We start from the raw sequence: 266202 nt of genomic DNA on the forward strand, positions 1-266202 counted from the left end.
TTCCCATTTATTGTAATGTCTGAAATATAGAAGAGCTTTAGATAAAACCTTAAGAAGATTCGAGTCAAGGTCATCAATGCGGACGAACCCTATCTTTCATACCTGTACTTGAAGAATTCCACCAACGAATTACCGATATCATCTTACTGCTCTCTTCAATAAGTTGCTCCAATTCAGTTTTACAACATATAATACTTTTAAGTGAATTATCATTCGGCTCCTGAATTGTTAGTGCCTCTTCACATGTTTTGATTACTTGCAAATGTGATTTCATGTCAAAAGATGTTTGGAAAAGCAACTTCGCTAGAAAACAGTGGTACTCAATAGATTTTGGTTCGAGTTCAACTGCTTTTTTAGCTTCATCAACACTAATAGCAATACTGCTTTCATTATCTAAATTTGATTGTAAAGCGATCTCACCAAACAAACGATGAAGATAGGCAGTCTTTAAACCTTTCACAGGATTTTGTAATTAGATTAGGGATGTCCATTCTCAACCAAACCCGAAACCGAAAAAAAAAACCGACCGAACTCTCGCCTGAGCCCGACAAAACCCGAACCCGAACCCGGACCCGAAATATATAGGGTTGGGTTTGGTCACACTATCTAAACCCGGACCGACCCGAACCCGACCGATAATTTGGCCCTAAACCCGTTAAAAGGGTTAAAAAGCCCAAACCATATCCGGATCGAACCCAAACCCAAAACCAATTATATAGGGGTAAAATGTCCGACCAAAACCAACCCGAACCGGACCATAATTCCCAACAACTATATTTTCATTTATTATCTATTTATCTTCAACAAACTTTTTAGTCTTTTGCTTTCATTATTATTTACTTTTGGTCTTCAAGACAAATTACCTTTATTTGTACCACTTACTACTCTTCTCTCTTCTCTCCAACAACTCCCCAAGAACAAGACAACCCAATCACACGTTCATGATGAAGAGATTGGTGGGTTTGATGGTCTTTGCTAAGTTTGCATTCACTCGAAAAATTTTGGGAAAGACTCCTCCTCAAATATCTCTTTCTAAATGTGGTCACAAAGATCGAAAGAAATCCATTGTCGGATTCACACCACCACAAGAAACTGAAACTCCCAAAAGCCATCAATCTTATTGTCAAATCAATGAGTCGATTCACACCACCACAAGAAGTCGAAACTCCCAAAAACCATCAATCTTATTGAGTTATTGTCTTGAATTGCTTGCTTTGCTTGGTCTATTTTATCTTCTTTTGCTTTTCAAAAATCAAAATCCATTGTTTTTGAATCTTTGATGATGTTGGGTGGCTTTACGATGTTAAAGTTAAACAGGATCAAATCCAATAAAAGAAGATGGCTTTTGATTAATTAGATGAAAAAGAGGTTTTTCTTGAGATCTTGAGATCTAATAACTGAAAATGACGTTCCCGATGAAGAGATTTAATATTCTTTTTATTTCATATATTTGGTTTTACCATACGAAACCCGAACCGAACCCCGAACCCGAATTACCGAAATATAAATATAGTTAGGGTAGGGTTTGGTCACATGTATCCAACAAATACCGAACCCGACCCGACCCATAAAAAGAATAGGGCCGGGCCCGGTAACCCGATACCCGTTCAAAACCCGAAAAATCGGGTTCGGGCCGGGTCGGGTACCCGTTTGGACATCCCTAAATTAGATTGAAAGCTTTTATGTAGTTACCTTTCCTTGAAGCCGCATTGGCTTTAGCTGCTTCCTTAGAAATCATCTCCACTTTTTCGTTGACACCCATTAAAACAGATGATCTTGAAGAAATAAGAAAGATTTGAGGAGACGGCGAATTTCTTGATCTTTAGAAGTGAGGTTTAGAACGTGACGATGAAGTTTTCGAGAAAATGGTTCTTTCTTGCAATTCTTGAAAAGAAATAGGGAATTTATTTTTATAACCGACTACAATTCCAAACAGAATTGATTAGTTAGCTAATTGCATGGAAGATGTAAGTAGTGACAGTCTAGGGGTGTGCATGGTACCCAATTACCCGAACCGGAACCATTTATAGTAGGTCTGGGTCCTAAAATGTTAGACCTATTTAAAGTGGGTCTTCAAGAACCGACCCGATAAAGAACTGAAATCATTAGAACCGAATAGTAAAAAACCGATGGATACCGAACCGAACCGGAACCGATTAGTTTGATTTTGATATATAAAATTTAGTATTATATTACACCTAAATAAAGACTAACCCAAACATTATTATTACTAGCCAAATGCATGTGCTCTGACGTTGGGTAGAAATAAATCGCTTCAAGAGTATGTAAAAAGATCACTTATTAGCACAAAAATGTGAAACGTGAATTCCTTTTCTGTCAGTTTAAACAAATGAACATCGGAGAATATGAATAAGTCCATGGAAGTACTAAAGATGGAGATGGACGATATGGATAGGTAGTAGGCACATTAATTTGAGACATACATAGGCGTGTATCTTGTCTTCAAACTGCAAGAGCCAACAAAGTTGTAGCCGTAATCAGCTTGCCAAATCTCTAAAATGTGATTAGTGTCTGTAATTTCAAGATTTCTCAAATTTCTTGAATCAGCATAACATTTTAAATTTAAAATCCAAATCTATTACTAAAACTAACATTAGATACTTCGATCATAGTTAACATAGGACAATAGTGCCTTCTATTCTTTTGACATTTCTAAACAAATCGGTCTATGCAAATCCATTTGGTACTGCTTAATAGAAAGTACAAACAAAGTGGGACATTATTGTTTGGTCATGATCTAATACATTGAAGAATCACTTTGTCGTGCATGGAGTCATGGACACATCCAAAATTAGTTTAAGACAATATTCTCATTAGAGAAATAAGATTTCATTAATAAAAGGAGAAAGATACAAAGTCGAATTGGAGCTCACTGGGATGGTAATTCCCATAAAAATATGATACACAGTCGTGTACATACAAACAGAAAGACCAATACAAATTTAAGAGTTTTGCTTGTTATTCTTATTATTAAGCAACTCATTAAGCAAGTAGTTAATGAGCAATGTCGCATTCTAGGCTATTTCCAGCTAACAAATCAGTTAGATACTTAGATTTTGCATTCCAATTAACTTTCGCATGCTGAAATATGAAATCGATCATTTTGCATATGTTTTGCACGCGATCACTAATATATTTCATCAGCAATGTATTTCCCTCATTTTTTTTCACATTAGTTTCATTCTTTTTCTTCCACCCAATCGCCACCTTAAACCCCTAAATCCCCAAGTCTAGTTTGAGAGAGAAAATGGGATTGGAGTGTTAAATTACACTGTGGAGTACAAAGTGAGGTTAATTTAAGGTGTTTTGGGTGTCTTGTTAATTTTTTAGGGTTTTGAGGTGGTGGTACAATGGTATGGTGGTTAGGAAGAAGACCACCAAGAAGATGAAGGCGCTAATTAATATGTGTCATTGATTTAGTCAAATCTTAATGGTCCCTATGATGTCACATGTAATTTAGGTTTTAACTTGTGTTTGTTTTAATTTTTGGTTTTTTTTGTCCACGTTGGCAGAAAATATATTGGTGAAGAATTTAAGTGTACAATACATAGGCTGTCCAAATAATTTGACGGCATTCCTTTTGAAACTTGATTGTATTTTTGGAAGATTTTTGGAACAAAATGAAAGTATGTTTCATTTTTAGGTCGTTAACTCTAATAATATTGGAATATTTCATTTTTAGAGCCTTGAAAGATCACTGGTAGATAGACTGATTTGATCAAATCGAAACAAAAAACACCCAATAATAAGGCAATAAAGGGCAGTCTTACAATTTCTTGTCATCCCTTTAGCCTATGGGCATTTTGTGGTTGATGAATTAAGTGTGCTTGTTACTAAGAATGCTTCGTGAGTTCGTGGAGATTTATGGTGCTACAGTGCTTGTATACCCTTTAGTCCTTTAAATTTTTTTTCTTAAAGAGTCTTTAATTTGCTAATTTTGTAATATACAAAATTTCGACCAACCATATTATAGACTTATAGTTCCACTCCACTCTTTTTTTTTCCACTAACATCCATTTCTATTACTGCCATATAAAAGGTTTACAGTTATAGTCTTTGCAACATTTAGGCAGAGCATTCATGTCTCAATACTTGGGAACTGGATTAACTATCAATTTAACCTATGAACTTGGCAAAATATTCCACTTTGCCCCATGAACTTTTTTTAGAGCGAAATAAACCTAATACTTGTCATGAAATTCTACTTTGCCTATGCCAGTAGATTTCGGTCCACGGAATGATGACGTGGTTAATTTATTTCATACGTGTTAACAGAAACAAGTGATTGTGCAAAATGAAACACATCACCGCGTCACTTACGTATCATGTGAGTCTCCAACGGTCTTCTCCTTCTGTAATAAAAGAAAACTAGGGACGTCTTCTTCATTCTCCAAGGCTCATTTTTTTTTTTCTCTTAAATTTCCGTAAGTTTCTCTTCAATCTCTATCATTTCTTTTAGTTGTTTTAAGTCAAATATGTCTCAACAGTCAATCAATTCGTGTGGTACTTGTGAGTGTGGAGAACTAGTGTCTCTTAAAACTTCATGGACTTCTATAATCTTTCAACGTCAATGTTCACTTCAAGACCCTAACTTATATAAAACCCCTAATTTGTTCACAAACCCTAAAGTTATAAATTTCGATTACACTTACTTGATTCTCCTACAATGCAAAGTCGAAGCACAATTTTGATCTTTCAATTTCAGTGCAATCTTCCTTTCTCGTTTTCCCTTTTTTTATGGAATGGGTACCTTTTTTTATGTTTCCCTCTCGTTTGTTATTTTTTGGATCTTTTTTTTTTTTCCATGTATGGGTTGTTTCTGTTTTGTGGGAGAAGAGAGAAGAGACTCACGTGATAGGCTGAGATGATGTGGTGATGTGTTTCATTTTGCACAATCACTTGTTTATGTTGTTTTTTGATTATTTGATAAAAATACACGTATGAAATAAATTGGCCACATCATCATTCCGTGGACCGAAATCTACCGGTATAGGCAAAGTGGAATTTCATGGCAAGTATTAGGTTTATTTCACTCTAAAAAAAGTTCATGGGGGCAAAGTGGAATATTTTGCCAAGTTCATAGGTTAAATCGATAGTTAATCCCTTGGGAACTTAAGTCTTTAGAACTTGGGAAAACAAAATGTAATGTTTAAAAACAAAATTGATATTTAACTTACTTTGATTTTGGATATGTCAATTCAACGATTTGGTTGAGTTTTTTGGAGACGAAATAGCTTAGTGCACGTAATATATGGAACATAACTCTTAAAACAATCTACATAAGTGATTGTGGGGAGCTTAAAGTGGCCAAGTCTTTGCTTTCTCTTAGTCTGCCTTGATTGTTCATTTTTGAGATCCATGGGGTATATATGTTCATAATTTGAATGTTTTACTTCATCTACTAATATGTTTTGTTATCCCTTGTTAATTACATAGTCAAAGTGGTAAACACACTTCATGCTATTTCATTTTCTGAAGTGGTATAAACACTCTCCCTAGATCAGATTTCATGTATTTTGATTATGCGTATACACTCGCCTCTAGGTCAGAGCTCACGTATTCTTTACAAAGAGCACCAATCAGAACAGCCAAACTATCGTCATCTCAACTATTGAAAAGCCCACTGATCACGTTGCGAACATCATTCAGTACATTAAAATTAAGAATTCTGTAGCGCAACCAGCGTGGATATATAGGAAGCTTCCTGGTAAAAACTTGAGAATGCCATTTCCTTGAAGACGATGAGCATTGTACACCACCTTAATTAACGTTACAAAAGATGTACACTTCTGGTTGTTGGTTGCTGAGTCTTTGTTGACCTGTTACTGGATCCAAAATTCCAAATGTATAATGCTATCATTTCTAACATTATTTCAGGCAGGTGACTCATTTTTGTTTAACACGAAAATAAATTATCACCACAGAAACTGACCCAAAGGCGATCACATAAAATTAGAAGATCTTATATAAACTCATCATAATTTATGTCCGGAGTGTCAAATACATTGCAAAAAAGGATGGACACTCTCCATTCTGTTAAGACTTCTATGTCATGAACAGTTGCGTTCCAGTTAGGCCGTCATCCAAAACAACCAAGACTGAGGCGGTTTTTCCAGTCTCTGAATATCTGCAAAGGGATCTTGTTGGCCACTCGGATGGAAGAGAATTTTATACATCTTCTTTATTAAGAACTGGAAGTTTATCTTCAACTTTAACTCCAGTAAACATCTCATATATCTGCAAGTAAACCACTGCTTGCTTAAAACCACAGTACTGAACGTATGGACATCAGGACATATAATGTGTATGTCTACAGGAAAGAATAGCAGTCTATGTTACCCCTACCAAACTTGTACAAAAGAAACAAAATTTATATGCGCAGACCTTGACTACAGCAGAGTCATCCAATCGACCCCATCCAGCAGCAGAACCCGCTCAGTGGAAAACATCATTAAGTTATTTCACAAATGGTGTACCACTATGGCACAAAGAGCAAACTTTCACAACTGGTTTACATGTTTCCTATTGTTAACGATGCAGTGAAACAAGATTGCACTATTTTACACTATTTCACCTGAAATGTACTGTTGGAGAGCAACAGTAGCTAAAGTTACTGGAATTTTACGAGATGAGCACTCTTGGGAAACAATGCCCTGTAAAGAGTTATAGCCATCAATAATAGTTCCCAAATAAAAAGGGGTGATGTGGGAGAGCGAAGTAGATGCTATTGCATACCAAATCCTTCAGCCAGATATCAATTGCTGAGTATGGTGTGTAGTCACTCTCTAACATATGAGGCACACGATTTCCAAACATCCTGAAACAAATTGATGAGCCTTGATTTTTAATATAGAAATCTAAAGACAGAAGTTTCAAGTTGGCCTTTAATACCTTAAAATGAATAACTTGCGCAATTTAAAAAATCCTAAATCATTAGAAGTTCTTTAGAAAATCAAATAAATAAGAAAAAACAAAAAACAAAACCTAATCATATTATTATAAACTCGTTTAATTTGCCCTTGTAATTAGCTCATGCCTTTATAATTACCCTTGTAATAAACTCATGCCTTGACTGATCTCAATTAGAAGGTATACCATATATGCTTGAAAAAGGTCAATAACAACAAAAGTAGCACAATGAGAGTCAAAAAGATATCGACTTTCTGTATGTAGTCGATGGATGGTCAAAATGATGTGAATCTATGGAGGACCCAACAGCACCTTGACTAATCTCCTTTATGTCCCAGCGGTGATGGTAGTGTGTTTCTTCTTCCTACAATTTGTCATTTCTCAAGTTTCATAATGGGTGTGTGGGTGTGTGCAAACAGAGCATTTGGAGCAACTGTAAGGTCTTTAACACATACCATGACATTCCTTCACAATTCATGATGATTTCAAACAACATTCTCATGTTAAGTCCCAATCGAGCCCCAAATGCCATTGCCTCAGCTGCTGAGGCTATGTGAATTCCAGCAAGCAGTTGATTGACCATCTTTACAGAACTGTAACAGGCACTTACAAAAGTTGGCAAAACATGTTGAAATAAACTGAAACATGGGATGAGCATCAACAATGTTATGAATATATTGGAAAGGCTTGGGCCTATTCCTCTAGTCTAATTAAACCTTTCACTGAAAAGCAGGATGTCAGTAGAACAGATGCTGTCATTGAATATGGTAAGAGTGCACTACTGCACTTGTAAAAGGTAATTTTTATTAAGTGTAGATCTGCAACCTAAAAATGTAGATGATTACATGAGAGCATGAATGTTTTCATACTAAAATCAGATCATCAGACTTACCCTGTAATCTTAGCGCGAGCTGACTAACAAATCCAACGGTGACAGTTGATGACAGGATTACGGTTGCTCCAGCTGGAAGGGCTACAAAACAATGAATAGAACATAAGTGTAGGAAAAATGCACAAGTAGTGATGCATAACATTTTACTTGTAAGTACCTGATAAGGCCCCAAGATTTCCATATAATACACTTTCAGCCTGTGTTTCGTTCGTAACCATGATAATAAGCACTTCAACATCTGGAATCAAGAAAATATATGCATCGAGTAAGTCCCACTTATATTACAGATAGAGTATGAAGAATGCTGATAACAATCCATGATCTCCATATAAAAACATTTGGCGTTACGAGTTGTCGTCACACACCCTGTTGATACCTCTTCATGAAGGCCAAGGGTTAGGGGTTTAGGAGAGGATGATCTCCTCATTAATCAGAGTCGAAAGCAAGGTTTACAAAAGGGGTTTATAATAACATATCCCTGCATATGCATATATACAAAACATACATGTTGGTGGGAACATCTAGATATTTAATTTGGTACTCCGTCGATTTCTCTCCAATGATCGATCCATAATGGAAACCGAATGAGCACCTTTATTACATCAAGACTAAATGAATAACCTTTAAATGTATACTTAGTTTGATCAAGACTAAATGAGCACCTTAAAATGCCCAATTAGTTTGATCATTTGTTCATATGGTAGAAATTTGCATTAACCATACACTATATCAATTCGACCTTCTTTATGTTTTGAAAAGCTATACCTTTGGTTACCTCCGCAGGAGAGTTCCCAACCAAACCACCTGCATTCTCAAATCAAGAGAGAGTTGGCTTATACACCTACAATACAACAACATCGATAAAATATCACATTTGACATGGTTTCTACAGTAGGGAAGGGCACTAGGGAAGGCTATCAGAAACTGAGATTATAGGGATCTGTTAGAAAAAAACCATGATGGAACATTTTAATACTGATACCAAGAGTGAAATATATGCAGAGTAAGCTGACAGATATACCATTATGTGATTTACAGTAGCTCTTCTGTAAGGATTAAAGAATAGTGTAGTGTAGTGTGCTTCAAATAATAATGGCTTTTCATGCAGAGCAACGGTATAGCTGTGCCACATATATATCTCCTAAATCACAAACTGAACCGACAAATACAGAAGGCATTCGTGTAACTAAAATAAGTCTTACGTCGTAACCGGAAACGCAGAACTTTGATTTCACCAGATGAGTTGCCATGCCAAATCCCATTGCTCCAAGACCAATAAAACCAATTCGTTTCACAGAATTTGATGGAGCAGAAACTACATCTCCCAATTCCTCGGGATTGTAGCTTTCTTTATTACTTGCATCTATAATATTTACACCTAATATTGTCTCTGATATCTGTTAAATCAGTACAGCGAGAAGAACAAAATGAAAGTGGGATAAGTAATCAGAACCATGTCTTGGAAGTTCCTTGAGAACTGACACAAATATTCTATTAGAGAAAAGTAAGTATCAAAACCTTGACAAAAGTAGTGTCGTAATCGTCTCCACTTTTACGTGAACATCCTGAAAAATGAGTGGCTCAAACGAATAAGAAACAGATCAATCCTATGTTTAAGAATCTTCTACACATTGCATTCACTTTGATAGGTATAACGTGATCGATTGGTACCATAAAGTAATTGTTGATGAGCAACCGCCAAAAGTGGTAGAGGAAATGTGAGTAATTTAGCCATATCCAAAACAGACCTCTACAAAAAATAATAAAGTGCATTAGAAACACTTAAAAAACTATCATTTGAAAGACAAACTAGACCATGGTCCTTTAAGTGATGCAAGACCTATGGCTTTGATGTTTTGAGTAAGAAATGAAAATTCATTGGATAAGAGACAACATGTAAGGTGCGACAAGTATAACACAGTAGAGCCCCAGCTGTGGTGAATAACATATATTTGATGTTTTGAGTAAAAACGAATTAAATTCATTGCATAAGGAGACAACACATGTACAAACATAACATAGAAGAGTCTGAATAAACAGCAGAAGCACACAAAATATAATTGCTTTCAGTTAGTAGAGAAGCAACAAAAACTAATTAGATGCCATGGTAAACTCGGGAAAATTAGAATGATGATCATACCAAATTCCGGACAATTGTATCCATGGAATAATGTTTAGAATGATCACCCTTCAGTAATTTGGGAACATGATTCTTGAAAACCCTGCATTCAAATAAGAGATATAAATCTATTAGTTAAATGGAAGACAACAAACTGAGGACAGAGTCCTAGTCTAACCAAAAAATTGCACTACATGAAAAAAAAAATGAATATATGCCAGCAAACGTTTAAAGTTCTTCAGGAAGTTTACAGATTGAGCTCATAGTTACCATATTGTTCAAAATCAAGTATGCAGGTTACAAGAGAATTGGTACTTAATACTCATGCTTAGTCACCTAAGAAGACTGTCACTCAGTGCTCCTCCGGAGTCCTCCCAATAGTAGACTAATTTATGGCTGGAGTAGATTAAGTTACGGATGAATCAAAATCAAGGTCTTCTTGGTAAGGTCAACTTGCAACTTTCGATGAGTGTGGTTTCTTTGGTTTAAACTTTAAGGTCTATTAGCTATCATTACTTTCTAAATTTATTATACAATCTTGTCAATTTGTTCTCAGGAAATTGGAAGCAAAAGTAATAGGTACTATTAAGAAAATCTAGAGACCAAAATCACTTCTCATCCCGGAACTATGAGGAGGCAGTAAGGTTGAGGTAATCACCAAGAACTTCCAGCACAATTGGAAAGTATGTCATGAATTATCCAAGGATCAATCCCTGCTTGAACAGCAAGCATAATAGCCTCCATTGAAGCAACAAGATGAGTGCCCTCAAGCAGCTCATTTACCATTTTAACTTTGCTGCAATAGAAACATAAATAGGAGTTGGTAATACAGAGAGTAGGTAAAAAACTTCTTGTAACTACAAGTACCAGCAATACTCTGTTTGATTACAACATGCCTCCTACAAAACTTAATGGCTCTTGATCCTTGAGGATACCATGCAAGAACTTCTCAAAAAGTTACATACCATCTTTTAATTCCTTCCATACATTTTATTCTCTTATTTATCAGTAAATATAGACTCTACTACAAGTACATTATAAAATTATGAAACCAACAAGAAAACACACCTTCCCGCACCAACTCCACCCTCCAAAATGTAAAGCCGTTCACACATTGCTGTATCCAGAACCCAGTAGTTAGATTGGAAATATAATATGGAAGGAAAAAAGGCATAAAAATATTTATATCTTCCTATCCACAACATAGAGTTTTCATATACTAATATTAGCATAATTTTACCAGAGAGAAACGGCTGTGCCTTTGTAATTGCCTCTGAACTTCCAGAAGAAATGATCTAGAGATAAGAAAAAGGAATCAGCACCCAACCTGTCTATACAAACTAGGAGAAAGAAATGGAACGATGGGCCCAATGTGGCTCTACTTAAACTATATATATCAAATACTGTTATATAAAGGGTCAAGGCGTCACCATTATTTTCCCTTGCAAACTCTCGGATGTTCCTTTAGAAACATGCGCATCTACTAAAAAAGTTGTCTTAGCATCCTCTGCAAAGACGTAAGACTACAGTTCAATAATCAAAGGTTAAAACCCACTTAACTATAAAAAGATCGAGTTGATGGAGAGGCATAATCATGTTACAATACGATTTTCCATTTATCTTAATACAGATATATAATTTTCACTGATCAATTGAAAAAAAAAAAACACTTAAGGTGAGGTATAGTACCTACAGTTCATGTCTATGCTTTCCTTTTTTTTCATTTAGTCATTTATTATCTCACAACAATATAGTACTAACAATTTGTTCAACAATTCTTTTCCTTGGCTTGTGATGATTGTAATAAGGACCTATATTTTAAATTGAGTTGTGAAACAAACTCAGGCCATCAGACAATTTTCTTTGGTGGATCACCACATCACTACTTGTCATATAGAAGTTGCTGGAATTCTGTAAAATTATAAAATTGTGAGCCTAACATTTCACTACTAACCTTAAAAACTTAAGGTCTCTACTAATAATAAATGAATGCACAAACCAAAGAAAGGACCAATACTAAAATAAACAAAAACATAAACAGAACCATTAATGCATATCAGATAATTGAAAAAAAGGGATGAGAAATTTAATTGCCTGCAAGGCAGTTTTCTAGTTTCTGAATATCTTTTGGTGACGTTGTGGAACGGAGGATGACAACAACATCATCGTGAAAGCCTACAAAATGAAGTCCAAAATGATTGGGATATGGATAAAGCTACAAATAGGCGTATAATTCTTTACAAACTAATGTACAATTCATATGAACCTTTCAGAGCACCCTCCTCTCCGTAAAGAACATTGTTTACATGGTCGAAAGTAGGTATCAAGAAAGTTATAGCTGTAGCATCTGCATCCAAAGGGGAATAACATCAAAGATATGAATAAGTTAACTTAAGATCTCAAACACAACGAACCACATTTTTCTTCTAGGGAAGAACAAGTTATAACTTGTCAAAGTGTGGAGGGATACAAAAGTGAAAATGTACAGCATTTCACATATAAGGAAATTCCCATATGATAAAACTATAGAAATGAAACATGATCATCAAAGAAATCAAGGAAACATATAAGTTTAGTTTGAAACAAAATTCCAAAACCCAAAAAAATCTAGACGAATAAAGACTAGAGTACCAAGTACCAACCTGTGCATGCATCCCTGGGGCTGGACACTTTAGCTCCACCTAACTTGACAAACTTATCAATTATAGGACCAGATACCTGCAAATGGAGTAATACGAACAAACATATCAGGTAGACATACAAAAACTTAAATCTGCAAGTATAGACCGAAGTTGGTCGTCTGTATATATGCCTCAAATTGTGCATGTGTCAGTGTCACACCGTGTACGTAAAGTTCTTCAGCATAGGACATGTAGCAATCTAGCATAATGTCCAACAGCATTAAGTTTCATGGAAATGCTAGTATGCATGTCAAAGTAAATTGTTAGAAAAATGGATTTGTACAAATCCATTGAGATATGAATGAGTTATTTGTATCCCAAATTATCCGACTTGAGATAAAATGGGTTTCTCTTGAAACAGTAGGTAAAGTTAGAAAAATCTTTTCGAAATAGTGCACTTTGGTTCAAACATTGCACATTATGCGCCCCGAAAATGTGCGACCTTTTCGAAATGTCGAAACAAATATCATCCGTGTGTGACATTTTGAAATAGGTATTGGTTCGAAATAATGTTTTATGCGCATTTTGAAACATGTGACTTTTCAAAAATTGCTTAAACAAAAAAAGCACCACACCTATAAATAGTGGATAAATTTGGAGAAAAGACATCAAAATCTTATCTTTCTCTTCTCCCTCCTCGTTCTTAGTAAAATACTAAAGTCTATAGAAAAAGTGCTTGATACAAGAAATCCGTTCTATCTTGGGAGACAGTTTCCCATCAACCTTAAAACACCGTGAGGGGGTAAATTTGTCTTAAGGACATAGTGAATCTTCACTAGGCTCGGATTTAATAATTGGTAAAGGTTTGTTCATGATATATTTGTTATATCAATTTGATTTTCTTGTTTACTTAACAATAAGTATATTTTTGGAATAAGTTTCCTACATAAACTACCCACATTTCACTTCTCCATCGATCCAAGTGTGTTAGAATTTGTGACACGCAACTAAACAAACACACATATAGAAACATCAAAATGTAAGTAGAAAGCAAACCTCAAAAGCTTGAACACTAAAGCCAGAAAGAATTAAGGAAGCAGCTAGTTCCAAACTAAGTTCATCCAGTCCAACGAAACCAACAGTTCCAGTAGACGCCATATTTTTGTTTCTAAGCTACAAACGGACAAGTTTTGTGTCTGAGTAATCATTGTGTCTAATATATATAATTGAAGTTGAGCGGGAGGAGACAGTTTTGGGTAAGCTTTGCTGTCACCTTGTCCTACACATGCAGCTATATTACTCCCCACCAACTTAGTTTTCCCACAACCAACCTACTTAGTTTTTACACAACAAGGACACTTTTAATTTAAAGTAAGGCCTGCATTTTTCTAGAGATACAAGTTGAAGTTTTGTTTGTTAATAAAAAAAGAGACAAAGAAAACCCAATGCTTTGTAAGATAGTTAAGAAAATTCTCTAATAGTTCGTAGTGATGCAAATGGATAGTGATATATGTTTTTTGTTAGGAATATACAACTTAATTGTACTTACTCTTTACCAATTACCAAACTATACAAACCTTTTGTCTTGTAAGTGTCTTGTACTTCTTAATTAAATCTGCACTTTCCTTTTTCCCCCAGAAGGTTGATGGGAAACTATCTCCCAAGATAGAACGGATTTCCTTATATATAAAAGACTTTTCTATGACTTCAAATAACACAACATGTTTGGAATAAAAAGAAAAGATCGAACTCACGAAAATTCATCCACTATTTATAAACCCTTTTCGAAACAACACAAATGACTTTAAGAACTCTTTTCAAAAGTCACATGTTTCGAAAGGGCACACCATTTCGATAAATAATCCAAGCTTTCAACCAGCCTATTTCGAAGTTGTTTGTTCAAACCAAACAAGACATTTCGAAAGTCGATGCATATGGAAAAGGTTTTTCTCACATTACGTCGCTTGAAAAAACCCATTTCATCTTATGGGAGACAAACTACTTTCATATTTAAATGGATTTGAGCAAATCATCTTTCTAACATTTTTTTGCTAAAAAGGATAGTGATGTATGTAGATATTGCCATTGGCTAATGAAGGTCATTATTGCAGTCGATATGGTAACCTCAATCAGTTGTAGTGCAATAATGAAGGTCATTATTGCAGTCGATATGGTAACCTCAATCAGTCGATATGTAGATACACCACAACATATATTTTTATGAGTATGAAGCCAGACAACTTAATTAAGCTATGCAATTAACAAGGGATATTAACAAGCTATACATTTGACTAAGTACGAATTTGTGTTTTGAACAGTTTATATAGTGTCTTGAACAACTTTTTTAATTTATACTTATTAACTTTTTAATTTATGTTTATATATGACACTATATAAGTTGTGCAAGATATTATATAATCTAAACAAAATGCTATATAACAAGTCGGTAAATAGACTTCCGTTTAAGAGCCGGGCTATATATATATATATATTCATAATGTCTGATAGCATCTAATATCCGTAAGACTGCAAGTGAAATCGTCTACAAAAATATTCACAAGAAATCATAGAATTTAACCAAAATTTATTAAGCACAAGAGATGATCACAGTAGTCCAATAAAACTTATGTTCTGATGATGTGGACCCCTTGATTTTGAATTTTTGATACATACCCTCATTGCGTTTCGTCATTTTTGTACGACATCCACTCTAATATTTAATTCGCAATGTCTAAACATTTGTATCAGGAAAACTTGATATTCAATAGAACAATGTTATTACTTATTAGACAATCATCACTCAATGGAAGTTCAAACAATGTGAAAATGTCAAAGGATTTATTATCAACAGCTCTGACAATACAGCAGTTTTTTCCAGAACTTTACAAGAGTATCTAATATCGGTGTATGTATACCAAACTATAGAAGATTCAAAATCTGCCATCTTCCTGTTGTGTTTGAGAAAAAAACTATCATTTCTATTTCCCTTAACCTGATATTCACAAGGAACAACCAAGAGCAGAACATGGCCACAATGCTTCACATCCTGTGACCAAACTACAGGAGGCTTGTGCTTCCAAACGGATTAGTACTAGGATTTTGATAAGCATGAGTTGAATGAAATGGTCTAAAATCCATGTCACCGAAGGGATTGGATGAACCTACAGTCACATGTTGGTGTTGGTGTTGTTGCTGTTGATAGTTTGGTTGATATTGACCATATACATTCATCTGGTAATGAGGCATGGCCACCGTTTGAACAGCTGCAGGTGGAGCAAAATTCATTGACGAAGCAAATGGATCTTGGACATCAAATGGATTTGGGACTGGTGTTCCATACACAGGCTGTCGGGCTGCTCTGTATGCTGCTTCGTCATATAAGCTGCTTAGAGTGAGCATGTCCAATCCACCACCCTGCCATAGGAGGGAAACCATTGTTAGTTTTACTTTTCTATTTCTTCTTTTAAGTGTGTTCATGCGTTTAAACTCTAAACAAAGAGCCTCTTGGAATGTCAACCAACCAATTGTCTTTCATGGACTGAAGAAATGTCACTGCTTGGTGTGGTGACCAAAGCAAGCTCCCATCCAGAAGGATCCACAGGTTTTGGAAGAACAGACGCAGACTCGTAACCTGCAAAATCACATATTTTTTGTTCAGCAAAGAAACAAATTAATGAAGTAAAGCAGAAGAACACGCCAACACTGAATGGTTATTATGACCAAGTACTAACCAGATGAAACTATGGTTAGAGCCAAAGCATTGCTTTCCTCTATTGAAGATGCATCAGTAATCGTAGTATCTTCGAATCCCTAAACAAGAAAAATTATGAATTGGAAATGTGGAAGAAATTCCAATAATAAAACATTGCTCAAAACAAAGTTATTACCAGAAGATCTTCAGTTTCAAGTTTTTTAGGAGCAGAAACTTCATTATTGAAAGTAAGATCATGGCTAGAAGGTAAAGGATCTTGTTCACCGACAGATGGTTCAGGAGAAGGAACTTCTGGATGGTATGTCAAAAGAAGCCTCTCAGGAAAATCCTGTTTCAGAATGTACAGTTGTTACTAACTACTAATGCTTTCTATGATATTCTCTTTCTGGCTACACTGTGACTTTTCTAGAAAATGACTCTTGTAGACAAAGAAAAATTGTAAGGAATAAGAGTGAAATAGTATACAAGGTAAATGAAAATATTGGTTCAGACAAGTCTAGCTGTCTAGATCAATAATATTCACAAAGACCAGGAATGCTCATTCAACCAGACCATGATGATAAAATAAAATTCTCATACTGACCAGTGCCACCGCCGAAACTGAAATAACGCTGGGTGCCTCTTTTATGTATTCATCCATAGTTGCAAGAAAAGACTGAGGCGGCTGAATGAGGACATAGTTGAGAAGGACAAAGTTACAAAAGAAAGCAAATTAAATGTCCAATTTGACATATCAAATTATGCGACATTACACATTCAATGTTAAATTAATATTCTCTGAAAAATTACCTCTCTCAATACTGGAAATTGAAAATTTCTAGCAAGTTCCAACCCTCTGCAAACTTCGTAAAAATCAGAAAGACTCCCGGCCTGCAATTTGGAACCTAAGATTTTTCAGTGAACCCTCATAACACAAGAAAAAGGACAAAATCAAAGTAATTAAGAAAGGATCCTCTTTCGACCTCAAAACCATTATGCTTCAGCCTCTATAAATATAGTTGCCTCTTACAACAAAAATTCTCAAAGTTACCTGTTGCCCAGCTCGTTTATAGATTTCAAAGGCTTTCATAGCTTCATGTCTTGGCATCTCAAAAAACTGCAAAAAAATGAGCCAGGTAATCCCTATAACAAATGAAGAGCTTACACAGAGCTTTTCTTCATGCACAAAACTCTTCCATGGAGAAAAAATAAATAAATGAAAAAAAAAACAAAGGTTATACCTTGTCAATAAGATTAATGATTCCATCATTAATAGCGCAATAAACTCTAAAGCTCTCTTTCAGTACCTATAAAATGGTATAGAGCGGTCAACAGATGCAATTAGATTATAAGAAGAAAATAATTGTTAACAAAGGATTTATTTTTTTACATTTCTTACTATTAGATAGTGACCATAAATCTCATTAGAGGTTCCAAAAGATTCAAACGGAACTTCAATAGGAACTTCTCTTGGTGCAGTGACATGATGATCTAGTGGCCACCGAAGCCACAAAGGACTATCTAAATGGATTCGTTTCTGCCATAAGCCCCAAGCGCATCATAGGAACTACAAATAGGCGCTATTTCTTTTATTTTCAGCTAGAAATAATTTTTTTTTAAGTCCTTTCCTTTTGTTTTCTCCTCAGATTCTTCCCCCAGGGGATTACAAATAAAATTATTAGAATTTTTTGACATGTAAATAGTCCATATATGAAAATCAATTCCCCTCCCCGATGTGTATGGAAAAATGAAATTTAATTTGATGGCCCCAATGTTAGGACCAAGTCAAGAGGATGCCTCCTCCAAAGAAACCGGTAAAGATCCTAATAACTTTGAAGCCACTAAAGATTCTATCAAAGTATTAACCTAACTCTCATAATCAAAATAGTAAGTCATGACTCAAATTACAGAAGAACCACCAAAATGTTTGCTAATTACTAAATTACAAATCAGAGCATGAAAAGAGAAAACAACTAATACCTTGTAATTACATCTTGTCAGCAAGTTGGATACTTTCTAAAATGCATCTCTCATAAATAAAGCATCAAAAGTTAAAACTAGAAACTAACTTGATCCTTATAAAAAAAAATAAACTAACTTAACGGATTTCACTTTCTGTAATTATTATTCACATTTAGGACAGCATATCAGAAGACATGATTTTGTGTGTGTGTGTGTGTGTGTGTTTTGGGGGGGGGAGGGGTTGTTGCAGGGGTTCTGTGTGCTTCAATTCCCCATGTTTAAGCCAAAAATTGAACTTCTAGTGATATCTATATTTTATTATGAGAAGTTGAAAACTTGCTCGCATATGATTATTTCTCACAGTAGGAAACCTCCATTCCTCTAATAAAAAACTTGACTTCTTCTTGATAATAAAATGTGGGGTAGACGTGAAAAGCAGACATACCAGAGCCAGAGCATATTGTACGACATAATTCCTTACAGCTGCTCCTTCTGGCTGTAAAATATGAAAAGAGTAAAATATAAATTGAAGGAATACCAGTGGTTGCCTGTTTATTAGAATCTATGTTACGAAGAAAACGATCCGTGTTTTCCTCCAACGCTATCAAACAATGGGACAAAGTAACACCTTATACCCAAATATTAGCATGCTGAGAAAAATATACTAACTCTTAACGGATATGTAATTATATGGACAGTAAAATCATTAAACCTAAACTAAAAACAAAATGAAGTTCCTCTGAAGGCACAAAAAAGCTTAACACTAACAAAATCTTAGAAGATAAGTGTCTTTTGTCGCTGATACAATTCTTGCTCAAAAGGAATCAAAGTCTGAAAATGACAGTCGTGAATTTTGTAAAAATACCTGACATCCAATAAGACGATACAACAGCTGCTGCAAAGCCGGTAACTGTTCCAACAACCGTTCACTTTCCAGATCTCTAGTTCTGTTGTAGCCCTGACAAGAGAAGCACAATTAAAAATAAGATAAAGTAAACGAAAATGAAGGGATGACATTTAGAAAAACCTGGATTCTAAACATCTGGTCAGCTGTCAACTAAGAATAGTAATTACTTCACCCAAAAAAAAAAAGAAAAAAGACAGTACGGTGTGGTTGTTAATCAAATATAGGTACCGTTTCTAGCCCCTGGCCGGGTCTTGGACGCTCAGATTCGATATCATACTTCAGGGTCCTAAAGCACTCTAGTCGTTCCTCAAGGAATTGTGCGTATGTTCGAACCCATGCAGAACAATCCCAGGCTGGAAAAGGAATAAGCCAATCTCATAGTTAATTCCACTGAAAGAAGAATTGGTAATATCATGTTTAAAGGAGAAGAGAGGGAATAACTACCTATAGGACTGGAATCATCCTTGAAATTGGATAACTGAATAATTCGTCTTCTCTGTGAAAAATTCAAAAGCTCTTCCCGAAAAGTTGGATCTCCTTCTCTCAAGGTCCTATGGATAACTATGAGAGTCTTTAGTGCCACCTATAGCAAACCAAATGAGAAGTAAACAATCACACAAACATATATACGCATCTCTGAACAAAAGCCAAAAGGGAAAAAAACATAGAAAATGTAAACAGATGACATAATGGAGAAAAGCACGGTAGGGCTAGCGGGTGAGTGCCATCAGCCGAGGGTCAATGGAAAGCCACATAATGAGATAGTTGTGCATTGAAGAGTTCACTAATTCACATAAATAGGTCAGCAAGGAAAGAAGTGTGGAAAGGGAATACTGCCACACCATGAACATCGCCAATCAAAGCAACTAAAGACCCTATGCTTCTCGGCTTGTAAATGCTTAGCTAGTGTACTATAGAACTAGTATGAAAATAAGAATCTTCTAATTCAAATATGTTCCCTCCAACTATGGTCTGGCAGCAACTACTCATTTAATCATTAAATTGCTTGCCTTCTTAAAACTTAGATTCTACAGTAGTTTTTTGTTAGTGAAAAACAGGACAATTCATTTCTATTCATAAAACAAGAGAAAAAGCATACCGTCCAATTATGAGTTTTCGCTAACCGCCTCCCTAAAGCATGTATACAATATGCAACATCCGCTCTAGGCATCATAACAGAAGTTGCAGCAAATATTTCTACCAACCAAAAAACAAAACAAAATACTTCAATAAGATTTCAACACACATTCCAATTAAAAAACAGGATACAAAGAAACTCACTTCTTAAATGTCTCTCTTTGGGTGGGCACTCAACATGATTGGTTGCTTTGACAATGGCCACATCAACTTCCTTTAAAAAAAGATGAGATTTTTATCATTATATCACAAAAAACAAACTTGTCCAACTGAATTTGAAGTATAAATGAATTACACATACCTTGAAATCACTGTTGAGATTGGCTAGACCAACTTTAGTTGTGTCTTTAAGTGCACCATATGCTTTTCTCCATGTTTTCACTGTGCCCATATCCAAAGATGACGTCTTCTTTCTTCTTCTTCTTCTTCTTCTTCTTCTTCTTCTTCTCGACTGAAGTTGCAGAGAGATTACTCTCTGTTTCTTCTCCGTTGAAACTTGAAAATTGCCTTGCTCTCTTTTTGCAACTATAAACTAACAAGAAACTGAATTTTTTACTACGGTTACTGTAAAACAATAATGAGAAATGTAGGGTGGCGGAAATAAATAACGTAATCGTTGAGGGTTACTTAGTTAATATGATTAAATGAGCTACTTTATATATTATTTTGAAAGTTGGAAGCACGTCCAACTAACTAAATGAACAATGTGCACATAAAATATTGAGTATAAATAAATATAACATGGAGAATATATAGTTGTTTTAATTATATCCTATTCTAATTATAACATGGAATGAGTATAAATAAATATAACATGGAGAATATATAGTTGTTTTAAGTATATCTTTTATACTTACCATTGCACCTTTTAAGATTTCAAACCGATCACACACATTTACATGTTGTATCACGATTTATTATAAAAGGTGAGTTATACTAATAGCAAAAGTAAAAGAATACAAAACCAAATAAACAACAGAAATACATCAGAAGTAATGGGAAAAGTTGGGTCTCAAATTTTGTAGTTTACAACAATAAAACAAGACATTTTAAGGTAATCTAGCCTCTTCAAAAATGGTGGCGGTGAGTTGTCGGGGTAACAAAGACTAAATAAAAATATTCATAAAAAAATTAACATTCCACCTTTGTCTTTTTGATTAAGTTTGATCAATATTGCTTTGTACATGTTGTATCACGATTTATTATAAATACATCCTCTTTGCTAAAAGGTGAGTAATACTAATAGCAAAAGTAAATGAATACAAGACCAAATAAACAAAAAATACAACAGAAATAATGGAGAAAGTTGGGTCTCAAATTATGTAGTTTGCAATAATAAAACAAGACATCTCAAGGTAATCTATCATCTTCAAAAATGGTGGTTTGTACTCCCACAATTACCTATAGCGGCCGGGTAATTAATCAACAAAAGACTAAATAAAAATATTGGAAAAAATTATGTACAATCTTCTAGATTGAGCTAACCAATATTGTTTATGGACTTCAGGGCTGGTTCCAATGACAATTGCCATAGTCAGGAAGATATCAACTTCACTTCTCTGTATTTCCATATTCAAATAATCAAAAAATGTATAAGTCTTAACCATACAAATCATATACAATTTTGAAAATCTAATTATTTTTCTATAACTTTTCTTTGTCATTCTTTTTGCACTAGAGAAAACATTTTGTTTGATAATAAAATAAAATATTTTCAGCCAAACCATTATTTCTACCTAGCCGGCAACAGTGAACACAAGTACTCAAATGTACTCAAATTTGAGAGAGCCAAAAGAATAAATATACAAGAGTGTAGGGATGGTCAAAGTAAATAATAAGAAACACATAAAAACTAAAATATGAGAGGGTGGCTAAAAAGAATATTCAAATATCAAAAAACCAAAGCCGCCAATTTTGCCCAAAACTAATCACAAATGGTTTTAACTGTTAACAGATTTTCGAATCCCAACTAACTCTATATTTGTTATTGTTAATGGTGGTTGCATTGTTTCAACGAACACTACAACAATCATCAAGATGGATTCTTGAAAACAAGTTGCTTCAAAAACACCCACGTTTACTCTTCCTTGAACAATGCAAATCACTAAACCAACTTAACCAGATTCTTTCCTACATCATTGTTTCAGGTTTACATCGAAATGCTTTCGTTATGAGCCGTGTTCTCAATGCATGTCTCTTTGGTTTAGACAATGCAGTAGATGGTAAGCTCAAAAGAGCTTATGGAACTATTATGTTTACTCAAATTCCTAAGCCCAATGTCTTTACTTGGAATACAATGATTAGAGCTTTTGCTATTTCTACTGACTTTGTTTTTGCATTGCATTATTATAGAGAAATGATTCGTCGTGGCGTTTTGCCTGATAAGTATACTTACCCTTTCTTGTTACAGGCTTGTGAGGGTGTTTTGGATGTGGGTATTGTGGAACAAGTTCATGGTCATGTGGTGAAGTTTGGGTATGATTCAAATTTGTTTGTTCAGAATTCTTTTATTCATTTGTATTGTGTTTTGGGTCTGTTTTTATGGGAGGAAATTATTTGAGGAAATTATTGAAAGGGATGTTGTGTCGTGGACGACTTTAATATCGGGTCTAGTTAGTCAGGGATTTTATGCTGAAGGTCTCTTGGTTTTTAATGAAATGATGGTTGATGAGTATTGTGTGAGGCCTAATGCTGTGACAATGATGGAGGTAATGTTAGCTTGTGCAAACTTGGGGTCCTTGGATCATGCAAGAGGATTTCATGCTTTTTTAGAGAAAATGGGGTGGACTGAAGCAGAGGTTTCTATTAGAAATTCACTTATAGATGCATATTCCAAATGCGGTAGCATTGGATGCGCAAGCGGAATATTTCATGAAACGCAATGTTCTCTGAAGGATGCATATTCTTGGACTGCAGTGATTGCAGGCTTAGCCATGAATGGATGTGGTACGGAGGCAGTCAAATGGTTCTATCAGATGAAGCTGGTTGCGGGAGTAGTTCCAGATGCTGTTACATTCATTGCAGTTCTATCTGCCTGTGCCCATGCAGGTCTTCTTGATGAAGGGGTGAAGATATTTGAGTCAATGGAAGTCGAATATGGAATTGTACCAGAGATTCAGCATTATGGATGCATGGTCGACCTTTTTGGTAGAGTCGGGTTTCTCGAGCGTGCTTACAGTTTTGTGGAAATAATGCCTATGGAACCCAATTTGGCTACGCTAGGATCCTTACTTAGTGCTTGTAGAGTTCATAATAATGTGGAATTGGGGGAAGTTGTTCTGGAAAAAATCAACTCATTTTGCAGTTATGGTGGGGGTGCTTCTGTGCTTCTGTCGAATATGTATGCAAGTGGAAGACAATGGCGTGAGGTAGTTGATGTCAGAGAAGGGATGAAAGAAGGTAACAGTAAGAGGAGGAAGCCTCCTGGACGAAGTTGGATAGAAGTGAAAGGTGTTGTACATGAGTTTTTAGCTGGAGATAAATCACATCCTCGTGCTATGGAGTTGTTTATGGTTCTCGAAGGATTAAGGACATTATAATTCTGACAATGCTAGAGAAACTCACATTCCATATTCATAAGCATGTCTGCATGGACCAGTTCGTGAAACAGATAGAATCTTTAGAGTTGCGGATTTGTTTCAGGCTTATCCCCCAGAACGAAATAGATCATGCCACAGGAATCGGGCCAAGGAATCCAAACAAACATGGCAAATTGATGTACTGCTTCATCAGCCAAACTCTTCATATGGTTTGAGTTCCTTAAATATCATTAAAGCGTAAGGACATTACTATTGAAGTAATGATGTGTAAATGCACTGATGCAGCAAGGGAATGATGTAGTTATATGATTTTGTATTTTATGCAATTGCATTTTAAAATTAGTAAAGCTTCAAAGGTGAGTTCAACTCTCAGCAACACTTGTTGAGCTTATTCCAACAAGTCATACAATTCTCATGAAGTGAATGTTTTTTCCGAGTTATTTATTCATTGCGAACTTTGGTTGAAAGAGTACTGCTTGTTAAGCCAGTTATCAACTTCATATTGATGAGGATGCTGACTACTCTGTCGCAGACTACCCGGAAACGAATTTATGTGGAACTTGGCGCAGCAACAGTGTGTTTGCGTGCATCATCAATGTCACACATGATACACCCACCCAATTGTGGAGTCTAGAACTTTAAATAAACCATGTATTGTGGAGGAACTAGGTGTGAGCTGTGTCTTCTATCACGTCTACGTTGCAATAGATTTTAATGACTTTATGTTTAATGGTAGCTTCGTCAAGCTGCTTGTATTCTAATTTGAGTTTGAGGTTTAGTTCATGAAACTGTAATCCCTCCTGATCTAAAATGAAAACTGTCATTCAAAATACACGCAGCTGGCTCACCATGGATTGACCTAAATGCATTCACAAGTCACAAGTCACAAGTCACAAGTAATGTGCCATTGCATAATGTATTTCCCGTGTTTCATGTAACTTGCAAACAGTGGAGCCGTTTTGGAAGAAGACAAACAACAGTATAAAAACACATATACGCCCTTGGGAAGAAAATAAAAATGTTTTCATTGGATTATTTACAATAATATTTTACATGGGAGGCTTTTATAAGCAAGTTAATTGAACCAAAGGTAGTTCTCATGCTTTCCCCGCTGAACCGAACAGGTGCATCTTCTCGGCTACCACAGCTTTCATGGCCTCCTTTGCAGCTGACATCACATGGACAAGATCCTTTTTAGGTTTACCAAGGGATTCCATGTACGCCTTCCGAACCTCTGTATTTACATTGAACTTTCTAATCCCAAGCTGTATGCACTCCTGATGAAAATCATAGATTCCGTTAGAGATAAAGTAAAGCTTCAAAATAGGATTGTAAACTAGGTACACAACCATTGTCATACATGATACTGAAAGCAAGAATGGACCTGACTCCTTACAGTTGGAACCAGGTTTGGATGACGAAGATGATGGTTAGGTCACATGCCTACTCCAAAAAATAAAATTTTAATTTTATACCTCTACTCCTGATAAAGATTCTTTAATTAAGTAACAACATGTAACTTCATCCCAGATAGGTTTCACATATTTTCTGAGGGTATGCTTAGGTTGGAACTTGGAAGTTGGAACATACGAAAATTCAGGAACTTTTACACTTGCTCCAATTGTGTTCAGCGTTTCTGAAATCTAAAAAAACCGAGTCATTTTATACCTCTACTTGTGATAAAGATTATCTAATTAGTATAAAAGGCGTACCTCAATACTACAGGCTTTACATATTTTATGATGGTTACGTTGGAGAGTATTTTGCAACTGATTCGATTGTATTTAGTGTTTAGCATTGCAACATTATGATATGGAAACTGTTGGCAACTCTCCTGTTAAAGTGATACTTCTGACAATGATGAAAAGTGTTCCACTCTGCGGAAACAGAAGTTCTGTAGATTTAGAGACATACCTGTATAATTTCCTTGGGCAATCCTGAGGCTCCATGAAGAACCAAAATCACACCGTTTTCTGAACTCATATCACGGAGGTCCTGGGTGTAGATTAAAATGGAGTATCAGTGGGCTAATTTGGTGTTTAAATGATTGAATGTAACAAAATGCTGTTATATTATTCGAAATATTTTGCCACTTTTTCAGCATACTGGTACCAAAATCTGACAAACTTTACCATGGCGTGGAAACCCGTCTTACTGTTAGTTTATCGGGAAATATCAGAAACATCGTTATAATCCAGGGATATATAAAATAACATAAGATATCACGAGATAGAAACATTGGCAGGAAGCAAGGAATTGGGCATTCCTTTCCTTTTCCTCCAAAACCCCACTTTAGCGACCCATAGACCAATATATCAAAAATGCGATATTGCACTATGGAACGAGATATTATCTTTACAGTAATAGCTATAGAAAGTCAAAAACAAAAGGTAACTTGCACTCAAACAAAAAAATCATCATTTCTCACTAAGGTCAGAATCATAAGCATGTTAATTAGAATGAAGGTCCAAGACAGAGAATATTGTCCTTAGGCGAATGGCTTGGAGAGTAAATCTAAGATGCATGTCAGGGAGGGAGTGCAGTTTGCACTCCGAAACAACTCATCCAATGATTTTGAGCCAGCAGTAATTTCCTTATTTGAGACCTGGTTTTCTAGAATTGTTTGGAAGAGAGTATTAGCTGATTCTGAAATCCACCACAATATGATCTAAATTCCATATCCGGATTAAACATTTTTTAACTTTTTTTTTTCATTTTTATGTGATGTGAGTCGTGAGTCGGGGAGGGGGTAGCCCATAACCGTATGGGGATATTAGTGTATGATGCAACCTTAAACTGATCATTTTCAATTTTCAAAAAAAAAATTATAATAATAAAAATACAGTAGCAACATAGCTGAAATAATTTCCCACATGTTTTTACTATAGATTTTGACAAAGATTGTCCATCCAAAATATTCACTCAGATACTACAGGTGAGAAATAAGTAGGGACTTTGATTCCTGTTTTGCAGTGTAGATGAACTGAATTTCGTGTATCCATAGTCCAAAGAAACTAACCTTAAGCAAATCAAGTCTGAGATTGGGGCCACTTGCTGGGTATGTCCCATGTACATTTCCAATACACACAGCTAAAGCATCAATTCCTGTCTCATTAATAAACTCTCGGGCCTGAAAATCAAATAGAATGGGTAGCTACGATGTTAATAAAATGGAAACATATGAAGTTTTTTACTATCTACTGAGCTTCACCTGAGTCACATCCGTTAGCCTTGCTTCATATTCTTGAACAGTCAAGTCATCTTCAGTTCCTGATAGTCTCCCTAGTTCAGCTTCCACCAACATCATTTTCGAATGTGCCACATGTGATACATATTTTGTGTATGCGATGTTTTCCTTGAAAGGAAGATGTGAACCATCCACCATTACTGAATCAAATCCCTGCCATGGGGTTTAAATCAAAAGTACCAATTTAATTTAGAAACCCATAGCACATTGAGACAAAAGATACTGTTACTGTCAACAACTACAACAAAATTTTCCATCCAGATGTCTTGGATCAGCAGATAGAATCCTGTTTCTCACTTCAGTTCTGGCTAGTCGATGTTTTGATTTGTTTAAAAAATACTAAATTACGTAACACAGTCCTCCGATTTATTAATGTTATGCTGAAAATTGAATATTAGATGAAGAAAAGGCCATGAAAGTAGTGAATAGTCATTCTTACATACCATTTCAAGAGCTTCCATTAGCTCCTGCTTCGAATTTCCATGATCAAAGTGAACCGTGATTGGTACCTGTTACACATGTTGATCATGCTCTCAGTTTACGCTTCAAAAGGGAAGGGGAAAGAGAGAGAGAGACATAAGAGAGAGAGAGACTGAAAAGACTGAGATTTAGCAGATGCTACAGACTTATTAAAATCTTGCTATTATACTGAAAAGACTGTGCATTTAGCAGATGCTACAGACTTATAAATAGAAATTGCCTTAAAAAATATAAAAAGACTTGATTAACAGAAAGAAGGAAAAATAATAATTTCCCTTCAAATTCATAAGAGTACTTCTTGATGTGTATGTTGCAAGTCTAGAAGGTTGTTTGCTAAATACCAAATAGACATTCTCATACTAATTCTCTTGTAGAGTCACTATCATCTATATGTTACAAGTACTAGGTAGTACCGAGACACATCCAAGGTATCAAGAACTGCACAACTAATATCATTGACTTTCTACAAATCGAGCTAGGGATTAGTCAAGAAAAAAAACAGTTTTTGAAACACTGTTTACAAAATTACACGCAAGAGTGATTATGACAACTGTCATATTCATGTCATAAATAGACTAATTATCAATCTATTAGTAAATTAGCTACTTACATTAGCCTGTTCAGCAGCAGAAATACAGCATGCTACCAAAGGAGTTCCTGCGAGCTTTAAGGCACTGGGATGGATCTGCAAATAGTATACAAGCTGCTTACAATCCTCAACAATGCAAGATAAATTAATTATGAAAAAGAGAATTGCATAACATACTTCTGAAATAAAAGGAAAATTTTCTCCATATACACATAGCACATTAGCACCAAGGGCTACAGGTCCAAAACATTCAATGTAACTAGGGATCTCCATAAACAGTGATCGCCTAAGCTTCAATACGAAAATAAGAGAGTCTGTCCTACTTATTGAATATAATAGCATCCTACATGAAAGTTCTCAAATCTCAAGTCATCACTTCCATAGTTCCATTGTCATTATACTCAAAGCAAACATAAGGCTAATTATAGCTTCTACCTCTGCTACCATTCTTGATGTAGAAAAGCAAACGAAAAAGTAATAACATTACTAGATAGATAGTGAAAATTACTCAGTGAGTGAAATCACTCAAAGTTCAGCTAGAAATCACTCATCCTTCTACTCTATAAATATTTAAAACAACCCTACTTGAATTATCAGTTGGGATCATGGATTGGGCTAAGCAAGAGCAATTATGGTGGGGTGAGGAATGAATGTTTTCAGCGTTTGTTTTCTCAATAGAGTATTCTGAAATAGAAATGCATGGTCTCGACTGGAAAACACAATCTGCAACAGAAGCAAATCATTATTACCTGCAAAATGGCAGGACTTCTTTCTTCCTCTGCTGCAGCAACTACAGCTTCTACTCCTTCCAAATTATAGACATTAAATGCACCAACAGCATATCCACCCGTTTCGGCATTCTTGTAATTCATATGAATAGCATTGTCAATTTTTGGAAAACATCAGATGCACTATTAGCAAGAGATTGAGGTTCTTACAAGAAGGAGATCTTTTGTTGAAGCAAATCTGACTGGACAAGACCAATTTTTCACAACTTCTGCTACTGCAGAGCTGTCACCAACATTTCCTATAGGCAAGAAAGTGAAGAAATGCATCATGAGCTAGTTTAAGTTTGCATCAGTAAAACCAAATCAGAAATAATAATCACCTGGAAAGACGATATATGGAACACCTGGATGTCTACTTTCAGGACCTAGTTGCCACAACGGTACCCCAGCCAAGGCTTGTCCAACTACCTTGGCACGGCGTGCTTCTAAAGCTTTTGTAGCAAGATCTGATGATGTGATTCCACCCTGAAAATATGATCCTACATTAGGAAATTAAATTTTTGCACTAGCTATGAAAGGATGTTGTTACTAACTGAATCAACTCACCAAAAAGTAATGAAAATGGATATGCAATGTCTTGCACAAACAAGTAAATAAAACCACATGATTTTTGGTTTGTTTTTTTACTTATTTTGAGGCTGGGGGGAGGGGGTGTATGATTTCTGTATCCTCTCTTTTTTCATTTTCTTCTTCTGGGTTCTGGGGTCAACATCAAGTAACCTTGGTTACTTGAATTGGGTATTGATGTAATGGCTGTAGGCTGGAGCTGCTACCATCAACATAATAATAATAAAATAAACTAAACCAAAAAGTACTGTTTACTCAGGAACGGAAGAACAACAAAACATAGTTAGCCTTAGTGAAATTGCAGTATATTTTTTATTTTCATGTTAAAAAGAGCTTGAACTGTGAATATATTAAAAATACCTTTGCAAGGATATAACGTGGTCGTGTCTTTATCCTTCTAACAATGTCCACCAGTGCAGAACTGACTTTGAAATTAATTTCTAGACTCTCAGAAGGGGCTGTATAAACAAAGAAAAATCATCAAAGTCAGATATGTGTTAAAAACTAGAAATCTGTAAAAGAAAATTAGTCACCATATCTCCATTCTATACATAATAAACTTGCCATCTCCATTTACAAAAGAAAATTTTGTTATTTATTTGACAAACATCTATAACTAATATAAGGCACAAGCGCCATAGATTAAAAGAGTAATTAGGTTATAGATGTTCTAAATATAAACCCTTGTTCTAATAGGTCTGCATTTTCACTACCCAATGTCCATAAGAAAAGGTGTGGCATACAAGTTCCCCCTTTGACTACATGGAAATACTATCAGCTGAGATGGAAGAAAATTTTACTAGTTCTCTTAATCTTAATCTGTTCTTTCTCATGCTAAAGCAATGGAAAGTCTGGAAGTGGTCGCTGAAGATCCTATGCAGTTATTTGTTGGAACCATATAATTTATAGGACAGTAGTCATTTTAGGTAATAATAACATGATAAGAAAATATCTGATGTATAAGATAAAAGGAAGTAAAAGGAGACAAACAGCTTCCTGTGATGAGCCCCCGACTGGTCACTATTAGAGTATCTTTACGAGCTTTCAGAGCAGCATCAGCCATTTCTGCAGTTTGTCTGATTTCATCTTCTCTTTCTTCCAACGACCTCATGGCAAGTTTATCAACAGATATCTGTTAAGAAGAAAAAGGTAGAAATGGCAAGTTTGTCAACAAGGAACTAGGGATGAGACAAGAAATGGAAGGAAAAAAGAAAAGAAAAGAGGTCAATTGCAACAATTTATCATCAGTTAATTAAAAGATCTCTTCAACAGCATTTGATTCCAAAAACAGAGAGAAAGTTACAGAGTGGCTGTCACCTCAATGCTTTTCAAGTTGTGGCCAACTTGTGTTTTAAGCTCCTCAACCTGTATATAGTGAGATATGCATATAAACTTATCTCAGAATCCCAGAAAAGGGGAACAGACTTGAGAAATGATAGCATCAGAAATTACAGCCAGACCTGTTTTGTGGTTTTTGGGACATATGATCCTACAACTATAAGGCCACCTGTTCTTTCTGTAAGCACTCCTAGATCTTTCGGTAAAATGGGAGCCTTTGGCCTTATTCCGACTCGAGCAGAAACAAAGCTAGCAGCAGTGCGGCATAAGAAACGCTTCCCTTGCAGTTCCGCCTGGCAATCAATGATAGGCTTATACAATGGACAACGTAGCATGCTATCAAGAACTTTGAAAGAATTAAAAACTTAGTAACATCTCTTGCCTGGATCATTCCTGCTGCAAATACAGCCATGTCTCTTTCACTGGCTGCATTAACAATACATGTTGACCCCTGGAGACCACAAAAGAGGCCAAAACAACAGATGAGACGGATTTCTATTTTCTAGTCAATAACTCTATACTAAAACGAAAAATTAATCCATGAAAAGAGAAGATGAGAACATAGAGGAAAACGAAAATTTGTGTATTCATTAGTATCAATGAGTTGGATGCCTTTAAAATTATAATAAAAGTAGCAGCTAATGCCTTCTGCATATGTCACAAGCTGGTTACAGTTTAGATCTTTAGCCTTGGCCACAGGCATAACAAGAATGCTGCAGCAGGTTGTCCTAGTGAGGGACCAAAAAGTCCCCAAATGTTCTGATGTATTTACCAAACAATGTGACAATGTGAATTGTATACAGATAAATTGAGCAACTATATGTGAGCATGGCAGGTGCCACCTAACTTAGTTGGTAAATCCTTTGGGTGATAATACCAGAGGTCTGGGGTTTGATCCTGTAATGACCCTACTACTACCATACCACATGTTGATATTGTCCCAACTTACGTCACCCAAAGGCCCAGGTCCAAAGCCTGCCCATCCTTGGGTTTAGGGTTTAACTTGACACAATTTAGTGGTAGTCAATCCAATATAACCAGGATCCAAGATGGTTTCCTATCTGATATGGGACTAAACCCAATCCAGTGTATCACAAAACCCCGCCAGCATTACCGAGTTACCGATCTCAATTTAAAGCGGGCTTGCCAATCCAAAATAAATAAATAAATATATTTTAAATGAACAAGGTAAGTGTAGTATTGTAATTTTTTTCAAATAGTCATTTCTAAATCCAATTTTTTTTAGCTTAAATATCTCCAATCTCACTAAACTATATACATGTATTGCCATATGTAGACGTAAATTAGACACCTGAACATTTGTGTATTAGAATGCTGCTGCCTGCTAGCGTATAGAAACATGTATTTTCTTTAAATAACAGACAAATTAGAAGTATTTGGTCTACCTTCTGCAAGCTACAAAGATATTTACTGACCGCAACTGGTCCTCCTTTTCTCAAAAGCTGGATAGATATGGATGCTACACTGCTGGATACCACTTGACCTTTTGTTTTCTCTTCGATCCACTATTCACCGAAGTTAAGAGATACTGTTAAAAGGATCTTCTCTATGCTTGAAAGATGCAAGTTTTAAGTACAGGCCATACCTCGCGGAGGTTCGAAGAAGAATACCCAAAAGCAGCATCTTTGGCAAACTCAGTCTCCCCCGCTGGAACAAGTCTGCCCATAACCAAAAACCATCAGTAATGTCTAGTAGTTAGGACACCCATAGAGGAAATTATCAGTCTCAAAGTATGTTCCGTTAAGGTGAATAATCGAGATGTCTCAACTAAACAGGTGTGAGACACCCTGATGTAATTGAGAAACAAAACCAAACGTTATGTTACTCTCAAGACCAAGAAGAAAGCAAAGTTTCAAATGGTGCAAGGAAAACAAAGATCAACAGCATTCGAACACAAAAGATACCTATCGCCATCTGCAACATAATGCACATCTCCAATGGTGTAGCGTCCTCCTTGAAGAAAGAAAGGGCATATAATCCAGGCATCCATTTCACCTAGTATTGAAACAGCTGCATTTGCTTCCTAGAAAAATCACGCACAACATGATTTGAGTCATGAGACACGAAAAGCTACTATTGTGAGAACAAAACATAATACTATGAGTAAGAGAAATATAATCTTACCTCTGGAAAGTGACCACGAAGTGTAGAGTCACCTCTCAGAACAACCGTGTAGCCAATGCTATCAGCTGACTTGGCTGCAATATCTATATTTCGGCAGATATCTTTTGTTAATTCAATAGCCTGTAAGAGATTACCGAGAGGTCGTAGTTTATCATAAGTGTAAAAACCTGGCTTGGCCTTTATAAAATAGGCTAAAATGCTCAAAGAAAGTAGATAGGAGGAGAAGTAGTCAAAATTTAAAGAAGTAATAGCAATAATAATTAAATAATAAAACATGTTAAAGTACGTTTACCTTCTCAGAACTCAAAGACCGAGAATTAGTCAATATAAAAAAACAAGAAGGCCTTCTGCTGAATTGTTCAGTAAGCGACTCAACAGTCCTTTACAGAAAACATAAAATGATTAGTAAGTTAGTAACGGTATGAAATGCTCTAAGCAGAATTACAAAGTTAGTAACGTAATGATTAGTAAGCTGGTAACGTAAATTAGGCCAGGGACATATTTATTTTACTTCTATCTTTTTTTGAGTTCCCAAACAATGAAAAATAGAGTACTCTAGAATCTAAAAGACTTCACATCCATAATCATAATTCACAAGGATCACCACAGAAACTCACCATCTCTCTGCCAAAGCAATCCCATAAACGTAAAAGATCTTATATAAACTTGTCGTAATTTATTTCAGAGTGTCAAATAAATTGCAAAAAGGATAGATATACCTATGCACACTCACCATTCTGTTAAAACGTCTATGTCATGAACAGTTTGAGTTCCAGTTGGGTCGTCATCCAAAACAACCAAGACTTTAGAAGCAGTTTTTTCTAGTCTCTGAATATCTTCAATGGGATCTGTTGGCCACTCGGATGGAAGAGATTTTAATACATCTTCTTTCTTAAGAACGGGAAGTTTTCCTTCAACTTTAACCCCCGTAAACATCTCATATATCTGCAAGTGAACCACTGCTTGCTTAAACCACAGTATGTGTGGACATATTATGTGTATGTCTACAGGAAAGAATAGCGGTCTGTGCAACCCCAGCAAACTTGTACAAAAGTAACAAAATTTATATGCTCAGACCTTGACTACAGCAGAGTCATCCAATCGACCCCATCCAGCAGCAGAACCTGCTCAATGGAAAACATCATTAAATTATTCCACATACGGAGTGGCATTATGGCATAAAGGGCAAGATTCTACATTTAGTTTATATGTTTCCTAGTGTTCACAATGCAGTGATACAAGATTGCACTATCTTATGCAATTTCACCTGAAAGGAACTGTTGGTGAGCAACAGTAGAAATATGTAGTGGAATTCTACGAGATGAGCACTCATGGGAAACAATGCCCTGTAAACAATTATAACCATCAATAATGGTTCCCGAATAGAAGGGGGTGAGGTGGGAGAGCGAAGTAGATGCTATTACGTACCAAATCCTTCACAAAGATATCTAGTGCTGAGTATGGTGTGTAGTCATTCTCTAACATATGAGGCACTCGATTTCCAAACATCCTGCAAAACAAATTGATAAGCATTGATGTTAATATACTAATATAGAAATCTAAAGATACAAGTTTCAAGTAGGCATTTAATACTTTAAAATGAATAAGTCGCGCAATTTCAGAAGTCCTAAATCATTAGAAGTTCTTAAGAAAAGATAAATAAATAAATAACTAATAATAATAATAATAAAGAAAAAACAAACAAACTAAACCTAATAATATGATTATAAACTGGGTAACCCTTGTAATTAACACATCTTTGACTGATTTTGGTTAGAAGGAATACTATATACTTGAAAAATGTCAATCATGACAAAACTGGCACATTGAGAGCCAAAAAGATATTGAATTTTTGTATGTAGTCAATGGATGGGCAAAAGAATGTTAATATGTAGGACCATACACCACCATCACTAATCTCCTTTACGGCCAAGCGGTGATGATAGTGTGTTTCTACAATTTGTCACTTCTCAAAGTTTCATAATGGGTGTGTGCTAACAGAACATTTGTAGCAACTATAAGGTCTTTAGCACATACCATGACATTCCTTCACTATTCATGATGATTTCAAACAGCATTCTCGTGTTAAGGCCCAATCGAGCCCCAAATGCCATTGCCTCAGCTGATGAGGCTATGTGAACTCCAGCAAGCAGTTGATTGACCATCTTAACACAACTGTAACAGGCACTTACAAAAGTTGGTATAACAAATTGAAATAAACTGAATCATGCAAATAATGAAGATGAACAATGTTATGAAGCGTCATATCTCGTATGCACAATGTGTCATCGCACACAATGTCAACATAATGCAGATCGCTTGAAGTAATAACAACAATTTTGTGTGTGTGTGTGTGTGTGTGTGTGTGTGTGTGTGTGTGTGTGTGTGTGTGTGTGTGTGTGTGTTGGGGTGTCGTAGTAGTAGTGAAATACCTTCCAGCTCCACAACCTCCTTTGATGATATAGAGTTTCTCACTTAGAGCTATTAACAAGAAATAGGAAGCATCAGGTATAGGAACATCGACTTTCCAAATCCAAGAAAAAACAGATCAACAACAACTGAAATAAAACTGGGTTCCTAGGCTCATTACCGGAAAGAACAGAACCAGTACGCTTAAGAGCTTCATCTGTACCCGAAGCCATTATCTAAAAGTGAACAAGGTAAAAGTATAAAGTATTAATATACCTTAGTCAATCAGGAAAAATCGGTGCAAAGAAATTCAGATACAACTGAACTGACAATAAAACAAGACTGCGTGAAAAGAGTATATAATATGATTCACACCGTAAGTTCTCCTGTTGAGGCCCTTGCAACACCACCAGAGACAGGAGCATCAACCAACATAAAATTCTTCTTTTCATCTATGACATTTAAGAACGGACTATTATATGAAGCATTGAGAACTTTAGACAGATACTCACCCAGAAGGTAACATGTAAAATGTATTAGAGCTTTATCTATTACATGTGTAACTATGATCCCATTCCAGAAATGAAAAGAATAAGAAGAAAATAATAAGAAAAAGAATAAAAGAACATGAAATAAAGAGTTAATGTATATGCCTTGATTTCTTAGCCTACCATATGAGATATAACAAATGTGCGTTCAAAAAATATGATAAATAGAAGTACCCGAGTCTTTCTTGCCTTGGGTTTGGGAAATCATTGCATACACAGAAGATGCAATTTTTGGAGAACCTGCTTGTGGTTGCTACTCTTCAAAGATTGGATTTGAATTTATATCTTAACCTATTGGAAGAGTTATTCTCTTTTCAATTTTCTTTAATTGGACTCTGACCTGGACATACAAGTCTATATATTTCAGCTCAAGGGAGATTGTTAACAATTTAGCAGGTTCACATGATACACTTAGAACTGAGAAGTGGATCCACATGGTTCAAGTATTACAGTTTGTAGGCTTTGACCATTTTAGATTTATGTCGGACATTTGATATGTAATGTATATCTCTCAAGTTATATATTAAAGAGGCTTGGCCTATTTCTCCAGTCAAACTACAACTTTAATTGAAAAGCAGGATGATATTGAACAGATGCTGTCATTAAATATGGTAAGAGTGCACTTGTAAAAGGTTAGCTTTATTAAGTGTACATCATGCAACCTAAAAATGTGGATGAGAGAGTGAATATTTGCATAGTAAAATCAGACCATCAGACTTACCCTGTAATCTTAGCTCGAGCTGACTGACAAATCCAGGGGAGACAGTTGATGACAGGATTACGGTTGCTCCAGTGGGAAGGGCTACAAAGTAATGAATTGAACATCAGTTTACTAGTTTAGGTAACATGTCACAAGTAGTGATGCATAACATTTACTCATAAGTACCTGATAAGGCCCCAAGATTTCCATATAAAACACTTTCAGCCTGAGTTTCATTAGTGACCATTATAATAAGCACTTCAACATCTGGAATCATGCAAATATATGCATCAAGTAAGTCCAACTTATATGATAGAGAGAAAGTATGAAGAATGCTGATAACAATCCATAATCTCCATATAAAAATAATTGACATAAAGAGTTGTCACACACCCTTTTGATACCCCTTCATGAAGGCCAAGGGTAAAGGGTTGGGTTTATGAGAGGATTATCTCCTCAGTAATTAGAGCTGGGCAAGTTTTATGGAAAGGGGATTTATAATAACATATCCCTGCATACGGACATATATACAATACATACAAGTTGGTGGGAACATCTTGAATTGTGAAGTAAATTTTAGATATTTTATTTGGAACTCCGCCAGTTTCTCTCAAATGAATGATCCATAGTCAAAACTGAATTAGCGCCTCCATCACATCAAAACTAGATGAATAACCTTTAAAAGTGTATTGAAAGGTGAGCATCTTTCCTCTTATAAAGCACATAAGACATTTTTCCACTGCCATTTATCAAATACGAGAAAGACCCTCCAAGGAAATATCTACTCCATTTTTCATAACTAGCAGGTCAGTGGTCAACAATAACAGCTGATATGAGAATGCCTTCAAAGACATAATTTCACGAGTGATCCATGTAAAGAAGATGTGCACAAGCACATGCATTCATTTTTGTAGAAATAAAATGCACAACTAGTTTGATCATTTGTGCATATGGTAGAAGTTTGCATTAACCATACACTGTGTGGTTGACTTTCTTTATGTTTTGAAAAGTTATACCTTTGGCTACCTCCGCAGGAGAGTTCCCAACCAAGCCACCCGCATTCTCAAATCGAGAGAGAGTTGGCTTATAAACCTACAATACAACGGCATCGATAATAGATCAGGCTTGACACGGTTTCTACAGTACATCACGTAGAGCACCAGAAAGTCATTAACGTATGATAAGTATTGTAATTAGTTATCCTAAATGACAAAAGGACAAATTGCAATACGTAGTTTGTATTTAAAAGGAGAGACTGATGAAGAAAGATGTGCAATATTTCCCTCCAACATTCCGGGCTTTTGGACATCCCAACTAGGTTGCACACTTGCACACCCTTATCCCACTTACCATATGCACTTCCACCTATAAGACATCAAAACAAGGTTGTTGCCCCTTAGAGCACTAATCATTTACCCTTCAATGCCACATGTCATAAACCATTGAATCTTTTGGGTTTTTTTTCACATTGCATCTTCTCAAAAACAGTTTTATGACAGATTATGGATTCTTTAAACTATGACCTCCATCAATTATATTATTATAAGAGCTCAATATGCTAGCAAAAGGATTTATGTAAAACTATAACTGTAGGCAATCGATGTCTCAAATGCAAAATATTTAGAAGGTTTTGATTTTCTAACTATGAAATTCTGATCTTATAAAGTGAGCTTCTCTGTGGAAATTCTTTTGACTAACTGTTTCTTCCGAAAATAGGAGATCAGAAAGGGTGAGAAAATAGGCGGTAGATGAGCAATAACTGAGAATTGAAGGACAGGATATTAGCAATTGAGATTATACTATTATAGGGATCTGTTAGAAAGAATGGAAAGAAACCATGATGGAATATGTTTCTGCTGATACATATGTAGACTAAGCTGACAGATATAACATTATATGATTTACACGAGCTCTTCTGTGAGGATTAAAGAAAATTGCAGTGTAGTGTGTTTCAAATGATAATAGCTTTTCATGCAGAGCAACGCTATAACTGTGCCACGTATATATCTCACAAAATGAACAGACAAATACAGAAGGCATTCATGTAACTGCAAAGAAGTCTTACATCGTAACCGGAAACGCAGAACTTTGATTTCACCAGATGAGTTGCCATGCCGAATCCCATTGCTCCAAGACCAATGAAACCAATTCGCTTCACAGAATTTGATGCAGCAGAAACTTCATCCGCCAATTTCTCAGGATTGTAGCTTTCTTTGGTACTTGCATCTATAATATTTATTCCTAATATTGCCTCTGAAATCTGTTAAATTGGTACAGAGAGAAGAACAAAATGATAGTGGGATAAGTAATCAGAACCATGCCGTAGAAGTTCCTTGAGAACTGACACAAAGATTCTATAAGAGAAAATTCAGTATTAAAACCTTGACAAAAGTAGTGTCGTAATCGTCTCCGCTTTTATGTGAACAGCCTGGAAAAGAAGTGACTCAAACGAATAAGAAACAGGTCAATCCTATGTTTAAGAATCTTCTACACATTGCATTCACTTTGATAGGTATAAAGTGATCTGGTTGGTACCATAAAGTAGTTGTTGATGAGCAACCGCCAAAAGTGGTAGAGGAAATGTGAGTAATTTAGCCATATCCAAAACAGACCTCTACAAAATAATAAGGCATGCATTAGAAACACTTAAAAAGTTAAAAACTATCATTTTAGAAACAAACTAGACCATCATCCTTTAAGTGGTGAAGAACTATGGCCTTGATGTTTCGAGTAGGAAATCACAATTCATTGCATAAGGAGACCACATGTAAGGTGCGACAAGTATAACATAGCAGAGCCCTAACTTTGATGTATAACATAGCTTTGATGTTTTGAGTAAGAAATGGAAAATTCGTTGCATAAGGAGACAACACATGTAAGGTGCGACAAGTATACATAGCAGAGCCCAAACTTTGATGTATAACATAGCTTTGATGTTTTGAGTAAGAAACGGAAAATTTGTTGCATAAGGAGGCAACACACGTAAGGTGGACAAACATAACATAGAAGAGCTAGAATAAAAAGCAGAAGCACACCAGGCATAATTGTTTTCAGCTAGTAGAAAAGCAACAAACAAATGATTAGATACCATGGGAAACTCGGGAAAATTAGAATGATGATCATACCAAATTCTGGACAAAAGTATCCATGGAGTAATGTTTAGAATGATCACCCTTCAGTAATTTGGGAACATGATTCTTGAAAACCCTGCATTTAAATTTGAGCTATTACTTTATTAGGTAAATGGAAGACAACAAACTGAGGAAAGAGTTCTGGTCTGACCAAAAAATTGCACTGCATGGAAAAAACAAAAGACAAAATGTATCTGCCAGCAAACACTTCTAGTTCTTCAGGAGGTTGACAGTTTGAGCTCATAGTTACCATATTGTTCAAAATCAAGTATGCAGGTTACAAGAGAATTAGTACTTAATACTCATGCTTAGCCAATTGCACAACATGAATTGGGAGAAGAGTGACGCAAGAAGACTGTAACTCAGTGCTCCTCCCAAGAGTAGACTAACTTATAGCTGGAGTAGATTAACTTACGGCTGAAATAAATCAATGTCCTCTTGGTAAGGCCAACTTGCTTGGGTTTAAGGTCTATGAGCTATCATTACTTTCTACATTTATTTATACAGTCTTGTCAATTTGTTCTCGGGAAATTGGAAGTAAAAGTAATGGGCATGATTAAAAAAAGCCAGAGATCAATATCACTTCTCATCCAGGAGTTATGAGCAATAAAGTTAAGGTAATCACCATGAACTTCCAGCAGCATTGGAAATTATGTCATATATTATCCAAGGATCAATCCCTGCTTGAACGCCAAGCATCATAGCCTCCATTGATGCAACAAGATGAATTCCCTCAAGCAGCTCAATTACCATTTTGACTTTGCTGCAAGAGAAACATAAATAGAATTTGGTAATATTGTAATAGAGATAGTAGGTCAAAAACTTCTTGTAACTACATGTACCATTGTAATGATTTACTTCAAATATTCAAAAGACATAGCCAACTAAAAGACAACAATACTCTGTTTGATTAAACATGTCTCTACAAAACTTAATGCTCTTGAGGTTATCATGCAACAATTTCTCAAAAAGGTATATACCGTTTTTTAATTCCCTCCTTACATTCTATAAATTTCTTATAAATACAGACACTACTACAAGGATATAATAAAATTATGAAACCAACAAGAAAACGCACCTTCCCGCACCAACTCCACCCTCCAAAATGTAAAGCTGTTCACACATTGCTGTATCCAAAACCCAATATTTAGATTGAAATTTACATATGGAAGGAAAAAGGAGTAAAAATTATTATCTCTTCCTATCCACAACCATAGAGTTGTCATATAGTAATCTTAGCATAATTTTACCAGAGAGAAAAGGCCGTGCCTTTGTAATTGCCTCTGAACTTCCAGAAGAAGCGATCTAGAGACGAGAAGAAGGAATCAGCACCCAACCTAAATATACAAGCTAGGAGAAAGAAATGGAACGATTGGCCCAATGTGGCTCTACTTAAATTATATCAAGTACTGTTATATAAAGGTTGACCTCACCATTATTTTCCCTTGCAAAGTATCAGATGTTCCTTTAGAAACATGCGCATCTACTAAAAAGGTTGTCTTAGCATCCTCTGCAAAGACATAAAGACTAGTTCAATTTTCAAAGGTTAACAACTACTTAACTATAAAAAGATCAAGTTATTGGAGAAGCTGAGAAGCATAACCATGTACATCTATCTACTATTAAAAACAAATCAGGATATCTCATTTAATCATTTAATCATGTACAATCATCGCTGTCATGATTGTACATGGACTTGACTTTTTTTCATTTAATCATTTATTGTTTCACAACGATATAATACAAATAATTTGTTCAACAATTTCCTTGGCCTGTGATGATTGTAATAAGGACCTATATTTTGAGTTGAGTTGTGAAACAAATTCAGGCCATTCGACTTTGGTGGGCCACCACATTGCTATTTGTTATACAGATGTTGCTGGAATTCTGGAAAAGTATAAAATTGTGAGCTTGACCTATCACTACTAACATTAAAAAGTTCAAGTCACTACTAATAATAAGTGAATGCACTAAAACCAAAGAAATGACCAATAATAAGATAAACACAAATAAAACGATTAATATATATCAGATTATTAAGAAAAAAGGGATAAGAAACTTAGTTACCTGCAAGGTGGTTTTCTAGTTTCTGAATATCTTTTGGTGACGTTGTGGAACGGAGGATGACGACGACATCATCATGAAAGCCTACAAAATGAAGTCGAAAATGAATGTGAATATCAATATAAAGTTACAAATAGCTGTATAGTTCTTCACAAAGTAATGTACGACTCATACAAACCTTTCAGTGCACCCTCCTCTCCATAAAGTACATTGTTTATCTGGTTGGAAGTAGGTATCAAAATAGTTATAGCTGTAGCATCTGGATCCAAAGGAGAACAACATAAAAAATGAGTAAACCTAAGAACTCAAACATAACAAACGACATGTTTCTTCTGGGGAAGAATAAGTTATAAACTTGTTAGTGTGGAAGGAATGAAGGATACAAAAGTGAAAATGCATAGCATTTCACATAGTAAAATTTCATTGTTTTACTATGCTTAAATATAAGGAAGTTCCAATATGATAGGACCATGATCAGCAAAGAATCTAGCAAACAGATAAGTTTAATTTGAATTCCTACTAATCACTTCCTGATTGTAAAACACCTTCTAGCACTTTTTTTTAAGACATGAAGAAACTACTTATTTAGACATATAGTATGAGCATTAAATGTAACGTGAAACAACGTAATCAGATAGGATTTATAGACACTTTACTATATCCCAGTTCATAAATAAATTGTGATTCCTTGTAATAATAATATTTCAAAAACTCAAAAAATATAGATTAAGAAAGTCTAAGGTTACCAACCTGTCCCTGCATCCTTAGGGCTGGAAACTTTAGTTCCACCTAACTCCACAAACTTTTCAATTAGAGAACCAGATACCTGCAAATGCAGTAATATGAACAAACCTATCAAAGTATTTTCCAAACCATATCTAGAAAATGGTAATTAAGAACACCACAAATCTGCAAGTACAGGCCAAAGTCAGTTGTCTATGTATATGTGTGAAATTGTGCATGTGTCAGTGTCATACCGTGTATCCAGTCTCTCGTCATATTACATAAAGTTATTCAGCATACAACATGTAACATAATTGAGTATCATGTAAATGTGTATCGGGTCTCTCGTCATATTACATAAAGATATTCAGCATACACCATGTAACATAATTGAGTATCATGTAAATGCTGGCATGCATGTCAAAGCAAACTACCTACATTTCATTTCCTAAATACCTCTATCAATTACACTGTCCAAGTGTGTGAGAATTTGCAAGTTCAAAACCCCCATGCATTCAATCAATCAAGTATGTAATAGTGTAGCTTTGACTTTTGATCAAAATAACTCTTACATACAAAACAAATAATCACCACACAATAAAAAAAAGTAGCTAGCTCATTTTAAGTACGTGTGATCAAACAAACAAACAAACAAACAGAAACATCAAATTGTAAGCAGAAAGCAAACCTCAAAAGCTTGGACATGAAAGCCATAACGAATTAAGGAAGCAGCTAGTTCCAAACTAAGTTCATCTAGTCCAACGAAGCCAACAGTTCCAGTACAGGTCATTTTTTTCAATCTTCTCTAATAATATGAAAACGAGTTCATGTGATCTAATATTAATATGAAGTTGCTGTCACCTTGTTTTGTTAGAGGGAAAAAAATGTTTATACGCAACTCATTTTTTAAGAGTTGTACCGTGCTATTAATTGGAATTTTAGTGCCGTGTGCGTTGATGATTGGTTGGTTGACTTGAATTTTAGTGTAGGTTGCACTTGTACAGCTTTATAAATTGGGTTGCCTTGCAAGCATTTTATGTCTGCTAATTGTTTTAGATAGGTACTGACAAGGCCGTGACTCATTCGTATTCTTTTCGTGAGTAAATCGATTTATTTTATTCAAGTGTCACATTTTAACTAGAATTACTGCATAGCAGTGTGGGTAGGGCTGGAAATGGAGCGGGTTCGAGTTGGATCAGACTATATCCATGTCCAGATCCATTTTTCAAAAAAAAATTTAAATCCGGATCCATGTTTACCCGAATGGATCCAAAATGGCATACCATATTTCAAACCATTTCTATAAATGGATATTTTGTGATCCGACTATATTTTGTATATATAACAATTTTATTTAATATTTACCCATTATATTTCAAATAAATATAAATAATGTTTGGAAGATATATTAACAAAATTTTATCCACGATATTTGGATCGATATTTTAAATATATTTGAATCCGAATTTGCATGAAATAATCCATATCCCACCCATTTTATATTCGACTCATTATTAAGGTTCAATATCGATAAATGGGTTTGGATCGGGTATTTTTTACAAAACCCGCACCATTTCCAGCCCTAAGGGGGGCCAGACAGACAGGACAAGACTCATTTTAGGCCCTTAAAAAAAAACCAACTCAAGAACGTTCGCATACGCTCACTTGATTAATCTTTTTAGTGATCACTACTGCCGTAAATGGATCCTTTGTTCTAGTTGTTGAGGAATACTCTTTCAATTCTGATGTTACTACATGTGAATATGTTATTACATTTCCATTTTCAGCAAAACAGAGAAAACTGAAAGGACAAAAAATGAATATCTGATTGTTGTGAAAGCTGCCAAGGACTAGCATTTGAAACTGCAAGTTGAAATGATTACATTAAAGGTTTCCTATAAGTTGATCAAAATCCAACCTCTAGTTTCTTTCTACTGCAGCTGTGATCAATGGGACAATTCTGTTGTCAGTGTTATCTCTGTTGAAAAATTCATTTGTCAGTGCAGCTATGGTCATTCCTACATTTGAACATGTACATGTTGAGATATGATTTTTCCTTTGCCTTACAGCACAAGTTTGATTTTTCCTTTGCCTTACAGCACAAGTTTGATGAACTTGTGGATTATGCCTTTACGAACTCCCTCACTAGCTTCAAGAAAGCAGACGAGTGATCTCTGAGTAATACATCAGGAGAGTCATACTCCACAATTTTTCCTGCAAAGTATACAAATCACAAAAGGAAAGAGTCAGAAAAAAAATAGAAAAACAGAAAGTAGAGGCCTCTAGGAAGTATATATCAAGCATCTGCGTTGATTGCGTGCGTGCAATTAGCTACTGGAAGTGTAATATTTTAATTAACATGACTACTAGTTCACTGTACTGTTCAAGTGTATTGTGCCTCTCTAGTGGAGTTGTGCTTTCTGTCTGCACTTTGAATATCAAGATTCTAGGTAGTCCTTTTATTTTTATTTTATTTTTTTGATTTTTAAGGAACATGGAAGTTCCTCGGTTTTTTCGCTTAATTTTTTTTCCCATACCTTCTTCATTTTTTTTTTCTCAGTAAGCAAAAATTTGTATTGATAAAGGTGGTTGTGGGGGGGGAGGAGGAGGAGAGTACATGAGGAGTTACTTACCTTCTTCAAGCAACAACACAAGGTCATTATCAATCACTGTTGGTATTCGATGGGCCACAGTTATAACGGTGCAGCTACGGGTTGCTTCTCTTATAGCCTTCTGTATTTGATTATCTGTTGCAGTATCAACCGAAGCCGTAGCCTCATCCAACACCAAAATTTTTCTCTCACTCAGCAACACTCTTGCCAAGCAAATCAACTGCCTTTGTCCCACACTCCAATTTTCTCCATCAGTAGCAACTGCAGAAATTTCCACTTGTTAGAACATGGACAGTAAATGTGCATAACATAAACCATTGCTGTGGCACTATATAGTTCAATCATAATTTCTTAATTAATATTATAAGTACCTGGTGCATCAAGAAGCCTCTCATCTTGTCTTACAATCTCCCGAAGATTACATTTATTAAGTACCTGAGGTTTCACACTACATGGCGTTAGTTGAAAAGTTTTTTATACCAAAGACAAAGATAAGTATTGTATAAAAAAAAATAAGTATTGTATGATGTTACCTCCCATATTTCTGTATCTCTACGTTCTTTTAGAGGATCAAGATTAGTTCTCATGGTTCCTTCAAATAAAGTTGGGTTCTGAGTAATTATACTCAGTCTAGCCCTCAAATCCTGCAAACCCAGTTTACCAATGTCTACTCCGTCGATCAGGATTTTTCCATTTGAGGGTTCCACTACCCTGAAAAGAGTTTGGATGAGGGTGGATTTACCACTTCCTGTTCTTCCAACAACTCCTACCTTTTTTGTTCCTGGGAATGTGCAAGTGATTCCCTTGAGAATCATGGGGAGCGAAGGGCTGTATTGGACATGGAGATTGTCAATATCAATTGTTCCACTCATCGGCCAATCTGGATCTGGTGTACATCCTACGATAGTTAGTGGAGCTTCACTTTGAATGCTTGAAAATTGAAGAATCCTCTCTACTGAGATCATCTTGTTATCAACATTGCAGATGTTCCATATCACCCAACCTTGTAGAACATTTAGGCTCAGACCATAGGTGGCTATAAGTCCTGCCATGCCTGGAGTTACATTCCAAAATCATGTTAGCTCATTGCCATGTTATTCTCTAATTTTTTAAGAGGATAGATACCATATATATGCGCCAGAATTAACTCCACACACACAACAAGATCATAAACATGCTCCACGCCCTAAGGGCCCATTACGCAGCACTGAGATAGTGATATCCACCCTTAGATTGGTTCCCCAGGGCAACAGATTTATCTCCCTTTGCTTAAAATTCTTACTTTTCTTACTTTTCTTATTGTGTGATAAAAAAAGGGCTATATATATAGGCTGGAGATGTATTCTTTGCTTGAATTTGTAATTACCGTTTTGAGCATTGCAGGCTGTCCAGGGTGTAAATTAGTAAGACTTTATTAGTTACTATTAGCTTATTTAACGAGTGTAAAGGATGTTAAATGAGAGTATAGAGGAGCTTACTAGGGTCAATAGCTTCCCTTGGTAGGGTTACCAAGATAAGAAGCGCAGATAGGAAAACAAGGTTGAAGAGGAAGTTGATTCGAACAGAAAGCCATTCCATTGTTGCAGAGCTGTAAAATGTCAGGCGAGAGTAATCATCTATCAACATTTGAATCTTTGCAAAGAATGGAGCTTCTTGATTAAAGCAGCGAATTGTTGCAGCCCCAGCAATCGACTCTGAGAAGTGGTGAACAATTGGAGATTTACTAGTTCCTGCCATCCTGGCTAGTTCTCTGGCTGCGGTTATGTAGTAAGCCTACAAAATATTTCGACATGTTGAAAGTTTAGTCTACCAGATAGTTCCAATAGATTTAAACCTCTTAAGAGGGGCATCAGATACTATTCATGACTAGTACACAAGACAGCCGTGAGTTTCCCAAATATATTTAAAACGTTTTAAAACCCGAGATTACATTCTGTGTTTTAAAACCGGGTTTTTCCTGTATGTGGTTTAAAAACGTAGTGTTTGGTCTATTCAAAGAAAATGCTAAAAAGTGGAAAGTCAGTTTTCCTTATTGAGACCTTTAGATTACCAATTAATTAAAAATTTTAAAGATTAACGGATATTATGCTAGAATGGCAAATAGTGAATATTAGGGAATATTTTTGCCATGGCAATGTAAGACATAAGAAAATCATGATTATCTTAATAGTTTTTACCGTTTCTTTTCACGTACAAAAGCAAACCCGTTTTACCAAACCCGTCCAGCCAGTCTGTAGGAAAAAAGTATCTGTATCCACTGTGCTCTGATCTGTGGAAGACTGGGAAAAACAGTGGAAAAGGAAATGGGACATTATTTTTCATAAAACAGGTTTCTAAGAAATGGGATTTTTCCACAGAAGAAAAAAGGAATAAATAAATAACTTACCCTGTTAAGTATTTGACTTGTGGGTGTGGAATCGAAAAATAAAACAGGTGCTCGGAAAACAGAGTTGATCATGCCAAGGAAGAGCGTCTGAGCAGTCTCAATGGAAATGGTTGCAAGCAAAACAGCCCTTCCCAAGACAAATATGGAGCTCCCACCAGATAAAAGGACAAACACTCCTATGAGCTTTTTCTGACTTACTACACTTTCCTCCTTGGTCGCCGAAGCAATCCAATAGTTGCTTCCTATCTGTAGCAATTGGAAAAGTACTTGACAGAGAAGAATAACAGGTATAAGTGATCCTTTATATGCTGAAGACACAAAGGTTGAATAAACTTGCCACTTCACTCTGCCAGTTTCTGTTACTTCCTCTTTATTGTTATCTAATATCAGATTCGCCCATTTTTCTTCTGTGTGATCAGTTGGATTGATCGAATTGGTTCCACAGGTAAACGATAAGTTATCTTCGTGTGGAGTAACTTGGCTTAGGGATTGTCTGTGGGCAGTCATTTGTCTGACCAGCTCACCATAGGGGTCTGCAATCAGATCTTCATACTTTCCTGACTGAACAATGCTCCCATCTTTTATTACCTGGGATCAGGGGATAGGCAAAAAAAAAAATGTGACTTAATGTCAGTGTAAAGGGTGCTGCAATTTCTCTTAAAGTCATGCCGGTACGACAGCATCTATTACATATTGTTAGTATTGGCGCCATTGTGTGCCACTCAAAATTGAGGCAAGTTATAGAAATATATGGTATCTAATTAATGCTAATGACATACCAAAACGAGGTCTGAAGCATCCAAGAACTCCAATTGATGAGTGACGTAAATGACGGTCTTTTGCTCCAAAAACTGCATTACACATTCCTGCAAAAAGACTCGCCTGTTACTAGAGAGTTTTTTTTTACCGGGGTGGGGGGTCTCAAGATGCTTGAACATACTAACTACTCCAGTTTTTCTGTATAAAAAGAGTATATATAAATGCAAAGAGATCTGAGCTAATATATCTTTTTTACCTGAAAAAGATGTGCTTTAGTATGTGCATCAACAGCACTGAAAGGATCATCTAGCAAATACACATCTGAATCACTATAGATGGCCCTTGCAAGCTGAATCCTCTGCTGCTGTCCCCCACTTAGATTGGTCCCCCTCTCTCCAACCACGCTCAAGTCTCCATTAGCCCACATGTCAATATCCCTATTCAATGCACATGCTTTCAGAACATCCTTGTAATAACGTTTCTTCATTTCGTTACCAAACAAAACATTCTCTCTAACAGTACCTGCCTGGATCCATGCACTTTGTGGGACGTAAGCTTTAGAACCATACACCTTAACCCCCATCCCAGAAATCAACGGAATCTCACCTAGGATGCTACACAGAAAGCTTGATTTACCTGACCCAACCATTCCGCATACTGCAATCTTGCTGCCTTTCATGATTTTCAAGTCCTTTGCAATTTTGATTGTGGGCTTATTTCCCTTAGCATTACCTGTTTCCCACGAGAATTCTCCACTTGCGATCTCTATGGATACACTCGATGTGTTGGGAGCATAATCTAGAGTTAAGTACTCTTGATTTTCTTCTCTTATGAAATCGTTGATCCTGTCAACTGAGACTTTCGTTTGTGCAATGGCCGAAATTAACTCTGGGAGATTATACAAGGGCTCTTGTAGTATCCGAAAAGTCGCTAGAGCTGACAAAACAGTCCCAGATGTTAATGGTGTTTTCACTAAAACGCAGACACCAAAAGTTACGACTGATACTAATGTTGGTGAAATCCAAAAGAGAACCACAAGAGCTGCACGCAAATAGAGATACCTCTTCAGCCAACTTCTCTCAGTCTGTCTAAGCTCTAATATCTTTTTCAAGAAAGTTGTCTCCCAAGAATGCAGCTTCAAGACTCGCATGCTCTTGAGAGTCTCTGAAGTAGCTTTCATTCTGGAATCCTTAGCTTCCATGATCTTAGACTCAAGCTTTTCTTGTATCCTGGCAAGTGGGCTGTTGCTCACCATCACCAATACAGTGGCAAGCAGTGCAGCTATAGAAGGAGCGCAGCCGAGGCTCCTGTACAAGATGAGCAGAGCTAGGGAGACCTGGACTGGTAGCAACCAAATCCCATGAACATGCGAGCTGAAGTCTTTGATCCTCTCGACATCCACATTAATAAAATTCACAATTTTACCAGTGCTTGAACCATAATTCTTCATTTTAAGGGCCTTGCTGTAAATTAAAACCATAACAGCTGCTCGAGCTCTAAAACCAATTCGTTGAGCCCCAAAGTACCATTGCCTCTGTGACAAAGAGTCAACTAACTGAGCAAAAAAGAAGTAGAATGCAAGAGTAAATCCATATCTGTGGCTTGAACCATCCTGTTTTCTTGACAAGAAATCGACAAAGCTTGTGATTAAGAATGGTCCCATATAGGAAGCAAATGTGTTTATACCTGAAAAATTCATGACAATATGTAAGCACTAAGCATTTACAAATAAGGACGCAAACACAGATAAACTAGGTGAATGGAAGTGCTAGAGAACAGATTGAATATGAAGTTGCACCTGCAAAAACTGCATTCATGGCGAGGGGTCTCCATAGAGCACCAAATAAAGCTTTTGGCAAAGAGCAGGCTTTTGGTTTCTGCTTTGCAAGTGATTCTTGCAACAAGGAGAACGAATTTTCTGCTGTTTCAGGTTTAGGAACTGGAGGAATATGAGATAACTCAAGTTTTCGAGCTCGACAATGTTCAAACAGCGGGTTAAGCCACCGGAAGATAAGTTGGCTCCAAATTCCAGCACTGGAATATTCATCAACAACTTCTTCAGCATCTTCATCCTCCTTATGAAGCAATGGTTGTTCAATATCTTGGACTTCTTGGGTAAAGTTAAAACAAAGAGCACCATAACAGAGAAGTATATACAGGGGAACCAAAGCAAACTCGGAGAAATTAGCCATTAGAACATAATTCACAAACCGTTTCGACTTCAAAGCGGCAAGAAGATAAATAGAGACAGTCACTGTACTGATAATGCTTGAGAAGAGCCACCAGAAAATAAGAACCAAAGGCCACTTCCTCTGTCCTTTACTAACTCTTCTCTTGAAGTACAATGCAAACACCAAAACCAATATCCACGTCACTGCATTAAAACCAGAATCCAATGAGATGGCTTTGAGTTTCCAAAACTCATAACAGCAAAACCACAAGTACGAAACACATATTAGAAAGTTAGAAACAACAGTTATCTTTGTAAAAACTTCAGATTTTTTGTCTTCGGCACTATTTGATTGTTTGAACACATCATCCTCTGCATATCTCCTTTCTCTTATGACTTCTACCAATGCCCATAACAGAAATAGTGAGAAACCTACTATATCTACAACCATGAAAGAGATCTCCATTATGGTGTAAACTTGAAAACTCAATTGTGAGAGTAGAGTTTAAACTGTAGAGAAATTGTCAAGACAATGCAAAAACATGATAAATCTTAAATACTTCAGACCTGCCAGAGCAGATTTAATAAAACATATGACAAAACAACACTACCGTGTCCTTCGTGATACTGATGTTTTAAACCATATATATGTTATTGTCATGCACGTGGTGCATGCATTTGAAATTTGAGACTCCAAATAGAAAAACGCCCTCAGAGGCTCAAACAATGGATGTAACTATGTAAGGACTAAAATAACAAATTCTTCTTTGCAAATCTGTCAACTAAGGTTTTAGGTAATTGTTAATTTTGATCAACAAAAAATCTATTTAGACTCCCTTAATAACTCCTAGGGACTCCATATCTAAATTATATTTCTGTTTCCAAAAAAAAAAAAACAAATATAGGAACAAATAAAAAACTAATAACTTACCCAATTAAATAACTAAAACCCAAAATAGTAACAAATAAATAGCAAAAAACTTAATTATATTTCCACAAACAAATCAAACAAAAAAACCCTTAAAGCCCAAAAAAAAAGTTAGGGCGCCCTAAAAAATTCACCTTCCTCATTCTCAATCCTCTATTTTTTTCTTCTCACAAAATTTCACTTTGTATCCCTTTTGCTTTACTTAATTTAGAATGGTTCTCTATCTATTGACTTGAACAAATGGTTCATATGTATAGTTGTATATATAAATGTAAAAAAATATGATGATTTGTTTCGTACTTTGGTGCCCAATTCAATTTTTTTTTTTTTTGTGTTAAGGTTTATTCTTTTTTTATTTTATTTTCTTTAATTTATTTGTTTGATTTGTAGGTGGAAATATAGATAAGTTTTTTTATTTATTTGTTACTAGTTTTTTGTATTAGCTATTTAATTAGGTAGGTTATTTATAATTAATTTGTTTCTATGTTTGTTTTTTGTATTTTGGAAAGGGAGAGTAGGATTTGATGTGTAGGAAATGGAGTCCCAAGAGAGTTATAGAGGGAGTCTAATTAGAACTGCTCTTTGATCAACGTGGGATCATTAGTTTAGAGAAAAAATTCACTCCTAGGCGGGCTTAGGAGCGAAAAGTCTCCTAAACACCCATCCACCCCACATATCCACCATCTCTTTTAACTAGTGATTAACTCTAGTTAATTAAAATATAAACAAATATTTATTTATTTCTCTCTCCAAATCATTCTATATTTTTTTTCCACAAATCTTTCATTTCTTTGTGTTTCATAAAATAAAAAGAAAATAAATTATTAACTAAAATTAAAATTTAACAATTTGAAAATAAATTTTTAATTTTGTGTTGCAGATTTTTCAAGGGATTCTCTTTCATTCAATTATATTGCGAATTTCTCAATTTTATTTTGTATTTGCAATTATTGTCAATATTTTAGGTTGTAATAAAGCAGCAATTTGTAATTACATTTACGTTTCTTTAAAAATTATGATAAAATTTATTTAAGAGTTTTTTTCATAAATGTTAGTGTAGGTTTCAATTTATTATATAAGATTTATTATTATTATTATTATATAAAAAATATAATGATTTGGAGAGAGAATAAAATAAATATTTAATTAAGTTTTTTTTATTGTAAAACCCTCATGGATAACCAAATGGGAGGTTCCAGAGCATGTCTATTACAAGTTTTGTTAAGCTCTTATATAGTGATACTGTGTGTGAAGACTGTAAGTAATTCATGTTTGTAACCCCCCCCACCCCAATCAAAACAAAATTTTGCTTACTGGGAAAAAAAATAGTTTGTTTTGTTGGTATAAGGTTCATGTATTTGAGTCTTTATTAGGAGTAATTACAATTCTAGTTTATTGTGTCTTGACCATTAGAGTTTGTGATTTCTACAAACTATTTAAAGGGTTGTGATGTAAAGAGGAAGCCAGTTTTTGATTGAATGAAAATTGACTATCTTTTTCTGTGAGTGTTTTGTGCCTTGTTTATTTTTGTGAGCAATTATTAAACAAGTGAAGAGAGGACCACATTTGGATTCTCTATGTGTAATTGAATTTTTTTTGTTTTGTTCATAAAATGTGTTCCTGGAGGTATGACTATATCAGCACTGTTATTCCATCCATTTATGGTTTATGATACAAAATAACAAACAACTCTAGACAAAACAAACTTTAGTTCTTTTTCCTTCTTGTTTTTTTCTTGCTTTCTCATAGTCATTCCCCATCTCTGGAGTCAATTCCCTAAAAGGTGTGTAGTAGCCATATTTATGACTAGTGACAACACATGTATAAGATGTCCAACGTATAGTATAACATTTGCATGAAATGGAGAGCATAGGAGCTTAACCCAAAATGGGTAAATAGAGACAAGTAGTGGTAACTTTGGAACCATGAGATGAGAAAGAAAAATCAAGGGCTAGAAAAAGACCAAAGGAAGAGTATAAAGCCCATAAGAAATCAAAGACCATGCATTAATATTGAACGGTGGAAAATGCTCCTAGTGAAACACGTCATCACCCTTTTTTTCTCAAATGTTGACACGTCAGTTTTTTGGGGCAAAAACAATCATTGACAAAAAAAAAAAAATAAAAAAATAAAAAAAAAAAAATAAAAAAAAATAAATCCACGCTCTCTTTCCCTCTTTTCAATTGTTCGCCATCTTAACCCAAAAAAAAACAACAAAATCGACTTTAACAAACAAAAAAAAACTCAACTCAACTTCATGAGCAAAACCTCCTCATTCTAGCTTCCTCATCAAATATTCGTCGGCAACAAATTCATTGAATTCGTCATAAAAAAAAGTGTATAAAAAACCCCCTCTCTCTTCAAATACTAACATTGTCAGTTCAAAGAATATCCTAACATCTTGGAGATTCATTACGTGTTATTGGTGTGGAATAAATTCTTGCATCCAACACTTGCTTCTAATGTATGAAAGATTGCTCATAAATCATAATTGTGTGAAAGATGTTGCTATCGTGCTATTTTTTAGTATGTTAATTTGAAAACTTCTCTAAAAATTTAAAAATTTGTTAATTTTCAAGAAAAATGATATCGTGCTGCCATTTAGAAGGATAAGAAGCGTGTGTTGGTGGTTTTAACTCTCAACAGCAACTACATACCTTTTTTTTCTCTCTGTGAATCTGTGATGGTGGTATTCAATACACGTGTTTACTTATTGATTGGAGTTTAACATGGGGGTTATTTTCAAGGTTAATAGCAGTTGTTTTTAGCATAGAGCTTTTTAGTCAAAATGGTCATTGTGCTCGAGGAAAACAATACTCTTTCCCGAAATATCATCTTTTGTTATTTTTGTAGCCCCTTAAGTTCAATAAAATCATTAATCCAGATTCCACCACAAAATTAAGTCGAATTCTATGGAACCAATCGACTACGATACTTACCTAGATGTGATTATCGTTGGTCAATGTCTGATGCCTGGATCAAACGTCGACCTCTATATGGTGCTTCATGGAATAATTATTTTGGATGTGTGTGCCTGTCTCGTACTCTTGTATACTGGATCCTTGGAGAGGCATGTGGCATTCTCCCAAGTCCCATCCCTTGCAGATTTTATATGATTACACATACCCAATCATCACGAAAGAATTTGGCCCTACAACTTGAGGAGAGCAAAGAAAAAACATTCAACATATATACATATCCTAGGTTCTTAGAAAGAACAGTAGGCATTTCACAACAATTTCATCCCTCTCAAATATTTTCTTGGGTTAACTAGTATTACCCTCCCACTAAATGAGTTAAATGAGTACCCCCCCTCATATACACAAAAAAAATACATGGTAAACCCAATTTCACTTTTGTTTTGTGTGTATTGTATTGGGAGGGAGGGAGACCCTAATTTCCTATCTAGTGGGGAGGGGGGAAATCCTAATTTGCTCATCTTGGGGGTACTAGTTATCCCTAATTTCTTTAACTATCAAAAACTTGGTCCATGTCCTATGCCCAACATCATTCCATTATATGCAGTCTCAAACTCTCAATTATGGATCTTCTCGCTCAAACATGCCATGACATGGTCCAATAGCGCAATACATGTGTGTTAGGCAAGTAGCTATGTGGTACTGTAATACACAGTACAAAATATTACGATATATTGCAATAAATATTGAGATTTCAGCAAATGATACATAAATATTGCAATATGTTTAGAGATATATAAAACTGCAAATATCAATGATATTTACGATATTTGTGATATTTTAATTTTTGAGATATATAACGATATTTGGTGATATTTTTTGTAGGTAATAATTTTATTTAATATTTATTATTATATTTCAAATAAATATAAATGATATATCGTAATATATCAAAAAATATCCACAATATTCATGATATTTATTGATATTTTAGATATATCCATAATATTTGCATATGAAACAATGTAAAATATCACCAAAGAGAAAGATATATCTACGATACATATCAAAAATTGAGTATCGATGAATACCCACATCCCGATATTTTGTATTATGCTATACTTAACCCAAGTCAAAACCCTCTTTAATTATGTTGACCAAAATCCCAAAGTAACAAATCTCTACACTATATGATAGCCGGGTTTTGAGGAACCCACTCTCAGTAGGCAAATTGAAATCTCCCTCACAAAAATTAGAAATCCCCATTTATTAATAATTTAGAAGAACCTCCCTAATGTAACTTAAATTATATAATTATTTTCCATTTTTCTCCCTAAATTTAGAATAAACCCTCTTTTATTAATAATTTAGAAAAACAAACTTTCTAATGTCACTTAAATAACATAATTATTCATTATATTAAATTAGATGTGCCTCCTTTATGTAATTACAATTAGAATCCAAAAAAACCATGCTAATTATCGATCTCGAATAACGGGTTTCAAGACTTCAAGAAAAAAAAAAAAAAAAAAAAAAAACTCGATACGTATTACGGTTTGCATACTTGTTTTACAACTGATTACTAAGAAAAAACAACTGATTACTAAGAAACGTGTATTGGCTTTTACACCTGTGTTCAATTTCTATATTACAACAGCAACAAGTCTCACCAAGCAATATCCAATGATCCAAGTAATCAAAATCAGTACCCACAATTTAATTCACATTGGGTGGCCTCTATAGCAAACATGTGCCGCTAGTGCTACTTTCCAAAGAACAGGATAGAAACATGTCTCACATGAGACATGAAGATGCACTCCGTATATTGGCTTTTACACCTGTGTTCAATTTCTATATTACAACAGCAACAAGTCTCACCAAGCAACATCGAATGATCCAAGTAATCAAAATCAGTAACCACAATTTAATTCACATTGGATAGCCTCTATAGCAAACATGTGCCGCCAGTGCTACTTTCCAAAGAACAGGATAGAAACATGTCTCACATGAGACATGAAGATGCACTCTGTCACTGACTTGGGCCCGTGGTGACTGGTGACACTGATGGTGTGTAATAAAAACTAAAAAGCACAATAAAGATTTTGGGGCAAGTAGGAAGACCGTTTTCTAGATCATTTACTTTGATCATTCAGAAACCAATGTCAAAAGGGTGATTAAACGCACAAGATGGATTCTTACCCAAGATCCACAAAAAGCACTTGTACGTGTACCCAGCATTGCGCTCCTACGAACTCATGGTGTACCAGATTCAAATATTTCAAAACTGTTACTGTTAAGTGGTTGCTCATTTTTGAGGACTGACTCGTTTATTAAGAATGTCAAGGAAACTAAGAAAAGGGGGTTCGACCCTTCAAAAGTTGTATTTGTTATGGCAGTTCATGTATTGTCATGCTTAAGCAAATCATCATGGGAAGCAAAGTGTGGCATCTATTATCTATAAGAGGTGGGGTTGGTCTGAGAAGGAGATAATCACCGTGTAAAGGAGTGTTTTGGTTTTCTTTAGTGTTTTTTGAAGGAAGAGGGAAGAGGGTTGAGATTTTCTGGAGGGACCGAGTTCGCTTATGAGCGAGCTGCCTACGTATCCTCTTTTTGGTTTTTCCTTTTCGGGGAGAGAGGAATCAGGCCCGACGTAGTTCCATTAGGTGGTATTTATAGGCTTGAGGAAATGTCAATCCTAGGGGACACGTGTGTCTCTTGCACACGTGTATGGTGGAGATCGTGAATGAGTGTTGGGCTGGTTATATTATAAGTCGTGTGATGATTGGGAGTTGACGCGGTCGCCCCTATTTCTCGGTGGTGGGAAGTACAAGTAAGATTTTGGTAATGATTACTCCTGGTGGTGACCTTATTCGAGGCGTTCTGTCTCTGGCCATGTGTTCGTACCGAGACATCTTTGTTAGTACCACCTACTTGAAAGGAGCTACTCACAGATCGATCCTGGAGGTCGATGTCTTGGGCTCACTTATGCTGCGCACATGCGTGTTGTCGAGGGAGCTGCTCACAGGTCGGTCTTGGAGGTAGTTCGTTTATGCTCCACGCGTGTATGATAACTTTATGAGGATATCACTCCCCTACACACCGCATTCAGACTACAACCTACTTGTATGGGGTTATCGGGTCGCCTACAAGCATTTTATGTCTGCTAATTGTTTTAGATAGGTACTGACAAGGCCGTGACTCATTCGTATTGTTTTCGTGAGTAAATCGATTTATTTTATTCACTAGATGTCACATTTTAATTAATGGTTAACTTATTTTTTAAACGAATGGTAAAAGTATCCAATTCTTATGTTTGCCGATTTTTAGCATTTTTTCCCAATTTTTATGATGATGGATAGTTTTCTATACATGGATTTTTAGCAATTATTGTTGAATTTGTACGAATTTTACATGCAGAAAGATTGGTGTGTTTTCCGCCAATTTACTATTATATTCATAGGAGAAAAAATGCAAAATAACCATTACACAGTCCACTATGATTAGTTGATGCAGCTCGAGACAATTTTTTTTTTTTTTTTTTAGTTTCAGTAGATTGCAATATGAAATAATAGGAGATAATTATATATTGGAGATGATATTCTAGTTAAAGGAGAAAAAAAGTAGTTTAAACACAGGGGTATATTGGATTTATTTGAAATCTACCCTCATAAAATATCTCGTTTTTAATATCGATTCCTTCTCTATTACAATTTACATACATATATTTTATTTTGTCGTTGTGATCTAGTAGGGAAAAAATAGTCGTTAATTATTATCCTTACTATATAGAAAAATGTAGGGGTCGAGTAACAGTAACTTTGGTGTACGTCCTAGGGGTAAAATTGTAATTTAATATTTTTTTAATATTTTTTGTTTTTTGAAAGGGTAAAACGATAGTTTTATTTTTTTAAATGTTTTTAAAACCGGTTTTCAAAACTGGTGGGCCATTATATTTGTGGAAAATTGGACAAATAGGGCTATAATGGTAAATTTACTATTAAATTAGTATTTTTGGTCAATTGGTGGGACCTTCCATATTAATAAAATGCAACACGTGTGTTTTACACGTGCACGCTAGTATCTTTATATGTAGATAGATAGGTAGGAGTACAATCCCCAACATTAACTATTTACAAATTTTCCAACTAACCAATACTCTAACATTTATATCATTTGTGTTAATCAAACTAACCAATACTCTAACATTTATATCATTTGTGTTAATCTTTTTAAAAGCGGAGTCGAAGTAAAAACACTAACACTGAAATCATGTCTTTTGGGATCCCACATTAGACTATCTCATACTTAAAACCGTGCAAACTCTCTCTCTCTCGTAAGATAAATAAACTCTCTTTCAACTTTAATCGATAATTAAAATTAAAGCCCACGGTTTATGCTTATTGTAACATATTTGAAAACATTGCAAATATGTATCGAGCTAAAGTTTTTTATTCGTTTTTTTTGTTGTTGTGATCCCACATAGTGTAAATAAACAAATAATATCTCATACTCTCTTTCTCTTTAGTGAGATAAATAAACTCTCTTTCGTATCTCACAAGTTAATGTGTAATGTATTCTACTTTTAAATTAGAGTGATAAATATATTTTGAAAACATTGCAAACATGTGTGGAACTAGTGTTTTTTATTTGTTTTTATTGTTGGAATCCCACATGGTATAAATCTCATACTCTCTTTCTCTTTAGTGAGATAAATAAACTCTCTTTCGTATCTCACAAGTTGATGTGTAATGTATTCTACTTTTAGATTAGAGTGATAAATATATTTTGAAAACATTACAAACATGTGTGGAACTAGTGTTTTTTATTTGTTTTTATTGTTGGAATCCCACATGGTATAAATCTTTTACTAGTTTAAAAATCTTGACCCTGAGTTACAGTCCCGCACAGTACTATAATATTTGTTTATTTTGTGATTTGTGACTCTTGGTCACACTTTTTAAGACTGTTTTGCCCATGTTATTTTCCTATATTTACGATATTACCCTCATTATCTTAATCATTTGATTTGTGGATAAAAACAACATGTGTGTTAGCACATGCAATATACTAGTACATATATATATTAATTTCATATTCTGACACTTTCAACAGTTTCCTACTTTTCTTACAACATTTTCTATTATACGGTCTTACTGGAGTTATTGCCATACAAGAAATTGGTCCACGGACCATTTTCGGGTGAAAATAATCTGTAATGGCAAATAGCCCTGGTTTGAAATAAGTATTTTCCGATTTTATCTTTTTTGTCGTTTTGGTATGAATAGCGATTGTTCATATTCGTGTTATTGTATGAACAATCATAAACAATAATTGTTCATACTCTAATATGTGTTCTTAATGATTATTTATTATGTTGATGTATCTTTTACTAATTTAAAAATCCTGACCCTGAGCTACAGTCCCGCAACAGTACTATAATATTTGTTTATTATGTGATTTGTGACTCTTGGTCACACTTTTTAAGATTATTTTGCCCATGTTTTTTTCCTATATTTATGATATTGCTCTAATTGTCTTAATCATTTGATTTGTGGATAAAAACAACACGTGGTCTCAGCACATGCATCATACTAATAAACAAATAATATCTCATACTACCTCTCTGGCTCTCTCTCTTTATAGTGAGATAGAATCTAAACATGTCAATTTATATGAACCAGTATAAAATATTATGCATGAGTTTATTTTGCATGCATGACGTGGGTTATATGAACCATAGTAATATTTTATAGAATTTTATCTACTCATAAACCTCTGTTTAAGCTAATCATCAACTGATACCGAGTAGGAAGAAAAACAGAGTCACAGTTTGAGTTGAACTCATAAACCTCTGTTTAAGCTAATCATCAACTCATACCGAGTAGGATGAAAACAGAGTCACAGTTTGAGTTGAACTCATAAACCTCTCAGGACTCAAGTTCGTACATGCTTATAAATAAGAAACCACACAGTGAAGTATGACATTCTAAAACCATGGTAAAATTCTGTTCAATAAGAAATCTCTCGTTCGTGTTGTTATTCTTCACTTCTCTTTTATTATCTCACATCTTCACAGTTTCTTATCCTACATACCCTGGATACCAACCCATCCGATTACCAGCTATAGTGACTGGACCAGGGAGTTTTGCTTTTGATTGTAATAGAGAAGGTCCGTATGTCGGCGTCTCTGATGGTTGGATTTTTAAATGGCAAGGACGTGGTTGGAGCAAGTTTGTATACACTGCCCCATATAGGTACGACTACATTATGGTTATCATTGATTTTCCATGCATTACTTCATATTAATATGTTATTTGAACTCTCGGCTTAAGAACAAGTCACAAAAAGCAAGTTTTTGAAACTTCGTCCTAAGTTGGAAACACCAATTATCTTTTTCTTTCCCAGCTATAAATTTCGCCTGTCTGAAACCCACTCCAGCAACTTCTTGATTGTGACGTCTACTGAGTTAAATTTGTTCTGGAAACTGTCAAAATCAAAGTTGGAGTCACTTGAGTGCATTGCTTGCAAAGGAGACTGCTCTGATTCACTTACTCGTGGTGGTCAGTCATTCTTTTCATATCTCTGGAATCTTCTTTATGAGTAATTATGGGTAGTTTTTTCATTGATGTACTGTTTACTTTATTTGGGATTTTTATACAATGTATAATTATGTGTAACCATTGTTAAATTGATTTTTGACATTTATATCAAAAGAGAGATAAAAAGAAAAAAATAAATAGAAAAATAAAGACAAAAAAAAACATATAGGTGAAAAACCTTTAAAGGTGACAGGGATTTTTTTTTTCATCCAACGTTTTGAAATAATAAAGAATACTAGTTCTATAAGAGGGATTACTTCATCCATGAAATAGGATGTATGTGTTGTAATAGTACATCAACAATCAATAAATGTTGGAAGTTTAGTAAGTGACTATATAATTTTCTAAGCTAAGCTTCACATGTCACCTTGATGGATACAAAAAGAAGGAAAGAAAAACCACTTTTATGCTACTGCTTTGAATGCTCTTTCTTAATAGCACTGGAGGTCAAATGGGAGATGTATTTGAGTTATGCATTATGCGTTATAAGCATGATTAATATCTTTTATCCAGCTTAAAGAAATGATTATTTTCCAAACAAAAATTTTTATTCTAGGACATACGAAATATTAGTGTGTAAATTATGATATTCTTTTATTTGATTTGGCCTTACCCATATATGCAGGAGGGTATTTATCCCACTCTGGCTCTTTCATGCAATTGTTGCACGAGGCAGATTCTCTTTACCGGCTCCATCGTTATCTCATGATCGCAATGTAAAGTAAATTGCCTATTCTATCCGGGAAACTCTCTCTCTCTCTCCCCAATTATCTATTGATGTTTTGGTTAATTTTACACTAATTATAGCTGTATAGATTGAAGTAGTTTTACATATAATAGCAGCATTAACATTGTTGTTGCTGTAGCTATTGACAGTTGATTGATGGTATGCCTATCAATCCTGAACAATCTTATTAGCACTTTTTTGGACTAAGAAAGCCCTTGGTTTGAGTTTAACATTATATATATATATATTTTGCTATATCCGTTTAATCAAGTTAAACTCAAAAAGTTTCAAATTGATTCTACTTTTGTACATTAATGCATGTTGAACAATTTTTTAAATATGATTTTCTCAATTTTCTTATTCTTTTATATATATTCGTAATAGATTAAAGTAATAGATTTTTAAATAGATTAAAGTAATAGATTTAAAAAACATTACAAACGGCATGTCAAACTAGTGTTTTTTATCACTCTCTCTCTCCCTAGTGAAATTAACTCTCTTTCAACTCTATCTATACTTGTTAATTTTTAACCTTAAACAGAACAAGGAAGGGCCTGGATACTGAACGAGAATCAGTTTTCCAATGTGGCCCATCGTTGAAGAATAATAAAAGCCCAACTTCAAATAAAAGCCCATTGGATAACCGTCTTTCTTTAACTGAATTGACTTAATTCCCAAAATACAAGATTGTCAAAATTATTTCTCTCCACTCCTCAAAAAATAATTATTGCATAAAAAAATACAAGATTGGAAAAGATTGCATCAAGTTTCCGATTTTCCGTTAATTATTGTTTGAGGTTAGTTCAATATAGTTGCATCCAATTTATGATTTTCCGTTAATTGGTTAGTTCAATGCATTTGCAGCAAATTTTCGATTTCTCATTAATTATTTTTTGAGGTTTGTTCAATGCAGTTGTATCAAATTTATGATTTTCCGTTAATTATTCATTCATTGAGGTTATATTAGTTCAGTGCAGTTGCATCCATTTTTCGATGTTTCGTTAATTAGTATTTAGATTAGTTCATTGCATTTGCATCCAGTTTCCGATTTCTCATTAATAACTCTTTGAGATTAGTTCAATACATCTGCATCTAGTTTATGATTTCTGACTATTTATGCTTTGAGGTTATTTCAATGTATTTGCATATAGTTTTTTATTTTTCGCCAATTATTCTATGAGGTTAGTTCAATAAAGTTGTATTCGGTTTTTGATTTTTAGTTAATTATTTTTTGAGGTTAGTTCAATGCATTTGCATCCAGTTTTCGATTTCTCATTAATTATTATTTGAGGTTTGTTTGATGCATTTTTGAAAAATAAAGGGAAATCTAATTTCAAGGATGCATGTTTGAACGTATTGTCGGCTTCTAATTTCCCGTTAAATATTTCAAGGATGCATGTTTCCCTTTAAATATTTTTGCATCCTTGAAAAATATTTAAAGGGAAATCTAATTTCAAGGATGCATGTTTGAATCGCATCGATTTCCTTTTAATTCTAATTTCCGTGTGTAATTTTTCTTATCGATCCATTAGTTTAAAACACGACATAAAAAATAAATTATGCTTGATTTACTATATGAGATCATCAAAAATTATTCATTTCTAAAAAATTTAAAGGGAAATTTTCAAGAATGCATGTTTGAACGTCTGTGCGGCTTCTAATTTCCGAGTTTTAATGTTTATTTTGAGTTTAGTTTATCGTATTATGCATAAAATTTCCGATTTCCCGTTAATTACTCTTTGAGCTCAGTTAAATGTGTTTGAATCCAGTTTTCGATTTCCTTTTAATTATCTAATATGGTGTGTAATACCAATTTTCTACTGATCCATCTGTAGCGTCCTTAATTGCAAACACGACATAAAAATAAATTATGCTTGATTTACTATATGAGATCATCAAAAATTATTCAGTTCTCGATTTTCTATATTTCAAGGATTCGTGTTGGAATTGAAAAATATTTAAAGGGAAATATAATTTCAAGAATGCATGTTTGAGCGCAATTTCCTTTATTATTATCCGACTTCTAATTTCCGTTAATTATTATCCGACATTAGTTTAATTATTCGATTTTCTTGTAGATTTCGATTTCTACTTAATTACTTTTTGAGTTTAGTTTATCGTATATGCATAAAATTTCCGATTTCCCGTTAATTACTCTTTGAGCTCAGTTAAATGTGTTTGAATCCAGTTTTCGATTTCCTTTTAATTATCTAATGTGGTGTGTAATACCAATTTTCTAAAACCGATCCATTTACATCAGAAATCATAAAATTATTTCCCGGGTTTTTATAATTGCAAACACACGTATAACATAAAATAAATTATCTTTTTTTTGAGTTTAGTTTATCGTTTACTATATGAGATCATCAAAAATTATTCAGTTCTCGATTTTCTGTTAATTATTATTTAAATTATACCTGACTCACTATGTGGGATCTTCGAAGATTACCCTACATAGAGCCACCTATATATAATGAAAGAAATCAAATAGGTTAGAAACAAAACCACAAGATTTACACTCTTGAATTAGTGCTACTGATAGTGTTGTTTAAAATCTAAAAAAGTATCTAAGCATATGGTATTGGAACCGCCACTGTGACAGAGAGTCCTACTCAGTCAGCTGTTTGTCTTTCTATATAATGGAGCTGCGTGGCACCTCCCAATACTGGGCTTGACCCATTTTGATTCCAAGTTGACTTAGAACTTCCAACACTTTAAAGTTTTCGATTCCAACACGAATTAGAAGCCGACCTGTACGTTCTAATTCCTATCATGTCCTTTTCTAATTCTAACTCGGAAACAACTCATTACGGAAATAAACTAAAATATACGACCTCAATCAGTAATTTGACACCCACCAAGACCCACAACCCTCACCTATAAATATTCACCCTCACCGAGACAACCGAGACAGCCATTGGATCTCCATATATACACCAAGGCTGAAGAAAATATCTCTGCCGCAGATCTACATCATCTGAGATCGAGGTATTTTTTTTTTTTTGGAAATCCATCACCAACGGAACTTTAAACCATGTCTAGACGAGGTAAAACTCTTATTCATTGTTTTTTTTTTTTTTTGGTAAGCCTGTTTTAAATGAGATCAGTAACTCTTTGATGCTGGCGGGATTCGAGCCCCAGACCTCTGGTATCATCACCCGCCCCAGACCTCTGGTATCACCACCCAAAAATTTTACCGACTTTGCTAGTCGGTACCTGCCATTCATTGTTTAGGGTAAGAAAAACTCGAAAAAACTGGCAATTTGGTACCTATTATAACAGCACAACACTATCATTCAATATATAACATATATAACCTTCTATTGTCCTATATACAATAGGATATAGGTTAGCTCGTCATATAAACCTTTCTTTAGCCATCTAAACACTCATTAGCTCTTTTCTTTCTTTCTTAAACATGTCTTCATCATAGCATCGATCTCGAATGTACGACCAGATCGTTATTATTCTATTCCACGTCCCAATGGGTGTGACTGGGTGATTCCAAGGGGATTTCGCTTTTGCCCGACCGAAGCTGAATTAGTGGGGCACTACCTTGCTCTAAAAAGTTGTGGTTCAGATACTTCTTGTGAGATAATCAACGAGATGGATGTGTATAGTTACAATCCAGATGAACTTCCTATAGGTAAGTCAATCAAAATTTTTTTGTTTTTTTTTTTTTTTTTTCTGGTATAGCATGCAGTTATATGTTCGATGTAGGTGTAATTGTTAAACATGCACATAGAAGTCACATGAATTTTGTAATTCTTCTATATGTTGTGGTTTTTTGTTGGCTAGGTAAGCTCCAAAATTTGTATTAAAACTTTATACAATATACTAGCATGTATGCATACGCATAGGCTCTTTTGAAACTTGTGCAAGAATATGCAAATTTCAATCGTTTGAATTGGGGAAAAAATACCCGTTTTAGTTGATATCCCGTTTTAATTTTATAACAATTATTTTAATTGAGCTTTAAAACCCCGTTTTTAATTGGGGAAAAGACCGTTTTAGTTGGAGAAGGATTCCAATTTTAATTAGAAAAAATATTTCCGTTTTAAATAAAAGTGTTTGAATTTTCCTTTTTAATATGGAGAGGAATTTCAGTTTTAATAGGATGTAAACACGGCACACTTGTATTATTAACGATTGGTTTACAAATGAGAACCCCCGTTATAAATATAAGTCAATTATTGTCACGCATTAAGCTACATAATTGGTATTGACAACAATTTTCCGGCTATAAACCGTATATAAGGAAAAAGGAAAGCATCATTAGAGCATCTCTAGGTGGTAGTATAACCTGTCAAATTCTTCATATTTGAAGAAAAAATTCAGAATTTCTCGGAATTCCATCTCTAGGTGGTCTCATTCATGGTCGCATAACCTGTTTGTTCGCATTCTTGTTCGCAAATCTGGAGGTTTGGATCACGGATCTTGAGGCGACAATAAGAAATGTCGCTACGCCCGATTTTAATGTCGCCCCAAATTTTTTTTTTGACTTTGACCCGGCCCGACGCCCGGTGAAATCTTGTAATCGGCGCCACTACTAATGTCACACAAGTTATTTTTTTTTACTTTTTCAATTTGGTGCGACAGTGGAAATGTCGCGTGAGTTTTTGAACTTGGGGCTTACGGTGGTAATGTCGTCGCGCGGCGGTGATCGGGCCCAGCAAGATTTAATGTCATGCGAGGGTCATCTCCAATGAATTTTGCGACCACGAATTTGCGACCACCTAGAGTTAGTCGAAATTTACTACCAGATTCTATGGTCGCATTCTTCAAATTTGAAGAGTATGCTACCACCACCTACAGATGCTCTTACAATCCCTTGAAAGCAGCTCCCACGCCTGCTTGGCCTGGGTTACCTATAGAAGCCCCATCGGTATTGATCTTCACAATGTTTGATGCCGGACGTAACCATCTGCACTTTGTACGTGTACATAATTGATATATCAGTTGGTGCCAATATTATTGATTCAATAGTATCAGAAAGTTTAAAAAAAAAAAAAGTGAATGTAAAAACAAGAGAATTATTATATGCATGATCTAGTTTGTGCATATATAGTAAGATGAATTGGCAATTCCTAACCGGTGAACTTTGAACTATTTAACTTTCAGATGAACATTTTAGTATTTAGTGGCCCTGTGATGCTTTTTACATGAATTGACTCTGTGGCTTATTGATAATATCTTTTTTCAGATGAATTTGTGCATGGCACGAGGAAGGAAGCATTCTTTTTCACTAAAATTCGTAGTAATAGTACTCGCTCTTCAAGTAAAGGCTTTTGGAAGGCCTGTGATGAAGAGAAGCAAATAGTACATAACAATGAAATTATTGGCTACAAGAAGATATTGGTTTTTTTCTGGGAAAACGGACAAAAATCTGATTACGGGATGCAAGAGTATAGTCTAAGCAGCGATGATTTCAACCTAGCAAACAATGTATGTACTCCTTGGCCAACTTGTTTCTTTTGTTATATTTGTAATTGATGCATTTCATACTATATTGTGTTCAGATTTTTTTTTTGGATAGTGAAGAAAATTTTATATTTTCTTATTCTCTCATGGTGCCAGATTGAGCATCTTGTATTGTGCAGAGTTGAAGTCGAGTAGCAAGCAGGAATTGTGGCTCAATATAAGGCCCACACACTAATTTATACAAATAATGTATATGTTTTTATTTCCCAGTTATTTAGGTGGAACAATTTGTTGAGGATTCTAGCTCAGATTTCAATGTAATTTTTGTCTGTGCAAATACAAGGTCGTGACCCAAGAAAGAAATAAAGGTACCCAAGAAATAATGATGGAGTTTTTTTATGATGTTGGTTGGTGTTCTTTGTAATTTCATATAAAATTAAGCAAGTAATGAAATACAAAAAAGAAATAGCCGAAACAAAAGATGGATAATATTGATTTGGCAAATAAAAGTAAAAATATATAACGCAAAGATAAAAAAAAAAAATACCGTGCAAAATGCAATGGCTCTCAAATCAACTCTGTACAATGTGTATACAATGAAAAGCACCGTTAGGCTCCACTCACAAAATGCTAAGAGAAGGGCATAGACAACAAATCAACATAATTTCTAATTGTTACTATACATTTACCCTATCAGGTTTTTGCACTCAAAGTTGCAATGTTATACTATTATGCTCTTTAAAACAATGTAGCACAATTGTGTACTATATTGAACCGCAACGGTTTCTGAATATATATTCAGAGAAATTGGTGTGGAAATAGAAGTTTGAAGAAACGTATGTATGTGTAATATCTAATTTCGATTGATTGTAGTGGTAAATATTTGTTAAGTAAAGGAGGAACGACTAAATAATAAAAAAAATAGAGATTTATATTGGTTATGAGCTTGCTATTTTTTTTCAAAGAGTTTATATTCAAGATTTACAAAAAGAATAGGAAAGTCAAATTCCCCCATGTTGATTTTTGCTTATTGTTGGATTATTGTGTTGGTCCTAAATAGAAAAAGTCAATGGCTGTCTCGAGGGAGAAAAAGTTCTTTTAGAGTTAATACTTTGGTTCTTGGTTATTTGTGTTGTTTTTTTCATGAGGAAGAGTGAGAGAATAACCATAACCCTGATGCATTCCTAGTATGGATATAGGATTGATTTTCTACAGCACAACCCTGATACTACTGATTTGAAGTGATTTGTCTTAATGATTAGTTGAATCTTCTACCATGTCAGCACATCTTCTTATCAAGCATCATATCCATGACGTTCTCTATGCACCATTTGTGGTTCTTCAAATTGAGGAACATTTTTGTGCCGTAGTACGTGATGTTTTCGGCCTTGTTGTGTTTGCCCTAGTACGTGATGCTAGTGGCCCATTGTGTGTCCGAGGCAAGTATGCCTGAGGCTATTTGTGTGTTGTTGGATGCTAGAGTTTGTGGTTCGTTGTAATTATCGTTGTTCGTTGTTGCTTGAAGCTTGGAGATGGTAGTTGATGGTGTGGGAAAGTTTTCTAGTAAGGGGGAGTGTTGGAAGCTATTGTGTTTGATTCTTCCCCTTGGTTAATATTTGATTGATTGGATGCTTCCCCCTTTGGAGCTACAATTATGTGGATTAGATGCAGCTCAGCCATTTTTCATCATGTTGGTCAAGCTTTTACGTTAAGCATTACCTTGGTTCTCAAGCCACCTCTAGTAGCATTTGTTGGTGGAGCTACCAAGGCCTAAGTGCCCGGAGCCTTTATTGTTGGGGCCGAGCTATTGAGGAACTGCACTACAAAGCTCTTTTATTGCTAATAAGCTGCAATTTTTGCATAAATCTCTCCATTTCTACATATTCGGTGCATGTGCATGTGTATTATGGTCTTTTTACTGGATATAAGTGTGTTGTTACTAGTATACTTTTGCAAAGTTTCTATTATGAATTTATGAGTAATCTTTATGGTCTGTGGCATTCGCTTGATCATTTATCGAACCTTGCTGCATATGATTGAAAACTCACGGCTTTAGCCTTTATCACCATTTATCTTTACCTTTACATTGCAGGAAACTGGTTATTTCGAAGAAGAAAGAGCTCTCAGCCCGTGGTTGTAATTTGTAAATAGGGTCCATTTGCTACATGGTGGTATACTTGGTTGCAGACCATTGGTGTACAACAGGTAAAACACTTGCATGCACTGGCTTCATATGTTCTGTATCAGATTGGTGGCTTTCATCTCCGTAATCTAATTCCGTAACATAAACAAATTATTATTTCTTAGGATGCATGACGAAATGATCTTTCTCTAGGTAATGATATCAGTAAATCTATGCTAGTCGCATGTAATGTTTGTAATCTGAATCTGAATATATGCTAGTTTTGCGTAATGCAGCAATGTATATTATTATTATTATTAGCAATGTATAGAGTTATATCAGTAAATCTATGCTAGTTGCATATGATGTATGCATTTTCCGACCCTGCATCTATGCTAATGAAGCCATGCTGACCTTCAAGCTCTGCTATTTCCTACAATGCCTACAGTCCTGACCTTTTGAATCTTTTCTAGTTAGCAAGTTGAGAAAGCTTATGAAGTGCCTGCATATGCTGAGTTGATATTATCATTTTCGTAATTCGTGATTATCAAAAATCCAGTCACCGTCACCGTTCACGTTTTTTCTTTTTCGTATCAATGAATAGATCTTTATTGCCCTTTCAGATATTTTCCTTTTCGATTAATTTTTCTGATGGGCTGATGTGTAGTCTTGCTATGAAAAATCTGTTCATTTATTGTAGGTATAACCCCAAATGGCCAAATCCCTTAATTTTCTATATATCGACTCTCTTATCTACTGTCATAAGCTTCATCTTTTGATATCCATCACTTAATGATTTTGTTTAAAGCTCAAGTACTGAAATATATGTGATCGTCCGTATGTATGTAGTTGGATATTGCAGGTTGATCAGATTGGGTTGATTGCTTGTAGAGACTAACATTGAATGGAGGCTTTCATGTTTGGAGACACTATCAAGACTTATATATGTTTTAATATTTTCATTTTTTTGGCTGTGTTTGGTTAAATGAAAAATAAAAACTAATTTGACTTTTTTGAGGAATGTGGGAACCACTGGATCAAACCCCACTTTTGAATCTAGCGAAGATGGAATAACTTTTCTTGATGGTTGTTAATATTTTCATTTTATGTTTCTATATTTCTTATTTCTAAGGGTATTGTCAGATACAGTAGTTGTTGAATGTAAATATCTGTTGCCAAATCTTTGGACTGATGGGTGTGTAACCCACAAAAGCACTTTCGCAGCATTTCCCATAACAAAAGTGAAACAAATATAATTGTTACATCAATAGGTCTCTTCCGTAAACATTTCTAAGATGTTCCGGGCTTTTGTAACTTCGGCTTTAGAACACTTCAAAAAGTTTAGAGCGTCTTTAAAAGGAGAGCTACCAAAATTTTAAACCAAATCAAATACCAAACCAAAAAAACACTAAGTAACTTTAGGAGTAACATCAAAATTTCACCAAACAACTACGCGGTTTTGGTAAAACCGTTCCATATAGTCCACGCGGTTTTGCCAAAACCGTGCCAGCTAACACCGCTTCGTTTTCCAAAACCGCGGCCACGCCATGTATCACACACAAAACTTTTTTATTTTTTTTCCATTTCTTAATTTTGTGAAAAACCGCCATATAAACCCAATTAAAAGCCCAAGCCCACGCGGTGTTGGAAAAACGCGTGAGTGATTTGATACAACATCAAACCTGGAACCAAATATTGGCCGATTTGGTGTTTGATTTTGTGTTTTTTATTTTCCAATTTTCATCATAAATCCAATTAGCTCTCAAAGCCCATGTTGAAAAAAACACCAAAATTATTAGAAACGAATTTAGTGTTTGGTTTTTTAGTGTTTTCATCAATATCACTCCAAAATATGCTCCTCAAAACAGAACAAGAAAGGGCCTGGATACTGAGCAAGAATCAGTTTTCGAATGTGGCCTATCATTGAAGAATAAAAAAAGCCCAAATTCAAATAAAAGCCCATTGGATAACCGTTTTTCTTTAACTTAATTGACTTAATTCCCAAAAAAACAAGATTGTCAAAATTATTTCTCTCCACTCCTCAAAAAATAACAATCACAAAAAAAAAACCTAGAAAAACCCCTCTCTCTCTCTCTCTCTCTTCTCAATTTTTTTCATATTCAAGAAGAAGAATAAGGAAGAAGCTGATTTCACTCTTCTTCATTCATTAATCAGGTAACTTTTATTCTCTTTCCTCTTTTCTCGAAATCAATTATTATTAGATTTGTCAAATTAGGGTTTCGATTATTACATTGAGTTTAGGGTGAAATAGATTCTAAAGAATGCAACTTTATTCAATAACTTGCTAATTTATGTTTATTACCAAGAATTGCTTTGAAGAAACCAAGTGGTAGTTTACTTTTGATTGAAAGAAAAGAAATAATCAAAGTTAATATTTTTATACCGGTTTCATGTTAGTTACCAGGTGTATTGTTTTTTTTGGGGGTGAATAGTAGTTGCTAATTGCTGTTTGGGACGCTAGTTGAATTACTTTTGTAGCCAATGTTTGACTTTTGAGTGAAAAGTAGCGGGATGATTACATGCTGCTTGTAAAATCCGTACTATTATATGATAGATTCCGACTGTGATAAAAGCTGGTTGTAAACTGAATTTTGAATGATTTTTGTGGTAATAATTAAGGCTAAATCTATGGTGCGCCATTACATCTCGGCCACTCATACCAAGGGGTGCGTGTGTATTTAATGGCAAAAGATTGATCCAAAGGCCCATATTACCTGCGCACCATACGACCTGCGCACTGAAGACATGCTCAATAATTAATAAGAGCATTATAAAGCTAATATTCAGCATAAGCATATCAAGTTTTATTTGACCCGCGAGAGCCAATCATTGACTTAGAACTTAAAGTACCGCTTTAAATGTCGTTTGGGTTTTAACACGTGGTGTACATGTGTATGCACAAGGGCAAATTATGTTTCCATTACTGCTACTTGTTAAGTCTCTTAGTGTTATTTTTTGGAGATAAGTATGAGATGCCCTGTGAAGTTATTCGTATTTCATTGTGTTTGTTTTCTTAATGCAGTTTGCATCTTCTTCAATAAATGGCAAACCCCTTGGACATGCCGCTTGATGATATTATAAAAAGTGACAAGGGACGAGGACGTGGAGGGACCCGGCAAGGGCAAGGGCAAAGGCGAGGGCGAGGGCGAGGAGGGGTTTCGAACTTTAGAAGTGCTGGACCTAAAGGGAATCTTAGAGTAAATGCTCGGCCATCTGCTCATACCATTGCCAAGGCAAGCTCCAAACAACACTGTTGTTTTTTGCTATATATCCAAGCATCTTCTCTTCTTTACATACTGGAATCACAGTGGAGAGGATTTGACTTTTGCATGGAGAAGCTCAAACTGAAGTTCCCATCAATGAGCTAGTACTCTTTTTATAGAGAAGCTTAAACTGAAGTTCCCATCAATTAGTAATTGCCCTGTTTACATTTCGGTATTCACAGATAGGCCTTAATTAGTGGGTTCTTTAATCATGGGAGTAGTTGTTTTCTTTATACATGTGGACTTGGTCAGTGCGTGCTGATCATTTCTTATGCTGATTCATGGAGTTTCCATCAGAGGAGCTTCCCTGGTTCAGTACGGTAGCTGGAACTTTCACTAGTGGCACTGCTTAACGCCAGCTTCTGGTCTAATTGGTGGTGTTCTCTTCCTCTCTACTATTTTGTCTTAAATAAAATTCTGAGTTGTGAGAGAAGCAAGGTTGTTAGGGTGAATGTGAACCTAAGGAGCCAAAGGCCTATATTGCTTGTGGCGAGAGGAGAGGGTGCACTTCCGATTGAAGGTAGGGTCAATAATTGATAACAATGTACTAAAATCATCTTTGGTATAACAAAGGATGTCTGACTAGAAGGGAGGGACTTGATCAATTATTAAAGTGATCTACATACCAGTCACTCAGTATTAAACTATATATTAACAGAACTTATTGTTTTCCTTGGCAATCTAAGGACAAAAATAGAAAAGGTAGGAACACGAAGAATAAGAAAAGAACTATATCACATGGACACACCATATCTTAAAAATAATGTGTGACGGTACGTGTTCGTGTAATCTACGACGGTTACGCGTTCACACGTGCGTGTCGGACATGACCCAAACACATTGTATGTGATATACCCCAGTTTTTTATATTTCCAGTGTCAGACACTTCTATCTGTGTTGGATATTAACACCCTTATTCGTGTCAATGTTACTTGGTAAAAGACCAAAATAAAAAACTAGAAGAATTTGTTGACTTTATGGGTTTTCTTTTCTTTTCTTTTCTTTTTCTATATGCATGTAATGGAGGATATCTCATCCTTATGTACCTATCTTTAATTATATTAATAAAGTTATACTTTACCGATCAAAAAAAAAAAAAAAAAATTGTTGGTTTGTGTCTATGGGTTTCACCATGCAAAACATATCAAAAAGGAAAAAAATAGCCCTAAATAATAAATTTAATGCGCTAAAATAACCATTGCTCGTGTCATTTCTTGGCTCTGGCGAACCTAAATTGCTTGCCTAGGCTCACCTTAGTGAAGGTGCTTTCCCTTGCTGTTACACACTATGGTCTAACCTCTCGCCTCAGGCAATTGCCTTAGCTCACTTCACTATGCTGGAGAAAAGTCTAATATCTGTGGTGTATTTGTGTATGTCGTATTCTGGTCTCTTAATCTTCCCTTCACTATATTTTTTTTGGTGGTTTTAAAAATTGTAATAGGAGCTGCGTGTTAGTCCCTTTAGTTTTCATTGTTTTGGAATTGTGAGAGAAGTTCAATCTGTCGATTCCTTTTCATATTTTCTAGGATGAAGAGCAACAAGCAAGTTTCTATGATTTTACTGTTTGGACATATACATATGGCTTTTCCTACAATGATAATGTGACAACATTCTACCTTTAAAATCTGATTGTTATTTGGGTATGTTAAGCAGACTTTCAGCAGGAACAAAACTGTTCCATGGCAGCGAGGTTTGCTTGAAGATAGCTTGATTGCTGCTGGGTATTCTGGTACTGAAACTGGCGCGAAGTTATATGTTTCTAACTTGCATTCTGGAGTCACAAATGAAGATATCAAGGTGCACTAGTACCCATACTTTCCCAGTTTAGTTCATTCTTTATTTTACATTTTTATATTAACAAGCGTGATACTTTTCATGCCATTAGGAACTCTTTTCTCTGATTGGAGAGCTTAAGCGCTACACAGTTCACTATGACAGAAATGGCCGTTCAAGTGTAAGTACTTGATGCTCTGATGTAAATCCATTTTTAATCTTTGTGTATGACCTCTCTTGTATGTTTGTTTAATTATTTGTTGAAATATTTTACTTTTTCAATAAAATCAAAGCATTTTACTGTCCTACAGATCAAAATGTTAATTGTAAAAGAATGTTATGTTGGTATCGAGTCTTAGTTGCACTGTTCTGTTATATTGTGTATAATGCATTATTTGGTCTAGGATCTTTGTGTTTTTATCTTAATTTACCTGAGCTAACAAATATGTTTCAAGTCTTTCAACCTTCCACTTTGTTATTTTTCCAGCAATAAAGTTCATGTAATAATCTGACTGCTTGTTTCATTTCCTGGTAGTTTTAGCTTTTTTCTCAATACATTTTGATTTTATTTGTTTTATCTTTTTTTGAATATTTGCACGATCCTTGTTTTTCAGGGTTCAGCTGAGGTAATTTTTACCAGAAGAGCTGATGCTTTAGCAGCTATGAAGCGATATAATAATGTCCAACTGGATGGGAAGCCTATGAATATAGAAATTATTGGTACTAGCGTAGCAACACCTGTTTCGGCACGTGTGAACGTGGTTGGAGGAGCAAATGGAAGAGGAATGAGGACAGTTTTCATGCCGTAAGTGAAGTCTTTCTACCCTCTACCGTTGTTTTTGTTTTTAGTGGTATCTGCATGTAAATTTTGCTATGTATCTCTTTACCAAGATTGTATAGGTAGTTAAGGAAGTGCTTATTGTTGACTGATAATGGAGCCAAAAGAGGGCTATAAAATATCGTCTTTGTAGACAGTAATTTAGTATTTAGAGGATTAGTACAAACTTGGGTAAAAATAGTATAATATGAAATCTAAGTCTTCGAATTCTAAGATTACTGTTAGAGGAAGCTTAAGCAAATGTTAAATACAGCCAATGTATGATACACTGAAGAAGCTTGTTATTGCAACAATTGTAAATTACTGGGTATTTAACATAGTCTTAGCAAAATAACCTGGATTTTTGCTGTCCCTAGTTTTTGACAAAGAAATTGCTAACATGGGAACAGGGTACCAGATTTTTGTTTGTAGAATATTTTGTTGCAAATAAAAATATTTATTTCTATATCTATTTTGATGTATCCAATAATTTATATTAATCAAATATGCTATCCTATGGTTGTGCATCCTGACAAGCTCTCTGGTTACTGTCCTAAGTTTTAAGATGTCAGTGCAAATTATATAAAAGAAAAGGAACCAAACGAAAATTATCAGCTTGAAGAAAATCTTGGCATATAGTTGTTAGTTGTTACTAACTGGATCCTTTGCTTGATTTGTGAATTTATGCAGGCCAGGATCAGGTCGAGCAAGAACGTCAGCACCAGTCAATCGTGGTTCTAGGTAAGTTATTTCATATGATTGAAAATTGAGTTTCATCATTATACTGTTTTCACCATTATACTATTGGTACCTTCTTTAACTCTTGAACTTCGGCACCAGTCAAAAATATTGTTGTTGTCCTTCACTATATGAACATTTATAGTGTGTCACTTTTATATGGGTTATCTGTTCTGAGGACACAGTGAGGATATCGACATGTCGTATTAGTATAGTCTTTCTTGTAATATATACTTAAGTTAATATAGTGAGATGCTGTGCATGTGGCAAAGACAAACTTCTAGTTAATTATATATATTTTTAAATGCCATAGCTTTTAGTAGGAGGCACTTAAAGCTGAGTGAAGTGTTGTCTGCAGAGCCATGTTGAGTAAGAAACGTGTAGTGAAGTGCAGTGCATATGATTGTTTGACTGAGGTTATTCCATTGGAGTCAGGGTTAGTTATTAGGGACAACTATGTTTAATTTGCTTCCAATAGTTCGACAATGTTGAATACTTGAATGAACCTGGAGTCGAATAGGAGCTGTCGAGTTGTAGGTACGTTTTATTGGATGGGGTTACTTTTATGTGCTGTGTTTTTCTAATTGAGGTTACTAGCATAGGTTTATGTAATCGCGCTAACATTTGATTTTATGTTAGCTTCTGAGAGCATCTTTAGGAGTGATATCAACCTAACACCAACAATTTGGTGTTTTTTCAACTTCAGGAGAGCTACATGTTGATGAAAACACCAAAAAAACACCAAACCAAACACTAAATCGGCCAATATTTGGTTCCAGGTTTGATGTTGTATCAAATCACTCACGCGGTTTTCCCAACACCGCGTGGGCTTGGGCTTCTAATTGGGCTTATATGGCGCGGTTTTCACGCCAGAGATTGGGAAAGAAAAAAAAGAAAAAAGTTTATGTGCGATACATGACGCAGTTTTCTCAAAACCGTGTAGGCTTGGGCCTGTCAGTTGGGCTTTAGTGGCGCGGTTTTGGGAAAACTGCGTGGGCTATATGGCGCGGTTTTGCCAAAACCGCGTAGTTGCTTGGTGAAAATTTGATGTTGCTCCTAAAGTTGCTTGGTGTTTTTTTGGTTTGGTGTTTTTTTGGTTCAAAATTTTGGTGTTTTTTTGGTAGCTCTCCTAATGATGCTCTGATACACCAAAAAAAATGTATTAGCTTCTGAAATTATTTTAAACAGTAACTTTCATTGAGTCCATTTGTCAACTGAAGTAGCCCAACTTATTCATTGTATCATACATATTACACCTATAACTCGAATGTGAAACCAGACAAATGTAAACCTATGTTACATGGACACCATATATATTATAAATTATATGTGTTGGACAGGACACAGATATTGTTTGGGATATACCTCAATTTTTGGTAGTTCGCTTTGTTCAGACACTTTGTTCAAACACTTTGAATCTGTGTCAATGTAACTTATATGTAAACCAGTAGGAACCCCACAGCATGCTAGAGCTATGGGACTAGTTATTTATTAAATAGTTCAACCTAAGCTCTACTGAAAGAGTGCTAACACTTACCGTGGCCAAACTGTGCTAGTGTTGGACTGGGTTCAGCCAACATGAAAGGGCTTTCAAGGCACAAGATTCAAATGAACGAATGTACTTTGTGTGACCGACCTGTTATGAAATTACTATATGATGTCAACCTTACCTGCTTAGATCAGGAGGAATCCTACTGTGAAAGACTAAAGCACAACAATCTATTTTTTATAACGAGAACCCCTCTTGAGGTTGTGTGGAAAATATTTGGAGTTGGTAGGTATTAACTTGAGGGATCTTTGTTTGTTTATGTTATGGATGCTTTTCTTTGCCTGCTTAGTTTTCAAACTGACAGACTGATTTATCATTTTTTTAGGGGGATGCGTGGTGGTTTCCAGCGTGGACGTGGGCGTGGGCGTGGACGTGGTGGATTTCGGGGCCACCGCGGTCATGGGAAGAAGGAACCCATAGAAAAATCTGCAGATGAGCTGAACAAGGAACTGGATAACTATCACGCTGAGGCCATGAATATATCCTAATGTGTTGGTATATGGAGAATGAGCTGATCAAAAGTGGCGTTGGAACAGTGTTGCAAATATCTTAGAATCTTCGTCAATTTTTCTTGGGTAGTAAACTCAGCTCCAAATTAGCTCCTTGATGCAGATGGTTTATCTGTTTTCTGAAGTTTAGATTGACAATGCTATCTGTGTGTTATCGTAGCATCATTGATTTCAAAAGCGTGTTTTCATCCATTATTCTTTGCTGTCATATCTGGATGCAATATATTGCAATTTGGGCAGTCACCGTTTGTGAAGCTATAAGGCATAATCGGAATGAATTAATCCCCATCTCCCGATTCAACTGCTGGTGCCTGATGCTGCTGAGATTCATTTATGCAGTGTTTAGTCATTCGTGAGAGTAGAGGAAATTTTGTTTTTTTTATGTGACAAACAGGATTGGCTTTCCAACAAAGGAGATGAAAATGCATTCTAAACACCAGGGATGACATGTCCTACTTCTTCAAACTCACTTGCAAGTAAATACTGCCATTCATATCCCTCCCCCCCCATCTGATCTGTGAAACATAAGCATTCATGGTCGTCAATGACAAAATTCTGTTAATTTTATTTATTTTCCCTCATAAGATATGCATTTTGGAAAGTTTATAATTGCTTGCCAAATAAAGCACCGCAACACCATAAATTGTTTCATTCACTTTATTAATTCCTGCCATATTTGCATGCGGTGATGTGATGTTGATCTTACTTGTAAGGAAGTAAGGCCATGAGCAATGTGAATCAAAAATAACAGCATGTAAAGAGAGTCTTTGACCACCCACTGCCATAACTCACTCCGTACCACCGTAGAAAACCGAACACACAACTACTACTCCCAACGGTCACATACCCCAAAATCCGGTTCATCTTTCTAAACCGGTCAAGCATGCTTGGCCTTCTTTGTACACGTGTAACAGTCCAATTGGACCCTGTAACTAGAGAATCCAATGTTCACTTTTCATATTTAACAACCATTATAAGTACGCCTTTGGTCTCTAACCACTTCACCCAGAGCTAGGCCATTTCTCTCCCACCAAAAAATGGCGCGCAATGCCCACTTCTTCTTCTTGTTTCTTCTCTTCTTAGTATCCTCAGTCCATGCCCACAACTATGAAGATGCATTGCAGAAAAGCATACTCTTCTTCGAAGGCCAACGTTCCGGTAAACTCCCTCCAAACCAACGCCTCAAATGGCGTTGTGACTCCGCACTAAAAGATGGCTTTTCCACTGCTGGGGTAAACTACATTTCTCACAGTTTTGATCCTGTGTCTGTACTCTGTACCAGTAGTAAGTAACTAATAAGTAGTAGTTTGGCCATGTTTTTTACAGGTGGATTTAACAGGAGGGTATTATGATGCTGGGGACAATGTGAAGTTTGGCTTCCCAATGGCATTTACAACAACAATGTTATCATGGAGCATTATTGATTTTGGGAAAACTATGGGTGGAGAGTTGAAAAATGCCGTTGGTGCTGTTAAGTGGGCAACTGATTATCTATTAAAAGTAACGGCGGTACCAGAAACAGTTTATGTTCAGGTGGGAGATGCATTTTCAGATCATAACTGTTGGGAAAGGCCAGAAGACATGGACACATTGAGAACGGTCTATAAAGTTGATAGGGTCCACCCTGGTTCCGACGTGGCCGGTGAGACTGCTGCAGCTTTAGCTGCTGCTTCTATTGTGTTCAGATCACGTGACCCCCATTACTCTTCTCTCCTCCTTGATAGGGCCGTTAGAGTACGTTACTGTTTTCTCTGCTTTCACAATTCACATACATTCTCTCTTTATTAAAGCAATATCTCATGAGAAGTTGTCAATTGTCTTTGTGTGTAGGTATTTGAGTTTGCTGACAAGTATCGTGGTGCTTACAGTAGTAGTCTGAGATCTGCAGTTTGCCCATTCTATTGTGACTTCAATGGTTATCAGGTGTGATAAGTTGATTAGCTAAATGTAGAATGTTGAATTAATTTCCGTTGACTTGTTGTTTTGGTACTTGATATTTCATAATTTAGTGCACTTTGACTCATGGTGTGTAATGATGATGATGTTACATGCCTAGAATCTATGCATTTCAATTAGAGAAAAATGTAATAATTTGATGAATGTATGCAGGATGAGTTACTTTGGGGAGCAGCATGGTTGCATAAAGCGTCAAGGAGGCGGGAATATAGGGAGTACATTGTGAGAAACGAAAATGTGTTGGGTGCTTGGGATACCATTAATGAATTTGGTTGGGATAACAAGCATGCTGGTATTAACGTTCTCATTTCCAAGGTAACATGATTTAATTTTGTTCAAGTACATTTCATGTGATACCCAATCTAAGTTTACCGACTGTAAAGAGAATATATGGTTTGGGATTATTGGTTTGTGCTTACTCTGTTACTCTGTTGTTTCTGTCCCTTTTTGGGACTGGAGACATTTCTGACCGTTACTTTGACAAAAGCACCTTTGCTATGGTCTTTATCAACGGTCTCATAGTACGTATTACTGCTCTGATGGTCAGGAAAATAAAACTGCTTTCACAGAATGATTTTGAGCTGTTTTGTAGTGAAAAAGTAGAGAAAAGGTTAAAATTTAACAGTCTCATACGGAGAAGTTAGGCCCCATAATAAAAACTGATCATTTTATTCTACATACATTGGAATTAGAAGTACATCAGTACATCATATTCAGTTTATATACACAAAATGTTTACTTTTACCATATTTTCCTCCCCAGTTACCCAGGAGGTGAGAGAGGGAGCACAATAGATGGTCAATAACACTGAAGAGTGCATGCATTTTTGGAAAAAGTGGGGGAGCCTTTTTTATCATTAGACATTGAAATCAATTTCTGACACTAATCTTATGTGGCAAAGTCCCTCGACTAATTTATTTCGTTAGTCTCTTGAAGTCTAATTCTCGCTATTGTGTTTGTATATGTTCAGTCTTTTAGAGTGATAGAAGCTAAATTTTTGTTTTTTATACTGTGCTCTTACACTCAAAAGTTTAAGAAATAGCCAAATAGGATATGATAGAGGCTACAATCTTGATCTTCTGTTGCACTTGAAATTAAGTAGGAACCCAATGGCAATTAGTGCAAGTTCTTAGTTGATGGAAAATGGACATGTGAAAATGTGAAATAATGACTTTTTTTACTTTTGATACACCTGCTCAAAGTCTCAAACTGGTAGGTCCAAAAGAGGTGGGGAATCTGCATGTGAAACAAGGCAGATAGGAGTATAGGCTATAGGACAACTAGTTCCATTTTGGCCATTCTTCGACTTTTCAGTGATTTCTTCCAATCACATGGTCTCCTCACGAGGTATAGAGACTCATGTAATCAATCAAATGAACTTTCTATCTATTGATTCTATTCACAAGAAGACACGAGTTGCCTACGGTTAAGGTGCTATACAGATTGCAGCATGTGATCACCACCACCAGTCCATTGGATTCCTCTTTTGTTGTTTGCTCAAATTTCAAACTCCAAATCATTCGGATAAATAAATTTAGATTATCCGTACTTGTGTCCCTAGTTCAGTTGGTTATACAGTACCTGTAACAATCTACAAGGCGACAATATGACAAAAGTACTTAGACAAAACAACGAGTACAGACTACAGAGACCAAGTCAGTTTTTTTACTTTATTATATTGTGCACCTTTGAACACACACTCCGTGTGTTTAAAAGACTAAAACACGCTGCAATGTATAGCTGTAGTATTTCAGTTGTGAGTTGTGATCGAGCTGCATGCTACACACTACTTAAAATGAGTTTTTGGTTTTAAATTAGAGTTTAAATTAAGAAAACTGAAATCAGTCTTTTGGCTAGTGGTGTAGTACGTGGTGTAGTACGTGGTGTATCAGTGGCTCAGTGTACGTATGTATGTAAATGAGTTCTCTTAAAATTTCTCCAACGGAAACTTTTAAAGGAAAAAGATAACAACAAAAACAAATACACCTGAGAAAAATGTGTGTGTCAAGAAAATTATATCTTTGAATCCTATTGACTTGGTTTGTGTGTTTCCGTTCGACGTGGTCATTAGTTGCTGAAATCATAGGTATGATCATATCTGAAAATGCTTCGATCTGTCCTACAGGAAGTATTGATGGGAAAGGCAGATTATCTAAAAAAATTCAAGCAAAATGCAGATAGCTTTATTTGTTCTATCCTCCCAGGAACATCTCATCCTCAAATTCAATATTCTCCAGGTACAAATGATTCTTATCTAACTGACTTTAGCTCATTTATTTCTCATCAACTTTTATCCGTTCTTTGCATGACAACCTTACCATTTTCTCTATCTTTTCCGGGGGAAAAGGCGGACTCATTTTCAAAGCTGGAGGAAGTAACATGCAGCATGTGACCTCCCTTTCGTTCCTGCTACTGGCATACTCTAATTATCTAAGTCATGCCAACAAGGCAGTGCCATGTGGTGGGGGTAGATCTGTCACATCATCTCAGCTCAAGCGCTTGGCTAAACGTCAGGTATGAAAAAAGCCCACAGTCCCACTGTAATTCCACTAAGTTTCGATCCATTCTAGACAATGTGAACAAACACACGTTGAGAGGACTACGCTATGATATCAATTTCTGGACTTTTTGTTACCCTACACTAAAAGAGAAGTGATTGTTACACTTGTTGTGCGCACCAGGTGGACTACATTCTTGGGGATAATCCATTGCAGATGTCTTATATGGTGGGATATGGTGCACGATACCCATTACGCATACACCACAGGGGGAGTTCACTTCCTTCAGTAAGGATCCATCCAGACCGAATCGCTTGCAAAGCTGGATCTCGTTACTATCTCAGCCCAAACCCAAATCCTAATCTTCTTGTTGGAGCTGTTGTTGGTGGACCTACTAATACTTCAGATGCCTTCCCAGACTCGAGGCCTACTTTTCAGCAGTCTGAGCCCACTACGTACATAAATGCGCCATTGGTGGGTCTTCTGGGGTACTTCTCAGTCCATCCTGCTTCATAAATCATAACCAACTGTAAAAGCAATTGAGTGGTGCACAAGAGTTAGCACTCAGGCACTCACCATGCTTGTTATTATCGTACTAGGAATATTGTAGTTGTAATCAATGAAGATAGAAAATCTGCAGTAGTAAATGTACTGTCTGTTGTTGTCTACCACATCACATAATATAAGCAATATATTCCAAGAGCATTCTATATGATGTTTTACAATTTGAGTATTGCTTGGTGCCTTGTACTAAACAACTCAAGATTTGCATGAGAACTCTTACCGCAATTCTTACCGAGATCGTGTAAATTTGGACTAGTAGAAATTGAATAGAGATAATAGAGATACTTGCGGTCTTGCCTAAGATACTTCAAGACTTCAAGTTAGCTAAGGTATCTTAATACATCGGAACTTGCAAACTAGTTCCATATAGAAGCAAATTTTGAAAAAGTAGAAAGTAAAAAGGTGGTTTCGAGGGATGTGGTGGTTTTGTTAGGTGATCTTCTCATGTTACTACCCAAATTTTGATCAAACAGTATCCAAATACAATCCAAACATTTCTTGCTATTCAAAGTTTGAAAGATTTGATTTGGCATTTATCTTACAAGTTACAACTCTCGAGTGGATTTTGAAATAATCACTCTACCCCTCAAAGCTCTTTGTATATCAAAATTAATCTCACAACCAAAATCTGATACAATTTTCAGTATTTGAATGCTTTTACAAATATTTGCACCATACATCAAGAACTAGGTAGTAACTCTGCTTGCCATTTTTTAGTGCAAAGGAGCGCAACTTACCAGGAAATTATGATCAGTGTATTATCTGGGTTAGTGTGTTTTAGGCGCAAACAATAGAAGGAAGGTGTAGGTTTCCATCTTATTAGAACGTGATTTATAGGGTGTAGGAACTACAAAATCCAATTAATGTTAGAATAGACAAATGCATTTCAATTTCTGTAGGAAGGCATTATGACACTGGAAACAATAAATGTACTTTGGGAATATATATCTAAAGAAAGTTTGGTTACTATGACACTGCTCTCCGACGTACAGAAAGAAAGAGCCAATATATGTATAACTTAAATCAAACATTTTCATTCCCATGTCGGGACTTGTCCTTCAGGAGTACTTGTTTTAATCCTATTCGGCAATCCATTATACATCTTAAGATGTCGTTCTAAGCTCTAAGCTGGAAACTTTATATATGTCCTGGGAATGGTGGAACTTCAGGACTGAACTCTAGTGCTGCTTGGGCTGAGATGAATGTGCCAGTGTGCCACTTACATGATCAAGTCATCCAGAGCAGGAGTGCTAAATGGTAGTTTGAAACCCCCGAAAGCAATCAAGAGAAACAACAGCCATATTGGTAAGATTCCCAAGCAAATTGACATCAAAATGTCATGCCCTGCATAGAATTAACACAAAATGTGAAGATGTGAGTGAAATGCCGATTGGCACCAATTAACAACGACATTCAGAACGCAATAAGAGAACATGGTGAGTTGTATTTAGACAAGCCAAAAATTATATCAGCAATCACATAGTCAATTCCTCATCGAATAATTACTCACACTGTTTCAAATAAAGTGATTCTTAACATGCACGGTAGCATTGAGATGCCGGGTTTGAAGCTTTAGTTCGTTACAGACTTATAGTACGAAACTGGATGTTGCTGAGCGTGTTTATATATGCATATTGATGAATGGATTAGACTTAAGGAAGTATTGTACCAGCGGAAGGAGTAGGGCCTTTAGTGGCATCAAGAATCCATTCTCCAGTTTCCCGAAGCTTTTTCTCTACTTTGCTTTCTGGATAGTTTGCCGGGGTGGACGATATCATGTCAAAGAGTGTCTGCTTCTCTCCAGCCCCACTGATACATTACATTGAAGAGTCAAGATAAATACATTATACCAGCAAGTAGAGTGAGAAGATAACATGGGGAATAAAATTTATGTGGTGGTAATGATGGCATGCCTGGGATCATTATCGCGGAATATGCCAGCACCAATTGCTCTTTCCATCTCAGTAACTGAAGGTTGTTTCTTTGGAATGGTGTTGGACTTATGAGTAGCATTTCTTATCTTGTTCACACCCCTTGGCTTGTTCTCTTGGTTATGGATAGTAGGAGGAAGACTAGATGAGCTGTTTTTGGGTACTAAAGAGGCGAAAACGAGAGCGTTGGTAGTGGCGGTACAGCTTAAACCAAGGCTGCTCACCATGATTTGCTACTGCTTTCTTGCCTACTACAATTTCAAGTCATCCAAAACTTTCTGCTTGAACGTCATCCACTCAAGAAAATATCATAAATTTTATCTGTTCTGATATAGTTGTAAAACTGACCCCAGAGTAAAACTTGCTGACTATTATTGGTCCTTGACTCCTTGTATAAACAACTGTATATGGGATTAGTTATCAAGCACAAGCATAAAGTAAGAATTTTAGTAAGAAAAAACTACATAAACTGATTCCAGTATGAAAACTTTCCTATCTTTGATCCTGATTTTAGGTTCCATATCGCTGGGAATAATGGTACTAGTGGATTTTGAACCCAAGTCTGTGGTTAGAGCCTAGAGGTAACAACTTTCAATTTTAACCAACTAAGCAACTTGGCATTTTCAACCATGTAGGCATCTAGACATCTAGTTTTGTCACTTTAAAATACTTTGATGATCAATTCCAAGGAGAACACCTGCAAGCTAAGTAGTACAGGCAAGTCACTCTGAGCATGCAACTCAAATGTATCAATTTGCTAGTGCATTTTCAACATATATGCCGTCACTCCGAATTTCTAATTCCAATGAGTAGAATAAATATACTTGTGAAGTAACCTTCACTACATACTAGTTTCTCGTCAATTTAGTAGGCAGAATTTGAGAGTTTGTTATAGACTTTTAGTACAGAGCCAATCATGCAACAGGCCTAATAGCAAAACGATGACAAGATATAGACAAAGGGAGAACAATAATAAAAAGAAAATACGTTATTTACGTCATTTAACTGCGACTAGGATTAGAAGCATTTTTTAGTCTATGTCGTATAGTAGAGATATTTCAGGTACTCATATTTTGACCTGCATATTATATCATATATGTTAAGTATTAAGAATGTTTATGCACTGGTAAGAGTCAGGGGCGGCCCTGAGTTCTTAAGGGCCCTATCCGAGCACTTAATGTGAGGCATCCCTACCTTTTGAGATCCTACAAAAAACCTATATAGAGTTGATTAAAATGAGGTGAATTGATAGGTTGGAGAAGAAGAAAGTGTTATTGTGCAGTACGCTTTCTGTCTTGTGAGTAAACTAGTGGTTTTCTTAGTAGACACTGTAAAAACATAAAACGTGTAGTAATAGTCGTCACTGAATTCAGGGCCCTAGTTATAAGCAAAAAATTTGGGGCCCCAGCTGCCCGCCTCTCTCGGCTACCCTCAGAGCCGCCCCTGGTAAGAGTTAGTCATCATTGTTCAAGATCTACACGGTCGATGGCATTGTTAACTCTATCCATAGCCTTCTTTGCCTGAACAAGAAGATAGTAGCATTTTAGATTTTACTCATTTGCCAGTAAAATTGAATTACTGATGAACTAAGGACAGTCAAACTGTTTTCTCACTTCTTGTTCCCAGTCAGTGCGTATGGTTAAGATTAGAAGAAAGAAGGATTGTACAAAAAGTGCACATGTAATTCCTAACCAGAGTCCCTGTTAACAAAATTTAGGTGCAGAATATTCTGGTAAATGCAAAAGGAAGAATGTATAGACCAAGAAAGAATTGAAATAATAAACGATACTCACCTTTCCTCCAAAATGGAAGACAAATGCTAAAACAATACCAGAAGGAATGCCAGCGAGGTAATAGGCGCCTAGATTGACTACAGCACCAACCTTCTGCCGGCCACTCCCTCTAACGGCGCCTACATATTAAGAGATGTCCCCTGGTAAATTCATTGATCTTTGTGAATTTAGTTGAGCATGTTATTTGAGGTATAAGTTTCCTTCTGGAGTATATGCTTTTTGCTAAAGGAATTTATAGTGGCCTGAAAGACGAGACTGAATTTCATCCAATAAGTGGATGAGATTCATAAGTGGAAGGTGAAGTGACAAAAACCTGAAAGAACAGACTGGATGCCATCAAGTAAGTAGGATGCTGCGATCAATGGCACCATAATTGCAACGTATTCCACTACCCTCTCCTCATTGCTATAACATTTGCCCCACACTCGACGCACCAGAATCATGACTGAACCTAACGAAATGCCTTCAATTACAAACATGGCTACTGCTACGCACACAGCTAACTTGGCAGCTCGTGGATGCCCAGCTCCCAATTCATTTGAAACTCTTGTGCTATAAAAGGAAAAACAAGTACGATTGGATCAATAAGTATAATTGAGAGAGAGGGCAGGAGGGTAGCACAAATCCATTCAGATGAACTAACCTCACTGTGCCACTCAGTCCTGCGGGGATCGTATAGATTATTGCACACGTATTAACGCTGTTCAGAGCAAACATATTAATAATGGTAAATAAAAGTACAAGATCGTATAGGAACTCTGTTAGTGGCTTTTAGTATGGACTATTTGTTAGAACATAGTGATATGAATTCGGTGAAAAACTTAACAGGGGAATATAATATAGGAAAAATTGAAAAGCTAATTTTTTTAATATGTTAACCTGATTGACAACACTGATGTTTCTAGTTTTGCATTAGGGAGAAAGCCCGATATTAGAACCATCAGCTCGAACGACCAGAGTTCCAAGCTGTTCCAAGTCACAATACAACAGATAACAATAATAGGTGATTTTCCTAAATCTGATAGTAGTAGAATACCAACTTGCATAGAAAGGTGGATGCAGCCTTACCACATCATAACAGCAGAAGGAACAGCAAGCCTAAAAAAGTGTAGTACATCATGAAATGCAGCTCTTGAGAAACCTGTCCAAGTATTCTTGCAAGATGGGGAGAAATTGACATAGAGTACCAACATAATAGCATTGACCCAATAGGAGGTAACATTTGCCAATGCTGCACCTTTAATGCCAAGGCCACATTTGAAAATAAGAATCCAACAGATAGGAAGATGTAGTAATGTTGTAATTCCCGCACTTATCATCATTGGGAATACATTATTTTGAGCTTGCAGAAATCTGATATGACACTGAAGAATGGAATAGGCAAAAATGATGGGGATCATGAAACGAGCATACTGTCCCGCTTCTGCCGCTATATCTGGATCTTGACCCACGGCTGCAAGAATGTAACCTGTGTTTGCCCACACAAATGCGAGCGGAATGCTGACAAGTAAGAGAACAAACATAGCTCTTTGCATATGAACACCGAGCATATGATACTGTTTAGCTCCATAGGACTGACCACATAAGGTGTCCAATGCGCTTGCCATTCCAGCCTATCCAATGCCAGGATAAACAACGGGATTTGGAACTTCATGGAGCATATAAATAATAAATGCTCATAAAGATAATTAGGAAATATTTATGTAGTACAAACTACATTGATTTGGTATTATTACACATGAAAACCAATATGTACACAGGTCTTTCCAATTAAGGTTTGGAAGAGATTTACCCCTCCCCTAATTGGTATGATGGTCTAGCCACACCAAAATTGTGTAGTTACTGCTGGACCGAAAAATCTAACATCTACATCCTACTTTCGCAATAGATAGGTTCATTCTAAAGGAATAGATTAGGATGTTTTATTGTTGCTAATAAGTTCCTATGGTACCAGATGATTTATTTATTTATAAACGATGAATCTTATCTCAGGGGCGGAGCCAGGATTATATGTTCCCCAAGTTGTAGTACTAATCATGAACAAAATACTTGTGAGATGTTTTATTTTTAGGGCTATACATGCAGTATACCATTCAATAGCTTTCCTTTCCTTAGTTAAGTGAGTAAACAAACGCCATCCTAAGTGCTTATGGCCATGATGGGAGAGTTACGAATCGGAGAGAGGGAAGAAAAGTGGAAGCAACAAAGTGGGTGCAACTTGGGGCGGGTTAGCCCAAGCCAATGGACTAAAACCCGATTTTTGTTGGTCCTGGGCTAACATGTCATATCCGTGGTCCAGGTTTGGTTTTGTAAAATCAAAACCTGACTTGGTTTTGGGTTGGTCTCGGGTTAGAATATCAAAAAACTGAAAAACCCGAGCTTGTGTGCATATATGTACGTATATCTTTCAATCTTTCTATTATTGTAAAAATAAGTTGAGATTCTCTATTTTAGAGAGAATAATGTAATCATCAAGGTTAGTTTCTCTTTCAAACAATCAAATCTCTTTGATTTCATTAAAGATTTTAATTTTGATGTTTTTTATCTCCTAATTCTAAAAAATATCCCTAAAAACTTGACCAACTCAATATAATCCGACCCAACCCGAATTGTTCCATAGTTAAAGACCGATTAGGGCTTGGTCCTTTCGAAAACATTTGAAACTCGATAAATTAAAAACCCGAAAGATCCATTAAAATTTCGACCCTCCGACATTTTGAATTTTGAATTTTTTCGAATTTCGATATATATCCACCGAATATTGAACCCCTTTTTTCGAATATATCGAGTTTCGATATGAATTTATATCTATATAATCCATATATATCGGGCTTTGTTAATATTGAAAATTTAAAATATCCGACCCGATATACAGGGCTTGATCCCGATATTTTAGGTTGAAACATTTGAAAAAACGAATATCCGATATATCCGATATATCTCGGTTTTTTAGTACACTGATATATTAACCGATATCGAAATTTTGGGCCTTGGATGCAACACTTACTTCTTGGGCCATTAGTCAGAAACTCAAAAGAATTAAGAATAAGATGGTCCATAATCAAATACTACCTTGGGCTTACTGATATTATTCTCAAGATCAACTTTAGACTGATTTGGGCTTAGCTAAATGTTCATACTGGGCTTACAGCTTACTAGTATTTTATTTTCCCAAGATCTACCCTGGGCTTAACTCAAGACAGCAGTAGTTCCTAAGCTAGCAATGGAACAGAGTCCATCCAAAGAATCGAACAAAGTAAAATACACTTAATTCAATAGTTGGACGCAATGTTTTTCTATGAAAAAATAGCCACAATGATGAACTACAAACGTAAAAATCCAAATCTAGAAAAAAGAAATAAGATGAACATACCAACAAACTGAAGCCAGTGACAGAAGCAATGGAAGTAGCCATGGATGCACCAGAAAGAGCTAGCTCTCCAAGATGTCCCACAAACATAACAGATATCACCTGCAATGAGAATAGCAATAGATTCACTGCTATAAGAGGTCCTGCTAACCATAATTGCTTCTTCACCTCTGCAACAATATTTGCTCTAAGAAGACTCTTTTTGTATCCAAGAGAGTTTTCTTGAGTTTTCACAAGAAGAGGAGTTTCAAGACACGGGTTTGTCTCTTCAGTATCCATTTTTTCCCTGCCAATATAAGAGAAATATTGAGATTACTTAATATAGGGAAGAACGAAATATGCATTATGTAATATTGTAGTGGAACTTTCTAACATTTCTTCAGTAGGCCCTCCCCAACACACTCACTCTGTTACGTACACCAATTGTTCTGCTAAGTAGTACAAGCAAATCCAAATTTCATGTTGTCGGCACTCATCAGTACTGCTTTAGGATCTTCCAATTTGACTGGCAAGTGGCAACAGTTATAAAAATTCCATCATTGTCCCTGATCACAGCGTCAAACATGTCGACCATTCATGCTTCATTTCTGATATTATGCACGCAACAGGTATTAAGGTTGTTGCCACAGTGCTTTGAGTTGATACATTATTATATGACTTGTGACGCAAGGAATTAGCTTTTATGAAGAGCAAGAAATACCAATGGCATTTCCCTTGATTTTGCTTTTGATAGCTTACTTGAGAATAATGGTACTAGTGGATTGAAGCCAAGTCTGTGGTTAGAGGCAACAACTTTCAAGTATAACCAACTAAGCAACTTGGCCCTTTCAACCATGTAGGCATCTAGTTTTGTCACTGTGAACTACTTCGAAGTAGATGTGCCCCTTGATCAATTTCAAGGAGAACCTGCAAATAGTACAAGCTAAGCAAGTTACTATGAGTGCAATAACTTCATTATCTCGTAGCCTTTGGATGTTGCAACTGGTGGGTATCCTTCAACTTAATAGATCGAGAATTGTTGGTTTGACTGAGGGAGGACCTTATTCCATTCCTAGTGGAATACTAATTATTGGGAGTCATCCATAACTATCCCTACTAGTTTCTACATCGATATAGTACGCAGAATTTGATGGTTTGTTTCAGTACAGAACCACTCATGCTCATGCAACAAGCCAAACAGCAAAACGTACGTTAATCAGATAAAAATAAAGGGATTTCATACAACTGAGATTTCTCAAAATGCAGTTGATTTGTCTTCCTCAGGTACTCATATTTTGAACTGTATATATATGTCAACTAACAATGTTCATGCACTAATAAGAGTTTGTCATCATTGTTCTAGATCTACACGGACGATGGCATTGTAAACTCTATCCACAGCCTTCTTTGCCTGAACAAGAAAGATCATAGCATATTAGATTTCACTCATTTGCATGTAAAATTGAATTACTATTTGAACTAGAGACAGTAAAATTGTTTTCTCACTTCTTGTTCCCAGTCAGTACGTATGGTTATGATTAAAAGAAAGAAGGATTGTACAAAAAGCGCAAATGTAATTCCTAACCAGAGTCCCTGTTAACAGAGTACAATAAGATGCATATTAAGGACTGAATGCCATTCCATATTCTGGTACATGTACAGGGACGAATATATAGACATGAAAGAATGAGAAAAAGTAAATGATACTCACCTTTCCTCCAACATGGAAGACAAATGCTAAAACAATACTAGAAGGAATACCAGCAAGGTAATAGGCTCCAAGATTGACTACAGCACCAATCTTCTGCCGACCACATCCTCTAATGGTGCCTAATATTTAAAGATGTCCACTAGTTAAGTTTTTGATCTTTGTGGATTTAGTTGAGCATGTTATTTTGAGGTATAAGTTTTCCTTCTAAAGTAGACGTTTTTTACAAAAGAAATCTATAATGGCCTGAAAGACAAGATCAGTGAATTTCATCCAATAAGTGGAAGAGATTCATAAGTGGAAGGTGAAGTGGCACAAACCTGAAAGAACAGCCTGGATACCGTCAAGTAAGTAGGATGCTGCAATCAATGGCACCATAACTGCAACATATTCCACTACCCTCTCCACATTGCTATAACATTTGCCCCACTCTCGACGCACTAGAATCATGACTGAACCTAATGAAATGCCTACAATTACAAACATGGCTACTCCTACGCACACAGCTAACTTGGCAGCTCGTGGATGCCCAGCTCCCAATTCATTTGAAACTCTTGTGCTATAAAAGGAAAAACAAGTAAGATTGGATCAACATTGTATAATTGAGAGAGGGGCAGGGGTAGCACAAATCTATTCAGCTTAACTAACCTTACTGTGCCACTCAGTCCTTTTGGGATCATAAAGATCACCGCACACGTGTTAAGGCTGTTCAAAAGCAAACCTATTAATAATGGTAAATAAAGTACAAACTCTTATAGGAACTCTGTTAGCTTAGTAGCTTAAGTCGCTAACGGGTATTTTTAATATGGCTGATTTATTAGAATATACTGATATGAATACGGATTAAAACGACCCTGTTATCATCATTTGAGGGGGGGAAATATAGGAAATTAAAATTGGGAAAGTTATTTGTTTTTATATGTTAACCTGATTGACAACACTGATGTTTCTAGTCTTGGATTAGGGAGAAGACCAGATAGAAGAACCATCAGCTCGAACGACCAGATTTCCAAGCTGTTCCAAGTCACAATACAACATACAACAGTAGGTGATTTGACTAAATCTGAAAGTAATATAATACCAACTTGTATATACAGGTAGATGCTGCATTCTTACCAGACCATAACAGCAGAAGGAACAGCAAGCCTAAAAAGTGTAGTACATCATGAAATGCAGCTCTTGAGAAACCTGTCCAAGTATTCTTGCAAGATGGGGAGAAATTGACATAAAGTGCCAACATAATAGCATTTACCCAATAGGAGGTAGCATTTGCCAATGCCGCACCTTTGTTGCCAAGGCCAGATTTGAAAACAAGAATCCAACAGAGAGGAAGATGTAATAATGTTGTAATTCCAGCACTTATCATCATTGGGAATACATTATTTTGAGTTTGCAGAAATATGATATGACACTGAAGAATGGAATAGGCAAAAATGCTGGGGATCATGAAACGAGCATACTGTCCCGCTTCTGCCGCTATATCTGGATCTTGACCCACCACTGTAAGAATGTAACCTGTGTTGGCCCACACAAATGCGAGCGGAATGCTAACAAGTAAGAGAACAAACATAGCTCTTTGCATATGAACACCGAGCATATGATACTGTTTAGCTCCATAGGACTGACCACATAAGGTGTCCAATGCACTTGCCATTCCAACCTATCCAACAAAAGGATAAACAGAATAAGAGTTATAATCACTGCAAAGGACTTCAACAACGGTATTTGGAACTTCATGGAGCATTTAAAAAATAAAGGCTCAAAGATCATTAGGAAATATATCCTTAGTACAAACTACATTGATATGGCAATACACATGAAAACCAATATGTACACTGGTCTTTCCAATCTCCCCTAATTGGTATAATTGTATAGCCACACCAAAATTGTGTAATTACTGCTGGATCATTAATAGCTAACATCTACATCCTATTTTACCACATTATTGTTTATTTAGAGTAATGGCAACCGTTCGCGATAGATAGATGGGTTGATTCTAAAGGACATTCTAAAGGAACTGCTGTCTCGAGGAAGTTCCTACGGTAACAAATGAGTTACAAATGATGAATCTTATCTCTGCTCAAGACAGCAGTAGTTCCTAAGCAATGGAACAGAGTCCCAGGGCCGGCTCTGAGGTTTGGGTGGCCCTAGGCAAGCCTCCTTAAAATGGGCCCTTTTGCTTAGGAAACCAAAAAAAAAAAAGAGCTTACGGTAACTTTGTTTCTTTTGTTTCACTAAGGCAAAGTCCAATGGTGCATCACCCTCTATCTCCATTCTACCAAAAAACAGTGTTTTGAGGATGGGGAGTCAATTGTGGTGTTCAATGGTTCGGACCATTCTACGCCACTTCAACCAGCGCGGAATTAACAAAAAAAAATGTATTCCACGCCACTTCAAATGGCACGGTATGAAATTGAAAAATGTACTCCACGCCACTTCAAGTGGCACCGTTTGGGTTTTTACAAACCACGCCATTTCAACTTCATGGAAATACACTCAGATTCCTCAATATTACTCTTATATGGAGAATATTATGGAGATAAGAGGTAAAAACCACCACTTCCACTTTTGAAATGGGGAGCCATTGCACCCAAAATTCTAAAGGACTTGCGATACAGCTTAGGGGTGACTTCTCTCGGATTTAACCTCCTTCGAATTTTTCAAAAAAATTTCGAACCTAAATATCTATATCCATTTTTTTTCGATTCAAAATATATTTCCATTTGGAATAACTCGATAAGAATACTTGTAAAAAAGATCCACCACCAATGTTCATTGTAGGGGAGAAAACCATCCATTTTTTTAAGGAAAACCCATTTTCATTCAAACAAGGATCCAAGAAAAATAACATGCACCCAGCCTAAAGGACTTGCAGTATTTGTTGTTTAAATCTTTTTAGGTGAACCAAAATAATGGATTATGGTCTTGGACCAAACTTTAAAAAATAATAATAATAATATGGACATGAGTAGTGAGTAAATATAGTCCATTTTTGTTTTTTTTTTTAAGTAAAAACTAGAAAATGAATGAACCTAAATATATAGCAAATAAATTGGCAATAATATCGGGGCCCTCGGATTTTAGAATTATATCCAAATCCGATCCAATTTTTTTTCGGAATTTTCGGAAATCGGAAAATCGGCCCATAAAAACTACACCCAAAGCCAAACCAATTTCGGGTCGGATTTCGGAAAAATCGGAAATTCGGCAAAAAGAGACACCCCTAGTTGAGCTTATGAACCAAATGGGCCTAACCAAACTTTAAAAAAATAATAATAATAATATGGACATGAGTAGTGAGTATATAGTCCATTAGGGCCCTAAATATATAGCAATAAGTGGGGGCCCTATGTGGCCTACCCCTCAGAGCCGGCCCCGGGAGTCCATCCAAAGAAACAAACAAAGTAAATACACTTAATTCTATAGATTGACACAAAGTTTTTTTTTCTGAAAAAATAGCCAAAATGATGAACTACAAACCTAAAAAATGCAAATCTAGAAAAGAGAAATAGGACGAAACTTAACATACCAACAAACTGAAACCAGTGACAGAAGCAAAAGAAGTAGCCATGGAAGCACCAGAAAGAGCCAACTCTCCAAGATGTCCCACAAACATAACAGATATCACCTGCAATGCGTATAGCGACAGATTCACTGTTATAAGAGGTCCTGCTAACCATAATTGCTTCTTCACCTCTGCAACAATAATTGCTCTATGAAGACTCTTTGTGAATCCAAGAGAGTTTTCTTGAGTATTCCCAAGTAGAGGAATTTCAAGACTATCCATTTGTTTTCAATATGACAAGGATATTGTTAAATATCACTGGTGTGTTGAGATTCCCTGATAAAAAGGGAAAAGAAAATGGAGAATGCAATATGTAATATGGAAGATAAATTTTGGTTCTTTCCATTGGCGCATTGATTCATGCATCCTTAATTAAGGATTGAACACAACAGTTCTTCAGTAGGCCATCCCCAGCAGTCCAAATATAGTTAAATACAAAACATACACTAGCAAACAATTGAAAAAAAATTCAAAAAGATTGGTTAGATTGGTTAGTGAAGTGTACTGCTTTTGACCTTAACGAGGCTCTTCCAATTTGGTTGGCAGCAGCCACAAAAACTCCATCATTGCCCCTGATTAAGGGTGGAATTTGAGCCGAGGGCTCGGAGCTCGGCTTGGGCTTGGCTCGTTTAAGCAGCCACAAAACTCCATCATTGAGCCCCTGATCAAATAAAAAAGCTCGTGTAACAAATTAGCATCCATTCTTTAGTTCAAATAGCATATTTATGACTCCAAAATAACCGAATGCTAGAGCTCTCGGCTTGAAAACTCGTTTAAGGTGATGACTTCGTTTAACTATATGAGCCCGAGCTCAAGGGGATTTAAACTCCCTAGCGAGCCGAGCGAGATCAAAGAAGCTCGGCTTGTTTAGCCTCGAATTCCACCCTTACCCCTGATCACAGCGTATCCATTCTTCACTTCTGATGACTCCATAATACTAGGAGAATAAATATCTTGCAATGCTAGGAGAATTTTCGAAGTATTGGTTACAAAAAAGGTGTGAATTTTTAATAAGAACCTTAATGTGAACTTGAGTAGATCAGTAGAAGGATTAAAAGAACGGATGTTCGAGTGTGAATCTACTGTAATCAGCCAAGTACCAGTAGACCCAACGCACCTTGAATAACAGTTTATCTATGGCGTTCTGAGTTCTGACTAGACCATTGACACTTATTCAGTGCCCTCTTTCAGCTGAAACTCAGAACACTAGATGCTATTAGAGACGAAGGCAACCAAGTAGTCCATCTCAGCTAACGAGGATGTTCTTCATATTGACATTGACAATGAACATTTGCATGTGTTTTTACAATTCAAGTATATTCTAATCCATGATCCTTAAAATTCATAACTTTCACATTGAGCTCAAAGCCTGCTTCTTTTAATTTCTATACAACGAAAGGATCAATAGATAGATGGATGAAGGCGCTATTCATTGCTCAAAGAGAACAACTTATTCTCTAAGAAAAGTACTCCTCTTTCACTTCTTGAGATTACTTGTTTGGACACTGAACACCATTCGACACATTCTCGTATATATGTACATCAAGATCTAAACAACCCCTTAATATGTTTCCATATCGTCGTCGTTGCTTTCTGTGACATCTATCTCTCCTGCATCCTTTTTATTCATTGTGAACCTCCAACTGTCCCCCTCTGCTATTTCCCATTGTTTCTTCAGCTCATTGATAGCCTTGGTTGCCGCAGCTGCAATGGCTGGGTTGCTGTCTTGTGCTAGTCTCTGTCCAAAGAACCAGTACGTGCGTAAAAAAGAAGAAGAGGGTAGCTTGGCACTTCTATAGAATTTAAATCCGAGAGATCACTTACCTGTAAGGCTCCCATGCCTGCATTTCCAAGTGTCCACATGGATGGAGCTGCTGTCAATGCATTGGCTAGTGCTTGCCTACAAAAGCAGAAAAACCAAGAAGACAATATGAACCTAGGATGAGGTGCAGCGGTTTTCGCATTAGCTACTTTCAACATAATTAGATGGGTTGAGTTAACTAGTATTACCACCACCCCCCTAGATGAGCCAATACTCGTTAACCCTAACTAGATTGATGAAAGGACCATAAATCTACGTTGGGATATCAAGCCAAACTCATCAAGTAGGTATACCTGAGACATCAAAATCAGGTGTTGCCGTACATTAGGGAGTAGAGTAAACAAATTACTATATTTATCCAGATTAGAATTTGAACAAGAACTAGACTCACATCCCATGCTCCAAAGATCACACAACTGTATGGATTACTGAATTCACTAAGATTGGTATTGTTGGCAATTTTGTAGTAAGGTAAAGTAACTTTACTGATGTCGAAGCGTGTAAACTTCTATGATCATCTCAATAGGGCTCCTAATTCACTGTTGTCACCATGATTCCAGCTCCTCCTATTCTTGTTTTGTTTTGAACTTACGGGCTAAAATTCACTATTGTAATCTCATAGATTTTAAACTGGAGCACTTTCGTGTTTTATCAGAGTTGCTATTTGCTAAGCTTGTAAACAATTTCATATGTGACGTACAACATTATCAAGAGTATAAGAGGGAATTAGGAGAAAACTTTACCTTGTGCTTACGTTAGGAGAGCTTGAGCATTCCGCTAATAGTGATACACTACTTTTACCATCCATTGCATCAAGATCTATAAGAGCTGCAACAACCAATTCGAGCTGGCCGCAGATATTAAAAATACATCAATTAGCACAATCATACTTAAATATACATATAGCCACGGTACATTAAAAACTAAGATCATGCATAAATAATCAAACCTCTTCAGGATCAGTGTAGTCGATTCCATCAGCTTCAGATAGCGCAGATGCCATACTCCAGTAAACCTCCTGTGCACTCACCATTTACAACAAATTAAAACGAAATTGGTGAACTCAAAAGCAAATTAAAAAGAAGATAAATGTTGATGCCACCATAAGTTTATACCTGAATGGCAGTAATACGATCAGTAGAGACCCCTCCAGATAGAAAATCAACAGTCTTTCCATTCTTTTCAAGCATGATGCTCAGCACATCACTAGCAGATAGAGATCCTTGTTTCCTACGCAAGGGACTGCATGTAAATAAATACAAGCCAATTGAATAAAATGAACAAGGAAGCAATACAAAATATTTAGGATGGGCGTGGAAATTTAGCACTTACAGATCATACATCTTGCTGACCATTATGTCGTCGATGTTCTTCACAAACTGAAAGACCAGAAAACAATTGGATCTTCAATAACAATTTCATAAAAGGCAAACACATTTGAAGATAGAAAAGAGAACGTTAAATCTGAAAATCAATCTTTAAGAGGGAAGAACAAATTGATAATCTGGTGGATTCAAATATGCCTACAAAGAATAACTCTTGTGCAGAGCTTGAGTGTCAATTGGTGATGGACCCTAGCAATGCACATCTCCTACAAGATCTCCATGATTTAAATATTTATTGCAGTAGTTTCAAAGCCACAAATATAGAATATTGACAAGGATTTGCTGATCTCCAGTTCAGTTAAGCATATTGGTGTTAGTTTTTTTTTTTCTTGAATCAGTTTTTTCTTTTATTTAATCAAATGGTAGAGGTCTATTGAATTTCGACAAGGATTTGTCGTCCAAGCTCAGTTAAACATATATCTTAGGCATATGTGGAATTAGGTTTTTCCTTCTTCAATCAGCATTTTCATTTATAAAAATGGGGAAAAAAAACAATAAGCCAGTCATACTAGTTGTTGTATAGTAGGTTGTGCAATTGAATTCGAGCACTAAAGCGTTTAGACCTTACAAAATTCAGAGAAACTCCCCCCAACCCCCCTTACTAGTCCATAATCCCACATTGCAGTACAATGGTGCAAGTACTACGCATTCCACAGTTTCCCAGAGCAAAATAATTATCCTTGTGACTTACTAGATCAAATGATTATTATTGGAAAAACTTCATCTACACAAAGAGCATATAACCACGGAGATCCAAGAAGAGAACATTTAAATAACAAGTTATAGTACCTCCAAAGCCATACAGGCGTCTTCCATGGCACGCCTTTTAGCCAAAAGGTCAGCTCTCCTCAAGTCAGCCTGTAAAAACAGAGAAATCCTTAGAAAGGTTCCGCTGCATAACAATTTAAAAGAAGTATTTAGTATTTTAATTTTCCTAATATCATAAGCTATTTTACTTCTTAGTGTCTACAACTGATAATAGAAGAACGAAATAAACCTCTTGGACTCTTGGTACAATATTGCAAGGAAGAACAATTTCAAAACAAACCCACTTGTATCAGCTGAACCAACTAATGACCTGGTTCAGGTTTGCAATTATAGATTTGCAGGGGAAGGTAATTACACTAATAAATCTTACAATTGCATCTTTACTATGTCCCCAAAAAATAAATCGTGTTGAGTTGGTATTCCATCAACCACAGCCACAGGTAAGGGTGGAATTCGAGCTAAACGAGCCGAGCTTTACCATGCTCAAGCTCAGCTCGTTAATTACATGAGTTTTCAATTGAGCTCTAGCTCGGCTCATATAGTTAAACGAGCAAGCTTCTAGCCGAGCTTCATCAAGCTCATTTGTTACACGAGCTTTAATACTAATCTTTTAATTACAGTACGCAACCATGGGAGACTTCAGGTGCCAAAGTTAAACGAGCTAATCTTTTAATTACAAATATACTATTTGAGTTAAACGAGCTCGGCTCAAATTCCACCCTTCCACAGGACTATGAGAGGATATTTATATAAAAAGGTAACAAAAAATTCACCCCTACCAATCAACACAAAAGACAACATTGTAACAATAGTAACAAAATAAAAATTAAAAAATTAAAAACAAAAAAATAGGATTTAATGATACCAGATGATCAAAACTTAAAAAAAGAAAAAAAATATATAACACCTCTAAGGCTCCATCATTCCAATGCTTGTCTGCTGCCCTTCTTAATTTGGTCTGTGCTTTGTCTTTGAGGATCTAGCAGTGGATGTGGAGCATTGATACTTCAGTCATTCTCATACCAACATAGTAGTCTAATAAAAATAATTCTAGGATGAGCTAGAAGTGCATACTGTGGCTATGTGGTGTAGGCGCTCAGCTTTTTTCTTCACACCATGGTCAATCTTCTCAGTGTCCTCTCTTGCCCTAGCTGAAAGCATTAAAATGTTAGAAATGAAGGAAAAGAAGTAAGAGCATGATATACAGCTTACCATCAAGCTTAAGAAACTCTGAACCAAGAACTGCAACATCTTGGCATGCACGATCATTCAACTTCATTATACCACTAAATCATATTTGAAAACAGGGTGATCAGCTAATCTGGCTACAAAATCCATTTGAGAGGAGCAGGGCAACTACTTACATGTAATATGTGTACATCCATGAAAAAACAAACATGATCCATGGAAAGAAAAATTACCGAGAAAGCAAGACAAGGTCATTGCGTGCCCTTTCATTTACATACTTCGCATCATTATGAACAAATCTGCAGATATAAGCTAAACCATGACTTGAGTAAGTAGAACTGTGTCCAAATAAATCTTTAACCTCTTCATGTCGTATTTGAGCTCTGGCACAAGACGAGAATGTCAATAAATATGAAACATGATCTTACCGCTTAGCTTTCGTACAAACTTTGATGCATGTAAGAAAACAAATACACCTACTCTGAAAGATGAGATGGTACTGAGATATGATACTACATTCATATGCATAAGTTGTGAGAGAGGCAGAGATCTCATGGATAACCAGATGAGCAATCCACTTTTTCTGGTTGCAAGCAAACTCATATTATTATCAAACTTCAAGGAGAAATTATGCTTCATTTGGAAAATAGATTTAGACACATGGAATAGAGTTTCATGTTAGCTTAATGTAGGCATTGCTCAGTAGTTTCATGTCATGCTCAGATAAATAAAAGATACGCTTACGCAAGTGCTTCAAAGCAGAAATGCAGGAGAAAAATATTGCACTGGAGGGGATCTAAGACGACAACTTTGTATCGCTGCGCGGTATTGAAAAAAAAAATACTAGCCAGTCACTTAACTGCAGGAGGTTGCGGGTTCAAAACCTCATCTGGGGAGTTTTTGTTTATGTGTATATTTGGGCACTTCATGGCTAGTGATGATACAACCCTGGTTTCTCTAGAGCCAGTAATGGGATGAGACTACCTAGGTGGCAATTACATGTCAAGTTTCACTGTCGTAGTTGCATGGATTGTAAACAACAACTTCTATATATAGCGAGGTTTTCTAAACACGTAAGTAAATAACTCTACCTTGTACACAATGGTGTATTGTTACCTAGATACATCAGAACAATCGTCTGAATGTCGAACTTTTTCTTCAGTATTAGGTGTTCCTGTAGAGTGGCAGAGAAAAGAATTTTCCCGAGTAGATGGCTTCCCAGATATCCACCTTGAACCATCAGAAGAAAAATTCAGCTTCGCTGTTAAGAGGTGGTCATAACTTGGTCTTCGCAACTCAATCTTTTGAGCAATAGCATGTGATCCAGTATACTGTAATGACTTGGGAAAAGAGTTAATGACTCGACATGATTCAGTGATATTGGTACTGTTAGTCCCCATTGGCAATCCAGTCGAATTGCTTGTAGAAAGTGAGCAAGAACTCTGTCAATCAGTTGGGTATTATATAATGCTAAGAAGAGCTTAGCATAAATTCCCCTTAGCTAACATAATCCTGAAAAAACAGAACCAGGGCATCAGGGAGTGTTGTATAAAATTTATAGCAGGTAAAATTATCTACCAGAAACAAGCATGATACAATCTTAATAGATTGTATATAGATTTGGGTTAATTCGAGGAAAACCCGAGACCTCCGTATGGTTCTATTGAGGGAACCAATGCCTCCAAGATAAACACAGTGTGTCAATCACAATAATAATCAGTCTACTCTTTGCTATTCCATGAAACAATTTAAATAGGAGCACAACACCATATACTCCACTACACCACTACATGAACCACTACAAAGAAAATGCCTACAAAATAGGAAACCAACAGAACCGATAAATGTCTAAAACAGGACTAAAACCACTTTCCTACGTGCATAACAAAACAACTCATACAACATTCTTTCATAGTTGCATGTATCATGGTTACAGTAGCAGAAAAGTTCTCATTCTATTATCATTGTTAATAACCCATTAGAAAGTCTAGTACACCAAACACATCTAGTCACCTGTATAATGATGATGAATGAGTAAATCATATTAACTAAACTATCCACAACTAAATAATTATTTTCATCACTCTAAATCAAGACTACCCCTCAAAATAAAATCTAAACTAATCAAGAAAAACTGGGAGTACTTACTTGGTGAAGCCTGTACTACACTTAGATTGTCAAATGAGATAGAGAAATGAGAGTGAACAGTTGTAGTTGGTAGCTTAAGTACTGAATGAAAGAGAGAGGGGACCATGCACAGTGAGGACGAATTTACATCCACAACTTCAACCTTTGGACCTCTTGTTGCCAACAGCAGCATTCTACACCTTGTAACAAAACAAACCAATGGAATAATCATGGATAAATACAATTTTCAATCTGAGGTCAATACTTACCAAGGGACCCAATTCCCCATACTACACTACACTCTTCATATGGCCCACTACGCCATTGATCTTTATGAGATAACATCTTCGATGGAGCATGTAACCTTATTAGGAGACTAACTAGGTACTCCTAACCATAGATGCATGCATGTAGTCCTGGAATCTACTTTTCAATCTATAAGCCCTCTTCGAGTCAACTATAAAGCCAACCAGGGTTGAAACATGCACGATGTGCTCTATGTCAATTCATACGACACTTGTCGATCAATCGATACCTTGAAAAGTAGTCGAAATTTCTTAGTTGAGTAATTTGAGCCACTAATAAGCATATGAATAATGTTAAGAGAAAGTCCTCCACTCCTCCTAAGTCCTACTACTTTACCAATAACCAATAACCAATAACCAATAACCAATCATTTTTAATTGATTAGTGGGTTGTTGTGAGGTGGAAAATGAAAATTTTGGACTGCTAATTATAATTCACCAAACCTATTAATGAAAACGTTGCCAATCTAGTTATGAATTTTTTTTGTGCAGAAAAATGTTTAGGCCCATCAGTAAGATGGTTAGTATATATGTAACTATGTATAAGTAAACATAAAAAACCAGTCATATACAGTTATACACTAATCATACAGTAATACACACAGCAGCCACACAATCATCCAGGCTCTATGGATAAAGTAATGAGTGAATGGTCCACTAATAACTATTTGCCATGTATATTTTTCAGGCTTTCAAGATGGCAAAATATATAATGCATAATCTTTGTATGGCAAGAAATCACTTGTGAAAACATAGATGATAAAACTAAACTCAAAAGATAAGGTACCATTAGATATAGAACTCCAACAATATGAACAGCTCAATGAGCTACCAATCTGCCAGGGCCTTGCCAACCACATTCCAAATCAATTGCAGCAAGCATCATTCTATTTTCCTAGCATCAAAAAACACACACCAACATAATGTCCAGTCTGGTGAAGCTCAGAGTCCATTAGTATTTAAAAAATCACCGCTCGTCCGCATCAATTTAAAGACTAAGAACTTCTTATGGCCCCAGAAGGCATCCAGTTTAGCGATTGAAGTTGGAGCTATATTAGCTGCTGTAAGATTCTAATGACTACACTCATACAGCTATTCTGTTTTATGTACATAAATTTACAATGAAGTTTATGGTCTAGTGAATAATAATTTACAGGTTGAGCAACCAGCATTCGCAGTGACCGGAGTAAACAACCAAGAAGATTTCACATGGACGCTTATACAACTAGGAATTATTGCATTCTGGTACTTCTTAATCATGCCGGTGAGTTAGTTACAAACAAGATTTGAGTTTGTTGCAACTGATGAAATGAATGAGCATGCAATTGACACCATGTGTATTTTTTGTACATGAATTCAAGCCAATTATCCTAAATTGGCTTAGGCTCAGATGGTTCAAAAGGATGCTCTTAGAGATGTATTTGCAGTTCATGTTTGTGTTCTTGTTCTTTCCTGGGTGAGTAACTCTCTTTGCTACCAAACTTTCTTTACAAATTTGATAAAAAAAATTTGTGATATGAAATTTAATATTGACGGAAGAAAACACTCAGCCTGTTTTAGAGGTGTAGTCTAACTTAATTAATTATCATTCACACTCTTCAACACCTTTAGAATGTAATGGCTTCATTCTTTCATTAATTATCATTTCGTGAATTCTAACTACTTTAAAGTTTAAACCCTAGCAGATTAATTTATGAGTTTTTGGAGCTGCGGCTCAATTAACTCATTGTCAATTCGTTTTTAGTCAAATACTGACTACTAGATCACAAAAAGATGTCCTGGATCCTCCGTAATAATAAATTATTATTCCGTTCCTGCATAGTAAACGTTTATTTAGTGTCATGAACAGTTTATATAGTGTGTTGAACAATTTTTTCATTTACGTTTATTATATGGTTGTGGACAAAACACTAAATAAGTTGTTCAAAACACTATATAACATGTCCGTAAACGGATAATCCGTTTAAAAGAATTTCTATAGAATCATTGCTCATAATAATTTCACTTTTTCTCCTCTCCATCTACAGAATATTATTATGGGCACCATTTGTCAACTTCAGGCGACTACCTCGTGATCCTACCATGAAATATCCATGGTCAACTCCTCAAGATCCTTCATTAACTGACTCGCAATCACGTTGACACCAGTTGAAGGCGCCAGGCAATAAGTCTTTCCTTGTGTCAAATTGTACAATATGTAAAATTTACCAGTTCGTAAATCATAGTTACAAAATTATTGGCACTACTTTTACATACCCATGTACTCACCACATGCAGCAGTCAATGGATTGCACTATTGCAGTGTCATAATATTTGTACAAGTCTTGTCGTATCCGTTGAATCGGAGATTCGGAGCATAGCTGATGCACAAACAAAATTGGCTTATCTTCTGTTGGAACGTGAATGCAAAAACTACAAGATAATGTAGTTTAATACTTTAATCATAGAACTCTACAACTCTATGGATCTGGGTATATAAATCAGTATTGAGACCGGTTCCTCTATAACCGGGTACAGAGATCTCTCTACCACACACACATTTCCTATCTCAGCGCACACACAGATATCGAGACACATATTTCGAACTCAGATCAATGGTGAGATAATACTGTTACAGAGATGATCTCTGTACCCGGTTGTAGAGATCTCGAGTCCATCAGAATTCACACTTCATAGGCACATTCATAGCTGCTGTTGACTAATCTATCAATATTCTAGTAGCTACGGAAAAATATTAAAAAAAAATGTCCTCAGATATGCTCAAGTCTGAAAGGCACAACTTCTAATGGTGATCCTGAACACCTGCAGGACAAGCAAAAACTGCAATGGGTTTCCTCTAGAGCTCCTTTAAGAACAAAATTGCAAAACTTAACGTTTCACTGCTTCACTGCTTAAGCATCAAATTACTGATCATGAATTTTGGGATATACTGCCAAATCTGCCATCATGCCCTCGAGGCATTTGCATGGAGCGAAATTTTTATATGCTATGCCAATAGAAATCCTTTATTAAGAAAATCAGATATAAAAAGATAACATATAAAAACCCTTTTGGGTCGAACCACAGATCCATTCCTACATAAAGTTATAATTGTTCTTATATGGTGATATTCCATGTAATACATTATGAACTATAAAAAGAAAACACTGAAGCTAAAGCATATAAAGAGAACATAAAAAGCATCGGTTCTTGTGATGTACTACAAAAACAAGACAACTCATCAACCCTCTATTGGTCACAACAAACTTTCACTGTTTACGACGGCTACCTCCTAAATCCCATTTTCCTAACCTGACAGGAATCAGCAAGGTCAACATAAATACCTCATACTCTGCCCACTCAATTTGAGCTGATATGCTTAATTTACCTACGCCGAACATAGTAAAAAAACCATACTGCTGGTCCACCCATTGACTACCAACTATCATCTCAAGGAAGCTCAGAAGGATCCGGAGGAGCTGAACAGTACAGCCAGTTTGTTCCAGTCCAAAGACTCCATGTTCGAAGACATGACATAAGTACCAACAGCCACAGCAACAACCCCAAACAACACGCTTTTCATGCATCCATTGCTACGAGATAAACGTCCCAAGAGAACCTTACAGTACTTGTCTGCAGCACGGAAAGATGCTTGATGACCATTATCTTCTCCTTTAGATAAGTGGCTTTCGTTCTGGAAAATCAAGATCTAGAGGTGTTAGATCATCAGCTCGATTTAGATATGCTGCATTTTTCATCTATTTGAGCACTTCACATTAAGAATTTGTTTACCTTCTGCCTAAAGCTCTTAATAGTCTCCCTCAGAGGATCAAGGGACCCACTTTTCGCACTGAGGTCCTTCCATTCCTCAGATAGCTTTTTCAGAAGAGAAACACTTGCTTCCACATTCTCAAGGTAGATCTTGTCCTGTTTACATCCAAACCAAAAACCTTGTGATATGCTCAAAATGAGCCGATAACATCTTAGATGCATTCAAACATACACACATACCACATAAGGATAAACTGTTTCTTCACTGTTCAATCAATAAAAGGATAGCATTACGTACCCACTGCTTGTAACAATCAGGGTTCTGAGTCAGACACCAGATGCTAATTGAAGTTGCTTCCTTAGATAGGTCAGGCACACCTGCAACAGAGCAACAAATTTCAAGTTCAAATACACAACCTGAGCTAATATGCTATCAAAGAAATAAAACCACAACGCAGGACAGTCACTTCATTCTTGCACTTACCTTCGCCCGCTGCCTTGACTGCAAAACTGAAAATCTGCAGCGTAACTTGCTTCATTGCTTTGCTTCCAGGAGAACCAGCAAGTGCCAACTCTTTTAATATTGGATACGCTGCCTCAAACCTCTCAGTTGCCTGCACATTAGCCAAATTCAATAGAATGCCTAACACAAACCTGCATCTACAACTGCAAGTCTATAAATAATCTGAAGATTGTTCTAATGAAACTGACCTTGATTCGAGCAGAAGAAGCAGGGAATGTAGCTCGCATCAACAGCTCAAGAGCTGAAGGCGGCACGAGGCGCTCGCCCTTTCTGACAGCACCATTCAACAAGATTGAACGAGCTTTTGGGGCAGACAAAATTCTAAAACCAGAAGAGATAAATTTTCAGATTTAAAGAAAAACTTATAAATGTGCTTTCAGCCAAATGTTTCATTTGTACCCACCTCTCCAATAATTGCAAAATTAAGTCCCTGGACTGTGTATTACAAGATCTTCCGCTCACCACCGGGAAGAGGTTATGTACCCATGAGTACATACCTACAGCTAGGTCTCCCTGAGAGGCCTACCAATTCCAGAATTCATGTTTGGCATAAAAATCATATAATTGATACAAAAGCAGAACAAATCCCATGGTTACAACAAATTATGCACTCTCACCTGAGCAATCACCCAAAGAATAACTGGAAGCTTATCTTGTCCTTGATATTTCGGATCTTCCCTTAATGTTGGCAGAAGATTGATCAAGACATCAGGTTTGCGTCGCAAAACCATTGCCAAAACCACAAATATAGCAACCTGCAGAGTCAACAGTAAGCAATACAAGTTTTTAAAATGTAAGAAAAAGCTGGGATAATGCAATACATTCGTAAGGGAGATGACATCTTCCAAACAGTGATCCTTATATAGGCACCCAAAAGCAATATATCTAACCAACAAGCTGGCATGACAAAAATCTATGATTGATTCTTCTCAAGATGAAGTCTCGTGCACATGGGGTCGAAGAGGTGATTGTATGACAGCCATAGACAAATGGACAAATATGATCCTGAGCTATCACTAAGTATTTAAGGACCCCCTGCATACCACAACTGATTTCTTAAGTGTGAGGAGATATATTTAACGTGAAAGTTCCAGAGAGTTGTCAAGCTAAAGTCTTCAGAAAGGCCTATTTCAGGTAAGAATATGATCAGAGTGGATGATTCGGTCCAAGATTCAAAACGAATCAAAATAAGATTTTACCTTATACTCCCCCTTACCAGAAATTGATAAATACTCACAAAATAATAAAATTTAGATTTTAGTAACTATGACAGTGTCCATTTCATACTTTGTAGGTGTAATAATCATAAATCATTCATAAAGGGTATTCACTTGTCACTGTTGTCAGCTAATAAAATATGCGGCACACACGTGTTCATTTCCTAAGAAGCTAGCTCTGTAAGGGAGGAACACAATTTCCTCTATTTGTAGTCATTAACAAAGCGCTTCGGATGATTGTAAGGTAGCCGTAAAGAAAAGGTCGCATTAATGGTTTTAACATTGATAGGTGTAAGGATGGTATATCTTTGGTTAGTCTGCGCATGATATCAAGAGCGGGAGGTCAAACCAAATAAAGAAGATATTGGTCTACATTTCCTGATAGCTGATGTATCTTTGTATTTAATATAATAATAATTAACGTGTGTTCGTCTTTATCACATATTCTTATGTAGTATGTACCTATTCTTATTTTACAAGCAAGATTGTTTTATTTACATTTAATACGATGGATATAGATTTGATTGAGCCCAAAACTCAACAAGGAAAATGAAATCAGTATACAGATACTTCATAATTCTCTTATTTATTATTTCGGATAGGGCAACAAATTGTTTAGGAATAACTTCAGTGCATCTCATAATGGTAAAAAAAAAAATCAACATTGAAAATCATGCACCACTGATTCACTGTAGTGCAAATATTGTCAATAACTGAAAACAAAAGGGCAATTAATGTACACAGCTGTAATTAGCGATGACGAATTGATGATGATGATGAGAAGTGTAATTAATATACAGAACTACAGAAGTAACTAAGATACCATTTCCAAACAATAAAACTAGTTACCTGAGCCTTCGAATGACCCTGTTGAACCACCTTTTTGGAGCCCTTAGTAGCTACTTGTTGACTTGCTAAGTCAGCAACAATGGTATCCAATGACCATAAAACGAATGAACCAAGTGCCTCAGAAGACCGCTTATTGATCCAGTCAGATGATGTCTTTAACACATCTTCAGGTACATCATTCAAAGGAACCTATAAAGCCAATTACAAAAACATCAGTTTCTATACTACAACACGACATGCAAAAGTTGTCTAACAAACAAATTAGCTGAAATACACAGATAGAGTCATTCTGTAGCAACAAAAAAACGACAGATAATCATGATAGATGGCTCTGTTGGAATTATAGAAGTGACAACTTAAAACCACAACTAGTAAATAAGTTAGACTTACTAAGAACTTTCACATTAGTTAATAGTAAGCAATGATACTCGAAATTCACACCTATATGCATGCTATGATCTTTAAGTATAATAATGGTTCACGACATACATAACAGAATGGTTACAACTTTGTGAGCAATGTCTGAGGAAAGCTACAAAGACCGGCATTAGACACATTAAATAACACAAATTACAAATTCAACGTAGGGATATGACTGGTTTCAAACAAAATCTATAATACCAGAGTCCAGACCAACTTCAAGTAACAGTGTTTTATCATAGTAATAAAAAATTGTGCCAAATTCCAACTAAATACAGGATAAGGGTTCACACCAAAGTATATACAGAATGCAAATCAAATACCGCTTTTATGATCCAATCCTAAACAGGTCAACGCTAAAGATGCTAATTATAAGAATCATAATTATTAACTTTCTATAGGAGCAGATTTTACTGCTTTGAGGCAATCGGTCAATGCTTTACATGAACTTTGGACCATAAAGTTCAATAGTAAAGCCCTTACAACGCAATGTGATAACCCAACATGAGTTAGGTGTGAGCTGCCATCTGTACAAAGGTTTGTTACTTTTTCTGATAGTTTTGTGACATTCGTAAAGGCGATAAACGATGCTCATCAATAGTGTGTTAACTAGCCTCACCCATTAATCATCTTTTACGCACTTTTATGCATCCGTGGACATATCCAAATTGTTGCAAGTCACGTTTAATAAAAGTAACATGATGATGAGCACCAAATCTATCCATTAATTAACAGACATATATCCATCCGAATATCATTACGAGGCATTAAGTTGTGAACAGCCAATTGTGGCAAATGCCGATAAATTACAATCAATTTTCAGGTGAAACCATGAATCTTACAATTAATCTATGCCAGTTTGAAAGATCATTCTATATTATAGGTTCTCTATTTCCATATAAAACATCAAGTACAATGGCGTGAATTTCAAGGAAAAGTATTAATTGCTTCCAAAATTAAAGCATTACCAACATTTCCATCAAATCGGAACGAAAGAAAAACATGCATGCCCACCAATTCCAAATCACAACAATGTTAATTCAAATAATAAAACTCACATCAGCCAATTTCGCAACTGGGGATTCCTTAAACATTTTAGTCCAAGGAAATTCAGCATTCTTAACAGCAGAAAAAGCCCGGCCGAAATAATCAGCAAATCTCATCAGCTGAATATCCTGCTGCGATTCATAAGATGCCTAACCAAAAATAGAATACGAATCAGAGAATATTCAAACACCAAAATTGACCAATAAAGAACAAAACTTTACTCACAGAAACATCAATTAGAAACGCAGAAAGATCCAAAGCATCAATTTTCAAAGCAGCTTCAGCAACAGTTACTTTAATCTTCTTAACTTTCGGTTTCTTAACTTTCTTTTCCTCCACAACAGCCACGTTTTCTTCCTCATAATCACTATCGAAATCACCATCATCCTCATTTCTCAATTTCGATTTCGGATATTCCAATTCCAATTCCGCCAAAGCTTTCTTCTGGGCCTCGATATTCCGACGGCGTCTCTCTTCTGCATGTTGTTCCACGGAACTGAAAACATTAGATTTATTACCATTGGTCTGGATTTTCTCGAGATCAGTGTTGGAATCAGGTTTGGTTGATGGTGTTTTCTTATGACGCTTTGGGTAAACCACCTTCTGCCAACCGTGATCAGCGTTGCTCATGGCGATGGCTTGTTGTTCTCCTTCAAATAATAATTGTTCGTCCATTTCTTTCCTCGAGATTAGTGTTGACAAATTTTTTCTGGTTTTTGGTTTTCGGGAGTTTTGAGGATGGGGAAATTTTTTAGAAGTGAAGGAAGTGGGTTTTCTCAGGGAGGAGTATTTATAGTGGTGGGAATGGAGTCAGGTGGGTAGTATATTACGAGAATGCCCATTACAAATAGGGATTTGGATTTGTGGATTTGTTAATTAAGACTAAATATAGAAGGGAATTAATCATGGATATAATTGAATGACTAAGTTTAGCTTATTTTTTTAGAGATTTTATGGTAATAGAATATTTTTTTTTTATAGCCATAAAAATATTTTTCAACTTACTGTGTAGAGGATTTTAAAATACCGATTATGTAACGACGGATTATTTAAAAAAAAAATAATGCGCCGTCTATCTATGTCGTTTTATAGTTATGGAATTGGAATCGAACTTTGTTGAACACAAGATGCGAGCTTATATCTTAAATAGGGATTAAACTATATCACGATATTTGCAATTGCTATATCCAATCAATTCTCGTTAACAGTCAAATAATCGTTAAAATACCGATTATGTAACGACGGATTATTAAAAAAAAAAAATTAATGCGCCGTCTATCTATGTCGTGTGGAATCAAACTTATATCTTAAATAGGGATTAAACTATATCACGATATTTGCAATCCTCATTAACAGTCATATATTTCACCGGATTTTGATGGTAAGGATTGATTGACAATCCATAATTGAATCTTCTATAGTTTGAAATACATACACCGATGTTGTTCCTTGAATCTTCTAGGCACAGACCATTAGCAAACACCGTATCACTTATCTGGGAGAAAGATTTATAGCAAGGGAGCAGATCCACGAATCTACTTTGGTTGTTGTTTAGTTGTCTGTTTAAGAAGGTGAGGGAGCTTATTAGCCACTACAAATATCACGGATAAATCATACTAGAGAATATTATTTACCGAAATGGAGACTTGAGAAGTCCATTCATATCTCATACGTATATTGTGAGATTGTGGGCAATGAACAACTTGATTATGTTGCGTTCGAAACCATGTTTGGGACAATATGTCAAACGGTTGATTATGTTGATCTGCAAACGAAAATATCACCGTTGCCGGCCTCCTCGTAGTTAGGAAATAAGTATTTAGATTGGCAAGTGGACTTGAGAGGGCAATCCATGCGGATCAATGCTTCGGGAGGACCTAATACAAAGACAACGAAATTTCAACAGGAATTGACACACAGACCGGTTGCAACATTGAACCATTATTGGTTCAAAAGCAATAGTGATATAGTGGATTAGATATATTTAATTTCAACCCCCCCGACTGTTATAATTTGAATGCTACAACTGCAATTTCTGCACCGATTGCAACTTTTGCAAATTGTGAGTTTCTTGCATACCCTCACGTGAACCCATAAAATCCAATTTGTTCACAAGTGGATTGCATGGATTGTATTGAGTTTTCTCATACAGGGGTATTTATAGTGGTGGGAATTGAGTCAGGTCTTGTATTACGAGAATGCCATTACAAATTAAATAGGGATTTGGATTCATGGATTTGTTAATTAAGGCTAAATATAGAAGGGAATTAATCATGGATATAATGGAATTATTGAGTTTAGTATATTTTGTAGAGATTTTATGATAATAGATTTTTTTTTTTAGCCATCAAAATATTTTTCAACTTACTATCTAGGAGGATTTTGAAATACCGATTGCGTAACGATGAATCATTAAAAAAAAAAATTAATGCTCCGTCTATCTATGTCATTTTCTAGTTATGGAGTTGGAATCGAACTTTGTTGAACACAACATGCGTCTAACGAGAGCTTATATCTTAAATAGGGATTAAACTATACCACGATATTTGCAATTGCTATATCTAATCAATCCCATTTAACAATCATATTTTCACCGGATTTTGATGGTAAGGATTGACTGACAATCCATAATTGGTTTGATTCAAATAGGTTTGTAGACCGGGAAGTATGGATGCCAATGGATTGGTTTGGATTAAAAAAACTTCGCTTGAGCCATGAGATGATCAAAGATTTGTAATAAGAGTACAACCCTACAACATTTTTGCCTAGATAATAGATAACGATCTAGGTCATCTTCAAAACAAAACTTTATTCGGAGTGTGATTTCGTTAAAGTTTTTCATAGCTTCGTCTAAAACACCCATGTCCACATTGCCACTCTATCAACCTCTACCAATTAATGAGACAATGATTTTTCCATAATCCACTCTAAATATAACATACACTTATAATTATGCAAAAAAAGGTCAAATCAACACTACACTACATTAGATTATCGGAAAAAAAAAAAAAAAAAAAAAAAAAAAAAAAAAACTAACTGTACACTACATCTAAACCTAAACACCATATCAAAACCTAAGAAAATACTAAGAAAAAAATAGTATCCCTAAATAAAAATTAGGAAGGTCCTTTATAGGACAACGTTTGAAGATCAATATTTTTCTTAGGATCACTAAAAATTTGGAATGCTCAAGCCTCCAATGTGTAAAAAAAATTCCACGCCTTTAAGCCTCTTCGAAAATCGTCGTCCTTGTCTTTTATGTGGTTCAAAGTTGGCAGCACTGTTACTTTAACATGAATTTTCAAGAAATCGTTTATTCTTGTTGCATAGTAGCATTGCCATGGTTGAATTTCGAGCCAATGATTATATTATCCTATTCGAACTGGAACCAAAAAATTTAAAAAATTAAATTTCTATGTGAAAAAAAATACTAATAGATAAAACTTGTTTTTAAGTTGTTTACTTACTCACAAATGTTCTTGTATTCGTTACATGTAGGTAGCCTAGCTAAGCCTCAAGTTCAATATAATTCTATTAGTAGGCATCTTGGATATACAAACTCCATCTATATTCTTTCTACACATTATCTAAAAAGAATAAACAAGGAAATAAAAGAAAATAAAAAAGTAGTATTGAAAATAGTGTAAAACGTTGTAAGAAGATGGATTGTTGATAGAAATCCTTGGTGGATCACTGTGTAAATAGGGGATTACACATTTACCCTTTAAAATAGGCTTCACATTGATGTCACAAAGATTATGATAGACTTGCGAAGCGACGACCCCTATAATATGATAACAAGCCTACGAGTATACACTCAACATCGTGTATCCAAATTCCAGATACATTAGATAGCAAATTGAATGGCTGAATTAACTTTGATGACAACAAAACAACCTTATTCCACAATCACAAAGCCCAAAAGCCCAAAACTTTATTCTCTCTCTCAAAACACATAAAACAAAACAAAAATAACGCACACCAACACCAGCAACTCCAAAATCAAGACCAAGACAGATGTCATGAATATCGTGTAGTATCAAAATCAAACGACTCATTAAGCATTATTCCTTGGGTGCTTTGTAACCAATTTTGTATTCCAAATCAACAGCCGCCTTCGCAAGGTTTGACATAATGTGCTGTAAAAGACATGTGTTAGTAAAATAGTACTCCTTATTGTGTAATTGATAAGAAGGCTAAAATTATAAGTTTAAGTTTTGGAAGAACCTGATTATAGATATTTCATATTTGCTAGGAAGTAGGAACTACTCCCCACCAGCAAAAAGACTAAAGTATCTCTCCGTCCTCTGTATAAACTCCTCCTAAGGAGTACAAAATGACCATTTGTTAATAATTAATAATATATATAGTGTGTGCTCAAGTGTATGCATAACATTGTTATTTGAGATTGAATGAAGTGGCAAAAGGTTCTCATCAACTGTGCATTTTTGGCAAAAAAAATGATCTACATATGTAGTCTCTATCCCAACTCTCAGTGCTATAACATAAATCCAGCTATTAATTATGACTGCCTTGTCTTATAAGCTAAGTATGATTACCTTATTACCAAAGCTCTGGGAAATAATGTACGTTCCTAGTATATATCAATTCAAAACCTTAATTACTATTTCCTTCAATCTGTCCCGAACTAAATCAAGAGAGTGATAATTAATCATACCTTCCATTCAATTAAATCATAGCAACTCGATACATCAACAAGTTTTTCAGTGTATAGCGAAAGAAGTGCATATGTTGCTGCCTGCAAAAACATAACATTTTTCTTAGCATCTTTTTGTTGATTATAAACTTTTGAAGACACAAGTGAGACTTACATTTGGTATTTTTGAGGTTGGTTGCAAGGAACTAGCAACTTTCTCTTTGTACTCCATCAGCTCAAACACCTAAAAACATGAATTATCAATTAGGACAGTAGGGGAGTGATATTCTCTATCCAGCACGCGCTTAGTATGGTGGAACTAATGCACCGACCTATGATATCGTGTCGCATCCACGAGCCAACATCGCTACCACAAGACGATCGCAACATCACGCCGGAACTACACACGGCAAAGGATACGGACTCCTATCCATAAGCAATCATGACCAAGGAGTACTTGCACTAATCCCGACCGATCCCCATCGATCACGACCAAAGCTACTTGCTCGGTCATCACTCCTCATCATCACAGCGCAGACCTATGATAGATATTTCTCACGTGCTCCCATGATCCACACCCCACGTTGGTGACATCCTCTACACGTGGAGGGTGAGGATACACTCCGAATCTCTATAAATACCACTCCTATGAACTACGCCAGACCTGATTCTACTCGAGCCCAAAATTTCGTGAGTAAGATCGTGAGGCGCTTATCCAAAAGCCGAACTCGGTCTCACCCATCCATCCATATCAGTCCCCCAGAGACTGTTTGTAAGGGAATATCACATCACACCTTTACAAGGACATACATCTTAAAAACACGTACACATTTGCAAATTAATCAATATAATTAGTCTTTTACCTTGGGCATATAATCCATAAATGAACTTTCTTTGAGCCATGGGATTATCACATGAGATTTTGATAAAGAGTAAAACCTCACAGCATCTTTGACCAAATAGTAATCCAATTCATCCTCAAAGGCAAACTTTTTTCCGAAAGTGTAATGTCCTTGAAATTGTTCATAGTCTCCTCCAAAAGACCTAAAGTCCACATTCCCACTCTCTCGGCCTCTCCCAATTAACGAGACGAGGGAATTTCTATAGTCCACTCTAAAAAAAGCATACACCTACAATTATGAGAAAATTAAAACATCATCAACACCATACTACTTCATATCCTAAAAGTAAAATTACAACCTAAGAAAATACTAAGAAAGTAAAGTACCTACCTCAAGGAAAAAAAAAAAGTTTTAGGAATGTCTTTTATAACACATTGTCCTTGTAGATCAAACTTGTTCTCAAGCTCTCTAACAAATTGGAATCCCCATGCCTCCAACATGCAAAAATCTTCACATTCCTTCTTTAAACACCTTAGAAATTTGTCGCCATTGTTCCTTTTCAAAGTCGGCAACATCGTCTTTTTAACATGATCTTTAAAAAATATTTTGTAATGGTTGTAAAGTAGCATTGCCATGGTTTGATTTTGAGCCATGGTCTTTATTATCCTATTCAAATTGGAATCCAAATTAAAAAATAATTAAATTTCAACGTGAGCATTAAAAAAAAAACAAACTATAATTGGTGTTAGCATGTTGTTTACTTACAAATTGACCTTATTGTATTCCTCACGTGTGGGGAGCCTAGCATAAGATATGCCATTGATAATGCAACGAAGCTGTTCCAGTAAGTGAGCTATTTCTTTATAGTTATTGTAAAATATCTTCAGTTCTTGGTCATTAAGAATAACTTTGAAGTCTCTATATTTGTTTTTGGAGGAATCCAAGATTGTCCACATTGTCAAAAACCGAGTTTGAGTATTGGGATGACAGTATATGAATTGGGGTAAACGTGAATCAGTCTTAGAGGATTATGGATTTATGGTGTTGGGTTAAGTAGAAGCATGGACGGAGTTAGGATTCTAAGCCAAAGGTGTGAGATTATGTGCACACCCACTCCTACCCCACCCCAAAAACAAAGTATGACGTTTTTTATTTATATTTTTTGTCAGAAGGTCTACATAATAAAAATCAACAAAATTATGCATTTATTTTAAATCACAAAACTAGAGTGCGTTGACTACTAATAATTTAATATGGAATGACAAAATTAACTATGATATTACTAATTCTATATATATCTACATAATCTAGTCCACAAGTCTACAACAATTCAACAAATTGTTAACTTCCTATAATGTTATAAGTATATACCATATAACCCTACTATCATGGGAAAAAACTATAAAAGATTAGTAAAAAAATTAACTTGTTTTGTGTTTTTTGTTTTTTTTAAGTGAAAATTTTATTGATAATGATAATGAGTTTTACAAATAATTATGACAAGTGTGCAAGCTGCGCGACAATTCCTTTATCAATTTGTTTTTTGTTTTTTGTTTTTTGTTTTTTGTTTTTTGTTTTTTTTGGATTGAGGTCTAACGCTTGTTTAAGAATTGAGAATGAAAGAAAGGAGGGAGAGGTTACAGGTTTGTTATTAAAATGTTTTTTATTAGTTTTTTTTTTTCATACTATTTTTTTTTTGTTGATTATATTATCACTATAGTTGTGAAAATATAATTTTGGAAGTACGGTAGTAGAAATTTGCTAAAAACATTGTGAGGTGAGAAAGTTATTATAGTTTGAAGATTTTTCTAGACAATTAATTATATGTTAGTAGCACTAGCACCCCTATATTCATCTATGAGTAGAAGATAGTGTTTTTGAAAACTGAGTTTTGAAGAAAAGAAGATTTATATAAAGAGAAGTATTGTAGTACGACCACCTTGATAGTAATTTAATTTAACGTTAACTAATCCAACAGCAGCAGCAAAAGTAGACCATATTGTAATTGTCTTCCTTCTTATGGACGTACATGTAATATCTTCGTCAAAACAAAAGGCGCCGCAACTCCTCTCTTTCTGTCTCTCTCTCTCTCTCTATTTAGGCAAGAAAAAAAGAAAAAGGTACAAGAAGAAAAAGATCTGAAATCTTAAGAAGAAAAGATTTTTTCATTGAATTGTTGGTCGTTGAATCGTGCGATTTTTACGATTTTGTCGGTTCGAATCGCGATTTTAGAGCGATTCCACCATCATCCGATTCATACCTGTGATTCCAAACTATTGTACTTTGACTCGACTTGAATCGTACGATTCGACTCGTGAATCATACGATTTTGACAACACTGCATATAACCCTACTATCATCGGGAAAAAACTATAAAAGATTAGTAAAAAAATTATCTTGTTTTGTGTTTTTTTGTTTTTTTTAAGTAAAATTTTTATTGATAATGATAATGAGTTTTACAAATAATTATGACAAGTGTGCAAGCTACGCGACAATTCCTTTATGAATTTGTGTTTGTGTTTGTATTTTGTGTTTTTTGTTTTTAGTTTTTTTTTTGGGTTGAGGTCTGACGTTTGTTTAAGAATTGAGAATGAAAGAAAGGAGGGAGAGCTTACGGGTTTGGGTTTGTTATTAAAATATTTTTTATTAGTTTTTTTTTTCATACTATTTTTTTTTTGTTGATTATATTATCACTATAGTTGTGAAAATATAATTTTGAGAGTACCGTAGTAGAAATTTGCTAAAAACATTGTGAGGTGAGTAAATTATTATAGTTTGAAGATTTTTCTAAACAATTAATTATATAGTAGTAGCGCTTTTATAATCTCAAGACTACCACACACCCCCCCTATATTCATCTATGGGTAGAAGATAATGTTTTTGAAAACTGAGTTTTGAAGAAAAGAAGATTTATATAAAGAGAAGTATTGTAGTACGACCACCTTGATAGTAATGTAATTGAACGTTAACTAATCCAACAGCAGCAGCAAATTCTTTCTTACGGACATACATCATACCAAGGTTGAATCACATCAGTTTCTACGATTCAATTCAACTTTTGTGTTCCTCCAAGTAGCCTTACCAAGCTGACATGGCATTCACTGAATGGCTGAATTAACTTTGATGACAACAAAATTACAACAAAAACTATAAAAGATTAGTAAAAAAATTACCTTGTTTTGTGTTTTTTTGTTTTTTTTAAGTGAAAATTTTATTGATAATGATAATGAGTTTTACAAATAATTAGGACAAGTGTGCAAGCTGCGCGACAATTTCTTTTATAAATTTGTTTTTGATTTTTTGTTTTTTGTTTTTGGTTTTTTTTTTTTGGGTTGAGGTCTGACGTTTGTTTAAGAATTGAGAATGAAAGAAAGGAGGGAAAGGTTACAGATTTGTTATTAAAATGTTTTTTATTTTTTTTTTTTTTTTTTTTTTTTTTTTTTTTTTTTTTTTGATTATATTCTCACTATAGTTATGAATATATAATTTTGGGAATATTTGCTAAAAATATTGTGAGGTGAGAAAATTATTATAGTTTGAAGATTTTTCTAAACAATTAATTATATGGTAGTAGCGCTTTTATAATCTCAAGTTACCACACACCCCTGCTTTTATAATCTCAAGGGTAGAAGATAATGTTTTTGAAAACTAAGTTTTGAAGAAAAGAAGATTTATATAAAGAGAAGTATTGTAGTACGACCACCTTGATACTTGATAGTAATGTAATTGAACGTTAACTAATCCAACAGCAGCAGCAAAAGGGTGGACCATATCGTAATTGTCTTCCTTCTTACGGACGTACATAATAGTATCATACCAAGGTTGAATCACATCAGTTTCTACGATTCAGTTCAACTTTTGTGTGTTACTCCAAATAGCCTTACGAAGCTGACATGGCATTCACTGAATGGCTGAATTTACTTTTATGACAACAAAATTACAAAACAACCTCATTCTACAATCATAAAATGACCAAAAGCCCAAAACTTTATTCTCTCTCTCGAAACACAGAAAACAAAACTCCATAATCAAAACCAAGTCCAGATGCCTCGAGTATCGTGTAGTATCAAAATCAAACGACTGATATCACTCCACGTAGTAATTCTCCTCCTTCTCCTCCTCCTTCTCCCTATCTCCACCACCGCACGGCAATTACTCCTCGTTCTCTCCAAAGAAGATCTCGAGGACACTCCCACAACAACAACAACCGACGGCCATGATTCTCCCACGTCACCACCCGAGTGGGAAGACGAGTTCGACAATAAAACCGAAGACGAACTCGACCCCGGTTCGTGGCGTCCTCTTTTCGAACCAACATCTTCATCTCCACCCAACACTGATCTCGAGGACAGGTATATTTCCAGCATTGCCAAAATTTTCGATTCTGTCACTTCTGGTGATTCGCAATTAATGGAAGAAGCTGGATTAGAAATTGAGGCAATGTCTAAAGAAGGGTATGCTCATGCGCAATCGGTGCTGGCTTTTTTATATGGAACTGGTCAGTTGAGAGAGAAGAGTGGTTCAAAAGCTTTTTTACATCATCATTTTTCTGCCCAAGGTGGTAATGTACAGTCAAAAATGGCCCTTGCTTATACTTACTTCAGACAACATGTAATTTTCATCAACTTTACTGTTAATTATATATCCATTTTGTAAAAAGAATCTAACTTTATTGTTAATTATATTATTATACTAGTTGATGATTTGGAATTGAATGTGTAGATGTATGAAAAGGCGGTGGAGCTATATGGGGAATTGGCGGAGACGGCTGTGTCTAGTTTTTTGATATCTAAAGTCCCTGTTACTGAACAAGTTAGGATAAATAGTGGCAGGGAGGAGAATAAAGAGGCGTTGAGGAAATTGAGAGGGGAAGAAGATGAGGATTTTCAGTTTACGGAATACCAAGCGCTGAAAGGGAATGCGGGTGCAATGTATAAGATTGGGTTGTTTTATTATTTTGGATTGAGGGGTTTGAGGAGAGATCATGATAAGGCGTTAATGTGGTTTTTGAAAGCTGTGGAGAAGGGTGAACCGAGGTCTATGGAGTTACTTGGGGAGATATTTGCGAGGGGGGCTGGAGTTGAGAGGAATTATACTAAGGCGTTGGAGTGGCTTACGCTTGCAGCTAGGCAACAACATTTTTCGGCTTATATTGGAATGGGGTATTTGTATGTTAAAGGTTATGGAGTTGAGAAGAAGAACTACACTAAAGTAAGTTTTTAATTTTGTTATGTAAGGTTTTGTACCTTAGCTAGTACATAGTAGAATTTTGCATCCATTGATATCTTGTTTATTAATCGTTTGATAGTAGTTGTCCCTGATATATTGACTGCCTGAGTTATATGATACCTGTTGGTAATAAGCATTTTTATGATAGATTGTAAGAATTAGCTTATTAAACCTGAAATATTGATGTACCGAAATTCCGAAACTAATATTGGCATTGCATGTCCTTGCATATGCTAGTAACTATCAATGAAAAAAACAGCTTATATATTTAAGCAATGCCGAACACATATATTCCGTAATAATGACTAAGATGACATGTTCCTATCAATACAACTTGAAATGTTTAGAAGATATTTCAGAGTTTTTTTGTTCGCAAGTTTGGATCATAAATTTTTCCTGCCCATTTTTCTGGCCTTTTGGGTAGTTACTTTGATGTACCCAGATATTGGGCTTGGTGTCACTTGTGAGTTTTATACATGTTTAGACAATTTTGTATTCCGCTGATGACCAATGGCACTTTTGAATGTTTTGACTTTTGACCTATAGAGTCAGTTTTGCATTAATAGGTTTTATAGGCCATAGTTTGTTTAAATCCACATCTTATGAGTTTTTAGTTACTTTAGGCAAGTGAAGCTCTAGAAAGAGCTCTTTCTACAATAATTAACATCTTGCTTTAGGACTGTACCTTTTCAGGGTTAGCAATTTTAATAATACTTTATTTATTCTCAATAAGTTTTCTTAGTTATGCTTCCAAACAAGAGATCACTTTGGGAATATGATTCTCTATTACCAATACTTAGACTCAGGCGGTTGCAAATAAGTTAGAATCACTTTCCATTACTTTTGGCCAAATTTGTTGTTCTTGAGGCCATTATTCATATGTTTGTTACTACTATTGTTGCTGTAGTTCTCATTATTAGGAGATAGCTTCGTATGCAGACATGAGAATAATACAAGACACCAGTTTTTTTTTTTTTTGAACAAGTTGGGGGTTAAGGCAGACCCCCGACCTGTTTTATTAAAAAAAACCCAAGAAACTTACAACCTCCCCTAAGAGTATGATCTTTAGAGGGAGTTCAATTACAAAAGAAACACATACAGACCTTCTCGTAAGAGGGAGGTTCCATACCTAACACTAGCTCACAAGAACGACTCTTACAATACCAAAACAAATCAAATCTAATTCTTCCTTCCACTAGTCCGTGTTCTTGAAAACTTATTCACTAGGTCAGCATGATCTGTCTGTAAATGAGCCTTCCCTTTGTTACAATCTCGAAAGAATTTGTCACAAGCTCCACAAACATACGTCATTCCGTATTTGTCATCCCATAGTTCTTTGATAAAATCGTCTAGAAATCGAAACTTTTTGTTCTTGAATAGAGATGCTCCTTTTTTAAGCATTGTCATAGTGGGATCATTGATCTCTCCGTGAGATAGAGTCAATATTTGCTTTTTAGCCTCTTTCTTAGGTATCACAACCTCAGTCCATTCGTTATTCGAATGCGATCTAGTTAGAATCTGAGGCATAACAACAGAGTTGATATCGGTATGGTCATCAAAGACCTCCCTTTCTTTTTCAAAGATATCATCATCCAAGAGTGAATGCTCCTCTACCCTGTGCAGTTAAATCGCTACATAGTTGAAGAGTGAGTAGTGAGTAGGTTTACTCGGTCGGGGATTAATCGGCATTAATCGCACGATTTTTTAGAACACTATATTTCCTTAGAAATACTTGTTAAATATATTTAACATTGAAATACCAACATAATGGAGCCAATTAAGAACCCAATCAATCAATAAACATTCAAAACACTCAATCAACTAAAATAAATATGATTAAAGTGTAGAACTTTAAAGAATTGAGGGTTGATCGAATCGGCGAAATGTCGAGTTTGATGTTTAACAATGAAATAGTGAACACAATTACTCGGCTAATCGGTTAATAATCGGCTAATCGGGACTAATTGGCCAAGTACTCGGGGAGTTTTTGAGCTTGATTGTGATCGGGGATTAAATTGTTACTCGGGTAGTCGGGTCGGCTAAGTAGCGAATAGGGAGTACTCAACGATCTACCAGTGCTGCATACTCTTGATTCTCAGAGTAAAAGAGTTGTAATTCATCATTGTTCAGCTCTTGGGTCTCAGGAATGATGGTTACACTGGTATCATCATGTCTACCACAATAATTGGTGGCTTTCTCATTCTCTGTATTCAAACACCTAGGAGGAGTAGAAGACATGAATGCCGTTATAGCACTTCTGGAGCCTTGTTGTGTGACTGGAGAAGATCTTTGAAGGACACACCACTGGAACAGTTTGAGTTGGTGTAATACATACACTATCCTCTATACTCAACCCATTATACGTGTTGGAGTATCTCATTTGAGGAGCTGATCCAGAACTTCTATTGATTTCCACTGGACTTGTCACTCTTGCTGCTATTTGACTTTGCACCCTTGCATTTCCACCACTAGCAACCTGAGCATTACAATGGCCAGTGGGACTACTCATCATATAACCAACATTGGTTAGACCCCTAACAGAAGAAGTAGAGGCCCCATCTCCTGTATCCTTTCTACTCTTGTTGTAGAAGTAGGGCTATTGATACCTTCAAATCTCTCTTCTGTAGGAATGGTTCTCACCACATTTCCTTCAGGTTGATTCAGTGTGCCCTCCAATGTTGGTACATCCACACTGCTACCATTAATGTGGTTAAGAGAAGTGTTCCTTGGTGCTCTAGGAATCCATGTTGATACAGTAACAGTTGGGGCAACAATTGGAGCACAGACAAATACATTAGTGATGGTAGTATTGGGACATTTAGTTGTTGAGTGACCAAATTTACAGCAGTAAAGCACGATGCCGGTTTCCACGGGTATTCCACCCCGACGAAAACAAATCTATCTGCACCCATATCAAGTTTAACATAATTTGGGTACTTAAAACTTATAGGTATAACAACACATGCCTTTGCAAAATCCAATCTTTACGTTTTTGAAGTAGCTTCATCCATACATTGAGGATCCCCCACCAAGCTTGCTATGTAAGAAATTTCATTAAAAGTCCAGAGTTTTTTTGGGATCTTAAAAAGCTTAACCCAAATTGGAATTGTGTCCACCTTGTCTCTAAAGGATTCAACTTCAACTGTCCAAGCACGGATCACAAAAATCTTACCTGCAATGAAGAGAGGTCCACTCTCAAGAACCATTTGTCTATCTTCATCAGTTGAGAACTTGATGTAAAACAGATCCCTATCTGTAGTTACTTCCATAGTTCCATGGAACTCTTCAGCTTCCATGATTTCTCCAAGACACTCTTAACAAAAGGAAAAGCCATCCTTTTGTCCAGAAAATAACCAACTAAAACATCTTTCCACTCGGCCACTCCTTCATCAATTAGATCTTTAGGTACCATAGCAGCACCATCATTAATAATTGGGGAGAAACTATTCAAGATGGTGGTGGTTCTTGTAGTACTTGGTTTCTTGAAAAGGGAACTCCATGACATATTAGAGTTGTTACCTGTAGGAGGAACACTCGCCATGATGCTAAGGAAGCACAGAAATTAGAGATCAGCTATCTTCTTCTCCATTGGTCTTCACACGTTACCATAAAAAGAAAGAAAATGGAGGGAAAAAGAGGATAAGATCTCCCGACCAACTAATTTAAACTATATTAAGTAAGTATTTGGTGCGCTGGATCAAAGGAGTATAATGTATTAAGTTACACCCTTTCTCCAACTTAATGTCCCCATGAGAGACATTTTAATGATTTACAAGAAACCAGTTGGTCTAGGGAACGTGATCAGAAACAGAGAGAGGAGAAAATGTTCTGTCCCTATGTATTTACTGGTTCAAATCTGTCACCCATTATTAAAATAGATCTACCCAATAGGAGGTGTATATTCGATGCTTGGGAAATTCTTTCAATGAAATTAGCACCATGTTCCATGCTAAAAAGTACATTGTAAGAAATTAAAAACAAAGTAAGGGATCATTTGTTTTTCAACTCTTTGAGGAACTTAAAACTGAGAGACTCCTCAGTTCTTTAAAATCTTGATTGCCAAAGAAAGAAAGCTCTCAATCTCAAGGCTAATGTCCAGTGCATTTCCACATTATGTGTCATTATCCTACTGTAGCCCTGTAGGGTCCTTGGTCCCATTTAGTAACACAAGCATACCTTATTCTGTGAAACTGTGAACGATCTCAAATATTTTTGGTTTCCGAATCCTGTTATGTAATATATATCTAGATGAGCTAGTTGTTTTTTATTACTTGGCATACTCACAGAAGAAATACATAGTATGTTTATATACTGGTATATGGGCAATTGCTGAATGCTACATAAACTGTCTGTGTATCTTCTTCCCATCCTCACTCTCTCTCTTCCTTACATCGCATGTCATTGTTTTAAGCAGTTAAATGGTTTCTTTCTTTTATTTAAAATGGTTTTGGTCTTTTTTCCCCACTTGTGATAGCCTCTAACAATACTTGTTATGTGTTAGTAGCTAGTTTTTTTAAAGGCCATGCACTTATTTATGAAGCTTAATCTTCTAATCATTGCAGGCGAAGGAGTACTTTGAGAAAGCTGCCGAAAATGAGGAGGCTGGTGGTCATTATAATCTCGGGGTGTTATATCTCAAAGGGATTGGTGTGAAAAAGGATGCGAAGATGGCACGCACATTTTTTATAGAAGCAGCCAATGCTGGTCAACCAAAGGCATTTTTCCAATTGGCAAAAATGTTCCATACAGGGATAGGGCTTACAAAGAATCTTGCGATGGTAAGTTTGTTCATTCAGGTTACTTATTTTGTTTTAGTGCTCTCATTTGTAATGGTTGTTTCATCTCTGCTGGTTGTGTTATACTTCTGTGTAAATTAATTTTAATGGTTTTTATACTTGTAAGTAAACGGATTTACGGTTAAAATTTGATTCTTTTTGTTCTCAGGCCACTGCATTATACAAATTAGTTGCAGAACGCGGACCCTGGAGTTCCTTATCAAGATGGGCATTGGAGTCATACTTAAAAGGTGAAGTGGGGAAAGCATTTGTACTGTACTCAAGAATGGCTGAACTTGGATATGAGGTGGCACAAAGTAACGCTGCATGGATTTTGGACAAATATGGGGAACACAGTATGTGCCTGGGAGAAACTGGATTTTGCACCGATACAGAAAGGCATCAACGTGTACATGCTTTGTGGTGGCAAGCTTCAGAGCAGGGCAATGAACATGCTGCTCTGCTGATAGGAGATGCATATTACTATGGACGGGTATGTGAACAGTTAGTTGGGTACAGCTCTGCTTGTTGAGAAGTAGAGTCCAAAACTGAAATTCTGCTATATCTTGTGTCGAACTTTTCATGCTCTTGCCCCCTGAATTTCTTTATCCTCTTTTTTTTTGCAGGGTACAGAGAGAGATTATGATCGTGCTGTAGAGGCTTATGTGCTTGCTAGGTTTCAGTCTAATGCACAAGCCATGTTCAACCTTGGATATATGCATGAGCATGGCAAGGGGCTTCCATTTGATCTTCATCTTGCCAAGCGGTACTATGACCAGGCCCTAGAAAATGATCCAGCTGCAAGGTTGCCTGTTACGTTGGCCCTTATGAGCTTGTGGATAAGGAAAAACCACGCCAACAGTTTTCTGGTAAGCTTCATAAAAAGTAATTTAGGAAGAAGTTACTCTAGCATGTGGGAGCAATTGAAATTATTCTATATTTGGAAAATCGCCTGTTACTTTGTTGGATATGTCATCCTGCTTTGCTCTTTGTTCAGTTTGTTGTATATATAGACCATTGAGATTTTTATTGATTAAAGGAAAGAAGAATGAGAAGAAGAGAGGAGAGAGATTCTAATCTGAAATTAGACAAAAGGTAAATAAGATATAAATAAAGAAATACCCAATCATTTCGATCAATAAGATTGATATACTTATCTAGTTGAAATTTTGTAAAGCAATAGAAGCTAGAATCCTCTTAAAAGTACTATTTCATAATGCAATTGTGTGCGTTTGTTGTATGTTTTGTTCTAGAAATGATCTGTGGTCCTGTTTCAGGTTGATATGATTGATTCACTACCTGAAGTTTATCCAAAAGTAGGAGCATGGATTGAGAATGTAGTCCTGGATGAAGGCAATGCAACGATACTCGCATTGTGTGTTTGTCTCATGACGGTACTCTACCTCCGTGACCGACAAAGAAGGCTTGCAGCAGCTGCTGCAGATATAGCTCTCCTGCAACAGCCCAACGAGCATGACATACCCGCACCTAATTAGTTCTAGATGGGTGGAAGCCGTATTATCCTTCGGGCACAAAAAAGGGTGCGAATTTTGTAAAGGTGTTTTTATCAATCCCCAAGTTTAGCCCAAAATTGTTTTCTTGTACCATCATAGATTCATAGTTGTTGCAGAATAGCCTAATGAGGCTGGAGAGGAAACAGGAGATACAAATGACATGTCCTTCCGTACAGAGCACTTGTGTGTTATACAACGGGTGTAAAATGCCACCAAAATATTTGCTTGTAGTCATGTTCTAGTTCTAGTTTTTCATTTTCATTTGGTTGGAAATTTTATTGAACATTTTCTCTGACACAGTAACCAGAAGGTTTTCAATGAAGAAAATTTCTTCTTGTATAACTTCAGGTAATTTCTAAGGAACTGAAGTTCCTCAATTCAGAATAATTACATTCCTCAATTTATAACTAAGATAATTGTGTGCTGTGTGTTAAATTTAATCCGTCTGACAATTCTTGAGCATTATGATCAGAGTATGAGACACCATTGTTGCTTTTACAAATAATTGCAGTAACACTATATAGCTATGGGCAATTTTTCAAAGTTTTTAAGAACCGCTTGAAGAGGCTGAACCGCTCAATTCTTCAGTATGATGATCTCGAATGAGTTGAGATCCATCTATATCTTTTGCTTCCCTTCGTTTTGTAAGACGACCATCTTCCTTGCCAAATAAGCCATGGAGAGTTGGTTTCCACCACCATTAGCCATTGAAGTAAAAGCTTTCATAAGACAAAAATTTCGCAACAGGATTGACTATGATGCTGCACCATGTCCACATGTATTGATTGACAGCATTGGTTTAAGTGGGATGTCTTGTGGTTCTGCCTTCCACTTCGTCAAAGGCTTTAACAACCTCCATCAATCCCATCACCTCTATCTCCACCGCATTGCTGGGGGATTACGGCTGTGGCGAAAAGGAGAAACAATTGAGGGTGGCTTAACTTAAAAATATTGATTGACGGAAAGTGTGTAGGGGTAAGGTGATCGATCCATGCATTGCCTTATAAGAGTTTCACTAGATGTTAATTGACCTATACTTGAGCGTATTGATACACCAAACATGACTGTTATATCTTTGTTGCTGATATTATTTAGCTTATTGAATCCATTTTGTGTTAGTGAATTATTCTATCCTTTCTTTTTCTTTATTGATAAACAAATAAACCTCACCTACAATGCTTGGATAGTGCATACATTTGCAATACTAGTATAGCTATGAAATAGAAGGTGGAGTCATCCACCAAATTGAATCCATTGGGTGGAGGTATGACAACTCTGCTAGAAAAAAAAATGACCAACTCTGTTATTAGTTTTTATGAGTTTACATCCTAAATGTTCTTAATTGCAAAAAGAAGAGCTTGGAACTCAGCCAAATTATTTGTTCCATGTACAACTAGGATTCAAAATCTTCGACAATGTCATCTCTTAACACCAGTCCCTCTCAAGGTGGGCTCTCTTGGTGGAATGAGTGAGAGCAATTTGCATATCTCGCTTGTAACATCTTTTAAATTTGCACTTGTCCTAATTAAATCAGGCTTGGCACCTTTAATTGAAAGTGCAAATGTTCCTTGCTCTTGCTAGTCATGTTTTTCAAACTGCTGTTTGGAAGCCTTGTCATGCTGTACCGTAGGAGCCTGGGAGGTTATCAATCTTGTTGTGATTCTACTTTGAAGTCTGCTTCTCCGCTATTGTGAAACTTCAGGACTCGAGACACACACTGACATCCAATATATAGATGACCATGTTCATGTCTCTCAACCTCTAGATTGCACCAATTGCATATATCAGCCACCTGAAAATGGTGTGGTGCAAGAAAGTCCGCAGAAGGCACAACAGTAGATATACATTAATTTCCCAGACTCCACTCTATTTTTTCTGCCATATTTGTATGGAAATTGCTTCAGGTTGCATGTTCTAGGCTTCGAGCTAAACGTTGATAGTTAATTATTGTTCTGTAATTTGGTTTTGTTCCTTGGCCAACAACGTCTGGAGTTGGACAAAACTCATTGCATATGATTGTCTATATAATTTTCATTGGATACTTCAGGAGCTATTAGTTTCCCTCTACGTTTTGGTCCATCTGACAATGGACATCGTCTCATGACTACTTGGTTAGGGAAACACTGAGAAAACATTATGGAAACCAGAAGCACTTTGCATTTATCTATAGGATTATAAATACCAAGGTTTTGCCTGTCAATGCAAAGATGATACTAAAGGACCATCTACGCACGCATGGGGCCTTCTATAATATAAGTAAATAATATAAAAAGAACACTCATTTCTTCTTTCATTATAGCAAGTCCAATATAAAGCTGCTAAATTGGGCTGCTAAAAGTGCCACATAAGCCTTTTAGCTTGCCCAATCAAATTTGGTTCCTCAAAATAAAAAAACCAATCCAATCGTGTTTTCTGTTTTGAAGTGCTGAATGATACAGTCGGTATAGTTTCTACCGTCCATCCATTATTTTTTGAAATTTTTTTGGACGGACGACACGCTTCGTGCCGTTCAATCCAAATTTAACACCGCGGAAGCAGTCCGTCTCCCGAACTTATTATATCAGCTGCTAGCGAAGGTCTTAACTTTGGCTGAGTTTTTGACTCTTTCTAAATTTAAGACCCTTTTAGCAGCCCCCTTTCCAATGACATTTTTGTGGTTGGGGTGCTATTATTTGCCTTTAGCAGCCCATATATCCCCCATTGGACTTGCTCTTATGTATATCCCTCTCTGCTGTTGAAGAAGAAGTTGAAACAATGGACTCCTACTCTATTAATACTTCACAACACTCCAAGAACATTGCTTGGTTTTTCGGCGGTGGCATGGTATATGGTTCCCTCTCCCACTTCATCAAAGGCATCCGCAATAATCATCCCACAAACATATCTCGTGTCATTACAAGTTTGCAAGCTGCACCTCGTACTGGAGTTCACTTTGTTGTGTTTTATGGTCTAGCCAATGCATTCAACCTTGGTATGATGTACGGTCGTCAGAAGGAAGACAATTACGATAAGGTCCTCCCTTTTGCTGCTGCTGTTGGATTGGTTAACGTGAAACGAGGTCTCCGCTTTGCGTCTACATGTACATTACTATCTGGTGGTCTTGCTGCTTTACTTTTGAATGGTGATGCAATTATTCAACACTTTACTATAGAAGACAAAGACACACAATTAGATGATCATTAGTTTGAATTTTTCAATAGTTTCTAAGCTTGATCTGTAATTTGGTTATCTCAGTTGTTGTTTTTAATTATCTATCCTCATTCCTTCACCATATGGGATATGTGTCCAGATTAATAAACCACTTTCATCAAAAAATCATTTGGATTCCTACTCAATTGCAACTAAACAAATTCACGAAATCAATCCATACAACCAATGATGATCATGTTACTAATCTGTTATGTACCTATTTGAGAAATGAACAACCAATTTGGAGTACCATGAGTGAGAAATTCCATTCCATGAAGATAACCAACACAATCATAGACAAAGTTTTGGTTGAATTAAAAGACCCCCTCGACGCGAAAAAGGCATTGAGTTTCTTCCACTGGTCATCTCACCAGTTTAAAAACATTGAACATGGAGTTGAATCTTATTGCATGGTTGTTCACACATTAGTTCGAGCTAGGCTACTTGTGGACGCGAAAGTTTTACTTGAAACTGCTGTGAGGAAGAGTTGTAAGTATGATTCTACTGGATTTATTGTTGTGGAAATGATGTTTAGTAGTTACAAGAAAATGAGTTCAGTTCCATTAGTATTTGATTTGTTGGTACAGACTTATTCGAAATTTAGAATGTTTGATACTGCTTTTCAGGCTTGTAGGTTTATAGAAGAACATGGGCTTTCTTGTAGTATTATTAGTTGTAATACTTTGATTCATTTAGTTCAAAAAAGTGGTAGGAATGAATTGGTTTGGAAGATTTATGAGTTTATGATTGAAAGAAGAATATACCCGAATGAGAGTACGACTAAAATTATGATTAATGCACTTTGTAAGGAGGGAAAGTTGCAGAAAAGTATAGATGTTTTGGATAGAATTCATGGGAAGAGATGTTCTCCTGGGGTGATTGTTAATACTTATTTAGTTTATGGGATGTTAGAAGATGGGAGGATAGATGAAGGTGTTGTCTTAATGAAGAGAATGTTACAGAAAAACATGATCATTGATGATGTAGCTTACTCTTTGATTATATTTGCAAAGTTGAAAGCTGATAACTTGGAGTCAGCTATGGAATTGTATGATGAAATGCTTAAAAGGGGTTTTCATGCTAACCCCTTTTTGTATACGTTATTCATAAGAGCGCGGTGCAAGGAGGGAAGTATTGAAGAAGCCAACAATTTGATGCAAGAAATGCATAGTGTGGGTTCGAAGCCGTATGATGAGACATATAATGCTCTTGTTGAGGGGTGCTCCGCGGCAGGGAGAATTGAAGAAAGCTTAAGATATTGTGAAGAAATGGTGAATGTAGGATTCTCGCCTAGTTGCTTTGCTTTCAATGAGATGGTTAGAAAGCTTTGTGATATAAGTGATGTACAGAAAGCCAATGCCATGCTAACTGTTATGTTGGAGAAAGGTTTCCTCCCAAACGAGGCCACCTACGCCTACCTTATGGATGGATATGGGAAGGAAGGTGAGGTGCAGGAAGTTCTGAAACTCTACTATGAGATGGAATATAGGAAGCACTCGCTCGGTTTTATGGCATACACATCGATCATCAGAAGCCTATGCCAAGTTGGGAAACTGAAGGATGCAGAGAAGTATCTACGAGTTATGAAAGAACGGTTAATAGCCCCGAATCAAACTATTTATGAAACATTAATCAGCAGCCACTGTCGGAATGGTAACATGGTAAGAGCTCGTGAGCTTTACGATGAGATGGTGGGGAAAAAACTAACTCCTACTTGTGATAGTTTTACAGCGCTGGTGGAAAGAAATTCATAATATTAGGTTGAGAAAGAAAGCAATTTCTACAGAGCTGTCACTGTAGGCGACTGTATTAGTAAGTTATGGTCTTAATCAAGAGCTGGTGCTGATTCGGATATTAGAAATGTTTTAATGAGGAATCATGAAGCAGAGAGTATAGCTATTTGTGTCAAGTTCTTATGTGCTTGAACTGGAAACGCATGGGTTCTGAGAGTGGCACGATGGAGGAATTCTGTTACAACTTCCACGAACGTCAATATCTTCGAATGGCTAGAGTTGGGCAAAGAGGATGAACCTTAAATGCTGTCGTCTTGTCATCATGCATACACTTCGGTTAAATTTGCATCACATGGATTAAACATTACTGTATTGAGCTCTTCTCTTGATTGCAAATAATCTGCTTCTGGATGTATTTTTTCATCAGGCCGCATGCTCTCCCTATAAGCCAATTTCCATGAAAAATCCTGTAAATTTTCACCTGAATGCACACGCGTTCATCTTTTAACAGAACAATATTAGAATTTTCACTCATTGAGTCATTTACAAACATCACAATAAAACATCCATCGTCCGAGGTTGATGCTTGTTAATGCGTATGCTAATCTGTACCTTCGTACAAATAATATTTAACAGTATAACCATCTAAAAAAAAATAAAAATTGCCAATTACAACATCAAAAACTCTCTTTACAAAGTTTAAAGACTCGTGTAGAGTTCCTCTAAAACCTTCTATTCTAGCACTGTGTTCCATGACTTCCATCTGAGGTAAACTCAATTTCTTGCCCCCCATTTAACAAAGTTTCATCACGCCAATGTCCCATCTTTGACACCACTCTTCACAATGGCGTAAAGTCCGTACCTCACATGCACATTAAGAAACATTTCCTGACACGTAAGATGATCACTAGACAAGTATACTTTGTAAGCAGTTTATAGACTATAGATTAAGATTTATGCAGAGTACAAAATGAACTACCAGCATGCTACTTTTGATGTTCTAACCACTAAAATATGATCGGTTTTATACAAAGACCTTTTATATGCTTAGTAAACTCAACAAGGCAAAATTCCTACTCGGTTTGTTTTTGGGCTTTTGAATGATTTTTGATTATCCAAACCAGGAACAGAAGGGGCATTTGCCTTGCGGAATATGTCAGGAGAAGGCTTCTCCGACTTGCCGGGGCTCATCAGCTTCTTCTCAACATCTTCAAATTTGGCAGTAGCCCATGGTACTGTTCCAACATTCCGAGCAACACTTGGTGCATCAATGGTCAGTGTAGACACTTCAACTAGAAAAGCATAGCATGTGTTGCCGCATGCAATACATTCCAGCTGAACATAACCAAGAAAAAATGTACGTGGGGAATTAACAAAAATATGGCTCCAGTTGATATACCACCAAGTAGAGCAAAAAATATGTGCTGGTAAAACTCAAGTAGAACCGCAAAAAAATTATTGGATTTACCATCTGTAGGACGCCTTTGGGGTGAATATTTTACAAGGAACTGTCCTGATTCTAGAGGCCATATGTTAAAAAAATTATAATAATGAGTCGGGCTTTTGTAAAGCAAACCTATATTACAACTTTCATAACCCCAAAACACATCACACTGTCTGAATTTAGTGTAGTAAAATGGGACAAAGCCTTTATTGCAAAGACAATTGACTAAAAGGTGGAACCAGGATGCTAGAACGAGTAGTTAGCAAAGGCAAGATAATGGGGATACTAAGCACCGATTCACTAAACAACAAGTTTACACATAAAAGTACATTTCGGTGTAGTTAAAGGTCAAAGAGGGATTCCGTGATTCTGTAAGATTTTTACTGATTAGGAAAAGCTGCTATTAGCTTAGTTAAATCCTTGGGAAGGGCGCCTGTGTATCAGTATAAGTTCTATTCTCAATCAATAATCTAGACAACTAGATGTAACATTGTGCATTGTTGATGAAGACTTGGTTACATTGTCCCTCCCATCACTTTAACAGGACAGTGGCATTGAATTAAGTTTAATTAGACAGAAACAGCGGAAGAGAAAGTATAAATCTGAAAACTTGACACATACAAAATTCTGTCACAAAAAACCATCAGGACGTCTTATTGTGGCCTTTAGATAGATTCTATCAAAAATATTGTCTGAAACAAATACAAAGCGATATTGTGGCATCTTTGGCATCGAGCATCTGTCATCTGTTGACATACCAAGTAACAAGTTGAGTGCATACCATACTATACTAGCAATAAGTACTATAAAAAAGTATTCAGAAAAGAATTGTTACCTGCATGCGCTCTGATTCCTCAGGCTCGTTCTTTGCCGTCTCCTGTGCAGTTGGACCTTCCTGCTTGGAAAGGAATTTCAAAAGATGTTAGTTATACAAATACACGAAAAAAATAATGCGCCCAAGGTGAAAAATAACTGAATAGAACTAACCATTCTGCATATAGTATCTAGACCATTGATGACAGTAACATGGAAAAGTAGAAAACTATAAAAAATAAGGGGTATAGTGGGACGCGGTTTTTAATATAGAAAGCATCAATATATTCAAGTATTCAACTCTCAGTAAGTAAAAAACAAGAGCCCGGTTCTGTAAGAAACTTATTCCAAAAATATACTTATTGTTAAGTAAACAAGAAAATCAAATTGATATGAACAAACCTTTAATATCAACAAACAAACAAACCTTTTAGTTCAACTAATGAACTTAATTTACCAATGATTAAATCCGAGCCTAGTGAAGATTCACTATGTCCTTAAGACAGATTTTCCCCCTCACGGTGCTTGAAGGTTGATGGGAAACTATCTCCCAAGATAGAACGGATTTCCTTCTATAGAAAGCTAGCACTTCAATTCTATAGACTCAGCGAACACAACATAGTATTTGACTAAGAACAGAGGGAGAAGAGAAAGATCAGAACTCTGTGTGATCTGGTGTATTTTTCTCTCCAAATTCATCCACTATTTATAGGTGAGTGGTGCCTCTTGAAAAGAACACAAACACTCTTGGGAAAAAAGTAAGCAACTCTTTGAAAAGTCACATGTTTCGAAAAGACACACCATTTCGGCATAAAGCACTGTTTCGAACCAGTGCCTATTTCGAAGGTCACACCTTTTCGGCATGATGCACTGTTTCGAACCAGTGCACATTTCGAAAAGTCGCACCTTTTCGGCATGATGCACTGTTTCGAACTAGTGCACCATTTCGAAAAGGTTTTTCTCACTTTACGTACTGTTTCAAGATAAAACCCATTTCATCTTAAGTGGGGTAACTTGGGAGACAAACTACTCATTCATATTTAAATGGATTTGAGCAAATCATTTTTCTAACAATCCCCCACATGAATGAAAATTTGGCTTCTTTTATCATAAACATTGGATTTCTGTTCTTTTACAAATGAAAAGATACCGCATCAGGTCAAGTAGCATGGGAGGCCTTGAACTTGCCTTAGTGAAAGACGATCGGATTTAATTGGACGATCAGTAGACTTCTATTAATGTCCTTGAACTGTCAGCCGTTTGTATAAACCTAGACAATCATCTTCACGCGAGCATCTTCTCGAATCTTTGTTGGTTCTCACGTTTGTGTTCATTTTGGCCTTGAACACTTCTTGGTTTCGGATAGTGCTTTTTTGAGACATTTGCCTTTAAAATTCTCATAGAAGCCCCCACTTCCAGACTAACATAGGTGATTTCTATAAAGAGTATCCCGCAATACTCCACTTGGATAACATAACTTTCCAAGATATAGTAAATCATTAAAAGCTTGACTTATCCCGGTTCTCGCTCAAGCGGATATATGCACCGCCTTATATAGGAATGGGTTAGAGTATAATATTACTCTCCGGTGCTAACCGAGTCACAAACATAATTCATTGGCCCATTGAACCTAGATCTTGGGATCTCCAAATAACTAGGTTGGTTTTTCCATTATGATGACTCTTGGTTGATTATCTCAAAGGCTTGAAGCCCATTCCCCTTGATAATCTTTCTACTTGCTCTCTTGTTAAACCTTTTGTAAGCGGATCCGCAATGTTATCTTTTGACCTTACATAGTCGATTGAGATAACTCCATTTGAGAGCAATTGTCTAACGGTATTATGTCTACGACGTATATGTCGAGACTTCCGTTATACATGCTACTCTGTGCTCTACCAATAGCAGATTGGCTGTCACAGTGTATACACACTGCTGGCACAGGTGGAGCCCAGTTTAGAATATCCTCTAAGAAATTTCGAAGCCACTCTGCTTCTTCCAAAATTGTCGTCTATGAATTCTGATTCCATAGTGGACCTCACTATGCGTTTGTTTTGAGGATTTCCAAGAAATTTATGCATCTCTCTAGAGTAAAACACCACATTTGATGTCTTTTGAGTAATGCTTCAACAAATTTCCAATTTTGAATTGATTAATTCAAGGAGATTCATAATCCCCCACATTTTACCAATTTCTCATGACAAAGTCAATAAATTGGAAAACTATTTAGATATATGTTTAGCAAGTGAGACGTCTTATTAAAGAATGTCACATATCATTCATATAGTGTCGAAACACTTCTAAGACCTCAATTTTGCTTATAAGTATGCTTACAGAATAATATCTTAAACAATCTTCTTTATTGGCACTCTTTGGCGCAATAGTAAAACACATACATCTTACAAATAATAAAATATTTTTAGAACCCTTTTAGCACCAGCCATTCCTAACATCTGGAATAAAGCAAGGATTCTCGGAATCTTGGATCATAATTCCCTCCAAGTGTGGCATTACCACCACCTTGTTGGCTTTCAAGAAGTCCATTCCAAGAATGACTTGAAAATGGTCTAAGCGAGCTACCATCAGGTCCACCTTTCCTCGCCAGTTGTGCATCTTAATGTCAACTTCCAAAGCGAGTCCTTTCACCGGTTCGGCTTCTTGGTTCAAGCCTCTCATAGAGCCTGTACATTCTGCGAGTTTCAATCCAATAGCCTCGGATACATACTCAGAGATTAACGTATGAGTTGAACCAGTATCTACCATTGCTAGTAGACACCCGTAGTTGTTGAGTTCCACTTCTACTTAACATAAGGTCATCATCGGGGACCAAAATATTCATACCATTCAACAAACTAGTAGGTAAAGCAAATGAAATAGGAATAACATTAATAGGAGAACCTTGGTGGTGTTGTCATTTCTATTCTGAAATAGAAACCCACTATCTTATTTACGAAAACCAAAAACATAAACAAATTATGTTCACTTAAGAAGATACACTTTCGAAATTCAACGAACCTTCTTTGTTAAGCTATTCTCAAGAGCCTTTATCGTTCACGCTGCTCTCAAGAGGCTTGAACGCCCCTCCTCGTGTATAGACCAAGTGATTGTTTTGCGCAAGTTATTAAAACAACACGCGGTCGATTTTAAGTACTTTTTCGCAAAACCAAAATAATGAAAAGCCGCCCGCTATTTGTTTAAAAAAATTCTGAACGTCGGGACACCAAGCACCAACAATTGCATTGTGTACGTGTTTAAACCAAACGGTTTAAATCAAACGGTTTAAACCATTTCTTGCTAACAGGTGGTACCGTGTTTAGCCTTTTCAAAAATTCGCTTTTTTCCAACTGATGCCTTGTAACATACTCCATGCACCGATTCAAACATTTTTCCAAAGTCAAGATTTGCCAACGGTGTGGTCCCATGGTCTAATGGTAATGACATATCCGTGTCTCTTGGTTTGGACAAACAGTTTTAACCACCCGCCACGTGTCTTGTTACCAATTAACAATTGCGACTGTTCACAACATTAAAGTGTGCATTGACCAACCCAAGTTTGTTGAAAAAAAAAAAATTTACGTCAAACTTAGTTAGTTCTTAGTTGCCAACGTTAAAAGAAAACTAATAACCAACTCAGATGCACCCCCAAACGTTCCTTCCTTTTTAAGAAATCATTGAACCTTTCGGATGGATATGTAAGACCAAGACATTGTCATATACTGTCCAAGCAATAAAATTACTTAACAAAGTCATGTCCCGAAAACATACCTGACTTTCTTTGTGTTACTAAATTGTATTAGTATTTACCTGTAGACACTTTCATATTGTCTCACACCAATAAAGATTGTTAGTGCATTCAAAGTTAACAATAAGTATAGCCTAAATTAATTCAACCAAATTAATTCAAGGCAATAAAAAAGAAAGATCTGTCTTAAGTTTGTAAGAAACTTATTCCAAAAATATACTTATTGTTAAGTAAACAAGAAAATCAAATTGATATGAACAAACCTTTAATATCAACAAACAAACAAACCTTTTAGTTCAACTAATGAACTTAATTTACCAATGATTAAATCCGAGCCTAGTGAAGATTCACTATGTCCTTAAGACAGATTTTCCCCCTCACGGTGCTTGAAGGTTGATGGGAAACTATCTCCCAAGATAGAACGGATTTCCTTCTATAGAAAGCTAGCACTTCAATTCTATAGACTCAGCGAACACAACATAGTATTTGACTAAGAACAGAGGGAGAAGAGAAAGATCAGAACTCTGTGTGATCTGGTGTATTTTTCTCTCCAAATTCATCCACTATTTATAGGTGAGTGGTGCCTCTTCGAAAAACCAACACAACACTCTTGGGAAAAGTAAGCAACTCTTTGAAAAGTCACATGTTTGAAAAGACACACCATTTCGCATAAAAAATCTTTGTTTCAACCGGTGCCTATTTCGAAAGGTCACACCTTTTCGGCATGATGCACTGTTTCGAACTAGTGCACATTTCGAAAAGTCGCACCTTTTCGGCATGATGCACTGTTTCGAACTAGTGTACCATTTCGAAAAGGTTTTTCTCACTTTACGTACTGTTTCAAGATAAAACCCATTTCATCTTAAGTGGGGTAACTTGGGAGACAAACTACTCATTCATATTTAAATGGATTTGAGCAAATCATTTTTCTAACAGGTTCCTCTATGACCGGGTACAGCGATTGATCTCCGTACGTTTGTACCACACACACACACATCTTGTATCTCAGCACACACACACATATCTCGGAGCACACACACAGGTATCGAGGCACACACACATTTCGGATTCGGATCAACGGCGAGATAACACGGTTGTAGAGATGATCTCTGTACCCGGTTGTAGAGATCTCAAGTCCCTAAAACAATCTTATTCTTGCAATCCTGAACCAAAAAAACGCAATTAGCAAAAAGTCAACTACAATCTTGAAGAGGTGCATACTTACCCACGTTAACAAGTATACCAACGCATAAACCCATTTATAATAATAATAATAATAATAATTGTGGTGGCCAAATATCGTACATACCGATATTTGCTATTATTTTAATAAAATTTTAATACAATATCGACATGAGGGCCGATATATTCATGATAAATTTAAGGTATACAGGATAAGAATGGACACATGTAAAAAAACTATTGGAAAGACACATGTGGAGCAACTATAAAAAAGAGTTGAGACAAAAGAAAGAAGGGACACATTCATATTCACACACTTTACTTTTTATATTTTCTCGCGCACCAGAGAGAGAAAGAGTGAACATTGAAAATCACTATTAATGAGTAATGAAAAGCTTACTTGATCACAACATTCTCTTATTGTATCTCACAATAATAATAATAATAATAAAGCTTAAAGGCTTAGAAGTGATCTCTCTTACTTCTCCCTTTCCCACTCACATTAATCAATTCCTCAATCGGCTTCACATCCTCCACTTATGCTCCTCCTCCTCCTCTTCTTCCTCTTTCTCTTTCTCTTCATCATCCTTCTCTTCTTCTTTGCTGTATGTAACTAACTTTCTCCGTTTCTTTCTCTTATCATTTTCTCGGGATTTCGTGTTGTTGGGATTTGATTTCACCTTCTTCGTCGTTATTAGTGCTGTCAAAACAGCCCTCAAGCCCTTCGCCCGACCCGGCCCATGAGCTGAAAAAGCCCTCAAAATAAGGCCCGTATTGATTTGAGCGTAGGGTCGGCCCGACCCTCAAACATATGAGGAGAAGGTAAGAACCTAGAGTTCAAACCTACAACCAGACCCTAATTAGGCTCTCATTCAGGCCCGCAATAAGCCCTCATCTATAATTACTTTATTACCATATCAAAGTTTTGTTTTACTTAAAATACCCTTAGAGTTATAGTATCTACCCTTTTAGAAATTGGGTAAAGTCCACAACCATATTTTCATTTCATTTTAATTATATAGATTCGTTCATTTTCCTGATCTTATCAGAAAAAGAATGTCTCAATTTTCATAAGATATATAACAAGTTTATATTGTCTTAGGTCAATCTATAGGTGGTTCAAGTTCTTCGTTATTGATAGAATGGGTTCCGACTGGCCAGTTATGACAGTGGATGGGGCCATAAACCACTTGAGACTTAGAATTATGTATTTGTTCCTCATTTTGTATGGTTGGATCCCAAACATTAAACATGTATTTGTAACCAAAAATCAATACTCTATTTTGGGTCTAAGTGTTTGTATTGTAGTATGGGATAAAATCAGTATTTCAATATTGAATGAAGACTGCTAGTCTGCTCCAAAGATTACAATGAGGAAAAAAAGATCTCTAACCCACCACTCAGCCCGACTCTCTAATCTGGCCCTCAGCCCTCTATAATGGGCTGAAGGCGAACAAAACTTAATACATTTTCTATTATCCCGTTTTGTCCCGGCCCTCAATTCATAAGGGTTGTAAGTTTTAGCCCGCCCAGCCCGCCCATTTGACAGCACTACACTCGTTATCACTGTCTGAAATCCTCGCTACTCCTACTCGTCATATATTTCACTAATTTTCAAGCATGGGCCTTTTGCGTAGGAACTGTGGGCCTATAAATGTAGGCCAATATAGTTTCATACTCATAGTCAAGATACCAAATATATTTATTTTCAAGTTGTTGATATGTCACGAGGTATTTCTCTTTTTTGAGTCTTAACATGAACATTGACGACGTTGTGTTTGGATTTTGGTAAAGCGTGGAAGATTATTAATACACCTTAAGCAAAAATTGCTTCATTTAATTGGACTATATCAAGATAATGTAAAATGAAATATTAGCTAGTTTGGTCATGGGATCAGTCGTGGTAAAATACCAAAAACAAAAATGAGATCTAGAACTTAGAAACTATTGACTGTGCATTGATTCCAAGTTCTGTGCTATTAATCCTATTATATTATAGATCTAGTTTAGAACTTAGACATATCAAGGTCATGAATATGTTGATCTTGTCATCGAACTGCATTATATCTGTCTACTTTTTGAGTTGTATATATAGTTTTCTTCAAAACTTGTTCACCTATACATACGACTGCAACTATCATAGAACAGAACACTACAATCCAAACTTGTACGAAAAGAATAACGTTTGCCAGGAGAATGGCATCTTGAATATATGTGTATTGTCCTCAACAATCATATATTTAACTTACGAAAGCTGGTACTTACAAGAAACCATTAGTCCTCTATCAAGTTTTGAACTATCCTATAAACTAATTTCAATGGCTTCTTTTGCACCTTTGTATCCTCAGGAAAGTTCTCTACTTCTCGAAAGATTTCCTAGTTTTGGTCTCGAAAGGACCAGAAGAGTTTCCCATGCTGGACTTGATTTTTTGTTCCAGGGACACCATATGGTTCCTTCTGCTTTGATGCGATCTGTTAAACCCAAGCGATTTGTCAGTACAGAGACGCAAACTCAAACTGGATCTCTTCAATTTGATACTTACATGGCTAGAATGGCGAAACAGGTGCATGAGGCCCTTGATGAGGCAGTACCATTGCGACATCCCCTGAAAATTCATGAAGCAATGAGATATTCGCTCCTTGCTGGTGGAAAGCGAGTCCGACCAATTTTATGCATTGCCTCATGTGAATTAGTGGGAGGTGATGAAGCAGCTGCACGTCCAATTGCCTGTGCAATCGAAATGATACATACCATGTCACTCATTCATGATGACCTCCCTTGTATGGACGACGATGATTTTCGTCGTGGAAAGCTTACTTGTCACAAGGCTTTTGGTGAAGAAACAGCAGTACTTGCAGGTGATGCACTTTTATCTCTTGCATTTGAGCATGTAGCAACTGAAACCACGAGTGTGTCTTCTGACCGTGTGGTTCGGGCCATAGCAATACTGGCTTCAGCAGTTGGATCAGATGGGCTGGTAGGAGGTCAAACAGTTGATATTGCTAGTGAAGGAAAAATAATTGATCTGAGTGAATTAGAGTATATACACTTGCACAAGACAGCACCGCTTTTAGAAGCTTCCGTTGTTTGTGGAGTGATCATGGGTGGGGGACACACTGTCGATGTGGAGAGATTGCGAAAATATGCAAGGTATATAGGTCTTCTGTTTCAAGTGGTGGATGATATTTTGGATGTTACAAAGTCTTCAGAGGAATTGGGGAAAACGGCAGGAAAGGATTTGGAAAGTGATAAAGCCACATATCCTAAGCTGATGGGGATAGAGAAAGCCAAGGAGTTTGCAAATGCATTGGTAGCAAAAGCTCATGGGGAACTTTCATATTACAATAGCATAAAAGCTGCACCCCTGTATCAGTTTGCTAATTACATTGCACAAAGACAGAATTAGTACTGCAGGTTAAGAGAAAGATGTTATTATTGCATTCCATAGAACAGAACAGATGAACAAAAATAAGTTACTCAACATATCAGCAGTCCAAAATCTTGGATAAGGAGATGTTATTACTCTGTAGATCATCTAAATAGACTTGGGACTTGCATTTTGGTTCCACTGTATACTAAGCTTTTGCTAAAAATAGGTTCCCAGGTTATGTGTAGGCCTGTTTATCTACACTTTACTCTTCTTTATAATCGTAGATCTCATTTAGCCAGTTGTGCTGATATTGAAATTTACTTTTGGCTAAACTTCAGATTATTTACATCTTGTTGCTTTGAATTGTTCTGATTAATTTGAGTAAATTATACAACAAGCTGCTATCCATTAAGGCATTTGATTCATGACTGGTGGCGCTACTGACTGTTGAAAACCCTCGTGCACTGCTAGCGTACCACACCTCCATACCTTTGTACAGTCAGTTGCTGGAGTTTGCTTTCAATCTGATCAACTCTGTCTTCTTTTCCAAATGCCTCCGGTACAATACCATGGAGCTTAGGTGTAGCACCAATGTTGTATCTCACCATTACACAAGGTAAATCCCAAACGAGATCAATTTTACCTTGCTTACATGATTCTGTAAGGAGTAATTCATAGCTATTTGCGAATAAGAACGGTTTCTGATGACCCCCCCTCTGTGTCACTGTCATTCTCTCCAAAATCTCCCCTGCCTCCTCAATCACACCCTTGTTAATCAGTCCACTGCATACTGAATTCACCAATGCGAAACTTGGTTCCAAAGCAGTCTTTAAAACCAAATGAAGAAACCATTTCAAAACATTACGGATCCTTTCTTGTTTGAAATAAGCATCGAAAAGGATCGTATAAGTAGTAACATCTGCCTGCACAGACTTACTAAGCATCTCGTCGACTAATTTGTCAGCTTCAGCTACCATCCCAAAATCAAAAAAGTTTTTCAATTATGTTTTTTTTTTTAATATTTAGAGGGTTAATTCAACAATTATTCTGTAGTACAAAACATTCATATCTCCATTATGGGCTCAACCAACAATGACAAAACTCGGTCTTTTGTCTCTCTGTCAGGAACACCATGCCCATCTCCATACTGATACATGCATTGAGCCATTCGAGCAAGGTTCACTACAGCTTCTATATAAGTTTGTGAAAAAACTGAATCATCCAATCGATCTTTGTTCAACTTCTTCCATAAGTTGCCGATCATATATCTAATATACTCGCAAGCAACTTCTTCTGAGACTCCAGTTTCATGCATGTAGCATTGGATTGATTTTGGCACATCACCTCTTTCAAGCTCGGCCTATGTATAATAAAGAGAAGGAATTTGTAGGTTATATATTCTAATTATATTTGTAATACTCTATCCAAGGCAGTTAGGCAGCTGAGACTAGTTTAAGAAATGTTGCATTATTACACACCTTTGATGTTCCTAAATCATCTGAAAGTCGAAGAATCATTGATGAAGAACGTATAACATTTGGGCAGCTTCCTAAGCACTCTAGAGCCTCTTTAGTGATATCTTGTTCTATAAAGAAATAAATATGAACTAGCAGAAGGGGTCCTGATATTGAAATACATGCATTGCTTAGATATTCGCCAAATGTTGGTGTATACTTGTTGTAATACCACTTTGCCTCCACCAAATAACTTTTGCATAAATCTGTCCACTGCGATAAAAGTTCAAAGGAATTAACTAATTAATGTGGTAACTTATATCAATTTATCAAATGTATTATCTAATAACATGCTTAATTGGGGACATACCGATTGCTTTAGGTATGGTATGGCGTCCCAACCTTGTTCCTTCAGAATAACATAAGCCATTTCGTTTACGGTGTTGTAGAGGGCTAGGAAGCATATTTTCATATAATCCGGAAGTTTTCCTATTGTGTTGATGTCCCATCTATAAATGTCAAACGAATTGAATCATGGCCATAGTATATGATACACTGATGTAACGTGAGCTAATCTTATACTAACCTCTCAACTGCGGCAGTAAAAAGCGTAAGCTCATCCAAAGTGCCATAAATATCGTAAACATCATCGATGGTTGTTACAAATGCATTTAGTTTTGTGAGCCCTTTTCTACAGTAGTCGAATCTGGGATCACCTATCACTCCAGTTGTCCAAAAGAAACACTCCATCAACCTGTCTCGAGCAAAGCTCAACTTGGGATGGGAGCCTAGACCAAGATCCTTCCACCACCTAAAACATAAAGAACAGATAGACAGTACGTCAGGACTGACCACAAAACTGAAATTAAGTTGGAGATAAAGTAATCCAAACTCTTAACGTCAAGCAACAAATATAGATAGCCTATCCCTAACCTTGACATATCCTTCAGATCACACTGGTGTATTGCTTGTACCATATTGAAATCCAAAATTGCAAATCTAAGTAGATCAAGATCAATATCTCCTTCTTTCATGCATATATCAATATACCATCTAGCCTCATATCTTAGCATTCTCCAATGCAATGGAAGCTCCAAAGAGTGGCTTACTAGCTTAGTTAGTCTTATTTCTGTAGGTGTCTTGATTTCCTCAAGATGTGTGGTTGTAAAATCCTTAGCCTCATCCAGGATATCCTCCCCTTCAAATGCAAGGTTAGAAGCTTCATACAAACTCAACATTCCTTTAATGTCTTCGTGTAGGCTTGATTTAAATCGTCCGCTATCATCCTTCAAGCAATTAAAAACATCTGTATCCACACACAAACAAGGAGTTATGTGATGTCCCGGATACGAATTGAAGTACCTAACATCGATAAGAGACATCCCATTGGAATTTAAAGCAGAGTTATTCATCCCAGTTTAAGGGTGTTTTTTTTAAAGGATTTCATACCTTGGGATATTTTATAGCCATATTGTCTCAGTAGCCTAAAGTAGAGTGACACAGCATGAAGGTCCTCCTGATCAGGTCCAAGACTGCTTTTGCTCATAGCTATGCCACCTAGGAAATTCTTGATTTCCTCTTCGAAATGGTAACTTAAACCCATCCTACAGAGGTTATCGATCATATCTAGCCTATATAACACTCCCACCGCTCCTGAATTATTGAAGATAGTAGACCTTACATTTTCCTTTAACTTCTTTGCTTCACTCTCCCACATCTTTCCCTGCAGACTTAATAGCTGTTGAATTAGTACAAGTGAACATTTTATGACTACACAAACATAAACGGTGATCATATATTACAACAGGATGCTGACCATGTATTCACTCTTTAATGACTGAATAAAATCGAAATCCCAAATGCTAGGCTGGTAATTTGCTGATCTCCTAACTACTAATGATTCACAAGTTTTAGTAATTGCAGGACAATGAGCATGCTGAATTACACAGGATTTAACACTCAAAGCTCTTTCCGAAACATTTTTTGTTGGAATATGAGTCAAGAAGCAAGTGAGAGATTGGAGGTTGAGACGGCCCATTGCCATTTCGTTTTCAACATTTAGTATATTACAACAACAAGAATACATTGCAGTTATAACACAGTTCTACACATGATACATGTTTATACAGAAGCTTCTATAAGGTTTTTTTTTTTCAATAACCCATTTAAAAGAATAAGGCTTATCCCTTAGACCCTTACGAAAGTGACACAGATGAGCATGGCCATGCATATGAGTATATCCCAAATAGGTGGAGCACACAGTACAGTCTGCTAAATAATCTTGTTCATCAAGGAAGGAGCATTCGATGTGTACATTTTCTAAATCGTACCTAAAAAGGAAAATAAAAAGAGATCAAATTGGCCATGAGACAGGCCAATAATATGATTCAATAATTAGTGCATTTTTCTTGATCAGGTCCTTACGTAAAACATATACATCTTTAAATATTCTAGATTTGTTGGATCTTGTCGATATTATTTCTTACCAAACGACATCTTTAATATAATCTTTTACTCATCTGCTTTACTTCAATCATTTCAATGTGCGTATCTTCCCTTCCGGGCTAAAATCCGATCATTTGGCCCAGACGGCAGGACATGACTGCCTTTATTGTGCTGATAGTAATTGAGCATTGCAATCAAGTGGCACACACTGACACACATGACACACCTATGCACTTAAAGTTCTATGTTTTTCCGACTAAACAAGTGAGAAAACCTCACTGTTACAGCATTCCCAATGCAGGTGAAAAAGAGGGGGATGTGAAAATTTTCACCTCCTTTTGGTGCAAAACCAGTGCCCAATGCATAGGTGAAAAAGATGGTGACTATTTTCTCAAGTCATTCCCAGGATAAAACCTTCAACCGAAATAGTGACTGACTTGTGAACTTCTGACGGGATGTTTGTTGAAGTATTCACACACGGCTATGTGTGACTTGAGTCACAAGTGTTTCCTTCCTTGTGATGCAAGTATTTCTTTTCTTAGCTGATTTGGTTGTTCCTTTTATTGTATCCCTTGGGTAGCAAGTACTTTCCCTTATTGTAATCCTTGGTGAAGAAGTCACTTTCCTTGAGAAGGAGAAAGTTTCTATTTTGTATATTGTAAAGTTCATTATAAATCTGAGAGAAATTTAGTCTTCCAATATATTGGAGAGACACCAAAATTTCTTATTTAACATGGTATCGAGCTAAGTAACGATCCTTTATCTTTTCTCGTTTTTAAGTCCTCTCTAGCTAGCTATCATGACTAAGCCCGACAATCACAAAACTCCACCATCGATTTGTCCTCTAACAACTCTCTCAATGATCAAGGATTAACCAATGATCCTTTCTTTGTTCATCACTCGATAGCCCCTCCGCTATTCTCGTTTCTCCATCTCTCTCGGGTGACAATTATGGAACTTGGGTTCGAGTATAACGATGGCTCTTAGTGCTAAAACAAGTTGGGTTTTGTGGATGGTACAATCTCAAAACCTGAATCTCAAACCGATCGCATAAGTGGGGCGTTGTAATGATTTGGTTAGTTCTTGGATCTTAAACTTCGGTATCTAGCGACATTAGCAGTGATATCTTGTATGCTAACACGGCTGCGAAGTTTGGGCTGATTTGAAGGAGCGGTTCTCACAATCTAATGCTCCGAAGATCTATCAATTGAAGCAATCTATTGCATCACTAAAACAAGATGAGTCGTCTGTGTCCGCTTATTTTACAAAACTCAAATCTCTTTGGGATGAACTCAATTCATTATGTGTTATTCATCCGTGTTCTTGCGGTAATGGGAAAGCTAACATGGAACGAACTCAACAAGATCAAGCAATGGAATTTCTCCAAGGTCTCCACGATCGTTTTTCGGCTATTCGAAGTCAGATTTTGTTAATGGAGCCTTTTCCCAATGCCACAAAAATCTATTCTTTGGTACGTCAAGAGGAGAAACAGCAAGAGATTCACTCTATGTTGTCTCCTACACCTGAAGCTGCAGCACTCAACACCACAAAATCCAGATTTCATATGAACAGTCCTCAGCCCCGGCCTAATGTTTTTGGCAACAACCAAAGTGGAGGATATCGAAAACCGCGACAACGCCCGCACTGTGAATTTCGTGGTAAGGATGGGCTTGGAAATCTACTTGTTACAAGTTACATGGGTTTCCTCCAAAGTCGGGGACTCCGTTGGATCTGCTTCAACATCAAAACTTGAAGATAAGCTTTGTTGTGAATCCTCCAGTTATCACTTTCGGGAACAATACAATAAGTTGCTTGCAATGCTTTCGTCGGTAGCAATAATTCTAATGCTCACCTAGCGGTATAGCTCTTCTTGTTCCTCCTAGTTCTATTTGGATTATAGATCTTGGTGCAACAAACCATATGTGTCATTCTTTGTCTCTGTTTTCTTCATATAAATCTTGTTCCATGCCCTCTTATGTCCAATTACGGATGGAACTAATTCTTTAGTTACACATATTGGTAATGCTTGTTATTCTCGCACCTACTATTAAGCTTGAAAATGTTTTCTACATTCCATCTTTCAAGTTCAACCTCATGTCGATTAGTCAAATTTGAAATCTCTTAATTGTCAACTGATTTTTTACATGATCGGTGTGTTTTCCGGGACACATTAACGAAGAAGAGGATTGGACAGGGTAGCTATCATGAAGGGTTATATTATTTTTCGGTCTTAAAATTCGGCTTTAGCGATTATCAAGCCACCTAGTATCGATCTTTGGCATTGGCGGTTAGGGCATTTGTCTTATCGTTCTTTAGAAATTTTAAGCCAAGATGTTCCGTTTATTTTGTGTTCAAATAAAAGTGTTTGTCAAGTTTGTCCATAAGCTAAGCAACACCGTTTACCTTTTCCTTCTAGTAATATCACTACTAGTGAACCTTTTCAATTAATACATTGTGATATTTGGGGTCCTTTTTCTTATCCTTCATTAAATGGGTCTCGTTATTTCTTGACTATAAGTAGATGATTATAGTCGATGTACACGGATCTACGATGCATGTTAAATCTGAAACAAAAAGATTTATTACAGTCCTTCTTTGCCATGGTTAGAACACAATATAAAACTCACATTCATACACTCAGATTCAGGGAATGGTCCTCAACTATTCTCACAAATCCAAAAGATGCGTTACGATAATGGTACGAGTTTCTTTCTAATGACATGCAGTCTTTCTTCTCAGATCATGGTGTTATCCACCAAAGAAGTTGTGTGGCCACACCACAACAAAATGGTGTAGTAGAGCGCAAGCATCGTCACCTCCTTGAGGTTGCTCGTGCTTTACGTTTTCAGGCTCATTTGCCTTTAAAATTTTGGGGTGAATGTGTGCTCACCGCAGTATACCTCATAAATAAAATGCCCTCACCTCTTTTGTCTGGTAAAAGTCCACATGAGGTCTTGTTTAATACTAAGCCTTGTTACTCACATTTACGAGTGTTTGGTAGTCTTTGTTACGCTCACAATAATAACATCAAACACAAATTTGATCAAAGAGCTCAACCTGGAATTTTTGTTGGTTATCCCCATGGTCAAAAGGGATATCGTATTTTTGATATTACTAGTAGCTCTATTTATGTCTCACGAGATGTTATTTTCTATGAAGGAATTTTTCCTTTTCGTGATCTAAATAAATCCGATTCTTCACCACCTTGTGTTATTCCTCTTCCCTTGAATGATAATGATGTTCTTGACATTTCGAATCACTCTCATAATCCGGTTGAAGTTGAGATCGATACTAGCAGGGAAGAAACTGTTGTTAATGTCGACAACTTGGAACTCCCTGATGTGGCACCTGCTATTGTTCCTGATGATCAAGGAAGGCATATGCCACCACGTGATCGTCGTCCTCCTGTAAAACTTGCTGTTTATGTATGTAACAATGCCACTCATGATAGCTCATCCACTCCTTCCAATTCTAAGTCAACAGGTACTCCCTATCCTATGAATCATTTTCTCTCAAATTCTAATTTTTCAATTACGCATAGAGCATTTCTTTCCAATGTTTGTTCTAGAGTAGAGCCTAAGTCTTTCAATCAAGCCATTAAGTGTCCACAATGGCGAGCGAAGAATGCAAAAAGAAATAGAGGCCCTTGAACAAAACAATACTTGGAGTATCACATTTCTTCCTTCCAACAAGAAGGCAATCGGATGTAAATGGGTATTCAAAATCAAGTATCATTCTGATGGGACAGTGGAGCGATATAAGGCCAGGTTAGTGGCCAAAGGTTATAATCAAGTGGAAGGGTTGGACTATCATGACACATTTTGCACCGTTGCAAAACTTGTTACTTTTCGTACTTTGTTGTCTGTTGCTGCGGTTAAGAATTGGCCATTACATCAATTGGATGTCAATAACGCCTTTCTGCAGGGTGATCTTGATGAAGAGGTTTACATGACTTTGCCACCGGGTTTTGCACGACAAGGGGAGAATAAAGTTTGTAGGCTAAATAAGTCTTTATATGGCTTAAAGCAAGCTTCACGTCAATGGTTTGCAAAGTTCTCTTCAGCACTTATTCAGGCTGGATTCATTCAATCAAGGTCAGACTACTCCTTATTCACTAACATCAAAGGTACCTCCTCAACCTTTGTGTTAGTTTATGTTGACGATATTGTTATAACTGGGAATGATGATCCAAGAATCCTGCATTTAAGAAATTTCTTGAAGCCAAATTCTTCATTAAAGATCTTGGACGTCTTAAGTACTTTCTTGGTATCGAAATCGCGCGCTCTCGTAAAGGATTATTTTTATCTCAAAGAAAATATCTTCTGGATATTCTCAAAGATGCTGGTTTGAGTGGTGGTCGTATTTCAGTTTTTCCTATGGAACAAAATATACGGTTATCTCCTGATGATGGCACCTTGCTTCCGATCCGACTTCTTATCGCCGAATTATTAGGCGACTTATCTATCCGACCACTAGGCGGATATCACTTATTCTGTTAGCATTCTCAGTCAATTCATGACATCTCCAAGAAGTAGTCACATGGAGGCAGCACTTCGAGTTCTTCACTATCTTAAAGGTTCAATCAATAAAGGAATTTTTTTGTCATCAACAAACTCTCTTCACTTGCATGGTTTTGTGATTCAGATTAGGCGGGATGCCCAATTACTCGGCGGTCTACCTCGGGATATTGTATTCTTCTTGGCTCTAGTCCTATCTCTTGGAAGACAAAGAAGCAAAGTCAAGATATCTCGTTCTTCACCGGTTTAATATCGTGCTATGACAACTTTAACTTGTGAGCTTCAATGGTTGTATTATCTACTTTCAGATCTTGGAATTCATCATTCATCACCGATCAATATGTACTGCGATAATCAAGCAGCTATACATATAGCTGAAAATCCAGTCTTCCATGAGCGCACAAAGCACATTGAAATTGACTGCCACTTTGTTCGTGAAAAGATTCAAAAAGGACTTGTCGCACCTCATTATCTGCCTTCTTCAAATCAAATTGCAGATTGTTTCACCAAACCGTTAGGAGCAGATTCATTTCATCGTCTGATCGGCAAGCTGGGTGTTATTGACATACACACTCAGCTTGAGGGGGAGTGTTGAAGTATTCACACACGGCTATGTGTGACTTGAGTCACAAGTGTTTCCTTCCTTGTGATGCAAGTATTTCTTTTCTTAGTTGATTTGGTTGTTCCTTTTATTGTATCCCTTGGGTAGCAAGTACTTTCCCTTATTGTAATCCTTGGTGAAGAAGTCACTCGCAGAAGGAGAAAGTTTCTATTTTGTATATTGTAAAGTTCATTATAAATACAGAGAAATTTAGTCTTCCAATATATTGGAGAGACACCAAAACTTTTTGTTGGATCTTGTCGATATTATTTCTTACCAAACGACATCTTTAATATAATCTTTTACTCATCTGCTTTACTTCAATCATTTCAATGTGCGTATCTTCCCTTCCGGCTAAAATCCGATCATTTGGCCCGGGGCGAGACATGACGCCGCCTTTATTGTCTTGATAGTAATTGAGCATTGCAATCAAGTGGCACCACACCGACACACATGACACACCTATGCACTTAAAGTTCTATGTTTTTCCGACTAAACAAGTGAGAAAACCTCAACATTCTGGCATTCCCAATGCGGTGAAAAAGAGGGGATGTGAAAATTTTCACCTCCTTTTGGTGCAAAACCGATTACCCAATGCATAGGTGAAAAAGATGGTGACTATTTTCTCAAGTCATTCCCAGGATAAAACCTTCAACCGAAATAGTGACTGACTTGTGAACTTCGGACGGGATGTTGGATTCTGTCTCGTGTATTTTTTTTTTAAAAAAAATAGGTTTTTTTTTCGGACTCATTCCGTCTCGCATGATTTTTCGATTTTTTTTTTTTTTTTTTTTTTCAGAGGGAATGTTTCATTCCGTCCGGAGCGTTTTTTCGATTTTTACGTCCAGACGGAATCTAACATCCCGTTCGAGATTATTTTTCACATTTACATTGCGCAGCTTCACCTTGCTTTTCACCAAAACGGTGATAAGAGGGGGAAAAATTGTCTGCGTGGAATGCTCTTAAGTTACCTTGCTATGGGCCAAATAATACAAGGGCCATGCTCACTTAGGTCAACGAACATAGTACAGTACCTAGTCTAGCCCATTAACAAAACATTTTTCTGAGTTTTCAAATAAAAATTAAGGAAAACAAATTCCACACTAATTTCTCAATTTCTATCGTGATATATCGCCACATATCGTGATATTTTATTATGATTCCAACAGCCCAGTTCATTGACATGTTTTTGCTAGCTTTTATCCAAGAGGGACGCTCCTTTTTGTTTCTCATTCTTTAAGTTTTTTTTTTTTTTTTTTTTTTTTTTTTGGAAATTTTATTAATAATGATAACGAGTTTTATAAATAATTAGGACAAGCGTGCAACAAGTTGCGCCGCAAGTCCTTTTTGAATGACAAATCCTATCATCCTAAAAACAAACTCGTTAGAACCAACTGTCATTAAGTTGCAGTCCATAACTTTCTGCAATTTCTTAAGGAGCTCAACAGATTGTTGTGCCAATAAATCAAAAGTGTCAAAACTGAAAGGAATGAAACAATACTGGTTAGCTTTACAAGCCTCCTCATATTTCTCAATTTTTTTTGCTGCTGCTCTATTAGCTGCTTCTCCCACCTCAAAGACTCCATTCCCAAGCCCTACCAATGGAGAGACTCCAGTTACATTAACACACGTATGTCTCGCCTCAGACCAACTGTAGATCAATACATCCGTAGGTTGAAGTGTCGATCTCCCCTCATTCGGATCAGTAAGAAAATTCAAAGGAGCCTCCTTCTTCACTTGTACCCAGCCCTCCAAAATGCATCACATAAAATATCTCTGACATGATCATGTCAGTATTTGAAACCTATAAAATATCTACAATGTGCTGCATGGTCCCCAAAAGTATCTAGTCTACTCTTTTTGCAAACAGGGCATAGACCACCATCAGAGTACAAAGGAATCATGAGACGGTACCGAAAAATAGAACGATATTCTACCGGTGACATCGCTGTCCAAGTCCCTCCATCGGAATAGCAAATAGAAATCTTTTGCATGTTACATTTCAAGAAACATCCAATGACTGCTTTCTGACGAGCATATAACACAAACTCCCTCTCAAAACCAGCAACAATCTTACCATAAAACGCTTCCGCCAAACTTTTTTGTGGTTTTGAGGGGACGGTAACATTCACAGCTATAGAACTGAGGTCAAAATCGGGTAGACAAAGACTCAATGCACTGCTAGCAACATCAAGAATCTCATCCAAAGGTACTGGGCCACAACTCCTAAGAATGTGGTTCTGAAGCTCAGAAGTCTGACAGCGGGATGCCACAAAAGCAAAGGTAGAGACATCAGTGGCACAATAAACACCTAACCCACCAATACGTAACGGGAGTGTCGATAAACGCCACTACTGAATCACCGGTCGGGACCATCGAAACCCATGATACCACTAGAGAACAACTGCGGAGATGCCGATCAAAGTTTTAGTGCCTCTCTAAACAGGGATGGTGGACTAGTACGAATCGAAAAGGCCAACTTAGAGAGCCCTACACAAGCACGTAAGAGCGCTAACTCACACTGTGGATCATCCAATGCAGCTAAATGGTCCATCAAAGTCATAACCTTTTTAACACGCTTGCGAGCAAGGCCCATGACAAAAGCTGAATCAGTACTGACCGCACCTCCAAGCAACTTGACCCCTTGCTGAGGATGTGACAAAGCTGAAGGAAAGAGACCGGGAGTGGAGCAACGTGGATCCAGTGATGGCCAAAATATCTCAGTTTTAGCCACATTAAGAACCAACCCGTAAGAAGGTCTTTCTTTTTGAATCATACCCAAAACTTTCGCCACCAGTTCTGTATCTCCAATCAGTCCCATCATCTAGGTATCAAGCCTGTAGCAATAACTGACAACTGGACTAGATCCGTAGAATCAGGGGATGCAACACCAGCGCAAAGAGAAATCCGTAGAATCATAAGTTGTCGATCATATGTTTAATATAATTGCGAGCAACTTCTTCTGAGACTCCAGTTTCATGCATGTAGCATTGGATTGATTTTGGTACATCACCTCTTTCAAGCTCGGCCTATGTATAATAAAGAGAAGGAATTTGTAGGTTATATATTCTAATTATATTTGTAATACTCTGGGCAGCTTCCTAAGCACTCTAAAGCCTCTTTGGTGATATCTTGTTCTATAAAGAAATAAATATGAAATAGCAGAAGGGGCCCTGATATTGAAATACATGCATTGCTTAGATATTCGTCAAATGTTGGTGTATACTTGTTGTAATACCACTTTGCCTCCACCAAATAACTTTTGCATAAATCTGTCCACTGCGATAAAAGTTCAAAATAATTAACTAATTTATGCGGTAACTTATATCAATTTATCAGTGACTGAATTAACAGTAAATGTAAAGGTTATATTTCGTTAACATTACTGGTGTAGGCAATCTTTGGAGAGAAAGGTGTTTGAGGGGTTGAATTGACCGAGAGTTCGTATGGACGAACTGCCTACATATCAAGTTTTTTTTTCTGGTGGGGGGAGATTTGAATCAGGTAAGTTTCTTTTCTCTTTATACAGGCAAGATGCCCGCACTTCCTCTTCTCCCACGTTATGTCAAGTTCAGGACTTAGGGCTCTTTAATGAGTCATGATGGAGGGGCGTGGTGAGTAATGGAGTGCGCACCTGGAGCTCGGGTCTTAATGATGACAACTGTGGCGTTTGTTACTAGCCGTTTTCGTGTGAACAAGCATGGACCTTTTGGAGGTCACCTGACGGTCAAACTGGCAGGTCGGTCTTCCTGAAGAGATCGGCCACTTGGTTCGATGTGTTGAGAAGCAATCTATGTAAGTTGTTTCCTTTAATGTATCTTTGTCATTGAATGAAATGGTATCCCATTTATTTTGTACGACCATTTGAAGAAAATCCTAATGACCATAAGTAGAGTTTTATGATCTCTGAAATGTTGCCTGATACGGTCTCTAATGCAATTACCCCTCGAACCAGATAAACTTTTAACCTATTGTCCTTCTCTCCGTTTGCTTATTCACTGTAGAAATCTTAGGTTCTGTTTATTGAATTCTAATAATTATCTTTTAACTCAGTGACAAATGCGGTCATGGTGTAACGGATGTACAATTATGGGCTCATGGTTCTAGCCAGACTCACATGGACAAATAACATATGTTGAGATCATTTTACTTCTGTTCGTAATATCATTTTAGAATAGTGAAAGATATTTATGGATTATCGATTCCAAATTGCTTTTGTAATGGATTATTTGAGCGTAGCATTGTGCTTTCCAGACTTTCAGTAGTGTTGTTAGCATCTGCTGTAGAAGTCACACACATGTTACATGTGTGGAGTGGGGAAGACTGGAAGCGCTTTAACATGTGTTTGATTTGACCCGTGTTTATTGAAGGAGGGCCTAAGGCATTATCAGCCTAATGGAAACGTTTTTATCGCGGACAAGTTTTGTTTTAAATGTTTGATTTTGACAGATAGCCTAACGCTATATTAAGTTAGCACGCATGATACATTGCCAATTAAGAATGCAAAGAAATTAAGTATACTTTTGATGTTTATTTGTTCGTTAGTTGTAGGCTGTAGCTGAAGAAATAAAATGCATAACTCATGATCTTTGATTTACTGCATACATTGAATAAGGGTCAACAATCAATAGCTCAGGGGTGCTTGTTTATTATTGATAGTAAACCCATGCACATGTGCAGCCTATTTAGTTAGAGGATTCACCCTTTCTTGCACCATTGAGAACAAGAGACAGTACTCTAATAATGGATACATTCAGCTCTTCTTATCCTTATTACTTTCTCCTTCCTCTACTTCTCCTTCCACTATTGCTTTCCATGAGAAAGAATAGAAAAGGTCTTCCACCTGGTCCTCCTAAGCTTCCCATAATCGGTAACTTGCACCAACTTGGAGACTTGCCTCATCGTTCATTATGGAAGTTATCCGAGAAGTATGGTCCAATCATGCTATTGCAATTTGGCCGTAAGCCAACATTGATAATCTCTTCAGCAGAAGTTGCAAGTGAGATATTGAAAACACATGACCTCAACTTCTGCCATAGACCTTCCCTAGTTGGCCCAAAGCGTCTTTCTTACGATTGCCAAGATATCCTTTTTGGTACCTATGGTGAGTTCTGGAGGGAGCTGAGAAGAATTTGTGCTGTTGAGCTATTTAGCTTGAAGAGAGTGCAATCTTACGGGTTTGTGAGAGAAGAAGAAGTTGCAATTCTGGTGAAGTCTATATCTGAAACTTCAGGTCCCATAAATCTTACTGAGAAGTTGTTTTCGCTTACAGACCGTATAGTGTGTAGAGTTGCTTTTGGAAAGAGCTATCAAGGAAGAGACTTTGATGTTGGTAAATTTCATGATGTTGTCTATGAAGCGACGAAAATGCTTGGTAGTTTTAGTGCAGCAGATTTCTTCCCATATTATGGGTGGATCATTGATGTGCTCAGTGGTTTCAATTCAAGACTTGAAAAGCTATTTCTTTCATTCGACTCCTTCTACCAAAAAGTCATTGATGAGCACCTCGATCCTGAGAGGAAAAAGGTAGAGATGGAAGATATTGTAGATGTCTTGCTTGGGTTACAAGCTCATGATCAATCTGGCGCAACTCGTCTTACTATTAGTCAGGTCAAAGGGATCCTAATGGTACGTTAGCCAACTTTACATACATTTTGCGCAAATTCACTTAGGTAGCTCCTATTAGATATAATTCCTACATATTACAACGAAACTAATTTGATTTATTCGTTTGCATCTTTTGTAAATATCAGAATCTATTTCTTGGTGGAGTAGAGACAAGTTCTGTAACAATGGTGTGGACAATGACAGAGCTCGCCAGAAATCCTAAAGTAATGAAGAAGGTGCAAGAGGAAATCAGAAATTGTGTAGGGAAAAAAGGTAGGGTCGAAGAGAGCTATATTAATCAACTTCCATATTTCAAGATGGTAGTTAAAGAGACTCTAAGGTTGCATCCTCCAGGACCTCTATTGGCGCCAAGAGAATGTATGAGTCATTGTAAGATCAATGGATATGATGTATACCCGAAAACAAGAGTCCTAGTGAATGTGTGGGGAATTGCAAGAAGCAGTGAATACTGGGAAAAACCTGATGAGTTCATCCCAGAAAGGTTCCAGAATAGCTCCGTCGATTTTAAAGGACAAGATTTTGAGTACTTACCCTTTGGGTCAGGTAGAAGGGTTTGTCCTGGAATGAACATGGGACTTGCAACAGTGGAAGTGGCATTAGCAAATCTTCTCTATTGCTTTAATTGGGAATTGCCTAGTGGAATGAAAAGTGAAGATGTAAATATTGATGAGAAAGCTGGTATTACTATCCATAAAAAGGTTCCACTTCACCTTGTACCTATAGACTACAATTGGCAATGAAAAGAGAACTTTGGGTAGAGAGCGTTTGCTGCTGTTTTTTCTGCTAAAGTCTTGTCTCTTTATATTTCCAAATGTAATGCTAGAATGGGATGTAAGATATATAGACATATAGTGTGCCTTGTGAGAGGTACGTACAATAATGTAAGTGCATTGAGCAACAGGTTTGTTGTGCCTTTTAATTTCCTGCCATTGCTAGTAGATAATTCCTTCTATTTCTCTAGTATCTATAAGGTTGTTTGCAGTTTTCCTAAAAAGAACCTCCAGTGTCGAATATTCGACTATGCTCTTTCTCATCTGAATTCAATTCACTTTGAGTGTAAACTTAATGTGACGAAAGCTAATCAACAAGTAACCCAAACTGTCATAATGCATCGTAACAAAATGCAAGTAAATTGGGAGATCAGAGGCTCTTTCAAGCAATGGGCAGAGGATCTAGACCCGCTGTTCGTGCTATGTGGACAGGACATGCTCAAAGAACTTGCAAGTCTGCTAGGAGCGAAAGAACTTAAGATTTGAACAATAAGTGTCTAGTCCAGATTGTTGTCTAATCCGGTAGTCGTTGTTTTGAAAAAATGACAAGTCATATGTTTTTTACTCACTAGAAAAAAAACAAATTATCTATACGACAACTATCAACTATTGCCCATCAAAAACTTTGCAACAATTATGAAATCTTTTGGTGAGAAAGTTGGCTCTGTGGCTGGTGGTGTGTAACAAATCCATTTCTATATGCTATTTGCTATTTGTTCTGTGCTGAGCTATTCTGTACTTGGTACTGTTGGTAGTATTACTGTGACGGTTGGACCTTTCGATTGCATCAACATCATTTCTAAGTGGCAAACATGACAGCCTACCCCACACAATTCCGCTGTTACCTTTTCGGCATTCTATCTAATAGGTTTTTTTTTCCACTACAAGACAAAATAAAACACAAAAGACGGTCCAGATCATTTTGAACAAGATCTAACGGTAAAGATGTGCGTTCCGATTTAATTTTTGAATCGGGACATTGACGGGAACGGCTCCCGCTTGGCTATTTTGGCATTGTTTCCCTCGTGGTCGCGGGTTCAAGCCCAATAAACATTAGTTTGGATTTTTTTTTGGTTAAATCTTATTAAAATTCACTCACTAAAAGCTCGAGAGTTTCAATCTCAAAAAATGGCAGACGGCATGACTAACCGCCTTCTTTCCGTGCGTGCTCGTTATTGATGTTCTTTCCGAGGCAGAATCGAAGGAGAAGCTGTCAAAGATGTATGAAGTGTCAAAGATGTATGAAGTAGGGCAGAGAATCGGGTTGGATTTGACCCGAATCCAACCCGAACCCAAATAGTTTGGGTTCGGGTCGATTTTTGTATCTGTTTATTTATTTGGGTTGGGTTCAAGTTCGGGTCTGTCGGATTCGAATTCGGGTTTAGATATATTTTTTGGGTTTTTTTTGAATTTTTAGTGTTATCTGATCGGGTTAGTCGGATTCAGATATTATGAAACTATTCGGATTCGGATATAGCCATATCCGACCCGAACCGATCGCTGCCCTAGTATAAAGTGAATGATCTAAAATCCCAAACTACATTGCATCTAGACTGCCGACTTGCATGGGCTTTCACTTGTCTAAAAAGAGGGCGTTGCTTATTAGCAGCATTTCATCTCATCTCATCTCATCCATCAAAAATCGACATTCACCGAAATATCAAAATTCATGTAAACCAATATATATATCGAAACAACAACAAAAAAAAAAAATTTTCAGTCACTGTCTCATTTGATCAAATGGCGATGAGAGCTGCAGCAGCTGCGAAGAATCAAGTTTGTCTAATGGAAAGTTCACGAAAGATGATGACGACGACGATGATTCCTCGTTATTTCAGTAGTGATGGAAATGGCTGGCAAAATAGAATGGTAATAATAAATAATAAGTTGAATGGTAAAAAAATTAAAAAAAAAACAATCTTTATTTGTTTATTAATTGTTTGTGTTAATTATTTTGATGAATTAGAATTCGAGGAAGCGTAAAATCAAAAAGATAGAACTACCCACTCATTATTTGGAGGCGAATTATAGAACGATGAAAGCAGTGGTGTTTTATGCACCTAATATTGCTCACATTCCTCAGTCCAAAGTGTTGCAAGAAATGGAACCTGCAGCTGGTGAAATGAGAAGCAGCTGCTGAGAAAAATGATATCTCACAAGGTTTGTTGCAATCTTATGTTTTTAAGTATGATTTATTTGTGATATGGTTTATTAGTTAGTTTGGTTCTTGTGGGGGACAATTTGTAGAGAGGAAAATACTGTAGAGATGATTATTGTGGGTTTTTATGGTGTACTATTGTTGTGGTATAAGTCTCATTTAATAAGTCACCGCGCAAGGAAGGCGGATTAGGTTAATCTATAATAGACATTACCTATTTTTCAATGAAAATGAGTTTGGTTTAGGTGTGATAGACCACAATTGGAAGATACATTTTCCTTCCATGACATTGAGTTGGTCATTAATAGTGAAAAGTAGCGTTCAACACCTAATATATCTTTGAGCCTGGTGAGTTAAACTAGCATACTGCATAGCGGTGGGGGCATGAGCGGAGAATTGGAAGGGCGTGGAGAGTGAAGAGTGGAGAGGGAGGAGTGGAGAGGGGAGAGGGGGAGGGAGAGGGAGACGAAGAGAAGATGTTGGATACACACCTCTCTATCTTATTACTTCGGTTTACATGTCACCGGAAGATAACTTTCCCCTCCATGACGTTGAGTTGGTCATTAATAATCAAAAGCGTTCCTCAACCCCTAGTGTGGGGCACGAGGTGATGCATATAAAGGAGTGGTAGAAGAAACAGCTTAAGGCCCTTGCCAATTGGTATAAAGGGCCACATCAGCCTTTGGAGTTCTTTATAAAACAGATAAATGGTATAAAGGGCTTTTGAAGGAGGAGTTCCACAGCGCAGGAATTCAAAATATTGATTGGATTCTGCAAAACCTTTCGATTCATGTGTAATTGGTCTACAGGTGATGTGCATGGCTCGAGACCCGTAGGTCATACTCAGGATTGTGAGTCCAATGACCTTGACCAACTAAGCTGCTATTGTTTGCATGAAATGCTTTCAAGGGTGGCATATTGGCAATAGTAGAGGCCCATATAGGTGGTGCATTGGAGAGGTGTTTTTTGAATTGCTCCCTCATATGTGAAACTATGAAAGTAGAGACCGGTTAAGGGATCCATTAGTTATGCCCTAATGATCTTAATGTATCTTTGAACCTTGTAGATTTTGATGGCACATGAACATTGACTGCTACAATAAATAAGCAATCACCCTTTTCATGGGAATTCATATTTGGGGGTATGCACTTATTTTGCATACTAAATTAGAATTCTTGTTTATGGATATTTCACATTAGTTTCTTATAGAACATGCGTTGTAGCATTGTGGCGTGCTTCTATGGCACCGCTTTTAGTAAATCTGGTTAGCATATCCGACTGGGTTGTGCACTTCCTCTTTCGATCGTCTGACTATATGCGAATCCTAAAACCCGGAGGGTTATATATTTGCAAACAAAGAACACGTGAGCTGATAATCATGAGTAGATTGCAAGCATAGCCACGCATTGTGCTCCTTGCAAAGGGGTACCCAACTTAGGAAATCAAAATACTTTTTGATTGACAAGAATCCACTCTCCTTAAAGAGTAGCATATGGTGTAGTGTAGCTCTTCTTCCCTATGTTCTTCAATATCCTATTCTCGCTTCTATCTCTTGTTTTCAAGAGCCTTTACCAAGAAATTATGTATCCCGAAAGCCCTCCTATTCTTTCTCGGTCCGTTTTTCCGTGGATTTTATTACTCGCTCAATATGTAGTAATGCTCATAGGCATGTAAGATGCTTGTTCCCACTGTAGGGGAAAGCTTTTCTTTGTGCTTGTCAATTTTCACTTTCAACTCTTGAAGAACGGTGTTACCTCATCTTACATTTGCACAAGGCGACATGACTTCTACTCTAAATATAGCCTGCTCAAAAGCGGGACATAGTTGTAGGAGGAATGCTTTGATAGTCTACTTATAATTTGTTTTGTTTTGTTTTTCTTGTTAACTTCCTTTATTTGCTAATGTTGGTTTTTATCTACGTAATCGGAGAATGACTCACAAAGGCGAAATGGACATCACTCTCCCGCCTTTCAATCCCTTTGATCTTTATTGTAATTTTGAATGAAAATAAATAGATATGGTCTTCCATAACTCTTGGCAGGAGTGTGTTTTATATAGAATCTTGTGGCAGTTGTTAATTGCTTTTGTTTAACATGTAGTTATCTTTATCTGACTTTATCTTTGTTTTGGTAAATGGAATGCTGCTTCTTTCAAGTGTTTTTATGAGTCCTTGATGGTTGTTGATCCATACATAATAAAGTATGAATAACTTATATAGAAGCTGTAGTGAACCTTGCTCGAATGGCTCAATGCATGTATCAGTATGGAGATGGACATGGTGTTCCTGACAGAGAGACGAAAGACCGAGTTTTGTCATTGTTGGTTGAGCCCATAATGGAGATATGAATGTTTTGTTATTTTTTGAATTGTACTACAGAATAATTGTTGAATTAACCCTCTAAATATTTTTAAAAAAAAACATAATTGAAAAACTTTTTTGATTTTGGGATGGTAGCTGAAGCTGACAAATTAGTCGATGAGATGCTTAGTAAGTCTGTTCAGGCAGATGTTACTACTTATACGATCCTTTTCGATGCTTATTTCAAACAAGAAAGGATCCGTAATGTTTTCAAATGGCTTCTTCATTTGGTTTTGAAGACTGCTTTGGAACCAAGTTTCGCATTGGTGAATTCAGTATGCAGTAGACTGATTAACAAGGGTGTGATTGAGGAGGCAGGGGAGATTTTGGAGAGAATGACAGTGACACAGAGGTCATCAGAAACCGTTCTTATTCGCAAACAGCTATGAATTAGTCCTTACAGAATCATGTAGGCCAAATTGATCTCGTTTGGGATTTACTTCGTGTAATGGTGAATTTGACGAGATACAACATTGGCTCTACACCTAAGCTCCATGGTATTGTACGGGAGGCATTTAGAAAAGAAGACAGAGTTGATCAGATTGAAAGCAAACTCCAGCAACTGACTGAACAAGGGTATGGAGGTGTGGTACGCTGACAGTGCACGAGGGTTTTCAACAGTCAGTAGCGCCACCAGTCATGAATCAAATGCCTTAATGGATAGCAGCTTGTTGTATAATTTACTCAAATTAATCAGAACAATTCAAAGCAACAAGATGTAAATAATCTGTAGTTTAGCCAAAAGTAAATTTCAATATCAGCACAACTGGCTAAATGAGATCTACGATTATAAAGAAGAGTATAGTGTAGAACGACCGCACTTATAAACAGGCATACACATAACCTGGGAACCTATTTCTCGCAAAAGCTTAGTATACTGTGGAACCAAAATGCAAGTCCCAAGTCTATTTAGATGATCTACAGAGTAATTTAATACAACATCTCTTTATCCAAGATTTTGGACTGCTGATATGTTGAGTAACTTTTTTTTGTTCATCTGTTCTGTTCTATGGATAGCAATAATAACATCTTTCTCCTAACCTTCAGTACTAATTCTGTCTTTGTGCAATGTAATTAGCTAACCGATACAGGGTTTGCAGCTTTTTTTGATTTATTGTAGTATGAAAGTTACATTAGAAAAATGATTTTATCGAATAATCATTTTAAATATGAATGGTATGTCAGCAACAATTTGTCATCCACAAGATTTTAATGCCAAGATGAAATGGGTTTTATCTTTCGAAGCGAATGATGCGTAAAGTGAAAAAACGCTTTTCGAGAAATGAGTTTTCGTTAGTTCAAGGATTATCAGAGAAACATGAATTTGCCGAAAAAGGTCGCGACTTCGAAATGTCCTTCTTTTCCTCTGTTTATCCGTCATCTTAGAAAGGTGTGACCTTCGAAATAGGCAGTTTTGGAAGCGATTGCTATCTTGAAAATGGTGTGTCTTTTGAAAGCATGTGACTTTTGAAAGAGTTCTTTAATTTTTTTCCCGAAGTCATTTTGTTCTTTGCCAGATAGTTTGCGCGGCACCTATAAATTAAGTGGATATTCCCAACAAAAAGACGCTTATGTAATCGTAGTTTTGTTACGAATATACAACTTAATCTCCACTTACTCTTTACCAATTACCAAACTATACAAACCTTTGTCTTGTAGTTGTCTCAGACTTTAATTAAACTGTTGCCTGGCTTTCATAGATACACTTCTATCTCCCAAGAGATTTTCCCTCACCGCGTTTCAAGGTCGATGGAAAACTATCTCCCAAGATAGAATAGGATTTCCTTCATATTAAAGCAAGACTTCAATTCTATAGGTTTGTATAGTTTGGTAATAACACAACATAAGATTCGACTAAGAATAGTAGGAGAAGAGAAAGATCGTTAACTCCAGGTGATCCGGAATCTTTTTCTCCCAAATTCATCCACTATTTATAGGCGAGCCGTGCCTCTTCGAAAAGAACACAAACTTTCGGGAAAGTAGTAAAAACTCTTTCAAAAGTCACATGCTTCAAAAGACACACCATTTCTAAGATAAAGCAATCGCTTCAACCTGAAATCTATTTCGAAGGTCACACCTTTTCAAAGATGATGCATCAAGCTAACCAAAAGCAAGATTTCGAAGTCGCGACCTTTTCAACATTTATGATGATCAAGCTTTCGAACTAAGGCACCATTTCTCAAAAGGTTTTTTCTCACTTTTTACGCATCGCTTCAAAGATAAAACCCATTTCATCTTAAGTGGGGTAACTTGTGAGACAAACTACTCATTCATATTTAAATGGATTTGAGCAAATCATTTTTCTAACAAGTTCCTCATGAGCTTTTGCTACCAATGCATTTGCAAACTCCTTGGCTTTCTCTATCCCCATCAGCTTAGGATATGTGGCTTTATCACTTTCCAAATCCTTTCTTGCCGTTTTCCCCAATTCCTCTGAAGACTTTGTTACATCCAAAATATCATCCACCACTTGAAACAGAAGACCTATATACCTTGCATATTTTCGCAATCTCTCCACGTCGACAGTGTGTCCCCCACCCATGATCACTCCACAAACGACGGAAGCTTCTAAAAGCGGTGCTGTCTTGTGCAAGTGTATATACTCTAATTCACTCAGATCAATTATTTTTCCTTCACTAGCAATATCAACTGTTTGACCTCCTACCAGCCCATCTGATCCAACTGCTGAAGCCAGTATTGCTATGGCCCGAGCCACACGGTCAGAAGACACACTCGTGGTTTCAGTTGCTACATGCTCAAATGCAAGAGATATAAGTGCATAACCCGCAAGTATTGCTGTTTCTTCACCAAAAGCCTTGTGACAAGTAAGCTTTCCACGGCGAAAAATCATCGTCGTCCATACAAGGGAGGTCATCATGAATGAGTGACATGGTATGTATCATTTCGATTGCACAGGCAATTGGACGTGCAGCTGCTTCATCACCTCCCACTAATTCACATGAGGCAATGCATAAAATTGGTCGGACTCGCTTTCCACCAGCAAGGAGCGAATATCTCATTGCTTCATGAATTTTCAGGGGATGTCGCAATGGTACTGCCTCATCAAGGGCCTCATGCACCTGTTTCGCCATTCTAGCCATGTAAGTATCAAATTGAAGAGATCCAGTTTGAGTTTGCGTCTCTGTACTGACAAATCGCTTGGGTTTAACAGATCGCATCAAAGCAGAAGGAACCATATGGTGTCCCTGGAACAAAAAATCAAGTCCAACATGGGAAACTCTTCTAGTGCTTTTGAGACCAAAACTAGGAAATCTTTCGAGAAGTAGAGAATTTTCCTGAGGACACAAAGGTGCAAAAGAAGCCATGGAAATTAGTTTATAGGATAGTTCAAAACTTGATAGAGGACTAATGGCTTCTTATAAGTACCAGCTTTCGTACGTTAAATATATGATTGTTGAAGACGATACATATATTCAAGATGCCTTTCTCGTGGCAAACATTATTCTTTTCCTACAAGTTTGGAATGATAGTTGCAGTCGTATGTATAGGTGAACAAGTTTTGAAGAAAACTATATATACAACTCAAGAAGTAGACAGATATAAGCAGTTCGATGACAAGATCAACATATTCATGACCTTGATATGTCTAAGTTCTAAACAAGATCTATAATAGCACAGACCTTGGAATCAATACACAGTCACATTTTCGTTTTTTTGTTGTTTTACCACGACTTGATCCCCATGAGGCGGCCATGACCAAACTAGCTAATATTTCATTTTACATTATCTTGATATAGTCCAATTAAATGAAATACCAAAATCCAAACACAACGTCGTCTTGGTTCTATAAAATAAAATGATAATTTATGTCAATGTCCATGTTACATATCAACAGCTTGGAAATAAATATATTTGGTATCTTGACCACTCTTCTAAAAATGGGACTCGCCGCTCAAGTCATTTCAAAAATCGGTGGACCGACTAGGCAGATCTAGGCGGCCTCTATGCGGTCCAGTTTTTTTTTTTTCTTTTGAATGATTAAATGTCGAAAATTAAAAGGCCCATGTAAGCTTAAAATTTGAACGAGTTTAAAAGACTAAAGTCTAATGTAAATTATATACCATTATAACAAAGAGTATGTTTTTATATGAAGTCGATATTTTTCAACTATTATGCATTTTTGTAATAAGTATTTTTGTTTGTGTTTATTTTTTGAGTTATGATAAATGATTTTCTTCATTTCTTATAGTATAGGTGTATATTACTATATATATTAGGAAAAAAAAAAACCCTAGCGCACGCTTTCTTTTAAGGGGACAAAACTAAAAATGACGAAATTCCGAAATAATGAACTAAAAAACCCACCCGCATTTCAAAAACACTCTCAAGAACAATAATTGACTTTTTGTGCGAAAAAGACAATAGTACCCCCAGATGCATGTGTCGGTCGCATACTACCTTAAATAACAGACTCTTACCTTAGGTATGCGTAGGCGTCGGTGATACCAAACATCACAAAGAAAATATTATGCACAAGTATCGGTGATACTACCTCTTAGATATGCGAGGTATGCAATGACATCAATGCATACCAAACATCATGAAAATAAATAAGATGCAAGTGTCGGTCATCAAGAAGATACTATCGCAGGTATCTTGTGATGGCGATCGCCAAGCAAGATACCAAACATCACAAAGAAAATTGACAAGTGTCAGTGCATACCACTTCTTGGTATGCGAAGTATGCACATACGTCAATGCATACCAAACATAGAAGGGTAAAATTGGAAAGAGTAAAAAATAAAAAAGTCAGGTCTGTTCTTATTAATAATTAAAACGTAAAATCTGGTTTTTCTAGTAGTTATAAGCCAAAAAATGTATTTATCAATGGTTTCAAAACCCAGCTGTCCTAGACTATGATTAAAATTCAAAATTGGGCCTTTTGACTTATTTCTTGTTCTTTTAAAACGCTGATCTTGTCTATGAGTATGAAACTATATGGGCTTTGTTAATAGGCCCACAGTTCCTACGCAAAAGGCCCATGCTTGAAAAATAGTGAACTATATAAATTCAAAAAGCAAAAAAACATTTTTAGTGTTTTGAGGATGGGGAAACACAGAAGAGTAGCGAGGATTTCAGACAGTGATGGCGACGAAGAAGGTGAAATCAAATCCCAACAAAAACACGAATCACGAGGAAATGATAAGAGAAAGAAACGGAGAAAATTAGTTACAGACAGTGAAGAAGAAGAAGAAGAAGAAATAGAGGAAGAAGAAGAGGAGGAGGAGGAGGATGATGAAGAGGAAGAGGAAGAGGAAGAAGAGGAGGAGGAGGAGGAGGAGGAGCATCAAGTGGAGGATGCGAAGCCGATTGGGGAAGTGATTAAAGTGAGTGGGAAAGGGAGAAGTAAGAGAGATCATTTCAATGCTTTTGAGTATGATGGAAATCATTTTGAACTTGTAAGCTTGCCTTTAAGCTTTGTTTGTTGTTATTATTATTATTATTATTATTATTATAAGTGGGTTTATTAAACTGAATTAATAATTGATTGTAGGAGGATTCTGTACTTTTGACACCTGAAGAAAAGGGGAATAAGCCCTATGTTGCTATTATTAAGGTGAATGATTTTTTATTATGAGGTGGTGCAATTGTCATTTGTTTGTGGCAAAGTATTAAACTTGTCATTTATGTTTCATAAATATCTGCATTGCCTAATTCATTGTAAGTTTAAAAATTGTTGTCCACTTTTGAAAAAATATCTAACGGTCCAGAAATGTCTAGTTTTTGTAATCGTCTTTTGCAAATGTTAAAAATTGTCAAACAAGTTGAATTTTTGTAGAGATGTTCTTTATAGTTAGTAGATCATATACACAAAAGATTAGGTTTTAAATCATTTTGTAGGTGAAGCTGTGGCTTGTTTTAGATGTTGTCTTTATTTAAGGTCCTTTTAGGAGCCGGGATATATATATATATAGGGAAACTGCCTAGGGCCTTGTTTCGATTTTACAAAGAATTTTAAGTAACCAACCAATGCAAAAGATCTTCATCTGATTTGGGCAAGCAATGTTACTATAAACGGAGAATAAGAGGAACTCAAAAGAACTACTAGGCATGGACCAATAACGAAAATGATAATTTTTTTGAGGTTTCTGAAAGTTGTTGTGGTCAGGGTCTACCTTAAGAGCTACTCTATGCAAAAACTTGTGCTCTATGATGATGCTCTATTTAGTTTCAGTACGAGTATGAAAATTTTCAGTTTGGGTCTTGTTGTAGAGCTTTTCTTTCAGTCGTATCAAAACAGAATTTGGTTTGTCTCCACAGGAAATTACTCAGGGAAGAGATGGAAGTTTGATGGTTCTCGGGCAGTGGTTCTATCGTCCTGAGGAGGCGGAAAAAAAAGGAGGCGGAAGCTGGCAGTCAAATGATACCAGGGAGCTCTTTTATAGTTTTCATCGTGACGAGGTTCCAGCTGAATCTGTTATGCACAAGTGCCAAGCACATTTTGTTCCCCTGCACAAGCAAATTCCTGATCGATCAGTGCATCCAGGTTTTATAGTGCAAAAAGTCTACGACACCGTAGAGAAAAAACTTTGGAAGCTGACAGACAAAGATTACGAGGACAGTAAACAACATGAAATTGATCTTCTCGTACAAAAAACTCGACAAAATTTGGGAGAACTTCCAGATCTTGAGACCGAAAGTGGTGTTACTGAACAGGAAGACCAGGTGAAGGATAAACGCGCTTTCAAGAAGAAAGACATACCACCTATTGACGTGTCAAGGGATGATGATGCAACTATTGGGTCTGACCTACATATAACAGCAGATACCCCTGGGAGCGTTATTGGTGAGGCTACAGAGTTCTATCCAATTTTGGCAAATTTCAAAGCACTAACTGGGGATCTTACTCGTAACAAGTGGTTGGAAAGGCTTTTGCAAGCCATTCACGTTGTTTGTGAATCTAAAGAGAACGTGAACAATGGTGATAAACAAAAAAGTGGATCCACCAGCACAGGTCATGAAAGTGTCAAAAACCACTCAGATGTCATGGACGCATCCCAAGTCAGGAGTCCAAAAGTTCCTGTTCCCAAAACTTACGTGCTTGTGAGTATTTATGAATCTTATTTTTTTATTTACATTTTTTGTGTCAAATGCTGTGCTATGTTCTCATTATTCTAAAGACCATTCACCATCTTTATATGGATTGCAATGCTTGACATACAATAAAAGCTTCCCTAAGTTTATTAGATATTTCTGTTTCTTGTCTTTGTACATGAGTAGATATTTTCGTTTGTTTTTGTTCCATGTTTAGTAATAATAATTAAATAGATCTTTGACCACAAATAAGTGATCTGGAGTCATGGAGTGGTAGAACGTAGAATGCCAAGGATGAGTATTGAGACCAAAGAAGAAGAAAAAAACAAGGTGTAGTTTGCAGGTGGTGTCATGTGTGTAGCACCTGATTGAGAAGTTTGGTACAGCTGGTAAGATTCCAAACTGACATTTAATAACCCTGGTCCCTCAGTACAGGTGGTGCCTCGTGCCCTTGCCTGCCATTCTACCCTGGTGCCACGTGTTTTGAGGGAAGGATGTGTGACGCCATCTGATTTGATCAGCAGGTGTAGAGTGTCATTTGGCGTTGTATGGACTTGATGCTTATTCACCGCCATATTTTGTCCAGCTAGGGTACCAGCTGGTTGGTTCTCGCAGCTGTGTAAGTCAGTGGATTTTTTGTATCTAAAGTAGTGATACATGTATTTTGTTTCTTTCTATGATCCATGCAAAAAATGTGTTTCCTTTTGAACCTGAATTTGTGACTTAGCACTTGTCACTGACGCTGTAATTTGTGTTTTATATAATCCTATCCGTTTTCATACTTCAAACCAACTCTTGCTGCTTTTTTGTTTCTTGTTTCGTTAGTGGTTACTGTGTTTGATTACTACTAATAGACTGCATGACTGATTAGAATTGGCTCACGAGTAACAAGTTATCATTATAACAAAATAGAATGCTTTATATCATCAAGTTATCATTACAAGTTAAATGATAACAAACATGAGATAATCATACATATTAAGATGCAAGGGCACTTATAGTCTGGGTACAGGTAAGAAAATATGTTATTTTACTCAAATGTTGATTTAGGATATACCTGGGGTGTACCCAGGAGAGGGCTACCCAGCACTGAAGCCCATGATGGATTTGGGGGGAAGAGAAAAAGTAAGAACGTCCAAAACTTAAAATCTAGGCTCTAGCCGTGGCAGGTTTAATAAATATCCAAAAACATTAGTTAATCAACATGTAGTGTACATAACGTTTTGGTCACACCTATCTACCACAGGGTGTGAGGTAGTTGGGGTTGTGTGTATGTGTCTGGTATTTCAACTTATTCTAGCCTATGTGGATGTTCACGTAATTGTTTTAATTTATTAGAGCAACCTATTGCATTTTGATAAAACCTGCTGGCGGCAGCTTACTAAAGAAACTTTAAGATATAATTTCTTTGCAGTGATAGTGTTTAGTTCACCTGGTTTATTTCTATTGTTATTGCTGATACCATATTCTGTTTTCAATATCATTACTAGGATGGTGCAACGATACATTGGCCAGAGGATGCGGTTCCAGCAGTAGTCGCTCTTGAGATGGCAGGATATGATTACTATTGATAGCACAAAGTTTTCGCCAAAGATGCGACAGTTAGTGTTTAACCTCAGGGTTAGTAGACTATGACTGCCAATATTAATCTCGGTATTTAAGTTTTCAAAACATAGAAATAATGCCACTTTTACTTTGTTTCACATATATACCATCGTTTTCTTGTGTTCAATCTCTGTAGCCTGTTCCAAAGCTTTCTCAATTGAAAAGTTCCCCATCTCTAATTCTTATTAGAAAAAAAAAACTCTTTTCTCATTTTTGGGGACTTTATATTCTTTGGTGTCTCAGTTGGTTCTCTGGGATTAAAAGTAGATAATAGAAGGATGTTTTGTTTTTGGGTACTGAGTTTATTCTTCAGTTTGATTACTATTTATTGCATGTGATTTTTCCTTAGTGCAAACAATTTGTTTTTGAGTTTTTTAGAACTGCACCCGATTACTAGTTGTAGATTGACTTAACACCCCACCCCCACCCCCCAACCCCCAACCCAAAAACCCCGTTGTTGTTTTTTTGTTTGGTTGGACAAGAATGGAAAGTGGCATTTTATGGTATTTCTTTGGACTATAGAAAATGATGATGATTTATTGGCATACCTTTTTAAACAACCAATAAAAATGGACTCTCTGTGTGTGTGCCTGCATATGTTCATTGCCTCATGCATCTCAGGTTTGGATGCCTAATGTTTGCTTCCAACCGTCTAGATTTGGAATACCATTTATTACATCCATTTTGGCATATTTCATAATCGAAAATTGGGGCAACATATTCTTTAGCATGAGTTTTCTTTAGGAGCACTGAAGGCTTCACTTCATATATATTTAAACCTTTTTTACTGGTGTATATGTTCCTTTTTCCTTTATTTGGATATTCATACATTACAGTGAGCATTATATGTGATATGCTAATTTATCTTGCAACTTGTGGTCTTGTGGACGTGATACAAATCATTGTTTCCTTTAATACTTTCATAGTTTCTTATGCTTCCTCCCGTGAATATAAATCATTTGAGAACTTGTTGCAGAGCAATGCTCGGTTGGCTAGACGTTTGATAAATCGAGAGTTGGAAGCTTCAGTGATTCTGTTGATGTCGCCAAATGAATTGAAGGTCATTTGCTTTTTGTGCATTTTCTTTAGATATAGCATCTTGCCATATCACGTAGGCTATGTTACTTACGGATGTCCTCACGCATGTAAGATATAGCATGGATCTAGTCACATGGACAGAATATCTTGTGCAGTTCAACTTTGTTGCCCTGATACAAACTAGCTTTATATGTCTTCGTCGTACTGCGTATATGAATTTGACATGAATATATATAGTTCTCACCAACAATAGGGAGGCATGGGCTTTACTGCTTTAGGTTTAGGCGTTTAGTCATGAGAAAAGGTTCACTTTCTTGCCATTTTGTTTATCATATCCATCATGTACAAAAATAAACTTGCTAATCTGAATATACTCCATTGGTAAAAAAAAAAAAAAAAATTCAAGTCTCTAAGGTAGGATGGTATTTCTTACCATCATCCTCAACACACGCACATATTTTCATGCCACCCTCTCATGAGACCCACGTGGCCATGTGTATGTCTCTTGCAAAGTTGATCGCCTCACCATACAATCATCTTTTTGATAATTGAATTTACTCAGAGATATTACATCCATAAAGGGGATTTCAGAAGATGCTGATTTTTAGATGGAACCCCTTTGATTTGTCCATCTTATCATAAATATAAGCACCATCATTTTTGTGGGTTTATGCGTTGGTATACTTGTTAAAGTGGGCAAGTACTCACCTCTTCAAGATTGTAGTTAACTTTTTGCTAATTGCGTTTTTTTGGTTCAGGATTGCAGGAATAAGATTGTTTTTTACTTACTGAGAGTTGAATATATTGATGCTTTCTATATTAAAAACCGCGTCCCACTATACCCCTTATTTTTTTATAGTTTTCCATGTTACTGTCATCAATAGTCTAGATACTATATGCAGAATGGTTAGTTCTATTCAGTTATTTTTCACCTTGGGCGCATTATCTTTTTCGTGTATTTGTATAACTTACATCTTTTGAACTTCCTTTTCAAGCAGGAAGGTCTAACTGCACAGGAGACGGCAAAGAACGAGCCTGAGGAATCAGAGCGCATGCAGGTAACAATTCTTTTCTGAATACATTTTTATAGTACTTATTGCTAGTTTAGTACGGTATGCACTCAACTTGTTACTTGGTATGTCAACAGATGACAGATGCTCGATGCCAAAGATGCCACGAGAAAAAAGTGGGTTTGACAGACATTATCCAAGCTGGAGCACGTGGAGACCGCTATCAGGTTCAATATTTTCCCTGTGATATTCTTTTTTTTCCCCATCAGAGAGAAACCTTCAAGTTGTGTAACCACGTACGTAATAACTTACTAAGTTCTTTGAAAATGAGACATAAGGCTTATGACCTCAGTGCCTCATCTTGTTCTCTGCTTCTCTTGCCTTCCACTTGTCCTTATTCTTCTTTTACTACTTGTTGATCCAAGTATCCTAGTTTCATTTGATACAAAAAGAGGTGCTCTTATATGTTACATAGTTCTAGTCCGCCTCCCAAGAAGAGGAAGCACTGAAGCAGATTATACCTTATTGCTTCGGGACTGGAAGCTGTGAAACAAAGTAAGATTCCAATCGAGTAGAAAACCTGAAAGCGCCAATGTTCGAAGAATAACCAAATTGTTTTATTTACGGATGTTTATCTCAAATCAAAGTAGATTTCATCCTGAACCAACCACACACTTTACAAGTGTTTGATACTCGTTGTAGGCCTTTCGACCTCCAAGGACCAGTAACCTAGACTTGCCAGGCCTAGCACATCTGAAGAAGTTTGATTATCTAGGGTTACCACACCCGTAAACTCGCTTTGTATTTGTTTCAGACAATATTTTGGATAGAATCCATCTAAAGGCCACAATAAGACGTCCTGATGGTTTTTTGTGACAGAATTTTGTATGTGCCAAGTTTTCAGATATTCATATTTATACTTCTCTTCTGCTGTTTCTGTCTAATTAAACTTAATTCAATGCCACTGTCCTGTTAAGGTGATGGGAGGGACAATGTAACCAAGTCTTCATCAACAATGCACGATGTTACATCTAGTTGTCTAGATTATTGATTGAGAATAGAACTTATACTGATACACAGGCGCCCTGCCCAAGGATTTAACTAAGCTAATAGCAGCTTTTCCTACAGAATCACGGAATCCCTCTTTGACCTTTAACTACACCGAAATGTACTTTTATGTGTAAACTTGTTGTTTAGTGAATCGGTGCTTAGTATCCCCATTATCTTGCCTTTGCTAACTACTCGTTCTAGCATCCTGGTTCCACCTTTTAGTCGATTGTCTTTGCAATAAATGCTTTGTCCCATTTTAGTACACTAAATTCAAACAGTGTGATGTGTTTTGGGGTTATGAAAGTTGTAATATAGGCTTTGCAATAAACAGTTTTAACATATGGCCTCTAGAATCAGGACAGTTCCTGGTAAAAAATTCACCCCAAGGGCGTCCTGCGGATGTTAAATCCAATAATTTTTTTGCGGTTCTACTTAAGTTTTACCAGCACATATTTTTTGCTCTACTTGGTGGTATACCAACTGGAGCCATATTTTTGTTAATTCCCCACGTACATTTTTTCTTGGTTATGTTCAGCTGGAATGTATTGCATGCGGCAACACATGGTATGCTTTTCGAGATGAAGTCTCTACACTGACCATTGATGCACCAAGTGTTGCTCGGAATGTTGGAACAGCACCATGGGCTACTGCCAAATTTGAAGATGTTGAGAAGAAGCTGATGAGCCCCCGCGAGTCGGAGAAGCCTTCTCCTGACGTATTCCGCAAGGCAAATGCCCCTTCTGTAACTGGTTTGGATAATCAAAAATCATTCAAAAGCCCAAAGTAGAAGCCCAAAAACAAACCGAGTAGGAGTTTTGCCTTGTTGAATTTACTAAGCATATAAAAGGTCTTTGTATAAAACCGATCATATTTTAGTGGTTAGAACATCAAAAGTAGCATACTGGTAGTTCATTTTGTACTCTGCATAAATCTTAATCTATAGTCTATAAACTGCTTACAAAGTAACCTTGTGTAGTGATCTTGCTACATGTCAGGAAATGTTTCTTAATGTGCATGTAAGGTCCGGACTTTACGCCATTGTGAAGAGTGGTGTCAAAGATGGGACATTGGCGTGATGAAACTTTGTTAAATGCGGAAGAAATTGAGTTTACCTCAGATGGAAGTCATGCAACACAGTGCTAGAATAGAAGGTTTTAGAGGAACTCTACACGAGTCTTTAAACTTTGTAAAGAGAGATTTTGATGTTGTAGTTGGCAATTTTTATTTTTTTTAGATGTTTATACTGTTAAATATTATTTGTACAAAGGTACAGAGTACAACTATAAAAACCATTAAAATTAATTTACACGGAAGTATAACACAACCAGCAGAGATAAACAACTATTACAAATGAGAGCACTAAAACAAAATAAGTAACCTGAATGAACAAACTTACCATTGCAAGATTCTTTTTAAGCCCTATCCCTGTATGGAACATTTTTGCCAATTGGAAAAATGCCTTTGGTTGACCAGCATTGGCTACTGCTTCTATGAAATATGTGCATGCCATCTTCGCATCCTTTTTCACACCAATCCCTTTGAGATATAACACCCCGAGATTATAATGACCACCAGCCTCCTCATTTTCGGCAGCTTTCTCAAAGTACTCCTTCGCCTGCAATGATTAGAAGATTAAGCTTCATAAATAAGTGCATGGCCTTTAAAAAAAACTAGCTACTAACACGTAACAAGCATTATTAGAGGCTATCACAAGTGGGGAAAAAAGACCAAAACTATTTTAAATAAAAGAAAGAAACCATTTAACTGCTTAAAACAATGGCATGCGATGTAAGGAAGAGAGAGAGTGAGGATGGGAAGAAGATACACAGACAGTTTATGTAGCATATTTGCAACCGCCTGAGACTAAGTATTGGTAATAGAGAATCATATTCCCAAAGTGATCTCTTGTTTAGAAGCATAAATAAGAAAACATATTGAGAATAAATAAAGTATCATTAAAATTGCTAACCCTGAAAAGTTACAGTCCTAAAGCAAGATGTTAATTCTTGTAGAAAGAGCTCTTTCTACAGCTTCACAGCCTTCACTTGCCTAAAGTAACTAAAAACTCATAAGATGTGAATTTAAACAAACTATCGCCTATAAAACCTATTAATGCAAAACTGACTCTATAGGTCAAAAGTCAAAACATTCAAAAGTGCCATTGGTCATCAACGGAATACAAAATTGTCTAAACAATATCTGGGTACATCGAAGTAACTACCCAAAAGGCCAGAAAAATGGGCAGGAAAGATTTATGATCCAAACTTGCGAACAAAAAAACTCTCAAATATCCTAAACATTTCAAGTTGTATTGATAGGAACATATCATCTTAGTCATTATTACTGAATATATGTGTTTGGCATTGCTTAAATATGTAAGCTGTTTTTTACATTGATAGTTACTAGCATATGCAAGGACATGCAATGCCAATATTAGTTTCAGACTTTCGGTACATCAGTATTTCGGGTTTAATAAGCTAATTCTTACAATCTATCATAAAAATGCTTATTACCAACAGGTATCGTATAACTCAGGCAGTCAATATATCAGGGACAACTACTAACAAACGATTAATAAACATGCAAGATATCAATGGACGCAAAATTCTACTATGTACTAGCTAAGGTACAAAACCTTACATAACAAAATTAAAAACTTACTTTAGTGTAGTTCTTCTTCTCAACTCCATAAGCTTTAACATACAAATACCCCATTCCAATATAAGCCGAAAAATGTCGTTTGATTTTGATAACTACATGATACTCGAGGCATCTGTCTTGGTCTTGGTCTTGGTCTTGATTTTGGAGTTATTGGTGTTGGTGTTGGTGTGCGTTATTTTTGTTTTGTTTTCTGCGTTTCGAGAGAGAAGAAAGTTTTAGGCTTTGTGATTGTGGAATGAGGTTGTTTTATTGTCATCAGAGTTACATGTCAGCTTCGTAAGGCTATTTGGAGTAACACACAAGTTGAACTGAATCGTAGAAACTGATTTGTTGATTCAACCTTGGTATGATGTAACTTTGATATGGTCCTCCCTTTTGCTGCTGCTTTTGGATTAGTTAATGTGCAGCGTTGTGTCTACGTGGACATTACTATCAGGTGGTCTTGCCGGTTGCCGCTTTACTTTTTAATGGTGATGCAATTATTCAACACTTTACTATGGAGGACAAAGACACAAGTAGTGGTGCACCCGCGCCCGGCACACAATTAGATGATTATTAGTTGAATTCTTCAATACAAAAACATTGAAAGCTTAAGATATGTAGGATTCTTGCCTAGTTGCTTTGCTTTCAATGAGATGGTAATTAGAAAGCTGTGTGATATATATATAAGAGATGTGCAGAAAGCCAATGCCATGCTAACTGTTATGTTGGAGAAAGGTTTCCTCCCAAACGAGGCCACCTACTGGCTACTCCTATACCTTATGGATGGATATGGGACGGAAGGTGAGGTGCAGTAGGTTCTGAAGCTCTACTATGAAACGGAATGTAGGAAGCACTCGCTCAGTTTTATGGCATACACATCGATCATCAGAAGCTTATGCCGAGTTGGGAAATTGAAGGATGGGGCAGAGTAGTATCTACAAGTTATGAAAGAGGCGTGTAAGGGAATAATATTCTCATTGAGGAATATTAAACACGCATTGAGCATAAGCAGAGATTGTAACGAACTCATATCATCGACCTCCAAGATCGATTTATAAGCAGCTCGCTTCAATTCATGTAGGTGGTACGCTTCAGCTCGCTCCAGAGAACCTCAAGTCGAATAGACGACCTCAGGCAGAACGCTTTGAGTGATTATGCCATCCCTTATCCAGATGTAGCAGAGGACGACCAAAAAATCGCTCCCGCCACGAGCGCCGTCAGCATTCGTCAGATCGAGATAATGACAGAACCATTCACATGATAACGTTTCTAGATGATTCAGTAACATCGTCTAAAGAGAACTTGAAGAAGTGTGGTGTGAAGGGTGTTTGACTTTAACAAAACAGAAAGAAAAAGCAAAACAAATAAATAAATATATGTTCAGTCCACAATAGATAAAAATATTAAAAAAAAAATGTTTTGTTGGTTTGTGCGAATGGTATTTGCCACGGCTAACCGACTCAAACCTCTACGCCGCATTATAACGTAGAATAGATTTCTTGTGTAGGTTCCCATGGTCTTCTGAACATGTTTGGTGCTCCATGTGCACCCCACAACATTCTTTTGGTTGTTACTTATTCCAAAGTTGTTGCGGCTTTCTTGTCGCTAGCAGATTTGGATGGAGTTCCATGCTCTTTTGTTCGGGGGAAACCAAGTGCGTATGATAGGTAATTTTTTCATTTTTTTCGAGCTGTCTGATCTTTTGTTCATTTTCTGTCTTTTAACTTTGTTTTGTACTTTCCAGGTTTTCTTACTACAACTGCTGCTACTATTGAAACAACATTCAACAACATTTGATCCATGGTTGACAGTTTATTATGTTTGCCAATGTCTTAATATTTTTTGCTGCATAATTTATCTAGATTGTAACTTTGCAAGTATACATCGTTGCTTATGTGTGATGTTTGGCTATTTTTGTTTAGTTATTCAGGTTGCAAGCACTATATTACTTCTTCTTGTAATTGGGCAAGTGTTGTTTGATAGTAAATTTTAGTTTGGGAAGTATTGCAGTCTGGCAACACAAAACTACAATAGGCTCTCAAACTATAAAATTATATGTTATCATTTCAGTCAACTTCAAATACAAATGAGTATAACTACTTCTATCAAGCTTTGCATGCACCCACATGTATAACAAATCCCCATCAGAAATTATTTTCCTTACATTTTCACTGTCAACCCACTCTATTTCAATTACAGGATCAAGAGGAACTGAAACATGGTATTTGATCCATGCAATCATGTCCATCAAGTTTGCAAGATCACTATCCAATAATGAATAATCAACTACATCCCCACCCACGTAAATGAACGTACATTTTCACACCCTTCTTTGAATATATTCTAAGCTCTGTTGGGGTTTATACCAATACCAATCGGTTCCCCCACTACACAGATAACTTGTATGAACACACTTCAACTTCAGTCAAATTCTAAATATCAACTACAAACTATACTAACATGCCCAACTCGCTAAACAACTATTAACAACAGATAATAATGTAAAGCAGTAAAAGTAAACCACAAAACAAAGATTTACCGTGGTTCGGCCAATGATGCCTACTTCCACAAGAGCCAGTTTTTATAAAGTGGGAAGGAATATTACAATCTCTCCTTTCGATCTCTCACCTTACTAGATCACTTTATCTCTTTACTGAGTTGTATCTCTCAGAAAGTTTATCTCTCAATCTTGATAGCTTTCAAGATTGGGTTTCTCTCTCTTTGTTTTAGTCTGGATTCCAATCCTTCTGACTTGGTTCTTAGTCTTAGGTTTTCCAAAACCTTGATTTTGGTTTTTATCTTCAAAAACCAAATTTCGCGTTCTTGTAAATGGGCCCACGAATTAGACTTTGGCGCCGAGGGCGCTTTTTGAAGTCGCTTCAAACACCGAAACTCTAAAGCGGTGCCACTTTGAACGCTGGTCGCTCAACATACCGAACTCGAGCTGGTGCGCTCTCTTCGAAATGCGGGCCTCCGGCGGAATCCGGCCAATTTGCTCCGTTTCTCTCCAGCTCTGTTTCTCTCCTCATGTGAGGGATAACTCCAACAAGCTCTCCTCCATAATGAAATCTTAAAGTCCTGAAACCAAATTTTACTATTTCTACAATAATACAAAGGGTTAATTTGTGTAAACCCCCCACATTTACAATAAACTATACAACTCAAAGTAAAAAATATCATACTTTCATGTATCAAAAACATAAAAATAGAAACATGCAAAGATCTAGGGTTTACAGCAAACTTATTTCACTTGTAGTCGAATCATGTTGCAAACAGAGAGAGAAAATAGAGTGGAATCAGTAGATCGAACATCACTTGTCGTCGAATCGAAGTTAGAGAGAAGAATTGAAAATGCCGTCAATGGGAGTGTTGAATCGTTAGACAGAGGTTAAGTACTAGGGTTGATCAATAAAATTAGCTAGAGGGGTTTCCTATAATAAAAACCCAAATAGTTTTCCCACTATTTCAAAGAATAGTTTCGGTAATAAAGTGAGAAAACGAAAGAAATTTTTAAGGATAATTTAGTCAATGTACATTATTGAGGAGTACTTTTGGTATTAGGTGAAATACCAACGAAATTGGGATGAAAGTCAGATGGTACAAGAAGAAATCGTGATGTTTACAAATATAGGAGTTTACACAAATTAACCCTAATGTTTTACTCATCTGGTTTACTTCACTAATGTTCCTATCTTCCATTCTTTTCTTGGCTAAAATCATGACATACAGCCTTAATGGTGATAATATTTTTGCTTTAGTAATTCAGGCATTACAAGTGTCGCATCATACATATAGGGGAATTAATAATAATGAGCTTTCTGGCTACGAGTTTTCCATTTAAAAATCAACGATACGATGGATCTAGAATCCAAAATAAAGGACTCCACTGTCCACTAACAAAATTAAAAAAAAAAAAAAAAAAAATCCAAGTGGAAAAAAAAAAACGAGACCGACATGTTAGTTAGACACGTGGCAGGGTTTAACAATCTCTTCGTTTCCCAACTCCAAAATCACTTTGAGAAAAAAGAAAAAGCTCTGTTTTTTTGGTTGTAAGTCTCTCTTTTACACCCCTTGTTTAATGAGCACTTCTTCGGCGCGAGATGTATGGTGCGCAGAGGATATAGACCTTTAGATCAGTACTTCTGCCGTCCAATACACACGCACCCCTTAGTATGAGTGGCCCAGATTTGCCAGCATACCATACGACCTGCGCACCATAGATTTAGTCTTGTTTAATTATGTGGTTTTGATTTTATTTATAATGTATATATGATGATTGTCTTCTGATTGTTGATATTTCTATGTGGCTCCTTTAGGTAGAAGTAGGCGCTCACTGTACGATGGAGTGTCACATGGCAGATGTTATGAGGTACTATCTTGAATATGCATTCTTCTATTGTTTAATTAAGGTGGATAAGTCTTTTATTTCATGAATAGTGTTTGCTAGGTGACATGACTCATAGCATTTAATTTACAGGTGTTTGGACAAAAAGTGCTCATTGTTTTCACCAAATATATAGACATGGAAAATATACATAGACGGAGATTTAAGGTGGGTTTATGTAATACAAGGAGGGATTACCAAAAAATAACACTTGTTCGTCATGTTTCAAATGGGAAATATCCTAGAAGCCTTCCAATTAGTCTAGAACACAAATCTTCGTCATCAGCACAAGAATACTCGAGTGATGGAGATGAAGCTACCTCCGAAGATTCATCGGATGGTGTTCTGCCACAAAAATTGGCCAGAGATGAAGTAATGCACAAAACTTCACTGGTGTCTGTTATATACTTTTGTCTGTAATAAATTAATGTGTAGCCATTTTTCTGAGTTTTCAAATAAAAATTAAGGAAAACAAATTCCACACTAATTTCTCTATTTCTATCGTGATATATAGCCACATATCGTGATATTTTGTATTATGATTCCAATAGCCCAGTTCATTGACGTGTTTTTGCTGGCCTTTGCCCAAGAGGGACGCTCCTTTTTGTTTCTCATTCTTTAAGCTTGTTTTTTTTGTTTTTTTTTTTATAATTTATTTATTTATGGATTATCCCAATTTCACATGTGGATTCTTGGTAATGGTTGCCAAACGGCCAACATGTGATCAACAGAGTGCGAACAGAATTCGTTATTCAACTTCCCAAAAGGAAGAGTCTAAGGGTTCGTTTGTTTTTCTGAGCCTATGAATCTTTGAATCTTTGAATGGCTCATCCTCCTCAATGCTAAATGCTTGACATTGAATTCTAAAAAACATGTGTTTGTTTTCTCGTTAGAATAACCCTCGAAGAATTTGAATATAAATCATTCGGACAATTTTACTCATGCTATCTATTTTAAACACTAACTTGATTTCTTGTTAAACAAAATATATATTATATTTGAGGAGAAGAGATGGATTATCGAAAAAATAAATGATAAATAAATTTATTTAAAATATGCTTTCACAAATATATTTTAACAGTTTTATTTTCATATTTTGTTTATTTTCAGAATATATATATGTAATTCTATTTTTAACAAAGTGGATATCATTCACCCAAAAAATGAAAAAAACCGCGGAAGCCAACATCAAATTTTGAAGAACTTATTTTGAAGCCATAAAAATCAAGGTAGGAAAGTAGATGGGTTCTTAAGAAAAGGCAAGAAGGGACTTTCTTGTTTCAAGTATTAAATTCAAAGATTCAAGAAATTTTGGTCTTTGAATGTTGAATGCTAAAAAGTAACACTGAATGCTTAAACTACTTCAAAAAAAAACAAGTTTTGAACCTCCTAATGCCTTTGAAAACTTAAGTTTAAGAGGCTCAATCTTTGAATTCAAAAAACAAACAACCCCTAATTTCTTCATTCTCAGTACAAATTCAAAAATAACATAACATTAATCAAAACAGATCGGGCGGGCCGGGCTAGCTAGCTAACTGTTTCATATCTCCATTATGGGCTCAACCAACAATGACAAAACTTGATCTTTCGCCTCTCTGTCAGAATACCATGTCCATCTCCATACCGATATATGCATTGAGCCATTCGAGCAAGGTTCACTACAGCTCCTATATAAGTTTGTGAAAAAGTGAATCATCCAATCGATCTTTGTTCATCTTCTTCCATAAGTTGCCGATCATATGTTTAATATAATCGCGAGCAACTTCTTCCGAGACTCCGCCATGCATGTAGCATTGGATTGATTTTGGTACATCACCTCTTTCAAGCTCGGCCTATGTATAATAAAGAGAAGGAATTTGTAGGTTATATATTCTAATTATATTTGTAATACTCTATCCAAGGCAGTTAGGAAGTTTGAGACTATAGTTTAAGAAATGTTGCATTATTACACACCTTTGATGTTCCTAAATCATCCGAAAAGTCGAAGAATCATTGATGAAGAACGATAACATTTGGGCAGCTTCCTAAGCACTCTAGAGCCTCTTTTGGTGATATCTTGTTCTATAAAGAAATAAATATGAAATAGCGAAGGGGACCTGATATTGAAATACATGCATTGCTTAGATATTCACAAATGTTGGTGTATACTTGTTGTAATACCACTTTGCCTCCACCAAATAACTTTTGCATAAATCATCCAATCGCGATAAAAGTTCAAAGGAATTAACTAATGTGGTAACTCATATCAATTTATTGGTGGCTGAATTAGCAATTAGAAAAATGTGTATCTAACATGCTTAATTAGGGACATACCGATTGCTTTAGGTATGGTATGGCGTCCCAACCTTGTTCCTTAAGAATAACATAACCCATTTCGTTTCTTGTGTTGTAGAGGGCTAGGAAGCATATTTTCATATAATTTGGAAGTTCTCCTATTGTGTTGATATCCCATCTAAAAATGTCAAACAAGTTGAATCAAGACCATATATAGTATATGATACACTCAACTGAAGTAACGTGAGCCAATCTCCTACTAACCTCTCAACTCAAGGCAAAAAAGCGTAAGCTCGTCCAAAGTGCCATAAACATCATAAACATCATCAATGGTTGTTACCAATGTATTTAGTTTTGTGTACCATTTTCTCAATGAGTCGAATCTGGGATCACTTATCACTCCAGTTGTCCAAAAGAAACACTCCATCAACTTTGTCTCGAAAGCAAAGCTCAACTTGGGATGGGAGCCTAGACCAAGATCCTTCCACCACCTAAAACATAAAGAACAGAGAGACAGTACATCACTGAATTTTAGTTGGAGGTATAATAATTCAGACTCTTGACATACATCAAGCAACAAATATTAACAACCAATCCCTAACCTTGACATATCCTTCAGATCATTCTGGTGTGTTTCTTGTACCATATTGAAATCCAAAATTGCAAATTTAAGTAGATCATGATCAATATCTCCTTCTTTCATGCATACTTCAATATACCACCTAGCCTCTAATCTTTGCATTCTCCAGTGCAGTGGAAGCTCCAAAGAATGACTCACTAGCTTAGGTAGACTTAGGCTTGTCCCTAAAGGTGTTTTGATTTCCTTCAGATATGTGGTTGTTAAGTACTTGGCCTCATCCAGGATATCCTCCCCTTCAAATGCAAGGTGAGAAGCATCATTAAAACTTAACATTCCTTTAATGTCTTCATGTAGGCTTGATTTAAATTGTCCGCTATCATCCTTGAAGCAATTAAAAACATCTGCATCCACACACAAACGAGGAGTTATGTGTTGTGCCCGACACGAAGTATCTAATTTCAATAAGAGAAACTTGCTAGCTTGGCCAATGCAAATAAAAGCAGAGTTATTCTTCCCTTTTTAAGCTGTTGTTTTTGTATTAAGGATTTAGTACCTTGGGATATCTCATAACCATATTGTCTAAGTAGCCTAAAGTAGAGTGACACAAACATGGAGGTCCTCCCGATCGGGCCCAAGACTGCTTTTGCTCATAGCTATGTCGCCCTAGGAGATTCTTGATTTCCTCTTGAAATGGTAACTTACCCCCACCTAATGAGTTTATCGATCTTCTCTAGCCTATGTAACACTCTCACCTCTTCCGAATTGAAGATAGTAGACCTTACATTTTCCTTTAACTTCTTTGCTTCACTCTCACACATCTTTCCCTCGCATAGTTAATAGTTGAATTAGTACAAGTGAGCATTTTATGACTACAATGCATATAGATGGTGATCATAAAATTATAGCAAAGACACTATCGACCATGTATTCACTCTTTAATGACCTAATAGTATCGAAATCCCATATGCTAGGTTGGTAACTTGCAGATCTTCCTCCGACACCACTCGATTCACAAGTTCTAGTAGTACTTGCAAGACAAAATGGCATTGTGCATTACACAATAATCAACGCTTGCAGTTCTTTTAGAAACATTATTTGGTGGATTATAAGTGGCGAAGCAAGCAGAAGATTGAGGCGGAGATTACAAGGCATTGCCATTTCGTCTTCACAATTTAGTATTATTACAAAGAAGAAGAATTTATAGCAGCCTATATAGGCAATTATAAGACAAGACTACGCATGTGTATTGATCGAGTATTGATCTATGTATATACTATGTATTGATCTAGTTCCTATCAATTCCAAACATGTTTTAATCGAGTCCAGACTGAGATATATACGACTTATTTGCTTTAGCCTTTATGTTAATGAGAATTCTTTTGGTTACCTCGTACAGAAAGTGACACTGGTGAGCATCATGCATATCCAAAATAGGTGAATCTTTAGTTATATATTATAGTTATACCCTCTTGGCTCTATTTTTTGGAGCCTTCATAGAGACTCTAACTTTTGTAAAACACTTTGCTTAATTACGGAGAAATATGAGAGAAAATTGGAAGTTTACGCATACTAAAAAAAATCAAACATTATTACCGAAAAAAAAAAATAAAAAAAATATATATATTATAGCTATACCCTCTTGGCTCTATTTTTTGGAGCAGAGAAAATTGGAAATTTACGTATACTCCCAAAAAAACCAAACATTATTATCGAAAAAAAATTAGATATATATTATAGTTATACCCTATTGGCTCTATTTTTTGGAGCGTTAATAGAGACTCCAACTTTTGTAAAACATTTTTCCTGATTACAGGAAAATATGAGAGAAAATTTGAAGTTTACGTATACTCCCAAAAAAACCAAACATTATTACCGAAAAAAAATGTGATATATACTAGATTTACTGCTATGCAGTGGGTGTGAGCGTAGCGGAGGTGGAGAAGAGAGAAGACTGAGACAGAGGGAGAAGAGAAGAGGCTGGGTATGATGAAGAAGTAGAGAAAGGATGAGGGGGGAGGTATACAGACAAACAAAAATGAAGTAAATATTAGCGAGGCTTTTGGAGACAAACCTCAAGAGTTTGAAGTGAGATGAGGTGAGCGAGAAGAAGGGGCACAGGACACCAACAAAGTGGATTTTAGAGAGACTTTTAAAACCGACCTCAAGAGTTCACTACGCTCACGGATTATTGATATACCCTCTTGGCTCTATTTTTTGGAGCCTTCATAGAGACTCCAACTTTTGTAAAGCACTTTACCTAATTATGGGAAAATGGGAGAGAAAATTGTAAGTTTACGTATATTCCAAAAAAAAACCAAACATTATTATCCAACAAAATGAAATGTATAGTATAGCTATACCCTCTTGGCTCTATTTTTTGGAGCCTTCATAAAGACTCCAATTTTTCTAGAACACTTTGCCTAATTACGGGAAAATAGGAGAGAAAATTAGAAATTTACGTATACGCTAAAAAAAAACCAAACATTATTACCAAAAAAAAAGGGGATATATTGGCTCTATTTTTTGGAGCCTTCATAGAGACTCCAACTTTTGTAAAACACTTTGCCTAATTACGGAAAAATTAGAAGTTTACGTATACTCCAAAAAAAAAACCAAACATTATTATCGAAAAAAATAAAATATATATTATAGCTATACCCTCTTGGCTCTATTTTTTGGAGCCTACATAAAGACCCCAACTTTTGTAAAACACTTTGCCTAATTATGGAACAATATGAGAGAAAATTAGAAGTTTACGTATACTCTAAAAAAACCCAAACATTATTACCAAAAAAAAAGGGAATATATTGGCTCTATTTTTTGGAGCCTTCATAGAGACTCCAACTTTTGTAAAGCACTTTGCCTAATGACGGGAAAATGAGAGAGAAAATTGGAAGTTTACGTATACTCCAAAAAAAACCAAACATTATTATCGAAAAAAATGAGATATATATTATAGTTATACCCTCTTGGCTCTATTTTTTGGAGCCTTAAAAAAAACTCCAATTTTTGTAAAACACTTTGCTTAATTATGGGAAAATAGGAGAGAAAATTAGAAGTTTATGTATACTCTAAAAAAAAACCAAACATTATTACCAAAAAAAAAGGAGATATATATTATAGTTATACCCTCTTGGCTCTATTTTTTGGAGCTTTCATAGAGACTCCAACTTTTGTTGCCTAATTACGGGAAAATAGGTGAGAAAATTGGAAGTTTACATATGCTCCCAAAAAAACCAAATATTATTACCAGAAAAAAAAAATGAGACAAATATTGAAAAAAACACTATCACATGCTTTTTCTCACATTTTTTCTTTTCCTTCATTCTAAACACTCAAATGTAATTAAGAAAATAAAATTATACTTGTATATTCTATAAAATATATTTGCTCATTAACTTGATTCTCCGACTGTTCATGAGATGTAATTCTTACCAACTGTTCAATGTTGCTACCACGGTATGGTCAAGGCACATTAATGGAAACACAATATTTTTTCAAATCCCACGGTGTAGCACTTTAGATCTCTCATCTCTCTAAAAGCCTAAGCCTAAATAGTATTTGAGATATGTCTAAAAGCATAAAGACTAATGTGTTTCTATTTTCAATGTGATTAAATATTGTAAACCATAAAAAAGCCTAACGGAAAACCTTTTAATTTGGATTTATGTTTTTATCGTAACATACATAATTTTGTCTCTTTGATGATATATACCATATAGCGAATCATGTTTAATTTAATTTAATTTAATTTTTTTATTATTTTTTTTAATGTCATGTTTGCAAAGACATTACATAAGAATCAATAGAAGTTGGTATTACACACAACCATAGATAATTAAGGGGAAATCAAAAACTTGATACAAATGTTGAACTAACCTCAAACAATTATTAATGCGCAATCAGAAACTAGCTTGGATGCAAATGCATTTACCAAACCACAAAAAATAATTAACAAGAAATCGGAAACTGGATGCAAGTGCATTGAACTAACCTCAACGAATAATTAACGAGAAATCAAAAACTCAATGCAAATACATCGAAACAAATTAACCTTAAAGAATAATTAATGCGAAATCAGCAACTGGATACAAATGCATTGAACCAACCTCAAAGAATAATTAATGGGAAATCGGAAACATGATGCAACTGCACTGAACTAACCTCAGAAAATAATAAATTGCGGAAAATCGGCAATAGGATGCAAATGCATTGAACGGGGTTAAAAAAATAATTAACTGGAAATCAGAAACTAGATGCAAATGCATTTAACTAACCTAAAAAAGAGTTAACAGGAAATCGGAAACTGAATGCAACTGCATTCAACTAACCTTAGAATAATTAACGAAAAATCGAAAATTGGATGCAATTGCATTTAACTAACGTCATAAATTAATTAAGTAAAAATCGGAAACTAAGAGCAAATGCATTGAACTAACCTCAAAGAATAATTAACGGAAAATCGGAAACTGAATGCAACTAAATCGAGCTAACCTCAAAGAATAATTAACTGGAAATCGGAATCTATATGCAACTACATGAAACTAACATAAGAGATCGAATAATTTACATGAAATCGAAAACGGATGCAACTCCGTGAAACTAATTAACCTAAAAGGAAAATTAATGGGAAATAAAAAATTGGATGCAAATGCATTAAACTTATCTCAAAAAATAATTAATGGGAAATCACAAAATGAAACAATCGAATCTAGAAGCAAATGTATTGAACCAACATCAAAGAATAAGAATGGAAAATCGAAAAATGGATGCAATTGCATTGAACTAACCTCAAAGAATAATTAACGGGAAATCGAAAATTGGATGCAAATGCATAGAACTAGTCTCAAAGAATAATTAACCCGAAATCAACAACTGGATGCAACTGTATCGAACTAACCTCATAGTATAATTAACGAGATATCAGAAACTAGACGCAACGACATTGAACTAACCTCAAAGAATAATAAACGGGAAATCGAAAACTGGATACAATTACGTGAAAGTAACCTAAAAACAATTACGTGAAAGTAACCTAAAAAAAAAATAACGATAAATTGGGAACTGGATGCAAATGCATTGAACTAACCTATAAAAAAAAAAAAAAAAAAACTCGGAAACTAACCTCAAAGAATAAATAACGGGAAATCGGAAACTACATGCAAATGCATGGAACTAGCCTCAAAGAATAATTAGCACGAAATTGATAATTGGATGCAACTGCATCAAATCAAACTAACCTCATAATATAATTAACGAGAAATCGAAAACTAGATACAACAACATTGAACTAACCTCAAAGAATTATTAACAGGAAATCAGAAATTGGATGCAACTGCAAGGAACTAACCCTAAATAATAATTAACATAAAATCGGAAACTGGATGCAACTACATAGAACTAATCTCAAAGAATAATTAACGGAAAATTAGAAATGGATGCAAATGCATCGAAATAACTTCAAAGAATAATTAACGTGAAATTAAAAATTGGATGCAACTGCATAGATTTAACCTCAAAGAATAATTAATGGGAAATCGGAAACTGAATGCAAATGCATTAAACTAACCTCAAATAATAAATAACGGGAAATAAAAAACTATATACAAGTGCATCAAGAACTAACCTCAAAGAATAATTAACGAGAAGTCAGAAACTGGGTGCAACTGTGTGGAACTAACATCAAAGAAAAATTAACCGAAAATAGGAAAGTGGTTGCAAATGCATCGAAATAACCTCAAAGAATATTTAACGGGAAATCGAAAATTGGATGGAACTGCATTGAATTAACCTCAAAGAATAATTAATGAAAAATTAGAAAGTGGATGCAAATGTATTGAACTAACCTCAAAACATAATTATATATTATAGGAGTGAGAATGTCTCGACAGGTACTGTTTTGCAGTTAAAATGGTGTTTATCATATCATTTTTCATATGATTGGGAATGCATTGCTATTCAAGTAGTTTCAATATAATTCTCGCTTCATTGGGCATTCTCACAAAAGTTTTATCAAACTTCTACATTAATTGACAAAAAAAAAATCGAAGTGGGTTCGTTCTTTTTACGGAGTGTAGAATTTGCACACTGTAAGAAATTTGGATGGGTGATCAATATAATATTCATATCTCATAGCTCAACATAGTTGTTAATACTTATGAGATCGGCACCCGTTCGTAGGATGGGTTCGAAAGCTAGCCACATATTTTACACATTAAGCGCTTACTTAATAATAATTCACAGCAGTTTGCTTAGATAAATCTTGCTTATCAAAAACTCATTTTTTGTTTTAGTAATAATAACACATACAGGGGAATTAATAATAATGGGATGGTAGGCAAGGCCCAAAATATCGATATCGATGAATATATCGGTGGTCAACCGATATATATCGTAAATATCAGATATATCGATTATATCGGTGATATAAAGTTTTATATCGAAAATTTCAATATATATCGGAAAAAAAGGATTCTATATTCGGTGGATATATATCGAAATATCAATATCGGTGTACCAAAATACTAATATATATCGGCAATATTTTGGTCCGTGATGGTAGGTAATAAGGACCTGCTTACCCACTAAGGGCATCACCAATGGGACCTTGATATGGCCCTGTATCTTCAAATTTAAGAGAACAATACATAAATGGGCTTCCAATGCAGCCTCTATATTGGCCCCTATAGTTACCATCCTTTAAAACTATCTCTATTTCTATCACATTTATAGAGGTCCCGGTCCGTTTCGCGAGATAACACCAAAATGGGTCATAATAATTTCAGTTGAGTGGTACCAGCAAAGTTGGTCAAAATTGCTCATATATTGGGAAATATCCCGGGTTCGAAACCCCACCCGAACAAGTTGTCTGCTTTTTAAACTTTTTGTACCAAATTTAAAAAGAAAAATAAATCACAATGAAATGTTACAAATGGGACTCAAAACCAGAACCTACGGGTCTTGAGCTATCTACACTTCCACCATACCAATTTCACAAGAACTGAAAGTTAATACAAGATTTAAAATTAATTTTAAAGGTTAGCATTGTAGGACACAAAATATAAGGGTCCTCTATGTCCCTTCTCTCCTCTATACATATCTTCAAAACGCTGATGTGGCCCTCTATTATGAGGGCCTGCATTGGTGATGCCCTAACAACCTACATAAACCAAACATAATAGAGAAAGCATTCTGGCCACGAGTTTTCCATTGAAAAATCAACGACACGATGGATCTAGAATCCATTAGATAGTCCAAAATAAAGGACCCCACTGTCCACTAACAAAAAAAAAACAAAAACGTGACCGACATATTACTTAGACACGTGCGGGCAGGGTTTTAACAATCTCTTCGTTTCCCAACTCCAAAACCCACTTTGAGAAGGAAGAAAAAAGCCCTGTTTTTAGGTACAAGGAGGCCGTTCACTGTACGATGGAGTGTCATATGGCAGGTGTTATGAGGTACTATTTATAGGCTCAGTCTTTTATTTCATGAATAGTGTCTGCTTACATGTCTCATAGCATTTATTTATAGGTGTTTGGGCATGGAAAATATACATAAACGAAGATTTAAGGTGGGTTTATGTAATACAAGGAGGGATTATCAAAAAAGAACACTTCTTTCGAATGGGAAATATACTAGAAGGCAGTCATTTGCTCTTCCAATTAGTCTAGAACACAAATCTTCATCATCATCAGCACAAGAATACTCTAGTAATGGAGATGAAGCTACCTCAGAAGATTCATTGGATGGTGTTCTGTCACAAAAATTGGCCAGTGATGAGGTAATGCAGAAAACTTCACTGGTGTCTGTTATATACTTTTGTGTAGAGTGACTAGTTGATAACCTTTTGGATTTGAATAAAGAGGTTTATTAAACATTGTACTGCATGCAGGTTAGGATCAAATGAATATGATGAAGAAATATGCTAGACACTGAACATTATAAAACAAAATTTAAAATGTAGGAATTGTTTTTCATGCATTAATCTTGGGCTCTTGGCCTTCAAATAGGCTTTGTAAGATGACTAATGTTGAGAATGTCTTATTAAGATGCGGTTTGCCTATGTTATAGGTCCAAATCTTGTTCCTTGCCTTTGGAAAACAATTCTGCATCTCTAATAGTCATTTCTTAGTGAGTAGACCCGATACCTCACAGATATTATTACTGTAGAACAAAAACTAACTAAGGCTACATGTTTCTATCTGTTCATAGATTTCATATAACATTTTGTATCTGCTATGTGCATAGCCAAGTAAAGTCTGTGTGAATTGCAACAAATTTTGTTTGGGTTAATTGGGTATACCATCTTTTATGTTTTTGGTTGCAAGCATGGCTTTGTTTAGACATTATATATTTTTTTCAGTTACTTATTTGTTATCACATCTTCAGTAAGCCAGTAACAGAGTTACATGTTACAACTTTAAATAAGAATTTAGGCAAAATGTGAGCTACAGGCGATTCTTCACATCTCTTTCAGTCATTTTTTGAATTGATGTAGGCCTTCCCCTTCCCATTGTTTTTTTTTGCCTCCATGACCTTTTATGAGATTACTCGCCCTTTCAATCCTGGTACTCTAGGAGAGTAACATCAGAGAAAATAAATGATCCATGGAGATTAGGATGACTTGCTGAAAATCAACATTGGCCATTGGCCCATCGCAATCTCAATTAGTAACCTCTCTATGATCTCAATTTTTATACCATTCTCACTAGCCAGTGGTAAGATCTTATAATTATTATTTTTGGGAAGTTTTTGAGGCCAGTTTCTGCTAGGATAGACACCTTTCCTGTAGAAACTAGAATACTTTGACGTGGAAGGCCTTAATGTCAACCTGACAAATTTCCTTTGACAGCTGAAGTCATTGCTGGCTGATTCTCAGAGATCTAAGCTTGTCAATAAACTGAGTGAAGCTAATCAGCAGAATCGATTTCTCAAACGACAGGTATGTAGTAGTTCGTTCATGGAGACCTCCTAGTGCATGTTGAACAAAAACACATTTCACAAACTCCCACACTTCATGTGGTCTGTAGGCTGCTCCTGCCATTATCCTTTTAATTTTAGTTTGATGGAATAGGAATTAGGAAGTACACGAGAAATTTAATTAAGACAATGAGCAGTACTTGGTTAAGCATAGAATTACCAATGCTTTGTCTGGTCATCGTGTCAGGCTGGATAACAATAGACTCTTCCCTCCATGGTGTATTAACCTATCCATTGAAAATTTAACATGAAATAACACTCCCTTCCACCCCCTGAATTATTATTATGTTTTTGGTTCTCCTGACTATTTTGTAAGTTTCAGTTGCATGATTCGGAGGAAGCATTGGTTAGCTTCAAAACTGAACTTGCTGATTTGGAACTTGAGATCAAGGTTACTTCTTTAACTGCACATTTCTTTGTTTTGTCTTTTGTCCAGAGCTTTTAGACATGGAGAGTTCTTAATAATCTACCTATATTATTGAGTAAGCTTTACCAATTAGACAAATGAAGTTTGTCTAAGGAATACTTTATATTTTGGAGAATTCAGAAACAATGATGAATTTGAAATTAAATATGCCTCCGTTTAAGATATATATAGATATCAGCATACGATGACACCCAGATTTGTTTCCTCTCTGAATGATTTTTCATGCTATTAAATGATTGGATTTAGGTTAGTGTATTACAGTTTAGAACTTAGTAAGTCATCATAAATTACGGGTTCATTCGTTTTGGCGTCTCAGCTTATTCTAGCAATCCTTTGGTTGCGGAAAAGCACAATCATATTTTTTTTTGGCAATAATTGGAACTGATACACAATCCATCCTGGCCTCTATATGTTTTAGAAGTTAGTCCTATCATTATCGAAAAAATAAAAATTAGTCCTATGAAATCAATATAATGTCTACCTTTGTAATGTTATTCTCATAGACAGGCTTTGGCAACCCTGGCTGAAGAAGTAGCTAAATCTGGCATTCCTCAAGATTCGAGAAAGATTAATGGGAAATACATCCAGTCTCATCTTCTCTCCAGATTGGAAGGTATCTAAATATTCAGCCAAAAACTAACTTTAGTCTTCTATTTTAGAGCTTTCACCACATAATTACTTATATGGTAGTTATCTTTCTTCCTTATATTCTTTTTCCTCCTTGTCACCATCTCTTGTGAAGCCGTGCATGTAAAACTGAAGGAACAAGTAAAGGATGTGGATGTCGTACAGTCCAAGGAGGTTCCTTTATATTGGGTTGGCATGGCTGAGGTGAGCATGCATCACCGCAAGTGTGGGAATGTTATGTAGGGATAAGGCCATAGAACTGTATAGTTGTTAATATTTAATTATCCTCCGTTATTTCTCAGTGGCAATGGTAGATGTATAAACAAATGTTAACCTCTGAAGTTTCATTCTCCTCTCTGGAACAGAGTGTAAAAGTAATGGGTTCCTTTGATGGGTGGAGTGAAGGAAAGCAGTTATCCCCTGAATATACTGACTCTTTTAGTAAATTCTCAGCAACATTAATGCTTCGACCTGGAAGGTACCCTCCCTTTCTTTCTCCCTTCCCCTCTCTCTCACCCACATTCTTGCAGACAACTACATAAACACCATATCTTATTTGCGTGTCTCTATGTCATGAAGGTACGAGATAAAATTCTTGGTGGATGGAGAATGGCATCTAACACCAGAGCTCCCTATTATAGGTGAGGGAATGACGATCAACAATTTGTTGATCGTTGAATAGTTTGGTGTCTAATGGATGACCTACCGCAAAGATACAGTCAGAGAAGCTAATAATGCGTGAGAGCTCTACGCAACGACTGTTTCATTGCTGAAATGTTCTATTTTTCCACGTTCCGCAAGATCATGTTGAGATAGGCATGACAGTTGCCTTATTTTGCACATAGATGTAATAATTATTACGTTTACATATGAAAAGCTTATGTTATTAAGGATTGGAACTTTCTCCTGCAATCGCCTGATGCTTTGAATGATATTGCTTATTAGTGGTTATGACTTTATGATGGAATACATTTGTCCAACCTTTTTGGCATACAAACTGATGCTTACCAAGGAACGACCACTGGACTTTCTTTTCGTTTAGCAATGGTCCAAAATTTTGCAAAAAATAAAGGCTGGTCCAGGAATTACATGGGAGAGAAATGGTCCTACTACTTCTCATCTACTCCTTTTTAAGAGGATGATTGCCTTCTTTCCGTGAAGCATCTACCGAAGTTCCATACAGTTATGGATCTACTATCATTAGCTTTTCAGTGCATCCTAGACGTCAAATGAACCAAGTGCCCTACCCAGAAGTAAAAGAATGATTAGTATTTAACTTGAAGTCCAACATGTTTCAATGTCTACTACAATAAGATAATCGAGTGAGCGAAGCGAAAGATTTTGGGAGAATGGGGGCTATGCGAGACAAAAACTAACTTGGTTGGTTTCTGTCTGTCTGTCTTCATCTTCACTCTTATTTTTTTTCCAAAAATACCTTTCTCTCCTTCAGCACCTCTCTCTCTCCCCAATCACCCAACTCTCCCCCCTCCCGCTCCTCCATCTCCTCCCCCCCCGCAAATATACTAGTCAAGTGAGCCCCAAGCGTTGTTGCCCAAAAGGAGGGTACCCACCACAAAAAAATATTTGGTTGGTTTATGTCTGTCCTCATCTCTTCTATTCTCTTCGTCCTTCTCCCTCTCCACGCATTCTCAATCTCCCTCCTTCAATCTCCCTCTCCCTCTTTCTTTCTCAACCAAATCCAACTCTCTCTCCACTACAAACCCATCTTTCCCTTTTCGTCTCTCTCCACGCACTCTCAATCTCCACTCCTCCCTCTCCCTCTCCAATCCGTCCCTCTCCTTTTTCCTCTCTACACACTCTCAATCTCCACTCCTCACGCCCCCACTGATTAGCAGTATACTAGTAAAATATATTTATGGTAAAACATGCTTTCAACAACCAGTAGTGAGTGGGGGTCTATCTCTTGTTTGGCAGCTAGTTCGGGGTTGCACCAGTGCAACTCTTTAAACCCTATAACATACAACAATCTATTTTTTTTTAAAAAAAGACATCATTATTTTCCCGCCAAAAACTCTCTTCAAAAATGGAGTCGTGGGAATTACTTGACACGGACGACTCAGATATTATTATTCTTCCACAACAACCAACCCTGCTCCCTTGCAAACGCTCCAAACCCAACTCCCGTTTCACCACACCCTTCAAACCCTGCTCCTCCCAACCTTCACAATCTTCCCATCCCAAAACTCAATCCCAAAACCCTGCTCCTTCATCTTCCATTATTCCTGGTCCCGCAGGTACCATTCAAGCCGCAATGCATCGGAAAGCTGTTATTAATCAAAACAAGGATCCCCATGAAAATAATAATGCTACTTCTACTCAAGAGTTTTTAATGAGGGCAGTGCAAGAAGATGGGAGTAATGCTGATAACGATGGTGATTTCAAGATGAATTCTTGGCTTTGTGCTATGGAGTTTATTGGTCAAGAAAAGAATAATTTTTTGATTGCTTCTTCTTTGGGCTCAATCAAGAAATGTCGAAAAAGCGTTGAAAGACTACCCTTGGTACTTAATTTCATGTTTTATACTTGCATTGGTGTTGGGTTTTTATTTAAATTTTGTTGAATGTGTGAATTGTGATTTAATAGGTTGTTGCAATTGTGAAATCTTGTACACCAAATGGTCTTGGGGATCTTATCGCAACGCTAAAGGTAGGAAGGAGTAGGTCTAGGGAATGGGCTATTTTTTTTGTGAAAATTTGTTAATGTGGATATGATTATGAATTTTAGGATACTTCGGGTACGATTGGTGCTAACATTCATCGTAAAGTTCTTACGGAGAGCGAGTTTGGAAAGGATATTGCAGTTGGGGCCACTTTGATTCTACACAAGGTACATTGTCTTGATTGTCATTTTGTCGATTTCATCATGGATATTTAGTGTGATTTATGTTTCTCAAAAGTATATGATGAAATGCCAATGTTTATGGTTCAATTCAGGTTGCAGTATTCTCTCCATCGCCTTCAGCATATTACCTCAATATCACACTTAACAATGTCCTCAAGGTACATTATGTTCTTTTGATATTTATGAACTTCAATCATATCATTTGAAAATAATTGCTCTGCCCATGCCCCATCTCTTTTTGTAGAACATTTATCATGTTTGTAATAGTCTACATACATTTTTACATGTTTTTGGTGCAAGCATCATAGGAAAGTTGCACACCAGCTAGAATACTCGACTTACAATTAGTTATCGTACTTCAGATTTTTGTACAGCTGGTCCTGGGCGGCAAACGCACTATATGGTTATGCAAACTTCGTTGGGCCCTATGACCATCTTCGAGGCAATAGCAATTCTATCAGTGGTCAGTGATAAATCATATTGCCTAGGCAAATAATGATGCCCGACTAAGTGAAATTGCTATGAATTATTATTACCTAGGTAAATATTGATGCCCAGTTAGTCATATAGAAACAGACAAGGTCGAGACGAAGGGAAAGGTGGGATTGCAATTCATTTCATTCAGCTAATGACTAGTTATCTATCTTCTGAGTGTAGTAGAGAGCCTCTGTATGTGAGAGTCCTTTTGAGTTCCCTTTCACCACGTTGTACATGCTGTGAGTGTTCGACAAACACTGGTATTTAGCGGCGAAAATGTAAAAATGGTCATGCTGCTATAAAATCTGTCCGGTAGGAAGTTAAGTCCAATGGTCCAAGCGAATATGTGATTCAAAGTGATTCTCTAGGAATCCATTATCTTTATTATTTTATATGTAAATCTTTCCTGAGGCAGCTGGTGGTTTATACTTTGTGGTGCTGACGAAATGCTTAGAAGAGCACTCACCAATAAACTAAAAGATACTTTAGTTTCGGGGGGTGGGGTGGAGGGGTTTGAAACCCTTAGGCCTTTTGTAGCGTGGAAGACACATCAGCATTATTCGTTTTTTGTTTTGCCTTGCCAAAAAAAATTTCATTTTTGACTTTCTTTGTGGTTTGTGCACTACGTTCGCGTAAAACTTGTTCTAGTACTAGCCACTAGGCACTCCATGAAGGTTTGGTGTTATCTGACTCTGACCATTGTCATGATAGCAATAAATTTTAAGCGTGATCATCTCAAGTGCCATAGCTTATTAGCTTTTAAGTAATTTTCTTAGAGTTTCCTGTTATATCTCTTTGCCTGAACAGGTTATCAGTCAAGAGAGTGGACCTCCTTCATCAGATACGTGTGTGGCATCTCAAGTCAGGTGTGTGGCATCTCAAGTCAGAGGTGTTGCTTCTATTACAGGTATGTGTTCTCATTTCATCGACATCAAGAGTATCATGGGTAATTTCTGGCAATTAAACAAATGAGAATCTTGTGCAGGCATGATTAGGAAGCCAGCTTTTGTGAGATTGGGGACAGCTGAAACAACCACAGATGAGGATGTGAGTGAATATATGAAGACAAAGGGGTCAGTGGGAGGTGAAACACTGCCAGAAGAGCACATTCCACTTTCAGGGAGGTTTTCAATCACTACCAATGGCAGCAGTCACCAACGCTCTGTTGAGGAGGTGAAACATTTGGTGAGAAAGGGAGTAACCAAAGAAGCCACGATAGAGCAAAGTAAAGGAGATGACAACGGTAAAGACCAGATCATGACTGATTATGACATGCAACCCGAAGGCATTCCATCAGGAATTATGGATTGCAGTAGGAACGGAACACAACATGCTTTTTCTGCAGCAAAACCAACTGACAACCTCCTTGATGATAGTGAAATTGATAGGACAAGTGGAGTTACGAAAGAGAGGCCACAGATGATATCGAAAACTATACTTCCACAGTGGACGGATGAACAGCTAGATGAGCTGTTTGCTGATGGTGTTGATGATTGGTAACTTTTCTGTCCTGATACGTTTGTATAGCTTGACATAGACACATTAAAGCAATATGGAAGTTGTGTGAATGTTATCTTAATGGGATGTCACATCCTTGTTGCAAGGATTACTGCCAAAATGCAGGAAATAACATTTCTGCAAAACTAAAAAATCAGTTGGTTACATTTTAAAATTTGATTGCAGATTGCAGTCAGCTTGCAGCTTGATCTGTTCTTTTACTCCATGCTTGTTTATGGATGTACTTTCACTCCCTATGGTCTTAAGTTATTTACTTATTCCTTACTAGGACCCTCGACATGATCACTTGATTCCAGATTCAGCCATTCTCTACTCACCCAGAGGGGCGCTCAGGTCACATCGTCTTGGTCCTGGGCGTACACATTTGATTAATTCAATCTCTGCGAGCAAACTTATGCAAAATGATTGCATTACGAGCGTACTTCTCATGGTGCATAGTAGTTATTATACTGTTGTTTTGCCTTTGTAGAGTCTAAAAAGAAAAACTGCCAAGCTTGTACATTGATGAATACTTGAAATGCTGTTTTAACTTTAAATATGATGAGAAAGACAGCAATAGCATTTTAGATCAAATATTCTTCATTGGTTCAGATTTATAAATTAACCAGTAAATGAGTGCCTATTAAGAAATTAATGGGACAGATTCTACTTCAATTAACTGTAGACTATATTCTCCATAACCAGGATTAGTGCTGATGCACGAATTCTGTTTATACTATACTCCAGCACCCCCAGCAGTTTAAAACATTGGTTTCCTAGAGACAACAATTTAGTACGTGATGACCGCAATTTTGTAAATAATGCATTGCTCGATTTCCAAATTGGAAATTCAGGAGTTGGACGTTGGACGGTTGATATCTAAGGATTTGGTTGATGAGACAGTTTTTTTTTTTTTTTTTTAAGTGGCGAAAAAAAAAAAAAAAATAAATATATATATATATCTGACGGCTCTAAGCATACGCTCTAGGCCAGGCAGGCGATGCAGACAGCTTTTTTTTTTTTTCAATAACATAAATTTTTTTTCGATAGAAATAAAATAAAAATAAAAATAAAAATCTTCAGTTGTTTCCTAAACCTTGCATTGTAAAGAATCTTGTGTAAGAGCTGTATAACATACAATCTCTTTTACCTTAAAATAATTTACTCCAAAGTCCAAAGTTTGTATCTGAAATATTCAGCCTGTGTCACTGAGTTCAGATTTCAGTTATTAGAAATCACTTGGAATTTTCAAAAGTCAATGATAATTTGCTCCCAAAAAGAAGAGATTGAACCAGGTTATCTTCATGTTCCTGACATTTGCACTACATACTTTTGTTGTTGGTTTTTTCTTAATCAAGCAAGAAGCAAGAACTCATTGTTCTTACATGTTTTTCGTATTAAATCGGCAAGGCAAATTAAGAGAATGAAGAGTCCAGACGTCCAGTGAAGAATGTTGCTTTCTGCATCAACCCAGTCAAGGATTTGCACATATATCTTGATTAATATTTCATAAGGACTATTTAATTTGGCCACTCTATGGGTAATATGAAAACAATGAAGAATATTAGAACTTGAAACTAATTGATTTTCCAAACCATGCCTTGCAACTTCTACTAGCCTTCCCGTTAGTCATCTTCATTGATCTTCCTTCCAAGTGCATCCAGGGGATTTTGTGTTTTGCATAGTACAAAATCCCTTACACCACATGCTCCTATCTTTTCACTAGGACATAGAGCTACAACGAACACATAAACCAAAAGAAAATTAGACTACATGGAACAATTTTATAGACAAATATGTAAAATCTACATTTGGACATCCTATAGTTAGTTGTGAGTGGTTTGTAGGTACCATCATGTACGGGTTTAGAACAATAGAGAAGGAAATCATTGACATTTGAAGATCCAAGAACTGGCAGGCGATCCTCACGAGCATAGTTTTTGAGTGCACTATCAATAACATCGGCAACAAGTTCATTCTCGTTCACAAAGAACCTAATAGGTCCACTGCTGCCTAGAATATTAACAGTGATCAAGTATTGCTTCACTTTCACGCGCTGTTGATTCTTCTTGTGCTTTTTTAGCCACATTATTCAGGGATTAATAGCTGAAGAGACTACTTTACATAAAAACACATGTAATAAAAGAATGGGAAAAATGTAAGTACAGCAAAATGGTTCATAATATATCACCATAATCACATACAGGAGCAAGTATTAATTAGATTGGAAAGATTGAAAATGATGATTTCATCATGGGAGAAATGAACATTTATGTCAGCATTTGTTTAGCCAATTCCAATTGCATTATAAATGTCGAGCTTTTTATGTTAACAACTTAATATGTAACCAAAAATGAATGGTCTTTGTAATCAACTTCATGGATGAGGGAAATAAATGATAATTACAAAGGTACGCTTGTCCAAATCTGAAAAGTTCAAAATTTAAAATTTAATGTGTTAAAACAAAAGAATCTATCCATTAACATGAATCATACTCATACTCGTACTAATTTTACAAATGCAATTTAAATCTCCATTTTCTGGTAATCAAATTCATTACATACTATATTTGGATATTTAGTTGGAGTTTTCTTCAGTGTATAGTATGAGTGTATGACATTAGATATCCTCTCTGCTTCTACGTCTGTCCCGCTTGTATTCAAGCGCCTAGCCTCCTTTTGAAACTCATAAACATTCCTTCCACCCGATGATTTAGAATAATCGGTGACTTAACAGGATGGAGTTTGACAGCTAAACTAGGAAGAAGGAAAAGACATTTCTCTTTTTCTTTACTTCTGTTATTCCTTAGTCTTTTTCCTAAAGGGTCTTTTAGGTTTTCGTCCTCCTAAATAATTGGTATATAGGATTTGGTCCGTACTAATCCGCTTATTAGGTTCTAGTCCTCCTAACTAATAGTCAACCAAATTGACTGTTTGTTGGCTGTTGGTATTTTGTAAATACCCATCATACTCTTCCATAAAAAAAATTGAATAATACGCGTAGAAGAGAAACTTGAATTAAATAAATTTTAATATATCAATTCAACCACTTAAACTTCATAAACAAAATAACTTATCACTTCTACAATACACCTCTTTTATTATTCTCTCACTTTTTCTTAAGTTAATGTCTAGACACTCACACACATATATGTATAGCTTCTGCAATTACTAATTCCTACTAAGCTATTAATTAGAAACTTCTAATACTAACCCAATTCTAGTATTACTTGTATTGCCAATATCAATTTGGTTCCTAATAGCAACTCATATTTGCTAATTATCTCACTTTCTAATTAATTAACTCTAATTTAACTAAAATAGCTATATCAAAATTAAAATTACTAATTCCAACAGTTATGGGTAGACCCGTAAAAATTTGAAAAGTTCATAATTTAGACTGTGATTAAACAAAAACTCGTCAAGATGAATACTCAGTACGAAATCCACAAATACTAATTCATACTTATAAATCTGATGTATCTTTGGTGGAGCTTTATTTTCTGGTTACAGAATTGATAACACAAATTAGACTGAAGTGAGGATTTTTTCTACATTTGTATATTTTTGTCGGCATTTTCTTCAGTGTGACATTGGACCACATCCTCTCCCATTTATATTCAAGCACCAGGCTTCCTATTGGCATTCATGAATGTCTCTTCCTCTCAACAACCCCAAATTTTAGAATAATCGGTGACTTAACATGCCATCAGAGAACACATATTATGAATGTCTCTCACTGCACGGTGTAGCGGCCGGCACCAGTGTGTCCCTGTGTCCTGTGATAATAATTCGTCCAATATTGATATCACTCAAACAACTCTTAACAGGATCAAACCCTCGGCCTATTATCAAGTTAAGAAGGAACTGGCATTTCTCTTTGCCAATATATATTGGAGCAATTGTTGAAAATGAGTGGTATGTAGCCGGTAGCCCGGTAGCTGACAATGTAACATTCCATATGGCATGTGCTACTCTGAAGGGGTTAAATACTGTTGGTTAATTAAGGACTGATTTCCAAAGTACTTGTTGGAGTTGTTGCTCCAATATAGATGTTAAATCTCCTGGATGGCAGAAGCGATGAGATATGCATGTGATATATATTCTATGGTGTCCACTGGGAGATTCTCATGTTGGTGTTCTTGGGCTGTTGTGAGCGCTCATTGTCTTTTGGCGGAGTTTGTTCTAATCATGGAAAGATGAAACGCAAACTTTGTCATGGAAAAAATCACAACTAGCTAGTTCATTTTTTGAAATATAAGTTGTCTCTACGGCAAGTTCTAAATTTCCATTGGGAGGTTAGATCATGGATGAAAGGTTTTGTTTGGTCAACTAATGAGTCTGTCTAATACGGAGAGGGTCTTTTTCGCAGCAGTCAGCAAAAATAGACATTTATATTTTCCACGTTCATATTCTACTATTTTGCTGATCTGACTAGCGCGAAAAAGACCCTCTACACGTTAAATGGATCGACCTGGATCAGCTGATACGACATTACGACAACTCCACAGGGCAGGAGGACCACCAATTAGGGAATCTCTCAAAGGCATGTGAGAATTCATACATGGATATCCTTTCCATGTGAGTGACTCGAGCTCTAAGGTGAAGAAAAGTCCAGCCACAGCGAGATTCTCCTCAATTTGATGGATATCCTTCCAAGATGATTCACTGGTCTAACCAAAACATATTCGATTATTGTACCCTCCCAGTCATCTGGGTGAAGTAACAGCTGACAATATTATCAACACACGTGAGGTTTAATCATATATCTAAATAAGCCTAAATTCCCCTGCATTAACAAGTATTATGAGTTGTAAGCACTCACAGTTCACAATTTATTCGCGTTGTAGTACTAGTGTGCTACTACTAGGAGCACCAAGGAGGCAAGGACACCTCTGCAATACATGGTTTCTGTGGATTTAAAGGGTTCAAAGAAACCTCTTCGATCCCAAGACTAACTCGGAGAGTAGAAGCAAATGTATATATAGTGGATGGGCAGTAACATTCATAACAAATTCATTTCCGAAGGGAATTGTGAATAATATATAGATGACAGCCAATTGAGAGAACTAGGATGGTGCTATCTCAAAGCACTACCGATGCCATAACCATGGTAAAATGCTAGGATGTGATGCCATCACGACAGTCAAATGGAAGATACAAACTGTAGTAGAATCCAAATACAAGGATGTGCAAATTAATTACAACTAGACGTGAATTTTACTAATCATAATGATTTCTCTCATGGCTAGACTTGTTCTTTCTAAATCATGAGGAACTTGCAATTGTGTTTTGTAAAGATAGGTGTGTGGTTCTCACTTTATAGTATTCCTCTCTGTCAAATGTCCTTATTTCCAGATTCTAGTTTGTACTTTATACTAATCATCATCAAGCAATTATAAAACTTGTACTAAGTAATAAACTACTAACCGGATTAAAGTGTCTCTTTTTATTAACAGAATATGTAGAGTACAATACACATTGACATAAACATTAACATCATTGAGTTGAGGAAAACAGAAAAGAAAAAGGATTGCAAGTAGGAAATAAAAGTGAACAAAAAGGAGGGTATGAGAATTGAGCGCACTTCAGACAGTGGGTCTTTTTACTGTCTCACTTTCACACTCTCAGCTAACCTAAAACCACTCATATCAAAATGCCTGGTCGGTGGTTGGCTTTCAAATAGTGAACTAAGTGATTCATACAGCTGAGTCAACTCAATCAAGAGTGCGCAACGGAGCCGAGTTGCCACGCCGAAGTTGCGATAAGGGGGCGAGTATGCCAACCCAACATCAAACACCCTTGATTCTCCTCCACCCTATACCCAGCAACACCACCAAACAAAGACAACAGCATACTAGCCTGTTTAAACGCGTTCGAACCGAGGTGAACTGGACTAAACCCAGCCGATCCCAATCTAACTCGCCATTGACTCAACGTTTCGTGCCGTTCGACTCGTTCCACTCCTTCACAAGCCACCACGTTGGAAATCTGTTTACCCAAATAGACTTCCGACATCACCTGATCATCCTCACTACTAGTACCACACCCTTCTAATGAGTCAAACAGGGTTGAGTAATAATGCAATGACTCAGTAAACCGATCCAAAAACACCAGTCCATTATGATTCGCTTCCTGTTCAACAATCGTTACGATTTTCGGGCTCATCGATTTAATAGACTTCAGAACTTTATCAATTGCTCCTGGACGAGCCAATAAGCGGTGTAACTCGAATACAGAGTTAACAGCCACCGCTTCGTTGGCTCGTAAATTGAGCATTGATGCATCAATATCAGCTAAACTACTTGCAACAAACCCTCTATACTCAAACTCAATATGAACCGTTTCCGCTAACTGAGCTAGTCTCAATCCAACTTGTTGTAATGCGTCTGTATTATCAGCCTGCGGTGGTCCAATCGCGGTTAACCGAAACGTAGGCGGTCCGCCGGGTCGTAAAGCAAGTGCTTGTATCAATGCTGGCCATTGAATCCCTTGTTTCATACTAAAATCAATCACATGAACATGATTCTCTCCTTGGAATGCTTCTAGAATCGCTTGATTCGCCGTAAAATGAGCGAATTTCAAATACGGACACGATTCGTAGAAATGTAGCTCCAATAATTCGGACAGTGACGGCGAATCAAGCGATTCTTGAGGATAGAATCGGAATATCCGACAAGCTAACGCTTCGGCGAAGTAAGTCGCCACTTTTCTCATCGCCCCGGCTTGAGATACAGCTAGAAATCCAATCTGTTTACATAGTGACTCGGCTAATTGGAGATTCTGCTCTTGAACAGCTTCGGCGCAAGCTAGTAAAGTGTGAACGAGTCGGATCCCCGTTTCTTGTGAGTCCACTAGTACAACTGGCCGAGTCGACTCAGTTACTGAACCCAAAAGTTTCAATCTTTTTCTCTCCGGTCCCGGTCCCAGTTCTTCATTCGGGGTTGAAGAGCATATCGCGTTGCCTGGAATAGCTCGAAGATCATCGAATACCGATGGGCCCAATTCGCTATTGTCAGTGATGGGGTGATTTGAGGATGGGGATGGAGTAGTTGGGTTGATTTCAGTAAGCATAGATTGAAGCCAAGAAGAAAGATCAGAAGGGTTGTAATGAACAGTTTGTGAAGAAAGCTGAGAAAGTAGCCCATCTTCTTCAAAACTAGTATTGTTACTATTACTTACAGACATAGCCATTTCCAACTGCTCAAGCTTTGAAGCTACTTCTGCCATGTCTGATGACCTTACTTTGTAACCCAATACTGCTAATAACTCATCAAATCCTGCATCTTGTTGTTGTTCTTCAAACATCTTGTTCTTCCCCGAACCACCCATTTCAGTAACAACAGAACTACTGCTGTTGTGTTCTCTTTTCATTTTTGAAGAAAGGAAAGAGAAAGAATCAGAGCATGTTGAGCTGGTTGGGAGGTTTTGGAGTGATTTAATCTCTCGTGATGGGCACGGCTTCCAACAAGCAACTGCAGAGAGAAAAAAAAAAGAGGCTGGGGCTAGAAATTTTGCAGAAAAAAAAAAAAAAAAAAAACAGGTGGGACTTTTTTTGAGAAATATTTTCTAGTTCCTATTAAAATTCTTTTATGCTTTTTTTTTTTAATTTTTGGGTAAGGTTTCAAGAACCGTGAAGATACAGCAAAGCTCACTGTTTTTTTATAGTGTAAACTGTAAACTGTAATCAAGAAGGAATTCTTTTGAGTTCTGTTTAAGTTTTAATCTTGTACTATGGGTCTATGATTAGAAAAGGGCCGCGGTATTGGCATTCCATAAAATAAGACTAGCATTCTTTAGACGTATCTTATTTAGTGTCTTGAACAGTTTATTTAGTAATCTATATCATTCAAAGAGGTGCTAGTTCTATTTTATAGAGTACTAATACCGCCGTCCTTTAGAAAAATCTAGATCTTTGATTTCTTGGTATTTTTTAGAAGAGTATGGGGCAATTTATTTTCTGTTGTGAACAGACAACATACTTTGTCATACATGCCACATTAGTCTGCCGCCTATGAAGATGAAAATGGGTGGCATCTATGCAACTCAAAATTGCATATCCTCTTATCAGCAGTTTTTGGAAGAGAAGAGTATGGATTGACATCAATTTGCAGTCTGATCTTTCTATTTGGTATCGTATTACATCATCATTACACACCATGATGACCATCTTTGGTGTAGCTGATCGAATTTCTATTAAACGAATTAAAAACACACTCATGGAGACCTACAAAGGAAAATCCAATAGACTCAACAAATATTAAGACATTTCGAATATAATTAATTAAGCATTTGACATATAATCTCAACTTATTAGTTGCTATCCAATAGTACTAATACAGAATCTTATAGTATCATATGCACAGATACTCTTTCGGGATGTACCACTAGTTTGGGAAATGTGCACCTTCAAACTTCACAGAACAATTTTAATCTTTTTGAGCAACCAAGCTCGCCACACTAGGTTGGGGAACTTTCAAGTATACATGCCAGGCTAGTCAAACCAGTCGAATAAAAGCCTTAAAACGCAGGTCAAATTATTTAATTATTCCTAGTAATCTAATGAACGATGTACATGAGTAGACGTACCTTTTCAAACCACGATGAAACCTAGCTATCACTTTGTTTATTCCAAAGTTTGAAAAAAAAAAAAAAAAATAGTGTTAGCCTTATTACATATATTGTCCATCTATTGTTCTAAGCTAAATAAGAGGAAGATTGTTGGATGAAGGATAAGATTGTAAAAGAGTAGGTGGGACATATGTCCCACATCAAGGAGACCAATGATCCTAGCGTCAACGTCGGTTTTATAGAAACAGTTTCACTCAACCACTGAAATCTATGTGAAACTTTGGGATAAGTGAAAGAAAACGTCAAAGAGAACGCCGTTACATAGACGAAACGGAGTGAGTGTTACCCTGTTTCCCCAATCAATCCTTTTCAACCTGCCTGCTTTAATTAATTGCAAGGAAAAAAACAAATTGAATTTGACATCTCACACGGTGACAACAAGGACGAAGAAGACAACCAAAAAGAGATAGACGCCCACACTGACACACATGACACAACTAACTTTGATTGGGTCCCACTTGCCATGTGATTTTGCCACGTGGACTGATCAATGGTTATGGTGGTCCCTGTGTTCTTGATCATTTCCGACTGCAGTAGTAGACTAGTAGTAACCTTTTTTTTTTTTTTTTTTCTAACCGGGTGTTTGGGTCCGCGCACCTCGACTAATCACGATTACGGTTTTGGTTGGAAATTCAACCGGGTCAGTGGCCTTGAGAGGAATCGAACTAGTGACCATTGGAGAGTGTAGATGTTGGTTACTTTGAGACTACGACCTAATGATTTGTTTATTTATAGATGTATGTTTGAACCGTTATGGATTGTAAATTCATTTTGTGTGCTATTTTTTGGTGATTAAATCATTTAATGTGTGTTATTCTGAAAAATGTTTTTTTGATTGTGGTGTTGATTGAGCTCCAAAATTGTACTAGTTAATATCTTTTCATTCTTTCGGTCGTCGATGCGATCGATGTTGTGGGGCGAAAAACATCCCTGTATGTGAACCGGCGTGATCAGTAGTGTAGAACGGAAAGTACTTACAGAGAGCAAACTCAAGGCCGGACCAATTGTGCTACCCCTTCCAAAGTTCTGCAGTAGTAACCTGGGTTCTGCCTAATACCATTTTCTTATTTCATTAATTTTATTAACTAATTTTTAATTGAGAATTTTGGAAAGTTAACATTGGTTTATGCTGACAGAGATTTTTTTTTTTTTTTTTTTTTTGAGTGAGTGAAATAGAGTGATTTGATTGATGAGAACGTTTGAAGAGGTGGACCACCTGGCTAGTGGTGCGTGGTGCGTGGGGTCAATGTGGCAGCTCAAATGGACCCATTTTTAGCCAATCCATGTTTGAGTGCTCTTTATCAATCCTTCCAAGCTGTGGGTCTTATTTTTGGGCAGCCCAATATGCTCTTTTTCTTCCCCCTTGTTACTTGTCACAGGTGCACATTTGAAGCTCGAAATTTGTCAAAATATATCTAGATGTATCGGTTTTTTAGTGACCATATCATAACGAAAATACCGTTCAATCAAAGGCAGTCATTCTGTCGACTAAAAGTTTTATAATAGAGATCAAACAATAATAGTCATAATAATAATAATGAAAAAACAAATGTAGAGAACAGCAAGGTGTGGGTAGTGGTTCCACTTGCAGGTATAAAGCTGAGTTTGGTTTCAATGACGATGCAGTCATGCAGCTATCAAGGGTTCCACAGCCATACATTGTTGTTTCCACAACGAATAACCCAGTACGTTGTAGGTAACAAAAACTTTTCAATGTTGTGCTCCCACTAAAGTCAAGACCTCGACATATTTATTGCGTCCAGGACCTGCTGTGTGTGTGTGAGTTAACACCTCATAATGTGTCGTAATATTGACACCCACCAAAACAAACTATAAACAGTAAAGGTTTAACGACAGAAACTAGGAAATGTAAGGTTAACTTCTACATAAAGGGCACCATCGGCCTAAAAATACCAGAACATGTATTTATCATGCCAGTCATAAGAATAGGATAAATGAAAAGAACTGCTTACGAAAAAAGCAATACCAAATGTACTTGTAATTGTTATCCATGATATGAGCTCACTTTAATGCTAAAATTACACTTTGAAAGTAATATATTTGAAACAAAACTGAACTAGGCGTACAACCCCACCAAGAATGAGAAATGAACTGCTAAGTGTGTAATGAGACTAAACCTCCAAAATTCCTGGACAAGTAAGAAATATCTTGTCATCGGACATTTATCCGATATAGCAACCAATCTCTGCCAAGCACACCCTCCCCCTTTCCTGCAATGTGAAGATCAACACAAGGTTGTCCAAGGAAATACTACACCGGGGAGCCAAACCGCCTTGAATGCTTGATTACCCTCCAAATATATCTATTGAAATAATTTTTTCAACCTGTCTGCAGAAAGGGCTGCTCGCTTATTGGTGGGCTCCAAAACAAGTGCATGTTTAAAATCTGCATGACACATCATCAATTTAATTACTTTTCGACAGAAAACCATTTTTTGCAGATCAACATACATAGGAGCTCAAGCTACCACATTCAAGACAAGCAAAAAGTTCTCTAGAGATCCAATAATGTAAGAGCGGTAGAAAGGTGGAAAAAAGAAGAAAGCCAACGTGAGAGTTGAGAAATATATTCAGGAGATCTAAAACAAAATACAGCTTCTGATCTATTGAAAAGAAGGAATATCATTAGTTTAGCACTCCAGATGACCCAGAAGTTAGACACTTTGTATTCCCTGTTGATTACTGATTCATGTCCTGGGTGCACCATAGGAACAACTATTGATATAACAAGTAGACCATGACAACACAAATATATCAAATTTAATGTGAGTTACCTTCAGTGGCTTCCTTGTAGTAACCAAGCATCTCTCGTGCTGTTCCTCTTCTTAAATAAGCCTTGATGCTCTAAACAAAGAAAAATGAAATCATAAAGCTGTCTACATACTAGAAAGGCATAAATTGGTAGTAAATAAGGACATAAAAAAAAAACAGAGGCAGAATGGTTTTCGGAGCAAAACATCTCTTACAACGGAAAAATATCAAGCCTCGAATAGGGCAACCAAAACATGTGCAATACAATACTACATGCAGATACCTAACTTTGTAACATATATAGGTAGTGGTACTCATTATTACACTTACTAACATCTCGCCACTACCAACTTTATTTTTGACTCTTTAAAAAGGACCTTTCCAAATCTCATTACGAAGGGCAATGGGATCTCAATAGATTGGTCAGTTAAGACTTACACTAGAAAACCGCTAAGCGGTGAGACCAACGTTAGTCTGGTCTGGTCACTTTGGTGCAGGGGAAGCAGTGAAAGGATAAAAGGAGAGGGAAGAGACTGGAGACGCGTCAAGGGAGTGACAGACAGTGAAAAGTGGGAACAATTTTGTTTTTTGTTTGGCTGAACTTGAGGGTAGGAAGAGGAAGGAGAGTGGAAAAAAAGAATAAGAAAGTGACACAGACACTTTTTGTGTGAACGGACACCCAAATGTTTTCAAGCCCCCTAATCCCAAGAGACCTCCTAACGTCGGTCAACCAGGAACCAAGTTTTAGAGACTTAAATCCCACCACAAAAGAAAGACCAGGTTAGTATAGCAACTAAAAAGAGAGATGATCATTATCGTATGGTATGCTATTTCACCATAATTCTACAGTTTATTGCTTAACCAATTTATGGTTATAAACAACTTACTCAGTTCCATAAAGAGTTAAACAGAAATGTTAACATAAAAGTACTCTGGCCGCACAACATTTTAGGTGCAAGAAGTACATACGCAAATTTATGTTATTAAAGAAAGACCATACCTTTTTATCAAGATTGATAGCCGTGCTACAATCTGACTCAGCTTGGAGGAAGCTGAACGGAAAAGAACATGAAATTTATTAAGCACAGATCAGAAAAGAATTGAAGCGACAGCTATATGGAGGAAATCATACCTCCCCAGTTCCAGATATGCTGCAGCCCTGTTACTGTAGTATGTTGCATTGTTGCCGTTGAGTTTAATTGCCTCAGTGTAGAAGCCAATAGCTTTCTGCCACTTCTTTTCTTTAAATGCGTTGTTACCCTATCCAGATTCAAAAATGAAAACGAAACATAATTAAGAAAACAGACAAGCTCATAGAACAGAAGAGAAAAGATTAATTGCTGAATACACAATGGAATGAAATAGAAATGCAAGAAACAAACAAGCAGAAAAAAATAAAAATAAGAAAGGAACAATCTTGTAGAATAAAATGGGACATTCCTGAATACACAAAATTAATATATAGAAGTGCAATAATTGATCTTTTAATGAATTTGGGAGAAGATAATATAATTGATGTAATAATGTTTGGGGCCGCTAATTTTATGCTTTATGTTGGGATATTTTCATCCAACAGTTTTTTAATAAATATTTGAAATCCTCAAAAAAATCCCCTCTCCAATTTTTATTTTACTTTTAATCCTTGCCAACTACAACCAAAATTTTGAAACAGTGAAAGTGCAACCAGAAAGAGGGTAATAAATCTACCTTTTCTTTAGCAATCTCAGCAGACTCTTCCTGCCTTACGGTATTTCTTGATAAGCTAGACTTTGAAGCTATATCAGTCTGTTCCTGAAGAGAAGCATACATAGTTTGTACAACGTCTAGTAGGAAACGATCACTCCCGTGCTTGGCAACAAAGGAGACTGAGACAGGGCAACTTTCATGATATCCTAGCGGGACAGAAACCTGCAATCAGATTAATTAAACGTAAGAAGGTGAAACCAGAGCAGTACGAACTACTGTAAGAGAAGAGATAAGTACTTAAGTAGCTAGTTAGACCACCATACTTAAAAATTATAATCTAAAGAATCAAATGAGGAATTGAGGAAAATAAGATTACAAGTTTAACAATTTTATTTTCCTTGATTGGTATATAAAGTTTGATATATTCTACCTGACAACAACCTGACATACTAGCAATACCCAACAAACTATTACTACGGCTCTGATAGTCCTCTGATAAAATCTCCTTTGCACCAAGTTTTGGAGGAGGACCCGGAACTGTAGGAATGACAAGAACACCATCATCCTGCAACAAACAGTAAAGAATTCACATGCATAATTACGGAATCAGGATTGCATATAGTTGCTAAGACCAATAAACTCAATAAGGACATAATGTCCTTATTGCAATATCTATGTTAATACATATATATATATTTTTTTTGCTCAGTTAATACAGAATATGTCAAGGACGCTTTCTTATTAAACAAGAATAGGTGAACAGCCATTTGGCAACTCTAAAGCTGAGGCTACACCTCTTCCCCCACTTTCAACAGATGTAAGAGTTCCCACATTGTTCCAAACAAATAAATATGAAAACCCATCAACTGAGAAATGCATCTTTGCAAATAAGCCAAGGAAAACTCTCTCGACAATCAAGAATTCACCTCAGATATAACTAAAGCAAAAAGATCCTACGCCGTATGCCGAGTAAACTAAACACCAATGTGAAATCCACCACTGATTGCTTTGGACAAGGTACTAAGGAAAGGATACTATACGAGGCCTCCCAACAAGATAGGCAATGCATGGACACTATCTAATGCACTGTGCAGTTATATGCGCAGGCTAGCTAGACATAGGAGCAAGGTGTTTGGTCTAGATGACAGTAGGCACCGACAGGAGCGAGGCGCAATGGGCGAGTCTAGGGCCTAAGAGTAGGGCCTTGGTGCGCTTTCGACTGCATAGCTACTTCAGGAGAAATGCTCAAGAAACAAACATCACCAGAAAACTTATGATAATCAAGAAGGTTTACAATTAATTGAAGTAAAAGAAAGTATTGTAAATCATCTATAACAGGAATTGGTGTGCAAGACAGAACATTAGATCCACATTTCACTGCTTCAGTTATGAGGTGTATCAAGATTAAATACTGCATAAGAAACAGCTGGTGGTAAATAACAGAACACTTGATATGTTTCTCATAATATAGTCACCTTCAGTAAAGAGTTCAAAGCTGAACGTGTCTCATTCCTAATCGACTGGCATTTATGAACCTTGTCATCTGCAGATTCCACAGCATCCCGTAATTGTGTTGATATATCTGGATATAAGTCAGGTTTTGCAGACTGGATCCATTCCCCGTGAACACTTTTGAACTCATTCCTGTTTCAGAAAGGTACATAGTAATCGTCAGCTAAGGATCTCCCCTTTAAGAAGAAGAATGGCCTACTCAACTAAAAGACAGTAATTCTATCAAAGCAAAACAACATGACTTTTTCCTTCTCTACCGACAAAAAAACGAATGCATTTACTTAATATTAAAACAAGGCATGGATCTTATCACTTTATGTTTTCTTTGCAAAATTCGGAAGTGTTGATGTTCATTTCCTCTCATGCCAGGTTTCAGCACAAAACAACGACGTATTTCCGTCTTCCTTCAACAAGCTTCAGCCTAAGCCACATACTGCCCTGGATATTCTCGAAGTTTAATCCTTCACCCAACTGAGAAGCGGTTCGTGGAGCGTCTTCCAAAGGTGATTGCATGGACCTTGTTGGTAGCAAGAACTTTGAGTCTTCGAAGATATCCCATCATGAAAAACACAACTCACAACAAATGGCACTAGGATGTCAAGGAAGTCTTTCTGATTGGTTATCAGAGAACCCAATGTTTAGATGCTGAAATTACAGGAATTTGTATTCGGCTGATTTCTATTGTAATGCAAAGCTGCTATGTGAGTCCTGACTACCATAATGTCTCAACTCTCATGTGGGATTCTTTTCCATGTAGTGAGATAAGAAGGATGGCTGGGATAAGCCGCAAAGGGGAACCAACCTAGTTGAGATTTCTTAGTTTCAATGCAAACTTTGTACACCACTCGTGTATGCTTTCAACATTTCAGTTTTCATCAATTAAAACTCGAAATTAAATATCACCAAAACAACAAAAAAGAAAGAAAGAAATGGGAAAGCAAGGAATGACAAGGAAGAGGAGGGGTGGTGGGGGGTGTTACGGCAATGCATTGGTGTCCCAAATGGTAATTTTTATAAATGTATGTATCAAAAGCACGATGATGGGCCAGCATGACAGCACCACACTATTATAAAACAATGATTGTAGCGAGTGAATTGTGTTGACTTTATGTGTAATTAGGATATGATTGTAGCATCAGGGTGTGAATTTGATGGCCTTGTAGCATCTTTTCTTTTTTATTGGCAAGCCCTACTATGGAGGATTAATTTCAAATGAGGGAATTAATTGAAACTTGTTGACCAAAAAAAAATAATAATAACTTTTCGTGTCTGCTACACTTGTTTACACTGAATATATAAAACCATTATATAATCAAACCAAGCTCCCCATATCTATATAATAAGGAAGGATGGTGTGGGACCCCAAGTTTGTGAAGCATTTTCAGGGCAAACTTGGCAATCAAAGCATCAAGCTGTGGGCACACTCACTTACCTGTCCCATTGAGCCTTAAAGCCAACAAAGGCTGCTTATGCTTTAGCAAGCTACAATGGGTTGGACCGTAGGACCAGGGATGTAAAAGAAAAAACAAAATTTCACTACACACTTAAAGTGAAAAACAATGCACAACAACACAACACACGAGTTAACAACTAAGGTGAACCATACAAAAACACGGCAGGCAATGTGCATGCAAGAGAATAAGACAGCAGCCTCACCTTTGAAGAAACAGCATGACATTTGCAAGGGACCTTATTGCAGAACCTTTGAGTTTGCCATTTCTGTTGCCGTTCTGAAACTGATTCAGGCTTGGCACTTTGGAATCCAGATAGGAGTCGAGGTTCACACGATTCAAAACTTGTTCTGAAGTAGTTTTTTGTGATAGAGAAGAAAAAGTAAAAGTTAACAACTGCGATAACACAATTTAAAAAAATTGTAGCAATTTAAATCCAATCTAAAACTTAGAGAAAAACATACTTCCAAAGACTTTTTCAACTGACTTCGTCACCACCGGAGTAACCCGACTGTCAGGAATTTTCAGCAGTCGGAAGCAATCATCAGCAATTATGATATTTCTAGGTGCACGAGGAACCACATAAGGAAGTTGAAGCAATGCATGACCAACACGACGCAATATATTAGGATCATTAGCAAACCATCCTGCACAAGTATTTCAATATAAGATGTTCTGATTTTAACTGCACATAAACAGTTACAAAATGGAAAACAAGGTCTCCAGTCAGCACTTCCATATATTCTGAAAAAAATTCACACAACCTAAGTAACATGGCCAAAAATTGGAAAGTAAGCCATCCATCCAGTCAGCTGTATGAACTTTATCCTTCCTCCAGGGCACCTTTATAGCCATCAAGATATGCTTCTTTGTTTAAGTAATGCCAAGAGACAGATGGCTTCACTTTTGAGCTTGTGGAAATTCAAAACAATCTGACTCATGATAAGTAACACACTCACAAATATTGATGAACTTTTTCTTTTGTGGAATCATAAAAGATAGCCTATTCCAGAACTCCTAAACAAGTATATTTGAATGTTTTTGTGGGTTCTTTCATCAAATAGAAAAAATTACTGTACTGTAGCTTCTGTGGGTGTGTGCATTTTCCTCATTTCCTTTGTAATGTAGGATATCTCGCCCTACAACTTTTTTCTGATTGGTACGTAGTGCATCTCATCTTACCAATCACCATAAACCTAGTACTTTTCACTCACCAAGAAAGAGTAGAAAGAAGAAAACTCCTTAATTACGCTAAAAACTAAAGAAGTTTTGGACAATCCACAATATTTTAGGCAATGGTATTCTATGTATCATAATGACAAAATTACAGTAAAAACATTTCACGATACATACCAACAGCATCAAGACTTGGTGAAACAGGAATAATCCCAGTGTTTGAAAGAGCTCCATGAGATGTTCGGAAGCCTAATATACCACAGAATGCAGCAGGTACTCTCACTCCACCAGTAGTATCAATACCTGCTATTGATAGTGAATCATGAAAAACTGCACCATTTGTTCCAAAAAATCGCAAAACGAACAACCAATTATATCAAGAGGTCAACAAAGTGCCACATTGCAGAGTAAAGGTTAGCCTTGTTAAATATTATAGTAATAATGAGCACAGCCTACAAGTACCATATATCCAAAAGGATTTCTAAAATCTCATTCTAGTTCAACAATAGGATGGAATTCAAACCATAGTAAACGGATTAGTCTGGCGAGAAACATAACGGCACCATACATGAGTGCATAAAAACAAATCAAATGGGACAGAATGCTTAGAAATAAGTAGATTAGGCTTAAACTCTAAACACTACTCTACGGATCCGCATGAAGAATTAAGGGCTGATAATTTTATTTTCATTATACTTTAAGAAGGTTATATTCCAATCATAGATTTCATCACTGCAAAAATCAGCCCATTCATTTTTAAAGTCTACCAACCGCTTTCCTACCACTTGGTAGCTATTGTCCTCCAAAAGTTACTCTATGCTTAAATAGATAAGTGAGACGAAAAAATAAAGATTAGTCCCAGCCCACGAGAGAAAAGACACTTTGTCACCTATACAATACCATAACAAATTGAAATCCATAATATAATTCTTCTTTAAGAGAGAACATGCAAATGGAATGAACGGGTTAACAAAAGTGGTCACCTATAGAAAAGTCAACTAGCTTGGCTGCAACAGCTACAGCAGATCCACAGGAAGATCCTCCTGGTATATGTGCAGGAGCTGCAGGATTGGTTGGTGTACCATAATATTTATTCACACCGTTGATACTGGAAACAAAGAGGAGAGCAAATTAAAGCCAAACCCCAATCATATAATATATGAAAGAAAAACATCCCTATTTCAGTTACACATGGTAAACGGTTACATTATGCTCACAACTCTAAGCATGAACCCCAATTAGTTACTTTGATATGCGAAATGGATATAACGCTGAAAGACCATGCATGCTAAACCAGCGTCCTAATTCCTAGAAGATTATCAACCATAAAAAACCTCCATACTGCTACAAGCAGCCAAAACAAAATGGGTATATACTGCAATGACAGTCCTAAAGTGAAAGCTAAGTGCTCACCTACAAGCCAATTCATCGACAATGGTTTTTCCAGTGCAAGTAGCGCCCCCTTCAACGACAGCAGCAACTACAGGAGATGTTCGAGATGCAGCCTCATGTGCCCTTGCCCAGTCTGGACTGCCAAACCCAGTAACATACCCATCGATATCAAATCTGTTGAGCACGAAAGAACAAAAGCTATTCAAGTCAGCCTTCTCAGACGACATGCAAATTCAGCCACCAAAGCTTCAAACTAGTTAAAAGATGGATATTTATACAAAGTTTTTATGTCTCCCTGATTATTACTCTAATGAAGCTAATAGAAATGTAAAAAACACTTCCAAAGCAAACGCAATCCATGTGACTTGCTCGGACCAAAATCACAGTCTTGATTTCTGTTAGCTTATTAGTCCTTTAGCTTTTGTCTCAACATCTAGAAAAGTTATAGCTGCACTAACTTGCTTGGACCAAAATCAAAGTCATGGTTCTATGTAACGCTCTAGACTTAAGTCATATAGCTTGGTCTTTACATAAACGAAGTTTTCAGTAGCTGCTTCGTTGTAAGTTAATGTTTCGTTTCTTGCTAATAATTACCATCACTGCCCGAATAACATATACCAAAACACAAGATAAGCTAAAATGTAACAGTTTTCTCTTTGCATTTGCCCATATTAGTACAATTACTTGTCAAAGAATTACTTAACTACACATTCAAGCTCAACAAAGAATAAATTTACAATATTGAGAATGCCAAATGCAGCCTATGTCTAAAACACTTACACTATATTAGCTACTGTTGCAAAAATATTTGAACTTTGTAATACAAAAACCATAAACCCCAGTACCTTATGAAGTAAAACTATCCAATGCAAATAAATTCAACCCCAAAAATGTAAACTTTATATATGGAAAACATACACGTCGGATACAGCAAAAGTGAGGGCAGTCAAAGGATGGGGAGCTTTAGGAGGAGCAGGAGGAGGTGGTGGAAGAATCTGGATACGTTGAACAAAAGCCCCGTAATCCTCTTTTATAACTTTCTTTAATTTGTTTCTAGTCATTAGAAATATTCCAGCTATGCCCAATCCTAATAACACAAATATATTTGCTACAGCTGTAGAAGATGATGAAGAGGAAGAAGATGCCATCACTTTGAAAATCAAGGACCAGCCTGGTTTTTTTTTTTTTTCTCTAGTTTGAAAGGCAGTGTTTTGGGTTTTGAGGAGAAGGAAATAAAAAAAAACAAATGAGAATAGAAGACAGAAGAGTAAGAAGATGATAAGAGTAGTTGTTGGGCCTTTGGCCCAAATTTTATGAGCCCATTTGAAATGGTTTTGGGGCTTTTGGCCCAAGAATTTGAGCATTTGAATAAAAAAAACAAAAAAATGTGATGACAGCTGGTTCTCACGAATATGTGTTTAGGATAATTGGTTTTGCCATTCAGAAGGGCTAGTGGCGCGCTTGACCTCTAATTCGTTTGTTTGATTTATTTTTCATATCAATAAATATATATTGCAGCCAAAAACAAAACAAAAAACAAAAAATAAATTCATAAAGGACTTGCGGCATAGCTTAGTTTGTTGCATGTTTGTCATAATTATTTGTAAAACTCGTTATCATTATCAATAAAATTTTCACTTAAAAAAAACAAAACAAGGTAATTTTTTACTTTCAATACTAATATTTTATAGTTTTTTCCACAAGATAGTAGGGTTATATAGACTTATAACATTATAGGAAGTTAACAATTTGTTAAATTGTTATAGATATATAAACATAGTAGTATCAATTAATGGCTTAAATGCTTAAGTAGTTAACTTCATCAATCCATATTAAATTCTTAGTAGTCAACGCACTCTAGTTTTGTGGATTGAAATAAATGTATAATTTTGTTGATATTTATTGTTTAGACCTTCTAACAAAAAATAAAAAAAAATTGCATATTTTTTTTTGGGGAGGGTTGGGGTCTGCAAATAATCTTGCACCTTCTAGCTCCGTCCCTGCATGGAAAACCGCTTTGTCTCCTAACTATATTTATTTATCTTTAAAAAATGAGAATAAAAGTAAGAAGAGTAAACAAAAAAAAATTATGATAGACTCTCTTATTAAGAGTAGTTGTTGGGTCTTTGGCCAAAATGTTATGAGCCCATTTGAAATGGTTTTGGGGCTTTTGTCCCACGCGTTTGAGCCTTTCAGTTGGGAGGCGTAAGACTTTGGCCAACAATATGTATGGCCTCGATCTATTTCTTCCAATCAAGAATTTCGATCATACTATACTTGAAACAAACAAAAGTAATGATATGAATACACGATGTCACAACTAATCTTAATTAGCATCTCTAATGCAATTGTACTATGCTGCACTGGAGTTTAATACTTCTGTTGCATTGGATAACAAAACTGGAGATAGATGGGGAACATGCAACTCTTCTGAAACGCTCAGATCGTTTACCTGGGTGGACAAAAGTTTGTATGTTTCAGCATAGCAAAATATACATCTCATACTTGCCCTCAAATTTTAAAATGGGAGAGCTGCAAGTGAATGAATAGGAATACCTTCTTAACCAAATTTTGTAGGTCTCCAAAACTCAAAACAGAAATCTCTTCCCCCATCAAATTTCTGCAATTATCACAATGAATTTATACATGTTTTATTCTTCAGTAGATCGACATTGAGGCAATTAGATAAGCATTTCAAATAATATCACCTAATACTTTTGTGATACATGGAAGACCGCTTTGTCCCCTAACTACATTTATTTATCTCTAAAATATGATTAATATGATTCTTAAGCTCAAGAACTCGATTTCAATGCGTTGACAAAATTGCAATGTTGTCAATATAATCAATGTTTTTCAAAAAAAAGTTCATCAAAAACGAATTGCAACATTGCATTATTCCAACATATTTTTTTGATTTTTTTTTTTTTTAAAAAAATTTCACAACTCAATGATAATATAATCAACAAAAAAAAAAAAAATGAAGAGAATACTAATAAAAACATTCCAATAAACCAACATTTTTTTTTGTTTTGTAGGCATATTTTTTTGCCTTTTCCCTTTGCAAACTTTGTTTATTTTGAGTCAATTAAAAGGCAAATGGGTAAAATTGAGTTTACAAAACAAATACAAACCAACATTAACATTAGGGTTTTTAAATCTTATTTATTCATTCTGAATTTTAAACTAAAAAAAAACAAAACAAAACAAAAAACTATATACCATGACACATTAATTTCACTTTTAAAACTTATGTATGAAATGGTTTTTTACAACCACTAGAATCAATTTGTAGTCAAGCGCTTTGACCTCTCCTCATTTTTCCCCTGATTTATTTTTTTATCCTAAATATATATCCCCAAACCGCAAAACAAAAAACAAAAAATAAATTGCTTGCTCCATAGCTTAGGGGTGTTGCATCTTGGATAATTATTTATTAACCTCTTATCATTTTTTCCATAAAATTTCCATGCTAATATTTTAAAACAAAAACGATCCAATTTTTTTTTCGATTCAAAATATATTTTTATAATTTTTTATTTAAATAGTAGTATCGGTTATATAAACTTAAATTTCATTATACTTGGTAAAATTTTTAAAAATCTTATACTTTCAATTATTTTTGGAATATCATATTTATATATTCAAAAAAAATAGAAGAGTAAAATTATGTCCACAACACCAATGTATTAAAGTAGTTAACAATATCAATCCATATTAAATTCTTTTTGTTTTGTCCTAGCGTAAAACCTATTTTTATTCAAACAAAATAAATAAAAAAAAAGAAAAAGAACATTTTCACAACTAGGGGGTAAACTATATTTATTTATCAAGCAAAATAAGAGTATTCCAAGAGTAAGCATGAAATGTTTGATCCTCTTTTTTTAATGTTTCAAATTTATTTCGCGTTTGAAATGGTTTTGCATAAATAATGGATTATGATCTTAAGCTAAATTTTTACATAATATATCTATCTATTTCGATCTATACTATTTGGCTTTTGGAATGATAGATGCATGGCACATGCATTTTGTCATTGTTTTCAAACTTTTTTTCATTTTTTTTCATATCATTTTGTTATGGCCAGGGCGGGTAATGGACAAAAGTTTGTATGTTTTGGGGAAATTTAGAAATATACATTTTTTTTTTTGGAACTAAAAACTTTAAAATGAATGAAGGTGAATCTAATCAAGTGGATATTTCTTAACCAGATTTATATTTTCAAATAAATTGGAAATAATTCCCCATCAAATTTCTGGAATTTTGTTTCATCGGATCGAATTTTACAATTATATCAAATCCAGTAGATCCAATTTTTTTCGATTTTTAAGAAATTCAAAATCGGAAAATCTAATACATTTGTGATACATGGAAGACCGCTTTGTCCCCTAACTTCATTTATTTATCTCTAAAAATCGGAAATTCGGCAAAAAAAGACACCCCTAGCTTTCCATGCGTTGACACTTTGCAATGTTGTCATATATAGCTGCATGTTTCAAATGTGTTCATCATGACGACTTGCACATGTTCATTACTTCTTATCTACATGATTTTATTTTTGTTTGACTCATTCAACTACAATAAGAGCAAAATGAAGAGAAGAAAACATTACCGACGGTTGTTTCGCAAGGCATATAATTCTTGCCTGCTTCCCTTTGCAAACTTTGTAATTGCTGCAATTACAAGGCACAAAATTGAGTTTACAAAAATACAAACCAACATTAACATTAGGGTTTTTAAATCTTATGGATTCATGATGAATTTTAAGGAAATGATCCGTTACACTAGGTCTCTTCTTTGCTACCCGGCATATGACCCACTTGCCACATATAACTCCACGTGTCATGAATACGTCCTATACAACTTATCACACCTAAACCTTGCCTAATTACGAAGAAAGAGATGTAATACCGTTTCAGCCAGCTTAGCAGCTTCCTCCATTATGATTCTTGAAACTATAGTAGACTGTTATTCCTGAAGAGAAGCATACATAGTCTGGACAATGTCTAGTAGAAAACCATCACTCCCATTCTTGGCTATAAAGGAAACTGAGACAGGACAATTATCATGAAATCCTAGTGGAACAGAAACCTGCAATGAGATCATTTTGTGAAAGAATGTGAATTATATTGGTGTGACAGTAGAGATTAAGGAAACCTAAAATATTTGTGATTAAGTAAAGCTATACGGTACGTTTAGAATAATAAGAAGGTTTATTAAGTATACCTGACAACAACCAGACATGCCAGCAATACTCAACAAACTAAAATTACGTCTTTGACAGGAATCCGATAAAACCTCATTTAAACCATGTTGTGGAGGAGGATGTTTGACTGTAGGAATTACAAGAATCCCATCATCCTGCAAAAGCAAATATCAATGAGATTTCAGGCATGAGGACGATGGGAAGTACAGGCTAACAAATAGTAAACATCACTGAATTTGATCAGGACATATTTCAGTTGAAGGCATAAGCACTGGAGACGAGCCTGTGTAAGCCTAGACGCTGCTCAAGCCGGCCTATAGTGCCCTTGGGAGCGAGCTTGTGCCTACATAGGACAAATCACAATACGTGTACTATCAAATCAATTGTAAGGATGCTGATGGTTATATATAAGCAACCATGTGGGAGACTCTAATGCTGATGGAACTACCGTTTGCGAACAGTTGCGGAGTACTCCCTAGTTGCTTTACATAAGTAATGACTGAATACTAATCAAATGAGTGTCGACAGAGGGGAGCCCCTCTTGAATATCAGCAGTTTCTTCAGATATAATAAAAACAAAAAGAAAACACCACATTACATCACTATCGTATGCAATATGACCATCAAGAAATTCAAGTCCAAAGGTGAATCCAAAATAGGAAAAGAAAACTAGTGTTTTTTTATTCCAACACCCTCTCCCGCCCCCGAATTCCAAAAGTGTGTGCCTATAAGATGAATTAGGGTTTTATTTTTCGGTTGATATGATATCCCCACCGTGGCACCATGGAATCTCCAACGAAAAAACTTGGCTCACTTGAAAAGGTCTAGTCATATCAAAAGAGTTGTAGAGATGTGCATCGTACAAATTCGAACATAACTTCTGGTGAGGCTATAAATGTGCCTACAAGTTGTCATATGCTTTGTAAACTAGAAAAGAATAGTCAACAAAGGCTTAGGGTTGAATATTGAATCAGGTAAACAATGTGAAAGTTCAAAGAGGGACAGTTATTTGTACAATCTATAAGCGACATGTAGGTAAAAAGAATTATTTGAGATTTGTTGATTCAAGAATAAGGTACGATACTGATCAAATCAGTACATCAAAAACAATCATTGTGCAACAAACTCAAAATTTCATACTACACTTTAACAGGCATGTTTCATTCCTTATTAACAGGCACTTCTGAAAATCATCATCTGTATAATTCACTGCCTCAAACAGTTCTGCTAATGTAGAAGTACACAAGACAGATTTTGTAGACTGGATCCAGGCTCCATGTATACTTTTAAACTCATTCCTGAGTCAGGAAAAAAACAATATTCATTGCATAAAACATTTAGCATTTCTTTCCAGAAGCAACTTGCAGTGGAATTATGAATGTTAGAGTTATTTGTGATCCCCCACGACCCGAATTTTTTGTAGGTTTTCCATAGTGTAAACAGATTATTTCCCTATATAAGAAGTGTGAGAGAAGGCCGAAACTAACTAAGCCGAACTCTCTTTTCTCTCTCCTTTCTCTCTCAACTTTCTTCTTCATTAGCGATAATATAAGTTTATAATTAAAAGTGAGAATTTAGATATTTACACCAAAAGAGAAAGTAGACCAAGCCTCACCAAAAGTAATTGTTAAAATTATGAAAACAGGAAAGGAGGAATCAAATAAGCAGGAACAACAAGTACCCCCCGTAACAATGACATAGGTATGTGTGTAAGTATCCGACAGGGGTACAAGATGTTGGACATGGAGCATTCAGCAACTGAGATGTGGTTATGCAATAGCAATAATAATAATTTCCAATTTTCTTCTTTGAATAATAAGCTCTGAAATGATATAAAAAAGGCTGAAATAGTTTCTAATTTTCGTTGAAATGATTTTTTAAGGGGTTTTTAACAGTTTTCTTTAATTGGCTAAACTGGTGAAAACATGTTTTATTTGAGCAATTAACACTGAGACTAGGGCAGACTTCTTCAGGATTCAGGTCTTAACCGTACCTTACAGTATGGCACGGTATGGAAAGCGATAAATCTAGGCTTTAAGGATGATATCTGCAGTCCAAGCATTGAGGTAGTGTCGAAAACTTGTGCTGAGAGCCTGAGACCCTCCTGACAATGGCTGATTACTTTGTAACTTGGTGTTTCATCATATTCAATTATTCATATGAAATCATGCATTGGTACCGCAAGCTAAGTCCTCAATCACTCATTCATATCTCCTATGTCATGATGAGGGAACAGACATTGTTCTTCTCTTTCGGTTGGGGATTGAAATGTGACTAGTTGTAAGACGCAGTAGACTTCGAACGGAAATTAATACACTAAAGAGCACACCAGTCAACAGCAATGCTGATCCCTAATAAATTATCAAAGACAACAAATGCATAATAGAATAGATAGCAGTTAGCAGTGTCACCTTTGAAGAAACAGCATAGCATTCACAAGGACCACTATTGAGGAACTTTTGAGGTTGCTGCTACTGTTGCTGTTGTGAAACTGCTTCAGACTTGGAACTTCGGAATCCAGAAAAGATTCAAGGTTTTTATGCTCCAAAACTTGCCCTGAGGTTGACGTTTACAGAAAAGACGGAGAAACAAATGTATTATCAACTACCCCAAATACAGTCTAATAAGCACTTTAGCTAGTGAAAATCCAATGACGAGACACACTTCCAAAGATTTCCTCAGCTAACTTAATCACCACCTCAGCAACCCTCCTCACAGGAATACATGATAATTGAAAACAGTCGTCGGCAACTATAATATGCCTAGGTGCACGACGATTTTCTTCTGGAATCCGAAGCAAAACATGGCCAACTTGTCGCTGTATACTAGGATCCTTAGCAAACCATCCTGCAAAAAAAATTCAACATGAAAGTGATAACTTTCTGAACAATGCTCGTTGAAAGTGTGAACACAAGTTATACAATGGAAATTAAGGGCTCCAGTCAACAGATGAACATTTCTAAATAAAACTCCCAAAACACAAGGTACCTAATGGTAATCAACTCAACAAATTGGGAGATAGTCAGAACGATTATTACACTTCAGAATGACATTTTTTTTTCTTTACTTTTCTTTTCTTCCAACATCAATAATAGCAAGAAACTATATACTTTCATATCGTGAGATGCAAAGCCCAACCTAGATAATGTAACCTCATTAGTGATCAAAATCTCACTGTTAGACATGTCTTTAGTGACAATGGCATGCCGGGTTTTTTTTTAAGAACACTTTATTGTTTGTTGGATCCATCAGTCAAATAAAATGGATCATTCCTCGATCTGGGAATAGCCAATCAAGGAATTTCATTATACCCTCGTCAGGGGCCTCGTAGGGAAAACAAGAACAGGTAAGGAAAGAAATAACTCAACTTTGCTGTTTTTTCTTCTTTTTTTCTTTTTCTGACCAAAAGTGTATGTTGTTCTAATCATGCAAAATTGTTATATTTTACCAGGTGCCAGGAGGCTTAGTTGGTAGAGTGTGTCCGAGTTTTTAAGCCACAGCCATGGGTTTAACAACTGTCATCAGGAAAAGAATATGACTGCCAATAAACTCATGAATTGTTACTTCTATACAAAGTATATGGAGATTTGGACAATGTAAAATCTGAAGAAAAAAAGAGTCTAGCTTAGGCATGAAAATGTGAAAGAAACCTATACACACATACCGACAGCATCAAGACTAGGTGAAACAGGAATAATCCCAATTTTAAAAAGAGCTTCATGTGATGTTCATAATCCTAATATACCACAGAAGGCAGCAGGTACCCTCACACCACCAGTAGTATCAATACCTGTCATTTACTCTGAATAAGGAAAATGCACGTCCGTCCATCCAGAAAAATATATATCAAAATATAAGGAGAGAACCATCAATGTACTCAAGACGTTTCAGATTACTTTATGTATTACTAAAGGTGAAATGTGCAAAACGCTGCCTTCATCTACAGTGAGAACCCACCCTTGAAAAAAGTAACCTCGTAAATATGTGAAGTGTCATATTTGCAGTGTAAGCTTGTAAACTGCACGGAAATCAACTGAAAAGCTGATAACATGCAATAACAATGTGCCACCTGGCATCCACTGTACTTACAGATAGGATTAAACACAAGTTACGGTGTCCACTGTCCAACAAGGTACGTAGTTCCATAAAAGAAACACAAAACAAGGTAGGTAGCTAGCTAGTGTCAAACCAATCCCATTAAGTTGTCTTTGGTTGTTCTGTCCCGAAGACCTCCATATGAACACAATGTCTAACAAAGAAAATTCTAAGATCATGGAGTGGTACAAATGGCTAAACGACATTACCTCTTCTATAAACCTAAGTTCTGCATATTTGTCAAGTATTGTTTGCTGATATACTAAAAAGTTCATATAGCCAACTTCACATAATCAAGGCAAGCAAAAAGATAAAGCAATCAATGATATGAAAGAATACTATTCTCCTGCATCCAAAATTAAAATTAACAAAAGAATATTTCTGAGCACAAAATCGTATGCCCTATTCAATACCGTGTTGAGCTAAAGATCCGTTATAAAAGTGTACTTTGACAGATCGAGATCATAAAATGATAGAATAGAATAACAAAAGAGGTCACCTAAAGAAAAGTCAGACCAGCAACAACAGCTACGGCAGATCCACTGGAAGATCCTCCTGATAACAGTGTAGGAGCTGCAGGGTTGGTTGGGATACCATAATGCGTGTTTACTCCATTGATACTGAAACCAAAGAAAGCAGATGACTATAAATCCAAATCACACGATGCGTACTACATTTTGTCTACCCAAGACAAAGGGATACAATCTGCTTCACAGACAAATTTAGCAAGGACACAAACAAAGTAATTTTTGACACATAAAATGGCTATATGTATGATCCGAAAAGAAAACACATAAATATCTTTTAACTTTCAATGTGTCCTAAGAGATTTAAGGGCTGACCTAAGAGCCATTTCATCCACAACAGTTTTCCCTGTGCAAGTGGCACCTCCTTACATGACAGCAGAAACCACAACAGCTGTTTCAGATGCAGCCAAATGTGTATTTTCCCAGTCTCGATTGCCAAACCTAGTCTTGTACCCCTTGATATCAAATCTGTTGAGCAATAAAAGAAATCAAAACTCTGTAAGTTTATCCACTGAAATGTAAACATTAGGTACTAAAGGACCAATTAACTTGTAAATATTATGACATGGAAATGAAACTTTGAAACACATCAAAAAGCAATTGGCAGTTCTTCTTTCTCTAGCTCAGACCTTTTAGCTTGGTACTATTATTTCTAATAGTTCTTTTAACAAACCGCAGTAATGCTTGATCATTGGAACCATCAGTTGTTCAAAGAACTCAAGGTACTCATTAACATAAATTACTAGACGGAAATTCATTCCAAAAAAAAAAAAACCCAATGCACACGTACAAAACTAAAGCTTGGCAATCAAGTTTCTTATAAATACTTGCTTTTTTTTGTAGTAGTTAGTTTATCAATCTTCTTTGACATGGGTAAAAATCAGTCTCAAACGCTTCATAGGAATCAGTGGAGATCAGTAGATTCTTGCTTGGTTTGTTGGTGAAATAAATATAACAATGCATACCAACCACACCCGCCCCAAAGCACATCAACTTCGCCGTAAGAGAATCATTCCCTCCTTCACTTTCTTCCATCAAATCCATCACGGAACCTATATTCCTATTTCCTAAAGCCATCATAATCTTCACCGGATACGAGTCGATAGAGAAAATAAGGATACCTAAGAAAGGAGGATGAGTTATCGACGCTTAGGAATTTTAATGGGCTGAAATGGGTGTGGGCTATTTTCTTGTTTAGTCGGACGTCCAGTAAAGGCCCATTAATATTGTTGGGATGCCCGGCCCATAATAAACTGGCCCAGCTGCAAGTAAACCAGCAGCCTTAGTTTGACCTTCAACTCAAAGAATGAATGTTTAAGCTGTCATAACCATGTCCATAGTCAATTGGCCGGGACAAGCCCGAAACCTGATTGAATCCAAACTGATAAAATAAGGACTTAGATTTTAAATTTAGCCCGATAAGATTATTGGGCCAAGTCTGGACATACTTATGTCCGATCTGATAATAGTCCGGCCCGAAATCTATAGTAGTTTTGTGTGTTTTATAGTTAGTATTATTAATATACTAGGTATTGCCCGTGCCTACACCACGGATATTGTTAATGTTGCTTTTCATAGAATTATATCAATCGTTAACGGGAAAAAAAAAAAATTATATCAATCAAATATTTTTTATCTAAGTCATATTCGCGCACTATGACAATCAAACTATACATGTGATCGAGTCCTTAAACATACTCATTCATTCGCGGAAAAAACATAGATGTTTTTAATAGTAAGTACGACACATCTTCGCATGTTTACAAATTATAATACTATGATATAACAATGTTGTAACTTTATTAGAAATAATATGAAGTTGTCTACAAAAGAGAATACAGTTAAAGCATTAGTGATATGGAACATGCGACATAGTATGCTTAGAAGAGAAAGACATAACACACGAAATCTAATCACAATCATATGATTGATTGAAAATAGGAGAACGAAGATGTTGCAATTAAGGTTATACATATGGCAATAGTTCTCTTTTACATTACAATGTCAATAAATAAATAAACAATTCACCAAGAGAAAAAATAAATAAATAAACTACAAAGTCGGAGAATTTTATCTATCTCATACATATTTTGATGGGGATACATTCATTTCCCTCTCTCTTACTTCTTCATATATACTAATAAACTTAGTCACTGCCTTCTCTATCTTTTCGCTTAATTCCATGTAACCATGTGTTTGAACAAACAGAGGCCATTTCGCAATCACCCACTTTCCACAATAATTTTATCACTTAATAATAATAAGTTTTTCGCTCTATAACAACTCTACACTGCCGGTGGCCAACTTATCATGCATTAGTACACCTACAATTATCATTGACAAAGTAATGTGGACGTCTTGGGGATTCATTGCATGCAAGAGTAGTTTCGGAAACATAAATTGATTGCCAACCGATGGTCAACCAAATTACAATGAAATGTATTTAATGCATATTTGTCATACTTACTATGTTGGTTAGCATCCTCATTCGACACTTTCCTGCGATAGTTTGCATTTTCACCCAATGATTCAACTATTTTATCTTGTGCCTGTCTCCAACAAAATTTGTCGGTACATGACTTAAACCATTTCCTTCATGTCCTTCTCGCCCTTCGGCTCCATGTCTATGATACTTGCTACTTCCACGTCAATTTTCGGTACGTCTAAACTACAAAAATAAAATGGCAATAAAATCAAGAACAATAATCATATGCAAATCATCAAAGGTGAATGTAGGCACGTACAGGGAAAATAGGTAGCAATAAATTTAACATGATTATTTTGAATTATCAATGTGAAACCTATATCCAATCCCTTCACATTGTTGTCAGATAAGAACAAATTTTAGGCTAAGATTTGTAAATTGAAAACACCAGTGTATATATTCAAATTAATCATGCTCTAATTGCGACTTCTAAAGCCAAATAGGGTATTGATATCTCTTGATTCATAGTTCCCAAAAAGTAGCTACAAAATTTTTACATATTCAATCCCTTCGATAGTTTTATTCCCGGCCGTTCTCTAAACACAACACTGTTTCCAAACTTAATACATGGTTTTGTAGTCCAGGGTCAATGCTCATTACAATAATGCATGCATATGTACATATAAATGACATTATAAAATTCCTACGAATCATATTGATTATAATATTACTATGTTATGCCAAGGACAACACCCGATTTATGTATGGTCAGTTCTACTCTAACATCTTCATATGTTTTTTTGTTTTAGACTAAATAATACTTGAAACAAAAATTATGCATACAATCGACAGTAGCAAGGGATGTTAGTTTAACTCATATCATAGTCACTTTACTTGCATAAAATCAAATACCGCAGAGTTTAACTATAAGCTTACTTGTAAGTCCGCCTAAACTATCTTCCCTAAATGCCAAATTAAAAGTGGATACACCAACCTTATATCGACTTCTAGGAATACACATTGGTTGAAGGGCAGTGCCACCAATTCTCCTCTTGTTGATGGACTTAATTACTCGTTTGTATTCATAGCACCCACTATTATCTTGCACCACGTCAAATGACATATTGTCGGTCCTTTCCATAATAGGTCCAAGCTCTTATATATTTACATGTTGAATCCATAGTCCATGCACTATACTGCCATGAACCAATTAAACTAAAAATGTTATAAAAAAAATATAAAAATAAACACATATTAAGATACTAACGAATTAAAGAGAGATAGAGAGCGACTGGGAGAACCGGATCTACTTTGTGGTGATGTGCTATATAGAAACATTAACTTCGAAGAGCAAACATGCTCGTGTGAATGTTGCTTCACCATAGGTTGCAAGGTGCAATATTTTAAAAGTGGAGAAAGAAAACACAATGTGTGGTGAAATAATCATTAAACATATACCACAAAATATTTTTCATGAGAGTAGATGATATTTTGTTAAACATTGTACACCATAAAGGTTTATTGCAAAAATTAACTATATATAAATAGTAACTAATTATTTTCCTAGTCAACATAATCAACAAACTTGTGTATACAAGAATATAATAGATAATAACACAATCAAATTGGATAAAATAGTAGTAGGACTTACCAATTTGATTCAAGAATCAAGAGTGTCAACATAGAACGAGATTGAGATATTTTCTTGCGCTCAACATGAAGTTTGCACTGCTAAGAGCATCCTATTGATCGACCTAAAGCTTGGTTCAACACTATAATATGGATATAGTAAAACAACTTCTTCAATTGGACATGCAAAGGCAACTCACCAAACTTGTTGGCAAAATTTAGTTGAGCTTTTACTCTAGCTTATCTCCAAACTAACACCTAAAAATGCAAGAAACGAAGAAAAAAAAATGATAAAAAAGGTAATTAACTAAAACATAAATAAGTGTAGAATCGAAACGTTGACGTTTAAAACAGGGATAAGAGCAGAAAAATCGTAATAAAAAGATAGGGATAAGAGCCAAAAATGAAGTGTGGACTAATACCATAATACTAAGCTTACCAGAGAATGGTGAGAGTGACTGACCAAGCGAGGAGTAGGGAGCCTGGTCACCTGAGAGACCGAATGAGACGATTAAACGTAAACTATTCTTTCTGCTAAATCCTTTTATGCACTTAATTATGACCCTTTGCATTAATTAGCACATTAAAAATTACATTAAAATTACTCAAAGATGTTTCAAACTGATCCTGAATGCACACCTGCCCCCATCAAACTCAAATCCCTATGAAATCCCGACCACCCTTTGTCTTTTCCCTTGTGTATACCTATTTAGTAATATTTATAAATTACAAAGGAATCTTACGAAAATCATAATTTCATATGAAGTCACCAGATATTGGTTGCGGGGTTCTAAAGAACTTCAGACTTTAGTGTACCTTGGAACCGAAACACATTTTAAAGAGAATTATAAACCTAAAAACCAAACCCCGAATACAAAAATCTCTCAAAATCTTTTTCTAGGAATGAAAAAGAAAAATGTTGGAATGCAGAGAAAGAAAGATACATGATTAGTCTTCAAGCTTCATGTTAGAGGTATCAGAGAATTTGCTAGGCAAAGTCTGACCAAGATTGTGAGAGGAAGAATGGAACGATTCCAAATAATCCAATTTCCCTTACGACCCATAATTTCCCTAGTTTCACAATTAATTAGATAAAGTAACGCTATATTACACGTTTTATTACCCTATATTACATAAATCCAATTTATAAGCTACGGCTGGAATAACGATTTTGCTTAGTAAAAAAAATATCATTATGGTGAAGGTAATAAAATAAGATTACTTTTATAAAACAACCAAAATTAAGGTTAGAGATGACACAAAATGTGATGAAGCAACCAAAAGTTAAAAAAAAAAAAAAAAAACTAAGAAAATATGTGGGTTCAAGCAAGCATGTGTCATTATTTTTGTAGGTACCTCAAACAGATGCAATGGACGACGACACAATTGGCCCTTGATGTGCAACAACCCATAAAACTGGAAAAAAAAAAAACAAAAAAAAAAAAAAAAAAACAACTATCGTCAATTTAAATGCACTCAAATATAAAAGTAACAAAAATTCAGCTACTATATCAAATTTATATAAGTAAAAAATAATTGTAAAAAAAGGGCGTATATGTTCACGACAATTAAAAAGAAGGCGCAATACATCAAAATAGAATAACTGTAACAATTCTCAAATACATAGTAGACCACATTCAAGTATCTCATAAAAAATTTGGAATTGTAGAGTTGCAAGGAGCATACCCTGATTTGATGCAGAGATGGTAGGTGCAACCGGGAAAAAAGAAAAAAAAAATGCAGGAACTGTCGAGACAAAAAATGACCATATATGAGTCCAAATATAATGGTTAAATTCTCAATAAAATTGCCAATTTTTTATGAAACAATATATTACCAATCAGTCTAGTTATCTCATGTTCTAAATTTTACCATGTTTAACTTTGTAATACCATTAAAAATTTCCAGTCCCCAGTATTACTATCATCCATACATTCATACAAAAAGAAATGGAAATAAATAAAGTAAAATGTGTTCAATACCTGGTAAGATTGTTCTAAGAAAACCATGTTGTGCTTGTAGCTGAAACTTTGCTAATAAATCCAGGAAATCGACACCAGGGAGAAAGGAGGAGGTGAATAAGAAGAAAAGGTGAAACGACGACTGAAAGGAAGTAAACATTTTGCAATGCTCTGGTGATGAATAGGAGCAAGTTGGTAATACACCAATTGATGGGAAATAAACACCGCCATATGAGGAATAATATGAGAAGAATCTCATGAGATTTATTAAAGTTGAGTCAAGGAGTTACTAAGAAATTTATTGATGGAGATAGATAATTTGTACTACAACTGATTTTTGGAGAAGAAGCTAGATGAGAAAACGTACTAACCATTGGACGCCCACGTCTTAAGCCCAACTCATTAATATAGGACCAATTATTATAAATTAAAACAACAGTTATTAGCTTAAATGCTTAATCACTATTAAACTAAATGACATTTATTTATTTAACTCCACTTTTGAAGCCCAACTCATGGAAGGGAGTAACCTTTGATGCCAATTTACCTTAATTAATTTTTGTATTAAAGATGATTAAATTTGCCTTAACCCAAATGGAAACGTTTTATTGATTAATTTTTGCATTAAAGATAATTGATTTAATTTTACACTAACCCAAATGAAAACGTTTAAAAATGATTAAATTTGCCTTAACCCAAATGGAAACATTTTATTAATTAATTTTTGCATTAAAGATAATTGATTTAATTTTGCACTAACACAAATGGAAACGTTGAAATATGATTAAATTTGCTTTAACCAAAATGAAAACGTTTTATTGATTAATGTTTGCATTAAAGATAATTGATTTAATTTTGCACTAACCTAAATGGGAACGTTTAAATATGATTAAATTTGCATTAACCCAAATGGAAACGTTTTATTGATTAATTTTTGCATTAAAGATAATTGATTTAATTTTGCACTAACCCAAATGGAAACGTTTAAAGATGATTAAATTTGCATTAATCCAAATGGAAACGTTTTATTGATTAATTTTTGCATTAAAGACAATTGATTTAATTTTACATTAACCCAAATGGAAACGTTTAAAGATGATTAAATTTGCATTAACCCAAATGAAAACGTTTTATTGATTAATTTTTGCATTATAGATTATTGATTTAATTTTGCATTAAAGGTTGAGAAGAGATCAATGCAAATCCCCACGCACATCTAACTCAGATCCCCACGAAATCCTGACCACCCTTTGTCTATCAATTTTGTTTTATTATAATAAATTAATTATATTTACTTAAAGTTGACATAGAAAATTGGAAACCACATTGGTTGGTATTGTGTTCCCTACACTGGGGATGTAGGTTTGACTCTTGCCACTTACAAATTTGATTAACTTTTATAAAAAAAGACCAATTTCCATGTATTGCTAATGGACCTAGGCCTGGCCCGAATCCGAACTTGCCCAATAGGACCTAGGTTGGACTTGGACTCGAAATATCAAAATATGATTTGGGCTGTGCCTGGACCTAGGTGTACCCTGTTCAAGTCTGGCCTGTTGACAACCCTAGTGACCCATGTCACTGAACCTGTACCATTTGTAAGTGCAACAATGAGTAAGCGGCCTAATTTCGATTTAGTGCATGTATTTTCTATGTTAATTTCGATTTAGTGCATGTATTTTCTATGTACAACTAACTTTGTGTAAATGTAGAACTTGCTTTCTTGATATGGTATGCATGATTCCATCCAGGGCTGGCTCTGAGGGATAGGCAGTATAAAATAGCCCACTAAAAAGGGTCCCACTTAGTATGACCAATGCAACACTAGGTCCAATTTCGAGTAAAATGCTTCTACTCAGAGTCAAACTTGGGATGAAATGAACAATGTGTAAGGTTCTAACCAGTAGATCACTCATATTTTGATGCTAAAAGAATCTTAAAATTAGTTATTACTTATAAACAATATACATATGATTTTTTGCTAGATATTTTGAGTTTTACAAAAGCCTGATTTTTAAAACTCGCTTAAGGCCCCCACAATCTCAGAGACGGCCCTGATTCGATCTTAAACGAAAGATGCTTCCCTAAAGAAGTGTTCTAAGAGAATGATGTGGTTTAACATTGACACTACGGAATTAACCATCATAGGCGAAGCATACTACGTTTATGTATGATAATACTTATGAATTTGTTTGCCAAGTATTGTGTAATACCAAGTCATTAAGTACAGTACTTGAGAGACACGCGCAGCTCAACTGGTATGGAGTTACACCGTAGAGACATTCGAGTTACTAAATAAGGTAAGTAGTGAACCCCTTGGTTAGGGGATCGCTGGTTTAAAGTGCCTAGCCTAGCCTCCAGACTAATAGACTATTGGCCGAAACCAGGTTGGACACCATAGTTTTCCTTATTTCCTATAATTCAATTTCACTCTTATTTTGGCAATTCAGCTTTACATAAAAAAATATTTCCTCAAAATGATTCAAAATTCGATCAAATACTCCGAATTTTCTTTTTTAAAGTACATATACAGATTTTATTGATTAACAAGGAAATAACTTGAGTAATTATTTTTCTCTACTTATGAGTTATGATAGAACTGTAATAATAGGAATGTCTCTGTTTTCAATAATTACACATTCATATTCACAATGAGTCAATGATGGATGCCTGAAAATGTAAATGATGAATACTTGAAAATTTTAGCACACCTATAGTTAAGTAATTAACTACAATGAAATGGTATCACTGAATGTAAGTATAAGCACATGCCCATATATACACACACTAACTTTTACCAGTTGTCCTTGTATCATCCATGGAAGGACTCTAAAAGCTAAATCCAAAGCTAAATCTTAGATGCAGGTCACAGCCCTTGCCACCCTAGCTTGAATGAAATTATATAGGAAAACCAAGGGGAAAGAAAAAAAAGTAGAGACTGTTATTTGAAAAAAGTTCAAAAAACTTCCAAACAAGAACTAACAGACACATCACATAACTCAAATACTTTTTCCTATCTCCCTCACTTCTCCTAACTTAGAACAGATAGAGCAGCGAAAAAGAAAGTGAATATAAAACTCTCACTTGCTTTGGAGAATGGGAGTAAAGAAGCAAAGCATGGACTCAACTCTCAAAGCTAAAGAGTGTGTGTGAGTGAGTGAGTAGTACTTAGTAGAAGCACTGAGTAGAATATTGCTGTACTCTGCTTACTTCCCACTATACACAAAAACTGAAACCTGAACACATGCTCCTAGAAATCTTCAATCCACCTCCTCCTTCCTCTACCTCATATTCCTATTCATCCCTATCTCATTATCTCTAGCATTCTGTGCTTGTTCTTGTTTACACTCTATACTTTAGATCCCAGTCATTTGTTTGCACTCAAGAAAACAAAAATGATCAAGTTATCAGATTTTTATCATGTTATGACAGCAGTTGTTCCTTTATATGTTGCTATGATCTTAGCTTATGGTTCTGTAAAATGGTGGAAAATTTTCTCTCCTGATCAATGTTCTGGTATCAATAGATTTGTTGCGCTTTTCGCAGTCCCACTTCTTTCTTTCCATTTTATATCTACCAATGATCCTTACACTATGAATTTTCGGTTCATTGCTGCTGATACACTTCAGAAAATTATAATGTTAGTAGTTCTTGGTATTTGGTGTAAAGTGAGTAAAAGGGGTTGTTTAGAATGGACTATTACATTGTTTTCGCTGTCTACACTTCCAAATACACTTGTAATGGGAATCCCATTGCTTAAAGGTATGTATGGAGAATCTTCAGGAAGTTTGATGGTGCAAATAGTGGTGCTTCAATGCATTATTTGGTATACTTTGATGCTGTTTATGTTCGAGTACAGAGGAGCTAAGATGCTTATTACTGAACAGTTCCCTGATACAGCTGGTTCTATTGTTTCTATTACTGTTGATTCTGATGTTGTTTCTTTGGATGGAAGAGATGGTATGTTAGAAACAGAAGCTGAGATTAAGGAAGACGGTAAGCTTCATGTTACTGTAAGGAAGTCAAATGCATCAAGGTCAGAGATCTTTTCAAGAAGATCCCAAGGGTTGTCTTCAAATACACCTAGACCATCTAATCTAACAAATGCAGAGATTTACTCTTTGCAATCATCAAGAAACCCAACACCAAGGGGTTCTAGTTTCAATCACACTGATTTTTACTCAATGGTAGCTGGTGGTCGTGGCTCAAATTTCGGTCCTTCTGATGCTTTTGGACTTACCACGACGTCGAGGGGACCAACACCGAGGCCGTCTAATTATGAAGAAGAGATCAATAATAACAAGTCCAGGTTTCATTATCATGGTGGGCAGGATGGGGGGAGGCATTACCCTGCACCTAACCCTGGTATGTTCTCACCAACTGGTTCAAGAACTATTGCTACTACTACAGCTAAGAAGCCTAATGGACAAGTAGGAAATCAGAAATCTGAAGAAGGAACTAGAGATCTTCACATGTTTGTTTGGAGTTCAAGTGCTTCTCCTGTATCTGATGTGTTCGGGAGTCAAGATTATGGTGTTCAGGATCATTCTGCTAAGGAAGTAAGAGTAGCAGTTTCACCTGGCAAAGGTAAGAAAAGTTAAAAACTAGTGTACTTGGTTCATTCATGGTGTTTATTAGCTTGTATTTGTTATTGATGATTGTCGTTATTTAAATTTGGGCAGTTGAAGGCCACAGAGAGAACCCAGAAGATTACTTAGAGAAAGATGAGTTCAGCTTTGGAAATAGAGCAATGGGTGATAGAGAAATGAATGATGAACCAACTAAGGTTACTGACACTAGAGGCAAAGTAATGCCACCAACAAGTGTAATGACAAGGTTGATTTTGATAATGGTTTGGAGGAAACTCATCAGAAATCCCAACACTTACTCCAGTTTAATTGGTCTCACTTGGTCGCTTGTTTCATTCAGGTTTGTTTAACTCTTTTTCCCACTCAAAGAACAAGAAAACATTCCTTACATTTCTATAATGGTACTTAACAGTGGTAGTCAGTTATTACTACAACTAGTACTACTTTGCTTGTTTGGATTCTCGACTTGTTTTTGTATTTTGATTTCTGACTTGGTTTGGGTTTTTGGGGCTGTTGTTTGTTGCAGGTGGCATGTTCAGATGCCTGTAATAATAGCCAAGTCCATTTCTATATTGTCAGATGCAGGTCTTGGCATGGCAATGTTCAGTCTTGGTCAGTACTAATAAACTCTCTTTCTTTTTACCAAGAATTTCTGTGTAATTTTTTTTGTAATTTCTAGATTAAAGCAGACTAAGCATGTGTGAATCATGATGATGATAAGTGTTGGGTTGATGTGTGATTTCTCTTCTACTTTTAACTTTCTTGCTGATGATAATGATCATGTTGTGTGGTGGGGTTGTGTGGGTGGGTGGGCATGATATGGGCATATGGCAGGTTTGTTCATGGCTTTGCAACCAAGGATCATAGCATGTGGGAATTCTATTGCAACTTTTGCCATGGGCGTGAGATTCCTCACAGGCCCAGCTGTCATGGCTGCGGCTTCCATAGCTGTTGGACTGAGGGGTGTTCTCTTGCACGTAGCCATTGTACAGGTACCGTCGATCTATAGTTCCATCTATAATACTGTATTGCATCCTGACAACATGAACCCAAAAGAAATAAATACGCAAGGTGTCAGATTTGGTTGTTATGGTTGCAATCCAAGTCCTCGTGTATTCTTTTCTTCTTATCTTTATTTAATTCATTTAAACGTCTTGTTGGCATTTGGTCCAGAAGCATTGAAAGTACACGAGGTGTTGTGATGCAACCTTGAAGTTTTGATGTAGACCATTGAATTTGAAACAAATCAATGCGTGGAGATTATGTTCATATATACTTCCTAACATATATTGTTTGTACTTTGGAATAGGCTGCTCTACCACAAGGCATTGTTCCTTTTGTGTTTGCCAAGGAATACAACGTACATCCTGAAATTCTCAGCACGGCGTGAGTATTAAAATAGTTCTTATTCCAATCCCGTTATGTGTACATATTATGCTTGAATTAGATACTCAATACACTTTTTGTGGAATGAATTGCAGTGTAATTTTTGGGATGTTGATCGCATTACCTATCACTCTTGTGTACTACATTTTACTGGGACTATGAGATAGAAATCTTCACTGGGGGATTAAAGTGCGGCCTCATTATACAAGTTCATTCATCTAGGAGGAGCTAGTACCAGAACTGGGATGGGCATTGATGAATAGGCCTTAGACCTATAAGCATGAGCAGAGTTGTGTTTATTAGAGAAATTTGTAAAATTGTGTTTGTAGTCCATATCTTTTTTCCAATTACAAGTTCTTTTCATTATACTCTTTAATAGAATTTATATATTGTGACTGAAGTAACCATAATGATGACAACAAAAAAAATAAAGGTCACGTGGTTAGCAAGGCTTTTGGATGGATGCATAATTCAAAATCTCGATTTCGTTAATGTAGCTGAAAAGTAAAGTAGGCTACTGTCAAAAATCTTTCGTATGTCTCGTATTATATTGGGAGATTTTGCAATAAATAGATGAAAAATGGACTACAATGTAACAAAAAACTTGGAAAAAATATGATTGAGGAGAGACTTGTCGTGTAGGATGTAGTTAAATGGGAACCTTAGCTGATGAGCACGGAGGTGGTGGGGGGGATGGGATGGGGTGGTGAGGTTCTAGAGATGGGACAGGAGAGCTTTAGAATGTAAGTGGGATGGAGAGGGTAGGCCCTCCATTAGGGAAGGAGGTTTGATTTGATTTAGACCAGTTTCGCATATTAGGGGACAACCATCCATCTTTGGTCGCTATCTCATTTACAGTTATTTTCATCACAAAAGGATAAGTGGGATCTTCTGTCCTGTACCTTGCTGTTGTTGAATGTTGATTATTTTTCACCCTACACTCCCATATCATGGTGTCCAATAAGGTTTAAGATCGAGTAGCATTTTATTTTCAGTCTTATTAGCCTAAGTATACTGTCTTATCTTTTTTTTCTTCTTTTGGGCACATAGTGTTTTAATTTAATTTTTAGCTTCCAAGACTACGTTGGGCAAGTAGTTTGGAAGTTAGGCAAATATGTGAGTTGACGAGTACAAGAGTATAGCCTCCTATTTGATCCTCGCCTGTGGCTCTGGCCGCCAAAGAGCACTACTAATCCTTCTCTTTTTTACACAACCTACTAATTAAGTTGATTTTTTAGCTATGTCCTTTTCCCTCACAATCCACATTCTTTGGTTCGGTCAAAACCTTCCAGTAGGCTGATTATATTGTCAAGTTGCTTTGGATTGACTATCTTTTAAAGAGATGAGACCAAACATTTCTTAAGGATGGGGTCTACAAAGTAATGTAGGTGTAGGTAAGTCTCACACTGATGCTGATGTTACTTAACACTCTCCATGCATGTATATCCCACTAATCTAAAGATCAAGCGTAGTTCATTGTATAGATTGATTACTTTGCTCTGCTTCGAACATAAATGGACTGACCTCGCCTTCAAAAAACAAATGCCTAAAACATTCCAAGCAATTATTTATTCGATTTTTATATAAAAAAAAAAATCGAGTATCTAAAGTCTGGCCATTACCAGTTAAAAAAGCCACTCCAAATTTTTATAATCCAGCCAACAACAAAATTTTCATATTCTCAACCAACGGTTAAGACATTATAAAGTTTTCAACCGGACCCCTTTGTCGCAAAGCCAAATTAGATAACAAAAACATGTGCACAGAGAAGGTCCTTTTTGCGCAATTCTCAACCATTAGTGAAGTGATCTTTATGTTGTGATGAACTGATCCATGCATTTGTCGCAGAGCCCAAATAGATAACAAGAAAGATACAAAGAAGTTCCATGGCATTGTAGAGTGGTGTTATTTGATCAATCATTCATGCACATACTTGCGTGAAGCCATAGAGAGGGGGGATGAATAAATAGAGGACAGAATGATATAAAGAGGTGCAATAAGAGAGTTTTTTTGGTGACCAACTTTGTTGGACACACAAAAGCATCCAACTAGCTAGCTAGTGCACATTTTGTATAGGGCATGGAATTAAGATGTGATTCTTAGTTACGTTGGCGAGTTCGCATTGGTTACGAATAAGGGAGATCATCAGTGTAATATCAAGTCGTTTCAAATAATTAATCTCGCAAAAATGATTCACAATTTTTATAATTTTCAATCTTCTAGGACTCAATTTTTTATACAAGTATTATACATTTGGTAAGGATAGAAATCTTGAAATGGAGTGACTTTTTGTTACGTTAAGAGCATTTCCAATGCAAGTGGATATCCCCCTCTTATCATTTTATTCACCTCTTTATGGTTTCAAGATATTTGCCCAATTTTGGTGAATATTTCGTGACTATTTTCCCAAGTCAAAACAAGAAAAAAATCTTCAACCGGGATGTTGGATTTAGAGTTGGAACTTTTGATCGAGATGTTGGATTAACATCCCATCATTATTTTTTTTAAAAAATCGGTTTTTTTCGACGGGATATTTTGTTTCGAAGTTTTTTTTTTTTTTTTTAACTCGGGATGTTTAATAAAACATTTCCAAAGTTCCGCCTCGTCCCTATATCTTTTTGAAAGTTTTACATTCGAGAATGATGGAAAAACATTCCGTCCCGATTATCTTTTATCACCTCTGCATTGGAACCTTACTTGTTTTGAACCAAAAAAAGGTGAAAATTTTCACATCCCCCTCTTTTTCACTTGCATTGGGAATGCTCTAATGAAGATCGCTATGACCTCCAGATCATCTCCCATAAAAACCGTGATTTAAATTATTTGATATAGGCAATCCTTGGACGCTTTTGTGTACACTATAATTTCAAAAGGAAAGAGATCGAAGAGATGTCATTGTTGGGTTTTGTCTTCTAAACTAAACCCAAGTGGAAGAGTAGTAGAAAGAGGGAAGGAGGGGTATGTGGATGTGGAAATGTTTCCCCACTTCCTAGTGTTTGGTCTGCCGTTGCTTGGACAAAGCTTTGTGGGTTGTTCCCGTTTGCATTAGGCGTGCCAGTTAAAGATGCTTGGGTGTGTATGTGTATTTTTGTGCTTGTTTTATTTCTACTTTGGATTCCACTTCTCATCAATTGGTTATAGGAATCCATTGAGAATGCAGCCTTTATAGTTAAAAGTTCAAACTAAACTGTTTTCTATACTTCTACCTGTTCTATGTACTTACACTTCTGCTATACTTGTTTATCTGAATTTCATCAATTTTCCATTGAACTTTTTATCCAACAAAAAGTATAATTTATTTAGTGAACCAAAATGATTCACATGAATAATTGATAGAATACAAATTATATTGATACCCTATATAATGTGCCAAATATTACGACAAATCACGATGTTGTAGCTGTTCAAGTAAACATATCCATTCCCACGAGGGTGCCTGGAGATATGTGTTATTATACGATAAGATCGATAATAATTAAACAATCACGAATTTTGGCCTTATGCCCTCGTTTTCATGATATGTATTCATAATTTATATTTTCCCATAATACCTGGCCAACCTCTTACTAATATATTTTTGTTTCATATAAATTATGAACCCCCCTAAGAACATATAACAAAAGATGCAACTAAAAGGACACTACAGACTCCTTTTCGCAATGTGTAATTGTGTGTGGGCTTGAGGCGCTTAATGTATGAATGCAGATATATAAAAATTGACCATTGTTTGCATGAACTATATGAAAAAAACCAGCAAAATCGCTCCAGTGCTTTTGAGTTTTGAGAACTCAAATTTACCGAGGCCCATTTAGCAGGCTTTTCAGAATTTGAATTTTAAAAATAGTCGTCTACTCCAAATATCCAATGATAGATGATACGTACATAAAAATGGGCCTCCAAGTCTGCTTACAGATATCTATGAGTTCAGACATAGCATGGTTTCATATCCATGTCTTTGCCCCTTCAAACTTCACATATTAGAAAAACTACAGAGGAAGGTAGACAGTAGTGCCTTGTATATTTGTGTTAAAAATACCAAGGGAAAGTTTATTTGAATTTCGTTTTGCACCTTCACAAGTCCACCTTGGCCTTGACACTATATTTGTTAAAAGTTACCAATGGAGACCTACTTTTGTTCTCTGTGCTTCTTCTTTGTAATGTTTCCTTAGTTTCTGCAATGCGGTCCCAGTATGGTTCATCATGCAATTCAGTTCCATAAGATAATTTATTACGCGTTAAGACATGGACGAAGATTAGGGACCATCCAGAACCTTTTTCATTTATTTATTATTTAAAGTTTTTTGTATTTATCAATAAATACATACGTACCTGGAGGTATCGATTACAATTTACAAGTGGGTGCATCTTTCTGAGATGGTCCTTGGCCTTAGCCAATAAAGACCCTGAGCACCACTCCAAAATCACGGCATGGTGGAGCATTTCGAGCTCAGTAAGGGCCCCGGTACCTTTCTGTTTGCATTTTGTGTCGCCTGTACTGTGTATCTCCGGAAGAGGCAAACCTACGAAAACACAACCAAAGCCTTCAAATCACTTTTTGAATTTAATTTTGACACAGTAAAAGTTTTGGTTTTGCACCAAGCACAGCGCTGTGTTTAATTTATACTGTGTAAAATGCCAGTTGTGTAATATACAGCTGACCAAGGATGAATTCCATCTCAATCAAAGTGGTCATGTACTCGATCATGTCTGTGTCGATGTCATTTTCGTCATAAAAGAATTGGAATGTGAAGATTACACAAAATCAAATTAATTATATATAGATTTGAATTGGTATAATACTAGGGAAAAAAAAAAGGTGCCGACTAGCAAAGTCGGTAAAACCTTTGGGTGATGATACCAGAGGTCTGGGCTTTGGGTGATGATACCAGAGGTCTGGGCTCGAACCCCAGCATCAAAGAGTTACTGATCTCATTTAAAACAGGCTTAAAAAAAAAAAAAAAAAAAATGGAATAATCAGAAGACTAGTTCCTAAAACATGGATCAGAGTCTGTGTGAAACGTGATTCAATCAACTAGCAACATTCAATTTCAAATGAAGATATATAAAATGGAATTCTTCTTCTATTTCTTCAATATAAATTTATACATTTGACGCCTTGATCACGGAGATTACTCTCCATAAAATAGATACAATTTCTCACACGTACAGTACATTTCTCTCTTCTGCTAAAATTAGTACTAGTAATAATTCACAAAAGGTAGGAAAAGAAAGGCTTGACAATATAATTTCGGTTCATCATCACCTTTTATAAACAGGCTCTTCGATTATAGTCTCTAACACCGGCCTCCTTGACCTGGACATAGACACAGACAATCTATGCTTTAATTCCACAACTGAAAAATCTTGAACCTCAATCACATCAATTTTTGGGAATTCTGGCAATAGTTCAACGGTTTCCGGCGTTACACGGGCGTCTCCTAGGCCGCTAGGTGGACGTTTAGCAGCTGAATTAGCCGTGACCAATAATATTCCCATGTCTCCAGCAGTCACAATGGAATTCAGTCTCTTCATAGGGAACATAGCATAGACATTACACAGTTCCAAATCTTCATCTGCATTTAGCGCAAGAAATCTTCGTCCAATATGCAATGATTTTGCATTAACTAGAAAATAATGCGGCGTCTCAAACATAAGCTCTGCTGCATTAACAGGCGAATCGAATTGCCGGATTTCTCCGTTAGGTAGTATAACTTTTGTACCTTTGCTATGTGTGCGCGCTTTATTTAAAAGTGTGCATGAAATGTAATTGCCCATGTTGAACAAAAATGAAAAAAAGGTGAAGAAAAGAAAATGTGGTTGGGTTGTTTGCATAAGCTTAAAATTTTTGATTGAAGAGAAGAACTCAAAAGAGAAATGGAAAGGAGAGATTGATTATGTAGCTGCTAAGATTGGTAAACACAGTTGTGATGGTTTGACAAAAATGGGCGGTTGAATGCGCGTATAAGAAAGGTGGCAGAAATAAATAAGGATAAATTAGTTAATTAGTTAAGTACAGTTAGACTTTGTTAAGATGTTGTCTGTTAATATACGTGTGGGGCCTGCACAATTGGGTGAGGTACTTCAAAGAAATTCTTCTTCTAAATTGTCAACTTGAATCACCTTGTCACCTGTTACAAGTTTGAATAACGTGTTTTTCATTCAAATTAGCTAAATTTGTACAAGTTTGAATGAAGATTGAGTTTAATGGTGCTATTTGGGATTATTTAGGATTTACCAAGGGACTTTAACTGATTGTCAATATTGTTATGGACTTGTTTAGAGGATCATGGCTGTATGATACCAAATGCAGCGAAAATGAGCGTGATGGGATCGATTTTAATATCCAATCAAAGCTGATAAAAGTATTAGATTAGCATAACAAACTTGGATAAATGGGTTATACGACTTATACCGTTGTAATATTATATATTTTGTTGGATTAGAGTTGAAGCAACCTCAACTTGCAGTATTAACAATTGGATGATGTAGGGTTGTAAATGGATCCAATTTGATTTATGATCTGACCCTTATGAACTTGTTCATTTTGTGTGAACATCCTAATACAGTATCAGAACTAATTTGTATCCTCTCAACAGTTTTATATCAATTTGCTATTGTTATTGTTTTTCTCTTTTTGGAAGTTTAAAGATTTTGTTCCATGATTCTTTAGTACATTTGTAATTTTGTAGAAATGGAGGTTTGACAGAACAGGCTTGAAGTCAACAGTTATATATATCTAGAGATCATTGGTTCCATACATAAGGTGAATATGTATACAACATTTTCCAATTAGTTTTACCATTTTACCATTTCTTGAACCCTTTGTGCAATGGTCTTAATCGAAAGAGATCACATCCTTTGCAGTTTTATTAATTCAGAAACAAAGAAGAATGTTGAAGTTGGTTAATTAGAAGTCGGATCTGTGAGCTGGATCTGGGAAAAACCCAAAAATCTCATTGCGCAAGGGAGTCCAAGTGTCCAACAGCTCAATCACAGAATGCAGAAGACACTCTAAAATGGTTTGCGGTCAACATGATTGCAGACAGAAGTTTCTTTCCCTTTCTGTTTAGATGAATGCAACTCAGCTTCACCATCTTTTCTTCGAGATCAGATACTTATTTCAATCCTCACAAATAGATAGCAGGAATACACCAAAGGATCCTCACAAAAAGATAGCAGGAATGGACCAAAGGATTGCAGTTAAGAGACCTATTTTGGAGTTCCTCAAAAGACCGCACCAAAATACACAAGATGATTGAATTGCTAGCTAAACACTCTATATGCATTGTTTGATTGTCTTATCTGTGCAATAAAATAGACCTAAGTGACTAACTCCTACCGTTAGCAACCTGCAACTGAAGCGATTCAGGGCTCCAAATGCACTTAACACAACCAACAGTAAGAAAACATTACTGTAAGAGCATAAATTAAAAATGTCAAATAATTTATTTCAAATAATTTATTTGACGAACTGGAAATTTATTTGCGGTACAAGTAGAACAAGGTTACAAGGAAATTTATTTATGGAGTTCACATATGCAAGCAACATGAAAATTAACAAACTCGGACCTACAACCATGTTGATAAGTAGGGATAAGTTCCACAACACAGTTACATTTATAGAACTGGAAGTTGAAACCAGATCATAAATAGAGAAGTCATTTCTTCTTGGCAATGAACAGCCCCCATCTCTGCTCGCCTGATGAGGAACTCCTAACAAGCTTCGACTTCCAACCACCAACAATATCATTATAGTCCTCCTGACAATCGATTCATGAGAAAGAAATAGCAACGAGTACATACCACTGAAAGAAGATAAACACAAAGGAGATGACGTAAAACAACAGGCAGTAAGTAAGCCACTCACTTCAGAAAAATTGCTAACGAAGTCATCCTTGTCCTTTTCAATCCCATCTAATTCCTTCTGCAGAACTTTGACGAACTGGAATATAGTGATTAAAAAAGTGTCAACTTCTGCAGTAAAACAGGTAAGATACAGAACCAAGTACTCAGAAATAAGTCAAATGTAGATTTAAACCTGGTCAGTTCTATCCTCAGCAATAACGTTGTCAAACCCAGCATCCTTGAGCATCTGCAAATACAAAAAGTAACACAAGGAACTCTCAATCAAAAGCATGAACATGATTGCAGTTGATGATCCTTTTACACTTTAATCTATTTGATGATAACTTAATAATATTATTAATATGTTAGGATTAGACTCTTTAGTATGGAATAAATGTTGAAAAATCTAGTATGGAATTGATTGAAAAATCTGAACAACAAAGTTAAAGCATGGAATAAATGTTCTTAGAATAATAAAGGTTGCCACGCACCTTGGCCTCTGAGATGGATTCCATAATATGACACAGAAGAAATGGGCAACTCAACTCAGCTAGACCAAAAAATAACGATTTGGACAGTATTTGTGCACACATCGAGTTTCACATTTAATCTCAATAGATGACTGGCAACTTCTTAATTAACAAATCTTCTTTTGTACAATTCATTAGCTTCATTTAACAGATTATGTAGCACCTACCTGCTTTTCTATTTTTTTTATAGATTCTTAGATCAGTTTTATATCCACTGCATTTCAATGTCTTTCATTTGTTAAGCTGACGGGTTAGCCAATACAACTGATACTTCGAAAGGTGATTAGATTCAACTCTTAAGTTACCTGGCCGTATGCCTTCACATCATGGAGATCATATCCTCGTTGTTTAATGTACTCCCCAAATTCAAGTGATGGAGCTCCAGCACTCCTGCAGTAATCACTGATAAGAACTTTACCTCCTGGCTTCAACCACTTAAAGAAGGTTCTGAATAATTCCGGCTTGTCCTGAAAATATATCAAATAAACTCAAATTAAGGTTGCTGATAGGAATAAGAGGACAGTAGTCAACCCAAAATCTATCTTTCAATAAACTGAAAATAAGCAAATTAAATACTCAATTTCTCTTTTTATAATTTTTTATATATTAATATAGAGGTTGTTTTCTTTTGTTGAATACTTGAATTTAAAGTAAGTTGAGATACCTACAGATGCAAGGAAAAGGAAAAAACATACATCCAATAAATCAAGCCCAACCCCACCTCACTAACAAAACTAAGAATCAAGATGCAAAACAGAGTCCTAGTCAAGGTTCTTACTGATGCTCACATATGACCAAGATATGACTTTGAAACCAAATTCCATAGCCTACATCAATTTTAGGGCTTGACAACTTTGTTCTTTGCTAAGAACACCTCTCACAAAAGAATTCACACAAAGAAAACCTTTCTCTAAACTCAAACTATATTATTCATCAACGCTAACTATGACCAAAGGCCTACAACTCAATCTACAGCTAAAAAACTATGAATTTAGAAATTAGCCTTCTAATTCAAATTTAATAATTTTAATTTTCGGAATTAAATCTAACCCCAAAAATAACCTATGCTAAAAACATCAAAATAAACCTAAACATAGTTAGAAACTTAGAAATAACCCTAAAAATATATGAATCCATATGGAACTAACAAGGGTTTGGAACCATGGATGCATCACTTACAGATAGAAACTTTTAAAAACATAAAATCAGGGAAAATGTTAAATTCTTGTCCCAAACTTGAACTATAACCAATTAAGCAACATCTTTCAAGGCTGAAGGTGATTACTGATCTTTCTGTATAAATCAGCAATGATATCATAACAACTCTTTGAATTTTGACAAATAAGTACATGCAATGATAAATAAGATTTGTATAATGATACTTGACGATCAAAAACATAATACTAAAGGATACTTGCAACATACTCTAAAAATAAAATATAGAGAACAAATAATTTACGTGATTGTACAATGTTTTACTTAATAATTGCACAGATATGTCTGGCCAAATCAAGATATGGTGGTCTTCTACATAGAGACTGTAAAGATTTTCACAGCCAGAAGAAGCCAAGACCAAAAGTTATATTAACATCAATATGTCTTTGTAAAAAAATTGATGGATGGCTTTGAAACAGTTTCACAAGTCACGTTTCGAATAAAGTGAGAGCACTTTGTAGTAAAATACTATACGAGAAAATTTATATTTTATACTAGATGATTGCTGAAGGGTCCTGCAATGTTTTACATATGGCAACCACATTTAACTGCAAACATATTTTGTAGTACAGTTTTACAAGATAAGTCAATCCTAGTAAGAAAAGACAATTATCAGAATTTTCATTAAACGCCGGGGAGTCAAAAAAATGAACCTACTTGTATATGGAGTATAGTGTCACGACTGTAAATCACATCAAAACTGTTGTCAGGGTATGTTTTCTTCGTACAGTCAGCAACCTCAAATTCAACAGAGCATTTACGTCCAATGGCACGTTCAAGAGCGAAAGAAACCATATTCACGGACAAATCAATCCCAATGACATCAACATCAAAGTTTTCAGCCATGTAGAAGTCCCCTCCGCCAATGCCGCAACCAACATCAAGAACTTTCTGGCCAGGCTGAAGATCCAACTTTGCAACAAACTCCTTCGTTGTCTCTGCGCAATATGAAGGTCCACGTAGCACATTTAACAAAAAGACAAAAATCTAAAAAAAACTTTGAACGAAAAGAAATTTCAAAGAATGAGTGCACACTTGATAGTAACACCTATAGCACATTACTACCTCTAACGAGATACCAGAGTTCTTTCAAGTATTAACTATTTACAATCTTCCTAGGTTCTACGACTTTTTTTGCGGAATTGGGATTCCATTTTTTTATGATGTAAAGGTGTAATTTCTTTGTGTGGGGAGTTTGTAAGCTCCTGCCTTAATACCGTGGTAAGCGGGGTTACTTCTATTGTATTCATCTCTCTTTTAAACGTACTAAATCAATCTTTTGCAGAGTAAACCAATAAAAAAGGTTACCCTGTTTTAAAGGATTGAAATTCGAAGACATTGTCTTTAAATGGGGCTCCATTATGTTGTAACATTGATTATAACTCAGATGTATAGTTTACCTTAGTGCCTTGGTTAGGAGATGGCACATAATGAGTGGACTAAGAGGTGGCAACTGGCAACCAGTTGGGATATCCTAGTTACAATTTAGATTCCTATACAGCCCTATGTTGATTGTTACTTGTCTTATTATTTATCATACTTCTTCAAGGAATGGAAGAATATAGTTGGCTTACCGATTCCGCCTGTGCTCACAAAACCTTCTCCAAAGACACGTTCATAACGTAATATACCGCTACATTTATATTGTACATTATCCAAGAAGCGCTGGAATCCCTTATCCTCATCTGTACGGACCTTTTTAAATAACCAACAAATCTGCAATTCAGAAAGAACATATGTATAAGAATACCATATTGCCATTTAGAGAGAGTAGACAAAAATATTTAGGGTCGGGAAATGGATTATAATCCAAAAACTAGTACCTGATTTTGGTTCTTTTTGTTTCTCACATACGCTCCAATACATTTGCAGCTAACCAGAGAGAGTTCAAAGGCATTTCCAGAGTCATCATGTGTCTGACATTCCTTAAAGATCTGCATTCAGATCCAAACTAGGCAATTGAATGTACAATAAAACACGGAAGACAAGAAAACTCAAAAAATAAATGAGGAGCAGGATTAGCAAAGATGATTTAAAAAACTAGTGTATCTAATTCGGCACAACAGGGTGAACGATAAAATAAGCCAACTGAGATGGTCGACGAGGTGAACACTAAGAAAGATTAATCAGTTCTCAAGAAGTGAATAGAAGGCTAGCGGCTAGCCATGGGCTTAGGTATTAAAGTTTATGATGTACTTGTTTCAGTGACCAATATCCAATGTTTTCAAATCGAAGTAGGCCACCAATCAGTGAAGAATATCCCCTGGGCTGACAGGTCAGGCGTGGGTTAGTTTCGATCAAGTTAAAATTAAGAACAAAAATGATGAAAGACCAGAAAAAAAAAGTGGAGAGTTCTTATGCCTTTTTAAAATGCACTTTTTCTTGTGTTTGAACTTTGAATTATGAGAACATTTGGTTCGAAAACTTCTATGCATTTTTTCAGAAGGGTCTTATTGCTTAATTTCTTGTAGAATTATGTAATATATTTTGACAAAAGTTGAACAAGGGTCCCCTCAGAAGTCAGAACATTTAAATTACTAAGCGAAACTTTGATGATATCAGTAGGACAAGGCTGGAAGAAGAGGAACCATGACTTTGACCATGTAAAAACATATCCAAAAGTGCACATAATTCAGCCATTACACTAACATGTATAAGAACAACCAATGAGAAATTATAATAGATCTTATAATTCTTTCAAAAAACAAAGGGTCAAACTTAACCAATAAAGTGAATTACTTAAAAGGACACAGGGCAAACCTTGGTATAATATCTGGGCTCTCGATAGTGTGTTGGGTTGTTCTTTCGCTTGCTATCACCAGATTGGTGGAAACAGGACTCCCTGAAAAATATATAGCCACCAACTTCTAACCAATTGACCATCTTCTCAGCCAGTTTCTCAACCTGCCATCCATGAATATAATCAGATAAGTAACACTCCATGCAGAACTTATTCTTTAAGAAAAACTTTGCACCATCAACAGTTGATGCAAAAGCATTTCTTGATTTTTTTTGTGTGTGTGTGTGTGTGTGTGGAGGGGGGGGGAGGTATTAGGTGGAGATAGGAGAGAGACAGAAAGCAATTGAATGCAACGAAACCTATCCAAAAAAATAAGATTGTCGAGCTAAATCTTGTTCTTAGGCCTCCTGGGGAAGAAATATAAAAATAGAATTTCCTTAGAAAATTTCCAACGAAATAAAATGGAAATGGGGAAGGACTAAGGAGATTCTCAAAAGCTCCCAATCAATTGGAAAAAGGATGCATTGAGAACATCAACCTATAAATGACCTGCCATCAGAAAAGACCTTTACTTCTGAATTATGGTCCTCCTACATATATTAAAAGAAATTCGAGCATCTTACAGCATATGATAAGGCCTCAAAAAAGTGTGAACCTAGGACTCCCATGTCTAATACTGCTTACACCAAACACTTCTTTTCTAGATGAATATACAGGCAGATAAAGTCTGGCACCTCCAAACCATTTGTTTCCATTTTTAATACTGAAACACCATTAAACATTAACTTTCTCTCCTAATATGTGTCAAATTCTCAATGAGATCTATGCTTACCTAACACACCATAACAAAAATTCACTTCATTTTGCTCTCCAATAAAACCAAGTAAAAATACATGTCTACAACTACAAACCAGCAAAACAACTAATTTCTTTGCCTGAGATGAAGACCTAACCTCATGATCAGAAAGATACATTAGCAGCCAATTCGAGAATATTAAATCCACAGATCCTGGTGTAATCTTCAGCTCTGGAGATGTTACGTCAGCACACATAAATTTGGCATTTTTAAAATGACCGTTGGTACATTCATTCTGCAATATTCCAAGGAACCGACTTAAAAACATTATTTCGGAACTCGTTCGTAAGAATCACAAAGTCTGTTTCCAATTTATGGAAATGGATTGAGATCTATACCAAGATTAGATAAGCCCAAACTTACCTTCTTTATCACACTCTCAATGAAGTCCAATGCCAGGACTTGACCTGCCTCCTTAGCCAACTCGCCAGTAAAGCGACCAATACCTGCTCCTAGTTCCAGAACAGACTTTCCTTTGAAAGGTGGGAGCAAAGAAAGCACCTGTGTACATTCACAATTCAGGTTAGAAACTGAGAATGAAATATATAGGAATCAAACATTAGTTTGTTTAAACAAGACCCATCAACGCAAGCTCAGGCTAGTTGTAGCTTTTTAAAGAGGAATCTGGTTAGCCAAAATTAACTCGGCCAAGTTCAGTTCAAAATTTCAATCTTCCATGTTGGATTATCATGTAATTCAGTATCCAGAATAAAAATAGACTTCTGACTACCTGATTGCCACAGCTAAAGGGACTACCAGTAATGCAAGTTGGAATCCTTGACATCTTCACAACTAATTCAACCAGTTATTTCATCACGACCATTACATATTGCTACTACTTATTGTGAATAACTGAATATGGGATGAATGTGTGGGAAGGAGGAATAAAATCCACCATTCTCCAACAAAATGATAGCAAATGATAGTTCAATCTATGTCCTCAAAAGTGATTCTAGGCTCACCACTAGTGCTACAAAGCTCAAGGCCATCTAGGCTCTCTACTAACCAACCCCTACTCTCACACCTTCAATCTAAACATTTTTTCAACCATTAACCAAAATATAAATCCCAAACAAATTTAATCGAAATCACATTGACATTTTACGATCACATTAACAAAAAAAAACAAATCATAAACCATAAAAAAAAAAAAAAAAAAAAAAACAAGCAAAATTCCATAAATATTAAGATCTAACAATAAAATATAGTTATAGAAGGAAAGAAATATAATTACTTCAAAAAAATCAAACATTTATTTGTCTTCAATTAAATTCCTTGTGAAACAGGTCTTCAATCTAAACATTTTTTTCAACCATTAACCAAAATATAAATCCCAAACAAATTATTCCATAAATATTAAGATCTAACAATAAAATAAAATAAATAAATATAATTACTTCAGGTCTCTCTTCTTTATCAAGATCAGAAGCTTTGGAATCAAGCATCATTGCTTCAACAGTCAAATCCACAGAATGCTCAATCCAATAATTCTTCTGTACATCACGTTCTTCTACACCAAATCACAAAACAATAAGGTTCCACAAATATACATTCAAACACAATAACAAGTAACTAAACTAATCAGATCTCTCACCTTGAGTCGACATTGAAAACGAAACGAAATTTTTTGATGAGAGAAATAAAAATGTAGTTTAATGGTTATGATTTTTATTTGATTTAAGATCCTTCAATTGCAATTCTAGCTCTAGAAAAGCTTCTGGATCTACGGTCAAATGCTCTCCCTTTCTGCTGCATTCGCCTAAAAAAATCGCTTCGCTCTCGTTTTTTCTTTCTGTTTTTTTTTTTGGAAAATTGTGTTATGAGACGTGGTCTATTTATAGTAGCGAATCGACCGAGTGTGAGAACACTTGGACTAATTATTTCTTGCCACGTGGAGTTTGTTATTTATTTGTTTTGGGGAGGCGGATTTGTTGCCACGTGGATTTTTAAAAAAAATGGTTTTGGGAAGTGGGGACTGGGAATCTGAGATCTGAGGTGGGATCTCGTGAATCTGTTTAAATATAAATTATTTGGTGATGCAATTATTTGGTGGTGCCCATTGTCCCTTAGAAATAGGTGCATCAGTGTATGTCATCATGTGATCACATCGCAAACACTTAAATTTTGAAGCTATTTTAAAGCTATAAGCCCAGAAGTCCAGAACATCTCACACACTTACAGATACTCTTAACTTCTATCTATTTTCTGGCTCTTTTAAGTGTTTGGGGGCGTGCTTGTGAATAGTACCTCTTTCTTGGTGGGATCCTTCGTGCAATGATGGATTGAAAACGACAAATTGTTGTAGCAATTATACAAGGGCCCATTGTATGAAGTTATCAAGTGGCCTGTTAAGTGTTAACATAAGAAAAGAAGTGGGTACAACTAGGGTGTGCATGGGTACCCAATTATCCGAACCTGAATTGGAACCGAAACCGTTTATAGCAGTTCTGGGTTCTAAAATGTTAGACCCATTTAAAATGGGGTTTCAAGAACCGAACCGATAAAGAACCGAAACTGTTAGAACCGATTAGTAAAAAATCGATAGGTACCCGAACCGAAACCGAAACCGATAAGTATGATTTTGATATATAGAATTTAGTATTATATTACACTAAATAAATACAAACCCAAACATTATTATTATATATAGTCTATATTTGTTAAGTGTAAAATTATACTAAATATATATAACATTTAGCATAATAGTGAATGTGTGTTATTAAATATATTTTTTATAATATTACATTAAATATGTGTATTATAAATATTAATAATAATGTTTACGTGTCTACGTCTACACGTATAGTCGTATACTATGAATTAACTAATGTACTGTCTATATTAACTAATGCATGAACGTGTACGTGCTTGATATATTACATGTATATATATTGGATAATGAATACGTGCAATGCTAACTAACAATTGTGGTACATGTGGTATTTATTTTATATATGACACATTACGTATAGTATAATATATACATGTTTGATTTAAAATATACACATACGTATAATGTATGAGAATGTATTTAAAGTTTTTAGATAACTTCAAATACTATTATTGAATTGAGGACCATTACTTTTGATGAGAGGACAAAAATATCGATGACAAGTGTTATACTTGCCGTAAACCAACTTTTAGATCGGTTATATAACTAAAAATAATAATTTTAGCAATAAAAATGTATAACCCGAGAAGAAACCGAAACCCGAATCGGAACCGACTTAATTAATGGGTATAGGTCCGGGTTTTCAAAAAAAAAAAAAAAAACGAACCCGATAGGAACCACTAAAAATAGACCCATAACCGAAACCAATAAGAACCGACCCATGAACACCCCTAGGTACAGCAAGATTAAAAAAGGTGAGGACCCATCTTTAAATTGTATCATAATATGGATCTTTTTTCATTTGATGGTCCTATTACTCCGGTGACCCATCAAGTAATCGATGGAATACGACTACCCCAATTGCCCCAAACTTGTACAATTAGCTTTGGCTAATGTTGTGATCCCTTCGAAATTTTAAGCTGAGTGGATTTCATCATTTCAGAGGTAGATAATGTAAGGGCGGGCATATATGGAGGTATAAGTGTACAAGTGTATAACTACCAAATAGGCAACGAAAAACGACTAAAAAGGGTATCAAACTTTACACCTTTTGACAGTTTGGAGACCAAACTTTTTTTCTTGACAGTTTGGGTATCAAACTGTTTGCTTTTTGCAATTTAGAAATTTTTGTCAAATTTCTCTAACATTGTTTCTAATTTGTATTTTTTTTTCGAAAAATAAAAAACATGCTGACGTGAACAACTATAATAAAAAAGATAGAAGTTGGAATCTTCATCTTGTTGCATGGAGTTGCGGGTTTGCGAGACTTGTCTCTCCCTCTTTTTTTTTTGCTGAAAATTTCTCTCTCCCTCTCTGTTGTTATACCTTTGTGAATGAATCCACTTTAATGTAGCAGTGCAAGGTATTTAACTTCCAAAAGAAGATCAAAAGCTCCACACCATGGATATTGATTTGATAGGCTGGAAGAAAGAGCAAGAAAACAAAACGAATTGCACCCAAATCTTATGATATATTGATATTTACCTCAAGCTTCTTGTCAAGCTATACAACTTTTTGGTTAGAAGGACTGGCAGTAATTTCAATGTTGTTATACTAAAGAGATTGTTTGTGAGCAAGGTTTATGAAAGGTAAGGAAGAGAAAATTGTTATAGTTGTTGGTGTTAATTATCTGCATTGAAGGTGACTGCTATGAGATTTATAGAGACACAAAGAATAGAGAAAGATGGAGGTGAATGATTAACATTTTATCAACTTGCCTGAAGGCGGTTCTTGGACAGAACACGGTTGTAGGGGACCAAAGAATGAGGGACTGAAGGGAGGTAGTGAAGCACTATGGCAGAGTTGTAATGTAGCAGTTGGATGAGTTGTGCGCATTACCCAGATTTGTGAATTGAAGTTAATATAATTGATAATTTTTTTAGGTTGCTGCTATTGCATTCACCTTGTGTGAGTTATAGTTGTACACGTCGGCATGTTTTTTATTTTTCAAAAAAAAAAAAAAAAAAATAGAAACAGTGTTAGAGAAATTTGGCAGAAATTCCTAAATTGCAAAAAGCAAACAGTTTGGTCCCCAAACTGTCAAGAAAAAAAGTTTGGTCCCCAAACTGTCAAAAGGTGTAAAGTTTGATACCCTTTTTAGTCGTTTTTCGAATAGGCAAATAGCGACTTTGTAGGTAGGTCGAAGCTTTCACTACCAAATTTAAAAAAAAAAGGGGGTTAACTAGTATTACCCCCCTAGATGAGCCAATTAGGATTTCTTCCTCACTAGATGGGGAAATTAAGGTCTCCCCCTTAAAAAAAAAAAAAAAAAAAAAAAAAAGGTCTATTTCCCATCTGGGGGGGGGGGTATTCTAATTGGCTCATCTAGTGGGGGTAATACTCGCTAACCCAAAAAAAAAACCACTACACGTTAGATTAGATATTAGTTTGTGATGGTTCGTTGATGATAGAATTAATGTTTTTTTACTGCATAGAGATAGTTTTTGAAAGCAGATGGGCAAAGTGAGAGAAAAAAAAAAGATTCGAGTTCAAGTTTACTGACTTGCTACTAATTTGGATCATATGTATGGTGACTTGGAGGCTATATGGAGTTGTTATGCCGCAAATGTTCCAAAAGGTTTGCTATTTTAGCATGCATCTTGATACTGTTGAAATAGATTGGTACACAATCGCACAAAAGAAAGAAAACAACAAACTAGTAATAGTGTGGCAGCTCAGCATTCCCTAGTAATTCTCGAACCGCAACTACCACTACTCTCCTCTAATTAAATTTCCATACCAAGATTGCTGATATAATTAATGTGTATCTCACTAAACCCAACCCTAGAATTATCCTAATGAAGCTTATGATCTCTATTACATCTTCAAACCTCTTTTTTCCCTCCTCCTTCAAATCTTATTTGTTTTTCATTTTCTAAAACATAAAAATTGCAGCTTCAAATACAAGCATTAACACAACTATGAGAGTCTCAAACCAAACCATGGACTTCGTATAGTCAAAGTCACGGACAATTTCTAGTCTATATAAAACAACTTGGTCTTTTTCACTTTTATATCAAGCGGTCAGTGAGAAAGCAGTTTTTGGGAATCCTACGGTCAAGATTGTTGGATGTGAATAAAGAAAGCAATAAAGAGACAAGGACATAATTAACAGGTAATAACCAAGGCGCGGATTAGGCTGTCCTTAAGGAAAGATTTCACCCCTTCTAATGGTGCAGAAATGCAGCAATGACGTCTTTCTCACAGGATTCAATGGTTAACAACAGCCTGACTTTGCACTAGAACAGACTACCCTCTAGAACAGCAATATAACTCTCTCTGGCGGCTAAAAAAAGAAGAGAAGAAGAATAGGGTAGGTTATGGTTTCTGTTTCTCTGAGATGGGTTTCTTATGAACTGTACCTTCTATGGATGCACAACCCCTGTATTTATAGAGGTAGGTCGGTCACAACAATCCAACTAGAACAAGGAGTCAAGAGACCAACTCACACTAGGACACTGAAACCAAAACTTGCAGCAAAAGCAAAAACAAGTTTAGGCTTTTGGTTAATCCACTACCCACTAGACAAGCCCAAGCCCGAACCCGACCGTCAACAAATCATGAAACACCTACATCAACCAAGAAACCAATTGTAACCAACACACTCACCACTAAACTAGTGATTTTTCTTGCCTCTCCAAACTTCTCGAGATTGTACACACTTAAATGAATAACCACTGTGAATAACCATTGTCAAAACAAATCTCTATTATTATTTTTTTAATAATTTTTTTATTTGTTTAATTGGTGGGACCCACATAAAATTTAAAAAAAAAACATAAAACATAAAACATAAAACGACAAAATCGTGCAGACACCGTGACAGTTACACAACTATTTCTAATCGTGCAGACATAATAATTTTTTTTATTTGTTTAATTGGTTGGGCCCACAAAATATTAAAAACAACATGAAACATAAAATGACAAAATCGTGCGGACACCGTGACAACTACACAGCTAGCTCTAATTCGCCACATTATTATAGTTGTAGTATGGCAACTCATCGTTTCCTAGTAATTCTCGAACCGACAAATTCATGCGACTCGCAATTACCACTACTCTCCTTCTAAATTTCCATATCAAGATTCCTGATATAATTAGTGTATATCCCACTACACCCAATCCTAGAATTATCCATATGAAGCTTATGATTTCTATTACATCTTCAAACCTCTTTTTTACCTCCTCCTTCAAACCTTCATTGTTTTTCATTTTCTCCAACAAAAATCTTGCAGCTTCAAGTACAACCATTAACACGTAAAGCTATGAGAGTCTCAAACCAAACCATGTAATCCGCATAGTGAAACACATAAAGCAATGAGAGGGCCGAAAGCTCTCCAATTTTAGTGAAAGTAATCATCTCATTTTAGCTTAGGTCAAATGTTTTGAATTGTAAGAAGCTGCATGCACACTCTCTATAAAGAAAAATGTTTTAACCTTCGTAATAAAAACATCTATTCTATCAACGGCTAAGATTAACTTTCAATCTTGTAGTTTAGATCCTTTTATTTTTAGTGTTTCAAAACCTTACATATTTCGACACATTTGTCGGAATCTTTAAATGGAATAGTTTTGAGCACATAGCAACGCCACTTTCTAGGTGGGGCAAACAAATATATATATTTTTATTTGTTTAATTTGTGGGGCCTATAGAAGATTAATAAAAAAGAAATCCGACAAAATCGTGTGGACACCGTGACAACTACACAGATAGCTCCAATGCATCGCATTACACAAAATTCGCCCGATTACTTTAAAAACACACACATTAAAAGTCCCCGAGTTGACTGGTTACCAATATTTTAAGCCAGTAAACGCTAAAAACGGTAAAAGTTTTCAAATTATCGATGTTTAGCCATTTTTCCCAATTTGTTACGACAATGGATAGCTTTCTCTATATGTTTTTTTTTTCCCTAAATTGTAAATATTGTGAATAACAAGAGTTAACATGTATATTTGCAAATTTTGAATTTGATATATATTTAAAATAACCTTGACATGATGTACAATCACATATTGCATAACTTTGACCTTGAATTGATACTACTAGAGAGCAAAGAATGCTCCAATTTTAATACAGTTTAATGAAATACATATGCATTCATTTCTTATAGGACATTTCATTGTTTAATTTGTCAGTGCAAAGCTATAGTCTTCGTGATGCATATGTTTTAAGGTTTTTTTTTAAAGTGCCTCAGTTATCATAAAACGATCGACTGACCTTGAGTTACATAGGCATGAGTTGTATTAATTAATACTAGCATCATGCATGTGCATTGCACGACTTAACAATACGAACAATACGTCTAAAAAAAACCAAGTCCCAAATGGAGCGTGAATTGATGCGTTAGCTGTTCATAAGCATAATAGACTTCGCTTACACTGTGTTTTTTTTTACAGTAGCCATATTCAAACGAAGTGAATAATCTTAAATCTCATCAACGAGAACTGCCAAGTGGGATATCATGTACACAAAAATTATTAAATGAAGATAGAGAATGCTCTAGAGAGTTACAAAAAAGGCAATAAAGAAAGCAAGATGCTACCAAACTTAAATTCCTTGCATCCACAAAACGAATAGCTCTTAGTGATATCACCGAAGCATGTGGGAAACTCTAGAAGATGTTAAAATTGATCTTAAACTCCACAACAATGCGATAGCAACAATAATTCTCATCAAGATAAAATGAGCAGATAGTATTGGTAATTTGGTACGCTAAAACTACGTGAACTTATCTTACTGGACACCAAGATGCTAATACAAAACCTATGTGAACTTATCTTACTGAACACCAAGATGCTAAAAAAAACATGTATATAGAAATATGTAAGATATGATCGCCTTGCTTATAGATTGACCACTGAATTATTCTTACACGAAAAAAAAAAATGTTAATACACTACTACAACGTACAATAGAGATATAGTCTTTAAATGACCTTCTTAGATTTGAACTAAAGTAGTTTACTAGAACTAAAATAATAGCTTACATAACTATACATGAATTGAAATTCAACTCCTTGCAAACTGCAATACAATTATTTAGCACACTTTTGATTTTCTAGATTGTAGGAGAACATGGTATCCTTGCAGGCAAGAACACCACCATCAGGTGTGCAAGATCAGACAGAGTAATCTTCAGGCCAAGTTCCTTTCTCCACTCCACGGAAGAAAAGATCTGTATCCTTAATATTAAAACTAATTGATTGCTCCTCTGTCTCCTCAGCTCCTCCGTCCTTCAAAACCTTTTTTTGTCGGCTCAAACCTTGCTGGATTCCAAATTAGCTTATGCAATGCCAAATTCAACTTGATTGACAATCATATCATATTCATGAAGTAAATAAGTAAAAATAGCACTAACCATGCTCTGTTTGATGCATAAACTAAACTAAAAATCCTGGAAAGAATCTTTTGTTCATTAAGGTTGACAATATTTTACAATTAGTACTAACCATGCATGTTGCGTAAATGCATAACTAACCACTCAAGTGCATTAATCATAACACATCAATTGAAATACTTGAAATATTTAAAAACATTAGCTTAAGATTTCACACTTGGACCATAAAAAAACACAGCCTTCAATCTGCAAAATATTCGTCACTTAAGGAGTAGAAAAAAATGTATTAACTGTATTTTAGAAACATACAATACGAAACATACAATACTGAATGGACGCAACCACAACGACGGAAACATTATCCTCAAAATGCATAAGCTGGATTAATATCACTAATATGCCACATTAATTGTTCATTAATTTAAGTTCTTCATTCAATATTCAAAGAAAAAATGATCAACTACAACCAAAATTCTTTTGTTCATAAAGAACAGGAAAGCATGTCATACACAAATAATTTAATACTAACAGTGCGCTATCTAATTCCATTTTCAATAGTGATTCACACACTTTTCTCATTGTTTCACAGCTAACATCAAGTTGTTGCGTACGCAATGGAAGACAATTGACTTTCCGACTTAGAGGCAGCCAAGGCAAGTGGTGACTCAGCCAGCACGAAGGACAACTTTCCTTAGATGGATAAATTGACTTATTCACCTGGATACAACATAATGCTCATGCTTAGTTTCTTCAAGTAATAATAAAGTATATGATCATTTTAGAACAAATCTAAAAGTATTATACATGAGGCTTCCACTATTACAACGCTAAATTTGTTTCAGCTGTTATTTTTAATGCAACTTACCAAGTTCACTCATCGAGAAATTGCAGATTTGATTCAAGATACTGCAGATGTAATAAACACTCACTAACACACCTGCTTGATGAGTTGGAATTCAATATGTGGTAGAAGATGTAATGATAATGATTGAAGTGGCGCAACGTTCTAAGATAGAGTGGATGGAGGAGAAAACAAAATTGAATTAATCTAAACGTCCATTTCAGAAACGGTTTCTGAAGGTCAAAGGACATCCAGGTTTTTACTAAGCAAATAAAAACCAAAAAACGGAAATCAAAATGAAAAAGTCAAATCATTGAGGTAAGTGGTAACGAAATTTGACGCTAACTATGTGAAAAATTTAGAAAAAATGAATGGAAGATTCAACCCCCTCTACCCCTTGATCAATACTCGGCTCATTTCCCGATTGCTCCGCCCATGACTCAATACAATTCATGTGCTGCAAATTATAAAATATGGACACTGGAATGTTTAACTCAACTCAATTCACCTTCTTTGAAAAATCATAGGGTACATGTGAACCTCCCACATCGACAATCACCACCAACTTCTGGAGCGTGACATACCTAACACACCATCAAACCCCTTTATCTAAATACCACATCCAACATAACAACAATGATAAAATTAAATTTGAATGTCTTTTAATGACCATCCTCAGCCAAAACATCATCTAATGGTATTTCATATCTAATAATACTCTTCAAAGCATGGTTGCTGCTTCACAGAGATATACTATTATCCTTCGTCTAGATAGACTGAGCAAGAAGACCGGTTATGGTGTTAAGGGATCCAAATGACGATGACTTAAACACTATGCAATTGCTCCACGCAATGTCAATGGGTGCTAGCGTGCTACCTAGCGACTCTGCAGACATGCCCGATGGGGAATTGACCTACATGATATGGGCCTACTTAGAGCGTGTTGTTGGGTCCAAAGACTATGAGACTTTCTATATGATATGATAAATCCAAATGGAAACAGTGGTCCTGAACTCAACATCTTTTTTGTAAGGATCTGAACATTTCAATGATATTTGTTTTAGGATAACAGACACAGGATCATACAAAGCATGTCTCTTACACAAATAAGACTTGAAAGTCAAAGTTATCGGACCTAGTTGTGACAGTACCATAAAAAAGAGAGAGCATTACAGCCCAAGACCAACGGTGCGTCCATTTCTTCATCGGAGTCCGGCAGTGTATTGCTTTCCTAAATCTAGAGCTCCTGCTGCTTCTCTGCTCCAACAAGATTGTTCCCGTCATTGTCTGCTTTCAAGTCGCCCTGCACACCCTACAATTGGCCATAGATACCAATACAATCAGACTCTAAAACTGTGTTAGTAGTGTAGAATTATTCTAACATGAAACCTTGTGTTTTGGGATCAAGAACTAAAGAAAAACATATTACCATTGTAAAGTAAATCTTCTGACAATGAAAATAGTAAGTGTTAAGGAAAAAATAAAAAATTACCATGAGTTTGTAGACTTTCTCCTTCCGTTCTTCATCTGGAAAAAGTGACGTATCCCATCAATTACCCAACTGTATAGTTTTAGGATAAAAGATGGGCACAAAAGTACTAACATCAAATTAAGATTAAGGACTATGAAGAAGCTTACAATTGTAATTACATTCTTTTCAAAGGGCAAAGTTTTGAAGAGGAGCAACAATCTGTAATTCCGAAATGAATATCTCTTCTGCAGCGGTGTTCTTTTGTTTCTCCGCAGTATTTCTTCTTTGGTCCAGTAAACATGTATCCAGGCCAGCAGGTTAAACGTTTCTATTCACTGCAATATACATTTTCTCCATTTTAGATATTATAACAGTAGAAATGCCCATTCTCTTTTCATGCAATTTAACTTTTCCCTCCCGATTAAATTTCGCTGAAGTCAGAAGGAAGAAAATAAGAAACACAAATAACATTATGAAATAGGTGTTCTTATAAAGCATGTATCAATATGCTTATACCAGATAAGCTGAATAGGTAAGATGTTCATTGCAACAATCATAGTATGAAACATAAATAGATTACTATTATAACACCTCAAACCCAAAGACATATATTGCAAACGAAAAATAAAACCTTCATGTACACATGCAGGGTAAGAAGCTAGCAATAATCATTACACACACTGCCAAAAATATGTGCAAACCCAACTACCCAAGTCAAATGACTTGGCTTGAAGTGGACATCATCCATTCTGTACATGCAATAGTGATGCGATTATATATATATATATATATATATATATATATATATATATATATATATATATATATATATATATACACTCTGTCTGGACTGTACATTGGACCCTAGAAAAGATTTCTAAACATAATATTTCATTCACTTCTCAAATACCATTACTGAATATAAATGTAATCGATGAAAACTTAGGAGACACTTTCATGGATATATCAAGTGGTCATTTCTTCCATCACTTAAACAAACATATATGAACAAACTGCATAGACTTTGTTTAAATGCTGACAGCTAGAATATCATTTGCTGGGCATCGAACAAAAAGAAAAATTGAGAACTGTAATGACAGAATCTGAGGCTAAGCAATTTTTTACTTCAATGATAATTTTTCATGGTGTACAATAAAGGTAGAATGATTAGAGCATCTCTAGGTGGTGGTAGTATACTCTTCAAATTTCGACCAACTCTAGGTGGTCGCAAATATCGACCGCAAATGCAATTGTAGACCCTACCACACGCGCCAGTACTAATGTCACACGACATTACCACTGTCGCCCCCAAGTTCGAAAAAAAACTCACGCGCCATTCCCACTGTCGCACCAAATTGAAAAAGTAAAAAATATATATAACTTGAGCGACATTAGTAGTGGCGCGCGCCAGTACCACTGGCTCGTGGTGCTGGTCAAAGTAAAAAAAAATGGGGCGACATTTGCAATGGCGCACGACATTACCAATGTCGCTCCGCATCCGCATCCAAATTGCCAAATTTGCGAACAAGAATGCGAACAAGCAGGTGATGCAACCATGAATGAGGCCACCTAGAGATGAAATTCCGAGATATTCCGAACTTTTTCTTCAAATATGAAGAAAAAAGCAGGTTATACTACCACCTAGAGATGTGCTCTTACAATTGATCAAGGGTATGGATCATCAAACTGATTTGAAAACGAAATCTCCTATCAAAAGTTAGAACAAAAATAAAATATTTCTCAAATGGCAAAGAAACTATTTGGACAGCTAACCGATAG

At 36.0% G+C, this 266202-nt stretch overlaps 31 protein-coding genes, 4 long non-coding RNA genes and 3 pseudogenes across 60 annotated transcripts; 16 read left to right on the forward strand and 22 right to left on the reverse strand.

Annotated features, from left to right (window-relative positions):
• Positions 1-5936: 5936 nt before the first annotated feature.
• Positions 5937-11532, reverse strand: LOC147479078 (uncharacterized). 4 transcript variants are annotated; one of them, XM_086577435.1, is made up of 14 exons: positions 11372-11532; positions 11182-11236; positions 11010-11058; positions 10600-10737; positions 9963-10044; positions 9494-9572; positions 9341-9387; positions 9025-9219; positions 7980-8060; positions 7823-7903; positions 7386-7523; positions 6757-6838; positions 6406-6674; positions 5937-6258 (listed from the first exon to the last, which is right to left on the reverse strand). In XM_086577435.1, exons 1-10 carry the CDS (start codon positions 11372-11374, stop codon positions 7880-7882), a joined length of 753 nt encoding a protein of 250 aa, XP_086433561.1. In that variant the 5' UTR covers positions 11375-11532; the 3' UTR covers positions 5937-6258; positions 6406-6674; positions 6757-6838; positions 7386-7523; positions 7823-7879. The 4 variants fall into 4 exon arrangements, with proteins under 4 accessions (XP_086433561.1, XP_086433564.1, XP_086433562.1 ...); XM_086577438.1 differs by lacking the exon at positions 10600-10737 and having other exon boundaries at positions 11372-11524; XM_086577436.1 differs by lacking the exons at positions 5937-6258; positions 6406-6674; positions 6757-6838; positions 7386-7523 and adding an exon at positions 8588-8626 and having other exon boundaries at positions 7848-7903; positions 11372-11529.
• Positions 11533-11616: 84 nt separating this feature from the next.
• On the reverse strand, positions 11617-13861 carry LOC147479079 (uncharacterized). The gene is made up of 4 exons (XM_086577439.1): positions 13619-13861; positions 12584-12659; positions 12208-12288; positions 11617-12116 (listed from the first exon to the last, which is right to left on the reverse strand). The coding sequence occupies exons 1-4, from the start codon at positions 13718-13720 to the stop codon at positions 12028-12030; spliced, it is 348 nt and encodes a 115-aa protein (XP_086433565.1). The 5' UTR covers positions 13721-13861; the 3' UTR covers positions 11617-12027.
• A 1461-nt stretch (positions 13862-15322) lies between these two features.
• LOC147479080 (putative clathrin assembly protein At2g01600) lies at positions 15323-20781 on the reverse strand. The gene is made up of 15 exons (XM_086577795.1): positions 20561-20781; positions 20404-20473; positions 20222-20319; positions 19567-19705; positions 19351-19475; positions 19081-19173; positions 18661-18711; positions 17495-17560; positions 17305-17370; positions 17064-17144; positions 16858-16938; positions 16450-16602; positions 16294-16372; positions 16084-16193; positions 15323-15976 (listed from the first exon to the last, which is right to left on the reverse strand). Exons 1-15 carry the CDS (start codon positions 20648-20650, stop codon positions 15620-15622), a joined length of 1659 nt encoding a protein of 552 aa, XP_086433921.1. The 5' UTR covers positions 20651-20781; the 3' UTR covers positions 15323-15619.
• Positions 20782-22126: 1345 nt separating this feature from the next.
• Positions 22127-24165, forward strand: LOC147479081 (pentatricopeptide repeat-containing protein At4g21065-like). The gene is given in 2 exon segments (XM_086577772.1): positions 22127-22810; positions 22812-24165. Coding segments are annotated over 2 exon segments (1545 nt in total). The 5' UTR covers positions 22127-22252; the 3' UTR covers positions 23799-24165.
• Positions 24166-24803: 638 nt separating this feature from the next.
• On the reverse strand, positions 24804-43347 carry LOC147479082 (ketose-bisphosphate aldolase class-II family protein). Its single transcript, XM_086575369.1, has 42 exons — positions 43216-43347; positions 42555-42630; positions 41983-42063; positions 41808-41888; positions 41174-41250; positions 40991-41045; positions 40819-40867; positions 40366-40503; positions 39735-39816; positions 39145-39223; positions 38991-39037; positions 38675-38869; positions 37626-37701; positions 36796-36876; positions 36631-36711; positions 35737-35813; positions 35543-35597; positions 35385-35433; positions 34990-35127; positions 34381-34462; positions 34220-34298; positions 34030-34076; positions 33686-33897; positions 33245-33332; positions 32953-33072; positions 32733-32851; positions 32414-32486; positions 32214-32333; positions 31190-31258; positions 30930-31100; positions 30787-30834; positions 30460-30601; positions 29830-29927; positions 29223-29367; positions 29053-29141; positions 28864-28974; positions 28136-28210; positions 27489-27554; positions 27010-27198; positions 26818-26928; positions 25713-25793; positions 24804-25075 (listed from the first exon to the last, which is right to left on the reverse strand). The coding sequence occupies exons 1-42, from the start codon at positions 43315-43317 to the stop codon at positions 24896-24898; spliced, it is 4134 nt and encodes a 1377-aa protein (XP_086431495.1). The 5' UTR covers positions 43318-43347; the 3' UTR covers positions 24804-24895.
• Positions 43348-44335: 988 nt separating this feature from the next.
• On the reverse strand, positions 44336-50958 carry LOC147479083 (putative ABC transporter C family member 15). The gene is made up of 10 exons (XM_086576315.1): positions 50083-50958; positions 48541-49970; positions 48305-48391; positions 47495-48113; positions 47353-47408; positions 46618-46912; positions 45673-46193; positions 45511-45574; positions 45161-45400; positions 44336-44741 (listed from the first exon to the last, which is right to left on the reverse strand). Exons 1-10 carry the CDS (start codon positions 50918-50920, stop codon positions 44650-44652), a joined length of 4242 nt encoding a protein of 1413 aa, XP_086432441.1. The 5' UTR covers positions 50921-50958; the 3' UTR covers positions 44336-44649.
• Positions 50959-64472: 13514 nt separating this feature from the next.
• Positions 64473-70121, forward strand: LOC147479084 (NAC domain-containing protein 83-like). 4 transcript variants are annotated; one of them, XM_086577366.1, is made up of 6 exons: positions 64565-64614; positions 64714-64861; positions 65060-65272; positions 66830-67071; positions 69140-69252; positions 70019-70121. In XM_086577366.1, exons 3-5 carry the CDS (start codon positions 65233-65235, stop codon positions 69185-69187), a joined length of 330 nt encoding a protein of 109 aa, XP_086433492.1. In that variant the 5' UTR covers positions 64565-64614; positions 64714-64861; positions 65060-65232; the 3' UTR covers positions 69188-69252; positions 70019-70121. The 4 variants fall into 4 exon arrangements, with proteins under 4 accessions (XP_086433494.1, XP_086433490.1, XP_086433491.1 ...); XM_086577368.1 differs by lacking the exon at positions 64714-64861 and having other exon boundaries at positions 64473-64614; XM_086577364.1 differs by lacking the exon at positions 64714-64861 and having other exon boundaries at positions 64479-64673.
• Positions 70122-71151: 1030 nt separating this feature from the next.
• Positions 71152-78125, forward strand: LOC147479085 (RNA-binding (RRM/RBD/RNP motifs) family protein). The gene is made up of 7 exons (XM_086577251.1): positions 71152-71344; positions 72213-72423; positions 74107-74250; positions 74339-74407; positions 74841-75031; positions 75734-75784; positions 77656-78125. The coding sequence occupies exons 2-7, from the start codon at positions 72232-72234 to the stop codon at positions 77816-77818; spliced, it is 810 nt and encodes a 269-aa protein (XP_086433377.1). The 5' UTR covers positions 71152-71344; positions 72213-72231; the 3' UTR covers positions 77819-78125.
• Positions 78126-78549: 424 nt separating this feature from the next.
• On the forward strand, positions 78550-82998 carry GH9B1 (glycosyl hydrolase 9B1). The gene is made up of 7 exons (XM_086577243.1): positions 78550-79071; positions 79166-79573; positions 79670-79762; positions 79949-80110; positions 81921-82032; positions 82143-82309; positions 82477-82998. Exons 1-7 carry the CDS (start codon positions 78877-78879, stop codon positions 82807-82809), a joined length of 1470 nt encoding a protein of 489 aa, XP_086433369.1. The 5' UTR covers positions 78550-78876; the 3' UTR covers positions 82810-82998.
• A 774-nt stretch (positions 82999-83772) lies between these two features.
• Positions 83773-85026, reverse strand: CRR3 (chlororespiratory reduction 3). The gene is made up of 3 exons (XM_086577253.1): positions 84771-85026; positions 84527-84666; positions 83773-84201 (listed from the first exon to the last, which is right to left on the reverse strand). The coding sequence occupies exons 1-3, from the start codon at positions 85013-85015 to the stop codon at positions 84077-84079; spliced, it is 510 nt and encodes a 169-aa protein (XP_086433379.1). The 5' UTR covers positions 85016-85026; the 3' UTR covers positions 83773-84076.
• Positions 85027-85051: 25 nt separating this feature from the next.
• On the reverse strand, positions 85052-91287 carry LOC147479088 (protein DETOXIFICATION 16-like). Of its 8 annotated transcripts, XM_086577240.1 has the most exons (10): positions 90325-90440; positions 89955-90237; positions 88161-88194; positions 87650-88034; positions 87461-87547; positions 87225-87281; positions 86895-87133; positions 86582-86700; positions 86402-86488; positions 86012-86308 (listed from the first exon to the last, which is right to left on the reverse strand). In XM_086577240.1, coding segments are annotated over exons 1-10 (1353 nt in total). In that variant the 5' UTR covers positions 90327-90440; the 3' UTR covers positions 86012-86248. The 8 variants fall into 8 exon arrangements, with proteins under 8 accessions (XP_086433365.1, XP_086433366.1, XP_086433364.1 ...); XM_086577238.1 differs by lacking the exon at positions 90325-90440 and adding an exon at positions 91174-91287 and having other exon boundaries at positions 87650-88194; XM_086577236.1 differs by having other exon boundaries at positions 87650-88194; positions 90358-90485.
• On the reverse strand, positions 91182-95505 carry LOC147479089 (protein DETOXIFICATION 16-like). Its single transcript, XM_086577254.1, has 8 exons — positions 95168-95505; positions 92760-93298; positions 92566-92652; positions 92287-92343; positions 91959-92197; positions 91642-91760; positions 91437-91523; positions 91182-91341 (listed from the first exon to the last, which is right to left on the reverse strand). Exons 1-8 carry the CDS (start codon positions 95423-95425, stop codon positions 91282-91284), a joined length of 1446 nt encoding a protein of 481 aa, XP_086433380.1. The 5' UTR covers positions 95426-95505; the 3' UTR covers positions 91182-91281.
• A 944-nt stretch (positions 95506-96449) lies between these two features.
• Positions 96450-102729, reverse strand: LOC147479090 (senescence-associated family protein). 7 transcript variants are annotated; one of them, XM_086577246.1, is made up of 13 exons: positions 102515-102729; positions 101483-101878; positions 100600-100749; positions 100391-100464; positions 100253-100329; positions 100086-100157; positions 99200-99268; positions 98358-98404; positions 98141-98255; positions 97975-98043; positions 97769-97872; positions 97028-97103; positions 96450-96941 (listed from the first exon to the last, which is right to left on the reverse strand). In XM_086577246.1, the coding sequence occupies exons 2-13, from the start codon at positions 101764-101766 to the stop codon at positions 96765-96767; spliced, it is 1314 nt and encodes a 437-aa protein (XP_086433372.1). In that variant the 5' UTR covers positions 101767-101878; positions 102515-102729; the 3' UTR covers positions 96450-96764. The 7 variants fall into 7 exon arrangements, with proteins under 7 accessions (XP_086433372.1, XP_086433370.1, XP_086433373.1 ...); XM_086577244.1 differs by having other exon boundaries at positions 98141-98267; positions 102515-102701; XM_086577247.1 differs by having other exon boundaries at positions 98141-98267; positions 100600-100665; positions 102515-102668.
• A 664-nt stretch (positions 102730-103393) lies between these two features.
• On the forward strand, positions 103394-105119 carry NDHL (inorganic carbon transport protein-like protein). Its single transcript, XM_086577252.1, has 4 exons — positions 103394-103861; positions 103955-104062; positions 104160-104254; positions 104826-105119. Exons 1-4 carry the CDS (start codon positions 103610-103612, stop codon positions 104938-104940), a joined length of 570 nt encoding a protein of 189 aa, XP_086433378.1. The 5' UTR covers positions 103394-103609; the 3' UTR covers positions 104941-105119.
• Positions 105120-105774: 655 nt separating this feature from the next.
• LOC147479092 (transmembrane protein (Protein of unknown function DUF2359, transmembrane)) lies at positions 105775-111374 on the reverse strand. Its single transcript, XM_086577234.1, has 10 exons — positions 110830-111374; positions 110616-110753; positions 109138-109326; positions 107689-107826; positions 107475-107593; positions 107260-107392; positions 107033-107162; positions 106847-106926; positions 106570-106704; positions 105775-106471 (listed from the first exon to the last, which is right to left on the reverse strand). The coding sequence occupies exons 1-10, from the start codon at positions 111277-111279 to the stop codon at positions 106238-106240; spliced, it is 1746 nt and encodes a 581-aa protein (XP_086433360.1). The 5' UTR covers positions 111280-111374; the 3' UTR covers positions 105775-106237.
• Positions 111375-120055: 8681 nt separating this feature from the next.
• On the forward strand, positions 120056-128032 carry EBS5 (HCP-like superfamily protein). The gene is made up of 6 exons (XM_086577205.1): positions 120056-120714; positions 120826-121314; positions 125895-126110; positions 126277-126600; positions 126734-126976; positions 127385-128032. Exons 1-6 carry the CDS (start codon positions 120148-120150, stop codon positions 127601-127603), a joined length of 2058 nt encoding a protein of 685 aa, XP_086433331.1. The 5' UTR covers positions 120056-120147; the 3' UTR covers positions 127604-128032.
• Positions 128033-130274: 2242 nt separating this feature from the next.
• LOC147479094 (Pentatricopeptide repeat (PPR) superfamily protein) lies at positions 130275-132967 on the forward strand. 2 transcript variants are annotated; one of them, XM_086580745.1, is made up of 2 exons: positions 130275-131299; positions 131437-132967. In XM_086580745.1, exon 2 carries the CDS (start codon positions 131554-131556, stop codon positions 132562-132564), a length of 1011 nt encoding a protein of 336 aa, XP_086436871.1. In that variant the 5' UTR covers positions 130275-131299; positions 131437-131553; the 3' UTR covers positions 132565-132967. The 2 variants fall into 2 exon arrangements, with proteins under 2 accessions (XP_086436871.1, XP_086436870.1); XM_086580744.1 differs by having other exon boundaries at positions 130275-132967.
• Positions 130376-130804, forward strand: LOC147479095 (mitochondrial import inner membrane translocase subunit TIM17-3-like). Its single transcript, XM_086576319.1, has one exon. It carries the CDS (start codon positions 130376-130378, stop codon positions 130802-130804), a length of 429 nt encoding a protein of 142 aa, XP_086432445.1.
• A 76-nt stretch (positions 132968-133043) lies between the features above and the next one.
• LOC147479096 (uncharacterized) lies at positions 133044-135014 on the reverse strand. 2 transcript variants are annotated; one of them, XR_015206224.1, is made up of 3 exons: positions 134975-135014; positions 134823-134882; positions 133044-134733 (listed from the first exon to the last, which is right to left on the reverse strand). It is a non-coding gene; the product is annotated as an uncharacterized LOC147479096 (long non-coding RNA). The 2 variants fall into 2 exon arrangements; XR_015206223.1 differs by lacking the exon at positions 134975-135014 and having other exon boundaries at positions 134823-134937.
• A 6848-nt stretch (positions 135015-141862) lies between these two features.
• Positions 141863-143390, forward strand: LOC147479097 (geranylgeranyl pyrophosphate synthase 7, chloroplastic-like). The gene has a single exon (XM_086580227.1). The coding sequence runs from the start codon at positions 142040-142042 to the stop codon at positions 143126-143128; it is 1089 nt and encodes a 362-aa protein (XP_086436353.1). The 5' UTR covers positions 141863-142039; the 3' UTR covers positions 143129-143390.
• LOC147479098 (terpene synthase 10-like) lies at positions 142021-146635 on the reverse strand. The gene is made up of 7 exons (XM_086580226.1): positions 146363-146635; positions 145996-146269; positions 145480-145852; positions 145133-145357; positions 144917-145055; positions 144571-144819; positions 142021-144452 (listed from the first exon to the last, which is right to left on the reverse strand). The coding sequence occupies exons 1-7, from the start codon at positions 146630-146632 to the stop codon at positions 144156-144158; spliced, it is 1827 nt and encodes a 608-aa protein (XP_086436352.1). The 5' UTR covers positions 146633-146635; the 3' UTR covers positions 142021-144155.
• Positions 146636-156610: 9975 nt separating this feature from the next.
• On the forward strand, positions 156611-158656 carry LOC147479099 (cytochrome P450 71B37-like). The gene is made up of 2 exons (XM_086577038.1): positions 156611-157737; positions 157863-158656. The coding sequence occupies exons 1-2, from the start codon at positions 156853-156855 to the stop codon at positions 158475-158477; spliced, it is 1500 nt and encodes a 499-aa protein (XP_086433164.1). The 5' UTR covers positions 156611-156852; the 3' UTR covers positions 158478-158656.
• A 6634-nt stretch (positions 158657-165290) lies between these two features.
• Positions 165291-166701, reverse strand: LOC147479100 (geranylgeranyl pyrophosphate synthase 7, chloroplastic-like; annotated as a pseudogene).
• A 1380-nt stretch (positions 166702-168081) lies between these two features.
• Positions 168082-176016, forward strand: LOC147479101 (ASI1-immunoprecipitated protein 3-like). The gene is given in 10 exon segments (XM_086576332.1): positions 168082-168444; positions 168540-168602; positions 169307-170089; positions 171131-171205; positions 171571-171641; positions 171643-171700; positions 172662-172745; positions 173722-173781; positions 173871-173960; positions 175319-176016. Coding segments are annotated over 10 exon segments (1890 nt in total). The 5' UTR covers positions 168082-168090; the 3' UTR covers positions 175571-176016.
• A 5339-nt stretch (positions 176017-181355) lies between these two features.
• LOC147479102 (uncharacterized) lies at positions 181356-182372 on the forward strand. The gene is made up of 3 exons (XR_015204381.1): positions 181356-181475; positions 181743-181795; positions 181904-182372. It is a non-coding gene; the product is annotated as an uncharacterized LOC147479102 (long non-coding RNA).
• Positions 182373-183327: 955 nt separating this feature from the next.
• LOC147479103 (alpha-thujene synthase, chloroplastic-like) lies at positions 183328-184319 on the reverse strand. The gene is made up of 2 exons (XM_086576333.1): positions 184124-184319; positions 183328-183642 (listed from the first exon to the last, which is right to left on the reverse strand). Exons 1-2 carry the CDS (start codon positions 184223-184225, stop codon positions 183478-183480), a joined length of 267 nt encoding a protein of 88 aa, XP_086432459.1. The 5' UTR covers positions 184226-184319; the 3' UTR covers positions 183328-183477.
• Positions 184320-184343: 24 nt separating this feature from the next.
• Positions 184344-185525, reverse strand: LOC147479104 (alpha-thujene synthase TPS3, chloroplastic pseudogene; annotated as a pseudogene). The gene is made up of 3 exons (XR_015203957.1): positions 185218-185525; positions 184687-185065; positions 184344-184575 (listed from the first exon to the last, which is right to left on the reverse strand). The product of XR_015203957.1 is annotated as an alpha-thujene synthase TPS3, chloroplastic pseudogene (transcript).
• A 6332-nt stretch (positions 185526-191857) lies between these two features.
• LOC147479105 (protein PTST, chloroplastic-like) lies at positions 191858-195651 on the forward strand. 2 transcript variants are annotated; one of them, XM_086577039.1, is made up of 8 exons: positions 191858-192124; positions 192198-192447; positions 193519-193608; positions 193969-194037; positions 194581-194686; positions 194816-194904; positions 195066-195178; positions 195280-195651. In XM_086577039.1, the coding sequence occupies exons 1-8, from the start codon at positions 192096-192098 to the stop codon at positions 195380-195382; spliced, it is 849 nt and encodes a 282-aa protein (XP_086433165.1). In that variant the 5' UTR covers positions 191858-192095; the 3' UTR covers positions 195383-195651. The 2 variants fall into 2 exon arrangements, with proteins under 2 accessions (XP_086433165.1, XP_086433166.1); XM_086577040.1 differs by having other exon boundaries at positions 192013-192124; positions 192185-192447.
• Positions 195652-196430: 779 nt separating this feature from the next.
• LOC147479106 (nuclear localized protein) lies at positions 196431-200130 on the forward strand. Its single transcript, XM_086576718.1, has 7 exons — positions 196431-197221; positions 197305-197367; positions 197446-197547; positions 197655-197720; positions 198847-198946; positions 199025-199535; positions 199826-200130. Exons 1-7 carry the CDS (start codon positions 196745-196747, stop codon positions 199845-199847), a joined length of 1341 nt encoding a protein of 446 aa, XP_086432844.1. The 5' UTR covers positions 196431-196744; the 3' UTR covers positions 199848-200130.
• A 1031-nt stretch (positions 200131-201161) lies between these two features.
• LOC147479107 (uncharacterized) lies at positions 201162-201625 on the reverse strand. The gene is made up of 2 exons (XM_086576334.1): positions 201388-201625; positions 201162-201271 (listed from the first exon to the last, which is right to left on the reverse strand). The coding sequence occupies exons 1-2, from the start codon at positions 201623-201625 to the stop codon at positions 201162-201164; spliced, it is 348 nt and encodes a 115-aa protein (XP_086432460.1).
• A 3336-nt stretch (positions 201626-204961) lies between these two features.
• LOC147479108 (DELLA protein GAI1-like) lies at positions 204962-207374 on the reverse strand. The gene has a single exon (XM_086576717.1). It carries the CDS (start codon positions 206907-206909, stop codon positions 205257-205259), a length of 1653 nt encoding a protein of 550 aa, XP_086432843.1. The 5' UTR covers positions 206910-207374; the 3' UTR covers positions 204962-205256.
• A 2693-nt stretch (positions 207375-210067) lies between these two features.
• TOC64-III (translocon at the outer membrane of chloroplasts 64-III) lies at positions 210068-219403 on the reverse strand. Its single transcript, XM_086577394.1, has 13 exons — positions 219073-219403; positions 218176-218328; positions 217746-217870; positions 216940-217065; positions 216051-216233; positions 215792-215936; positions 214099-214267; positions 213054-213188; positions 212645-212845; positions 212070-212197; positions 211938-211989; positions 210961-211030; positions 210068-210572 (listed from the first exon to the last, which is right to left on the reverse strand). Exons 1-13 carry the CDS (start codon positions 219300-219302, stop codon positions 210490-210492), a joined length of 1800 nt encoding a protein of 599 aa, XP_086433520.1. The 5' UTR covers positions 219303-219403; the 3' UTR covers positions 210068-210489.
• Positions 219404-220244: 841 nt separating this feature from the next.
• LOC147479110 (outer envelope protein 64, chloroplastic-like) lies at positions 220245-227942 on the reverse strand (annotated as a pseudogene). Its single transcript, XR_015204668.1, has 7 exons — positions 227025-227942; positions 226025-226207; positions 225772-225916; positions 223381-224658; positions 223066-223245; positions 222767-222827; positions 220245-220606 (listed from the first exon to the last, which is right to left on the reverse strand). The product of XR_015204668.1 is annotated as an outer envelope protein 64, chloroplastic-like (transcript).
• An 8864-nt stretch (positions 227943-236806) lies between these two features.
• On the forward strand, positions 236807-240464 carry LOC147479111 (putative auxin efflux carrier component 1c). The gene is made up of 6 exons (XM_086577587.1): positions 236807-238584; positions 238680-238926; positions 239113-239198; positions 239421-239578; positions 239896-239972; positions 240068-240464. Exons 1-6 carry the CDS (start codon positions 237393-237395, stop codon positions 240132-240134), a joined length of 1827 nt encoding a protein of 608 aa, XP_086433713.1. The 5' UTR covers positions 236807-237392; the 3' UTR covers positions 240135-240464.
• A 4569-nt stretch (positions 240465-245033) lies between these two features.
• Positions 245034-245909, reverse strand: LOC147479112 (uncharacterized). Its single transcript, XM_086580561.1, has one exon. It carries the CDS (start codon positions 245802-245804, stop codon positions 245232-245234), a length of 573 nt encoding a protein of 190 aa, XP_086436687.1. The 5' UTR covers positions 245805-245909; the 3' UTR covers positions 245034-245231.
• A 430-nt stretch (positions 245910-246339) lies between these two features.
• LOC147479113 (uncharacterized) lies at positions 246340-247308 on the forward strand. Its single transcript, XR_015203939.1, has 2 exons — positions 246340-246735; positions 246837-247308. It is a non-coding gene; the product is annotated as an uncharacterized LOC147479113 (long non-coding RNA).
• A 91-nt stretch (positions 247309-247399) lies between these two features.
• PMEAMT (S-adenosyl-L-methionine-dependent methyltransferases superfamily protein) lies at positions 247400-254947 on the reverse strand. Of its 2 annotated transcripts, none has more exons than XM_086576273.1 (12): positions 254753-254947; positions 254556-254668; positions 253522-253659; positions 253256-253393; positions 252323-252466; positions 251386-251496; positions 251137-251278; positions 250220-250500; positions 248653-248814; positions 248011-248064; positions 247840-247914; positions 247400-247732 (listed from the first exon to the last, which is right to left on the reverse strand). In XM_086576273.1, the coding sequence occupies exons 1-12, from the start codon at positions 254763-254765 to the stop codon at positions 247631-247633; spliced, it is 1473 nt and encodes a 490-aa protein (XP_086432399.1). In that variant the 5' UTR covers positions 254766-254947; the 3' UTR covers positions 247400-247630. The 2 variants fall into 2 exon arrangements, with proteins under 2 accessions (XP_086432399.1, XP_086432400.1); XM_086576274.1 differs by having other exon boundaries at positions 254556-254665; positions 254753-254917.
• An 8906-nt stretch (positions 254948-263853) lies between these two features.
• On the reverse strand, positions 263854-265172 carry LOC147479115 (uncharacterized). Its single transcript, XR_015205215.1, has 3 exons — positions 264591-265172; positions 264445-264479; positions 263854-264264 (listed from the first exon to the last, which is right to left on the reverse strand). It is a non-coding gene; the product is annotated as an uncharacterized LOC147479115 (long non-coding RNA).
• Positions 265173-266202: the final 1030 nt, after the last annotated feature.

The sequence above is a fragment of the Coptis chinensis genome, chromosome 8 (genome assembly GCF_015680905.1).
Source record: "Coptis chinensis isolate HL-2020 chromosome 8, ASM1568090v1, whole genome shotgun sequence".
In the NCBI taxonomy this organism is placed as follows: domain Eukaryota; kingdom Viridiplantae; phylum Streptophyta; class Magnoliopsida; order Ranunculales; family Ranunculaceae; genus Coptis; species Coptis chinensis.

Coding starts and splice junctions, on each gene's coding strand:
- LOC147479097 (XM_086580227.1), top strand. CDS start 142,040: ATGGCTTCTTTTGCACCTTTGTATCCTCAGGAAAGTTCTCTACTTCTC.
- LOC147479088 (XM_086577235.1), bottom strand. Junction 86,701..86,894: donor CATCCAGTCTGTTCTTTCAG/GTTTTTGTCACT, acceptor CTTAATATGTAG/GCGCCGTTAGAGGGAGTGGC. Junction 86,489..86,581: donor TCTTCCATTTTGGAGGAAAG/GTGAGTATCGTT, acceptor TTTTGTTAACAG/GGACTCTGGTTAGGAATTAC.
- EBS5 (XM_086577205.1), top strand. CDS start 120,148: ATGCCTCGAGTATCGTGTAGTATCAAAATCAAACGACTGATATCACTC. Junction 126,111..126,276: donor TTACAAAGAATCTTGCGATG/GTAAGTTTGTTC, acceptor TTTTGTTCTCAG/GCCACTGCATTATACAAATT. Junction 126,977..127,384: donor ACCACGCCAACAGTTTTCTG/GTAAGCTTCATA, acceptor GTCCTGTTTCAG/GTTGATATGATTGATTCACT.
- NDHL (XM_086577252.1), top strand. CDS start 103,610: ATGAACAGCTCAATGAGCTACCAATCTGCCAGGGCCTTGCCAACCACA. Junction 103,862..103,954: donor TTGGAGCTATATTAGCTGCT/GTAAGATTCTAA, acceptor AATAATTTACAG/GTTGAGCAACCAGCATTCGC. Junction 104,255..104,825: donor GTGTTCTTGTTCTTTCCTGG/GTGAGTAACTCT, acceptor CTCCATCTACAG/AATATTATTATGGGCACCAT.
- LOC147479078 (XM_086577435.1), bottom strand. Junction 10,738..11,009: donor GGTGGAGTTGGTGCGGGAAG/GTGTGTTTTCTT, acceptor TTTCTATTGCAG/CAAAGTTAAAATGGTAAATG. Junction 7,904..7,979: donor AAATCTTGGGGCCTTATCAG/GTACTTACAAGT, acceptor ATTGTTTTGTAG/CCCTTCCAGCTGGAGCAACC.
- LOC147479098 (XM_086580226.1), bottom strand. CDS start 146,632: ATGTATTCTTGTTGTTGTAATATACTAAATGTTGAAAACGAAATGGCA. Junction 146,270..146,362: donor CATTAAAGAGTGAATACATG/GTCAGCATCCTG, acceptor TTAAGTCTGCAG/GGAAAGATGTGGGAGAGTGA. Junction 145,056..145,132: donor TTTACTGCCGCAGTTGAGAG/GTTAGTATAAGA, acceptor TGACATTTATAG/ATGGGACATCAACACAATAG.
- LOC147479106 (XM_086576718.1), top strand. CDS start 196,745: ATGGAGTCGTGGGAATTACTTGACACGGACGACTCAGATATTATTATT. Junction 197,222..197,304: donor GCGTTGAAAGACTACCCTTG/GTACTTAATTTC, acceptor GTGATTTAATAG/GTTGTTGCAATTGTGAAATC. Junction 198,947..199,024: donor AGGTGTTGCTTCTATTACAG/GTATGTGTTCTC, acceptor AATCTTGTGCAG/GCATGATTAGGAAGCCAGCT.
- LOC147479111 (XM_086577587.1), top strand. CDS start 237,393: ATGATCAAGTTATCAGATTTTTATCATGTTATGACAGCAGTTGTTCCT. Junction 239,199..239,420: donor CATGGCAATGTTCAGTCTTG/GTCAGTACTAAT, acceptor GGCATATGGCAG/GTTTGTTCATGGCTTTGCAA. Junction 239,579..239,895: donor TGCACGTAGCCATTGTACAG/GTACCGTCGATC, acceptor ACTTTGGAATAG/GCTGCTCTACCACAAGGCAT.
- LOC147479082 (XM_086575369.1), bottom strand. CDS start 43,317: ATGACCTGTACTGGAACTGTTGGCTTCGTTGGACTAGATGAACTTAGT. Junction 42,631..43,215: donor TTCATGTCCAAGCTTTTGAG/GTTTGCTTTCTG, acceptor CTGCATTTGCAG/GTATCTGGTTCTCTAATTGA. Junction 32,852..32,952: donor TTCGTGGTCACTTTCCAGAG/GTAAGATTATAT, acceptor TGATTTTTCTAG/GAAGCAAATGCAGCTGTTTC.
- LOC147479079 (XM_086577439.1), bottom strand. CDS start 13,720: ATGGCGTCTACTGGAACTGTTGGTTTCGTTGGACTGGATGAACTTAGT. Junction 12,660..13,618: donor TTAGTGTTCAAGCTTTTGAG/GTTTGCTTTCTA, acceptor CTCCATTTGCAG/GTATCTGGTCCTATAATTGA. Junction 12,117..12,207: donor AGAGGAGGGTGCTCTGAAAG/GTTCATATGAAT, acceptor TTCATTTTGTAG/GCTTTCACGATGATGTTGTT.
- LOC147479099 (XM_086577038.1), top strand. CDS start 156,853: ATGGATACATTCAGCTCTTCTTATCCTTATTACTTTCTCCTTCCTCTA. Junction 157,738..157,862: donor AGGTCAAAGGGATCCTAATG/GTACGTTAGCCA, acceptor TGTAAATATCAG/AATCTATTTCTTGGTGGAGT.
- LOC147479108 (XM_086576717.1), bottom strand. CDS start 206,909: ATGAAAAGAGAACACAACAGCAGTAGTTCTGTTGTTACTGAAATGGGT.
- CRR3 (XM_086577253.1), bottom strand. CDS start 85,015: ATGGTGAGCAGCCTTGGTTTAAGCTGTACCGCCACTACCAACGCTCTC. Junction 84,667..84,770: donor TTCCGCGATAATGATCCCAG/GCATGCCATCAT, acceptor GTAATGTATCAG/TGGGGCTGGAGAGAAGCAGA. Junction 84,202..84,526: donor AGGCCCTACTCCTTCCGCTG/GTACAATACTTC, acceptor AATTCTATGCAG/GGCATGACATTTTGATGTCA.
- PMEAMT (XM_086576273.1), bottom strand. Junction 251,497..252,322: donor AGCCCAGATATTATACCAAG/GTTTGCCCTGTG, acceptor ATCTGAATGCAG/ATCTTTAAGGAATGTCAGAC. Junction 248,815..250,219: donor ACACTATACTCCATATACAA/GTAGGTTCATTT, acceptor ATATATTTTCAG/GACAAGCCGGAATTATTCAG.
- LOC147479094 (XM_086580744.1), top strand. CDS start 130,894: ATGGGATATGTGTCCAGATTAATAAACCACTTTCATCAAAAAATCATT.
- LOC147479112 (XM_086580561.1), bottom strand. CDS start 245,804: ATGCAAACAACCCAACCACATTTTCTTTTCTTCACCTTTTTTTCATTT.
- TOC64-III (XM_086577394.1), bottom strand. CDS start 219,302: ATGGCATCTTCTTCCTCTTCATCATCTTCTACAGCTGTAGCAAATATA. Junction 218,329..219,072: donor ACTTTTGCTGTATCCGACGT/GTATGTTTTCCA, acceptor CGTGCTCAACAG/ATTTGATATCGATGGGTATG. Junction 215,937..216,050: donor AGTTGAAAAAGTCTTTGGAA/GTATGTTTTTCT, acceptor AAACTACTTCAG/AACAAGTTTTGAATCGTGTG.
- LOC147479095 (XM_086576319.1), top strand. CDS start 130,376: ATGGACTCCTACTCTATTAATACTTCACAACACTCCAAGAACATTGCT.
- LOC147479092 (XM_086577234.1), bottom strand. CDS start 111,279: ATGGACGAACAATTATTATTTGAAGGAGAACAACAAGCCATCGCCATG. Junction 107,827..109,137: donor AGGGTCATTCGAAGGCTCAG/GTAACTAGTTTT, acceptor TTGACTCTGCAG/GTTGCTATATTTGTGGTTTT. Junction 106,472..106,569: donor TTAAGAGCTTTAGGCAGAAG/GTAAACAAATTC, acceptor TTGATTTTCCAG/AACGAAAGCCACTTATCTAA.
- LOC147479085 (XM_086577251.1), top strand. CDS start 72,232: ATGGCAAACCCCTTGGACATGCCGCTTGATGATATTATAAAAAGTGAC. Junction 74,251..74,338: donor TCACAAATGAAGATATCAAG/GTGCACTAGTAC, acceptor TCATGCCATTAG/GAACTCTTTTCTCTGATTGG. Junction 74,408..74,840: donor ACAGAAATGGCCGTTCAAGT/GTAAGTACTTGA, acceptor CTTGTTTTTCAG/GGTTCAGCTGAGGTAATTTT.
- LOC147479090 (XM_086577244.1), bottom strand. CDS start 101,766: ATGGGGACTAACAGTACCAATATCACTGAATCATGTCGAGTCATTAAC. Junction 98,044..98,140: donor ATCGTATTACTGCCATTCAG/GTATAAACTTAT, acceptor GTGAGTGCACAG/GAGGTTTACTGGAGTATGGC. Junction 97,104..97,768: donor TCTCCTAACGTAAGCACAAG/GTAAAGTTTTCT, acceptor CTGCTTTTGTAG/GCAAGCACTAGCCAATGCAT.
- LOC147479084 (XM_086577364.1), top strand. Junction 65,273..66,829: donor TCCAGATGAACTTCCTATAG/GTAAGTCAATCA, acceptor ATCTTTTTTCAG/ATGAATTTGTGCATGGCACG. Junction 67,072..69,139: donor ATTTCAACCTAGCAAACAAT/GTATGTACTCCT, acceptor TTTACATTGCAG/GAAACTGGTTATTTCGAAGA.
- LOC147479083 (XM_086576315.1), bottom strand. CDS start 50,920: ATGGAGATCTCTTTCATGGTTGTAGATATAGTAGGTTTCTCACTATTT. Junction 48,392..48,540: donor CTAAAGCACATCTTTTTCAG/GTAAAAAAGATA, acceptor GTCTTTTTGCAG/GAATGTGTAATGCAGTTTTT. Junction 48,114..48,304: donor ATGCTTCAGACCTCGTTTTG/GTATGTCATTAG, acceptor CCCTGATCCCAG/GTAATAAAAGATGGGAGCAT.
- LOC147479107 (XM_086576334.1), bottom strand. CDS start 201,625: ATGTGGCTAAAAAAGCACAAGAAGAATCAACAGCGCGTGAAAGTGAAG. Junction 201,272..201,387: donor TTCTAAACCCGTACATGATG/GTACCTACAAAC, acceptor TGTTCGTTGTAG/CTCTATGTCCTAGTGAAAAG.
- GH9B1 (XM_086577243.1), top strand. CDS start 78,877: ATGGCGCGCAATGCCCACTTCTTCTTCTTGTTTCTTCTCTTCTTAGTA. Junction 79,763..79,948: donor GTGACTTCAATGGTTATCAG/GTGTGATAAGTT, acceptor GAATGTATGCAG/GATGAGTTACTTTGGGGAGC. Junction 82,033..82,142: donor TCAAATTCAATATTCTCCAG/GTACAAATGATT, acceptor CCGGGGGAAAAG/GCGGACTCATTTTCAAAGCT.
- LOC147479103 (XM_086576333.1), bottom strand. CDS start 184,225: ATGAAAATATGCTTCCTAGCCCTCTACAACACAAGAAACGAAATGGGT. Junction 183,643..184,123: donor TACCATACCTAAAGCAATCG/GTATGTCCCTAA, acceptor TATTATACATAG/GCCGAGCTTGAAAGAGGTGA.
- LOC147479080 (XM_086577795.1), bottom strand. CDS start 20,650: ATGGGCACAGTGAAAACATGGAGAAAAGCATATGGTGCACTTAAAGAC. Junction 19,706..20,221: donor CGAAAACTCATAATTGGACG/GTATGCTTTTTC, acceptor GGTTTGCTATAG/GTGGCACTAAAGACTCTCAT. Junction 17,371..17,494: donor TCATTAATCTTATTGACAAG/GTATAACCTTTG, acceptor ATTTTTTTGCAG/TTTTTTGAGATGCCAAGACA.
- LOC147479089 (XM_086577254.1), bottom strand. CDS start 95,425: ATGGATAGTCTTGAAATTCCTCTACTTGGGAATACTCAAGAAAACTCT. Junction 92,653..92,759: donor CTGTTCCTTCTGCTGTTATG/GTCTGGTAAGAA, acceptor GACTTGGAACAG/CTTGGAAATCTGGTCGTTCG. Junction 92,344..92,565: donor ACATCAGTGTTGTCAATCAG/GTTAACATATAA, acceptor GCTTTTGAACAG/CCTTAACACGTGTGCGGTGA.
- LOC147479105 (XM_086577039.1), top strand. CDS start 192,096: ATGGAGTGTCATATGGCAGGTGTTATGAG. Junction 193,609..193,968: donor ATCGATTTCTCAAACGACAG/GTATGTAGTAGT, acceptor TGTAAGTTTCAG/TTGCATGATTCGGAGGAAGC. Junction 194,905..195,065: donor ATTGGGTTGGCATGGCTGAG/GTGAGCATGCAT, acceptor TCTCTGGAACAG/AGTGTAAAAGTAATGGGTTC.